The following is a 288,358-nucleotide window of genomic DNA, read 5'->3' on the forward strand; positions in this document are numbered from 1 at the left end:
ACCAAAATTTTTGCGTCGAAGTGTTCCAAAAAAGACTGCCTATTGTCTTTCATAATCAATTGTTGGCTAAGTGCTCCTGCTCACCATGGTCGGTACTAATCGGGTGTCCCTTCACATCAGAGGACTTCGTGTGTAGAGTTGCTTTTCTGCCGTTCGGCTTTTTTTTCTTGCAAGTGAAAACTTGCAGGTTCCCTTGTACATTCGCCCAAAGAGACTCGCAGAAGAAAGCCATCATTGACATCACAGCTTCAGAGGTTACTTGAGTTTCAGTACCAGAAGCTGCTTTTTAAAGTCAGCAGCTTTGTTGATGCAAGATCTAAGGATGATTAGTAGTTAAGCCCTTCTCTTTACAAATACCTGTCTATCAAGCAATTTACACGGTGCAATACTCTATGCAATTCTACATTTCCCCTACACACTGTTAAATCTGTAAACATGTTTTTTTGCCCGACATTATAACTGGATAAGGTTTTTTAGATGTGAAGAAGTTCTTTGATTAGCCTGTTTAATGCTGTTCTGAGTGCCGCAGCTGTTCGCGCGGTTCTAAGTAGGTCACATTGCTGCTGCCTGTTGATGTCACGCTGCCCTTGCAGTGTGCACTGACATTACTGTTTCCATTGCCTGCCACGCGCTCGCCCAGGGTGTTGGCTCGCCATGGCGCCCGCAGCTGCCGCCTCATTCATTCGCCTCCAACTCCTGCAGCGACCGCCGCTCGCTACATTGCCGACTCACTTGTTCACAGGCAATAAACCTGACGCACGCCTAACGTATGCATTTAAACATGTCTGTACATGTCACCTACAAGACCTATGCAAGCCATCAGTTCAAACGGATCTTCCAGCGTTCATAGATCTTCCAGCGCCCTTGTGTTAGTGCCATTCAACCCGTGATGCCATCCGTGTGCAACGCTGCTGCTTTGCATTCCATCAGGGTCTTCTTCGGGAAGATGGTCCAAGTTTTTCCCGAGCAGTTTTACGCACTTGCATGGATCTGAAGCATGACACTTTACTGCCATGTAGAACAGCTTCGTTATAGGTTCTGGCTTGAACCCTCAATCTGTATTATGCAATTTCTATTAAGGTCCCATGAGCCTCTGCACCACATGCTGCATTTTTCAAAGCCAGTGTCTCATTTGCCAGTGGAGGCTTGCACCTTAAAATCTTCCACGTCTGTTACATAAAGCACCTTCGATTAGGTACTATGTATGGTTCCACCGATAGTTCTCAATACCTGAAACGAAGCAAAGAATAAGCACACATGTTTGAATGCTTTTTCTGAACCACCACACTTTATTTCGATTTTCTGGATGTTCAATAAAACAATAAAAATTTTATTCATTTCAAGAAGAGAAAAGGGGTGGTGGGAGAAAGCTGCTTCCTAGCAGCTTGACAAAGCCTGGTCCCATGTTATCACTTGGCATCACTGGCACAGCCCAGTGTATTAGACATAAATGTGAGTGATGTATGAGGGACACAAAAGAAAAATGCAAAGAAAAAATTTTTCAACACAGTGACAAAACGTACAGGGGCAAGTTCCACCCACTTGGTTCAGGGGGCGGTCGTTTGAACTAACACTGAAAAGGGGCGCGTGGTCATGACTTTGTTTTTGCTGGCAGAAAAAACGCCTTCAAAGAATAAATACTGTTAATGTGTGCTCACAGTGCTATCACTCCTTTGTCCTAATTGGTGATAGGAGGTGGACTACGAGCACTGAAGTGAGGGGGGAGGAGCTGACGCAGACTTTGAAGTGAGGATCACCCCTACAACCACCCCCCTCTGGATCAGCCACTGGATACAAAACAGATTGTTAAAAAGTAAAATGCTCGATTATTAGAAAAATTCAATGGCAGAAAACTGAGATGCAGACAAAATGAAAATAAATTGCATAGTTGTTGCATAAAATTGCATAGTTGTTCCCATATTGTGCGCATATCAAGCACATCAATTGCACTGGCACCTAAATGGTAGCCTATGCAGAAGGCAATGCCATTCATGTTACAATAAGGACACTACTACATAATTAAACTTATAAAGCAGTTAGCCACTATTGCTACCACAAATTAAACACAAGCACCACCACCACCACAACTGAAGATAGACAACACGGGTAGTGTAATACATTGACTCACGATCTGTACCATGCGTTAGCTGGTCAACAGTCATTGCAGCATATTTTTAAGCAATGTCCACCACAACAAAATTGCCAACTATAACAAAGAAAAGCATCTTTCTGTAACCCATGCAAATTTTTTTTTTTTAATTTTCAGTGTCTAAATTTGTTGTTTCTTAGTTGATACAGATTATATCACTCGTAGATGTGAACAGAACAGCCAATATAAACAAAACATTTCATAATGCATGCAGACAAGCATGTCATATCATTCTCATCCTCACTAGTCAATCACATGAATCCTCCTATGCTAGGTGACCAGGAGGGAACCAAGATGTCAGTGGATGGGCGAATACATTGACGGAAATGGTCAAAATGCCTTTGATTTGCCAAGAAATACACGGCAATAACTAAAGCAACGATGGATGTTCTAAACTCACTTGAAAAAGTTTACACAAAAAGAGTAGTACTTTGAACATTTACAACTGAAATTCCAGCTTGGCATGTCTCACTCATGATTGTTCCATATACAAAATCTTAACACAGTAGCATTAAAGAGCTTGTTTTGCAGAAATTGCGGTGTCAGTGTCCATGGTTGTCAGTGAAACATCATCTTGATGCAATATAAAAGTCAAGATGCAAATAAAAATACTTAATAAAAATCTCCCGTTCAAGTGTGAATTGATGCCAGCCTGTCTGTGTGGCAAGCAGATGTTCTACCACAGAGTCATGCTTGCTTAAAGCTGCTTTGAAAAAGAAACGCTAATGTATGAATGTCATGCAGCGGAACGAGTCTCCTTAATGCATTCAATATTGCATGGCAGGAGTGCACCAAGCATCAAAACATGTCAACTGTGCAACAAGTGGATGTTTTACAGGCACACCCACTACAAAGCACTCAGACATATTCAATCATCAATAACGTCTGCAGTCGGCTTAGTTGGTGCATAGCTGGGATGCAATTCGTGGGCACAGAAGGATGAAGACGAACGACGAAGTGCACTTGTCCATATCACTTTTTTCTATCTTTGTCTTCATTCTTACTTCTGTGCCGAATTTTTAATCATCTTCATTCGCAGAACCATGAACACAGTAAACAGCTGAGCAGGTTCGCGTGTTGTTTTATGAGCGTGCAGCGAGACCCTTGCTGATTCACAAAAGGATTATTATGGCATAGTGGGCACTTAGTAGCTGTGCTTGCAGTGGACATTCTAGGATAATGTAAAATGGCCAATGTCACACACAAAGGCATTTGTTTCCTTATGGCACGGTTGAGGCATGCACCGAGGACCGATGCCAGGCTAGCACTTGAGATGGTGATACGTGCGGGAGGCCCGGTTAGGCTGTCGTGTTCAACTCGAGCAACTTCCAAGTTTTTGTTCAAATGGGTTCAGAACACCCATTGTTTATTGCATGCACTTCTCATGCATAATTATTGTCATATGTTCATTTACCATGCAACTCTATGCAGAGAAAACATCTTGCTTTCAACAAGCATATATATATATATATTTATATACACTGTGACACTTATTTCAAGTCAACCAAGAACAAAACGACATCCAAACACTGCATGTTCTTATATAAAATATAGTTACTAATTGGCCTGTGTGATGAGAGTTATGGGCGTTACATGAATGTTTCAAAAGTGCCCGAAACTAAAAAAAGGCTGACAGCACCGCGTCACCTAAACAGCAACGACGACGTCGAGGACTAGTGGGTGTGAGAGCGCAGAGCACAAGCATTAAAATCATGAAAAAAACAAGAGCCAGAAGCTCATCACGACGCAGTTCTAAAAAGCTAATCGGGATGAGACAAGTGTGCCTCAGGGTAAGCAAAACCTGAAGGGCAAGAGAGCTGGCAGTTCGAGGTCAACAAGGCGAGAAGAAGGCCGTGGCTGGGAGCTGAAGATGGGCAGTCAGGTGATGAACCCGAGCCTTCTGGACTTCACCTGGCTTGGGCCTCCGGACAGAGCCTTCGAGGGAGTGCGAGCTGCCACGGTGTTTGAGACCAAAGTCTGCAGATTCCGGTGCAGGTGTAGCAACGGCAGTTGGGCCACGGGCTTGAGCCTTGCACCGGCCGCCTCATCGGACGAATCTGGATCGCCAAATGCATTCCGAGCAAACCCTGTTCTATCACCTCTACCAGGAAGCATCTGTTAACATTACCACAGAAGCCACAACATTTTGGCGAGACAGAGCTTGCGATCTTTCCTGCTATGCCGAATCGCCGCGTCGGAGACAGTCTGTGTCATGCAGCTTTGCCTTTGAGCCTAAATTTTGGGGACGTTAGATGTTTTTTTTCCTTTTAAAGCTAACTTTTATTCAAATATTGATTTTCTTGTAGTTTGTGTTGGTTTTTCGCCTTTAATTCTTGATTAAACGTTTGTGTGTTGTTTGTGAAGCGGACGGCTTTGTCCTTATTAATAAGACTCTTTGAGGCTCAGATCAGGAAAGACAAAGCAGTAAGAAGAACCTGTATCACACTGTAGCAGTGACACAAAAAGTTCAAATTTTAATTTTGGTAGACAAGTCTTCATAAAAATTGACATTGCTAAGAATAACCTTGCATTTTAAATGGGCTGTTGTTGCACTCAGTCTTTGTAGTGTATGTTACTTCTGTGCCGTCTGTAGTGGTGCTTCAAAGTGAAGCCCATGCCACAGATATCGCACTCAAACTGGACCACCCGATCATGCGATTTCAAATGGGTTTTCAAGTTGCTGTTCTGCCTGAAGGTTTTATCACAGATGTGGCACGCAAACTGGAACGATGACGACGAGAGAACGAGCTCGTGTCGAACGGCTGCATGGGCTTTCAAGGCGGCCCACTCTTTAAACCGATCGTTACAGCTCGGGCACTGATAGATAGGAATGCTTGTATCTTGTGTTCCATCTGCAGCTTTGCCAGGGCTCTTGCTTGCCTCATCCGTCCCACATTCCCCAGTGACATGCTTTTGTGGTAGTGACCTTGTGCTGCTACACTGCAGGTTTTGGGAAGGCACTATACCATACCTGAGGTCATGTTGATGACGTCTCGCAGGAGCCTTAGGGGCATTTGTTTTGCCCCGCACTCTCAGGCGAACACTCCATCCTGAGTTTGTTGTCATTTGGTCAGCGCTGAGCAGGTCATTCGAACCACTACCATCCTCGCTACTTGACTCGTCATCAGCAGGTGCCTGCTCAAACAATAAGTCACCCAGTCGGGCTTCTTCCAACGACTCAGTAGCCAAGTCATGCTGGCTGGCAATGTGCGCTTCCAACTGAGCCTCTTCTAGAAATCCCTTCCCGCAGGTTTCACATTTACGAAACTTACCACAGCTCTGCAAGTGCATGTTGAGATGTTCCTTTTTGTTGAAGGAGCGATCGCACATGTTACAGACGTGAGGCTCATCGCTGTCGTGCAGCCTCATGTGGCGCTTCAGATTAAATGCCCGCGGGAAGACTCTGTTGCACGTTTTGCAACGGTGTGTGCAGTCAGCTCGATGAGTTCGTTCGTGTGCAGCACAAGTGACAGCATACCGGAAAAGCGAGGGGCATACGCTGCAACGGTACATCACAGAGTTGGACCGGCGGTGTGTGTTGCTATGTCGGAGCAATGTGGACAATGTGGCGAACGCACATGCACATGTTGGACACTTGAAAGGACGCTCGCCTGTGTGTGTGCGGACATGTTGGTCCAGCTCGAAAGGAGTGCAGAAGGCCTTGTTGCAGTCCTTGCAGGTGTATGGCTTGACACCCTCGTGTCGGCGCACATGGATGCCCATGTCTCGGGCTGTGCCAAATACCTTTGGACACAGGGAGCACCTGCAATGGGTGTGGTCTTTAATTGAGAGGTCATTGTTCGTACAGCTATAGTCATCTAGGCTTACAAAACAAGAGAGGGTGTCTACTAATTTGATATTAATAAATTCTCTGACTTTTCCAGGTTTTTCATGATGAATAAAAGCAAATTTCATGACTGCCACGTCTGCTTGCAAAACTTGTGCACTGAAAACAAGCCCTTGAGTGGCAAAAAAAGAAAAAAAAACAGGCGCTCCATATAAAATAAGTAAACATATTTACCAGATGCATTCAGAATGTTCTGAACGCTTGCGGTGAATGTGAAAAAATATCTATATCTGGCCAAAATAAAATCCCTGAGGCAGGCAGTGATCAAGTTAGCTGTTCGATGTTCGGAAGAACCACAAAGAAAACACACCAGTTGAAAGTAACCAAAGATGAAAGTTTGAAGGAGCCTGCTATAGTCCGACATCGCAATCAAAGCTGCTTGGAAACATAGAAGTGGCGCCATCTTGCGGTATCCCTGTAAAATGAGGACACGGGAGCCTGGTCGGTTCTGTCGCTGGAGTGTAATGTAGTTTACTATTGCCACGTTCCTTTCCTAAAATTTTGTTATCACACTGTTACACTACGTTCAGTGCAAGCCGCGCCTACGATGTTCAAAAAGCTTTGAGGGAGTAGATCCTTTTGTTGAGATTACGCCCACTTTGTGAACGTTTCAGATTATTGTGGAACCTACGTCACCGCTAGCGATAACGCTAGAACGATCGATGGCCAGTGTATAAATGCCGATGCGCTTCGACGCTTGTCAGTTGATCATCGGACGACGCTCTGTTCGCCGCTATCAGTGCAAAACTTTCCGTTTACCGACACAGGTTCGCCCAAATAAACAGTTTATTATTTGACCCGCAGCCTGCTTCATTCGTCCACGAAACGACTGCGTAACACTATAATGACTATAGCGCACACCGCTTAGGATCTGGATTGGATTGAATTGAATTACATTGACCTGAACTGCGGCATTCATTGACTCGACTATTTAGAATATGGATTGGATTAGATCTGATTCGATCTGGATTGCTGCATTTACTACCGATTTGTGCCCCCACGTAATTTGCGCACCTCTAAAATATACTTTTCAGCAAAAAAAATGAATAACTACTACTTGAGTATTCTGTGTACATTGCCTTGACAGCGAGTAACGACAACGTTGCAAGCACAGAAACGTACTTCAAAATTATTTTTTTTTCCCGATGAGCACACAAATGTTTGTATTTTGTGTCTCTGGGCTCTGACGCTTGAAGTGCAACAGACCTCGGATGGCTGCAGTGAAAGCTGAGGACAGCGTTTAAAGCGCCGACGTTTGAATATGTGGTCGCAAGAAGGATTCTGTCACGGTGCAACACCTACCTCGATTCCACAGATGAAGCACAGATGTCAGCACGTTACCTTGATTTGCATACCCTTCTGTGGAAGTCACGCTAAAGAATATTTGCAGATTTATTTACACAATCTCACCAAACTGAAATAAGAAATTTAGCTGCAGTTACACAAGTGGTACCCTTGAAGCATGAGCCACCAGCAATAATTGCATAGCTGAGGATGTTTGCTGTTGCATCACCAATAATAATAATAATAATAATAATAATAATAATAATAATAATAATAATAATAATAATAATAATAATAATAATAAAATGCAGGGCAGTTCTAGCTTAGACCAAACCACATGGCCTTCAAGCAGAGCCAAAATCGTGGCATAGACGAACATGCATAAATTTACAGATGTGAGTAATCTTTTGGTTCGAAAGTCAGATATACCATGTGGCATGTAGAAGCGACATACATCAAAATAGTGCATGTTCCAAGAAGGAAGCTAAGGAATGCTTTCGTCAATGTGAATGTCAAGTTGGCTGCCACAATTGTGACAACCAGTACACCAGTGGAACTGGCGATTTCAAGAAAAAGGTTAAGCAACACAAATATGCCACCACAAAAACGCATGACCTCGACTGCCCTCACTGAACATGCAGAATCTACAGACCACCAAATAGACTGGTCAAACCCGTGTGTTCTGGGCAAAGAGAAATGCGCATCTTCCCACGGGGGACTCTAAATGTGTCGCAGAGCGGTGGGGGTATCTTGTGAATGTTGCGTAATTGGGTATGGTTTGGGAATGCTTAATTGTTATTTCGTCTTTATCATTAATATTTATTGATTGACAGAAAAGCTTTGCCTTCAACAGTGGTGAGACACTGATGTTGGATTGTGCCCCACTACTGGTTGAAGGTACTGTTGCTTCCATTGCATCTACTCGAGTTCAGAAAAGTGCCAAGTCAAGCGAAAGCAGAGTAAAGACACCCTCGACTGAATTACCAACGCTTAATCCAGTGCCTACATATACGGGGTCGCTAGTGAACGCATGTGCAGCGCGAGCATTCAGTTTCCACTAGCAGACACTGCCTTTCGAGGAAACAGATGGGGGAGCAACAGTTAGCTTGAGGCACGAGCATGCGGTACGAGACGCGAGACCCAAGCATGTGAGTAGGGTTGTAGACAACATCGTCAACACCGGATTTGTGAGTAGGTGCGACTATAAAATAGTCCGCGTATAAAAGAAGCTTGGATCATGCCTGCACCTGAAGCCCAGATACAGACGAGTGTACATACACTGACTAGCAGTGATGGGACGCTTCCGACAACTCACTCTCACTGCTTACGTCACATATTTAGGCGGAGTACGCTGTGCCTTTCTAATGGCATTTATTGTGAACAAGGCTTTCTCCATATAGGGTGCCAAAACATCAGTAAACTTTGTGTTTCAAGAAACGGTGTATTCTTTCACGTTTACACTAAAAGCAACGTTTATGAACTGTTTTTTTTTTTCACAGCTTTTCTAGCAGCTCACTGTAGTTGCAGTTAAAAAAAATTCTTTAAGCTTTGATCAATGTTAGCGCTTATTTTTGTGTCGGCCACACAGAACTGCTGTCAGTTTCCATGACCTGGCCAGGTCTTTCGGAAATTCCCCGACTTTTCTATGACTTTTCCAGAAGGGTCCGAATTCCCTGACTTTTCTAAGTTTTCCAGGTTGGTAGACACCCTGCAAGAGACCTGGACTAAGAAAGAAAAAAAAGATGGAGAAACTAATCCACTCTGCGAAGGTGGATAACCAGTGAAGCTGTTCAGCACGGCTATCATGAGTAACAGCCCTTTAAAAGCAAAGAAGACAGCGCAGAAATAATGCTCAAGTAGGTACATGAACCAAGCTATGAAGCAAGATGAGGAGAAGGATGAGCGAGCATTGTGTACGTGGGCTGGGCACTGTAAGGCTGCACCACAAGCACACGCTCTGGCGACGGGAGTGGCAGCAGTTTGATACGGCTGCCTGTGACACAGGAATTATGAGGGAGGCCAGCGACCTCAACCCTGTTCAAGAGAGTCTACAAGGCAATGCAGCGACTCTGCACAACAAGCCCCCTTCGAAGCTCTTAAGATGCCAAAGACAGTTCTTGGTGAGCCGAATTGACTCCGAGTGCTAGATACCACCAACCCTCACTAGGCCTAATCTCAGAGGCCTCCGCCACATCAGCAACGACGTCATGTGGGCACGTGTGACTACTTGGCAGCGGCAAGAAAGGAGGCATTCATGAAAAGCGTCAAGACCACCAACAGGGATGCGGCATGTGTGATCCCAGACTCAGGTGCTGTGGCCGGCAAAGACCACCATAAGCAAAGACTCAATAAAACTACTGCTTAGTTAATGCATGTAAGGAATCTCTACTCTTTCATGTTTGCTGTTTTAAGATTATCTGTACTTCCTGTTTCATTTTTGAGTGTCATGTATTTGATAAATGTGTTGTGCCATGAGCGGAGTCTTGTCCAAGTCCATCACCTGCAACCATCCAAATCCATGACATTTCACAGAGAAGACATAGCCCTGGCCAGTTAGGGATGGAAGGCCAGGATGAGAATGTACTTTGCAACATTCAAACCACTGTGCACAGTAGACCTTAACACACCTAAGATGGCATCGCCATCATGGATAGAAGTTCACTTCACCACAATACATAAATATGAGAAAGCTGGCTTGCAAAAACCAAATTCATGTCCATGTCATGTCATGTTAAGATAAGCCTTACTTTCTCACTGCTGAGGAGCCACTGTTTCAGGGGCAATACAAGCTATCCTATATGAAAATATGATGGCCCTAGGATACATTAAAAATAATTTGTTTCTCGTAACCATTACCTTCTGTCTATCGTCGCAGGCCCGTTGTTCTTAAAGAGTCATAAACATGATGGAAGAAAATTCTAGGCATTCATATGGTTCAGACATATTCACATTTTACAAGGGTCAGTAAAGGTATTCGCATTTTACAAGGTTTAGTGGAAGTGATCATCCCTTCAAACACTTGGTAAATGCATGCTCCTAGGCATAGGGATGCTCCTAAGCATAGGGTTCTCCATCAGAAGGAGGGAGGGGGCAAAGGTTCATATTGCAGCCTCTCCCCTACCAAGTCACAGTTAGAGGCAGATTTGCCCCCTCCCCCCTAGGTGACTAAGAGCCCCCCTGGGCCACTGGATCGGGGCAGTTTTCTTAGGGTCAAGACATTGAGAGCATCCACTATTTCCTGTACAGTAATGTGGCATTTGAAACATGTTTTTTCTTTATCATTCAGTTTTGGCTAGAAACCTACACTCTCACCTCCTGGTCTTTTTCTCAAAACACTACTGCAAACTGGGATGGCCTTTCGTACATCACCGTTGCCATCACCAACCCCTGATCTTTTATTGAAGTTATAAAAACTTATTTCTCAACCTGAATGGTCAAATGTCCTGCATCCTCATGGTACGAATTTCCCTTATGTATTGGCTCACATGGTGCCTTTAAGAAAATAAAGTAAAAGTGAAAAGAAAAGATTTCCTTTTCGAAACCTTCTGTGGTGTCTAGCTGATGACATAACAAGTTAGTGACACATTCTGCAACTACATATCTTATCATTTTGACATCAATTGTAATAACATATTCTATTGCAATCTCTGGTTTATTTCTGGAACACGTATCTAAAGTATTGTGCTGCTAAAAGAAGAGTACCAGGCACTCACTGATACACCAGAGTGGATTTCTGTAGTTGACAGTTTGGTGCCCCTGCCAAAATTTTAATCCTGTGTCAGCCAAAGCAAGATTGACATGTTCTGTACTAAGTAAACCAAGACTTGTCAAAGTATGCAATAAAGAAAAAAAAAATGGAGGGAGATGTAGCCTAATGTTTAAGACAGTTGCCTTTAGAGTATGTGGGCCCTGGTTCAAAGCCTAGCACCGGTAACAAACTTTTTCTACTTTGCTGCTTGTTTTTTCTACAACTTGAAAGAGGGTACCAAAACTTTCACTTAAATGCTTCAAATTGCGTTATTACCCATTCCTTCTTTGATGTTCCCTTGAGAAGACTAGAGATCTACGTATGAATAGTACGCCCGAGTCGCATACAGGCTTCGTTGTGAAAGAATGTCACAAGCGAATATTAATACGCAGAACAATAGCCAGTCTGTAAAAATGTTTTCAAGTCAAGTTGCAGGTACATGCGATTATACCATTCACTAAATCTTGCACTGTAGAGAACAGAAATGCAAGTAGTTTTAACTCAATATAACCCTACTATTACTGAAGTGTTGCAATATTTCATCTATCATAAAGTCAGGACAGTAAGTGTTTTAAAAAGAATACCCAAATAACACAAAAAAAAAACATTTGAACGGTCTTAAGTGCACCAAAGGCTACAACATTTTGCCATGGTATGTTGCTGGTATCTGCATTTGTCGTGCTTTGATCAGTACATGCTAGATTGAACATAGTAATGGCCTTTAAAGGGATACTGAACGAAAATTGGAAAAACTGACATAACTTCTAAATTCTATTTGGAAAAGGCGACTGTTTCGATAAACAGAATTATTTCCCACATTTTCGAACACAGCAGTTAATGTATTTTTTATGCATTGTCAGCAAGGGGCGGTTGCGTGCGAGCGCAGGTCAAGACGTCACAAACTCCGAGGTGCATGCAAAGTGCACGTGTTTCTCTTCAATCAATCAATCAATCAATCAATCAATCAATCACTCAATCAATCAATCATTTTATTTCCTTTAGATAAGGTGGAGTACAGGACTAAAAGCTCAAGAGCTTGACGAGGTCCTGACCCCGTTCACAAGTTGACAAAGCAGCAGGAATGGCAGTCAATCATGTACAACAAACATGAAATAAACATACAGGTAGAACATCACAAAAAAGTAATACAAAAAGTTTATGAAAACAGTGCTAAGATAAAAAGAGAGTAGTTCAAATGTATGGTCATGAAGTGGCATGAACATGAAAAGCAATAATAAAAAGGAAAGAATGGGCATAAATTCTGAGAGATGTATCATTGAGGATAATGCATCAGTTGGGCGTAGTGTTTAATCTGACAGTTCTGTTTAGAGGAAGGATCGAAATCTTCGCGGTTTAAAAAATTTAACAAAGGTAGTCTGTAGGACAATGATTGTTTGTCATAAAAGGTTCTTGGGGTGGGCACAGTCCAAATTTCTTAGTGCCTGGTGAGTCGAACACTTGTGTTTACGCTAAGTTTAGCAAGATGTATTGTGGTATCGGTACAATGTTTGACAAACTCTTTATAGCATAACATCAGCCTGTTGTTGTAGAAAAAGAAAACTGGAAGAATATCATATTTTAGAAAAAGAAGTTTTGTAGAGGACAGATAGTGTTCAGCCGCAATATGTCGTACGGCCCTTTTCTGTAGTAAGTGCAACTTGCGCAAATTCGTCACACCGGTTGTGCACCACACTACGCTACAGTACTGTAACAAAGATGATCCCAGTGCATTGTATATCATAATTTTGACCTTAGTGGGAAGAAGAGATCGCATACGTGCAAGGACACCAATGGCCGATGACATCTTAGAGCATCGAATATCAACATGTACATTCCACGTAAGGTGTGGTGAAAAATATACACCAAGAATACCAACAGAATCAACCATGTCTAACTGCTGAGAGCCCAGAAATAAGCTCATCTTATTTATCGAGGTTTTTCCTTTAGGCGTATATAAAATGACTTGTGTTTTTGAAGGGTTTAGTTTTAGTAATTTCACTGAAGCCCAGGTATCTATAGCAGACAGTGTTTCATTAGCCATTTCTTCTATCTCTGTTTCCATGCTCCCAGTAATAAAAACTGTTGTGTTCTCTTGCCTTTCTCGACCTCTCCTTTTCTCTCCCTTCCACAAAACCGCTGATGTTTTACCCCAGCAGGGAGCATTGTTTGCTGCTGGCACCTACAGAGGAGTTAAACGGGTCGAGGGATGGAGGCGACAGCTAGTATTGTTGGCTTGCCTATTTCACTAGGCTTGTTGGCTTGCCTATTCACTAGGCTTGTTGGCTTGCCTATTCCTCTAGTTCACGGAATGGCCGCTAGACGAGGCAGATTGTGAAAAGCACATTAAATTCATTATTTTTCTGTAGTTGCTGCTTGCAATGAAGGTTGTCCTTATCGGTTCAAGGACACAATGGTTGAAAATCTTGGCGGCAAGAATTTTGTCCAGTATCCCTTTTATAGCGCTAGAGTCATTCAATGCTTCTTATGGTTGAGAAACTACGCTGTCACTCAAAGGGTGAGCTCATAAGCTGCTTGAAAATGCTGGAACACAGTGCCGCTCGGCTACAGAGGCGATAGTTCGCACCATCTGTCAATTAAAAAGCTTGCGCAGTGCGAGACAAGCTGCTGAATATGGTGTGTTCAAGCTAGCAGAAACATTGCCTCAGGATGCCTAACACGTGTTGTGGGCTGGGGTGCCGTTTCATCTACAAGGGAACCAAGAGGATGTCATTCACTTTACCATTAGACTAGCAGCACCAAAAGTAATGGAAGCAAGTCATATCAACTTTCACTCGAAGTATCTTGAAATGGTTCGCTCACTCATGTGTATACACATGAGTGAGCGAACCATTTCAAGGCCTCGGACACTATCACTGAGTATGATTTCAACAACATCGTCAAATCTGTGTCCCTGAAATGTGACAAGCCATTGCTGAGGGTTTACGCCATCCTAAGCATTTTTGAACTTCCTTCATATCTCACAAAGTGCATGGTCCAGTCCTGCTCATCAACATAGTGACCACCATGAAATCGACCAGGTGGGCCCCAACCAGATGCAAGCTAAATGGTACACTTCACATCAGCAGGTGGTAGTAACAAATTAAACGGTTATAGGCAATCTGGCACCCCAATCCATATTCCACGTGAGAACGTTCATTATTCATGTTGCTTATAACAAACTTAATTGTGCCCTGATGCGTTGGCGCTTGGTGTATGTGGTTAGTGTGCGAAAATATATGATCGTGCTTGTAGGCTGTTTTTGCACAAGCAACCTGTACTTTGTATATTATTGAATTATAAAGCTTTTTTTTTTCTCCAATGTCCGACCATGACGACAATACCAACATTCATGAGATTAAAATAACTGAACCTCTTGTGAACTGCCTCATATAATTATTTATTTATTAGAGCATACTCTTAACCCACACTTGTTGGTCATTACAGGAACGAAGTACATATATTTAACAATTGGTATATAAAAAAGCTCAAGTAATTTCAACAGTCAAGAAGAATGAAAAAGAAAAAAAAAATCAACACTGGCGTGACAAAAAAAAGCAAAACAGCAACCCACCATTCATCGATTGTTAAGTAAAACAGTTGTCAAGCGAATGTTCAAAAGTCTTTGCATTCGTGCACTCGGCAATATGTGCAGGTAGTGCATTCCAGTTCTCATTAACATCGGCGAAAAACGAATACCAAAAGACGTTTGTGCGGGTGACATATGTACTAATGGCTGCACTGTGGTTTATTTTGTGCTAATTCTATCAGATTGTCATATGTACATACTTTTATTAACACTTAATTGACCCTGGAGTAACTGAAAAAATAAATTTATTCGGTTCCTCTTCCACCTAATCTCAAGCAGTTCCAATTTACATGTGTTTAGCATCCCGGTAATTGAGTCTTTTTTTTAATCTTGAACATATTCCTACGCTAACGCAACAGGGAAAACAAAGAGAAGAGGAGGACGAACAGCGCTTGTTTTGCGAGTGGATCGCTGCAGGGCGGCAGCCATTCAGCCTCTTTCCATCAGCCCATCTTCAAATAAACATCTTTCATCATAACAGTTTGGTGAGAGGTACGGGGTACGATAACGGCGCTCCCTACGAATGACGACACACTGACCGCAGAGACGCAATACATGGCGATTCGCCGAAGTAGACGAATTGCTGGTCTGCCGCCGGAGATGGATTCCGACATGGACAACGAGCATTAGGCACATGCTTCCAGTCTACCGAGACCGGCCGCCTCCAGTCACCCATGGCAACCCTACATACAGCCACGAACCTTCGCAGGAAAAGCTGGTGAGGATGTGTTCACATGGCTGAGCTTCTACCAACGGTCAAGTCTGTTCAATGGTTGGAATACCACCAGTCAGCTCACCAATGTCGGCCTTTTCCTTAAGGGGACCGCGTCTGTGTGGTATGAAAACCACGAGGAGAGTTTGACAACGTGCCAGGAGTTCGTCAACAAGATTAGGAAGTGCTTCGGAGATCCAGTGGCCAAAAAGAAGCGTGCCGAGCGAACGCTGATGCAGCGCGCTCAGGTTGCTGGGGAAACCTGCACAACGTACAATGAAGAAGTGCTCAAGTTGTGCAAGGTCTTGGACCCTTGAATGACCAAAGAGGACAAAGCGGGTCACCTTCCGAAATTAATTGCAGAGGATGTTTACCAGTACCTTATCGCGAAGGACAGTCTGGAGTCCGTGAGTGACGTCATCCTGCACTGCCGCACATTTGAAGTCTTAAGAGCTCGGCCCATCACACCGAAGTTCGGCCGCTTGACCAACGTATTGACTGTCGCCAGCGTTGACGTCGCTCCAGCTCCGTCTGACCTCGTGTCAATTATCCGCCAAATGGTGCGCGAAAAGCTAGACCGACGTGAAGCGGCGTCTGTTTCGTCTCTTCGGGTTCGGGAGCCTCTCCCTCCATGCGATCCGGGTGTGACGTCTATCAACGCTGCTTCCGTTGATGCATACAACTTTGCACCTCGTCCAATGATACCAAGCCCTGCAATGAATGCCCATATTGAATACAAGGTCCACGACGGCTTCTACTCAGTCCACCTGCAGTCTCTCAACCGTGAGACAGCCACGCCGTTTATCCTTCTGATGGCAAATACAGCTTGCCTCATGAGCGCCCCGCCTGCCTCCAATGTGGCGTCTGTGGCCACGTCACCCGATTTCGTCCTCAGCCCCGTTGCATGTCAACACCATCAAGGGACCGACCCTGCACTTTCTATCGGCGCAACAATTACTATGGTGCCGGAGCCAACTGGCCTTCCGGACACCCTATCGGCCGAATCACCGCAGCGACTCCCCAGCTTCCGTGCAGAGCTTGACGCCACCGCCTGCACGGCAGTACAGGTCTACATCTCCTCGGCGCCGTCTGAAGTCCCCACGGCCGGAAAACTAGGCAGCGCGACCGATGGAGGTGAGGTCGCCAGTCATCTTCAGCCACCTTTCCCCATGCCACCGCCTGTCACCATGCATCACAACAAGATTAGTGTTTTAGTGGACAATGTTGCTACGTCAGCCTTAGTAGACACAGGATCGAGTGTATCTATCATTAGTCTGGATTTCAAAACCAAACTCGGTCGTAAAGTAATCTTTCGTTGGAACAACGCTCACACATTTTGTGCCGTAAGTGGACAATTGCTTCGACCCCTTGGTGTGTGCACCATGAACATTTATTTTTTTGACAAGTTCTATCAAGCTGAATTTGCAGTTCTTGCTCAATCTACACATGATGTAATTCTTGGCCTCCACTTCCTACAGCAGTGTGGTGCCACGCTTGACTGTGGGACCGGCGAGCTTTTCCTGCCCCCTCTTGCCAACCTACCTTCTACCTGTTTGCACACCCTCCCCGCCCTTGGAGATGTCGTCCTACTGGCACATTCTGTATCCAGAGTTCTAGTAGCTGCTGATAGTGCTGACACTGATGTACTTGCTAGTGTTGCAGAGCCTGTGTCTTCGATCATAACGAAGAAAAGTGGTTCGTATCTCGATGCGTCATCTCTTTGGCCCGCAGAACAACCACACTGTGGGTGTCCAATGTGTCTGGCGAGTCTGTTGTGCTACCCAGGGGTATGAGGCTTGCATCGTTGGAAGTGGATACCAGCATGGATATTGCATCTTTAAATAATGACACATCGCATGAAGCCCAAGCAACTGATATTAGCCCTGGTGTCCCTCAAGACTTCTCCCTTTGTCTGAAAATTGTCAACAAGTCACTGACCTCCGAGAAGCGTCAAGTTCTGGTCAGTGTCCTAAGGAAGCACGCGTCACTGTTTGATTTCAGCCAGGAAGCTAAGAAAGTGCGCATTCCCAACACACAGGTTCATCACAGGATCAACACTGGGTCAGCGCATCCAATAAGGCAGAAGCCTTACCGCGCGTTCGCGTTGGAGCGTAAGGTTATCGCTGACCAGGTGGATGACATGCTGGCCAAGGGCGTCGTTCAAGATTCTTCTAGCCCTTGGGCTGCGCCGGTCATCTTTGTGAAAAAGAAAGACGAATCCTGGAGGTTTTGTGTCGACTACGGGCGCCTTTATTCCGTGACAAAAAAAGATGTGTATCTGTTTCCCCATACGGATGACGTCACTGTCTCGACTTGGCGTCCTAATTTTCATCTGTGGACCTCCGATCGGGCTACTGGCGGATACCAATGCATTTCACCGACAAAGAGAAAACAGCTTTTGTGACACCAGACGGCTTGTCTGAATTCAACGTTATGCCATTTAGTTTGCGCAACGTGCCCGCGACGTTCGAAAGATTCTTGAACACAGTTCTGCGCGGCCTAAAATGGGAGATTTGCTTATGCTATCTTAATGACGTAATTTTCGGTGGCACTTTTGCAAAACACAATCAGCAAGTTGACCTTGTTTCGACGTCGCTCAAACAGGATGCCCTTACCCTGAACTCAAAGAAATGCCAGTTTGGCCAACTAAAGGCGCTAGTACTTGGGCATCTTGTGGACAAGCACGGCGTACGACCAGACTCACAGAAGGTTGCAGCAGTGAGAAAGTTTAGGCAATCACAGTCGTAATGCGAGTTAAGAAGATTCTTAGGTCTTCGCTCGTACCTCCAATATTGTAACGGTAGGATGAGAACGACGAAGAAGACAAAGAGGAGGACGATGTTGTCAGATCTGTGAGCCAACTGGGCGCCATCTTGTCCACCACCGAGTTTATTCCTCGTTTTATAAAGTCAAGTTATTCTCCCGTAACATCATTGGTGGGAGGTGCGGGGTACTCACTTCACGCAAAACGGAGCTTCGTAGCGGGCGCCTAGTGGTCTCCCCCATGGCGACTGCAGTCAACAATGCCGACCCTTCCCCGTCTACCGTGCCTTCTCCAACTACGTCCGTGCTTTCTCCAACTGGACCGTCAACCCTCATCTTGGAGCCCCCGAGAGATCCAGGTACCTTTTCTGGCACTGATGGCATTGACGTAGAAGTCTGGCTGAAGTCATACGAACGAGTGGGTGTACGTATGCGATGGGATCCAACGCTCATGCTGGCCAACGTGATTTTTTATCTCAGAGGTACCGCAAAGGTCTGGTACGAGACGCACGAGGAAGAACTGACTAGCTGGGAGTTATGCAAGCAAAAGCTCCGGGAGCTATTTGGCAGGCCTGTGGGAAGTCAACGCGCCGCCCAAAACGAGCTCGCACGTCGAGTTCAGACGTGCACCGAATCATACCTCACGTACATTCAGGACGTGCTCGCTTTGTGCCGCAAGGTAGACTCGCAGATGTCCGAAGCCGATAAGGTTGGCCATATTATTAAGGGCATAGCAGATGACGCCTTTCACCTTCTTGTGTTCAAGAATTCATCTACGGTCCACGACATTATTTCTGAATGCCGGCGCTTTGAAGAAGCGAAGAGCCGCCGTGTTCTCCACCAGTTTGCCCGGCTTCCAAACACGGCTGCAACGTCCACATGCGAAGACCCTCGCCTGCCTTCTACGGAAAGTCCCGGTGACGTTGTCCGTATTGTCCGTCGGGAAATAGAAGCCGCAGCTCCACTCGTGTCAGCTTCCCCCAACTCCGAAAGCTATCACGCCACCGTCTCTCTCATACAGACCGTCGTGAGGCAAGAACTGGCCAACGCCGGCTTAAACGTCTGCTCCATTCATCGTCCAGACTACGCCACACCAAATCCACCCGTGACTGTCCCGCCCAACCGACGTTTTTCTGCCAGCCCACATTATCGCGACCCGGCGGTATGGCGCACCCCAGACGACCGGCCGATATGCTTCAATTGCGGTCGTATAGGCCACATTTCGCGTCACTGCCGTGCTTGGTCCAGCTCTGCTCCGTGGCCTCACCCTCCGCCCCATCGCCCACCTGTCTGGAATTCACGCTCATCACCGAAAACAGAGCCGCTAACGCCTGAGAATTCCTCGCGCCCCCGATCCAGCCGCTCCCCTTCGCCACAACGCCGTTTCTCCCGCTCGCCCCCATCTCGCCGATCGCCGTCCCCAAGCTCGTTCCGGCGTTCACCTCCGGAAAACTGACGGGAGCAGCTCTTGGAGGTGATGCTGCAATACCGACCCGATCCCAAAATCCTCTACTGACCTTGCCCGCACATCAGAACCTTATCAATGTTGACGTCGACGGTGTACCTACTACAGCCCTCATTGACACTGGCGCACACGTGTCTATCATGAACGCTGACCTTAGAGCACGGCTGAAGAAAGTCCTTACTCCTGGCCCAACTCCTGTGGTCCGAACGGCCGATGGTGGAAAAGTCGCCGTAATTGGTGTGTGCTCAGCTCGCGTCAGCGTCGCCGGACACCACACATCAGTTCTGTTTTATGTTTTAGAACACTGCCCTAATGACATAATTTTGGGCCAAGACTTTTTGTCTGAACATTCGGCCTTGATAGACTGCTCTGCCGGTATAGTGCAACTCGCTCTACCTAATGTTGTTGATCCTCCAAGTTGCCCTCCAAGTCGGCTTTGTTCTACAGAACACCTGCGTCTCCCTCAACGAACAGTAGCTTACATAGGCGTCTCCCCTGTTCCACCTGTCCCAGACGGTGTTTATATTGTGTCCCCCAATGTTGACGTCCTGCTTTCGCACAACGTTGCGTTTCCTCACACCGTCATCACTATTACGGCCAATGCATCCTGCCTACCCTTAGTGAATTTGTCACTATGTACACAAGTCCTCCCTCGTGGTATATCTCTAGCCGAGATCGTGCCGGCGGCAGAGTGCCATATTTGCACTCTAAGTTATGACAGCATCCCGAGTGCCGAAAAAACTTCGTCTACTCCTCCATCAGACCAAAGTGTGTTAACCAAGATGATTGCCCCCGACTTGCCGAAAGAACAAGCTAACGACCTGCGTTCCCTGCTTGCATCTTTTTGGGACATCTTCGACCTTGGCGACCGCCCACTCGGCCAGACGTCCGTTGTTAAGCACCGGATTGATACAGGCGATACGAGTCCAATCCATCGGAGACCCTACCGTGTTTCCCATGCAGAGCGGCGCATCATCCAACAGGAGGTCGACAAAATGCTTTCTCGGAATATCATCGAGCCTTCATGCAGTCCCTGGGCGTCCCCTGTTGTACTTGTAAAGAAGAAGGACAACAGCTGGAGATTTTGCGTCGATTATCGCCATTTAAACAAAATAACGAAGAAGGACGTCTACCCTTTACCACGCATAGACGATGCCCTGGATTGCCTTCACGGCGCAAAATATTTTTCCTCCATTGACCTCCGCTCTGGGTACTGGCAGATTGCCGTTGATGACATGGACCGTGAGAAAACGGCGTTTATCACTCCCGACGGCCTTTACGAGTTTAAAGTGATGCCATTCGGTTTATGTAATGCGCCCGCCACATTCGAACGTATGATGGACGCTCTGTTGCACGGCTTCAAGTGGTCCATCTGCCTGTGCTACCTGGACGACGTTATCGTTTTTTCGCCTTCTTTTGCGACGCACCTTGAAAGGCTATCGAAAATCTTATCTGTCTTTCGTAAGGCGGGCCTGCAACTCAATTCGGCAAAGTGCCACTTCGGCCGTCGTGAAATTTCTGTCCTCGGACACCTCGTTGATTCCGTGGGGGTTCGCCCTGATCAAGATAAAATACGCGCAGTAAGAGATTTCCCTGTACCAACCTGTACCAAAGACGTTCGCAGTTTCGTTGGCCTCTGTTCTTACTTCCGCCGCTTTGTTAAAAACTTCGCCGACGTAGCACGCCCTCTCACTCAACTTCTCAAAAAAGACGCTGGCTTCATTTGGGGCCCTGAGCAAGCAGATGCGTTTCAAAATCTAGTGTGTCTGCTTACGTCTCCGCCTATCCTCGCCCACTTTGATATTTCATCTCCAACAGAAGTTCGTACAGACGCAAGTGGCTATGGCATCGGTGCAGTCCTCGCCCAGAAACAACAAGGACGAGACCGTGTTGTTGCTTATGCCAGCCGCCTTCTTTCGCCTGCTGAAAGAAAATATTCAATAACCGAACGGGAATGTTTGGCACTTGTTTGGGCAGTCGGTAAATTTCGTCCCTATTTGTACGGCCGGCCATTCACAGTAATCACAGATCACCACGCCTTGTGCTGGCTTTCGTCCCTTAAAGACCCTTCAGGCCGTCTTGGCCGTTGGGCGCTGCGCCTTCAAGAATTTGATTACTCAGTCCTGTATAAAACCGGCCGCCTGCATCAAGATGCGGACTGCTTGTCCCGGTATCCTGTCGACCCTCCAGACGGCGACTCCTCTAAAACCACCCTTCCTATCGACGTTTTCTCTCTATCCGCGTTTCATGACATTGGAATCGAGCAGCGACGAGATACTTTCTTGGACGGTATTATCCGAAGGCTCACATCGGTGAGGCCCGACCCTTCCCTTCGAATGTTTGAAATACATGATGGTGTATTGTACCGTTGCAATATGCGTCCTGACGGCCCCGAAAGACTACTCGTCGTTCCCATTCAATTGCGTCACACTGTTCTCGCCCAGCTTCATGATGCACCTACAGCGGGTCACCTCGGCGTGTCACGGACCTACGACAGAGTTCGCCGGCGCTTCTTCTGGCCTGGCATGTACCGCGACGTCTGCCGTTATATTGCAGCCTGCGACCCTTGTCAACGACGGAAAAAACCAAATGCCCCTCCGGCCGGACGTCTTCAGCCACTGCACATCCCACAAGAACCATTCTACCGTGTTGGCGTGGACCTGCTTGGCCCTTTTCCTACGTCAGCTGCGGGTAATCGGTGGATTGCAGTAGCAACCGATTATGCTACCCGATACGCGATCACACGGGCCCTTCCAACCAGCTGTGCAACTGACGTGGCCGATTTCCTTTTGGAGGACGTCATCTTACATCATGGCGCCCCTCGACAACTCCTTACCGACCGAGGCAGCTACTTCCTTTCCAAAGTGGTTGATGACCTCCTCCGCTCCTGCGCCACTAAACACAAGCTCTCGACTGCTTACCATCCACAAACAAATGGTCTAACGGAGCGCCTCAATCGCACTCTCACCGACATGCTCTCCATGTATGTCTCCGCCGATCACCGCGACTGGGACACTACGTTACCGTTTGTAACATTCGCGTACAATTCTTCCAGACACGACACCGCTGGGTTCTCTCCTTTTTTTCTGTTGTTCGGCCGTGACCCTGCGCTACCTTTCGACACCCTCCTGCCGGCCGGACTAAATGACAAGTCTCAGTACGCTCGTGATGCAATAATGAAGGCCCAAGCGGCACGCCAAGTTGCTCGACGACGCTTACTGGACTCCCAGGACAATCAGAAGAGCGTATACGACGCCCGCCATCGTGACGTCCACTTCACACCCGGAGATCTCGTTCTGTTATGGTTCCCCTCGCGCCGCGTTGGACTTTCGGAGAAGTTACTCCCACGCTATTCAGGTCCCTACCGTATCTTACGCCAAGTAACTGACGTCACATACGAAATCACCCCTACGGACCCCGCCATCCTTCACCCTCACACTGACGTAGTGCATGTTACGCGACTCAAACCGTATTACTCCAGTGCCTCCTGATTAGCACCGGGTCGGTGCTCCAGCCGCCGGGGAAATCATGTAACGGTAGGATGAGAACGACGAAGAAGACAAAGAGGAGGACGATGTTGTCAGATCTGTGAGCCAACTGGGCGCCATCTTGTCCACCACCGAGTTTATTCCTCGTTTTATAAAGTCAAGTTATTCTCCCGTAACAATATTTTGTACCCAATTTTGCAGACACTGCATACCCTCTGACCTCGTTGCTACGCAAAGACACACCTTTCACCTGGACAACGGATTGCGAATCTTCGTTTTGGCAGCTAAAGTTCATACTACCTTCTGGACTTATAGTCTACAATTTCGACCCTTCTGCCACAACGAAAAAGCACACTGATGCAAGTAGAATTGGCCTCGGTGCCCTCCTCATTCAGAGTTCTGGCGATGCCAAGCATGCCATTGCGTACGCCAGCCATTCGTTGAGCAAGGCCGAACAGAATTACATTGTAACGGAGCAAGAGTGTCTAGCTGTAGTTTCTGCAGTGCAGAAGTTCCGCCCATATCTCTATGGCCATCACTTCACGCTTGTTACCGACCATCATTCACTATGTTGGTTACTTGGTCTCCGTGACGCACCTGGTCGCCTTGCTCGGGTGGGCACCACGCTTGCAGGAGTTTGACTTTGCGGTCTGTTACTAGAGTGGCCGCCAGCATGGCGACACCGACTGTCTTACGCAAATACGGCAACCCACAACTACAAGTTACGCCGTCAATTTTGATGAATTCCTAGCCTCCATTGACAATACACGTTTCCCCGACCTCGCCACCTTCAGGAAAGAACAGCGAAACGACCGTACCCTAGACGCCTTTTTGGACTCAGCTGCTCAGCCGACAAACAACAATGGCTTTGTTATGCAAGATGACCTGCTCTATATAAAGAATTACGCGACTGATGGCGCACACTTACTATTAGTGGTCCCTACAAAGTTGCGACAAGACGTGCTCCATGCTATGCATGATGACGGGACCCCCTCACACATGGGTTTTGCCAAAACGTATCACCACATTCAGGGTAAAATCTACCGGCCTAGAATGAGAAAGAATATAGAAAAATGTGTGGCCACGGCCACTTGTGACAAATGCCAACAATTCAAGCGCCCGAACACTGCCTCGATCGGACTTCTTTGCCCTTCGATACCACCCTCAACACCTTTCGAAACGGTGGGAGTGGACCTCGTCGTCCCTTTCCCGCGCTCATCAAACAGCAACTGTTAGGTCATCATTTGTGTTGATCACCTGGCGCATTGTGCAGAGACCGCCGCTACGCCAACAGCCATGGCAATGGATGTTTCGAGCTTCCTTCCGTCGACAATCATACTTCGCCATGGACCCCCTCGCATTATTGTGAGTGATCGTGGACGCCAGTTCATTGCCGATGTGGTGGAAGAGCTCTTGCATCTCCGTGATTGTCAATTTCTCCACGCGACACCTTATCATTCACAGACATATGGTCTCGTGGAGCGCACGAGCAGAATGCCCACCACTATGATTTCTATGTACGTCAATTCAAGACACAAGAATCGGGATGACATCCTCCCCTTGAATATAAACCCCTGCAACTTGGCGAGACATAAAGTCACTGGCTGCAGCCCCTTCTACCTCCTTTACGTTCGACTGCCCCGATTCTACCTTGACACCATTCTGCCATTCCATACTCATGCGGACCTTGCTATTGCTCAGACAATCTGCTGCGCAGAGGAAGCACGGCGTGTAGCTCGACTTCGTACATTGGCATCCCAAGACCGCTCCATGATCAACTACAATTCATGACACAAGGACATTTCTCACAACAAAGGCGACATAGTTTGGCTCTGGACGCCATTTCGCAAACGTGGCCTGTGTCAAAAGTTTCTGGCTCGTTATACAGGCCCCTTCGTCATCGTCGACCGGCTCAGTGACCTGACGTACTCGATAGCTCATCTCTCCTCAATCACGGCTACCGTTCTTGGCACATGCAACTTGCACACGTCGCGCGCCTAAAGCGCGACTCCACGTTCACATAGCCGTTACTCGGCTGGCGGGCTTCGTCTGTGGGGGGGGAGGAGTGGGATGCTCCTCCCCCCCACGAAGAACAGAAAAGAGGAGAACGAAGAACACTTGTCTTGCGAGTGGATCGGTGCAGGGCGACAGCTATTCAGCCTCTTTCCATCAGCCCATCTTCAAATAAACATCTTTCATCATAACCATGTGTACTTGGCTGCAAGTCTTTGGATTCTTTCCACCTCATTTATTAGCCCTTTCGGTGGGGACTCCAAACTACGGCAGCATACTTCAGACAGTCTAACGTCATTGGTTGAGTTTCGTTGTTTCATTAAAAAAAACGCAGCTTTATATATGACGAACAACAAACATATTAAATGTCGCTGCATCAGTTTAGGTCATGTAATATCACAATGCCTAGATATTTAAGCTAAGAAACATTTTGTCGAAATCGCACTGCCCCTACGATACTGGAAATCGACAACTTTTTCTTTCGGGTACTATGCGCAAAAGTGGTTTTGCTGTACTTAATTTCCATGCCCCATTTTTCGCACTATGGATGGAGAGCTTGAAGATGCTGGTTAATTTTTTCCTGATCTATTTCAGAGATAACTGGAGCATAAATTAAGCGGTCATCTGTAAACAGTCAAGACCGCTGGCGGCTGAACAACTGTGGCTACATGATTGACATAAAACAAAAACAATGAAGGGCCTAGCTCTGACCCCTGTGGTACCCCGAAAAGAACACCCAAAAAGCTTGAAACAAGCTTGAAACGGAATCATTATTCCGCACCACTTGCCTCCGCCATGTTAGATAAGCTTCAATCTATTTTAAAACTTAACTATTGATACCAATCTGATGCAGCTTATAAAGCAGCCTACCATGTGAAACTTTGTCAAACGTTTCTTTAAAATCAATGAAATGTACATCAGTTTTTTGGTGTTCAACCAAAACCCACGAAAAGTTGTGAACTGTTTCGATAAATTGTGTAACTATAGATAGGCCCCTTGTGAAACCATGCTGATTGGTGCAAAGCAGCTTATTTGTTTCCAGAAAATGATTGATGTGTTTAGCGATTGCGTGCTCCATGATCTTGCAGCATACATAAGTTAAGTATACAGGGCAATAGTTGTTTGGATGCATGTGATTTCCGCTTTTAAACACGGGTATTACAGCAGCCCAACACCGATCTTGTGGAACGAAATGGTTACGTAATGACTGTTCAAAAATATTTATCACATAGAAAGACACCTACTCGGCGTATCGCTTTAAAAATGTCGTTGGTATTCTGTCGGGGACACAGGGTTTCTATGTATTTAAGTTCATTGATTGATTTGTGGGGTTTAACGCCCCAAAACTATCATATGATGATGAGAGACGCCGTAGTGGAGGGCTCTGGAAATTTCGACCACCTGGGGTTCTTTAACGTGCACCCAAATCTGAGCACACGGGCCTACAACATTTCCGTCGCCAACGGAAATGCAGCCACCACAGCCGGGATTTGATCCTGCGACCTGCGGGTCAGCAGCCGAGTACCCTAGCCACTAGACCACCGCGCCAGGCTGTATCTAAGTTCAACAGTTGTTCAAACACGCCCTCCTGATGAAACGAAAGAGGCTTCATAGAGTATGGACAGAAATAGCGACCGAGCGTTGTGCATCTCTATTAAAGAGTTAATGAAAAAACTCGTTGGAACAATCGGCTATCTGTTGTGTATCTATCACAGGAGTATCTCCTATACTTATCTGGTTTACTTATGATTTAACTGCTCCCAAAAAATGCCAGAATTCGGAGGGAAATCGTTTAAGGAAGTTTCCTAGCGTTTCATTGAAGAACTTCAGTGATGCCACTGAAGTCTTCTGATTTGGAGAAATTCTTGGAGCCGCGAAAAATTTGGAGCACTTTGGAGCAGCGAAAGTTGTTATTTTGGAGCAACCTGGAGCAGCTAACTTTACATCCTGGAGGAGAAGCAAGTTGCATTTACATTAAAGGGCATGAAAAATTATGGGGCTCTTGTCTTGTGTTGAGAACTAGAAATGTTTCCACTCATTTCAAATCTCATGAAGCCAGTCATCTTAGGAGCACTCCCTATTTCAGTTCATGATGCAAAAATAATGGCATCATGTTGTTGGTCAATCTGAAAAAACTTGTTCAATGATTATTTTCGTAGCAAATAAACAGAATACTGGTTGAATAAAATTGTACTTCATGAAATAACATTCTATACACTTAAGAGGTTATCAGTATATATGGTAGACAAACCTGTGACGTACAACACTATAGACACACACAGTCACAATTGGATTTCTTTTGCACGACTCTTAGGACATAAAAGGTTAATTTTTTTAACTAATTATACTGCTGGGCTTAACATAACGTCATTTAGCCAGTCTCATAAAGCCAACTTCCTCCGGCACTCATCTCTCTGTGCTGAAACAACCGTACAAACGTGAAAACTGGTCAAAATTTGGGATACTTGTCAGGTATGCTGATCTACCTCATAAAAGAGGCCGCAATGTGGATTGGGAGTGCTCACGAAATTCAAGGATTTTCAAGGATGGGAAAAAAAAATTTCTGGACTTTCAAGGGCTTTGGAAATCCACTTTTCAAATTCAGTGGTTTTTAAGGTTTCCAAAGACCTGATGCACCCTGTCGACGCTAACGTCAGATTTCGAAAAAAAAGAAGGGGAAGAGTGGCGCTATAAAAGTTGAAAAATTTGAGGGTGGGGAGGAATTTGAACCCTTCCTAACATCCACCTCCCCCCTGGCTATGCCCCAAGTGCCAATGGACTCTGTGCAAGCAGGTAGAAGGCAAAGGTAACTTGGTCTATACAGTGCACACTAGACATGAGCTAAACCTTTTGCTATACCTCAGGAGGGTAACCTGATACAAACTCAAGTGAGACGAAAATGCAGAATGCAGAAGTACCCACTTGTATTTATACTTGCATAGCCGCACGGGGGACGCCCTTTTCCTCACTTTCAAGTCACCAGGGCTGAAGTCTTCATCTTCATCACTGATGAAATCAGAACCTACGCTTGTAAAATTCGATAAAATTTAGATAAGATGCAAGGGGGAAAAGAATAGTAGTGTATGCACATGACAATTCATAGCATGCAAGAATGCAACACTGTTATTCATCTTGCAATCATGCAAAAACACACTAGGACGAAGTCAACGGAGAGAGTAAACAATGAACACAGAAACACAGACCTACAACTGAACTTCTATACACTTGTTGGTGCTGAAAACTGAGCTAGTTGGCATTGGCTTATTTTGTCAAAGCACAAAAAAAGATGAGAAAAAAAAGGTATGACACACTAACGATGGGACACAGTGCCACTGACTTTGTTGATCCCAATTTGCATCTGCGAAAACAGTGCTGTGCCTCGCAGCTTGTGTGCCTTAGCTTCTTCCGCCTTTATCTGTATGAATAACTAGGCACACATACATTGATGCAGAGAAGCCATGTAAAACAAGGTGCATCGAAAGCAAAACCTCAATACTCATACCAAGTCATGCCTGATAGTCATATGAAAACTTGTGACTGGTTGTTTGCCTGATACATTTACTGCCTTCTTTATTGATGTGGCGTGCTTCATTATTATCACACACTGCGCTGTCTTTATGTTTATTTGTCATGTTCATATGAGTTAGCACGGGATAGCATTTACACTTCCTGCAGTGCACATCCATATGAGTATGTCTATTTTATTAAATGTGAAGCATTCCTTTGCGCATTGCAGGCACTTTTAGTGTCTGTCTAGCTGCCTACGCATGGGTGCTCTCGTGACCACCCCCATAACGTGGAGTAAACCAAAATTAGTATGGAAGGGTAAGATGCTTTGACAAATACAACTTGCTGGTCACGACATCAATAACGTGACAATCCTGTCGTCTACATTGTCAAACCCTTTCAGCAGAACAAGTGTCACATACCCATTTATACCATGGGTGAATGGACCACAGGTGATTGACTGTTTATATCTACCCAGGAACAGCAAGAATAGGCATCGGTAATTTTAATGAGAGAGTGTTAGGAAAAGTTGAAATTGGCGGTGTTCACTTGATGAATGCAAATAATAAATCTGTGGGTCGAAATGGGAATCAAATCTGGACTTCTGGGTGACAATCAGGTTATTCTACCACAGAGCAGTGTCAGGTTTCATAAATGCTGATCAAATAGACGCTTAAATTTGTAAAATATCGTTTGTAGTTGCAGTGCTAGTTACCAAATTTTATAAACATTATATATGTATTCCTATTATACAGCCATCATGTCAGGTTAATGGCGATTGTAGTTAAGCGCCATCCAGTGAGGTTGTTCAATGCAGCAGTGTCAAAGGCTACCATCCTTGTGAGAACAAGCGCTACATATCAGCTTATCGTTTCTGATGTTGCTAATACCTATGTTACAGTTGGCATCGTTACGTAACTGTAAAATAACTGGCTATAAAAATATGTGTGATCGTTCAACATTTCAGAAGCATGGTAAGCTTCTAAAATGAACTTCTGAGTTGGTAATGATTTATAATGTAACTGCGCAAAAAACAGATGAAAACACTAATGGAAAGAAAAGGTCAGGCAAGCGCTCGCTATCAACTGAAGCTTTATTGCAAGAACGAGGCAATATAAAAGCAGTATAAAAATCTCTTCTTTAGTGTTTTCGTCGATTTTTTGTGCAGTTACATTATGTTCAACATAAGTCCGTGTGTACAACATTTGTACAGGCGTAATCAAAAGTGTGCAGACTACGGGATTGCATGGCCGAAGACATTATTGTGCTATTTAGCGAAGAGACGCCTGCTGCATGCATCCCCGTTGTATCAGTTGGCCCCTCATGTTTCTTTCTGATGAGGTTACGGAGCTCATAGTCAAAATGACAACTGGGTGTCGCTTTCCTTGCTCCATCAAACTTGTGCCATTATATATAGATTTTTTACGTAGTGGCTGCGATGAAACGTGTTTCAGTGCCAGGCTCACATCATTATTTATCCCAGTTAATTAGCATAACTAAGCGAAGCTGGCATTGCAAAACCTGATGAATTCAAGCACACAAAATTCAGCTCAGCTTGCCTTCTTTGTAGATGCAAGTTGCATGGAAGTTAGCAAAGGTAAAAGCGCGTCTTCAGTGCAGTTTCTTGATGGCACATATTTTGCCATGTTTCCCAATATCGTAATCTAGATATTTTGATGTACATTTCGGACAAAAGAAAACTAGAATTTTACTGGATGCTTGCCCTGCGTAATTTTGCGTGAATAATTACTATGCATTAAACATATCTACTCCCCAAAGCATCCTATATAGCTAAAGATTTCTCAATTAGGAACATTTGAATGATTCAGCGACATCAATCTCATGTACCTCGGGTGGGCTTTGATGTTATGCAAATTAAGTAACCTTTATCATTATTCTAAAGGCTAATTAGATTTATTTAGCTCAGCGAGACTATACTCGGTCCAGAGTAATTAGTATCTTCCTCAGCTTAGATTTTCTGAGCCAATGAAAATTCAACGGCAGTTACTTTTTGTGTTTATTGAGAAGTTGCTTGATTACAACTAATTAAAATCAGATTAGTTTGATGATGCCATGATCAACCAAGCTCAGTCAGATTTATCTATGCTTACTGTGGCACTGCTGATTAGCTTAATTATGCATAAGTATCCTAACGATGTCATGAAACTCCAGAATCTTGGGTATTTGATGAGATACCAGGCTAATAAATCAGCCATAATTAGTACATGACTTAACACTAAACAGACATAAATGGGACTTATAGTCAGTAAGGGGTAATTAAAATCTTCCTGGGTTTGGCTTCTCTGTGCTCATAGCGAAGTAGACTTGGAATAAATGGCCGCAGTAAGGTTTTCCTTATTTGGGCTAATTTTACTCTGCTAAATGAAATGACAAAATGATCAACTATGCTTAATTAGATTTGGCTGTACATGTACATTTCTAGATGCACCTGGGTGCACTGAAGCCTTACTACTCTTACCATAAGAACAGCAAGCTGTACTGGCCCTAAATAATTTTACTTATGTCTGACTTGACGCGATACTGCACTCAATTAGACTTGATTATATTCGGCTATACTAACATTGACTTAACAAGACTCATTCAAGTTGAACTTGGTCTAACCTGACAAAGGCAAGGAGAGTTGAGAAAATCTAACGTTGTTTACTTGTTGGAATCCACCCCGCCAGAGCCGTTACGAAAAAAAAAAAAGGAACAGCACAAATTTAATGAAGCAAAGCAAGCGACGCCCAGTTGTCGTCCCCGCTACGAGTGCCGTAACCAAGTCAGAGAAAGCGACATTAAGGCCCAACTGATACGACTAGATGCGCCTGCGCACCGCACCAGCGAAGCAGGCGTCTCATAGCTAAATGGTGCATCGATGAATCAGGGCACATGATCCCATAGTCAGTACACTTTTGCTCATGCATGTACATATCTTTAGCATAATTTCCATAACATTTCGCTCAATACAATATTGCAACAGAGTCACCTTCCTTCTGCAAGCTGCGCATAACATTGATTCCCAAGGTACATTGAATCTGCCGAATTTTTTTCAATGCTGTTTGGTGCTCTCTAAGAATAGTGTTGATACATTGGCCCGTTTACCAATGTATGCAACACCAAGTGGTAAGGAAATATGGTAAATAATGTTGGTGCCAGTACAATCAATGTTTTTATGACTAATACCACATCACTCTTGCCTATCCACAACCTTAGTCTCTAAAGGATTCAGTGTATTCGATTGAATCCTGCTGATGTGAAAGGAACTAAGAACTAATTTTTCTCGACTTATTTTTTTATAGCATGACAGAAAGCTCACCGTTGTGTTTGTAACTGCAGTAGTTACCCCAAAACAAGTAGTTATTTTACAAGCACTATTTTTCTATCTGAAACACAGATGTATCTTTCTTCCAGCAACGCTGAAAATAGTCATGCCGCCAGCCTTTCTCCCAATTTGTCAAAGCTGTTGTCATTCTCCTTCCACAGGAGTTTTTTAAATATGCTTAACCACTTTAATTTAGAGCTTTTCAACTATTTACGAAAATAAAGCCGTTTCAGTGAGGTGATGTGGCTTTATACACCTTTCCTGTATTTATATCGCGTGTGTTGTGTGCTCATGTGCCCAAGGTTATCTATGCCTGTGTAATGGGCAGCTTGTCCGGGCGTCGTTGCTTTCTTGATACACAAGCCAAGCCAAGTGACCGAAAACATCACTATGCATATGCACGGCTGTGTTCAGTAGAAGTGCACATCATTTATGAGACAAATAGTAGGTAGCAGAACTGTGTCGCTCTAAAACCTTAGCAACCTGAAAACTGCGTGCACGATTGCATGAACACGCTGAAAAGTTGCTCAAGGTGCACTGATGAGCATGGAATCATTACACCTAGCGTAGGCAGAGCCACTTTCATGCATACTACTAACGCTGGCATATTTTCAGAATTTTATGGCATAATAAGTGTTAATACAAAGAAACGAATAATATTTCAAAACTAACAAAAAACTGTCAACTACATACAGCAATTAATGGTCATGTGGCCGGATACATAGGTTTGTTGACACAAGTCATTTTTTGTGTATTTCAATGAAGAAATAAAATACATGTCTCAAGAAAACAACAGGGTTCATTTGAGTCAATGCTACAGATACTCTTTCCATGAGTGGAGTCATCTCATTTCTTGTTCTGGGCAGACTCTAAAAAAGCTATCATGACACCAAAGTGCATTGCCAGTTAAGCCCACTTTATGCACATATAGTTGACGGCAAACAATTTCTTATTCTTGTCAACTTTTTGTGTTTACTCATTTCAGAAGTTTTAGTGATCTGGAGAACAGAAGCAGGATAATTTACCACTTTTAAGTTGCTGACTTGGTCCCAGAAACTTTCCAACACTGTTTCAATAAAATCACATGTAGGAGTACAACAAAATTATGAGAAGACTACAGCATTCTTTTATTAGATCCGAAAAATCTACACGAGGATCTGGCCTGGGCTTCCCTGTCCAATAAACATAATTTGTGGCCAAATTGCAAGTGAAGAAAATTGTGTTTCATTATTCGGCAACTCAACCATCAATTTCAGCCCCTTTTCACACTCTAGGAGTACTAGCAGTGCAACATTGGTCTGTGTAAAACTTTCGCTTGATATATATAACCAAGTAGTCGTCCACATATATGTAAATCAAGTTTTCCCTTGCATCCCTGTCCACAAAACTTGTAAAGGTACAGTTAAGAACAAGCGCTACTGAAACATTGTTATGCTGAAGAAACAACTTCTTTCCACTCCTAAAGATGTAGACTTGCAAAAATCAGCTGACACAGCAAGTTCCTAAACTAAGTTTCTATTGTTCGCCTGAACAACACACAATTGAACATATTTCATCACATCGCTATGGGCTATAGAGCAATACGAGTGAGTGACATTTGCGCTGTCCTTGAAATATTATTTTTCTAAAGCCTGAACAACTGGTTTTGAATTCTTGGCCAACAAGCGATCTTCAAGCCACAAAGAAAACAGATGTTTTGGGGGTAATTAGACACAAGAACGTAAGTGCATCGCCTCTGGTATCGAAGGCACTGGAATCTCTGCACCTTGTGTAGTTTTAAACGGACACAGAAGAGCAAAATGATTTTTCACGTATTAGTAAATTGCAATTTCACAATCTTGAAAACAACACTCGCACCGCAATAGGACATTTCGTAAGCGAGAAAATGCACTAAAAAATGCAAGTGGAGATGCCAACTTGGAATTCCCACACGAATTACAGTGACGTCACAAATTTCGAAGGCCTCTACCGAGTCTTACATAGCTACTAATAGATAAAAATGAAGTACATTGTCATCTGCAAGTGCCAAAGACCTAGCATACGAAGTATCAGTACATTTTGTCTACTCAAGGTAACAAAAATATGAAAAATACATCTTGAAACTTTCAAAGCAACGCACAGAAATTTTGGCGCAAAATTTTAAAATGAATGACTAAATGTACCAACAGTGCAACCTAGAAGCAGTTATAACGCAACTACGGAAGCGAAAAAACAAGGATAGAAAAGAACGCCGACTTTCAACCTTGCTTTTTCGCTTCCGTAGTTGCAAAACTACTTCCAAGTTGCGCTGTTCGTACATTCAGTTATGTCCTACCAAATTGCCACAGTTTCCACGCTTAAAAATAAAACTTCAATTTTGATTTTCTTCGCTAATATTTAACTTATGATAGCGAAATATATGCCATTTCTCAGAGTGTAGTTTGTCTATTTAAACCATAGTTTCTCTTTAGTGGCCTTTAAAAGTACTGTATCAAGCGGCCAACCCCTTAACAAAGCTGGGCGACCTCCCATTGACTGCCCACCTTCAGACAGCCAAAGTGTCTGTCCCCCAAGACCGAAGTTAAATTTCTTTGGCCCTGTATCAGCAAAAAATGAATAAAACTGGATGCCAGTCTTATTCAATCTGTTGCCAACATGCAACAGCCATAAAGTAGAGAGAAAATTCAGAAATTTTAAACCATTATGAATTATTTTGCCAAATTTATACCTATCTCTAAAGGAGAACCAAGACCCTTAGGTCCTGGATAAAGAATGACGTTGAGTTCCTATGAAAAGCTCATCAAGACTAGGAGTGGAAGGATGTTATTGGCGCCTTGACATCGGCTCCTGTGATTATCGTTTTTGACCCATTGAAGCCAACGAAAATCAGAGCAGATACATCAAGCCTTGCTGTAGGCACTACACTGCCTCAGGTCTATGACCTAGATTGGCAACCAGATAATTATGCTTCAAGGGTTTTTTAAAGGCTGAAACAAACTATGGCAAAACTGAAAAGAAAGTGTTTGTTGTGTCATGTGCTTGCAAAAGTTTCAGGAGGTTCCTTTTAGGCTTGAAACAGACTATGGACATTTGCTTGCTTTTTTGCAGAATGAATTGAGTAAGATGCTGCCACAATTGCAGCGGTGTTTTTAGGGACTAAAGCCTTTTGATATCAAATTGCAATAGGTTCCTGGGAAGCATTTGCTTGTGGCAGACACACAGTCAAGAATTCCGGGAACCCAACCAAGTGGCGTAAAAAATGAACAAGATGTGTGTATCCATGCGACCAGCGTGCCAGCCATTATAGTAAGTGAGAACAGAAAGACAGTTGTCCTCTGCAACCCGAGAGGACCCTTAAGCAAGTGGCGAGGCACCACAGGAAGGATAACCAGTCTCGGGCAAACTTTGTCAAAACTTCTTGTGGGGGGCAGGGTGGTTATCCCAATGAGTCTTCAGCGGTCCATGCCGCAACATCTTAATGGGGGCCATTTGAGATTGAACAAGTGCAAAGCCAGAGCATACTAACATACTGGCCCGGAATGAATGCAGACATCAAGTTGCTAATTAGCAGGTGTACCGCATGTCATTACTTCATCTACAGACAATCTTTAGAACCATTTTTACCGAGGCAGGTTTCAATGAGGCTGTGGCAGCGAATCTGTGTTGAACCTGTTTGACCATGGGTGAAAGTGTTACCTGGTTGCCTACTTTGCCTACCCCAACTACCTAGAAGGGGAACACCTGCCTCAGTCGACCAGCCAGGTCGTAGTGTACACACTAGCTACACTTTTTTGCCACGGGATACCCATTGAAGTCTGCACCACGAGGACCTCCATTGATGTGTCGCGAATTCAGACAGTTTGCAGCTAAATGCGACTTTACTCGCACCATCTCGAATCCACAGTTCCACAGGGCCAACGATCAAGCTGAGAAAGGGACTCAGGTCTCGAAGCACCTTTTAAAAAGTGTTCTTAAAAGAGTTTTGGGTGGTGCTGCTCAATTACCGAATTTCGCCTCTTCTGAACGAACGCACTCCGAGTCTGCTTCTAAGGGACGATTGCTCAGGAGACAACTTTTAGACCTTTCAGCAGATTCAACGTTTTTATTCTAGATACATTCACAGGATCTCAGCTAAGGCACACCTATTTCCTAAGGGGACACCATCAGAATAAGAAACAACAAGGGGTGGTTTCTGAAAGCCCGGGTGAAGAGACTTGTTGTTCCTAGATCTTACATTGTCTGCTCTGATGAAGGACAGCATTATCAAAGATATCACTGGCACCTAAAAAGGACTTCCAAACACTTAGACCCACTAGATGACTTACGAAGACTTTGTGTTGATAGTCTCGTCGCCTATACTGCAGGCACCACATCCCACGCGAGAAGCAGCGCCCGGCTGAAAAGCAGCACCCATATCACCAAAAGTGTGAGACTTTGTACTACAGGAGCAATCAACGGATGCTGTATTGAACCAGTCATCTGCACATGCACCACCCATTGCAAGTCACCCATCAGGGGACCCTGGCATGGTCCAGGCCAAGCATAAGGTCACTTGCTAAGAACAAGCAGCAGCCGACTCGAGTCTCGGGAGATCCACTAGGCCACGCAGAGTGTCCCCACACCTTGGCAAATACATCACCTAAAAAAAAAAAAGAGGATCTACCAGGTGGGCAACCAGGCACATGAGTCTTCGAGGTGTCCAAGCTTTATGTGAACGATACAAATCTGAGTCAAGTTCGAAGCTTGCATATTCCGACATTCCCATCCAACAGCTCGCAGTGCAGGGGCGGCGCCAGGGGGGGGCAAGGGTGGGCTGGAGCCCCCCCAAAATTCTCGCCTGCCCCCCCTATGCCCACCCAAGTGCCCGGAAGCATATACTGAAAACCTAGTAGGAGCAGAGCTAGCAACCGACGGCGAGAGCTGATTGGCTACTTGCGCCGAGGGACGCTCTGACGTCACACCATAGCAACGGTGACGGTGCCGCTCCGGACCTTGGCCGCGCGGGCTTTTCCGTCGAGAAGCTGGGCTGCACGACCATATCGAATCAAGCCATACGCAATTCGATGTGGCAATTCGATATGGAGGCTGCTTGCTCGCTCGTTTCAGCGATCGCTTTCCAGACTACACTAGGCATTGGAACCCAGAGCGCACCAGCGGCACGGCCTTGTTTAAGCTTAAACTGCGTAGGCCGCTGCACAAAAGCACGCAGAAATGTGGTTTGGTGTGAAGGGGAGAAAGATTCGTTCTGCCAGCCTCAAGGACCCCACAACCCGCGAAAGACTTAAAAAATGCTGGCCGTGGACAGCGGGAAGGAAAAGCGCACGTGGCCGTTCGGAACAAAAAAAGTTAACCTCTGAAACAAAATTGTCATGCAGAACAAAAAAACGAACAAACCTAACAACTACATTTTAGAGAAACAATACTTCCAACTGTTCATCTCCTCTTGCTCAAGTTCGCGGATATTTATTTGTAAGATAGAAATGTGGTGTTTGAAGGGTCACAGCTTATGTACAACGCTGTATACCAGTTTCCTTTATTTCACGAGTTACACGTGGCATGATTGGGTCGCAAATCGGCCAAAGTGGGTGTATGTAGGCTCTGCGCAGTTCCGATTAAAGTTGATATAGGTGACATAAAGGCACGTGCTGGCTCCAGAGACTGCGTCGTGCGCATTATTGCAAAACTGTGCGCGATGGGAAATGCCTGCAATGCATTGTAAGCTTTAATTAATACGCATTATTTTATTATTATTTGCTGTTCGATAAAATAACTTAACGGGCGCTTTAGAGCATGTGGACCAAACTAGGTGATATAATAAAGGCACATGCTGGCTCCAGATACTGCGCGTACTTAACAAAGCAGCTCTCCGCGCGATGGGAGGCACCTTCAATGCACTATGAGCTACATCGGCCAGACAGGGCGCTGCCTCAATGACCGACTCAGGGAACACGAAAGAAATCTTAACAATAACGAGGGAAGTCATCTTGTTGACCACTGCGCGGCGTGCTCGAATTGTGAACCACGGTTCCGCTGCGCAAAAATCCTTGGCAGAAGTAGGCAAAAAACGGCCCGTGAAACCTTAGAAGCGTTTTTCATTATAAAAGCAGGTGAGGATTGTGTCAGCGACACTTCCATTGCGCTGTACAAAGCCGAAATTCAATTTCTGACGCGCCTTGTTTGAACGTTTTTTCTGTTTCCTGTTCTAAGGATCGCTATGACGATGCGCCTGCGCAGCTTGCTGGTATATATACTTGTTGATCTGCGTTCAATAGATCAGTTGTTAGTTTGCGCCTGTGCTCGTCTCTTCTTCCCTTGTGTTGTGTGGTAGCGCTTTTACGATGTATTCCATGGCTTTAATTACAGCCCGTTATTTCGGTACCGAATGTTGCTGATAGGGTTTTTTTAATACAATTCAAAAAAGTTTGTGAACGGCGCAGCAATTTTTCGGCGCAAAATTGCGTAATGCTCTGGGAAAAGCTAGGAATACATTCCTAATTAAGGCAACTTTATTCACTAAACAACGTGCGTCGGACGCGATAGGAGATAGCTTCAACGTGCTTGTGATGTGTGGTGCGCGTTCAAAGTGCGCGCCTTCGAAAAGTGCGCGAAATTAAAGGATGACCGAGTGCACGTGCTGGGTCGCCTGAACAACGACGACGCCGAGGACCGGTACACGTGAGAGCGTGGAGCGCAAGCATCCAAGACCATAAAGAAAACAAGGGCCAATGGCTGATCACCACGGAGTTTTGAAAGGCCAATCAGAACGAGACAAGTGGGCCAGAGCTGAAGCAGGAGCCTGAGCAGACCAGAGCAAGGGGAATTCGAGGCAGGCAGTGCAAGCGGAAGGTCGTCACCGGACCGGGCGCTGAAGATGGGCCGTCGGGCGTAGGACCCGAGCCTGCAGGTCTTCAACCGGCCGGGGCCTCCTGCCGTCGTGTTCCCGCTCCAAAGGACCGTGGCCATCCGGTCCTGAACTCCTTTCCAGGGCCTGCGGACTTTGGTTCCGGCAGGCGAGCTACAGCCGTCGGGCTCCGGGCCCGAGCTGTGCGCCCAGCTGCTTGACTAGGTCGACCCTGGTTCTCTGACGCGTCACCACCAGCCTGCGTTCTCTCGTCACAGACGGGTCCACACTCCTAAAGCCAGAGCCACCACGTTCCGGCCTGGTTTCTCGACGTGTCGTCAGCAGCCAGCGTCCCTTCATCCCCGTCCTGCCCGCGTCCTGAAGCCGGAATCACCGCGTTCCGGTTTGCTCATCGTCGGCGGAATTCAGCGTGTGGGTGAGACCGAACAGATATCTTGCGCTACTCCCATCACTCAGCCCCTTTCGAACGTTAGGTTTAGTTACTGACTTTGAACGTTTTTGTTGGGTGTTTACAGATGTGTTTCGTCATGTCCAGTCAACTGTTTATTAAGTGTTTTGTTTTGTGAGGAATCTTTGCCTTTTTACTTTTCAATTAAACTTTTTGTGTGTTTCTTGGAAACCGAACGGCTTTGTCCTTATTAGAAAAACTCTCTGAGGCTCAGCCCGGGAGAAAAACAAATCAGCAACAAAGAACCTGCATCACAAATTGGCGTCCGCGACAGGACAAAGTCGTTTGTTTTTCCAGTAGATTTTTTTGACGCGGTTAACACGATGACGAACACGTGGGAGTTAATTGAGTTGGCGGATAAAATGGGACTGACGGGAGCGGAGTTTAGAGTATGGTACGCGGAGCGGATGGAGAGGGAGCGTGAGGAACGGGCTGCGATATGTGACGCTAAAAAGCAGCAGATTGCATTGCAAACACACGCTAAGAGAGAGGAGTTCGAGCGAGAAACACGGGCTAGGAGAGAGAAGCTCGAGCGAGAGACACGCGCTAAGAAGGAGCAGCTTGAGCTAGAAATGCGTGAAAAGAAAAGGCTGCTCGAGATAGAGATGCGCGAAAAGAAGAGACTGTTGGAACTAGAATATGAGGATTTGCAGCAGTGGCTTGAGAGGGAAAACGCTGAATATACGTGGTCTGAGAGCCAGAGTAGTCAACCAGTGGATGAGGTGTGCTCTGAAAGCAGTTACATCGGGAGCGATTTGAATTTACGTGAGACTGACCCTGTACCTCGTCATGACCTTTCGCTAGAGAAAGAAACTCTGAAAGAGTATGACAGGGAGGTAAACAGTCAAAAGACTAGGAGACTCGATAAGCTTATTGAAGCGCAGGAATGCTTCGTGAGCATGGAACAAGAACGTTCCATTCAGAGTAAAGGGTATTTTGAAACCTGTGAGAGGTCAAGCGCACTTTATTCAGAGGTAGGATTGCCTCTGAATAGCTCCGCTGAAGGAGCAATAAAAGGTCTCCTAGGTAATGCCGGCGAATGCCATAATGAAAGCTCTGATGTAGCAGCTACCTATTGTTTTGGGCCACTGGAGATAGCAACAGACGCTACGGACATGGTTTTTCACCATGATTATAACTTGCCCATACAGAGAGATGGCTTGTGTTCTCGGGAAATTGTAGATGATGCTTTTAGAAGAATATTGGAGCAAAATGCAAAAGCACTTGTTGAAGAACAGAGAGTAGAGTTGCAATGTAGGTCAGCTATATGTGACAATGAGGGTAATCACGATGACCCAGGCAGAAGGGTTGAAAGTATTGATGAACAAGCAATACAGAAAGCTGAAGGGATGGAAAGTGAACCAGAAGGCAGTAATGGTCCAGCAGGTTATTGTACGAGGAAGGACGCCGACTGGTGCTCTTTGGCATCTTCGGTTGAAGAGGTCGCTTCTGTTAAGATGTCTCAACGATTAGCGGCTTACGAGCTCAAGCAAGGCGTTCGTGGGAAGGATGAAATGATTCAGGCGTGGTTGTACTGGTGCGCCTGGAGGCAACGCCTCCGACTGGCATACAGACATTCCAGCGTGTATGCTTGTGATTTCGAGGTTGGGAACCTGGTGATACACAGCTTTAGGTTCATACGAGCTTACGGTCGAGAATTCTTCCACTGGCTTCCGATTCCTTACTCTTGTCAAATGGTTAGAGCAGTTAAACGTCTTGTATGGGACGCTATAACTTAAGCGTCAAATTCGATTTCCCGCTGGTTTCTTTTGGATCTTGCTTGCGGACCATGGAAGGGTGTTGCTTGTAAATATTTGAAGAAGTTACATGCAATGTAACATTAACATGATGTATAGTTTTTGAGATGATAGGGTATATATGATAAAAAAAAAGGGGTGGTGTACTACTAATTTGGGGATTTTCACAATCCGCTAGATGTGTCCATACTTTTTCTCACTTCTTGCGTATTTTGAGGTTAGTGAATGTGGACCTTTGGGCAATGCAGTGAACTGTGTGGCGGACATATGTGGGTAAATTGTGGTGCAGTGCGAAACGTGCACTCAACGGCAGTTTTTTTTTTTCTTCTCGAAAAAAAAAAAAAAAACTTTTCTTATTGTTGTTGGTTGAATGTTACGTTCTGTGGACTCGGTGTTTCGACGTGAGACATGTCAACGAAGAAGCAGTGTGGTGCCATCGGTGTGATGTGTTGAACTGCGTGGTGCAAATATGTGGTGTAATTGTGACGTAGTGCAGAACGCGCACTCATCGGCAGTTTTTTTTTTCTAAAAAAAAAACTTGAATGAAAGGGGGGCGTATGTGATGTGTGGTGCGCGTTCAAAGTGCGCGCCTTCGAAAAGTGCGCGAAATTAAAGGATGACCGAGTGCACGTGCTGGGTCGCCTGAACAACGACGACGCCGAGGACCGGTACACGTGAGAGCGTGGAGCGCAAGCATCCAAGACCATAAAGAAAACAAGGGCCAATGGCTGATCACCACGGAGTTTTGAAAGGCCAATCAGAACGAGACAAGTGGGCCAGAGCTGAAGCAGGAGCCTGAGCAGACCAGAGCAAGGGGAATTCGAGGCAGGCAGTGCAAGCGGAAGGTCGTCACCGGACCGGGCGCTGAAGATGGGCCGTCGGGCGTAGGACCCGAGCCTGCAGGTCTTCAACCGGCCGGGGCCTCCTGCCGTCGTGTTCCCGCTCCAAAGGACCGTGGCCATCCGGTCCTGAACTCCTTTCCAGGGCCTGCGGACTTTGGTTCCGGCAGGCGAGCTACAGCCGTCGGGCTCCGGGCCCGAGCTGTGCGCCCAGCTGCTTGACTAGGTCGACCCTGGTTCTCTGACGCGTCACCACCAGCCTGCGTTCTCTCGTCACAGACGGGTCCACACTCCTAAAGCCAGAGCCACCACGTTCCGGCCTGGTTTCTCGACGTGTCGTCAGCAGCCAGCGTCCCTTCATCCCCGTCCTGCCCGCGTCCTGAAGCCGGAATCACCGCGTTCCGGTTTGCTCATCGTCGGCGGAATTCAGCGTGTGGGTGAGACCGAACAGATATCTTGCGCTACTCCCATCACTCAGCCCCTTTCGAACGTTAGGTTTAGTTACTGACTTTGAACGTTTTTGTTGGGTGTTTACAGATGTGTTTCGTCATGTCCAGTCAACTGTTTATTAAGTGTTTTGTTTTGTGAGGAATCTTTGCCTTTTTACTTTTCAATTAAACTTTTTGTGTGTTTCTTGGAAACCGAACGGCTTTGTCCTTATTAGAAAAACTCTCTGAGGCTCAGCCCGGGAGAAAAACAAATCAGCAACAAAGAACCTGCATCACAGTGCTATGAGCTTTAAGTACAGCCAGTGTATTGCGATGCGTAATTTTGGCGATTACATGAAGTTTCTTAATAGAGTTCAAATAACTCCATGAACTGCGCAGCATTTTATTGTTTTTTGCAATGCCCTGGCGAAGTGTAGGAATGCATTCCTAATTAAGGCAACTTTATTCACTAAATAACGGCGCGCGTAGCGCTCATGGTTTGGCAAGGTTCTCCAGTAGTCATCGGCGGCCCAGCGCAAAACGAGAAGCGCCGCGAGAGAGAGAGCGGTTCGGGCGGCCAAACGCGCGCAGCGCGAAAGCCGAAACCGCGTACGAACCGCGTGGCGCGACCAAAGCGGCCAAGATCCGAAGCGGCGCCGTCGCCGTTGCTATGGGGTGACATCACAGCGTCCCTCGGCTCAAGTAGCCAATCAGCTCTCGCCGCCAGTTGCTAGCTCTGCTCCTACTAGGTTTTCAATATATGCTGCCCGGAAAGCTTACCCAAGGAATGCGGTATCAAAATAAAGTATCAAATTATTGGAAATTTCTGATCACAGGCTATTACCCTCTCGCCTGTGATAAACAGGCACTTGAAATACAGTGCGAACAGGCACGATAAGAAAAGAAATGGCTCTGACTGATAGTAGATTGAAACAAGAAAGTCCACAGTTTGTAGTTTGCTCTGCTTGTGTGAAGCAACAAGCTCGTGCGAGATCCTCTTTTCGAGGCGCGCCTTACCCTCACACACCACTACCGCAGAGAATAAGCTTCGCCCTGCTGGGGCAACGAGCGCTGGGGAACCTTAGATAGGGTGCACGTGCAGTGGCGTAGCCAGGGGGTGGCACATTAGGCCTGTGACCCCCCTCCCTCCAAAAATGCCATCGCATACAGGGCACAAAACAAAATGACGCTCGACCACGTCTGCCTGGCCGGCCCCAACTTCGGATCCAGGTAGTATTCCCCCCCCCCTCACCTTAAAGAAATTTCTGCCTGCGTGCCTGTGCACGTGTCACCATAAGCAGGCTAGAACACAGGAGCAGCAAGAAGCAGCATGGGCTCAAAACCGTAGATGTTCATATACAGAGCCGGTTTCGATACCTTTTCATGTGAAGTTTAACCTTGGACATAGGGAGATCCCAGCCGCCCACGTACGTTTCTTTGCATATTCTGCAGGTGCAGTTGGGAGTACAATGGAACGCCAGAGCGTGCGTACGCCGGCGGCTGGGGGTCCCTGGCACTAAATCTAGAACACACAACACGCGGATATGCGTGTCGTCTTTAGGCGATGCCAAAGCGGCATGTAAAAAAAAAAAAGTGGACAAACTGCCGTGGTATTCCATTCGTTTGCTAGCTCTCGCGGTGTAAGACACACACTTTTTTCTTATTTTCTTACACTGTGCTCGCTCCCAAGCAGTGTTCGTGTCACGCATAGGCGTACGCAGGGTTCCCCTTCAGGAGGGGCGAAGGTTCGTCACAGTGCCACCCCTGGCACCCCTCCCTCTTATGTCAATGCATGGGGCTGGCTTGGCGCTCCCCCCCAGTCGCAGCCTCTATTATATCAATGTGCAGACCTGACTGCGCCCCCCCTGCCCCCCCGTCGTGAGAGAGAAGACCCGAGAAGTTTGTTTGCCGACGTCAACGCTTCCCTGCCGGAAAAAGCGTACAGCCTCCGCTCCCTTTGGTTCCCCCGTATACTTGTGAAGCGCGCGCTGCACGTGAAACAGCCCTCGTTCCGCCATGTCAACGCGACAAAGAGGAGGGAATCATAGCTGTGTCGTCAACTGTGACAATGGCCATGTAAACACGAAGGGGTCGACTTCAACATTCCCAAACAGAAAAAGCAGGCAACAAGCATGGATCGCAACAGTGCGCCGAGACAAGTAAATTTTTTTATAAAAATGAGCACGTGCACGATGCATTTAACCTGACAGGAGTTTATTCCTTCGTCACCACTCCTCTAAGCTTTCGAGTTACATGGAGATACATACCTGCATCTTAAAAGCGCAAATTGCCACATTACTTTCAACTTCCGTCTTTTCAGCACTGTCAAAAAATTGCGAAGACATGTTTATGCTGCTACTGTTATTCGATATTGTAGTAGTTGAAGTTGTGTACACATGTGGAATTTGTGATGTGTGATTATATATTTTTTATATCTAAGCAGCGCCGATGGAAGAATGTGGTTGCCAAAAGCTTCGACAATGATTTGTAGCAGCCATTTTGTGGAAAACTGCAAAGTGACTCAAGCGAGCACACTTCTTATGTACTGACGATAGTTCCAGCGGCTTACAGGAAACGGGCATCTCACGCAGAAACGGCGCAGAGGTATGATAAGCAGCGAAGCGCATAACTGACTATGCATTTTAAAGCATTCTCTTTAGACTGTTGATTCCAAAATTTACGCTCAGCGAAAATTTGTTCCGCGCACGTGCAATTATCAAGTAAAGCTAGAATAAAAGGGTATTTATCATAAACGTGACCCCTTCATACCGCCACGTTTTAAGGGTAAGATTGGAACGCGGTTAGTAACAAGGACATTTGTCTATGCAACAAGCGCGCCCGCCCTGTCTATGTGTTTTCTTCATTTGCAGTATGATCGTGATTTTGGCGCGAAATTGACTATTTGAGACATGTACCAACTAGCCTAACAACGAGTACAACAAGCGCATTGCTCTTTGGATACCTTTCATTAAATGTAATAATGATTCAAGCAACGGACTACGCACAATGTTTGATAAATAAATTTCCATACATAGCTATCTCCGTGCAGTTCTCGTATGACATATTTCTGTGCACACCAGATGGTCGCAATCGCAAGTTTTTTTTTTTTTTCATGAGGCATTTTGCCATCGCACATGTTTTTATAGAGTTTGATTATGGCGTTCTCTGTTACCACTTGCTCCGCATCTGCTACATGGCTGAGCAGATCGCTGACCTTTCACCAAATTGCTGCCACGAAAAAAATCTTAAATTGCGGCGATCTTAAACGCGACAAAAGCGTGTACATTCTAACCACGCGCGAGGCGAAACTCTCAAAAACACGTGCAGAACGCGTGTAGCGTGAGAGCAAAGGAACAGGTTTTTTAAAGACAGGTTGAAGGGAAGATCGGAGAGGTCAACATTCTTGTAACGAGTTTTGCCCCCCCCATTCAACTGCAGCGGCCGACCCCGCAGCGCCCTCTACGGCGTGGTTCTCCCCTGCCATCCCTCCAACGTTCAGTCTACATTGGGTTGCCTCAGTATGTCACAGAAAAGGTCTATTGCAGACTTTTTTTCGCCTTCGAGCAAGCGGGCCAAGCAAAAAGCCGTCTCCCCCGAGCTTTTTGCTTCCACAGCAGAAGATTCGGAGACGCTTCAGGAACAAAAAAATGCTCAGTGCTTTGTTTCAATTCCGCTTGAAGAGACTGTGCGTAGCATCGCGTCTGACGATGCTTGCCCGTCCTCGTCAGGGCACATGGACCGCGAATGTGATGACCTTTCCGCATCGTGTGCAGCAAGACATCAACCTGATTCTGTGACAGAATTCACCGCCTCTGATGTGAATGCCGACCACGCAGGCCAGTTGGACATTTCGAAATTCAAGACAGAGCAACCCACACAGCCAATACTGAACCCATTTCCATCTAAGAAGTACGGCAAATTGAGCAGGAGCTTCAACTCAAACTGGTACCGCCTATTTCCATGGTTGGAGTACAGCACGCAGGCTGACGCAGCTTTCTGTTACCCTTGCAGAATGTTTTCAACTGGTGACAATGAGAAATCTGCATTTGTCAATGGTGGATACAGTAATTGGAAAAATGCCCTAGAAAGAGACGGTGGCTTCAGGAAGCACGAAAACTCACTCGTGCATAAGACTTGCCAGGCATCGTGGGTTTCCTTCACGCAGATGAAGGCGGGAGGTGCAGGAAAATCGCCTCTATATAGCAAGAGTTGCCGATATATTGCGATTTACTGCCGTTCAGGGAATCTCTCAGAGGGGCCACGATGAAAGTGCCAGAAGTGAAAACAAAGGAAACTTTGTTGAGCTCTTGAACTTGTTCGCTAAATATGACGACATTATAGGAAAGAAACTGAATGGTGGAGCAGCGAATGCGAAGTACGTTCATCACTCGATACAAGACCAGATCCTCGAAATTCTCAGCCACATCACATTAACAAGTATAAAGGAAGAGATGAAAAGCTCCCAGTGCTTTGCACTTATCGTCGATGAAACCAAGGATCTAAGTAAGACGGAACAGTTGTCAGTGGTAGTAAGGTACTACCTCAATGGGGCTGTCTTTGAGAGGTTCCTTGGATTCCGCAACGCTGAGCAATTGAATGCTAAGTCGCTCCTGAGCTACGTCAAGGAAACACTGAATCGCTGCGGCATTGATTCTCAACTGTGCATTGCTCAAACATACGATGGTGCAAGTGTCATGAGCGGTACGTCACGAGGCGTCCAGGCACTATTCAGGCAGGAAGTGCCGCAGGCCGTGTACGTACACTGCATGAACCACCGTCTCAATCTTGTCATCGTGGATGTCTGCAAGGCGATAAAACCGGTGAGGAATTTTTTCTCTCTTTTGGAAAGCCTTTATGTATTCCTAAGTGAATCTGCAGTTCACTCACTGTATGTAGATGTTCAAAAAAGGTTGTCTTTGCCTGTGACAGAGCTGCAGCGTCTCAGCGATACACGATGGGCCTGCCAGATAACGGCTTGCACAGCTGCCACGAAAAGCTTTCCTGCCATTCTTGTATGCCTCAGCGAAGTCATCGCTACAAACAGCAGGCGGGCAACGAAAGCCGGGGGTCTGCTGGAGCAAATGAACTTCTCTTTTCTTTTCCATTTAAGGCTATTCACCAAACTACTCAGCCGCCTTAAGGTTTTTTCGGACATATTACAAAGTAAAGACTGCAACCTTAGTCAGGCATGCCTCATGGCGCACACTGTCATTGACGAGTTATCCGAAATCAGAAATTCGCAGAGCGCGTTTGACACTGTGTGGGAGCAAACCTGCACTATTTCTGAGGAGAACGGGGTCCCCCAAAGGGAAAAGCAGAGAACGAAGCGCCTTCCGCTCCATTTAGAGCAGTTTGTATTAAGTGAAGGACGGCCCGTTGAAGAAGAGTCTCCAGATTCAAAAGAAACTTTCAGAGTCAAAGTTTTTCTGCCCGTTTTGGACCACCTCATTGTGGAACTGACTAGGCGATTTGCGGAAAATAATGACGTACTCTGCGGAGTCAGCGCCCTCCACCCTCAAAGTGAGAATTTTATGGACGTCTCCTTGCTCAAGCCTTTCGCTGAGCACTATGCATGCGACATCAACAGCGTTGAAGTTGAATGCAAGTTGGTAATTAAACTTCTTCAGCGCATCGAAGCCGAAAGGAAGTGCAAGATAGAAACATTGCTGCAATTGGTCACCGTCTTGGAAGAGTATAAGTTAGCCTTTCACGAACTGCACAAGCTAAGTGTTATCGCCGTGACGATACCGGCATCATCATCTTCTTGCGAGCGCACATTTTCGTGCCTTCGAAGACTGAAGACTTATCTTCGCAGCAAAATGACTAACAACCGTCTGAGCGACCTAGCTGTGCTTGCGGTAGACCGGTCTCTAGCCAATAAGATAGACCTTCAGCGTGTTGTTGACATGTTCGATGCTGCACACAATAATCGGCGTATACGTCTGCACTAGTATGCTGGTAAATGAAATTCTATAGTACCTTTGCGGCGCTTTCATGGGAAAAATGTTCGGGCACGGAAACCCGCTTTGCCATCGAATAATTCCGGCCGTTTTTCCTCGCTTTCAAACAAACCGCAAAAGGTGCCCCGCTTGTCTGAGGCCACGTCGGTGCCCCGCTTGTGTGGTGAACAGTGCCTAGTAGGAGAGCTGACACGTTTGTGAAAACTGGTGTACTGTTTAGTCAGATGTGAAATGACTTACCTGCCTATGCGTGATCCAGTTTTACAAATCAATGCCCTTCATTTGTTTATTCTTTTGCTACATTGCTTCTTTTTTCTTTTCCCATTTCTAACGTTTAGCAACACCAGCAGGCGCAAGAACAGCCTTTTAACATTTTGTAATCTGGCGCATCATTACGAAACTTGGAATTGATATGAACATTACTTAGTGGTGTTAGTTATCTCTGATGCTCTGAAATGACTCTTTCGAAGCTATATTGTGATCTAGTTAACACGTGTTATTTTGTTGCTGCTGGTTACCAAGCTTAATTTCTTTTATTTGGTACTGCATTTTGTATATCGGTTGTTTGACAAACTGTATCAATTTTCATTTTACTAGCAATACAACTGCTGTGTAAACATGCTAAATATTAAGTTGTATCCTACTGCATTGCTCGAATATCTTACTTACACTGGTGTGTTTAGAACCTGGGCCTTTAGCCCAGCCAAACGGTTTCAGCCACCGACTAATTGGTGTCCTCTTGTGTTTTCGGAAGATTGTGGTATTTCATGACTAAGCAGCACTTGCGTGCAGCAAATGAAGCAGTTGCAGTTGAGCTAATAGATAGCTATCCTTGGCGAGATTGCAGTGAACTGCGCATGGCTGTAGATACAGCTACAGTGTACTAGACAGCAAAGACAGCGAAGCAGCATACCGGCGTCAAACCGGTTGACGCTGATGACGTAGCTGACGTCGTGACACGCAGGCTTGACAAGTTCTAGGAGGCGTTGCTTCGGCTCGACTTCTCCCAGAGGCTTGGCTGGCTACCTCCGACTACATCACAGCTGCGCCCAACTTCTCAAGTTGCTATCGTTCTGGTCATATTATCAAGGAAGCTATAGATCAGCCGTTTTTCGCCCAGGTAAACCCATTCTAACCCGTATAAAGCTAGCGCCTAGGTGATTTCTTTTGTAAGAGTGTAAGAGTTGATTTAGATCAAGAGAAAATCTTTCAGATAATATATTACGTTGAACTCACCTAAGCAGAACAATACGCATGTTTATTGACGTGTTGAGCTACTGAACGAAGCGTAGGTGACATGTAACAGGACATATTGTAGACTTCCTTCGAAGAAGTTGAGCGTTTATAAAAGAAGAAAAGGGGAAGAGAGTAAGACGGTGAAAATACAACGCATAAGCTCCCCACTTGCTTGCGCCCCCGTAGGAACTCACTTTTCGTGGTTGCCCCCTCAGTAAAAACATCCTGGCGCAGCGCCCCTTTTTTCTCTAGGTGTGTAGGAAACTATAATCACATCACTAGTTGTCACAATTTGTAAGATCATCATGACTTGTTCATTGGCACTTGTGCCTTCTCTCAAAGTGGCCAGCTGAGGGGAGCTCACACGGCTTCAATAACGAATTCCTTGCGTCAAAATGGTTGATTTCTCGCAGAAGGAGCACATAGTAAGCTATTCATTCTTTATTATTGCACACAGAGAATGTTCATTTAACAGTGGAAACTTCTGTATTGATGTACAATTTTATGAAGCATAAATAGTAGGAAATGGCTACTAAACTTGGCAGGCAGATGGCAAAGCTAGCATTTCCTCGGCTGTTGTTTGTCGTCTGTTTCTTTTGCAGTTGGTTATTTATGCCAACAAGGTGAGTGGTTTTTCATTTCAGAATATATTATGTGTGAAAGAGATCCACTTTTAGAAGTTTTATTTTAGAGAAGCTTCATTTGCACAGTTGTATCCGCTTATGAGACGAAGTTCCACTTAATACCAGTCCACAAAATCCTCGCGAATGCATATAGTACAATCATTCCCAGCATTCCAACGGCACCCCTTAAACCGGTACTGACACCTTTTTTCGGAGGCGAGCTTACTTTGCCCTCCATACACATCTCCTGTATACAGAGAAAGCTGTGAGAGAGAGTGACGCTCAGCAAATGCTGATAATATATTTGATTTTGATATTTAGGTTAATTTTCTTGTGGCACACTTACCGACATCTACACTACTAATCCAGGCGACTTCACGCAGCAGCCTGGCTAGTTTTGATGCATCAAGCACAAAACGCAAAACGCAAAAAAATCGCAGCTTGCACCTCGTCTTCTGGATCGTTTCGCGCCATGCTGTCACTGTCATCCAGCATACATGTGAAGCAAGTGGAGTCTGGAATAGTGAACGTGCATGGGATTACAAGATATATGCTTATCAGAGGGCAAAGGAATCGTCCAAAGAAGCGACGTGCAGATGAAGATACATCATGGAAACTTGCGCGTACTCATACTCACGAAGACTTGTGCATGTACATGGTACGAGCAGTGCCACCATGGGCTGGGACATGATATGAGCACTGCTCGTACCATGTTGTAACATGAGGATACATTAGAAACCAAGACTAGCTTTTAAAAGCGTGCTGTAAATTAGTTTTCAGGGTGCACTCACACTTACCGGTACCTTTACTACACTTTCGGCGGCTTGACCTATCATTTGATGGAAAAAAAAAAAAAACAGAACGATGAGTGAAAAATTTTGAGTCAGTACCCCTTTAAGAAATTCGCATAGATGGTGGAGCCCGATTTCCCTCTAGGTGTTTTTTTTTGAGAAACTCTATGGCCATCATGATATCATGGAGTGGCGACTTTTTGCATCACTTGTGCCAACACCATTAGTACTGATGGCCTCTTCCTGCATTTGATGATGCACCTGAAGTTTTTGCCTTGAAGTCAAGGTTTGAGCTGAAACTGAACACAGGTGTCCTGCATGACAGTTAGTAGCTATCACATAGCCATAACTGTGCTTGACGACTGCTTTAGAAAACGATTCAATGCAGGGTGTCGCGCCAAGCGAAGTGTCACAGTACATGCATAAAATCCCAGAAATTATCACATTACGTAGGTAAATTATAGAACGATTGTGTGCTTTCCTTCCCATAGAAAATAGCCGAGCTAAATTAATAATCACTAGCATAAGCATTAACAAACTGCGCAGGTATTTATGTATGAGCACATATATGTGCTCATATATTGTCTTGGAAATATGTAGTGTCACCATTGTGCTCAACTTTGAATCGCAGCAAAGTGGGTACTTTGCAAATCGCAATCCCTTATTTACAATGACCAGGCCAATTATATGTGACAAACCCAACGGTCTTTTTTCTAATACCATGGGTGAGGAGCCTGCAGTTAGAAACGAAGCGCGGCAAACAAGCGAAAAAATGATGCGAACGAAGCTCGATAACGCTATAAATAAAGGTGAAGCTGAGGCATCCTTTAAGCTAGCTTCGCTTTATAATTGAGCGAATGAGCACGGACCAACAATTATAGTCACTGAAAGGGAGTGCACGCATTGTGGGAGATAGCCTTGCCTGCATGACCAGCAGTGTCCACCTGCGCGTCTTGCCCGAACATTTTCCACGCGCGCTCTTCACCACGGTCTTCCTTTACGCCACGACAGCATCATTCGTGTGGCTCTCCCATAACATTTATGCTAGCTTCAGTGCGCCATGACAAATTTCTGGCGCACTGAAAACCGGAAGAAATCCCAGGGTGGCGTGAACATAGCTCACCGATCACCAGTGCACCTCTTGTCAGCGAGAAGCAAAGAAAAAAAAAAGCACAGAACATTTGCCTGCCATTGACGGGGGAAAGAAGCCGAGATGAAAAGGGCGAAATAAAGTAAATGAATGAATGGATGCTTTTTCTTTGTTTTGCACTGCGGGAATATTAACGAGAATAACTGCGAACCACTCTACTCACCCTCCATACAGCTGCGTCGATTCGTGCGTCGCTGGAAAATCCTCCAACACAAACTCGGAAGACCACAGACAAACTGCGCCGCAAAACACCGCGTGCTAGTGAAGTGCTCACTGACGACAGCGCTAATATTCTAGCGACGAATCTAGTAACAGCGCAACAGCGCCTTTTCGAAAGTTTATTAAAGGCGCGCACAAGGTTGCCGCGTCGCAGCGACACTTCCTAAATTTTAGGAAACTCAATGCCACTACACCATTGATCGCCTAAAAAAAGTACCGACTACACCCACAAATAAGATGACTTGTTTACTAAGCTCTTTAACATTTTCGAATCCCACTACTTGAAAAATAGTTACGGGTTATATTCTCGTTTACTTTGGCATTCAAAAGCCGTGTCGGATGATACAAAAACCGAAACCGTAATGAATGATCTCATTCGCGACCTCGGCTCACTTTTGACGTGCTTCGCGTGTCGCAAGAGCAGGCAGTCGAGTTGTTCGTGTTGTAAACTCCTGGCGCAATAGAACTTCTGCGCTTAGATCGCGGTATGTTTTCGGCGCACGTGCCCAACTTTCGCAATTTCGGTTCGTAGATCTGGTCACTCGAAACTCGAAGAGGAGGGATGAGTTTTCCTGCATTCACGAGGATACGAAGAAGCACTGTGGTTGTGTGTCGCCCAAGCCGTGTTCTTAGTTGATGAACTCTCTCTGGGGTGTCACGGGAGGACAAGGACTCGCCTTTTTGCTGTGAGTCTACTTTAATGCACCTAACGTAGCGCTTGAATGGTTGTCGACAAGTGTTTTGTGTATGGCGTGCGCCCTGCGGCGTTTGATCGTCCTGGGGAGAGAAGAACGAACGTGTGATACTCGTTAGCGTAGATACCACGTTGTTTCGTGGGATCAAGAGATAGTTATGTGCAGTAAAGTTGCATTATAAAAATGGTTGATTGACCTCTAGACGTCCTATGTACCGTGCATCACCTGTGAACACACCAAAGCACTGTGATGCCACCCGACATTACATTTTCCCCCTTCTGCCTCGTTACTGTGCTGGCGAGCACGATTTGAAGGTTGTCGCACCACTGCCGACCGGCCTAGCATCACAGGAGCCTAGCTGCAGCGTGTTTCAGAACAGTGAAAATCAGAATTTAACAATAACCTTCTTTACCTTTATTTATTTCTTTTTATTTTACCATCTGTATGCATAGTAAATTTCAGAAGTAGTAGTGCAATACCCAACGATAAGAAAAAAAAAGGGGGGGGGGGAGGGGACGTAAATGCTGTAATGGATCTAGTAAATTCAGGCACAAAGGTGAATACTGCAAACACTTGCACCATAAAAAAAAGAGATGAATTTTATTTTTATTAATTGATAAAGGAATTAAGCGAAATAATTGATTGTTGAACAAAACACAAAATGGCTAATTAAAGTAATTGCTGTTTTAGAGGTATTCTTATATGGAACGGAGTCAGTGATGCTTAATTGTAAATAATGCTAGCTGGAAATTCAATTTATTACAGGTTCTTAGGAGATATGATAGGGCATATGTTAGTGTGTTGCAAAGGGGGAATGCAACTTTTTGTTGCTGGTTACGACAAAGAGAAATGAAAAAAGCAGGTTAGATTAATAGGGAACAAAGCATAGAATTATTCGATAAAAAAATGATGAAGTGGGCAAATGGAAGTGTGCTTTAGACAGATATCTAGTGGAAAGAAATTTGAAGATGCCTTTATTTGGGTCACACTAGCTGAACGATTGTAGTTATAAAATGAAACGAGGTGCACGATTCTGAACGTATTACAACATGTAACACGTGATAATATCACATGATCAGAGTCTCGAAGATAAAAGCCTATTCTATATGAGGACAGACATACCGGGCATATTTGAGAATAAACAGTATCTCACAGATAGCTAGTGAAATGGGATTTAGAGATTACTTCATTTGAGTTACACTAGCTGAATGGTTGTAGTTATAAAACGAGGTGCACGACTCTGAACGAATTGCAACATTGTAATGATGAATTCTTCATCGGGCCGTCCTAATGAATAGTCAGATGTGTTGGCAATGTTGGCGTCTACTGCGTTCTCCCCAGACGCTTTATGCCTGGGGCATGAAGATGCTTAATCGCTCCCACTGCTGGCGACTGCCATTTTGCCATGGCACCTGTGACGTCACGTGCAGCCAGAAGTGGTGCCGTCGTCTTCTACCGCAGTTTCAGCTGCTGGAAGTCGGTCAGTTTATGTGCAGAGCAGAGGAAAGTTAAAAAATAAATTTAGAAGATTCCACGTACCTTGAGAATCAATGTTATGCGAAGTATGCGGAGGGGAGGGAACCGTGTTACAATTTTTTTTTTATTGAGCGACAGGTGATGAAATGATGCTTAATATATGTATAAATGTTGCATGCACACACATATGTTGAAAGATTGTAGATTTTTGTATAACTTGTTGTTTGCACTTGTGCAACGATGCCAACAGGAACATGACTGTTAGCAATACCAGAAACAATAAGCTGATATGAAGCGCTAGTGCTCGCGAGAATGGCAGTCCTGGACACTGCTACGTAAATCAACTCCAGTGCACAGCGCCCATCTGCAATTGGCGTTAACGCGGCGTGACGGCTGTATCGAAAGAGTACAAATGCAAGCTTTATAAAACCAGATAGCCAGCACGGCAACCACAACTGACGTTTGACGAATAGTAGGGTCTATTTGAAAAATACGTCCAAGACCAAGCGGGGCTCTGTAATATTATGCTTGATTGCCACACGGGTTGCTTGAATTCAATTCCTTCTGGGACCCTGACATTAATTCTTTGCATTCATAAAGTCAAGGGCGTGCGTTGAGGCAAGCCCTTGACGTCCCCTTATGTGAGGCCTAGGCCAGGCCACCTAAACCTGCTGGTTTCTTATAATAAAGTTGATTCCTTCTCATCAAGTCAGCACTGCTGATGTGAGGTTATTGTTGAAGAGCCGGTAAACCACCTCCGATCTTTTTCAAGCATTTCAGGCAAACGCGCGCATCGTGTGCAGAATGCTGTCGCGATAAATTATTCTATGTGTGGCAGCGCTGCGAGCCGCTGGCGCACCACAAATTCCCAAAATCAGTCCCTCCTCCTTTCCAGACATCCGAGCGACGCGCCGTGCCACATCTTTGACGCGCCAAGCCAATATACTGTGGTTGGTCGAGCAAGAGCCTACGACTTCCGGTCAGTCAGCAAGCAGCTGTCCGCGCCGCTTGTTGCACATGCAACACGTGTGGGGTAAGGTGTGTCCCCGTACAGTCCATTGCGTTGACGACCCTTTGAAGACCTGCGCGCAACGCAGGGTCCATACCAGCACGATTACGGCAGCCACAGTTCCTCAACTAGCACGCAACTGATGGAGTTGATGGCCAGAGTCGCGGCAACCGGAAGTAGATGGTGTTTGAAACAGCCTGTCAGCGATGACGTATGCCACGCGAAATTGGGAGGGGCACTCAGCTAGAGAGCAAAGCAGCCTGAGAGAGGATACCAGGGGAGGGAAGTGCAGGTGAGAGTGAAAGGTGTGGTTGTCAGGGTTTTGATAATCAAATGCATCTAACTCCACTATTACTGCACCGTTTCGAAAAATTTTTGTGGGTCCGTGTTTGTCGTACACCCATTCAAAATTTCCCCACCACAACTGAATTTCAACCTTTGGGTTGTTCACGGGGCCTTTAGAACTCACGTGTTAAAATTGCCAATGTGCATTCTCATTGTTTCTGGGTGGACACCAAGTTTCAATCACCTGTGGAACATACCTGTGTTTCAGTGGCACGTACTCGTGAAAGGGTATGTGCCCCTGTCTGGCGGTAAGTGTTGACGACGTACGCGATGGGATTGTGGCATTATTCAGGTGTTGACCAGCTCGTCAAATTTGTCATATGATTTTACCCTCCCATTCTAATTTTGGTTTGTGCCAAGTTGTGGGGGTGACCGCAAGAGCACCTAGACGTAAGGGGCTAGATAGACGGATGGACAAACGCCGAAAGTGCATGCTGTACGCAAACAATTGCTTCGTGTTTAATAACTCGATTTAATGCACTGCTGATCACAAAGCAATATGGTTCACCGTAATGTAGACCCTCACGCAGCCAGTGGCTCGTTACATCATGACTCGGGAGTATGCCAGTGTTGGCCGACTCTCAGGCCACTCGCGTCTTTATATAAATATTCTGCTATAAATTAACTGCTCGACCGAATGCGCTAAAATTTAACCAGATTATTTGTGAATGCACAAGGATTAAACCACACAACACAGATTAAAAATTAGGTGTCATGTCTGTCGTGTTTAATCTGTGTCAAACACAGATTAAAAATTAGGTGTCATGGCCCCTTTAAGCTGGAGGCTTAGGGGGCTGGACCTTGATACACTGATGCCCATGAGTTTGCAGTCTATTCATGCCTGTATATGCTCACTTGGTGATGCGAGGTAGCACTGCTCAAACTGTTGAGAACATTTCTCAGCAATGTGCTGTAGAGGTGAAATATAAGAATTGCTTTTTCCGATTTCCAAAGCTACATAACTGAGAGATGCCTTATTCATTATGAATAAAAAGGAAATGTGAGCGTCGAATGGCTTTGAGTAGGTCACGCGCCTTTCAGATGTGAGCACAAGAAAGGACATGCCGAACCACTCTGATTACTTTTGACCCTACAGACTGTACGAAATATTTTTTACCAGAAAACTTATGCTTAAGTCACTATTGCATCTATTTCAAAAGAAAGGCAAGAAGGGAAAGATGGGAGCGTGTTAAACTGGGTGGATGTCAATGTTTTGACAAGTGAACTTGCTTTTTCTAGGTTGCTACTGATTTTCTGAGGGCTCGTGTGTATATGCTCTGTACCTGATCCAAAGAAAGGAGAAGGAGACGGCAGCTACGGAAGTGGTGCGGTAAAAAATGAGATACCTCTGCTGTGGTGATCTGGTTAAGGAATTCTGTTTTATTCAAGGAATTTTTTTTTTTTTTTTGAGAAAGCTAATACAGAAGGTGTAAGCAATGACTTTTTGCAACTGCCAAGCATATATACACCGAATACAGAACAATCTTAAAAATTATATCTATACATAAAGTTAGTTTCAAGAGAAATTCATCCCGCTACCTACTAAATTTCGGCACTAGTATAAAACCCTCTTTTGTGACAACATTTTTATGGGACACTGTTGGAATCATCTCTAGTAAAGCCCTTGACCTTTTTCACCTGTGAGGAGTATAGTGTGGTGTTATTGGTGAGGTGTTCTCGGTGCAATGTTATTCAAGGATTTTTTTTCTTTTTTGAGAAAGCTTATACAGAAGATGTAGGCAATGACTTTTTGCAACCGCCAAGCATATATACACCAAAGACAAAACAATTTCAAGAATTATATCTATACATAAAGTTAGTTTCAAGAGAAATTCATCCCACTACCTACAAACTTTTGGCACTGCTATGGAAACCTCTTTTGTGACAACATCTTTATGGGAAACTGTTGGAATCATCTCTAGTAAAGCCCTTGACCTTTTCCACCTGTGAGGAGTGTAGTGTTGAGTTATTGGTGAGGTGTTCTCGGTGCAATGTTATTGTTGTGTCGCAAGTGGTGCAAACGCGGGGCTGTGACGAGACAGAGGCACCACACAATGGACACGTGCACAACGAAAAGGAGGACGACATCGGCAGGGCACAGCACTTGCTGAGTAGATGAGGGAAATCGGACGAAAACTAATTACAGAAGCTAGCACGGAGATGGGGAGGAACAGGACGCCGGGCTGTAACACTAGGCAGGGAGACCCGAAGAAGCCAAATGGACCCGACACTGGTGTCAGGGTTCGTGCTGTCTAATTTTGGAGCCAAATATGAAGGGCCTAACAGCGTTAAATGGTCTTCGGAACCAAACGCTCATGCTTGCTGCTGCTGCTTGACCAAGGGCCCGTTGCCAGCCACCGTGTGACGTACATGGGCAAAGAGGTCTGCGTTATGCCTAGACTTTCAGTCAGCAACGTCTCAACCTTCCTGTTTTCTCGTTCACCCTAAGAGTGCCTGTGCCACCAACTCAATGCCCCAGGCACTACAAGCAACACAACAACAGATGACTTTTTTTTCTTCATTACGTTAAGCGGAAGTTTTATGAGTCTTGCGAGTTTTTTGTGGTGGTCGGAGTAGTGTTGTCGTAGGCTCACGTTAACTATTTCTTCCAGTTGTTTGTAGTTTTATTCTTTCGCTTTTCCGTGTGTGATAGTCATATTTTTTTTAGTGTTGGAAAATGGCTATTTCCTTTCTCAGTCTGAGGCCGTGAATTAAGTGAAACCATTCACAGAACACGAAACTCGCATTACATCACCTATTCGCACTACATAGACAACATATATATCCTATGAGAACATCGCATAAAAGCACTAAACACACACATTTACATAGTAGCAAGTTTCACTCTAGTATTAAATTCACTTTCTGCCTTTCTTCTGGTGAGATTCACTTTCTAGACACGATCTAGACACAGGAAAAATTAAAGACCACGCTCTACAAAAAACTGACAGACGGCTGACATTACCTACATTACACTAATCGCCACCCATGACACTGCGAAAGAGGTATGTTTGTAAAACAGATGAGCCGTATAAGAAGGATCTGCAGTGATGATGATGATTACGTTCACCACTTAGACAGCTTAAAAAAAAACATTATTTGAAAAAAAATTACGTAGACGATGTCCTAAACTTGGTGTACAACGAAGCACATAACTTTAACAGGAAATCAATGGTAGCTTAAAAAGCCCCCGTAGCACATACCCACCTCCCGATAGCATTTATATAACCAAATACTCTAATACACTTACAAACATAAATAACATCCTCCGCAAGTACTGTCCAATATTAAAAAGCAACAAGAGGTTTAGAAAGGCATTTCCCGAAAGTGTCAAAGGTTTTCTATCACTGCAATAGGAATTTTGAGGTCATGCTTGGGCATGATGAAATAAATCCTTATTTTAATACCCACATAATGCCTTGTTTCCATCCAAGATGTAAGACTTGCAAACACTTTTAAGATGAATTTATAGTTTAAAGTACAAAACAGATTATGTACAGCTTATAAAATTAAGTTTTACCTGCACTAGTTCAAATGTTGTCTACTTGACCAAATGTTCTTATTGTCGCAAGTGGTACATTGAGGAAACAAAACAGCCTGTTAACATAAGAATTAAAGATGAAATGGGCATCACATGGAAATGGCAACGAAATTACCAAAAGCAGCAGCACATAATTTTAATGTAGCAGGTCACAACTTTGATAACCTCAGACTTTACATCCTCCAGCCAAACTTCCAGTCACCAAGGGACAGAAAATACGGCCTTACCTTATTCACAAGTTTAATACAGTATTTCAGCCAACGGGTATACCATTTCAAAAGGGGCTCTTGAGTTCATGCGATTTGATAGATACTCAACGGAAACCAATAAGTGTCAAGTCCTTCTTTCAGGAATTTCAAACATACCATTGTTAAGTGATGCTTTCTTCTGACAACCATAATTCAGCTGCACGTGTACACTCCACCCCCATTTGACGGATTACCTTCCTTCTGACTCGCCCAGTTTGCAATGGCAGCCTCTTGTTGTTCCGCATCCTCTTCCCCACTATCGTAGTTGCCATCTTTTCTCCCCTCGTTTGTATCGGAGCACAGTGTATAAAGCATATACACACAGGTGCTGAAGAAATAAGATATAAAACAGCACTTTTGCATACAGGACGAAAGAGAGAAGAGGCACCGATGACAGTGTGTGTGCATCTCTTCTTTCCTTCGTTCTGTGTGTAAAAGTGCTGTTTTATATTATTATCACAGAACTTCACAAGCTCGCCCAACAAGTCCACTTGTCTAAGCTTCGGTTCCAGCACCCACACTGTGCTTATGAATTTCTTACTGCATTCATTTGCTACATTTCATGTAGTAGGGAAACTTTGCTGTATCAAGAACACTCATAGAGTTGAGCTTTTTTTCAATGACATTCTCGATTTCTTACACTATGTGTCAAGTGTGTATGTAAAATCACACTTTTCTCCACACCACATATTTTGTCATAATAATGATTAACTCTTTACTGCCGAGTGTCGCGAATTCGCGACATGCCAAGAAACTCCAAGCAGGCAAGTCACAAAATGTATGTCGTCTTGAATGCCGGCTAGGTATCACTCATGCAAAATGTAGCTTTCAGCATGGAAAATCTAGCGTCATCTTTGGTCAGGCATTCTTTGGTCGTACCAGATGTTGTGATAGGGAAAGCATCTACAACTGATCTGACTTATTCGTTGTTTCTCTCCTGAGTGACGCAAGTTCAATATTGTATAATTTTTTTTTTGTTTGGTGTGTATGTGCTTAAGAGGTGGCAAGCAACTTGTCAAGTAGTTCTTAAGTATGTTTCTTATTGCAAGATCCCGGCTTCTGTGGCATATCCCGAATTTGCAACATGCCTGAAAGTAACGTTCTATTTAGATAATTTAACTACAGAATCAATTAAGGTTGCTACATAAAGCTGGAAAATAAAAATTTTTTTCTAAGGTGGTTTCACTATTCAGGCATGAAAGTGTAGAACAAGCTTGAAGCGAAATTGAAGCAGACACCTGCTAGAGTGACCTTAGTATTTGTGATGTATCAGTGCTGACTTGAAGGTTGTGGAGATGGATCCTGGCTGCGGCAACTGCATTTTGGTGGAGGCAAAATGCCAGAGGCTTGTTTTTTTAGATTTAGGAGCACATCTAAAGGAGTCATGACACCGAATTTTCGATCATAATTTGTGTTATGTGGGTTGATCCTTGTGCGTTCACCTACAAGCTGGCACAATTTTAGCGCATTTGGTTGATAGCTTAATTTATATAAGTTAAAATTTTTATAAACACGAGAGCAGTCTGGCGCACTCGCAAGTCGTGACGTAATAAGCGAATGGCTATGCGGGGTGTCTGCATTCAAGCGAATGATTTTGTTTCGTGGTCAGCTGGGTGTGAAATTGAGGTAACTTGGCTTTCTTCAGCTTGGTGCTCAAATTGGACAACTCGCGGCAGCTGAAACTTTGGTAAAAGACGTCTCTCCTCCTTCCTGCTCATGACGTCACACGCGCCACGGCAAAATGGCGATTGCCGGCGGTGGGCGAGTTTACAGCTAGCCAATTCTAGGGCCTGTTTTGCACTGAAATATTCTCTTATGGCCCACTTTTTATATCTGTATAGGCATAATAGATCCTCTACTTCAAGCATTTGCTGAAACGCACAGATTCTATGGTGACCGTGTCACGGCCCTTTATATGATCTCAGAGTGGTGGAAATTCCGAGACTGTCCTACTGCGTAATTTTTCATAATAATATCATGTGTATAAACAGTGAAACCTCGACAATCATTATTATTAGTATTATAAAGCAGATAGGTTTGAGGCACTTCAATGAAAATTGAAAAAAAAAAAGTCTTAAAAACCAATTAAGGCAGTACACGCAGTATACAAAATTAGTGCATAAATATAATTCCTCGTTTATTCCACATGTGTAATCTTGTTAGACAACAGTTCTCTTCTCTCATTGCTTATCTAAAAGCTTGTAGGACGTTTTAACTTCGTCTTGGAGAGCAGAATATGATAGTGTGATTGGGCCCCGTGCCCATTGCCTTTAACTATATGCTGCAAGAAAAGAATCGTTAGTGCTTGTTACATAGGTAATTTCAAAATATCCTAGAATATCTACTGGATGTACAGTTTCTAAGTGCCTGCTATGCCACATAGTTCTTCCTTTTGCTAACTGGTGAGGTGCCCACTACTTGTCCGTAAGGTGCCGCATGTACTTACGCAGATGCACACTCTATAATGAGTGGCCAGCATAAAACCATCCACTCGTTGCGCAATTCACTTGTTTTGATGCTGGGTGCGATTCTGTTGTGCAATATTACGTACGATAAGAGGTTCTTTCCACCAGATGACATTCATATATAGTGTTTTACTCCCAAAGCTGGGTCAAGCAATAACTAGGCTCTGGTAGAACACCTCTTTTCCACCCAGAATGGTAATGAAAGCCTTCATTCTATGATCTGGGCTTTGGCACCTAAGCAGTGCCCTGCTTCACTGTAGCGGTTGAAGCTGCAGTTGCCGAGGCAGTGATAAAATTCAATGGCGGCAACTTGAGAACGTCAGCAGGCATTCTCGACGAACTCAATCACAACCCCAGCCTCCGAAGCAGGGAGGCTGATGGCCGAGAGGGACACTTGGCGAGTGGCTGACTCAAACCACATTGTGCCTCAAGTGAAAAGCTCTAAATAAGTGCCACCACAGTGCTAAGCACCAGTCAGACTATGTTCCTGGTGGTTATTAGAATCTTCATTGTGAAATATGCATCTTATTATTGCTGTTTTTGTATAAAGTGTGTGTTATCTGTTTTTGTCATTTTTTTAACAATACGAGTTTATGACTCTGTTCAATTTTAAGGCCTTAATGTCTCGGCAGCTATGGAAATAATTCTTTTTGAAATCGCAGCCTGTACGTGTTTAGAATCCAAGTATGGAAATGGAATTTAGAAAACAAGCCTTTTTAATTGATTACTTATCAAATTTGTAATGGCATGCCATCTGCTTTTTCAGAGTGTGAAGTGCAGTCTGCCATAAAATAACTAAAAAAAGCCAAACAAAATAAACTACTTCCATAATTTCAATCTTCAGTCATTAGTCTTTGTTGCCATACCTTGAATGTTGCTTTTAATTAAGCAATTTTTTTCCTATTGAGGCTTTGAACAGTAGGGTTTCAACTTGCATTATCTCGGGAATGAGATGAGGTGCAGGAAAAGTAATTGCATATTTGAAATCACTAGATAAACTGCACAAACCTGTGCCATTTCATCAAGATCACTGAAGAAATAAATAAAGAGTGTCTAAAATGAGTCTGCTTCCTTGATGCTATTGCATTAAAACAAAAAAAAAAACAATGCAATCCAGGCAGCAGATTTCAGTCCTTCATTTGAAAGTAACAGCTGGACCATATGAGCTCATTTCAAGTCTATTATAGCAAATGTGAAATGTAGCTTGGATGTGGCTTATTTCATGTCACGTTTGAAATATTTTACGGCAATAATTGTTATGAGATCACAACATGGTTCATGTGCGCACCGTAGTTGTCCGCTGCCACCGCCGCCGGCATAGTCTCCTAATATTTTTTTTTATTGAGAATTCCTTACAGGCCCTTTTACAGGGCATTGAGTAAGGGGGGTAGTTGGTGAAGTTTTACAGATCACACGAAATTAATTCACGCGTTACAAAGCGTATCAGCACAATGAAAATATGACGCAGTTTGCAATAGAAGTTGAAGTTAACAGGCGATAACAAGAAAAAAGAAAAGGCGGTTTCATAGTGCACACACGACAGTGGGAACCGAATACAGTCATTATAGCATATGAAGGTGACATCAACCAAAGATAGCCAGCTGGCTTTACCTCAACGACGTGCCGTAATTTGTTTATAAATTGCAGAACATACAATAGAAAAAGCACCAAAAAATGCAGAACCTATGCCCATACACAGAAAACATTTCCAGTGTGCAACAAACATAATCAGGCACAAAATCCGACACTAAAAAAAAAAAAATGCAGAATAGTGGCAAGTCTATTGTGAGAAGAGAGTAAGCAGCAACTGACGGAAAGAATTATTGTCTGATACAGATGCGATGTTATCTGGAAGACCATTCCACAAACGTATGGCGCGAGGAAGAGCAGATGAGTTGAATGAATCTGTTGCAATGGAAGGAACATCGAGGTGGAGTGGGAGGGGTCTGTTGGTGTACACGTATTTGTGAAAGAGGCAAAAAAGGGAAATGTCACGACAAGTGCTCAGAGGTTGAAGAGAAAGATTGTTTTTAATTTGCGTTATGCTGCTGCGATAGTCATGATTGCATGAAATGAAACGGGCCGCCCTATTCTGAATAGCTTCAAGCATGTTAATTAAGTAGTTGTGATAATGGGACCAGATAGGAGCGGCAAATTCAAGCTGTGGACGGACAAAGGTTTGATAGGCTAGTTGACGGACGTGAGCGGGACAGCTATGTAAATTACGGCGTAGATATCCTAAGGACTTGGAGGCTTTCGCGCTAATGGTGGTGATATGGTGAGACCAGGAGAGATTGGGTGTGAAATGGACACCAAGATACTTATAGGATGATGCCTGTGATAGTGCAGAATTATTGATAGTGTAGTGGAAAGTGCAAACGTTTTGTTTGTGCGTAAAGGAGATTATTTTACATTTTTCCGTGTTCAGGGACATTAACCATTTGTTACACCAGTCATTAATGCGGTGAAGGTCGCTTTGTAGAGTTAAGTGGTTAAGCTGTGCTTTGCTAGAGGGAACTCTGGCGCTGCAATCGTTTAGCGACGATGGGAATTATGGGTATGGCATAGATTTGCGTAGCTTTCATACTTGCGAGCCGTGAATAGCACTTGTGGCTTCGTTTATTGCTGTGTTTCGGTTTTGTTTCGAAAGAAAGAACGAATCCTTTTAAACTTCGTGACCCGATTTGAAATGGTGATCCTCAACGGTGAAGGTTGTGAAGCGTAAATGCCAAACTTTGCCAATTGTTTTTTCATGAGAAAACAGCTTCAAGCAACGCAAAACCAGAAGGAACGTAAAGTACAAAGACTAGGCAAATCTATGTACTACCCATAATTTCCATGCTTCTAAAGCGCCATACCTAACAACTATTGCATGAAATAAGAAAAAAAAAACTTTGTGAAGAGCCTTAAGGACACAATGGGATTTGAACCCGGGTCAGCTGCGTGCCAGCCCAGAATTCTACCACTGAGCCACACTGTTTTTTTTTCTTTATTGCCTTCTTGATTACAGGTCTAGCTAATATGACAATCACTATCACACGTTTTTCATGCGTGATAACACCGGTGCTTGGAACTCCATTGCAAACTGGCCTTAGGCAGGCTTCATGGCGGTGAAGGAATCGTGTTAATATGAGTAATGAAGCGTTAAAAACAGCAAAGGTGTCATGTGTCACATAATGCGCGTTGAATAACGAGTGGGTCGTCGAATGCTCCAATCATTTACAAAAGCTTGATCTTTCTCACCTATTAACTGTGGTGCATACGCGCTCGAGGGGATTGTAGGGATTACAAAATCTTCTGGCATAATTCTTCGTCGTAGTCAGCCAGAGCACAATAAAACTGCACAAAGCTCGTTGCAAGTGTGCAGCAGGCACCAAGCTTCTTTGAAGAATGACAATGGATGACATCGTTTATGCCTGCCAACTAAACAATGATTTATGGCATAGTGGGTACCCTGCAAGTGTTCTTGCTTAAGCTACCCAAGTAGTGTTAAAAAAAGGTTATGAAAGGCTGCTCTTCCGAATTTCGCTGTGACAATGCTGCATGTCCCGTGCAGGCCTGGTGTTTCTTTTTTTTTTTTTTGACAGAAAGTTAGCTTATCGTTGTTTCTTTAATAATCCTCAACAGCTGTTTCCTCCAACTTCTTGCAGTAGTAGTGAGAGCTGTGCTCCACCGGTCTTTAATTCTGGCTAGGCTGGATATTTACAATACTTATGCAGCACAACTTGTGATTAGTACATCATGTTTTAGGTAACAGCTTATGTCCAAGTTTTCATTTGGAGATTAAGCTTGTTTCAATGAAAGCATTGTGTAAAGCTATACTGCTAACTTATGTGAAAAGAAACATCTGTTAATTGTAATGCTCCCGTGTTTACTGTAAATCCAGTATTTGTGGGATGATTCCTCCAATCTGCTGGTATGTTATTTATAAACAATGCTGCTAACACAGATAATAATATTATCTGGGATTTACGTCCTGTAACCATGATGAAATTATAAGGGACGCCGCAGTGAAGGGTGCGGGAAGTTTCAACCATCTGCGGTTCTTCAACGTGCACTGCCATCACGCAGTACATGGGCCTTTGTACTCTGTTACAAGTAGAGAGCAGTGCAGCTTTTCGTTGTCTTGCTGCATCAGCATGACGTCACATCTGACCGCTTTACGCCTACAGTAAGCACTCGAACCCAAGGTTTTATGAGTGCATCAGTGCTTTAAAATAGTTCCTGTGGAAGCTGCTATTTTGAAAGATAATAAAATTTCTGTACAATTTTTTGAATTTTCCTGCTATAGAAAACACATAAAAGATTTTATTGTTCAGATGGAGCAGTTAATATCATCTTTATTACTGATGGTGAATTTTTGCTCTTCTGGAATTCGCCTCTGTGCTTGATTCTGGTTTTTGCACATAGCCAGTGATCGCCGCATAGATGACAGTCATCATTAGCAAACACTGCGCACAACACACAAGCTCAGTGTTTTGCATAATTCAAATGGGGATAGGAATGAAAATGGCAAATTCAGCTTTCAAAGGTGCAATCGCAGTGATGACGCTGAGGGACTGTCATAAACAGAGGAGGCGACCATTTTGGTCAAGGTATGTGAGGGCAGAGCAACACACTTTATTATTGTTTTTGTGACTGTGGCACTAAAGCATTTGACCACAGTGTCATCATGATGCAGTGATGCTACTGGCTGTAGGTCGGTCTTTAAACAGTTCTTGTGATGTATTGAAAAAAATAATGAGCAGGACATACGGAGCATGAAAATTTCCACACATTAGATCAACCCATTTTGTGTTTTTTTTCTTCATCTTGTGTTTACCTGTCCTTCTGCTTTTGAAGATGTAACCTGTCCAAGATGAACGTGCTGTGTCCCCTAAATGTGTTGGATGAAAACTGTGAGTTACTCGAATTTAACGCTGACTTCGATCATGTGTCATTGAGACATTGTGGTGGCATCTTAACAAAGGGCAGAATTCAATGACATTCTTTTATGAAGAAACCAAGTGGATGACTGTCCTTTTACTGTGACCATGCTCTGCTTATTTGTTTGGAGCTGACAGATAATCACCACCTGAGTGGATCACACCAACAACTTACAAGATTGAATGCATCCATATCTCTCAAAGAAACAGCGTTCCACACTTGCCCTAATTCCTTCAGGTGGTATGCAATAGATTAATGGTCAGCTGCCAGCTTGTGATGAGATCACATGCTACGTGATGCCAACAGGTGAAAAATGAGTGTCCCACACTCTCCGCAATGGCAATTGGCGGCGCTGATTGACTTTTAAATGCACGTACATATACTATAAAGTGGACAAGAAGATAGTCACCATGGTAGCTCATTTGGTGGAATATCGGATGCGTTATTCGAAGGTTGCAGATTTGGTCTCCACCCACGTCAAGTTATCTTTTCGTCCGCTTTTCTTCCTTCATAACTACATTACGAGTACTTCTAATAACATCCCCTTTGCTTTGCTTCACATTAGTGTTTGTCAGTTTTCACCACATGTTAGAGTCTCAACCCATCTCAAGGCTGAAATACAGTCAATATCTGAACTTTAGGCACCGAGAGCTCAGGAATAAGGTCTACACTGTTATACCAAACAGAAATTTGAATGAAGGCTCATTTTAGTGCAGTCTCATGGGAAAATGGGAAGTTGTCTAACATAATGTAATACACTTAAATGTACTGTTTATTTCGTTATGTGGGATGGGTGCTGTTTATCCCCGTTCTTTCTGAAAGTAGAAATAGATGCGAAGCACTCTTTAACTTGTTGAATTCTCTGCAAGAAAAGTCACCACAAGGACTGGCTGTAAGTTTTGCACTGTACAGTGAAAAGAAAATAATGCCAGGCCTGCACGGAAGGTGCAGCTGTCTTGCAGAGCCTTTTCTTAATACTCATTGGATAACTGCTGCAACCACATTTGCTTGATGCCCACTACGGCATTAATAATAAATATTTTATGGTTACAGGCCAGCATTGGCAATGCCATTTTTCGTCATTGTTCTGACAAGCGTGGTATCCGCTAAACTATCGTGAGGAATTTTGTCTCAATTGTTCATGCAGTGACTGACGATGAGAAATTATGCCTAAAGTGGGTATGTACCACAGTTAATAGCTGAACAAAAACAAGCTTTTATAATAGGTTCTAGCATTTGACGACCCACTTGTTACATTATTCGCATTGTATGACGATTGCTTGTTCTTTTGCTGTTTTAAAACGCTTTATAAGTCGTATTAACGTGATTGCTTTTCCGAAATCAAGCCTGCTTAAGGCAAGTTTGCCAACAAGTCCCAAGCACTGGCGTGGTTCAGTGGTAGAATACTGGGCTGGCACCCAGTGGACCCAGGTTTGAGCTCCACTGTGTTAATGGTACTAGGTTTTTTGGTTAATTTTTTGGGATGTGGTTATAGACACCCGCGGTGGCTGCGGTGGCGGACAACTACGACGTTGCGCGAGACCCAAGTTGGGATCTCATATTGGCTTTCACTGTAGAAAGTGGTGGTGGCATTTTGCTTGTGCCCGATATAAAAGACATCTGTTTTTTGGATCGTCCACAAGCAATTACGCCCAGTTGTAAATGAGTGTGTTCATACGAGTGGGAGGACTTGCCGATATTTTTAATAAAGTACTGCCATGGTGCGCTCTCATTCAAAATTCAGTACTTAATGCCATGGAGCCTTTCTTTCTAATGTAACGGTGTAATCTCTTTTCTTGCATTCTCGGTACATTCGAATTCGAAGATGAACATCTGCGACTATGAGGGATTTTCAAATTTTTAAGGTATGCACATGCCATAAGCAGCGACACCCTGTAACTTTTTTATGCAAGCTACCTCCACAGAACTGATAGTACATTACACAGTAGAGTGTTTCATTACTTGGTCTTTTCAAAGCAACTTTAGCAGTGACAAAGCGCTTCCGCATCACTGACGAGTTTCCTTGCAATGAAATATGATAAGTAAATCGATCATAGGATATTTATTGAAAACCTGTAGTATCATTGATTTGACACAGGTGCCTTTTCGGTGTCGCCATTTGCAGCGGCGACCGGCCATGTTGCGTCGATTCCTCCAGCTGGGTGCCCTGGCTGGCAGCGGTGGTGCCACCTACCTGGCATTACGCAACAACCAGTGGGATGTCTCCAACATTGGCATTGTACGCTTTGGACGGGCTGCAGCCACTGTGAGTGAGGACTTAGTGGGAATTTATGATAGCTTGCACTTGCAGCACTCCTGTAAACTGGCTGCATAATGCATCCGCAGATAGCCAGTTGCAGAGTATGCATCTACACAGAGAGTGCAGTTGAGGACGGCAAAGAACTAGTAAATGGTGTTAAAAATTCACTCTGCTAGGAGCAGTCCAGGGTTGTTATGTAGTGGGCATTCCCTCTGCTGTGAAATCTACATGATTGGCACACTTCATAAGGACTGTTTTTTGATGTTTTTATTCATCATCATCAAGCGTGAACATGGAAAAGTGCATGGGTACAGATTCACTGGGAGGTCCCAAGGTAAGAACCGCAGGCGGGACCTCCCATGATGGAAAAAAAAAAGAAAAAAAAGAAAAGGTAATCATGGAGCAACACTGAAATACATTGTCAGCAAATAAACACAGCATAAAAAAGAGAAAGATGAATAAAAAACAAAAGAAAACAAAAAAAACCATTAGCATAATAAGCAGGAACACTAAAAAACAGGGAATACATCGTCAATCTAAAAAAAAAAAAATATGTGGATATGAATACCACAACAAAAAAAGACATGATAATACAGTTACAATTCAATCAAACAGAAGGGCCTAACAAGAAAGTCTTTAGTTTGGATTTAAAAATGCAAAGTGATTTAGAAGATTTAACATCAGAGGTTAGTGAATTCCAGAGCGAAATGGCCGAGAATAGAACCGTTTGTTTGCCGTAGTTAGTGTGTATACACAAAAGTAAGAGATTCTGGCGTGAGGCAAAGCGCGTTGAACTGAGATTATTAGTGATGCAATGAGGGAGAATATCTAAGACAAGGTGATCGTGCAAAACGTTAAAAAATAAAATACCAATGCTGTACCTAAACAGATGATGAAGGGGCAAAACACGCAGCTGATAGAACAGCGGGGAAGATTTTGCTTGTCGATGGAAAAATGTAATGATGCGTAACGCTTGTTTCTGCAGTGTTATTAATGGGGCGATGTGGGTATGATACGTACCACCCCAGGAAGAAATGCAGTAATTTAGGTGACTGTGGACAAAAGCGTAATACAAAGTTAGGAGAGTTTGCAAGTTGAAGTATGGTCTAGCTCTAATCAAAACTCTTATGCCGAACATAACTTTCTTTGAAATGAAGATTACGTGCTCATGAAATTTAAGGTGAGAATCGACTATTACGCCAAGAAAATTAGTGCTACGACGAAGTTCAATTTTAATACCGGAAATATACAGGGAATGGAACTCGGAAATATTTCTTTGCGGGGAACTAAAAAGCAGAAAGCAAGTTTTAAGAACGTTAATAGATAACTTGTTGAAGAGACAGCATCGCTCGAGGGAAAATAGGTCAGCTTGGAGCATTTGCGTTAAGGTACTCATGTTTCGGTAACAGAGTACAAATGTCTTATTTTATGTGATTTTTTCGGCACAGTTCACATTGTTCTTGTCCTGCATTAGTGCATTTTTTTGTAGGACTCTTACTTTTCGAATTCACAATATCAATGACAACTAACAGGCAATGATGCCAAGGAAAGAATAGGGGACGTTTATTGAAGCAGGGTGTCTTCTGACCGGGAAAACTTGGAAAATGGGGCATTCTCAGGAATTTCTGATAGTGTGGAAAAGCTCAGAGAAATTGCGCTCCCATCAGGGAAGTTCAATGTAAGTTCATTTTAAGTGAACTAAAGTCTCGAGAGTGTTGGCTTGATATTGCTACACGTGTTATTTTCATGTGGTCAGTTTAAACCCACAAAGCCTGTGAGCTATACTCGGCGCAGGTTGTCTCACTGTTCAAAAAGCTTTACGTTTGTAGTAGATAATTTGTTAAGGTTGCACACAGGGCACGAACACTCAAGATTATTACAGAGCTTGCGCAACCACCAGTGATAAGGCTGGAAAATTCGATACGTGATGAATAGACCAGAGCACGCCTATCTCGCACCTAGGCACCTGGACTCCTAGCACATACTCTTGCAACTAGACGGCCACTTTTTTTTTTAACTGCCAAGGCTTGTATCTGTTTCACCAAGTTAACATGAAAATCGGCATCTCCGGGACTTAGAAATACGAGAAAGCACCTATTCGGGGCACTCCTGCTTACAAGAAGTTGTCTGGGAATCATTGTGTCGTCTTTGGATGCTAAAGCAATCAGTGCAAGAGGGAGATAGTATCAGCACTGTCTGTCAAGATCACAGCACTACGGAGGAATTGCGTCGGTGTGCTGTTTTCAGAGTGCACAGATTTTCATCCACAACAAAAACAGTCCAGCTCTGCTGCCAGTGATTAATCACAATCAACAACGAACTGATGAGCCCAGTTATAGTATATGAGTGATTACACTTACTGCATGTATTCAACAGCAATGCCAGCTATTCACTTTACCGCTATGCCTGGAGTATGTGGCAACAAATCATTGCCGTACTCTTTCATCGGCCGTATGCCAAAAATAAAAGATATTACAACTTGTGCATACATGCACTTCTCATGTTGAATACAAATGTAGCGGTGTACTATCATGATGCGACGATGCGTGAAAAGCGTGGTTTTTGACTCTGTCGAACTGTGATGTGCTTTGACTGTTGCTAGGTGAATCTGTGCAGAAAATACGGAGCAGAAAGAGCTGTTAAGTCTATGCAAATGATAGTTTATCTGATTCGTTGCGTCCGTTCACAGAAAGATTTAACTGCGATTTTGTATTGAGGAAAAATGCCTTCAGAGTTTTTACGGAGGCATGAGAAGAAAGTTTTTCAATGTCTCGTTGAAGTAGCAGTTTCAAGCTCCAGCTGTACTGTCTCTAAGGCCGAGTGTATGGCACACAGTTTTGATGCATTCGCAGGAGAGGGGCATTGCTGGCACATTTTTAAAATTCTTTTCTCTTTGCACTCAAGACGAACAACTTCTTTAGTAAGCCATGGTTGTTAAATTTTTTTATACATTGAGTTTTGATAAGTACAAAATATTCGATACACTTAAGAACGAGATTTTTGAAAAATAGCCATAACTCATCGATACTGCAGTCACTTGATTGATAAAAAGAAAGAAAATTCGAGAACAAGTCATCCTATACATCCAAAATGCCCACATTATTCGTACATGCAAAAACCGGGACAATGCACACTTCGTTCTTATATTTAGGCACATTGCTAAGATTGAGTCTTACCCCTGAATGCAGAGATGTTACTTGACTCGTACTTGACTCGTTCTTGACTCAAGACAGTCTTGCCGGTCACCATAAATCGTTCTTGAACTTGCGGTTGACTTGAAGGCAACTTGGCTCGGTCGAAGTCAGGACAAGTTTCAAGTCAGCTGTCGGGCTAGCTTGAAAGCGACTTCACGCGTTATTCCAACATGGCCACCTCTCGAATGGGCGTCGCGCGGAGGGTGGCTGCTTTTGAGTTTGCTTACCTCGTCATAAGCGTAGCATTTTATGAGGCGCACTGCCTGCCAAAGATTCTTGAGCCCGCTTTACGTGACCGAGGAAATCCGATGGAGTTGTACGACGAGGAACAATTCCAAGCTCGATACAGATTCACGAAGAACGTCGTGCGGCAGCTACTGGGTATGTTGCCGCTCCGTTAAAGTGGGGGCAACTGAAGACACCCGGTGCCTCCAGTGTTACAGCTACTGATGGCTCTCAGGTTTTACGGCACGGGCACATTCCGAACAGTCACCGGGAATCTCGTCCACATTCCGAAGTCGACAGTAGAAAAATTTACGCTACTCGTCGCAAAGCACCTGTACGCGATGCTGGTGCACTTTCCGCAACCGGCAGCACTTTCTGTAGTTATGCGGGACTTTTATGAAGTTGCTGAGTTCCCTGGCGTTACAGGTTGTGTCAACTACAGACACGTGCGTGTCAATAGCCCCGGTAGTGACGACGCCGAAGTGTTTCGTAACCGCAAAGGCTATTTCTGTTTTTTTCTAAAACATGACAACAATTTACGTCTCTTTCGGTACAAAATTCACTCGGCACTGCGTCTGTGTGCCTCGTCTATCCTTTCGTCCCGTCTAGGGCGCTGTTTCTTGCTCCGAAAGGCATCGTTTGTAGCACAAAGCTACGTAAAACTCCACACGCCTAAAAAAGAGGTGCCCCTAACACGGGTTTTTCATCCGCTTCACCATCATGCAGTGAGACATTACTGCACCCTGCGAGACAAAACTCTGCTGAGGGCAATGTCCTGACCCCCGCTTTTTCTCTTCTTTAGCAAGCTCAACAAAAGGATACGAATCACATTTTTTCTCGGAACTTTTTTTTTTTTTCATATATAACTGCGACCTAGCCCACTAAAAGCATGTCCACAGGCAAATACCGTGAAAGGCAAATACCGTGAAAATTGCGTTACCTCGTGAGCCAGGTCAGCGCAAATACACGCCACGGCATTAGATTGAAAAAAATAAAAAAAGACAAAAGAACCCAACGCGATGCTTGTTTTGCCTCCAAACAAGCAACCGTGGAGAAACACGCCGCATTTGGGTGGCCACTAAAACCAGCGGGCAATGAACGCTTTACAGAAGCAACACTGCTCATCACTGTGGCGGCAGGCACCACGTGCCGCTCGTTAGCCGTGAAATAGCAAAATATGCTTGTAGCCCTTCGTTTTTATAGTTATTTTAAAACGTATGGTCCTTTTTTGCTGTAACACATGCCTTATGCGAACAACTTCATTATTACCCTCGTTAACAGGCGAGCAGCGTGTTTCCGCTTTGAAGCTCGTTCTTGACTTGACCAAGCAAGACAGCCTGAGCATCTATGAAACGCGAAGGCTGACTTGGGCATTTTGAAGTCCGCTGCTTGCTTCACACCGACTTGCTCAAGTCAAGTCAAAGTCGCGAGCCAAGTTACATCTCTGCATTCGGGGGTTAATGTAATCAACTTGTGTCTCGATATTTCAACGAGAATGCTGACTACAGGTTTTTTACTAAGCAGGCTTGAAAAAGCTTATCTCAAAGAAGGTTACTGCTGCCTTCCTCCCAGTCACGTCCACATGACTTGTGGTGGAGATGCTGCCTCATTCATGTTTTGGACACCCCCATCAAGCCGTGAATTCAGTCCAAGTCTGAAAGAAGACATCGACGCTAATCTCGAGCTGTGAGTAAGCCGCCAAAAACAAGGTCTACTGCTAGAGTACGGTCGTCTACCTGAAGCGACCAGGAAGATTAAGGCCATGATTACTATTGCGGCAATAATGACAGCCTCTGCGCCTACGCTCTCGAAAGTCATGCTGTAACCCAAGGAGCGGCCAACCTACGAAGAATCATTGTTTGGAGACCCGAAAAGCTGGCTCAAAGTGTACAACCGCGTGGACATTTTCAATGCCTGGAGCAATGACGGCAAGCTACGTATGCCTATTTCGCCTTGCAAGACGCCACCAGTATGAGGTACGAGATCCACTAGTCAATCCTCGCAACGTGGCACATCTTAGCTATTTTCACGAGCATCGTATGCAAAGAGAAGATTGAAACTCTACTTGAAACCTCCGTCCAGCTGCCCAATGAAAGCGTCATGCTCATCACGAAAGCAATGACTGGACTTTCCTGCCACACAGATTCCGAAATGTTGGAAGACAAGAAACTTTGCCTTCCGTCATGAAAGTCATGCGAGCAGTTAAACAGGAGATTTTTTCGGGATCAATGCGGGGGATCTATTCTCACATTGTCCCATTTTTCGGCATGTCAATTCGCCAGAGCACATTCCGTTTCGCAAAAAAACAAACAAAAAAACGGCGCGTCGTGACGTCATAGCGTGCGTGATCACATCGGCACAATGAACCCGCCAGCGAATTCCAAGCGTAAAAAGTAATTAATTGGACGAAATGTAGAGTAACAGGACTCCTGATGCGTATGAATGTGTACAGACCTTTCAGTGATGTCAGGCGGGCGGCCGAATTAAACTTAATGCAAAGGTTGACGTGATTAGAGTCCATGCACGTCCACAGAGATGTGCATCTAAGTCTGAATTTTTGGGGCCAGCATTCGTTGTGGTCAAACGCATTCTGTCTTTTTCATTTGTGTTGGGAGTTGTGAAAGCTGCTGAGTGTCAAAATGACTTTGCGGAAGAAAGATCGGAAACAGGCGGCACACTCCAGCCAATCAGGGGAGACTGAATTGGACACTGCGAGAATAGCTCCCCAGAACCCACTGAATAGTGTACAAGAATTTGTCTTACAAGCAACCACTATAGAGATGACCCTGGACATCTCGATAGCGGTAGTTCAATCGTCCACAGTTCAAACCACAGTTCATTGATATCCAAAGGCTCTGCACCACGACCTGCATGAAACGATTCGAGCATTGTGTAGCAAGAGGCACTAAAATTGCTGCCTTCATCACAGCGGCAAGAGGGTTCTAGTGCTGATGTCCTGCGCCATAAGGTCCAGCGATTCCCGGAAATTCTTCATCAAGCAGAGCTGCAGTTGCACGCTATGAGCTACCCCGCTGCTGTCTGCCATTCTATTACTTCTCCCCACCCTCTTCAATCCACCACTCTACCGCAGTTCTTACACCAGATGCTACTGCCTATACCGACGTTACGCCGCTAGCCGGCCGGCCACCAATACTCCCTAAGAATAACCGACACTTGGCGTGTCCCAGACAACTGCCCGCTCTGCTACAAGTGTGGGGAAGCTGGCCACACCTACCGCTGCTGCCAGTACCGGCAGATAGGGCTACGCAATTTTAACATCAAGGCATCATGTTCACAGTAGGGTGAACAATCTCAAGATATCGCTGACTACCTCGCAATATGATGGACCACCTGAGAACTTCCCCCTCACCATCACCTGGCCTTTACAGCTCGCCACACCGCCAGCAGTAAACAAGCCCAACTTGGTGCCGGTCGCCTAGCCTATATATCTGGAAAACTAAGAGCGGCGACCGATAGATGTGCGGTTGCTGTATGACAAAACAGCGAAGATCCTTTGCCGATGACACTGCTGCCGTGACGAAGCCTAAAAAAGCACGGTGCAAGCCTAACAGAGCCTTAACGCCGTAACTTCGGGGTCCGAGGAAGACCTGACAACGCAACGAGAAAGCAGCAAAACAAACCAGCATAGCCGTGATCCGACGGAGTGACCCAACCGCAACGCAAGACGACATACAAACGACCTTGGCGTTCTCACCGATGACCACAACATCACTGCCCGCGTCGACAATTGGGCAGATTACTTCGTCATCAATGGCCAGTTCACTGCCAAGTTGAAAAAGGTAAAGAGAGCTTGGGAAGGACCTAAAATTTGGACAGCTGGAGGCCACTTAGAATCCCAATTAAAGACCAGAATTATGCAGTGAACCTTATGGCCCTGCAACACTGTCCGAGAGACGTCATTCTAGGCATGGATTTTCTAAATCAGCATGACACTGTAATTGGCCTACACTCCCAATTGATAACGCTTTTTGTGGATAATGCCATCTCATAAAATAAGGCAATTGGTCATCATGCCTCGAATATAGTAAAAGAGCGAGTCACCATCCTGCCTCTCTTAGCATCATCATTTTCGTCGGCACTTTGAAGGCGTCATCCGCAGACTTTGAAGGCGTCATCGAGGGTATTGCATCTCGCCGCTGATGTGCGGGCATCAGTCGAGAATTACGTGGACATACGGAGAAAAACTTTGGTTTATTTACTCAAGAGAATCGGAGTGAAATAATAACATAAATTGGCCGTTGAGACACATCACTTTGGTTGGCAGTAACTCGTACGCTGCGGACCTCGGCCAGAGGAAGACGACCCACTACGATGGCTGCTTGACTTATATAGCTTCAAATCACATCATCTTCAGCGAATCATGAGCTGGAGGAGTGATGTCAGGTTCGTCCACTCGGCAGTCCCAAACATATGGCGACGCTTTTAACCAATGGGAGACCCAGGGTGTTGCCTGGGGGCTGGAGATGGCATTGAAAGCTTGCATCACTTGCACTTCGGCGAAGCTATCGCCCTCAGGTCGTTGAATGTGGAATATAAACCACCTCGGCTACAATGTGAAGGCGTCACTCAGAGGATGACTCACTGTGTCAAGCCTTGGGGCGAAATATTCCCATTATTCGCTAAAAACCCGAACACTGAAATGGTGCGCAGTTCGTATCTAACAAGGGCGACTGGAACCTGCTCCTGAGCTGTCAGATTTGGGTTGGGAGAGGTGTAGCCAAGCTTCTTCATAAAAAAGCGAGCGTAAAGGTGACAAATTTCAGTCATGAATGCAGGCACCTCAACATTGATATGACAGTCACCTACATGGAGGGATACATAGATGCTAGTAATTCGTTTGCCCTCTTTGATGCTACTGAACCTGCTTCGATGAATGGAGCTCCCCAGCTAGATTCGGGCATTAATCAGAGCCTTCTAAAGCACAAGACAGACGATCTCAAAGCTCTGCTTCAGAAATTTAGAGACTGCTTTTTGAGATTGTCAAGGATCCGACAGACTCCAGTTGCTAACTATCACATTATAAGACAAAAAAGTGCCTGACCGATCCGTCAAAGCCCAAATCAAGTTTTGACATGAGAAAGCAAAGCCATAAAGAAGTAAGTTGATGAAATGCTTTGCGACGACATCACCCAGTCATTGAACAGCCCATGGGCATCTCCTGTGGTGCTAGTTAGAAAGTAGGATAAGGCTCTACGTTTTTGTGCTGATTATCCTCACCTGAACAAAGTCACAAAAGTACATGTACCCATACTTAACTATATAGACTATGCCGTGGATCGGCTACACAATGCGAAGTACTTTTCTTCGATGGACCTCAAGACCCGCTACTGGCAAGTCAAAGTAGATGAAAGAGACCAAGTAAAGACTGTCATCATAACATGAGATGGCCTCTCTGACTTCAACGTCATGCCCTTTGGTCTTTGTTCGGCGCCTGCGACGTTCCAGCGTGTTATGAACGCCGTGCTGACTGAATTGAAGTGCAAGACTTGTCTTGTGTACTTTCACGCCATCGTAATGTTTTCCTCGAGGTTCAACAAGAATTTCTGGTGCTTTGAAGCTGTGCTTCAAGCTATCAAAACCTCCAGACCCAACCTGAAGCCAGAAAAGTGTCGCTTCGCCCATCAAAAGCTGTTGTTCCTGGGACACATTATGAGCTAGTCTGGAATTCGTCCCCACCCACGGAAAACAGCTGCCATTGCCGACTTCCCGCCACCCACTGATAAGAAGGCAGTACAGTGACTTTTCAGATTGTGCACATAATACAGAAGTTTCATCAAAAAGTTTTCACAGATTGCCGAGCCGCTAATGCACCTCACGGAAAGCAACATGAAATTTCAGTGGGAAAAGCCCTAAGACGAAGCATTTTAGAAGCTTAAACTACATCTGCGGAGTAGTATTGAAAACTGGGCAAGTTGGCAACGATTCATTCATTGTTCGAGGTAAACAGCATAAAAAATGAAGACAGATAAATAGCTAGACACAAGATGAGCGCTGTTTGTCTCTTCCTATTTTCCTGTCGTTGTTTTTCGCACTGTTTCTCTCGAACAATGAATACACCTGCAGACACCACCGATACGTGCGCCTTTCAACCCATACTGAAAAACAGAAGTACACACTGTCCTTATGACTGACAGGCTGGAAAGAGTTATCAGTTATGCTAGGCAATTGCTATGTAAGACAGGTGCCAACTATTTCAAAACAGAAACTGAGTGCCTTGCGATTATCTGGGCCATGCCAGAGTGTCTGACCTACTTTTGCAGCAGGCTCTTTGAAATTGTGAGCGACCACCACACCTTTTGTGTGCTAGCTCACTTGAAAGACCCTTCAGGTGACTTCGCATGATGGAGCTTGAAACTTCAGGAGTTCAACTATAGTGTCGTTTACAAGTCCGGCAGAAAACACTCTGGTGCTGACTGCCTCTCTCCCGGCCCCTTACACCAGCTTCTGCAAGCCGGAGAAGTTCCACGTCGCTGTTCTCCTCTCCCTCCTCTCTTGTTGCTTGTGCTATATATACCCCCGTGTATGGAATAAAACCTTGGTTGTAAGTTAGCGCTTCATCCATCTTTGCCACTGTTTTGTGTTTCGCGCAGTTTTTCACTTTGTTGACTGAAGAGGATAATGGCAGCTTCCTAAGACCTATGGGTCCTAACAACTACGCTGAACGACTTCGCTGAGCTCACTGGCCTTATGGAGTACTTCAAACGCAATACCGCTGTTGTTCTGAAGGTATTCATGCAAGTACATTCTCACGCAACAGCATTTAAAAAAGCTTTTCACTGCTTCGAACCAAGTACCTTCTTGTGTTGCCTTCAGCCTTGGGACCAGAAGTCGTACACGCTTTCAACGACAACCCAAGAGTTGGCCACCTGGGTGTTTCCCGCACGCTTGCAAAAATAGAAGAAAAGTGATATTGGCCACGCCTTACTGCCGAGGTCGCCCACTACCTGAGGACATGTCGAGACTGTCGGCAACGGAAGACACTGCTGGCTTAGCCAGCTGGATTTATGCAGCCGATTGAGCCACTTCACTCCCTCCTTTTATGGCCTGAGCAGCTGCCACAAGGACAATTGAGCTGTTTCTATACAGTGACGTCGTTGCTTTTACAAGGCCCCACGGTCTGTCTCTTGGGTAGCGTGAAGTGAGAGCCAATAGACTGGTTAGGGTTGCACCCAGGCAAGGCAAAAGGCAGCCAGAAGGGGAAAATGTTCAATTTACAACGTATGTACAAAACGTGGATGTGGAAGCAGCCGACGGCAGATGCGCCAGCTTTTTTAAGCACAGAGACTTTCAAGAAGGAGGGTGCAGCTCCGCTGTTGGAACGCACGCATTCTCTCTGAGAGACGCATCCAGCGTCTCTGACAAGCGCCTCCAGTGTCTGTGAAGAATGCGTAAAGTGTCTTTTTGAAAGGAGCCAGCAGGGAAGGGAGGACACTGCACAATTCGTAGCGCATTCTGCACATTGCTGTTGGTGACTTGCATAGCCTTCGTAACAGCTTCTCTGCCGTGGTAACATAGTCCCGATGGACAAGGGTCAGCCGCCACTGTCCAAAGAGATATTCTGCGGAAGTCTGAAGGGCACGTTGCTGTCGACTCTTGGAAATGTGGTCAGCCACAGAACATGGTCGTCCGCGAAACTGCACTACGATAGGCACACTGCAGCACTCATTTTGCAGCACTCACGATAGGCACACTGCAGCACTCAGTTTCGTAGTGCGAAACTGCACTACGAAACTGCACACTGCAGCACTCATTAACATACTCAGCTGCATGGTTGGCTTCAAGCAGAAAAGAAGGGAGAGCACTGCACAAGTTGGTAATGCATTCTGCACGTTACTGTAGGTGGCTCGCATAGCATTCATAACAGCACGCTTCGCATGAGGGCATCGGGAGCAAACCCTTCAAAGGGCAATTCGCCGGATACACTTCATATTCTGTGGCAGCTGTTCCTTGTCATTTTCTCGTGCTAATTACTTCTGCTTGTTGGAAGCGCTTAGAGTAGTAGATGTCCTTGTGGGGATAGTCTGGCCTTCTTGGCACTCATGCACTTGGCAGTGACGACACACATGCAAGTCTATCAGAAATTTAATTTTTTGAGGCTCTAGCACCTCATTTGATGAATTTGAAAATGCTTGAGGCCTGTGTGCTCAGCCAGTGCACTTTATGAACACCTGGTGGTTGAAATTTTAGAAGCGTCCACTACGAAGTTCATCTAATCATAGTTTCGGTTTGGAGCTTTAAACTACAGCAATTAATATAATTACCATGTTATGCCACGAGTACAACAGTGAATACAGATGACATGGTGGCATGAAGAAACATGTGCTAGGAATTCACACTTTTAAGTGGCACCACGACCACACCATAACAGATAGCCAGCATCTTACACAGTAAATCATAACTCTTTGGTTCATAATAAATGGTATGGGCGACATGCTGGTGCATATATAAACAAGTGCATTCCTTTGCGCAGTTTCTACAGTTAGACGGGTAATGTCAATTTTATGGTGAGCCACTCACTCGTTCGGGGGCTCATGTTATTGTTTTTCTCTTTGGGATTCATAGTTAATGCAAGGGATTGGGTGAGTAGTGGGTGAACATTTTAAACATTTTCTGCAGTGCATCATTCGTAAAAGCTATAGCTCCAGGTATTCATTTCATTTTTTGGAGCAACAAAAAAAAATGAAAAGAAAAAGAAGGCTTTGTTATAGCCATCTTGGAAGGAAGCGCAGCAACTATTACACAGAACACACAACACAAGCATTCGTTCTGTGTAATAGTTGCTGCGCTTCCTTCCAAGATTGATTCATACTAGCTGGCCCGATACAATTCTTTATTTTGTTATAGCGTTGTGTATGCTTCCTTGAGCAACAGAAACAGGTGCATCATTGGTTTATTTTCCCTCTTTGTGTACCACGTGCATTATTTCGTCTTAATGTTCTTCTCATGTGCTTACCTGCGCACTCATCTTCTCTTTCTTCTTTTTTATATACTTTAGTGCCTGTATTCAGGTTTTATCAGTACCTGCTATTTCATGTTATTTTTAGCTGATGTTCTTTTTATTTTTAATAGTTTATGATTATTATTATTAGTCCTGCTGCTGTGATTCTGACTTAGACTTTAGTGCGAAAAACTGTAGGCATCCCCATGATGCAATTACTTTAAGGTTTTTAATATTTATTTCATCATGAAAGCACAAAATATTATTCCTTCAACAAAAAAGCACAAAATATATATTATTTTCAGGTGCCGGGATGACATGTTTGTGTATTTGAAACAAATGTTTCCTAAAAACAATTTTTCTACCAAACAATAAGTTATGCGTAATTTTTTCTGCTGATTGGTAATCATAAAGCCGAGCCATCTGAGTGAGGCACAATCGCTCATGCGCGTAAAATGCAATATTTACTCTCCTACTCATTTTTCGGGGCTGCAGAAAAAAAAATGTTTTGTTATGACCACGGGGATGTTTTTTCTAACAACAGAAATGGGCAGATCAGCAGCTTGCGCCTCCCTTTCTGAAAAATGAAAATCACAAAATTTATCCTCTATGCTTCTCAGCATGTTTCCATCGCATTGGTCCTATAAAGTGACTTCAGAAGGGGCCATGGCAAGTTAGAAGCAAAGCATTCCTTGCGCGCACTAGCCTCCGCAGCTGCCGGCAACGAGTTAGGGAGCCTCCATGTGCGTGCTGCTTCAAGAGACGGCACGCACTTAAAGGCTCCTTGCGGTGAGTTGGCTAGGGGTGCCCCCGTCAAACTGCCATGATAGGTAAGCAACAGCCCCCAGTGCACAGGTTCTAAAGGACTGAAAAATTGATAAAGATACAAATAAAATAAATGGTAAAAAAAGTCTGGGTCCGAGTGGGGATCGAACCCGGGTCATTTGCAGGACAAGTGGTGCTCCTTTTTGTACCACACAGCCACACCTCTGCTTGTGAATACAGTGAAAGTAACTTTCATGCTCTACAAACACATTCATCCTGTATACATGCTTCACAATACGACATGAGATATTGCAGTAATAACATGCGGTGCAAGCGTGCATGGCCATCGGGCATCAGAACGTGCAAAGCACACATGTTACTGCGCCTTTTTTCTTAAGGCCATGTAGTGGGTCAATAGTTTTTAAGTATGCACTAGGTACAGGATAACGCTATCACATTCGACTCTTTAAGGCGAAGCTAAAGCTCCTCAATTTTTCGGATCTGATCTCCCGTAACTTTAAAAAAAGCTGGTGTAAGAGAATAGGAGCACGTCAAGGGGAGAATATTTTTCACACAATCTGTTCTTCATAATGAAAACGCAGCACGTTGAAGTGTATGAGAACTGCCAGCTGATGGCTAATGAGCTAGCTCACGGTCTAGTGATTGTTACCACACTCTTAGGAACACAATTCACAGTTGCTGCTCGAGCAACGCTCCCCCCTTTACCCCCCTCCCCTGCATCTTTTCACGCTTGTTTGCTCGTTCAAGGTCGGTGTGGCGCTTCCTCTCTGCTGAGTGCATGAGAGTGCATGCACCCGAGCGCATGCGTGCACTTTCTCAGTGACAGAGATGGGCAGATTCGTTTGATCCCTGTTTCAGCCACATTTGTCACCCCCCCCGCTTGTGCACTTTTACCCACAGATAAAACGCACAATGTACGGTGATAAGTTAATAATTTGGACTTTATACAGAACATGACGATGATAGGAAAAACCCATTGATAGTGTCCATATAAATTGCTATCACAATAATAAGGCTATTCTTTAATTTAGCCTTGTGTTTGAAAAATGCGGCATTGGATAAGTGCAACTTCAGAAGCGCTGTGATTTGATCTGAGGGTACATCTGATCTGAAGGTTCTCTTTCTGGGTGCTTCAAGATTGCTTGAAATGCCTCTCTGGCTGCTCTAAGCATGCTACAAAAGGCACTTTTGCATGCTCCCAGGGCTGTTCCCAAACCCATGTACTTTGTTCCACCTTTTAAACCAAGCAAATGAATGCTGTATGTTTTCAAAAGTGCTGATAGTAACAGTGGCGTTTCTATCAGTAATCGATGCTTCTATGTGTGCACAAAATTCAGTATTTTATTCACATTTGACTCTGTTCTAATTTTAAATATTTGCACACCCTTGTTTTGTGGTAATATAATGCCTGTTTAGCTGTTTGTGGCTCCTGTATCTGCACCAGTGTGTTGCATTTCACATTCATGTGTTCTTTCTTGACAGATGCCCTACTGTTCGAGCATGGTTCTTCATGTTGTTCTCATAGGCATTCTTTCCTGCTTGTTATGTTTGTAGGTGTCCAGGATAGCATGTGACTACAAGTTGGCCACCATGGGAATGGACCAGGACTCTGAGGAGTATGCCAAAACACGCTCAGAGGTGAGCACTTCAGTCATGAACTCTTGAAGAGTATCCATAAATCTGTCTCTTCATAAGTCATTTCAAATTTTACTCACAAGTATTGTCAAGGTAAGTACCGGTAAGATGCAGCAGGTATATATGCCTTCCTCTTGAGGTATAATGGTAATCTACCACTCATGATTGGAGAATGCTTGCCGAATATGCTCCACCCAATTTTATTCTTCTAGTTAATTCTATCCCGGGGTTCGGCTCCGTGGTTACTACCTGTCCTAAGTAGATGTACTCCTTTACAATTGCTACCAATCACGAAGTGCTGTTCTCTTTCGAGGTTGTTATGCATTACTTTAGTTTTCTGCAGATTAATTTTAAGACCTACTTTTCTGCTCTCCTTGTGTGATTCAGTAATCACGAATCACAATTCGTCCCCTGAATTACTCAGCAATGCAATGCTGCACGGAGCAGAAACCTGGAAGATTACAAAGACGGTTTACCTCACTTGAGGACGACGCAACGAGCAATGGAAAGAAAAATGATAGGTGTATTCCTTAGGGACAAAAAGAGGGCAGAGTTTGCCAGAGAACAAACAGGTGCTTAGGACATCAAAGCCTAAATCAAAAAAATAAAGAAATGGCCATGGGCTGGGCACCTATCGTGAAGGTAAGATAACCGCTGGTCATTTAGAATCACAGACTGGATTCCAAAAGAAGGCAAGTTGGTGAGGGGGAAACAAAAAGTTAGGTCGACAGATGAAGTTAGGAAGTTTGCGAATATAAAGTGGTAGCAGCAAGCACAGGACCAATTTGACTGGTGGAACATGGGAGAGGCCTTTGTCCTCTAGTGGGTGTAGTCGGGCTGATCATGATGATCACGATTGTCCAGGTGGCAGGACATTTTGTACTTTTTCTGAACTGTACAGATTCACCAATTAATATTGCCGCATGAATTCGCGTGGTTTTCGTGTGGAAGAGGACGAAGAGGTTGGGATTGAGCCGCTTTTTTTTTTTTTTTTTTTTTCATATTTCTCTTTATTATAATCTAGAGTGTATTCTGCAAGCTGAGCGAATAAAATACCTCGGTGTGCTATACGATCACTCCATGTCTTGGAAGGAACGCATCGAATACATATCAGTAAAGGGTGTTCGGGCGGTAGGTTTGTTCGCAAGATTAGCCATAGTCGAGTTGGCATGCGAAGGCAAACGCTTTTATCAATATACTGCATGTACGTTCGGAACCATCATGTTGTAAAGAGGTGTGAGGTTATAGTAATACAATAAACATCACTCAAGGGAGCATTTGGGGAATCGAGGTGCTTCCCCTTTTCATCTAATCCCCCTGTTCATGCGTTGTGCCAGTCCTGAGCTAGTTCAACGGTTTGGATCTACCGAACAGTGGCACCAAAGCGGGCACTGCTTGTAGGCTGAGTCCACTCTTTTGCACGAACCATGCTTCTTCCTCCTGGCATTGAATCACCTGAATGGCACCCGTCATAAAAACATGTCCTGATTGCCCAAGTGATAGCCTTCAGGCTCCCTCTCCTCTCAAGCTCTTTTTTCCTTGGCGCTCTGTCATCGTAGTAAGGCGCCTGTAGGCCTGCAACAATGTTGCCACAACTTCTAGGCGATATCAACACAGGTACATGTACGATCTTGGGGTGAACATTCTTTGGCCTACAGGTGATGACTGTCATGCTGTGCCACACCCATTTAGTGAACACGCGCTTCTTGAGAACATGCTTTGTGTGTTTTATTTCTGCACCATGTCGAATAGAGCGTGGCCATTCATGCATTGTGGTGTAGAGGTTGTCACGTCATTTCCTGGCCGCCTTTATTGAATAAGCCGCGTGCCAACCTGTCTTTATAGCTGTCACATTGTCATCTTCTGTGTAATTATACCGTTTTATGTGCTGCGCTTCAGGACATGATGAAGTGTGGCAGTGCCTCTCAACACATTTACTGTTTGCATTGCAGCCTTTACGGCAGATACAGCAAGTTATAAAATGAAGGTATTCATAGCTTGGTCAGAAATATAAATATGTTATGCTACATACCATATGTTCTCAAAACTAATATTTACCAAAAAATTTTTTAGAGCTGCTGTATTTATATGAGAATAAATTACTAGCAAAGCTGTGATAGTATTTCTGCTATAGAGTCCGACTATTCATTTCATTAGCATGAGTGACTGCAGATAGGGACATTCTTTCTTATGCCCATGGTTTTTAGGGTTATTCTCTACTTTTGCACGGTCCCTGTTTCGGTGTTTATATTGGTGCTGCTGCTGTCGTCTATTCTCTTTGCTAGATATTTTTTTTTCACTAAAGTCATTGTGTCGTGCTGTCTCATCTTCTTGTGTCTTTTGAGTTGTCATAGTGGTCGACGTCATAGCCCCACTACACTTCCACAAGGCAAGTGCTGCCGCTTGACAGCATTCTGTTATAAAATGGTTCCATTTCAATAACTTCATGGTGATGATATGATTCAAGACGTTTGTTTGAATTATCTAGCATTGGGTTGGGGAGCCGAGAATCTATAATTTTTCTTTATTTCAAAGCTCTCTGTCTCTGCCTCTGCTGCTGAGTGCACTCTCTCTCTCTCTCTCATTAGATGTCTTCTGGTCTTGTCAGTCTTCCCAATCTTTGAACAGGGGTCCCAAATGCCGAGCATTTTTTCAGTGAAGGCAACTGTTTGTCAGAGACTGAACGGTTCAGGTGAAAGGGAAAATCTTTAACCACATTTAGGACAGTGGTACAAATGTGTATCAATTTTTCAACGCATTTCAAACAACTGCAATTGTTTCAGCTTCACAAAAAATGATGGAAACCAGGTGAACTTGATAGCAGGGGTTTAGTGCTTTATTTGATGCATCAGTGACGTCTCAGCGCAAAGAACAAAACATGAGACACAAGACAACGATACAGACAGCTGTTGGCTTTGTACAGCCAGTGCACAGGCATTACATCATGGACATGTGGACAAGCATGTAGGCAACCAACATAGTGGCCGTACCAATCTTATCGCGCATTGTATCCAGCTTGCACCAAGCCGAACAGACTCATGCTTGGAATTATGTAACAGTAATAAAAAAAAGTGGACAAAATTGGCGCCACTCTTACTGGTGATAAAGTTTAAGTATGAAAGAAAGCTATCTATTTAAAGTTTTTACTTCTCTATAACATGTGGCATGAGCACCAAGTTGGATTTTGCAAGTGCCCTGATTACCACTCGCTGTGCACTGAAGTGACTTACTTTAATGAGTGCCTTGAGAACATCACTTCAACGTGTCTGTGAAGTGTCCAATTTTATTCATTTACTTAAAAAAAAGCGAGCAAATCACTTGCAACACAGAGATTTTTGTTGCCCTTATTATTCAGTTTTCTTCAACAAACCATTTTTGCTTAACTCTTTCGTTACCATGTCTATTCAAATCGATGACCTGTGATCGATGCTTTGGATTGTCAATTTTGGCTCATTGAATTTGTTTCTCGTGCACCCAACATTCTCTGGTGGTTAGTCCAGTCACTCAGCTTTCGAAATCAATTCGAATTTGCCTGTTTTAGCAACGTAGTGGTTTTTGACAAACCTGTGTGCGAACCAGTGTGCCTGTGTCGTTAAAAAATGGACTAGGCTAGAGAACTTGACAAAAGTGCATGCCCCCAAATATCAAATTGAAGTGTCAGCTATGCAATTTGACTGGGTTGAGCAGTAATAATTGCCAATAATTTATACCAGATATTCATAAAAGAGCTTTTACTAGGGGTCAGGGAAAATTAATTCTACAAAAAATGTTTCCGAAGGTCCGCCGTATGTTCAAAATGCCGAGATGGTCTTCTCGGCCAGTTCCCAGCAGCTTTGATGTTGCTTGTATTGTTATATGAGACAAAGAGTCGCATTTAGTGTCACTAGCCGCTCCTATGGCTTCATCATCTCGCGCACATGGGTGCGCACCTGCTTTGCAAAACTCTTACGTTGCTCGAAACTTACTTGCAACCCCACCTGAATTGAGTGAGGACGAGTGTAGAGTTCGAGGATGACAGCATCTCAGCTTCAAGTTTTATGTTGACAATGTTTGCATCAGCCTGTGACATGCGCAGCTGTTCATGGGTTTGTTTTGTTCACGGGCTCAAGTTGTCTCGTCCGCCACAAGTGTGTAGCTGCCGACCTTTGTGCAGAATCTTATAGCTACTCTGGTTACGTGCGAGGTCCACTCGTTGCTGGGGCACGGTGACTGGCGCCGGCTGTAGAGCTTCTCCTAACGAAAAGAAAGCCACCGGAGCACATCTTGGCCCCTACTACAAAGGCAGCGTAAAACATTTTAGAACTGTGTGCGATATTGTTGTTTTTATTAATACGATGTGCAAATTGCTATGAAATATGCTTGGGTGCATATATAGCAACGCCAACCCATGGGGAGAGAGGTGGCTCATGGAAAGAGATGACGCTAGATAGAATAGCGATGCTCGTTGGGCATCTGATTTATAGAGGGATTATTCACATCATGGGCATCCATCTGTATTGGAACACCTGGAAGCTATTGTCGCAAAAAACCAAACGTTTGCTGAGAAACGTGTAGGAGTTCACATGTGTTTTACAAAAAACCAAGCAATGCTTTACCGCATGGCACGAGCAATGAAGCAGCATCTTGGTTCTGATTTTTTTTTGTCTATGTGAACGGAAATATTTTGCACAACATTTGTTATTTTTATGCTGCTTCTGGGTCATTTATATTCAAAATAAATATTCTGAATTTTCCTTGTTTTGAATATTTTTGCATATATAGTGTTTTTATTTCACTATTTACCAGCTGGCTGCCAGAAATTACACACTTTTCACATTTTTATACGTTCAAAAATATTTTTGTTACTCTACAACATATATTTTTTAGAAAGAGCATTTTATTGGGCAAAATTTTGTATGCTGCAATGCCTTTCGGAGTACTTTTCGAATTGGCAAAAACGATCTTCCTGAGACATATGAAAAACAACCATTTTTGTGCAATAATGGAAGTAATAAAGATGTAATTTAGCCACTACTTAAAATACACATAACTGGGAGGAACATCAAGATAGGACCGGCGGCACAACTGAATTTTTGTGGGCATTAACACAGAAAAAAACAGACTACATATATGCATGGTATCATTACAACCTATGCCATTCAGCAATCAAACAATTTCTTTTCAGATACGTACAATGTTTCAGATATGTACAATGCAACAGACATATCACTGATATGACTTGTTTTTTTTTTTTTATGTGGTACACTTTGTGGGGTCTCGGCGAGGCGAACGAGCACATCGCCACGCCACGCTCTTGGAGTGAACGGACACAGCAGTCGCGGTCGGTACAAAGTACACAAAACACATACATTTATTAACTAATTTAGACGACATCGTCCGCCGAATGTTACATCAATTTTAATTAACACGCTACCATACAAACAACATAACGCAGTGACACACTAAACACACAATAGCATGATAAACACACACTAACACACCCAACACACTAACACATACCCAAGCCGGCGTCGCCAACGCCTGACTTTCCACGTGGGACCCCGGCGCGAAGCCCGCGGTGCCGAGCACTGGGGACCCACGCTACAGACAACCGTTCGCGGCAGCCGCCACGTGCAGAAAAGGCTCGCTCAACGCTCGCCCACCACCAAGGCCTGCCTTCCGCCAGGGGCCACCGCCGGCGCTACCACTCTACCAACAGTGGTACTCAAAACGAACACAACGCCATCTATCGCCCGGCGGTGGTCACCACCGAAATAAAGCCTTGGGGCGAGACACGTGCGCCACGCGGCGCAGACAACTTTACAGGGGCGGTGTCAGCATCCCCACATTCTTCCAACCTTAAATCAAACCATATCCCGAAATCAAAAATTAGCTACACAAGCTTTAACAAAAAAATGATATCGCACGACCATAATGTCCTTGCACCACGACACCGCCGCTGGTCGACACTGCTGCACTGTCCGGCTAGACTTCATTTCAGTACCGGCCCCGCAACAGCAACGTTGCCGCCGGCGCGACGATCCGTCGCTAGCGCCGACACGTCTTCCAGTTGCGACCAGCACTCGCGAGGGCGCCGGGCTGCAGGCAGTTGCGCAGGCCCCAGGCCTGCCCGACCTCACGACCGCATTCCTGGCTAGCGACGCTGACGATGTGCAGAACAGCCGGCCGTGGATGACATCCCTCCCGCCGAATACATCAATAACAACAACAAAAAAACTTGAAAGAAAACAATCGAGCAGGTCCTCGGGAACGGAGCTTCGAACTTTTCGTCCACGTGGTACATTGGTCAGTACTGCTAGCTAATACATCGGTGGCGGCCGAGACGCCCATCAAAATAAAACAAAAATCACTTTTCCTAACTTGTGCTCACAAGAAAAAAAAAAGGTGAAGGAAGCAGAGCGCAACACCTCAACGCCACGATCCACCTAGTTGTGCCACGTGCGACAGGCGGCTGCGCAGAGCTTTAGGCCTAATGAGTCGCTCGGCAACAACCAGCATTCACCCAGCCTAGGCGCAGAAGAGGCAGCCGCGAGGAGACGCCCACTCTGTGAGGTGGCCCTATCGCTCGCCGCACACAGCAGCTTACCGAGCGATCGGCGTCCACCGCCCCGGGCGGTGTCACGACGCCTCGGCATCGAGCCGCAATACCAGACAGCAACGACGCCCGGCTCCCTGAGCCTAAAGATAATAGAAGAAGCTATTTACAGAAAATCGAACCACCCACGAGGCTTCCGTACTCACTCGCTTTTGGCCTGGCCTACAAACCACGTGCTCTAGGCCTTGCTCACCCCAGGATGCGGACCGCATGGCTCTCGTCCTAATTCAATGTTTTTGAAAACTAATACCAACAAAGAAGAACAACACTTGCGAGCAAAAAAAAATAATAAAAACTCAACCTGCCGACAACTTCAAACACGTTACAAAACGATCTCCTCGCTCTCAACAAAGCACACCGCCGACGCTAGCAATGAGAAGTTCCCCCTAGGCCTACTCCACTCCTGCTCTATCAAAAGTTTGCACCGAACCGCAAAAACTGTCGTCCGATACTCGAAGAGCCCCACGTTGGGCGCCAGGGTGGGGTCTCGGTGAGGCGAACGCGCGCATCGCCACGCCACGCTCTTGGAGTGATTGGACACAGTGGACACGGTCAGTACAAAGCACACAAACACATACATTTATTAACTAATTTAGACGACGACATCGTCCGCCGAATGTTACATCAATTTTAATTAACACGCTACCATACAAACAACATAACGCAGTGACACACTAAACACACAATAGCATGATAAACACACACTAACGCACCCAACACACTAACACATACCCAAGGCGGCGTCGCCAACGCCTGACTTTCCACGTGGGACCCCGGCGCGAAGCCCGCGGTGCCGAGCATCGGGGACCCACACTACAGACAACCGTTCGCGGCAGCCGCCACGCGCAGAAGAGACTCGCTCAACGCTCGCCCACCACCAAGGCCTGCCTTCCGCCAGGGGCCACCGCCGGCGCTACCACTCTACCAACAGTGGTACTCAAAGCGAACACAACGCCATCTATCGCCCGGCGGTGGTCACCACCGAAATAATGCCTTGGGGCGAGACACGTGCGCCACGCGGCGCAGACAACTTTACAGGGGGGGGGGGGGGGGGGTGTCAGCATTCCCACAACTTTCATGAATTCAAGTGCAGTCTGAGACTTGCTTCAGCCTAAAATCGTAACCTCTCTAAAATGCAGCTTACACGCACTTGTTTTACAATGCATATGCATTGAGTAGTACCTTTATATGCCTTGACTAAGAGCGTTTCTTTGCAATTTTTTTCTTCTGAATAGTGATGCTTGTCAGACAATTTTTGCTGCAGAATATATAGTAATTTTTGTGTGTAATCACTATAAAGTTTTAGGCAGCTCTGAGGGGGATTTTTTCCCTAGTTATTGACAGGATTACCACTTGAGTTGGCATGTTTATTGCATGTTTTACCATTTTAAAATGGCAAACCTATTCGATTTGGTAGAGGCAGCGTCTGATGAAATATTGTTGGTACCAATGTATGTTTCACATATTGTTTTAATATTTAACATTCAGATTATTGGCATCAGAATGTGCTTCAACTTTAGAAGGTTTACACTATTTTTGAATGTAAGTCTGAGGAAGTGTAGTAAATTTTCTCAAAAACGTAATATTGGCATTTTGCTAAAACTTGCTTTTATGCTTCAATGTTCAATGTATTTTGAAATGCTTTTATAGCAGCATGCAAACCCTTTCTTTTTTATTACTAATTGTAAAGTCTTTCGTGGGGTTTCTTTTCCATCTTTTTCATCTATTCTTTAGCCATGGAGTTGAAAAATAGTGTGCTTTGCCAACTGTGTCCTCAGCAAGGCATGCAACAGCGATTGTATACATTGGATTCTAAGTTTATTTATTGTTAAATTTGCTTGCCCTTGTGTCACATGGTGCGTACAGATAGTTCAGCTTGCATCAAAGCGTTGATGAAGGTTTGATCGCTAAGCATAAGCGTGCCACAGCTGACACTTGGGGTTACAGGTGCACCAGCGATCGGCAGAGCGGCTGCTTCAACTGTGCTGCATCAATGGTGGTGTTTTTGTCAAAGTGGGTCAGCATGTGGGCGCCTTGGACTACCTCCTGCCCGAAGAGTATGTCCGAACCCTGAGGGTGCTGCACAGCAAAGCACCGGCCTCTCCACTTCCCAGCATCTTTCGAGTGCTCCGCGAGGACCTCGGGCAAGACGTGAGCACACCCTCTCTTGAATCTACTTGGACAGCACTACTAGACTAGGGAAAGCTCTTAGACTGGCTGCCTGAATGCTATCAGCAGTGTAATCATTGACTGTGAATGCATAGTGTGCTGGGGCATTGTTGTGGATCCTCTCTTTTGGCAAAGTTTGCATCCAGCTGGCATGATTTTTCGGGACCACCTGCACAGGGAAGCCTACGCTGTCACATTGACAGCTGGGTACATACAGTGCTCGTGGATTAAAACAGAATAATTTAAAGCTAAGTAACTTGCATACTTTCATTTTCGCTATCTTCAGTTTAAATCATATTAGCAAAATTTTTGTTTTAGTGCGAAGATCAGAGCGAACATTATCTTCAAAGACCAGATTCGTCGCAACAAGGTGTGGTCATCTCGAACAATTCCACACACCAGTTGTTATATAAAAGAATATGAAGTCTCATTTGAATCTGTAAGTACTGCACATACTGTAAAACTGGTATATACAGTAAACTGCAACCTCTTTGAATGTGCATGAAAATTCAAACTTTTTCTTGGCACCGTCACATAGCCCATAGATGTCATTGTATAAGAATATTGCAAATTGTCGACGCTGAAAATCTTTAGTGTCCTACTTTTTGTATTTTTTTCACAAATTTCTCCACTGAAATGACATTAACTTAAGTGTCCACCTCTGTCTCATCCACCACATGGTGTTGAACCAGTCTCTCGCAGGTTGGCCCGCATGCAGCCATAGTAGAGTCCAAAAGTCAGTTTTGCGGCAATGCAAAAGGGTTTGGGGGGAAAAGCATATAAGAGGAAAATTGTTGGCGTTAGCACTGAGCAGTGCAAGGCTAGAGCTGCGTGAATTACAAAATTTTTTGTGCAAATTCAAATATTGAAGCTTGAGTGTGGATCAGATCAAATATTTCTAGAAAATTTCTAGAATATTTTCTGAATATCTTGAAGTAAAATTGCAGAAAGAGAAGTTGGACAGAATTCCAAATCATAGTCTTATGAGCAGTAGGGAAGTGTTTCTTTTGCCTAGGTTGATGAAGCACTGATGGGGTGGTGTTTCATAGTTGTATTATCAAGAATGAGGTAATGCAATAGTTAAATTGTATTTATATACATGATTTAGTGCATTGAATGTGTTGCAGACAACACTTTACACGTGAAAGGCCAAGATGCTATTTTACAGTGATTCCATTCCTGTGCCAACTGCGTCAAAAGGCGACAAATTATATTCACGGCCCTATCCTGATAATATCTACAGAAATTGTGCCAAACTGCACCAAAGCCTTAAATTATGGGGCATCCATCACCGGTAATAGCCACGCGAACAGATCAAGAGATGCGCAGCTTGTTGTCGGGGCCACCAAAGTCGCAAACAGATACCTAAAATTATTACGACTGAATTATCAGCCATCGTGTGTGAGTTTCTAGTAATCCATCATATGCTTGGTGCCAACCCAGCTTTTCTTGTGGAAGTTGGCTCAACGGCAAAACGCGCTGTCCGCAGTGGGTTCTGACGTCAAGGGCAATTCATCATCATCATCATCACCAGCCTGACTACGTCCACTGCAGGACAAAGGCCTCTCCCATGTTCCGCCAGTTAACCCGGTCCTGTGCTTGCTGCTGCCAATTTATGCCCGCAAACTTCTTAATCTCATCTGCCCACCTAACCTTCTGTCTCCCCCTAACCCGCTTTCCTTCTCTGGGAATCCAGTTAGTTACCCTTAATGACCAGCGGTTATCCTGTCTACGCGCTACATGCCCGGCCCATGTCCATTTCCTCTTCTTTATTTCAACTATGATATTGCCACCATTGATGAACGAGCCGCTGTGGCTCATACCCGTTTTGGGCTACGAAGAAGAAGAGAACGTTTTGGTTGCTCCGGTTCGGGTGAACTCCTGGCTGCAGATCTTGTTTTTGCTCGCGACATTACTGGTGGAAGTGCTGGGTACGTGTACTTCGGCTGTGTCGGCCATCGTGGAGACAGCTACATCTCCCAGAGCAAGAAGCAGCCACCGCCTGCGTGGGTTACCCCCTGAATTTGGTCCCTTGACATCGACACCCAGAAAGATGGCAACTCCGATGACAAGCCAGGCGGTCCAAACCAGCGATGCCCATGGTTCTCTTCTCGCCCATGTTTTTCATGCGCCACAGACACCAAAGCGGTTCCATGGAGATATCTTCGAGGATGTTGATGACTGGCTCGACCACTTTGATCGGGCTGCCTGTATCAACGAATGGGACGATGTTCGCAAGCTGCGCAGAGTTTACTTTTACTTGGAGGATTCTGCGAAGACATGGTACGAGAACCACGAGGGCTCCTTTGCAACCTGGCAAGAGTTTAGCCGTCAGCTCCGTGACGCCTTTTGGAACACCGAGAGGAAGGAGAGGGCCGAACAAGCCATATCCTGCAGAAACCAGCGGCCGAACGAACGAGTATCCATGTTTGTCGAGGACATGCTTCGGCTCTTCAAGCGCGCGGACCCCGCCATGCCCGAGGAAAAGAAGGTGAGGCATTTGATGCGTGGAGTAAAAGAACAGCTTTTCGCTGGGCTCGTGCGCAATCCACCAACGACAGTCGCCCAGTTCATCAGTGAGGCGAACACAATGGAACGTACGCTGCTGCAGCGGTCATCACAATACGAACGCCAGATCCCGGCCACCGCATGCTCTATCGGCTCTGACAGCGATAGACAGGCCCTCGCAGACTTCATTCGAAGTATTGTTCGGGACGAACTGCGACAGCTTCAGGCGGTGGGATCCCATCAACCTGTGTCTGCCCTCGCGGATGTAATCAGACAAGAAGTCCGGCAGGCCGTCACACCCCTGACCCCAATCACACCACTGATTCCCGAGGCGCCAGTCCTGACATACGCTGCGGCATTGCGATCCCCTGCGCCACCGGCTACAGATCCTGCTATGCGGCCCAGGTACCAGGCTATGCAGTCATTCCACACCACTGCTTCGAGCCCGCCTCACGGCTCAAGGTTCCCGAGCACACCCACCTATCTGCAGTCTACCTCAAGACAAAGTGGTAGCAAGGCAAGCACGTGGCGCACCTCGGATAACCGTCCGCTCTGCTATCACTGCGGCGAAGCGGGTCACGTATACAGGAACTGTCAATACCGGCAACTAGGTCTCCGCGGCTTCCATCCTGAAGCTCGATGCCCGCGCTACGGTGAGCGCCCCCGCGAAATCGAAGCCTATCTCACGGGCCAGCGAACACCTTCGACTGTTCAGCACCACCAGTCGAGATCACCGTCGCCTCGCCGGTCTACGTCACCCAGTTTGCCCACATCGTCTTCCGCTCCTTTCAGGAGCCGGTCACCAAGTCCCCGCAGGGGAAACTAGGAACGGCGACTTCTGGGGGTGAAGTCGCGGCCCGGCGAACTGTAAAAGACCCTCATTCGACGCAACGACCAGACAAGGACCATTCCGGTTCTGCAGTGTTCTCTGACAGCAGAAAGATCGTTTCTGCCGAAATCGCCGTCTTCGTCGACAATCATGCTGTCAACGCCCTCGTCGACACCGGGGCCGACTATTCCGTAATGAGCGCCGCACTGGCATCTGAACTGAGGAAGGTTACCACACCATGGCAAGGACCGCAGTTGCGCACGGCAGGGGGCCATCTGGTGATGCCTACCGGTATGTGCACGGCACGCATTCGTATACGTACGTCGACATTTGCAGGCTCTTTCCTCGTATTGCGCGTGTGCTCTCGGCCAGTCATTCTAGGAATGGACTTCCTTCGTGAATACGGCGCCGTCATCGACCTCCGTGAATTACTTGTGTCGTTCGAGGATCCTTTTTGCGCTGCAACTGACAGTACACAATTCCGGAAAAGAGCACTTCGTGTTACCGACGATTCTCTGACTCTCCCACCTCGAAGCAGCCTCTTTGTCGAAGTGGAATTGGGAAGGACATGTCTGACGCGGTAATTGCAGAGGCCAATTTGTCTCTCCTTATTTCACGACAAATCTGTGTTGCCCGAGGAATCATTCAGCCTAGCAATAGGCATGTTCACCTGCTGGTCACGAACTTCAGCGACGAATATCGCCACCTAACGAGACACACTGCCATTGCATATTGTGAAGAACTTGCCGATGGCGATGGTTCGCCCACGTTAGCTTTATTTTCATCGAATGGCCACCCTGACGAGGCGTTCACGAGCACTCTCGAAGTAAACGAGAGACTACCTTCGTCTCAATGAGAAAGCCTTTTGCGTTTACTCGGCTCATTTGAAGACTGCTTTGCCACTACGTCAAGGGTTAAACAGGCACCACTTGCTCAGCACCGTATCATCACAGAACCCACCGAGAGACCCATCCGACAACACGCCTATAGGGTGTCGCAAAAAGAGCAAGACGCTATACGTGACCAAGTCCAGCAGATGGTTCAGGACGACGTCATCCAGCCATCAACCAGTCCCTGGGCTTCGCCAGTTGTGCTAGTAAGGAAGAAGGACGGTACGTTGCGTTTTTGCGTTGATTACCGTAGACTGAGCAAGGTCACCAAAAAGGACGTTTATCCTCTACCCCGGATAGATGACTCGTTGGACCGTATACGCAACGCTAAATATTTTTCTTCCATGGATTTACGTAGCGGCTACTGGCAAATCGCAGTGGATGAGCGCGACCGCGAAAAGACGGCGTTTATTACTCCCGACGGCCTGTACGAGTTTAAAGTGTTGCCTTTCGGTCTATGCTCAGCGCCAGCTACTTTCCAAAGAATGATGGATACGGTTCTCACAGGGCTCAAATGGCAATCATGTCTTGTTTACCTTGATGACGTCGTGGTCTTTGCAGACACGTTTGAACAACACGTCCAACGCCTTCAGGCAGTACTTCAGGCAATCAGAACAGCGGGGCTTTCTCTCAAACCCGAGAAATGTCATTTTGGATATGAAGAACTGAAGTTCCTTGGTCACGTTGTGAGCCATGCCGGCATCCGCCAAGATCCGGAGAAAACCCGTGCTGTTGCCGCCTTGCCCGTGCCCACAAATAAGCGCGACCTACGCCGATTTCTGGGGCTCTGTGCGTATTACAGGCGCTTTGTCAAAAACTTTTCGAAGATTGCTGAACCCCTCAACAAGCTTACAAAAGACGGTGTCTCGTTTGTATGGGGTCACGATCAGCGTCATGCGTTCGACACGCTCCGAAACCTCCTCCAGGCTCCGCCTGTACTGGGTCATTTTGACGAAAGCGCTGACACGGAGTTACACACTGACGCCAGCAACGTTGGACTAGGAGCGGTATTAGTTCAGTGGCATAATGGCGTAGAGCGCGTGATCGCTTATGCGAGCAGAACGTTATCCCCAGCGGAGAAAAACTATTCTGCAACCGAGAAGGAATGCCTCGCTGTTGTCTGGGCCATAACAAAGTTCCGCCCATACTTGTATGGCCGCCCATTCAGGGTAGTTAGCGACCACCATTCCCTTTGTTGGCTCGCAAATCTCAAAGATCCCTCAGGTCGTCTAGCACGATGGAGCCTTCGGCTACAAGATTTCGATGTCACCATCGTCCACAAATCTGGGCGGAAACACACCGACGCCGACTGTCTCTCACGTGCACCGGTTGAAAATGCCAACACTGACCTTGAAGACGACGACACTTTTCTTTCTGCCGTATCAGCAACCCGCTTAGCTGAGCAACAGCGTCACGACTCGGAGCTCATTCCGCTCATTGACTACCTGGAAGGACGCAATTCCCACCCTCCTCGAAGCTTTGCACGCTCGCTATCCTCCTTTTGTTTCCGCGATGGAGTGCTTTACAAAAAGAACTTTCATCCTACACAAGCTATGTATCTGCTTGTTGCGCCAACTATGCTTCGTGGTGACATTTTACGTGCGTGTCATGATGAGGCATCGTCCGGACACCTCGGCTATACGCGCACGCTGCAACGGATTCAACGCTCCTACTACTGGCCACGTCTCGCAAAGACTGTGAAGCATTACGTTCGCACATGTCGCGACTGTCAGCGACGTAAGGTTCCACCTTTACGACCAGCGGGACTACTGCAATCAATAGGCCCACCAAAGGCGCCCTTTCATCAGATTGGCATGGACTTGCTGGGGTCATTCCCCACGTCTTCGTCTGGAAACCGGTGGATCGTAGTCGCTACCGACTACTTAACACGCTACTGTGAAACGAAGGCGCTTCCAAAAGCAACCGCAGCAGATGTCGCCCAATTTTTCGTGAGCAGCATCGTATTACGTCACGGTGCTTCAGCTGTCGTCATAACTGATCGTGGGACAGCTTTCACCGCAGAGATGCTGCAGGAAGTCTTGCGATTAAGTGGCACGGAACATCGCAAAACAACGGCTTACCACCCGCAAGCAAACGGGCTGACTGAACGACTCAATAAGACAATTGCAGACATGCTGTCAATGTATGTGGACATCAATCACAAGAACTGGGACGCCATACTTCCCTACGTAACTTTTGCGTATAATACTGCTGTTCAAGAAAGTACCGGTTTCACACCTTTTCGCTTAGTCCACGGTCGCGAGGTCATGACGATGCTCGACGCCATGCTCCTGCCCGACAACTTAGGAACATACCGCACCGATGCCGCCAAATTCGCGCAGTGTGCAGAAGAGGCCCGTCAAATTGCTCGTCACCGTATTCAACATCACCAAAGCGCAGACGCACGCCGCTACAATCTTCGTCACCGTGAAGTTATTTTCAAGCCCGGTGATGAAGTCTGGGTGTGGACCCTTATCCGACAACGTGGCCGTTCAGAAAAACTTCTTCGCCGCTACTTCGGCCCTTACAAGGTCGTACGACGTCTCAGCGACGTCACATATGAGGTTCTCCCAGAAGGCACTTCGAGACGTTCCCGTTTCACCCCGCGAACTGAAGTCGTTCACGTTTCACGGCTGAAACCATACTTTTCGCGCTGTGAATCGCCAGAGAGTGACTGACTTTATTCGTCTCTCCCTTACATTCTTTCCTATTTTTCTTATTTCTCATTTAACTCTTGACTCCACAACCAACTATGTTATTCCGCCTTACGCCATTCATTTTGCTTGCATGGTAATTTTCATCTCATTTTCTTTTTTTTGCCTTCATGTACAGCATCGAGACGATGCTTCTTGGGAGAGGGGGTAATGCCACCATTGATGAACGAGCCGCTGTGGCTCATACCCGTTTTGGGCTACGAAGAAGAAGAGAACGTTTTGGTTGCTCCGGTTCGGGTGAACTCCTGGCTGCAGATCTTGTTTTTTGCTCGCGACAATATCCTTAACCCCCGTTTGTCCCCTAATCCACTCCGCTCTCTTCTTGTCTCTTAAGGTTACACCTACCATTTTTCTTTCCATTGCTCGCTGCGTCGTCCTCAATTTAAGCTGAACCCTCTTTGTGAGTCTCCAGGTTTCTGCTCCGTAGCTAAGTACCGGCAAGATACAGCTGTTATATACCTTCCTCTTAAGGGATAATGGCAATCTACCTGTCATAATTTGAGAGTGCTTGCCCAATGTGCTCCACACCATTCTTATTCTTCTAGTTACTTCAATCTCGTGGTTAGGCTCTGCGGTTATTACCTTCCCTAAGTAGACATAGTCTTTTACAACTTCAAGTGCACTATTACCTATCTCGAAGCGCTGCTCCTTTCCGAGGTTGTTGTACATTACTTTCGTTTTTTGCAGATTAATTTTAAGACCCACCTTTCTGCTCTCCTTGTGTAACTCCGTAATCATGAGTTGCAATTCGTCCCCTGAGTTACTCAGCAGTGCAATGTCATCGGCGAAGCGCAGGTTACTAAGGTATTTTCCATTAACTCTTATCCCTAACTGTTCCATTCTAGGCTTCTGAAAACCTCCTGTAAGCACGCGGTAAATAGCATTGGGGAGATTGTGTCCCCCTGCCTTACACCCTTCTTGATTGGTATTCTGTTGCTTTCTTTATGAAGCACTATGGTAGCAGTTGATCCCCTGTAGATTTCTTCCAGAATGTTCATATATACTTCATCTACGCCCTCATTCCGCAGTGTCTGCATGACGGCTGATATTTCTACTGAATCAAACGCCTTCTCGTAATCTATGAAGGCTATGTATAGTGGTTGGTTATACTCTGAGCATTTCTCTATTACCTGATTGATAGTATGAATGTGGTCAATTGTTGAGTAGCCTGTTCGAAATCCTGCTTGTTCCTTTGGTTGATTGAATTCTAATGTTTTCTTTTCTGTGTTAGCAATTACCTTTGTATATAGCTTGTACACTACAGAGAGCAAGCTGATCGGCCTGTAATTCTTCAAGTCCTTGTCATCTCCTTTCTTACGTATTAAGATGATGCTAGCGTTCTTCCAAGACTCTGGTACTCTTCCCGTCAGGAGACACCTCGTAAACAGGGTGGCTAGTTTTTCTAACACAATCTGTCCTCCATCTTTCAGCAGATCTGATGTTACCTGATCCTCACCAGCAGCTTTGCCTCTTTGCATGCTCTCCAAAGCTTTTCTGACTTCTTCTATCATTACTGGTGTGGTGTCATCTGGGTTACTGCTAGTTCTTTTAGTATTAAGGTCCTGGTTGTCTCGGCTACTGTACAGATCTCTGTAAAACTCCCCCGCAGGGGCGCCTGCGCATGTAGGCGTTTGGTGTGTAGCGACACCACGGACCCGAGCTGACGGGGGAGTTTCGACTCCCTCCCACGCCTAGCCGTGCGTGGCTTTGCCGTGTCCGGGGAAAAGGGAATCCTGGGGGTTGAGCCGACGCTGGGTGCTTGGACCTTTAAGGCCCCCCGGCAGAGGCAACACACCCCTTTGGCCCCGGCTTCACGTAGACAGCACCCCTGGGCTGACCCACCCAGGGGAAATCGGCAGTCGCCTTTTCCTATCTCTCTCTCCCTATATCTTTGTCTTTTGTTCTCACTTTACATCTTTCCTGTCTCCTCCTCACTTCATTTTACTTCCAATTTTTCCTGGCGGCAAGGGTTAACCTTGTGCGGCTATCCAAACTAGGGTAAACCATATTGGGTTATAGTAACTGCGTACTGCTGGCATTGGGCAGACATGCCCACATGCTCTGCCACGTCCCCTTGTTGGACTCCGTGGTGGGTGGTAGGCGCCGTTACCGAAAAATTCACATTTTCCCATGGGATCCTCGACCCCCTCTCTAACTGATCGTGCCTCGAAAAGGGTACGCACCGACGCAACTTTACTACTTTGGCCTAAAAACAGAGAAACTTTCCCAAAATACCATGTCCTTCACTGCGAACAGTCATCTACAAAAGCTAGAGCAATTTCACCCTTCCTTGTAGCCAAGTGCTTGAGAGAGACCATTGGAACCGGTTATAAGGCCACGAAGATGGCAAGTGGTGATCTGCTTCTCGAATTAAAAGACAAAGAACAGTACAATAAACTCTCGCACCTTGTAGCCTTTGGTAACATCCCAGTCTCTGTGAGCGCACATCGTACCATGAATACAGTGAGGGGCGTGGTATCGGACGAAGATTTGATGACACTGAGTGAAGAAGAGCTTCTTGATGGATGGAAGGACCAAGGTGTGATACATGTCCAGCGCATCAAAATCAGACGTAACAACAATGAAATAGCAACAAAGCACTTGATACTCACCTTCAAATCAACCACTTTACCTGAGACTCTCGAAACTGGCTATGTAAAACTCCATGTCCGACCTTTCATTCCAAACCCGAGGCGTTGTTTCAAATGCCAGCGATTTGGTCATGCATCCCAGAGCTGCCGAGGACAGCTGATGTGTGCTAAGTGTGGCACAACCGGCCACAGCGCTGATGAATGTAGTCATGACGAGGTCCTCTGTGCTAACTGCGAAGGTAGTCACCCTGCATACTCCAGAGCGTGCTCAGCCTGGAAAAGAGAAAAAGAAATAATAACTATAAAAGTTAAGGAAAATATCACATTCAGGGAAGCAAGACAACGGGTCTCGTTATCATTAGCACTAAAAACACCTTTTGCCGAAGTGGTGCAATGAGGGGCGGCACCACAAAGGCCCTTGGCAGTTGCCCGGACAGCGCCTAGCGTGCCGAGGCCAATGCCACAAGCCCCTGCGGCGGGAGCAGCCAGCGCTGCCCTGCCCATATTCAGCCTGTCCACACCAGTAACCTCTACAAGCTCTGGCAGCAGCCAGGGCAATCACGAGGCCAAGGGGGCTTCATCAACCCCCAGCTCGGTGGGGACAAAGACTTCGTCGATCGAAGCGAAGTCTAAGCGACGCACAGATCGCTCTGTAGAACGGGCGTGCAGTGCCTCGCAAGAGGCTATGGACACCAGTCCAAGCCAAACGGCGCAGGAAGCGCTGGAGGAGCAGCGAGCTTCGCTCGACCGCCCCAAAAAGGACAGAACGCCAATTACAGGGCCTGACAAAGGCCCTGTAAAATGAGCTAATGTCTGTCTTCTCTGCACACAGCACTTTTCCCTTCTTTTTTTTCCACTATGGAAAACATCATACAGTGGAACGTAAGGGGAATACTTAGAAATTTAGATGACGTCCAAGAACTTCTGAGTAAGTTCAACGCGAAAGTGCTATGTGTGCAAGAAACCCACTTAACTCCTAAGCACAAGGACTTCCTATGACAATGTATTATTTTCCGAAAAGACCGGGATGATGCTGTCGTACCATCAGGCGGTGTAGCCATTATAGCTGATCGTAGTATAGCATGCCAACATTTGAAGCTCCAAACGGCTCTTGAGGCAGTGGTCATTCGAGCTGTACTTTTTAACAAACTCATTACCATATGTTCTGTGTACATACCACCGCATCAACAGCTACACAGACATGATCTAGAATCATTAATAGACGAACTCCCAGAGCCGTTTCTGGTTCTAGGTGATTTTAATGCACACAATGTCCTGTGGGGCGATGCTCACTGTGATGCGCGAGGACGTCTCATTGAGCAGCTTCTTTTCTCTTCTAGCTTATGTCTTTTAAATATAAAAGAGCCTACGTATTTTAGCCTTGCAAACAACACGTACTCCTCCATAGATCTTAGCATTTCATCGCCATCCCTTTTACCTGTTTTTAAGTGGAACGTTCTTAAAAACCCTTATGGGAGTGACCACTTCCCAATCATCCTGAGTGCGCCGAACAAAGATCAACTACCCCCGCAGGTTCCTCGGTGGAAGATTGACTCAGCTGACTGGGAAGGGTATAGAAATCTTACATACATGACATGGACTGAACTGTCTCCCCTGACCATAGATGACGCTGTCACGTATTTTACAGCTTTCATACTTGATGCCGCATCTAAATGTATTGCCAAAACGAGCGGCATGTCTTCTAAACGGCGAGTCCCATGGTGGAACGACGCATGCAGGAAAGCACGGACCACTCAGAACAAAGCATGGGCGTTGCTTCGCGATTCCCCTACAGCAGAGAACCTGGAAAATTTCAAGCGGGTCAAATCGCAGGCAAGGAGAACGCGTCGACAAGCTAGACAAGAGAGCTGGACAAATTTTATATCGAGTATAAACTCGTACACAGACGAGGGAAAAGTGTGGAATAAGGTAAAGAAAATTAAAGGCCAACAAACGTATTCCCTTCCACTAGTAAATAGCCTCGGGGAAAGCTTGGAGGATCAAGCCAACTTTCTTGGCACACATTTCGAACACATATCTAGCTCCTCACACTACTCCGAATCCTTCCAGAATTACAAAGCATGAATAGAAAAACAAAAGTTAGAAAGAAAATCCGCAAGAAATGAGGCATATAATGCACCATTCTGCTTAGCAGAACTGCGAACAGCACTCAGCTGCTGTAATACATCTACCCCAGGTTCTGACAACATAATGTACGCGATGCTGAAGGAACTACCCTCCGAAACTAAAGAAACGCTCCTCTCTCTTTATAATCGCATATGGTGTTCAGGTGTGATCCCCTCCTCCTGGAAGGAGGCTGTTATAATTCCAATTTTGAAGCAGGGAAAGGATCCCTCTACTGTATCAAGTTACAGACCTATAGCGTTAACAAGCTGCCTGCAAACTATTTGAAAAAATGATTAATTGCCGCTTACTCCACTACTTAGAAACGAACAAATTGCTCGACCCATACCAGTGTGGGTTTAGAGAGGGCCGATCTACCACCGACCAGCTTATACGTATCGAGGCACACATACGTGAGGCTTTTGTTCATAATCAGTTTTTCTTATCTGTGTTCCTCGACATGGAGAAGGCCTACGATACTACGTGGAGGTTTGGAATATTGAGAGACCTCTCACACATAGGTATACACGGTAATATGTTCAGTGTCATTGAAAGCTGTCTGTCTGATCGTACCTTCCGCGTTAGAGTGAGCAATGTTCTGTCCCGAACATTTGTACAGGAAACCGGAGTGCCACAAGGTGGGGTGATCAGCTGTACGCTGTTTATTATAAAAATGAATTCTCTTCGTCTGTACATTCCACGTAATATCTTTTATTCAACATATGTCGACGATGTGCACATAGGTTTTCAATCGTGTTCTCTTGGGATCTGTGAGCGACAGGTTCAGCTCGCCCTTAACAAGGTATCCAAATGGGCTGATGAAAACGGGTTCAAACTGAACCCACAGAAAAGCACCTGTGTCCTTTTTTCACGAAAAAGAGGCTTGCACCCTGATCCTGAACTGGTCGTTAAGGGTGAGCGTCTACCCGTAAACACAGAACATAAGTTCCTAGGTATAATTTTAGATGCGAAGTTAACCTTTGTACCGCACATAAAACATCTTAAAAATAAATGCTTGAAAACAATGAATATCCTGAAGGTGCTGTCGCGAACAACGTGGGGCAGCGACAGAAAGTGCCTCATGAATCTGTATAGAAGCCTTATACGCACACGTCTTGAGTATGGGGCAATAGTCTATCACTCTGCCACGCCAAGCGCTCTGAAAATGTTGGACCCTGTCCATCATCAAGGCATCCGCCTGTCCACAGGCGCCTTTAGAACAAGCCCAGTTGAAAGCCTTTATGTAGAATCGGACGAGTGGTCACTCCATCTGCAGAGAACATACTCTTCCTTCATATATTTCCTTAAAGTAAATGCGAACAGTGAGCAACCTGCATATTCCACCATCAACGACCTGTCCAGCTCTCAACTTTTTTACAATCGACCCGCAATGGCACGCCCTTTCTCGCTGCGTGTTAGAGATCTAGCTGAAGAAACAGATGTCCCACTGCTTGAATACCACCTCAGCCCCCCCGCTCTGCGGCTCCCGCCATGGCAGTGGCAGGTTATAGACTGTGACACATCTTTCGTAGCTGTCATAAAGCATGCCTCCCCCATACACATTCGTATGTATTTCTTAGAGCTGCAACATAAATATGACTGTCCAGAATATTATACTGATGCTTCCAAGTCCCATACTGGCGTGTCCTTTGCAGCGGTCGGCCCATCCTTTTCGGATGCCGGCGTTCTGTCCACCAGCACAAGCATTTTTACAGCCGAGGCTTACGCGTTATTCGTAGCGGTTAAACACATCAAATAATTGAATATGGCAAGGGTAGTTATATACACAGACTCCCTGAGTGTCGTAAAAGCATTGAAAAATCTTAAAAAACACAGAAACCTTATAATTATATCCCTCTATTCAATACTCTGCGTGGCCTATACTTCCAAGCAACATATCGTCGTGTGCTGGGTGCCAGGACATCGCGAGATCGAAGGAAATGTGTTGGCAGACCAGCTCGCCAGGTCGATTAACGGAAGCTCTGCCAACTCCTCAGTTGCTGTCCCTATAATGGATCTAAAACCAAACATGCGAAAAAAGCTCAGGGCTTACTGGCAGAAGTTATGGGATCAACAAACTCATAACAAGTTACACTTGATTAAACCATACCTCGGTAACTGGCCACCCATGTCGAAAACACGCCGTACAGAGGTCAGTCTCTGTCGGCTTAGAATAGGACACACACACAGCACACACACACACCTTTTGTCCGGTGGTGACTCGCCCAGCTGTCACAGATGTGGCCGTCCACTTACCGTACTTCACCTACTCCTTGAATGCTCTGAGCTAGAGGCTTACAGGAAAAAACATTTTCCACTAGCGTACAAGGAGCACATACCCCTTCACCCAGCTATGTTTATTGGTCGCAAGCTCTTTTTAAATATAAAGCATTGAATGCATTCTTAAAGGAAGTAAATACTTTCCATGTTATCTACTCAAGTGATCGGTAGCACGGCCTCTGAAAAGAGGCTGCTGCTGCGGATGCTACATTCAAAAGAGCACCCGTCTCCCGGCCCTTGGGACCAAGGGCGCTGGCGAGAAATCGGTGCTAATATAACGCTCCTATTTTATGATGTCATGATAACTAAAGACTCATTCTCACCAGGCATGCCTCACTTCACTTTCATGATTTTAATAAATATATGTCTTACGCATCTTTAGAGCGCAGAATTTTAGGCCCTTTTACAGCCATTTACCATAACCATTGCTCCCATCCGACATCATTTCCTGGCGCTCTTTGGCCATCAATGGCCCTTGCGCCATTAAACAACATATATCATCATCATCTGTAAAACTCCTCCGCTATTTTAACTATCCTATCCATATTGGTAGTTATTTTGCCTTCTTTGTCCCTTAGTGCATACATCCGACTTTTGCCTATCCCAAGTTTCCTCTTCACTGCTTTGAAGCTTCCTCCGTTTTTCAGAGCGTGTTCAATTCTCTCCATGTTATACCTTCTTACATCGCATACTTTACGTCTATTAATCAACTTCAAAAGCTCTGCCAGTTCTATTTCGTCTGTTGTACTTGACACTTTGATGATCTGACGCTTCATAATTAGGTTCTTCGTTACCTCCCACATGCATACGTCAAATAACTCATGGCCCTCAGTCCCCAGCAGCTGCGAAGCAACTGACTACGGCGGCGGTCAGATCTGCAATGCAGCAGAGGGTGCTAAGAATCTCTGGACTACAGGCCGCCATTGGAACCTGAACTTGGCAACGTTTAACGCTAGAACCTTATCTAGTGAGGGAAGTCTAGCTGTACTATTCGAGGAGCTAGAGGGTGTTAAATGGGATATAATAGGGCTCAGTGAGGTTAGGAGGACAGATGAGGCCTATACGGTGCTACAAAATGGGCACGTCCTTTGCTATCAGGGCTTGGCAGACAGAAGAGAACTGGGAGTGGGGTTCCTAATTCACAGAAACATAGCTGGCAACATAGAGGAATATTATAGCATTAATGAAAGGGTGGTAGGTATTGTAATTAAACTGAATAAAAGATACAAGATGAAGGTAGTACAGGCTTACGCGCCTACATCCAGCCATGATGATGCTTCAGTCGAAAGCTCCTATGAAGACGTGGAATCGGCAATGAGTAAGGTAAAAACACAGTATACTATAGTGATGGGCGACTTTAATGCAAAGGTAGATAAGAAGCAGGCTGGAGACCAGGCAGTAGGAGATTATGGCATCGGCACTAGAAACGCCAGAGGAGAGCTACTAGTAGAATTCGCAGAACGCAATAATTTGCGGATTTTGAATACCTTCTACCGAAAACGAGAAAACCGCAAGTGGACATGGAGGAGCCCTAATGGCGAAAATAAGAACGAAATAGACTTTATAATGACTGCACACCCAGGAATCGTGCAGGATGTGGAAGTGGTTGGCAAGGTACGATGCAGTGACCATAGAATGGTACAGTCTCGAATTCGCCTAGACTTGAAGAAGAAACGACAGAAACTGATACGCAAAAAGCCAATTAATGAGCTATCACTGAGAGGGAAAGTACAGGAATTCAGAGTGTCACTGCAGAACAGGTACTCGGCTCTTAGTGAGGAAGCCAACCTTAGTGTAGATACAATGAATGATAATCTAACGAGTATCATTACGGAGTGTGCAGTGGAAGTTGGAGGCAGGGTAGTTAGACAGGACACTGGCAAGCTTTCCTAGGTAACGAAGGGCAATTAGTAGCGAGTAAGTGAGGCGGCGACGGCTGACATTGTTCATTCCAATATGCTGCTGATGGCTTGTTTCAAGAGTCGCACTACATGTAATTTAAGGGGGGACGCGGCCCTTCAAAACCGAAAAATCGCGAAAAAGTCGGTTTTTGAAAAACCACATTTTTGGGTTGTATGTCTCATAAACTACCTATTCTGTAATTATCAGCACCTAATTCAACCGCAAAGTGAAAAAAAAAATACTATTTTCGAGGCCGCCGCGGCGTCCAAAACAGGCGCAAATCCCGAAATCAAACCAAACTTCGCGCGCGCCCCATTCCCGGACCATGCGGTCGTCCTGCGCCATCTTGGTGTTGTTTTGACCGTGAATTCTTTCTCTCTCGTTCGCCGCCTTGCAAAATGGCGTCGGCAGCACAGTTGAGACGCTATTGGCGTTTTCCCGCAATGCGATGCGGAGCGCTGATTGGCTAGAGCAGCGCATTCATATCTTGCGGGAGAAAGCGTGCCCGCCATTGGCTGCTGTGCAGCAGCGGGGGCGGTCGCTCCTCTCGATATCGCGTCCAGCGCGCTCGCTTCGTTGTTGCTCTCTGCTCCGTCCGCCTCGACAGACGTCTGCTTACGAGCCGCTCTTCGCCTTGGGCTATCTTTTCGATCATTTTCTCTCGTTTTTTTTTCTTTTTGCACTAGTTCTGTGCCTTTCGTCTTTGTTGTCGCGGGCGATGCCGGCAATGAAGCCGAAGTCAGTGCGGAAGTCCGGTGCGCGGAAGTGCGCTATGCGGCTTGTACGATCATCGAAATTCCGCTATTCTGCTGCGGGTGCCGACTGCATAGACGCTTGCAGCGACGGAACTGTGTTGTCGGCTGTCGCCAGTCGAGAATCTGACACATCGAGTGTGGCTGGAGCCGCAAATGCACCGAGTGTTTCCGAGATCGCCGGGCTCGACACGTGCTCCGAATCGATGCCATCCAGTGTGACACCGAGTGCTTCTGATATCGCCGGACCCAGCACTTCGTCTGAATCGGTGCCGCCATCGAGCGTGAGTGGACCGTCGCTTCATCTGCGGACGCGTTTCCTAACGAAGGAAGAAATTGATGCGAATGCGAAACGTCGTGACGCCGTTCGCGCTGAACTCGAGTCTACGCCAGCGACGCAGAAGAAATTTCAACTGATGCAGCCGGCTCTTGCACCTGCAGTGACAAGTGAGGGCGAACATTTTTCGCTCGTTGAAATGAACATCTTTAACGTCGTGCTCAGCCGCACAGTGTGCAAAGAATGTTTGAAAGGTGCTATGACTGTCCGAGAGAGCACCAAGCTTGGACTTGCAACAAAACTTGAAGTCGTGTGCGCCTCTTGTGGCACCGTCGATAAATTATGGACATCACCCCTCAGAAAGGACACGCAGGCCTTCGATGTAAATGTCCGCGCCATAATGGCTATAAAGCAAATAGGCAAGGGGCAAACAGCTCTTAATGACTTTTGGGCTGCCATGAACGTCTCTTACAAAGGTCTTCACCACAAGACGTTTCAAAAGCACTTGAAAGAGACGTTCAGGAAGCCAGAGGCCACCGCTTTGGAGAAGTTTTATGCTGATTCTGCCACAGCAGTGATCAAAACATATAAAGAAATGGACCCCAGCTTCTGCAAGGACATCACCGTAGTGTACGATGGCACATGGCATAAGCGGGGTCACACATCACACATCGAAGTGGGATCGGTAATTGACTTCTTTACAGGTCTCATCTTGGATGCTGTAGTTCTTTCAAACCACTGCCTTGGATGCCAAACAGGGCCCAAACCTGGAGATGCAGCATACGAAAGCTGGCAGAAGCACCACATTTGCCAGAAAAACACATACGCAAAATCGGCAAGCATGGAAGTGGATGCAGGCTTGACTCTCTTTGGGCGGTCTGTATCCAAGCATGGCCTGCGGTGCACCACTCTTGTGTCCGACGGAGACAACCGTACCTTCGCTGCCCTCACAGAAGAGAATGTGTACGGGCTAGTGCCAATTGTAAAAGAAGAATGTCTGAACCATGTTCAGAAAAGAATTGGAAGTGCTCTTCGAAACATTGTGCAGAAAAGTGATAAGCCACTGAGTGGGAAGGGGAAGCTGACTAAAGCCCTCATTGAAAAGCTGACAGGATATTATGGTTGGGCCCTGAGAAACAATTCAACTGACCTAACAGCCATGCAGCGTGCAGTGATGGCAACATATCACCACGTCACATCGACTGACCAGGACCCTCACCATGAACTTTGCCCAGAGGGGGCTCAATCGTGGTGCCGCCATAGAGCTGCAGAGGCAAAGCGTGAGCCACAGCCAAAACATAAACACAGCCTACCGGACTATGTCACTGCAGCTATGCTGCCCATCTACGAAAGACTGTCACAAAAGTCGCTTCTTCAGCGCTGCCTGGGAGCGAAGACGCAAAATGCATCAGAATCATTCCACTCCATTCTGTGGTCTCTGATGCCGAAGGAACAACACTCATCCTTGATCGCGGTAGAAACAGCACTGCATGAAGCAGTGCTGCACTACAATGCCGGCTGCTGCAAAGCAACCCAAGTGATATCGGACTCCATTGGACTTCAACCAGGTCATCTGGCCATCCAGCGAGCTCGTGAAAAAGACGCTTTACGCCTAAAAAAGAATTCTAAAAGACACCAAGAGAAGATGGAGGCCAGGCAAAAGAAGAAAAGAGTGCGCCAGGACACTTCTAGCTACTGTGCTGGAGCTTTTTGAAGAAAACACGTGTTTTGAACTTTCTCGGCCTGTTTTCTCAGAACGGATTTTTTTGCTAGTTGTGGTGCTTAGGAAAGCAAGAACTCGAAAACCGTTCATCAGATTTGTGTGCCGTTTTTTTTATTCTGTTCCTGAATGACCTTGCAAGGGCGTAACAAGCTCCTTTTTTTTGAAAATTGGTGCTGTTAATTTATAATAAACAATTAATTTTTGATGAATCTGGTCATTACTGGTTACATCAAATTCAAAGTTGCGTGAAAATTTGGGGGGGGGGGGGGGGAATTAAAAAAACGGCTTTGTAGCGCCCTGGGATAGCTATCAAGGAATGACCACAATGAATTTCAGCTTTCTACTATGTCCTGGGATTTCTCACGACTCTTCCTCAGGCACCCATGTGAAGCACCCAGTTAAACCTCAATAACTTTGGAACTAAGAAACACAGCTTCGTGAAACTTAGCAGTTGTGGTAGTTTTATTGTAGTGAACAACCCCTGAAAGTTTCATCCAGATATCTTAAAAAATAAAAAAGTTCGGTCTCCAGGGTAGCCTTCCCCCTTAAGCAGTTTTCACTGATATCCCCATGTGGGTTGCGAGGATGTTTGTTGCGTCTGTTTCTGGACATCCGGATCGAATTTGCGTTGCCTCGCATCCGCTGAAGAGCACGTGAACAGTGGGAACGCGCTGACTTTTTTCCTCAAATATACTTCATCCATGGATCTTGATCCAGAAGAGCTGTCTTGTAATTCCTTCCTCTAGCACATCTACATTTCTAATCGCTCATGTGGTAAATGTTGAATCTCGTCCAGGGACTGACAAGGCCAAGGGTCCAACGGGCAAACAACAGCGTTTATTGCCGAAGCGTACGACTGGGGTTACATCACGGGAATGGGGGACAGTGCTTTGAGCGTTACTATTTAAGCACTAGTGGGCGCATGCGCACTAACGACAGTTCGGTTATCAGGTGTGCTATCGCGAACACCACACTTCCTCTGCTTTTATTCGGAAGCTAATAGTTCACGTTCCCTCTCAGAACCAATCAGGCGGTCGGCGATTTCGTAGCGGGTAGCGCCGATCCAGGTCGCCTCGAGAAGTGTCTGTCAGCAACGTCGGTGGTGAAGGCGAAACCCTAGCTGCAGGCAATGAAGGTGCTGGCTCCGGTTCGGTGTCACTCTGTGGCCACACGGAGAAACCGTCGTCTTGCGCGACGTCTTCGGCAAGCCCTGCCGTGCCTTGAAGTAGCTGGTTCTTGTGGCGCCGCCACTCGAAGCATCCTGAAGATGTCGACGCTCGTACCCTGAAAGACACTGGTCCACTTTGAGCCATCACCACAGCTGGTACCCATTTGGGCTGTCCCCTGTAATTTCGTGCAAGTACATGATCACCAACACTCACGTCACGCACACGACACTGTCGGTTCACCGTCTGTCTGAACTGATTGTAAGCCACCCTTTCCCCCACGGCGGGTTTGAGTACATCGAGGCGGGTGCGCAAACGTCGCCCCAACAACAAGTTGGCTGGTGCCTCGTGTGTCGTAGCGTGGGGCGTGTTGCGATAAGCGAGCAGAAACTTGTTGAGCTTTACCTTCATAGGTTGATGCACGTCATCCTTTTTTAGCGCGTTCTTCAGGGTCTGTACGAAACGCTCCGCAAGTCCATTGGTGCTGGGATTGTAGGGGGCTGTTTGCACGTGTCGGCAACCCATCTCCCTTACAAACTGCTTGAACTCCTCTGACGTGAACTGTGGGCCGTTATCCGACACGATTGTCTCAGGGAACCCAAAACGAGCGAAAACATCTCGTAAGCACTCAATTGTTGCATCTGCAGTAGTTGAACGCATCATAAAAACTTCGGGCCACTTCGAGTGAGCATCGACCACTATCAGAAACATTGACTGTTGAAATGGTCCTGCAAAATCTATATGTATGCGCTGCCACGGCGCTGAGGGCCAGGCCCAAGGGTGCAACGGAGCTTTGCAAGGGGCACTGCGCTGTTCTTGGCAATCTGTACATGACTGCACCATACGCTCAAGGTCCCCCTCGATGGACGGCCACCAGACGTAACTACGCGCAAGCGCCTTGCTGCGAACTATACCTGGGTGACCCTCGTGTAATTCGGCCAGAACTGCTCTCTGCAGCTTTGCGGGAATGACTACCCGCGTTCCCAGCAAAATGCATCCTCCATGCAATGTCAGTTGATTGCGTCTGGCGAAGTATTGTTTCAGTCTATGGTCATTGACAAATATTGGCCAGCCTGTGCTTATGCACTCTTTTACTTTCGCCAGATCGTTATCCTGCTCTGTGGCATGGGCAATTCCTTTGCTCGACACTGGTAGGGAGGCCAGCCGCAATGAATAGAAAGTCTCTTCCGACTCCTGCGTTTCGTCTTTCACACATGGTAGCGGCAAACGGGAGCAAAAATCGGCTTCTGCGTTATCGGCTGATTTTCTAAAAAGAAGGTCGTATCTGTATGCCGACAACGTCACAGCCCACCGCTGTAGGCGCGCAGCCGCGATAGGCGGAATACCTGTTGTTGGTCCCAAAATTTGCTGTAAGGGTTTATGATCAGTGATTAAAGTGAATGCGCGGCCATAAATATAGCAGTGAAACTTTTTTATGCCAAAGATTATGGCCAGCGCCTCTTTTTCAAGCTGGCTATATTTCTTCTCTGCCTCGGAAAGCGTGCGCGAAGCAAAAGCAACTGGCCTAGACTTCCCGTCCTCAAAAACATGGGAGAGCACTGCACCTACCCCATACTGCGATGCGTCACAGGCCAGCTTTAATGGCCTATCCGGGTCGTAGTGGGCCAGCACCTGCGGCGATGACAGCATTCTTTTAACTTCGTTGAACGCGTCTCGGCAGCAGTCGTCCCAACACCAAGGAGCGTCTTTCCGTAAAAGCTGGTAAAAAGGCACAGCCATTGTTGAAAGATTAGGCACAAACTTTCCATAATAATTAACGACACCCAGGAAGGACTGCAGTTGCTGCTTGTTTGTCGGTGCGGCAGCGTTTATGACTGCTTCAATTTTCTCTGGTGACGCAGATATTCCTGCTGCAGTAATTTTGTGCCCCAGGTAACAGAGCTCATTTTGAAAGAACGCGCATTTTTCTTTCTTTATTTTGACGCCTCGCTCCAGCAACCGTTTCAAGAGTGCGTCTAGGTTTACCAGGTGTTCTTCAGCGTTTCTTCCTGTGACTAAGATGTCATCGAGATAACAACAAACTCCGTTTAGGCCCTTCAGCATTGTGTCCATTATTTTCTGAAAAATACCTGGTGCTGACGCTATTCCGAAAGGTAGCCTGTTGACTGCAAACAGCCCTTTCCGCGTGTTCAAAGTCAAGTACTTCTTCGACTCTTCTGACATGAGTACTTGTTGGTATGCCCTGTTAAGGTCGATCTTACTAAAGTGCATTCCCCCGGCCAACGCAGCTAATAGGTCATCAATTTTAGGTAGCGGGTAGTGTGTGATGTCCAGAGAGGGGTTTATCGTTGTCTTATAATCCCCACAGAGACGTATGCTTCCATCTTTTTTTATCACTGGCACGGCGGGCGTGGCATATTCTGATGTATTCACGGGTGTGAGTATTCCCAGCTGCACCAATTTTTCTATCTCTGCTTCTACTGCTGACTGCAGTGCGAATGGCACATTGCGTGCCTTCAGGAACCTCGGCCGGTGATCGGCTTTGAAGAACAGCTCGGCCCTTTCGTCTGTGATAGCGCCTAGCTCATCCTTAAACAGCATTTTGTATTTTTCGAGCAACGATTCTAGCCTTTCCTTCGTTCGCGAGGACAAGTCGAACACTGACCTTGAGACGTGGTTGAGGCCCCAAATCTGGTTCCAGTTTAGCCGTACTGTGCGCAGCCATTCACGCCCTAGCAGTGGTGGTCCTGCTTGATCGACGAGGTAGAGTGGTAGTTTCGCCGTCTGTTCCCCGTGCTGCACCTTGACGACCGCCACGCCGCAAGGTTGGACGAGTGCTCCGGTATAGGTGCGCAGGACGATGTCTGTTGGTCCGCATCTGGCTGAAGGGAACTGCTGCTTGAACTGCTTGTAAGGCATGATAGACACCGCGGCTCCCGTGTCAAGTTCCATTTCCACCAGTGCTCCATCTATTTTCAGTCCAACAAAAATAGGAGTGCGGCCGGACGCCACTTGTTCCGAAACGCCTATGGGTGGCACCTGCGTGACCACTTTCAGCGTTTTCACTCTCCGTTTCTGCTGATACCCGCCACAATATTGCCCGTTGCTGCGACAGGCCCTTTGAATATGCCCTTTCTTTCCACACTTATAGCACGTATTATTAACGTGAGGGCATACTGAATGAGTGTGGCTCGGAGAACCGCAGCGATAACAAGCCAGTCGCTGCTTACCGGAAATCGCTTGCGCCTCGTACAAATCAGCAGGGTCATAATTGCATTCTCCCTCCATTTTGTGCAGCTGTGTGGCCACTGACTCTACGACTCTAGTCTCGGCAACATTCTTCCGGGCCGCTTCCATGGCCAGGGCGCGCTCGACTGCTTTCGGGAACGTCAGTTTGTCGTCCTCGGTAAAGAGTACTCGCTGCACGTCCTCTCGCAGTAGTCCACAGACAAAACGATCCCGCAGCGCTTCGTCCAAATTTGCTCCAAACTGACAACTCTGGGACAACTTCCGAAGTTCAGCAACATATTCGGGCAGAGACTCGCCTTCGTGCTGTGCTCTGCGGTAAAACTTTGCTCGTTCCCCGATTATGGACGGCTTTGGGGCAAGATGTGCATCCAAGAGGCTCTTCAGTTGCTCGAAACTTTTTCCCGATGGTAGGTCCGGTGCAGCCAACGACTTCAGCAACCCATACGTACGCGGTCCGATGATGCTGAGGAATGCGTGTATCTTGTCGCTGTCGGGAACCTTGTTGACAATCAGAAAAGAGGTCAACCTCTCCTTGTATGCCGTCCAGTCGCTTGCAGTAACGTCGAATGACTCCATCTGGCCCAGCTGCCCACCAGACCGCATTGTCGCTTCTTCACCACACTGCTCGCTACTCTTCATTTTTCATCCCATCCTCGTCGCCAGTGTTGAATCTCGTCCAGGGACTGACAAGGCCAAGGGTCCAACGGGCAAACAACAGCGTTTATTGCCGAAGCGTACGACTGGGGTTACATCACGGGAATGGGGGACAGTGCTTTGAGCGTTACTATTTAAGCACTAGTGGGCGCATGCGCACTAACGACAGTTCGGTTATCAGGTGTGCTATCGCGAACACCACAGTAAAGGCCCCTAAAAAGCTCTGTCCTTTCGAGCTCATGAGTGCTAGGTAAAGTCTGAATGTGAAGTGTTCGTATGCTTTTTTTTAAATGTCATCTCATTAATTAAAGCATGCCTCCTGGTTGGAGAAGCTGCAATCGGGCTTTAATGCGCACTGCTTTCAGTAGCTGGCCCATCTCTGATAACCCTGGTGTTGGAATTGGCCCGCTGTCAAGCGGCTATGCTATGTTGCACATCCACTCTTCGCTTTCCAGGGTCAATAGCTGATAGTTAAAAAAATATTAGGCGTCTCGGTATCACACTCATTGCTTTCTTCAGGAAGTTGGGCCTCTGAATCGCTCAAAGAGCGCAGTCTTTGGCACAACCTATCTCGAGGCATCATGAGACTGCTCATAAACATGCTATGCTATCAATGACTACTTTGCATTTAGCCAACTTACAGCACCCTAACCAGATTGCTACCCATGGAGTGGCCGTAGTCCCTTTAACCATCATTCTTTTGAGTTGCACGAGATTCGGTCCTAAAGATACAATTTGTTTGTTTCACTTAATATACAATTGTTGGTTTCACTCAAGCTTTTATTGATTCTTAATGTGGTACCAACAAAAATTGTATTGTATGCACCCTTAAAGTCAAAGTTCACAATTTATGCACTAGCAGCACCCCTCACCCCTCTGCATTTCTTAGCAATCTATGGCAGGGCTGGCACGTAGGATAATGTTAAAACATGCACCTTCCGTGCAACAGTGATAGGTCGGCTCTTTTCATCTCTGATTCAGTTGTGTACGTTGCTCCCCCTCGTGCGCTTCTACCCGAGTGTAAAACATACGATGTGCGAAGGGATGTTATTCATTTGGACATTACCCAAAACCTGAAGGGCACTGCAAAAACCAGTAGGGGACATCTATTTAATTGCTATTGCAATGAAAAAAAAAACTAGCTTTCGCCTTCAAGCCGTCTTAAATGCATTCATAAGTTACCCTGTGAGGTTCTTTTTCTATTTTTTTTTGCATTGCTTTCTAGAGGTCATCATTTGATGTATAGACAGAGTGCCCCAGCCATATACAGCTATGCTGCAAGAAAAATCACTGCACATCCACGAAGTGAATGATGATAAGTGGGGCGATGCTTCGGAGGATTTCATCGGTAAATCGCGATTCATCCACTTGTCTGTCTGTATGTCCATCTGTCCATTCATTCGTCCGTCTGTTTGTCTACAATGTCTGCTGATAACCATAAAGGTGTGTTATTAAGTTATTTTATAAAATACAATTTTGTTGAACCTGTATTCCGTTTATTTGCTACAAAAATAATCGCTGAACAAGTTGTTCCAGAATTCTCAGCTGCATTAATATTTTTTAATCATCGAGTAAAATTGGCAGTGCTTCTAAAATGATTGGCTCCATGAGATTTGTAATTAACGGAGATATTTATAGCTCTTCACCAAAGCACGAAAATAACTATTGATGTGCTTGAATGTAAATGCAACTTGTTTTTCCAGTGTGCTCCAGGATGTGTAGTTAGCTCCTCCAGAGTTTTTCCAGATACAAAATTACCTGCTCCAATGTGATCGAAAATGAAAATTTTGCTACTCTGAAAATTGTTGCAAATCAGAAGACCTTGGTAGCATCACTGTATTTCCACAGCCTCTGCATTTCCTTCTCTTTCAATTTCTGTGTAACCTAAACTAATGTGGCAGACAAGGGTGTGCTCCGCTCTAGTTGGGAGTTCCAAAATTTACGTCTTTGATGTCAATATATAAGAGCATTTGAAATATTTCATGCTAAAATGTTTTCGTGCCTCATATTTCTGACTTAGTGCTCCAAGGTCAGATACCAAACAGCATTCATTGAGTCCCCATCTATGCTGCATCTATCATCTTCATGTTCAAACCAGTCTTTTCTCGAGTCAATTTATTTGCAACGTTACGAGAGCCTGAAAGGCAGCTTTGCTGTTATACGAAATGAAAATGGAGTGAAGCAGATTGAAAATTTGAAGGGGCCACTGGCAATGGAACGTTGATTGTATTTGTCTTCCATAAGCTCAAGTAGTTTGAATAGCAGACACCGTTTGAAGAATATTCAAAATTTCGAATACTCACAGGCTTCTTGTTGAAGCAATACGTAAATGAGCTAGTAGATCAGCACAAAGGGCCTGCTTCGTCCTGTCTACACATTGCAGTAGATTGTGCATGTTGAGCCAAGTATGGAGACTTGTTGCAGCTGTGGTGAGCGCCCACCATCAAGAAGTTTCTGAAGCTGTGCATCCATCGTATGAGCTGCAGCGATGATGTTAGCTGTTATCTGCAAAGAGCTGATAGCTGCGACACATGTAAGTGCGTCAGTGGCCACATTGTCTTTCCCGCTGAGGTGTCCAATGTCGATGGTAAACTGGGCAATGGAAGCGAACTAGTTTTGCTGAACTGGTGGGAATTTGTCATGCATTGAGAGAAGGCATAGGTCAGGGGTTCGTGGTTGGTGTAGATGGTGCAGTGCTGCAATTTGACAACGTTGCAAAAATGTTGAACTGATTCGTATGTCGCCAGAAGTTTCCTTTACTTAGCTGTCAAACCCATTGTGGCATGGATTATGGTTTTGTCCATGGACCTGTTTGTTGAAAGAGTTATTTTTCAAGCTGAGAGTTTCTTGGAGAAAATTGCTAAGGGCTGCCAGGAGTTGTCTACACATTTTATGAGGCCGGCGCTGATGGCAAAGCCAAAGGTGTCCATGAAGAGTTCCAAGGGGGCGTCTGGCATTGGTGGGAGAGAAGCGTGGTGGTGTTGAAGGGTGATAAGAAAGAAGTTTGGCTTTGCGTTTTTAGAAGATTTTTGCTAAAGTTGTCCACATTACGGTTTGTTCCTCCTAGGCCAGTCAAGCCATCATGAAGGGAGCCTGATAGTCAGTGGCATGCGACAAGAAAGGCCTGTAAAAGTTGAGCATGCCAAGAAAACGGTGAAGGTCGTTAGTAGTGGTGAGTTGAGAGTAGCTCTACGAGTCTAAGATGTGTTGAGGCAAGGATCGAGTTCGCTCTGACGAAACATTGTGGCCCATGAAATGGATGGTGGTAACACCGAGCTTGCTCTTCTGAACGTTGACGAGTAGACTGCGGTCATCGTGACATTAGAACAGTAGATGAAGGTTTCTTTGGTGTTCTTTGACGTTACAGGAAGAGACCTATATATTGTCAAGGTAGACGAAACAGAAGTCAAGGCCACGGACGACTTCATCAATAAAGAGCTTACAGGTTTGCGCAGCGTTTCTTCCGTCAAGAAAGCTCATGAAGGGAAACTCGTACAAGCCAAAAAAAGTAGTGGCTGCAGTTTTTGGCCTTCACCAAGTCCAGCACAGAGAAAATGTGGCAGCCATGGATGTGGTGGGTGAAGTCTTGTATGGGGTAGACGAATACGGTACTTGTTGGGGACACTGCACACATTGAGGGCTCTGTAGTTTCCACAGGATTATGAGCCTTAGGTTTTTTCGCGACGATGTGAAGAGGAGAGGCCCATGGGCCATTGGAGCAGCGAGGGATTTCTTCACGAAGCATGGCCTCGAACTCTGCTTTAGCTATGCCTATGCAAGGCAATGGGCACTGCAGAAAACAAAGGGGGCTTGATGTGGTCCGGATATAGTGCACGGTGGTGTGCTTCACGTTGCTTGGCAGTCCGCTGGGGCATGTCATACTGGGAATTTCGGCAAGGATGTTGTGGTACAGTGAAGAATCTTTTGCACTCAGCACCTTAATGCATAGTTGGTAGGCGGTTGTCTGCTGGCCTGGCAGAGAATGTCCTATTATCGCGTCGATAAGACGGTTGTGGTGGCAGTCAGGGGGAAGGTTATGACACGTCCACAATAACAACATTTTATTGAAAGTCCCGGTGTAGATTTTTGAATGGATGTGCAGGCTATAATTCTTGATTGTGGACTGGTTCGCTCTGCTGCGCTCGAAAGACTTAGATGGGCGAGGACATTGAAAATGTGTTTGTAGAGTAGCAGTAGATGTAAGAACCACTGTTGATAAGGAGTCGCCATTTTGGGATTTGGTTGGTAACAAGAATGCAACGACCTTCAGTCTAGCAGCTTTTCTACCAGCTGCCGTTGAAGTTTCTTGTTGGCAAAGCAGGGTGGCACACATTGCCAGGCTCTGTCAACGAAGAATTGATAGTAGTAAGCCCGGCTGTTCTCAGCAGGCTGCTGCGACAAAGTTATGTTATGGTCATGTCTTTGCACTTGGTATACCTCATGCGTTGACGGTCACTCATCGAGGCATTGCTGAATGGAGCCGTGTTGTTGATCAATGTCGTCAATACAGTGCGCAAGCTTTGTGGTGTTCAGCAGTTCAGCAGTGACTGTGGCATAGACTTTTATGATGTGGTCAGCAACCTCGGCAAATGTGTTGATAGATAGCCTAAGCTGAGGCTGCACATTGGCTTGGATGTGCAATGGAAGTCGCCGAAATGCTCACAGGAGGTAATTTTGGACTTCAATGCTGCCCATGGGTGGGTATATGTGGCAGAGGATTTCTGAAGACTCGGGTTCAGTAAGCTGTGCGGACCAAAGTTGTCACAGCTTTTGTTGGTCCAAGGGTGACAGGCAGTGTTTCAGTTTTGTCCCGAGGTGTGCATAAGCATTGGCCAACCGTGGGTTGGTCCGGACCTCTTTGGCGTAGGGGGCGTTCAGGTGGGGGACGTCATAATCGCTACATAGTTGTATCGGGTCTGGTCGTATGTCTTGCGGGCCAAGGAGGATTGGGCCTCGACTTGGGTGAACCATACGTTGGGAATTCCACTCAAAATGACAGAAGCTTGATAGCGACATGCCAGCTGAAGATTTCCAGATTGGTAGGGCCACGGTAGTATCAGTGCTTGAGTTTACAGCAACCACTGGAGTGGAGCTTTGGGAGGCGTAGCTTGAGTGTGGCAATGTTGAATTGTCGAGGGAATATGGTTTAAGTGGCTCATGCTGCTGCTGGAGCACTTGTAGCTGCGCCTGTTGTGGCTGTTAAAGTTGTTATACGTACTTGCCAAGAGTGGCAGGGGCTTCGGTGTCAGACATAGATGTGTTCCGTTTTCGAGTCAGCGGATGTGGTTTGCCATGTGAGGGATGGGCAAATACCAACATGAAAACATATCTGTTTATTCAACTATAGCAGAAGCATCAGGCGAGCATTCTGAGATTATGCTCTTCTGAGCTAGCGGGGCAATAATGACCTTGTGAGCTTGCAGCCTAGTTGGACTGGTTGGCCTAGTTTTGTAGCTTACCGTCAGTGGTGTATGCTTCAGACAACGGTGCCGTGGCACCGCGGCATATTGAAATGTTATGTAGAATGCAGCCATGTCAAACCAAGCTAAGTGATAGTGAGGTGCAGGCTGCGGGGAATTTTGCACAGATTGTGTCATCACAATATATATCACATATTGCCACGCATGTTTCTTAATATCACTTTTGATTGATTTGGTTTTTGCCTACAAAGCCTGGGTCAGGAATGCTCAGTGCGAATGGTGCCTCATTGTTCGAGAAGGTTCGCCATCATTGTAGATCGTTCTTTTGCGATTGCACGCAAGACGTGAACACTCGAGATTATTCCAGAGCTTGTGCGACAACCTGTAATAAAGCTGGAATATTCGACAGCACATGTATAAATGCCTACGGGCGTCGCTGCTTGTAAGTTGATTAACAGCCGACGCTCAGTTTGCTGCTATTTGTGCCAGTGTCTTGCTCTAATCTGACTTTCCTTTGATGTGGCCACAAGTTTGGCCCAATAAACAGTTTAACCTGAACCTCCAGTCTTGATCTTTTTGTTTGAATCACGGCCCCGTGACAATATCATAGACAAACATATTTCTCATTAATTAACTAACCTGCCCAATATTTCTTTTTAATTGGAACAAGACCTGGGAAAATGCCTTTTTAATTATATGGACACTTTCAGCTGAATTTTGCCGCCACCGTCAACATCGATGTTGACCTTGCCGTCACTCACCGTGTATGTGTGTGTATATATATATATATATATATATATATATATATATATAGTCAAGTAGATTCTCCGTGAGCAGTCACAACGTGGTTTATTTCGACGTTTCAGCCAGCGTCTGGCCTCCTCATGAAGGCCAGACTCTGGCTGAAACGTCGAAATGAACCACGTTGTGACTGCTCACGGAGGATCTACTTGACTACTTGCCACGCTACAGCCACTTAACCACCATGTCTGCCTATATATATATATATATATATATATATATATATATATATATATATATATATATATATATATATATATATAATAATGAGATCTAACAGAGAGTAATGCCAAGGAATGTACAGGGGAAGTTATTAGAACCAATGGAATGTAAATAAGAAGAAAGAAAAGTGGATGAAAAAATAACCAGCCGTGAGCAGGAATCGAACCTACGACCTTCGAATGACGCGTTCTATGCTCTGTACATTCCTTGGCATTACTGTCTGTTAGATCTCATTAATATTGTGTTAAAACACGGAAAAACAAGCCCTTAGGTATACACTTCTTTCCCTTATTTTATTTATTTATTTGCAATACTGTCGACTCCAATGTTGGAGTCTTTACAGAGGGCACATTGCAGGTAGTATACATTCATGAAGAACAAACAATAACATTTCAACTGACATACATAAGCCTCACCCAGTACCTTCTGGCCTGCTACAGTGCGCCGTGCAAAAAAGAAAAAGAAAAGAGGAAAATAGCAAAGGTATGTGAAGCATTGAAGCACTACTGTAGATTACGCATGGTTTCTAACACTGCGGTGAATGTGGATAGTGTGTCGGCATTAGTAGCATTTGCATTCAGTTTATTCCATTCGAGTATTGTTAGCGGGAAAAACGATTTTCCAAAGACGTCACTATTTGAGGAATATTCTTGCAGACTGTATTTGTGCTTATGACGAACGAGTAGGGCGTGACTGTGAAAATGTGACGTACTTAGACACATCTACCTTGTAGTGGCCATGTAACAACTGGCACAAGAACCTCAGGCGTGCCTTTTTTGCCCTAGTAGCTAGTTTTTCAATGCCAGAAGAAGCCAGTAGGTTAGTGGGAGAATCTGTATGTTTGAACTTGTTGTGTACAAACCGTATGGCTTTGCGTTGTACTGCCTCTAATTTACTAATACCACTTAGCGTATAAGGAAACCAAACTACGTTGGCGTATTCTAATACTGCTCTTACGAACATGGTATAAGCCGAGAGTTTTGCGGGTGCTGGTGCAATTCTAAGTCGTCTTTTTAGGTAGAAAAGTTTACGCAGTGCGGCCGCAGTGACATTAGCTATGTGTGTATCCCATCTCAGGTCAGACGTTAATGTAATGCCTAAGTACTTATGCTGCACAACATTAGTCAGTGGTGAACCATGAATGGTGTAGATGAATTGCGATGGATTCTGTTTACGTGTTACCGTCATAGCTGCGGATTTTTTCACATTGATGGACATTTGCCACTTAGCGCACCAATCTGCTAGCTTGGTTAGACATTCATTGAGATTAATGTGGTCTGTGTAGCTGGTTACCTCCTTATAAATAATGCAGTCATCTGCAAACAGTTTGATATTACAGTTAATGTTTGACGTGAGGTCATTTATGAAAATTAAAAATAATAGTGGTCCCAAGACGTTTGATATTACAGTTAATGTTTGACGTGAGGTCATTTATGAAAATTAAAAATAATAGTGGTCCCAAGACGAAACCTTGAGGGACCCCAGAAGTTACGGGGACTATGTTTGATATATGACCTTCATACTGCACGAACTGTGAGCGATTTGTTAGGAAATTTTCTATCCAAGAAAACAATAACCCCTCTCCTATCGCACTTTTCAGTTTAATTAGTAACTTTCTGTGACATACGCAATCGAAAGCCTTAGAGGAATCAAGTAAAATTATGTCTGTTTGGCCATGATTATTTATGGTAGAAGCTAGATCATAAACTACCTCCGTTAGCTGCGTAACAGTGGACAGGCCACTACGAAATCCGTGTTGACTGGGAATTTATATATATTGTCACGAGGTCGTGATGTGGCCGAACACAGGAGACTTCGTGTTGGGATATAACTGTTTATTTGGGCGAACCTGTGCCCAGTAAACGGAAAGTCCGATTACAGCAGCAGTCTTGCACAGATAGCAGTCTCGGACTGATAGCGGCGAACGGAGCGTCGGCCTTCGTTCAACAACTGACAAACGGCGAAGCGCGTCGGCATTTATACTCTTGCCGTCGAATGTTCTAGCGTTATCGCTGGCGGTGGCGTAGGTTCCAGAACGATCTGTACCGTTCGCACAGTGGGCGTGATCTTATCCAAATGATCTACTACAGTCCGGAACCTTCTCGAAACCTGCAGGCGCGGTTTGCGCTGAGAATCGTGTGGTGTTTTGGGACGATAATGAAAACTTGGGAATGGAACGTGGCATTGCCCCCCTCTGAAAAAAAGGCATCGTCCCGATGCTTTAACTAAAGATGAAGGTACAATAATAATGCAAGAAAGTACAATGAATAAATTACGATGAAACAATAATACAAAAAAACACTGTTTCAGTTTGTTAACGCACATGAAACGGCTTGAGGCGCGCGACATGCACGACTTCAGGTCGCGATCGGCGTCGTTGAGAGTTCGTGATGCCGTCGGGGACAACCTCGTAATCAAGTGGGCCGAGACGTCGAACCACCCTGTACGGTTCGAAGTAGCGTCGCAAAGCTTTTCACTTAGTCCACGTCGGCGTATCGGCGTCCACACCCAAACACGTTCACCGGGCTGGTATTCCACGAAGCGTCGTCGAAGGTTGTAACGGTGGCTGTCTGTCGTCTGTTGATTCTTGATACGGAGACGCGCAAGTTGTGGGGCTTCTTCGGCACGTTGAAGGTACTCGCTCACATCGAGGCCTTCTTCGTCGGTGACGTTGGGTAACATGGCATCGAGCGTCGTTGCCGGGCTCCTTCCGTAGACCAATTTGTATGGAGATATCTGCGTCGTCTCCTGCACCGTCGTGTTGTATGCGAAGGTCACGTACGGAAGAATGGCGTCTCACGTCTTGTGTTCGACATCGACGTACATTGACAGCATGTCGGCGATCATCTTGTTAAGCCGCTCGGTGAGGCCGTTGGTCTGTGGGTGGTACGCTGTCGTCCGACGGTGGTTTGTTTGGCTGTATGCCAAGATCGCTTGAGTTAAGTCGGCAGTGAATGCCGTTCCTCTGTCGGTGATAAGGACCTCCGGGACGCCGTGACGTAGGACGATATTTTCGACGAAGAACTTAGGTACCTCGGATGCACTGCCTTTTGGCAGGGCTTTTGTCTCGGCTAAGCGGGTGAGGTAGTCGGTATCTACCACGATCCACTTGTTTCCGAAAGCCGACGTCGGGAACGGCCCTAGTAGGTCCATACCAATCTGCTGGAAAGGTCGGCAAGGTGGATCAATTGGCTGCAGAAGTCCCGCTGGCCTTGTCGGCGGTGTCTTGCGTCGCTGACAGTCCCGGCATGTCCTCACATAACGAGTGACGTCGGTGGTAAGACGTGGCCAGTAGTACCTTTCTTGTATCCTCGCGAGCGTGCGAGAAACACCGAGGTGCACTGCCGTCGGATCGTCTTGCAGGGCCTGAAGGAGTTCTGGTCGCAGAGCTGAAGGCACTACAAGGAGGTACTTGGCTCGAAGCGGTGAAAAGTTTTTCTTTTGTAGAAGACCGTTTCGTAGGAAGAACGACGCAAGTGCGCGCTTGAATACCTTCGGGACTTCGGCGGTCCTGCCTTCGAGGTATTCTATTAGGGCCTTAAGTTCCGGGTCGGCCCGCTGTCGTTCAGCGAAGTCGTCTGTAGTTATCGTTCCCAAGAAGTAGTCGTCATCCGGGTCGTCTGGTAGCGGTTGGTCGACAGGTGCACGAGAGAGACAGTCGGCATCGGAGTGTTTTTTTGCCGGACTTGTAAATGACAGTAATGTCGTATTCTTGAAGTCTCAGGCTTCATCGTGCGAGGCGACCTGAAGGGTCCTTCAAGGTGGCTAGCCAACACAAGGCGTGGTGGTCGCTCACAACTTTGAAGGGCCTGCCGTAGAGGCAGGGGCGAAATTTCGACGTAGCCCAGATGATGGCGAGGCACTCCTTTTCTGTTGTGGAATAATTTGCTTCTGCTTTGGATAGCGATCGGCTGGCGTAACTAATAACCCTTTCAAGTCCGTCAGCCTTCTGCACAAGAACGGCGCTAAGACCTACGCTGCTTGCGTCAGTATGTATTTCTGTCTCAGCGAATTCGTCGAAATGGGCAAGTAACGGAGGCGTCTGGAGGCGATGTTTAAGCTCCTGGAAAGCGTGTTCCTGTGGCGTTTCCCACTTGAATTCCACGTCGGCCTTGGTAAGGTTAGTGAGAGGATCGGCGATGCGGGCGAAGTTTTTCACGAACCGCCTATAATAGGCGCACAGGCCCAGAAATCGGCGCACTGCCTTCTTGTCAGTGGGTGGCGGGAAGTCGGCGATGGCGGCTGTTTTCCGTGGATCGGGACGAACTCCAGACTTGCTGATAACGTGCCCCAGAAACAAGAGCTCCTCATACGCAAATCTGCACTTTTCTGGCTTCAGTGTGAGTCCGGACGTCTTGATGGCTTGAAGTACAGCTTCAAGGCGCCGAAGATGCTTGTCGAAACTCGAGGAAAACACGACGACGTCGTCCAAGTACACAAGGCAAGTCTGCCACTTCAAGTCTACCAGCACCTCCACCAAATGTCACGGGGTTGTGACGTGGCCGAAGACAGGAGACTTCGTGTTGGGATATAACTGTTTATTTGGGCGAACCTGTGCCCAGTAAACGGAAAGTCCGATTACAGCTGCAGTCTTGCACAGATAGCAGTCTCGGACTGATAGCAGCGAACAGAGCGTCGGCCTTCGTTCAACAACTGACAAGCGGCGAAGCGCGTCGGCATTTATACTCTTGCCGTCGAATGTTCTAGCGTTATCGCTGGCGGTGGCGTAGGTTCCAGAACGATCTGTACCGTTCGCACAGTGGGCGTGATCTTATCCAAATGATCTACTACAGTCCGGAACCTTCTCGAAAATTGCAGGCGCGGTTTGCGCTGAGAATCGTGTGGTGTTTTGGGACGATAACGAAAACTTGGGAATGGAACGTGGCAATATATATATATATATATATATATATATATATATATATATATATATATATATATATATATATATATATATATAAATAAATATACGAAAATGCAAGAAACAAAAAAACAGAAAAAGGCTTCGGCGTGCGGAATCGAACTTGGGTCATCTGAATCGCGAGTGCGAGGCATTAACTACTGAGCTATCGAGGAGTACGTCTTTCACCGTTCAAACAGCAAGATAATCATATCTGCCACTTACTGATGAGCATCTCGGGGGGGGGGGGGAGGGAAGAATTATCGTGTTTTCAGCATTCTCAGCAAGATGGCACAATGAGCGCCCGTCGCCACAACGCGCGGCGGCGCGCACTCCGATCTCTTACGCATACTTTGCCCCACTTAGAGGAGAAGAGTGATGCTCCCTTGCTCGCCCTTATCTCACGGTGGGGAGGGGGGGAATATCATACGTCTTGGCTGGCCTCAGGCTTTACCTGAAACGATTCTGTTGTAGTTACCAAACGCACAAAAGTCAGTGTAATCATTGCAGTTTCCATTTGTAAAAAGCGCACACTTTTTAGACATAGCGAAACAAGAGCCGAGACACTTATTCGGGTGCATCTGTACCTGTGAGCACATTTCGCGCATCATTTGTGCGTGAGAAACGCGGGGCACGTTCTGGCCGTGACCTTCCGATTTCTTGCTATCCTTTTCATTGCTTTGCCTTTGCGGCAAAGCTGTGACTTTTTTGTTTGTTTACAAGAAGTGGAAGCAGCTTGAGCTTTGAATAGTAGCAGCATTTATCGGTAGAGTGTGAGTGATAACCTGTAAAATATGCTTCATTTAACCTTAAAAAATGATGGATCAGTGTGAGCGCAACTTGTTCATTTCACTTCGAAGTGGGGCATTGCACAGCAGTGTAAATTTTCTCTGGACATTTTATTTCATAAATTAACATTACTTCACTGTAGTGAAACTACCTTTGCAGGGAGTTATAAATGGGCCAATAGGCGCTTATTTGTCCAGTGAAATTTTCAATAATTTAAGCCAGAAGTGAATTTAAATACAATAATAGTCGTTCAAATATTTGCACAGATCTAGCCTTGAAGCGTGATTATAAAGTCGTTCACTATCTGTGGCTTGCTTTATATAGTCTGATGCTTTTATGCCCGCCGGAACAATTAAATGCTTGGAAATTATAGTGTTTATATCTGTTCATGTTTTGCTTGGTGCTGCTGGCAAGGTAAAAAGAATGTTGCACGCTGAGAAGTCCTTTGTGGCTACCAGGGCGGCATGCCAAGCTGGGACGCCTGCACTGAATGCATGCTTTCGCAGCAAGCTGCCGCACAAAAACACGAACTGCTTCTGTGCTCTTTTTCTATTGTTTGCAGCATGTGTTCTGTGTTACAACTCCTTATTCAGCATGAAAAGTACAATGTATCTTTAAATTAGGCATTTAAGAGCAGCACTCTTTTATATAACAGAAGAGCGGTCACGACAAGTGAAGTGGTAATGGCGGAACCAGCCTGTGTACCGAGCAAACCAAACGTCGTTTTCTTCACAGACTGAGTGATACCCTCTATCTTTCTGAGTAGCACTCATCTTCTTCACTACATTTTCCTCCCCTCTGGAAAATAGCTATCGTGGCTACTCTTGGGCAGGAGACAATAAAGGGATTGTAATATGGTTTTAGGCGGTCTGGGATGCAAAGCCAGACAAGGTCATCTGATTCATAAGAAGCCGGACGGGTCGGGCTATCGCAGTGGTGTTTCTGGCGTTGCTGTTGATTTTTGGCGAAGCTGACGACACTTCCACGTATTTAGCAGCTTGTGACACCGTCGTTGACTCAGCAACACACGGGCGGTAAAGAAGGATGGTGTCTAGCGTGCGAGAGGGCTCGCTTCTATAAGTGAGGAGGCATGAAGAGAAACTAGTGGTTATCTGGAGAGCAGTATTATGCGCATACGTTACAAACGTGAAAATACTGTCCCAGATGAAGTGATCCGTTGCGACGTACATTGACAGCATATCTTCTAATGTGCGGCTGAATCATTCTGTAATGCCGTTAGTTTGAGGATGATACACGTTGGTGGTGCAATGAATGACTCGGCATTCCTTGAGAAGCGATTAAACGGCGTCTGACAAAAACACCCGCCCTCGGTCACTTAAGAGTTCACATGGTGCCCTGTGACGCAAAATGATGCGATGCAATACGAAACGATTGAGGTCACTTGCTGACGCAGAAGAGAGCAGTGAAGTTTCTGCGTAGCGCGTAAGGTTATTGATGGCGACGATTATTCAGTGATTTCCAGCTGTTGTAATCGAAAGAAGTTCGTACAGGTCGACACCAACATGGTCAAATGGTCGGGCAGGACAAGTTAAGGGTTGTAGTTGAGCTGGAGAACGTGGAGTGAGGTTTTCCCAGCACTGGCAAGCGAGACAGGAACGTACGTAGCGACGAACGAAGCGATACATTCCACGCCAGTAGTAGTGGTGGGACAGGCGTGTGTAGGTTTTTAACACTCCAGCATGGCCGCGTCGTGGGTCAACGTGAAAGGAGGCGCATATGTTTGACTGGAAATGTCTGGGAATAACTAGGAGCCATTGACATCCTTCGGAGAGATGATTCTGTCTGTATAGCAAACCATCTCTTATAACGAAGTGCTGTATTTGAAGGCACGTACCTCTAGGGATGTGTTGCGAGGGAGCTTGACTCAACAAGTTGATAAGTGAAACGATCGAAGGATCTTTTCATTGTTCCTGTGGCATGTCGTTGACACAAAGTGAAGATACGTCAGGGGCATGCGAAAACGGCGACTTGTCACTACATTGTACAGACAATCGGGACAAAGCGTCTGCATCAGAATGTTTTCTTCCAGATCGGTAAACGACATGAATGTCCTACTCCTTTAGCCAAAGCGCCCATCGAGCGAGCCGGCTGGTGGGATCTTCTCACTAGGAAAGCCAACATAATGCATGATGATCTGTAACCACGCTGAATGGGCACCTGTAAAGATAGGATCGAAACTTGCCCGTGGCTCATATGATGGTTAGATACTATTTTTCGGTAATTAAATAGTTGGTTTCTGCTTTTGTGAGCGCACGGCTGGCATAAGAGACGACGTACTCATCAAATCCAGGTTTATGCTGGGCGAGCTCAGCACTGAGACCCATTCCGCTAGCATCCGTGTGTATTTCTGTCGGGGCAAGAGGATCAAAATGTCGCAGTATAGGAGGTGACGTAAGAATGTGGCGGAGTCTGGCGAGTGCATCTTCACAAGCTGATGACCAACTAGAAAGGTCGCTGTTGCCGGCAAGAAGGTCAGTCAAAGGCGATATGATGGAGGCAAAGTTGCGAATAAAACAATGAAAATATGAATATAAGCCAAGGAAGCTGCGAAGTTCTTTCAAGGTCTTCGGCTTAGGAAATTCGGCAACAACATGGAGTTTCATCTGATCTGGAAGAATGCCATCTGTAGATACAACATGGCCTAAAATTAGGAGTTTTCGAGCGCCGAAGCAGCACTTCTTTAAGTTGAGCTGTAGACCGGCGGAGGTGAGGCAAGTGAGCACTGTCTCGAGGCACTGAAGATCCATTGAAAAGTCGCTTGAAAATGTCACGACATTATCGAAATAACACAGACATGTCTGCCATTTCAGGCCACGGAGTATGTTGTTGATCATGCGCTCGAAAGTGGCAGGCGCATTGCAGAGCCTGAATGGCACGACGTTAAATTTGTATAAGCCGTCGGTGGTAGCGAAAGCTGTCTTGGGGCGATTAGTCTCAGTCTAGGGAACCTGCCAATAACCTGAGCGCAGATCTTGTGACGAGAAGAACTCTGCGTCTTGTAAGCAGTCAAAGGCATCATCTATGTGAGGTAGCGGGTAAACATCTTTGCGCATGATCTTATTCACCTGGCGGTAGTCGTCGCAAAATCTTAGTGATCCATCTTTTTTCTTGACTAGAACGACTGGGGAAGCACACAAAACGTTAGAGGGCTCGATAACGCCGCGCTTCAACTTGTCGTCAACTCGTTCCGCGATTATACGACGCTCAGATGCCGATACCCGATACGAACACCGACGTAAAAGAGCGTGAAGGCCAGTGTCGATTTGGTGAGATACTGTGGAAGCACAGCCCAAAGTTAGTTGCTGGTGGTTGAAGCTGGCCCGGAAGCGCTCGAGCAGGGCGATGATGTTGTCACGCTGCTGGGCCGTAAGGTTGACGTCGATGCAGTGCGAAATTGCGTCGGTGAATGATGGGGAAGAGGGTGACGTCGAGCAATCAACAGCGTCATTGGGTAGCATAGTCGAGTGGTCAGGAACTACACGTGCTTTCGAGGGATCAACGTCATTGGCAAAGCCCAGGCACTCTCCGCACAATAACTTGGAAGGCAAGGGAAACGGATTTGAAAAAAAATTGCACTTGATCCATCGTTAATGTTCAGAACGGCAAAAGGAATCGGCAAGCACTTGTGGAGGACAGGTGTTTCAGAAGGCGCAAAAAGAACAGTTAAGCCATTAAAGACATCACAGGAAAGCAGAACTAGGGCGGGTGAGAACGGGGATATTGAAGTGTCTGTGGCAACGAAAACTTTTGCAGGAGAAAGGGGCGAGTTGAGTGAAGCAGAGTCGCATAACGGTGAGAACTCTACTTCGGCGCGAGCACAGCCGATGACGGCATGATGAGTGCAGAGAAAGCCCCAGCCTAATATAATGTCATGGGAAAACTACGGGAGCACTACAAACTTGACGGCATAAATAAGGACAGCGATAACGACACGTGCTGTGCATGCAGCAAAAGGGCGAAATTGTTGCTCGCTCACAGTGATCAAAACAAAGTGTAAAGAGGCATTGTGACTTTTTTTTTAGTCGACGGCAAAGTTTCTTAGTCATTAGTTCAAAAGATTGGCAGTTCTTGCCCCTGAAACGGCCGCTCCTAGCTTTTCTCTGAGACAGGGCGAGGTCGACGTAGCATAGGGGAAATGGAACGGCGTTGAGGTGAAGGCGACCGGTGTCTGTTGAAGTTACGGCAAGTTGAAAATGTGTGCATGGTGGCAGGCTTGCCAGATACAGCAGGCTCAGGTCGCGGTGGGAAATCATAAGTGTTGGGCCGGATATCGTCACGCAGGAAAAACTCACGCCGTCGACAAAACCGTGCCACAGGACCCGCAAATCTACTGGCGAAGCATGTGGGGCAGTTGTCTTGAGTGCGCCGTGGGTTCTGAAAGCGTAATGGTGTTTGGGAGAAAGGACGGGCAGCCTGTTGTATAGGCTCAGGTGATACAACAAAGGGGCGCGTGGACATAGGTGTTCGAGACAAAGAAACGTGGGCATTCATGACAGGCCAACGTCGGGTTCCGTTCAGTGCTTCGACATAGGTCAGTGGAGTAGCCACAGATGGTGCGTGAGTTGTTGGTAGCGCCTCAGACATTTGCTCCTGGACGACTGGCTCTATTTATGGCGCTAAAGTAGCTGGGGCACCTTTGAAGGTATAATGCACGAGGGACAACTGGCGTGTGACCTGTTCTCGTACGAATTGCTTGATCTCGAGAAGCAAAGTAATCTGGTCTACAGCAATGCGAGCCAACGTTAAGGCAGAGATCGTTAGACATGGGGAGCTGGCACGATGATTGGTGTCGCGCTGTTTCCAGAGCTCGTCATAGCTCGGACATTCGTTCACTTCCGCTATCGTTTGCGTGCTCTTGGCGACAAGCATATGAAATGCATCGTCAGTCGCACCTTTCAAAACGTGTTTGATCGTCTCGGCTTCTGTCATGGCCTAGTTGGCACGCTGGCAAAGGTCGACCACTTGTTCGATATAACTGGTGTAATTTTCACCATTCTGCTGAGCCCTAGTACGCAAGAGCTGTTCGGTTTATGAAGCGTTGGACAGCCAAACAAGTTCACAAACACCGTTCAGAAGGCTTACCAGGTGGCAAGGTCCCTCTCGTGATTACGGTACCACAGACTGGCGACGTCGGTCAAATAAAATTAGACCCAGTTGGACTCCATATTCAGCATGAAAAGTACAATACATCTTAAAATGAGGCATTTAAGAGCAGCGCTCTTTTATATACCAGAAGAGCGGTCACGACAACTGAAGTGGTAATGGCCGAACCAGCCTGTGTACGTAGCCAACCAAACGTCGTCTTCTTCACACACTGAGTGATACCCTCTGCCTTTCTGAGTAGCACTCATCTTCTTCACTACAATTAGAATAATAATGTCTTGTAGCATTTTCCTTGTCACCATTCTTACTATGAAATTCTGCCTAACAAGCTTTGTGTTGCGCTAAAGAAAACAGGTACCATAAAAATTGGTTGTTGGTCTCTTTAATTCCTTGCTGTCCCCGCTTCCCTCACCCTGCTGCTTTGTTGTGCTCTGGAAAACAGCCAAAAGAGGTGTTCTCCTCATTCTCCGAGCAACCCATTGGTGCTGCGTCCCTGGCCCAAGTACACCGTGCCACCCTGCGCAGTACGGGCGAAACGGTGGCGGTCAAGGTGCAGCACCCTTCCGTGCTAGGGAACTCCCTTGTCGACATGGCCACCATGGAGGTGGGTGTGTCTTTGGTAATTAAAATGCAATACCTGCTGCCTATCTGCATGGAGTGTGATGCCTGTTCACATTGTCAGTGTGAGAACACTTGCTATATGGGGGGCTTGCCTTTGTCATGAGAGTGTTTTTAATACCTGCTTACTGTGTTTGTACACCACGTGTGTAGTAAGTATTATGTTGGACTAATGCGGCAATGTGAAGCTACTTTTCTTTCTGTGAGCTATGCTCACTCTGTATACCCTTGGTGCACTTTGCGGCCCTATGTGGGGAAACTGTGCTAAGAGATTAGCTCTGAGAAGAATGTTTGCGGAGACGCAAAAGAGTGCTCTTGTGATATGTTCTCCTGCCTGGTATTTTGGCAGCTGCTGGTGAACATAGTGGCCAAGATATTCCCGGAATTTTCTCTCATGTGGCTGGCAGAAGAGACCAAGCGCAACCTCCCTCTGGAGCTGGACTTCATCAACGAGGCACACAACACGGAGAGGGTTCGCCGCATGTTCTCCCACTTCCCATGGCTCGAGGTGGGTGCCTGAAATGCGGTTTATCAGAGAAAGATACTCGGTTTTACTTAAATCATCTCCAGGTGGCCATACCATTGGTACATTACTAGTGCCATAAAAAGCAGGGGTGAGGGTGGGGCAATCTAAGCAGCCGTTGACACTGATAAAAAAGATGCTCGCACTGTTCACCTGTATGGCATTGTGTAGCTTGTGTTTGCCTGGGTGGTGTTGCAGAACAACGTGGCAGATGAATCCAATTGGAGGCATCGCAATGAATATCAAGCACTTGCTTTTGGTATGCTTGTTTCTGACTGGAGGACCTAGCTAAAGTGAGAAACATGAAGAAAGAAAAATGCTCTTTCCGATGAGCCCAGAATGGTGGTGCCCAGTTGTGCTGTCTTGCAACCGTAATTTTTTTCTTGTACTGTCTTTTTTTGTGTGTGATTTCTGCAATAATTCTTACCACTGTGGCAAGCATGAAAATTTTTTCACCATAGAAAATTTTACAAGTATTTTACGTATTTTTTAGTGAAGATACTTTGTAATGGGGAAAAAAGGTTAGAGAAACTGAAATTGTGATTTTCAAAAACTTGTTTTTTTAATTTTGCCTGATACTATAGTCACAACCCTCCTTAAGTACATATTCGTCCTTTCACTGTAATTGTGGCTTGTAGCTGTTTTTGTTTCGTAAAAATTTGTTTATTGACTCTTTGTAATATCTTTCTGTAACTTCGCTTTGGAGTATTCTACAAATGTCTGAAAATTATTTAATTCAAATTGCACTGTAACGGTGTTATTTGAACTCTCTCCACACCCAAACTTTTGCTGTTGGGACAGCTCTAGCTTCAGGCCATCCTTTCGCCAGCTTTGTATTTTCTGGTTTTCCACTAAGATAGCTTACTGAGCACCATGTAAGTAGGCCCTAATCTTTAAAAAGCCAACCATTGCTGGGTGATGCATTTTTTTTATGATTACAGGTTCCCGAGATTCACTGGTATTTTTTTTATGATTACAGGTTCCCGAGATTCACTGGGACCTGACCACAAGGCGTGTGATGACCATGCAATTCTGCGAGGGTGGCCAGGTGAATGACAAACCCTACATGGAAAAAAACGGCATATCAGCCATGGAGGTGGGTAGTCTTTTAAAATAAGCGTTGATAGCAGGTTCATAGATGGTGTGATGCACAGCAGTGCATATAAAATCACAATGCGATCCAGGGAACTTTACAGAAACCATAGTGAATTACTTAATTAGTAAGTATTTCAATTTAACCTCAATATAATGAAGTCCGCATGATTAGAAATCTACTTGGCTATATTGAAACTTTGTTATCTTGAAATTTTTTATTTCATTCAAAATGTAGTCACTCATAGATTAAATTTTTTTTTGCTTGCGAAATTCCATAAAAAGTGTCTAAGGTATCTGCCAGCATGTGACTAGGCTTTCCGATAGAGACGGTATTGAAAGTGTCATTATTAAAATACACCTTGAGGAAATGAACCTGGTTGTGGGTGCATTTTACCGCCCTCCAAATGCCGAGAAGGCGTTTTTTGATGGTGTTAATGATTTTCTTTGTTCTTGCAACACAAGCACTTGTAATATATTGTTAGCTGGCGATTTTAATATTCCTCAAGTTAAATGAAACGCGGACCTCCCGAAACCGCTTTCTAGTGCTGCTGAGCCCTTGGTCGACATTGTTCTTTTTCATGACTTGACACAGTTAGTAAAACAACCCACCCGTGTTCAAAGTAACGCACTATCTATTTTGAATCTTTTTCTTGTGAGTGACAGAATCCTTCGTCGAAATCCTGCTTTGTGCGTCTATGACGGTGTATCCGACCATCGATTGTTATCATTAAGCATTCCACTGCGCGCAAGGAAAGAAGTGAAGGAAAAACGCGTTGTGCCAAATTTCACTCGTGCTGATGACGTCGCCGTTCTTGACCTGTTAGATATATCGTTTTTTGATTTCAGTGATATTTATGAGTCAAGTAGTTGCTCTGTCAAAGATTTGTGGGGTTTCTTCAAGAATCTTGTTATGAAATGCGTCTCAAGTCATGTCCCCTCAAAGATTATCAGAACGCAATCTGCTCGCCCTTGGACGACGAGGGAAGTAGTGCGAGCGGGACGCAAACTAAAGAAGATGCGCAAAAAACTGCGCCAGAACACATCATCTCCTCATGTATCAAAATTTTCTAATATGCGTCTGCAGTTAAATGAAACCATAAAAAAGGCAAAAGACTACTTTTTCAACATATCTTTGAAAAACTTCTTGCTTTCTGCTCCTGCAAAGTTCTGTCGACACTTGTCACCTATGAAGCAACAGGCATATAAAATCCTCATTAATGGAGAATGGGTAACTGATGAATCACTCCTTGCGTCATCGTTTAACAAGTTCTTCTGTTCAGTCTACACAAATGACGATGGAAAGCAACCAAATTTTGCGATTTCTCAGGACGTACCTAAAATTTCTGACTTAATGATAACTGAAGAGGGTGTCTTATCACTGCTGCTTAATATCAATATAAAGAAATCACCAGGAATTGATTGCATACCGAACGCATTTCTAGTAAGGTATGCAGAATGGTGCTCAAAGTATTTATCTATTATATTAAAAAAACATTGTCCACTGCAGAACTCCCGAGAGATTGGAAGCGCGCGAAGGTTGTTCCGATCCCTAAGGCGGAAAATCCTTCACTAATTACGTCATACAGACCAATATCTTTACTGTGTACCTGCTCAAAATTGCTAGAACATATTATTTTTACGCACTTGTCAAACTTTCTGCAATAAAATAAATTGATTGATTGCCGACAACATTGTTCCCGTAAGGAAATGTCGACGGATACCCAACTTTTTGAGACAATACACGAGTTTGCCTCAGCCTTAGATTAACAGAGTCAAATCCATATAATTTTTTTGACTTCCAGAAGGCATTTGATTGCGTATCGCAACATAAGCTTTTGTTAAAATAAAACCCATATTACAAAATAACTCACTTCTCTCATGGATAGAGTCATACTTATCGTCTAGGAGTCAATGCGCATCAATTGGCGGCTCGTGTTCACGCCCGGCGCCCGTGCGATCAGGCAATCCCCAAGGGTCGGTTCTTGGGCCACTATTCTTTTTAGTTTATATAAATGATATCGTAAATGATATACCTGTCAAAATCTAACTCTTCGTGGACGATTGCATCCTTTATCAGGAAGTAAACACACCTGCCGACCAGGCATTATTAAGTAGTGCCCTGGACAAACTACATATTTGGTGTGAAAAATGGCAGTTGAGCATCAGTACTACAAAAACCGTCTCAATGACAATTTCAAGAAGGAAGGCACCACTTACTTTCCAGTATTCAACAAATGGTCGCTGTCTTAGTGCTCTAAATCGTTATAAATACTTAGGTTTAATAATCACTTCAGACCTCCGGTGGAATGAACATCACTTTTCTAGAAAAGAAAGCCATGAAAAAGCTTGGATATTTTAGAAGATCGTTACAACAGTCAACGCAAGAAATAAATCTATTAGCATATAAAACCTACATTCGTCCCCTTTTGGAATATGCCTGCGTGGTCTGGGACCCATACACAAAGAAAAATATTGATAAACTAGAAAACCTACAAAGAAAATCTGCTCGATTTATCTTTTGCTCGTCAATCGCCTTACGCCAGTCACTGCTTTGCTTCAGACAGCGAACTTGGAAGCTTTACATTTGCGGCGATATCGCGAAAGACTAAAATATATGTACCTGCTCTATCACGATAAGCTTGGCATTGATTCAAGTGCGTATATAGAAAAAGTCATGCAACGACCCACGCGGGCGGATCACTAAAAAAATTACAGGAATTTTCTTGCATAACAAACTCGCACATGGGCTCTTTTTTCCCACGAATTGCACGTGAGTAGAATCGCCTCCCTGGTGGAATTGTGGAGGTGGCGACAGTGGCATCATTCTTATGGGAGCTAAAAAAATTATTGCATGTCTTCGTGCCATATTTGCACTCTTTGTTTTGTGACGTTGCGTTGTTAGTACACAAGTGATGTTAGTACGCACTCATATAGGTATTATGCTATCCGCAATTGCATGTCATGCGCTGTATATTTTTCTTTTTACCGCGTTAAAACCTGTGTATCTGCGGCATTCTCTGTGCGTAATATATTGTGAAAATGTTCGGTGGGCTATATTTATATGTTACCCACTCCTGCTTATGGCTTCACTTTGAAGCCAGCAGAAATTTTTTAAATAAATAATAAAATAAAGGTATAAATTAAATTATGAAAAAGTTATGTGGAGTTCTCAACAAGACAGCCTGAGAGCAAAATTTGAAAAAGTTCAACGCTGTGCCGTCCGCTTCATATGCACGAATTACCGCCGGTTAGATTCTGTCACGCAGATGTTGGAGTCCTGTGAACTGGAATCACTTGAGGCACGAAGACAAAAAAACGGTTGAAAGCTTTTTTTGGATACTGCAAAGACAGCTAAAAATTAACAAGGATTTATATTTAAAAATGCCAAGGAAACGAAGCAGTCGGGTTAATCACGAATGTGTTTTAGTACCGTACTACTGTCAGAGTGAACTGTTTCATTATCCTTTTTTAACAGCTATGATTGAGCTTCGGAATGCGTTGCCAGGCATTGTAATAAATGCTAGCGATCTTTGCCAATTTGAAAAATTGTTGGGCATGTATTTGAGCAATGGAGCTGCCAGATGATAAGCCTGCAAGTTTTCTTGGTTTTAGTTTCTTTGTTTTTTTTCTCTCCCAGCTGTGTTTAAGCCTTGTAATGCGTAGCCAGGCATTGCTGTAAATGCAGGCAGTGGTTGCCGATTTGATAAAGTGTCACACATGTATTATTTAGTTGTGCGACCACCTGATATAGATGTATACTGGTTGATTTGTATCTGATTGTGCCCTCCCTGTAAGAGCCCTCAAAAGAGGGCTGACAGTATTATGAAATAAATAAATAAATTCGGTTTTGTTGAACCTGATTGTTGGCTGCCATGTTTACAGTTTGAATTTTCGTGAAGTCGCCCTATGACAGCGTGCAGGAAACCAAATACTTGTAAGTGCAGCTCCAACATAGTGGTAGTTGGTGTGAGCTGGACTACTGCACACATTCCGCAGTTTCAGCTCAGAATGAAATTGCTCCGTGGAACCCGGGCACTCGCAAAGAAGCAGCTTTTGACGTCAAGGCTTGCAAGTGCTCCAGTGTTGCACAACTCTCACGCTGTTGGCGCATGTTTACAAAAAGATTCATTTATAAATGAAGGACTCAACCATATGCACCCTAATTTTACCAACTTGTTTTTCAGAGCACAAGAATTAACCTACACAACACAGAGTATGACCGAAAAATTTGTGTCATGGCCTCATTAAAGGGACACTAAAGAGTTGAAACCAAGAAGAAATAAACATGGGCTGGGCACGTAGCACATAGGCAGGATAACCGCTAGTCATTGGGGGTGACTGGATTTGCAAAGAAGGCAAACGCACGAAGGGGAGACAGAAAGTTAGGTGGGCTGATGAGATTAAAACGTTCGCAGGTATGATGAAACAATGGAAAGCACAAGACCGGGTTGATTGGCGGATCATGGGAGAGGCCTTTGCCCTGCAGTGGATGTAGTCGGGCTGAGGATGATGATGATGGAAGTGCAAAACGATCTTTTGCATATTAGTGAAGTAATTACCCAATCACGAAAACTGCACTCTTACCGCAATGCGACACTTGGTAAGTGGGAAAACTCCCAAAAAGAAAACGTGGGTGGAGACGCCACCTTGAGATTCTCGCATCAAACACCGTGACTTCATAAATATTGAAGGCATCTGCTGGGTTCTATGTAGCTTCTAATTGATAAAAATGAAGTACAGTATAGACCACATATAACATAAATTGCGGTAGTCCCGAATATTCACGCTATAAGCGGTACCGCACTGTAACCAAAACAACGTTTTTCAATGGCCGCACTTGTGAAAAACGTGTTGAGCATGCAGCTCCGCGTGTTCGACAATTGAAACATGCGATGCGTGCTTGGTAATATTTTAATTTGAACGTAAAAGCGGGGGGGGTCTAACAAATGAAAGCACCATCGCGGAAATTCGCCGACTATCAGACCGCCTCGATTATGCGCGTTACACAGAAACTATGTCGAATCACATCCAGAATTTGACGCGTTGATAGACGCCAACCATTCGATTTCATGGGCGCGCACCCTATGTAAGACATCACAATCGAATCGTGAACCACTATTTGAGCACTACATGCGCCGCCCTCGTTTTCATTTAACGATATGTATCTCTTCCCATCACGTGCGGCCACCGCAAAGAGTTTTGTTGGTTCGGTACCAAACCGCAACTTAGATTCACACGACCGCTACCGATCGAAGCCCAACCAACACCGATTATGTCTAGCTTGCCGTTTGGTATGTTGTCACGGAAAGCTTGTCCAGAACATAAAGATTGGGCGTCAAAAAGATCGCACTAACAGTGAATTAAGAACCGCGTGCGTGATACGAAGTTGGTGGCTGGGTCGACAACTATTGGTGGCCGGGTCGACAACGAGGGTCGACAACTATTGACCTGTGAGAAGAATTGTCGCAAAGTGAAAAATACAATGATCTGTACACGCAAAGAGGGGAGACAAGTTGAGGGTGAAAAAGAGCTGACAGTGGTCATCCCGTATCTGCACAATATTTTACATCGGTTGAAAAAAGTTGCATAAAGGCATGGCGTGCGGGTTGTCTTTTCAGCTAAAAACAAATTATCGAAGATTTGCCCAGCCGTAGAAAGGCTAGCTAACAAGAAAGGAATGGGAGAATCGGACAGATGTAGCATAAAACATAGCAGGAGGTACATTGAGTGCAAAAACGATGTTGTATACAGAACTCTTTTCACATGTAGAAAGGAATACGTTGGTCAGACGGGTTGGTGCCTGAATGTGCGAATTCATGAATATGAGAGTTCACTAAAGGGGGCCCCTTACTCACACTTAGCGACGCACTGCATGGAGTGCACCTTCGTACTGAAATTTTCAGACACACGAATAATTGACAGGCACAAGAAGCGAACGATGAGGTAAATAATGGAAGCGTATCGGATTAGGAAAGGAGGTGACAGTTGCGTCAGTCAAGCATCTATTCTACTAACAGATGTGGAATTTGCTTTTTTGGACGTAACATAGCTCAGTGCATTTTTTTCTGTTTTAAGTTTTCTTTTTTTAGTTCTTGACATGTGTTTGTTTCCAGCTGTGTGCCATAGATTATGGGAGTGATTATTTTGGTACATCACGTTGTTGATGATGACAGGGGGAAGTTGGGAATGACGTACATGTGTGTGATGTATTTATTAGTGTTCGCTCCGAAATAAAATTTTCAGTTGCTAGTAAGAGCTTGTCTGTGTCCTCTCTGAGTGTGTGTAATATTTAGCGCTTGTTTCATCATGAATTCGCCAAGCTTACGTACGACAGCGCACTGGCAGCAAAAGTGATAGCTCGCGTCATAAAACTGTAAAAAGTTTTCATATTTACGGATGAGGAATCAAACGCGATATTTGTTGCAAGCACGATAACGACGATGTGTAGCCCGACAGAAAACTGTTAAGCGCACGTAGTTGATAAGGACGGGAACGCACGTGCCACGTTGAGCGGCCCGCGGCCGAAGCCACGCTAGCGACATAGTACCCTGTAGCCGCGTCGGCACCGGTGCAAAGGCTTATCGGTCACCGAGGCAACCGTCCTCCTCTCTTACTCGGCGAGTCCGGGTAGTGTCCCGCAGTCTTTTTTAAAATTTTGTTTTTCTTCCCTCCGCCCTTCGTTTGTTCACTCCGCGTCCCCTCCTCCTCCGTAACAACCTTGTCGTTTGCTCCCTAACGAAGCACTCAACGCTACTCGCTACCGCGTTTAGCACAAACGATTTCCGGCAACCGCATTATAACCGGTCCTTTATCTTGGGGGACTGCACAATAAGTGGTATACATATACAAGACATTCTATGGGAGGGTAAACGGGAACAAAAAAAGACCGCATTGAAAGCGGTTCTGTATCTTAAAGCAGTTACATTATAAGTGGCCTATGCTGTACTATCAACAGCAAAAGCTTGTGGGACGTTAGATCAATGACAAATGCAGATTTCTGCTATATCACTGCTTAATGCTTTTAATCAAGTGGGTGACTGTATAGGTCGAAATGCCAAGTGCAGTATACAACATTTATTTCAAAATTACATTCCCAGACAAAGCGGGAATTCAGCTTTATGGGACATTTCGCGTTCGTAAACTTTTGCTTTTTATAGTACATTGTCATTTGTGGGTACCATAAATCTAGTATGCGAAGCTTCAGAAAACTTTATCGAGCTAATGTCGCATAAATACGAAAAATACATTTCAAAACTTCTGATGTTATGCAGGAAAATTTCGGTGCAAAATTTAAAACTTAAACTTCAGCCTTGATGTTATCTGCCTATAATGAACTTGTGATAGTGAAACATATGACATTAGTGTTTTGATAGTGCAGTTTGTCAATCTAAACCAAGTCATTGTTTTTCTTCAGTGCTCCTCTAATCGCAGATCTGATGTGTAGGCATGTGCGATGTTGGTGTTTCTAGGTGTCCAGTCGTCTGGGCCAGCTGTACAGTGAAATGATCTTTGTCCAAGGCTACGTGCACTGTGACCCTCACCCAGGAAACCTGCTGGTGCGGCAGGGCAGCCAGGGACCGACACTGGTGCTGCTCGACCACGGCTTGTACACGGTGGGTGCAGAGTCATTGCCAGGGGCTATCACTCCATGTCACCAGTGTTGGTGAGGTCGTCAATCACATCAATGTCACTTCACGACGCAAAGCAAATTTTATGCAGGTGCTTCAGATGCGAAAAGGAAATCTTTTTTTCTTGTGCACTGTCTCTTTGTCTTCCTTGACCAATCCTATAAATAGTGCATTCCAAAATAATGTATCACTAGGGCCTTCAGTGAGGGGCGATCATTCTAGACATTGTGTTCACTTATGGAGTGCACTTTCTCTAATCAAATGGCAGTTTTCTATCAAATTGTAGTGCAAGCAAATGCTCCAATATGAAGTTGCCAGTTTTTTTCAAGTGTGTTTAGTCATCACCGGTGGGCTAGATCCCTAGTTCTGTAGATAGTTGTGACTTATAGTGGCAGTGCACCATTTTTTCATGTATCTTAGCTGGCTCCGAAAGTCTGCAGTCAAGAAAAAAAATTTTTAAAAATACTATGGTATGTCGAATTCGGGCTGAGTAGAAAAAAAAAAAAATAGAAAAGCTGCAGACTGCATTTCGCTTCATGAGCTTTAATGTCATAACAACTGACCGAACCAATGAAAGAGGTGGTGGCGTTGCTTTATACTTGCAGTCCAACTTAAAATTTTCTGTGCTCAATAGTCCGTCTCAAAGTGAATCAGTTTAGTGTAAAGCTTATTTCGAAACATTGCTTTTCTTGGTGTCTTTTATTGTCCATCTAACTTAAGGGGAGAAGCTACTCGAAGACACTTTTTTTTAAATGTTTACCCTGGAGCAATGAAACTTGAACTGTTTATGAAACTTTTTATGCTGATTTCAAATATATAATTAGTTTTCTTGCAAGTTACACACTTTTAGCTCTGTAACATGACAAAGTGAAAAACCTAATCCTTTTGCCCCCCTCTTTTCATCCCTTAACTTCTGTAATTTTTTGCGATTCATAGTTCATAATGCTTCAAATAAAGTGTAGAGTGCAAATAACTAATTGGGAAGCACATATAAAAATATGTAATATGCATGAAAATTATAGTCGTAAAAAGTCTATATTTAACCTACCCTAGTAAAGGTATACATACAATTTTTTATTATACAATGAAATATTGAAGTTTAGACTAGATAATTGCGTTTTTCATACTTTGGAAAAAATTTGGGCAAAATTTCACGCAGATCCGAGCACTAGAAGTGCCCAAAAAAGGAGGGGCATATTGGAAAAAATGGCAAAAATGTGTTTTGAAAAAAACGAGTTTCAAGTTGAAATTGAGGTTTTATTTATGAAAGATATCATTGAATCAGATGAAATGTTGCACACCAAAAAGAACAATCCTTCTTGTAATGGCCACTGCAACTAAAATACGCCAGCACCATGAGTTTATCCCTCTAGGCTTTTTCGAGCCGACTCCTCACAGACATTTCACCCACAGACAGGGCCATGAAACGCTTGCCAAACTTCCGCTCCATCTGGCAGAGCCTTGTGCCAACTGCAAGCTAGGAAGTTCGACAGGAGTGCGAAATCCAAACTAAGTCCAGTGTCATGCCATTCTGCAGCCATGTTTGTGCCACATACCGTCGTACATAATGGCAATGTCGTCCCTTCTAAGTTCTCTCACTGCGAGCTCTTTCGACCTCTCAAGCTCAAGATTGGCGATGACATCATCCATTGCCGCTTCACGAATTTGCCGGCTGATGGGTGTGAACGACTTTTGATGCATTGGCTTTTGCAAGCCAACAACTGCCGTAAATCGAACCAGCTGCTCGTAGCCTATTCCTACAGAGCGCGCCGCACAACGACTTTCATTTGCGAGCAATGCCTTTTTTCATTCATAATAGAGATAACTACACGAGAAAAGCATTGTTCAGCTGCGCTGCTCGACAAGACAGGGACTCCGCAAATAGGTTTCACAGCACATACGGGCGCACAGCCGCCAATGGCGGTCCCCGATTCGTACCATGTGATAAGCCAGTCGCAGCGCTCAAAAAACGCGCAGAAGAGTGCTTCTTTGTACTATTTCTTGCGCTGCAACTGTGAGAGAAAATGTTGTTATTTGAATAGTGAGGCTCGACTCTTCGACTCATGCGATCAACAATGACGAGCGGCGGCGCATTATCTACGGCAAGGTGCTCGAAGACTGCACACTTTCGACCTTTTAACAGGCACCTTGTGCTCTTAATATGCAATTTTAAAGCATTTTCAGTTAAGTCTCGACCTGTATTGTTTTTTTCATAACAGTAGAGGTATTAATCTTATCGAAACAGGCGAAAATAAAAAATCGGTAATTTTGAAAAAAAACTCGCGTTTTTCGACCAACATCTCCCCTTAATCATAGACTCTTTGGTTTCTTTGAGTGTATTCGTCCAAGAAATAGCTCCACATTGGCCAAATCCAATATGTATGGGTGATTTTAATGTCCCTGATATAAATTGGATATTGTTATCATCGCTAGGTCATGCTTCCCAGCTGTACCGTTAAACGCTGAACTTTTCACTGACTTCTTGTCTAAAGCAAATAGTCAGTGGTACCACAGGAGGCACAGCGATCTTACCTAGATTTTGTTTTCTTCAGCCCTGGAGTCTGTGATTATGGTTACGAGTGCACTGTTGTAGAGGGTATTTCTGATCATAAAGCCGTTTTGCATTTTGTGAGCAATGCTGATGATACTGGTAATATTCAAACAATTAGTATTTCTTTTAACCAATTTGAAGCAATTAGTATTTTTGAAGATGTCGGCACTTGAACCAAATTTTTTAGTGATCTTGTTACAATGTGCATCACACGTTTCGTTCCGATAAAAACAACAAACACGAATTCAGAACTGCCTTGAATCACACGGGAAATTTTGCACCTTTCGCGACGACTTGGGCTTTTGCGGCCTATTATATGCCCTTGTGATGCTGTTGTTCCTGCATACTTCATTGCCCTAAAAGAGAAACTTCGAAGCAATGCTAAAGCTGCTCATAATTTTTATTTGCAAGCTACACTTCTGGTCTTGCTCAGAAATAAGTTCACGTCTGTATGGAAATAAATCCTCTTTACACATGCAGATCTCTACTACCATTGGAATCTACAACTGATACATTTGAAATAAATTACATGGTTACAGGTGACATTACTCTGACTGCGAATGAATTTAATGATTACTTTAAATACATTTTTACTCTCAATAACTTCTATGTTCCTCCTTTTACAGGGCAGACTAGCAGTTGACGACATAATTGTTTCAAACCAGAGTGGGTTCAATGTCATATTAAAAGTCGATTCAAAGAAAAAAGGTAGTCCTAATAATATTGACAATGGATTCATCATTAGATACTCCATATGAACTAGTCAATATCTAACCATTATTGTGCATAAACCTCTCTCGAGGTCTGTTGTTATAGCATTGAAAATGGGTAAAATTCTTTCGTTATTCTAGTCCGGAAACAAGCAGTCTTTATTGAACTACACACCCACCTCTATCACAAGCCATTCTTGTAAAACACTCCCGCACATACTCTTCAAACATATCATGAAATTCTAGACTTCAATAACGCGTTATTTGATGCCCAGCATGGTTTTTTATGCGGGTTTAGTACCATAACGCAGCTCAGTGAATTTTCTTATGACATGCTCTAGGTCCTTTATATGCAGGTGATCAAATTTGCACAATATTATTTCCTTTTTTTTTTTCAGTTTTGACATTGTGTCACATTATTAACTACTGCATAAGCTCACTGTTGCTCTTAAAAATGAAACATTAGGGTGATTCGACGAGAGATCGACACGGGTCCAAAAGTTGATATTTTAGATTTCATTGAGTATTTTATATTTCGTGCACCTCTCACCAGGTAGCCCGGAAGTCAACTTCATTTTATGAATAACGACATAACCTACGAGGAAAAAAATATTCACCAACACGGAGGCACCAACTTTGTCACCTGTCATTTTCGAAAATCGCAGATGCTATAAAAAGACAAATACGCATTTCTGTTTCAAGGAAGATATTTTTTACCTGAAATGCATGTCTAATGAAGAATGAATTCATACGGTTTCAAGTTTGCAGACCTTAAGAAAATAGCTTTTAAAAATGTCTAATTTTGCGACAGTTTAAAATGAGTTACGTATTCCCCATTTTTTTTCCCCGAAAGTAATGCAAGCAGCGTTTTCAAACTTGCTACGTTTTAAGAATATAGTGTGTTCATTAGGTACATAAATTATTGCTGCCGTAGGGCAAATGTAAATTTTTATATATTGCCTCAAAGTTCTCATATAAGCAAAAGTGTACTCCACTGAAATTTGAATAATAAGAAAAACCCCATCTTCGATTTTTCTTAAAATCTCATAAATAGACAACCGAAGGCCATCATACAGTAATATAGAAAAATGTGTTGCATTATTTTGTTTTTAGCAACAATATTCGTGGTACAAATCAGAGCTTTTCAAGAATGTGCTGATAAGTTGAGATATCCATAAATCGGAACGGAAAAGCGGCAATAAGCTTCAAATGCGAGTAAACGTGACCGCATTTGGTGAAGAAAGGCTGTTTTAGCAGATAGGAGTAACTATTTTGAACACGATACTCTACAGTATCTGAATTCACTCTTATACGTAGAGCACTGAGACTTCCAATATGTGGTGCCTCTCTTTTTTTTATTTATTTATTTTTATTTGTCGCAAAAAATATACACGCATTGAGGTAGTATATACAGAAGGAGGTCCCATAGCACAAGGCTGAAAGGGGACCTCCTAAATTACTGACACACAGATGAAGCTGCTGTAACGGCCATGTGTTTGCAACACGTTGGGTAAGAGAATTGAATGTTGAATGAGTTCATAAAGGATTCATAACAAATTTTTATCATTTGGGGCACGAAGACTGCCGCATTAGACTGAAGAACACGCTTTAGGGCAAGTTGTCATCCGTCGTCTGCTCTACAGATGAATTGCTGTGCGCCGCATCTCGGAGGCCATGCTTTAGATCATATTGTTCAAAGTAGGGACAAAGATTACGCCTCCCGTAATTTTATCGACAAAAACATTGTGAAATTCATTTTAACGTTCTATACTTCAGTTTTGCATTCGCACTGCAGATACTTGCGCACGCTGTTTTACGTCTGCTCTCATTAAAGGTGAGAGACATAGGAACAGACGACAGATAGATCACTTTCGTGCTGCTGGTTTCACGCATAGTTGCATTGCCAGTAATTTGAGCCTCAAGGAGCGTGGGGATGGCTGACCACTTCAGCTGGGATAGAGTTTTTTGTTCAGATTACCTCATGCTGCATAAAAAGAAAAGGAAACTTCCGCAAGGTCGAAGACATCGGCCTGTTTGCCCTCCAGAAGCTTTTGCCGAAAGTTGCCCGCCATGCACATAACAACGACCATGTCTGCCAGAACTGCTTCAGACGCCTCAGAGATATGCTGTCTTCGTCTAATGGCTTCTCAGCTGAAACAGCTGATGAGTTTTTGCCGGAAGAAGAAAAAGGCAGAAGTCAAGAGCGGGGCGTAAACACGCCTGAAGCATTGTCACATATGCGACTGGAGAAGCTGCATGCGCAAAATAGCAAAGTTCATGCAGATCGAAGACAACTTAGCAGCAATTCTACAGTAACCGTGAAATGCCACCGTAACGTGTGTAACCGCCACTTTCAACCATCAGATCTGAAATGCGGTGTGTGTGCCCAGTGGTTCAAGAATTTCAAGCAAGCCTATGAAGCGTGTTCTTCGTATCAACAGCGCATGCGTTTGTTGACACTGTTGTCGAGCGATATAGAGCGTCGAAAACTCCAAGCGCTTATACCAAACTTGCCAGCTTACATGATATACAGATCCCGACGCTGGCGCGCAAAACACGGGATATGGTTAGCACCAAATGCGGTAAAAAGGACGCGGCTGAACCCAATTGACGTCCAGGCAGCTATGGCTTACTACTCCAAAGATGGGTAAAGCTGCTCTCGGCAGAGTCCCAACAAAAAAGATGTAGTATCTGTTATCATTGCCGTAAAAAGGAGCTTGTTTTGAAAAGGTTTATGACCCATTCGGTGCGAGAGGCTTATCGTCTCTTTAGAGAAGCTAATCCGAACACGTCTATTGGGCTCTCAAAGTTTTATTCACTGAGGTTGAAGTGGGTTCTTCTTGCACCACACCAAGAACTGTGCCTTTGTATATACTGTGCTAATGCCACGGAGTGTGTTTCTGCCCTATAATACGTCACCGATGGTGCCTACACGGCGGACTTCTTGAAAGAACTATGTCTTTGCAGCTCCCCTACAAGTGATTGTTTTTTAGGCCATTGTGACTATTGTGCTAAGGCGGACGCTCTGACAGCCACATGTTGAGGAATCCCTGAAGATATTGAGGTAGTCTATGCAGTATGGGAGAATGGCGATCTAGTAAAAAAAACAGCCCAGGCAAGTGCTTTTCTGCGAGAGCTAAGTCTATGGTTCGTGGAGTGGATTACCCATGATTACATAAGATGCATTCAAGAATCAGCAATATGCCAGGCGAAAGAGAACCAAGAAAAAGAATCTTGCATTTTTCACTTTGATTTTGCCGAAAGTTGGACAGCCATTTTACCGAATGAGGTACAGTCGTATCACTGGCACAAAAGACTGGTGTCTATATTCACGTGTATCATCACAAGGAAGCAATCAATTCAAAGTTTTGCCGTCATCAGTGATGACACATGCCATGATGCTGCACATGCCTGTTTTGCTCTACAAATAATCCACAACTATATGAATGCACAAATAATCCACAACTTAAGCCTGACACGCATGTTATCTATGTTTCTGATGGTGCATACAGTCACTTCAAAAACAAGTACCAGTTGTTTGAGTTATGTTAGAAAGGTCATATATCAACAAAGTGGATTTTTTCAGCCACAGGACATGGCAAGAACTCTTGTGAAGGCGTTGGTGGCCTACTAAAGCATCAGGCTACGCTCTACAACCTCAGAGCGGCAAGCTCAGCTGTGATTATGTCAGCATCCCAAATGGTGGCGCGAATGAGCGCGAAGCTCAAGAATGTCAAGCTGCTGTGTGCAAATGCAGACAAGCTAGAAACATTCCGTCAGTTCCAGTGGAAATCATTGCCACGTGTTCCAGGCATACGTTCTTGTCATGTTTGGCTAAGCACATCTGAGGGCACTGATCATGGTTGTGTTTTGTTAGCGTCACGTACTGCTAAATGTGATCTGCAAAAGATGCAGCCATTTTGAGCGCATCTCTTGGTTCACGCAGTCACCACCAAAATACCAGTGAAGGTACTTCAAGCGCATATGCTTTTTCTAGCGAGACCCAACACTTGCGTTGGAACATTTTCATCTTTGAGTTTATCTGCAAATACAGATAGATGTTTTGCAACTGAGTTAAAGTGTCGAAGATTTCCTCCATTAGGAGCATAAATGCGCCTTCATGGGTACGTATTTGCCACAGTGCTACAACAGCCTTTCTTCACCAAATGCGGTCATGTTTACTCGCGTTTGAAGCTCATTGCCGCTTTTCCGTTCCGATTTGTAGATTTCTCAACTTATCAGCGCATTCTCGAAAAGCTCTGATTTGTACCATGAATATTGTCTCTAAAAACAAAATAATGCAAGTTTTTCTATATTACTGTATGATGGCCTTCGGTTGTCTACTTACGAGATTTTAAGAAAAATCGAAGATGAGGTTTTTTTATTATTCAAATTTCAGTGGAGTACACTTTTGCCAATATGAGAATTTCGAGGCAATATATAAAAATTTACATTTGCCCTATTGCAGCAATAATTTATGTATCTAATGAACACACTATATTCTTAAAACGTGCCAAGTTTGAAAACGCTGCTTGCATTACTTTCGGAGAAGAAAAATAGGGAGTAGCTAACTTATTTTAAACTGTCGCAAAATTAGACATTTTTAAAAGCAATTTTCTTAAGGTCTGCAAGCTTGAAACCGTATGAATTCATTCTTCATTTCAGGTAAAGAATACATTTCAGGTAAAGAATATCTTCCTTGAAACAAAAATATTTGTCTTTTCATAGCATCTGCAATTTTCGAAAATGGACAGGTGACGAAGTTGGTGCCTCCGTGTTGGTGAAGTTCGATATTTTTTTTCTCGTAAGTTATGTCGTTAATAATAAAACGAAGTTGACTTTTGGGCTACCTGGTGAGAGGTGCACGAAATATAAAAAACTCAATGAAATCTAAAATATCAACTTTTGGACCCGTGTCGATCTCTCGTGGAATCACCCATTAGTAAAGTGGACTTTTTCTTTCCTATCCAATAGGTCTCACTATGTATCTATAATCACTATAAATCTGCATGTATGCTGATGATTGTGTTTTGTATCATATGATTAAAACTTCTCATGATCACATCATTCTTAATGATTCCTTTGCATCTTTTTAATCATGGTGTGACACTTGGCAAATTCAAATCAATTTCCAGAAAACAGTATCTATGTCATTTACGAAGTGTTCTTTTCCTTCTCCATTTATTTATTAGTTTAATGGTTGCCTTCTTGGAAAATTTTCGCAGTATAAATATGTAGGTCTCATTTTCACTCCGGATTTATCTTGGTCTCATCAGTTTGAACTCGCTCGCGTGTAACCATGCACTTAGAAAGTTACGCTACCCGCAATGCACAGTACGTTCAGCACCTCTCAGCATTGGACTCCTTACTTATGACCCTTTGGTTTGTCGAATATTGGAATATGGGTCTATTGTGGGGAACCCACACAAAATTTCTGATATCAACAAAATAGAATCTGTTCAAAAGAAAGCCACATCCCTTATTTATAATTACTATGACAGGTATTTTCATAACCTATATGAGCGCTAAAGGCACGTACGTAAGACGAGGGAAAGACACAGGACAAGCGCTTGTCTTGTGTCCTTCGCTTGTCTTACGTACGTGCTTTTAGCGCTTACATAAGTTATGGATCAGTACCAACTAGCCCGAACCCTGTGCCTTCTAAGGTATTTTTCACTTAATTCCCATCTTCCGATTCTCCGCTTACCCATCCATCTCTCTTGTCATCACGTGGAATGTTTGAAGTTTCTTCATGATTTGATTAACACTCCATGAATCCCCCTACTCGGCAAGTCATCGCACCCTCCAGACCAACAATCACTTGAAATTACCATGAGTTAAACATGTCCTCTTTTTCTCATTGTACAGTGGCGTTTAAATATAGTTTTTTGTTGATTCTATAGAATTGTGGAATGCTCTGCCTGGGTTTGTTCGATCTACATCACATCATGTCACGAAGTCTTGACGCTGACAAAGGTAGAGACGACTCGTTCTAATGAGAATTGTTTAATTAATTGGCCGAACTCGTGGCCACGTAAAAAAAAAGAAAAGTTACAGCAAGGCACTGTAACTGATAGCGGCGGGCAGAGCGTCGGCCGTCGATCAACTGACAAGCGGCAAGGCGAGTCGGCATTTTTAAACTCGCCATCGAACATTCTAGCATTATCGCTAGCAGCGACGTAGGTTCCAGAATAGTCTGAAAGGTTCACGAAGTGGGCGTAATCTTAACAAAACAATCTACTACAGCTTCGAAGCTTCTCTAACACCGTAGGAGCGGTTTGCACTGAACATAGTGTAACGGGGCGATAACAAAACTTGAGGAAAGAAACGTGGCTGTATATTACAGTAGACTCTCCATAAAGAGAATGTGAAGGGACCAGTAAAATGTCTTCCAGTTAACAGGAGTTCCGTTTACTGAGATATGAACAGGGGCACACAATACAAGAACGAAACCAATCTTGTCAGAAGCATTTGTTCCATTTAGGCAGCAGTTCCATTAAACAGGTTTCCATTTACTGAGAGTCTACTGTTCTAATCAATGATATTCAGTGAATTTAGTTATAATGTTTTGTGTATTTTATTTTGCCACTCCTATGTTGCTCTTTGATGTATTAGCCCACTCTTGCAATAGCCCTTTGGGGCTGCAGTATGTTAAAATAAAATTAATGAATAAATTTACATCTAAACCAGGATTTACGAAGGGAATCATAGGGTATAGTTCAATGCCTAACTGAAAAATTCCGTGCATCTGGGTATCTCTTGCAAAACATTCAATCACACACTCAGTTTACATTTTGTGACTCCTGGTTGTTAATTTACTCTTCTCCCACACTCTATTACCAGCGAAAACTGCTGCTTGTGTGAGTTTGTTCATCGTCAAGATTGATATACCTGTGTAAAAAAAGACAGAACATTCAGGAAGGAAACACACTGACTGTGCTTGTTAATTTACTCTTCTCCCACACTTTATTACAAGCGAAAACTGCTGCTTGAGTGAGTTTATTCATGGTCAAGATTACTAGTGTAAAAAAAGACAAAACATTGAGGAAGGAAACACACTCACTGTGCTGTGAGTGTGTGTCCTTCCTGAATTTTCAGTCTTTCCTTGCACTGGTAAATCTAACTTTATTCTAGGTTTGTGCGAATACTTGAATGCTTCAAACATTTGATTGAATATTACTGTATTTGAATGCACTTTAATTCGAAGTAAAAATGTTCAAAATTTCAAAGTATTTAAAATGAACAAATAGATGTTGTTTTGTAAAGGTGGCATCACTGCATTATAGGGGTGCTAAGCCATGAAAGCACATTTTCAAATGTATATTTGCATGTAACTCTTTGCAAAAGTAGTTTCAATACAGTGAAAGGGTGCTAATCTGTGAGTCTGCCTATCCAGGGGAAATCCACACTTCAAGGTTAAATGAACATCTTACCCTCACACTGATTCATCATTTTTTTAAGTTTAAAAGCTTCTTATATCATCTAATATGCTCTAAATATAGTCAATAATAAGAAACCAGTATACTTGGCAGTTTTTTACATGCATTTTAACAAAACTCAAGTTCTGCTACTATTCAAGGTTTTTGACTTCCTTTGAACAATAAAAAATGGCTTTTGCACAGGTGAAAAATTATTGTACAGGTTAGTTGGGTTGTGACAAATATATACTTATTTTTTTATTGAATATGTGTATATCCTATATTAGAAATCGATTCAAAATCATTTGATGAAAATCACAATTTGTACAAGCCTACACATTGTTCCTTTCTCGTCATGACACTTGTATAATGTCTTTTTGTGAAAAAACTTCCAGCACCAGCATGGCTCTTCATGAACTGTGGGCACCGTGGAGAGCCATGCCGGTGCTTAGAACTCCTTCAATGCACCTTTCAAATACCTTTTTATAGCACAGTGTTGCTTGAAATTCATTTTGTAAGGTCTATTGTAAATGTGTGGAGGCAACCTTAAGTATTTTGTATGCTATGTGTATACGTAAACCTAAGTTGTAATAGTTACAATTTTAGAGAAAGAAAGGAAGCATCGGCGTGGCTTCATACTGGGCTGCCGCGAAAAGGACCTAAGTTTGAAACCTGTTCCATCGTGAATATTTTTTTACGTTCTTTTTTTCTTATGCCTATCAATAATGGTTATAGACATCGGTGGAGACGACAGTGGCGGACAAATATGACGCCCTTGTTATGATCTCATGGCAGCTTTCGCTTTAAACAGGGAGCAAAGAGAGTGGAGCACAATGACAGCAGGCCATTCTTACTTGGATTACATAGAGGACATTCAAATGAGCAGTTACTGGATATGTTAGTTACAAGAATCAGCTGGTGAAGTGCTGCGCCGATCTCATCTGCACTTGTGGATTTGTTTGTTAAGTGCGCAGTATCAAATGTTTCATGGATTGCACGAAATGGCATGTGGTCTTTCACAGTCGGCAGTGAACTTCGTAATAATACTAATCCTAATTTGCAGGAGTTGACCGACCAGTTTCGTCTGCAGTATGCCAACCTGTGGCTAGCCCTGATTCGGCGGGATCTTGAGTCCCTGCAATATTGGGGCAACCAGCTGGGTGTGTCGGGCGAGCTCTACAAAATCCTCTCGTGCATTGTGTCGGGCCGCTCGTGGACCTCCATCACTCGGGGAATTGATCGACAGAAGCACACCAAGGCAGAGGTAACAGGTGCCATGATAATCGTGTTATAATTCTTTATCTATATACAATACCTCAAAGGCCCCAATGAAGGGGTTTTACATGAGGGGTGTGCTATTACAATGAATTAAAGGGGTAGGTACTCGATTGCTGCTTTGAAGTTGATGATTGTGTACAACTTCAAGAGGAAGGCCATTTCAATCTCGTGCTCTGCTGCCAAAAAATGAATGAAAGGTGTGCAGTGGTGTGAACATTTGATGGGTACAAAGCTTTCTCATGGTCAATGCGGTCTGAATGACGAGGGGTGTGCTTGATAGCAGGAGTACGTTGTGATGCATGATAAAACTAACTTGAAAAACAGGCACAAACGAGTCATACGGACAGACTGGGGGGACAAAAGGGTACCAAGTTTAGCATGAGAATCAAGTCGAGTTGCACTTGACTGGTATGAATAACCTGAAAAGTTGAATCTTGCTGCCTGGTATTGCAGTTTCAAGTGTTTTAGCGTTGTTACTCTGGTGCGGGTCCCAAACAGCCTAGACGTTGATAGCCAAGAGCGTGGTTTGCTTCATCAGTAATGTGTGTCATGTGAAGAGACCGTGTTGAATCAGAAGATAAATGGACAGCTAAATATTTGTATGTACTTACAGATGTTTCAGTGTTATTAATGAAGCCGTATTTTTGTGCGTATAACCCGCCCCTGCATATAATCCGCACCCCCACTTTCAGCTCACCGAGAAAGAAAAAAAAAATCCTCGCGTATTGCCCGCACATTTGATATACAGGAAAGGCTGTACAAAAGCTACTGCTCAAGCAACATAGTACATATGTAGACCGAAAAAGCTCTATTTAGCAAGCAGAATACGCTGTCTGCAAGGCCAGTCACAATTCACTCACTGTCGCTGCTCTCGCTAGAGCTATCACTTGAGCCGCAGTCCTCACTGTTATGCACAAGGTCATCTTCGGTTCCATCTATGTTGTTTGTGATGCAGCATTTCTTGAAACTTTTGCGCACCATCTCACCTGGAATGGCCTTCCATGCCTCGACAATCCACTTGCAGAATAGGGCAATATCAGGCCTTCGGACTCGTCCTGTCGGCGTCACATCGTAGAGGCCTTCGGCCATCCACTCGGCATAATAGCGCTTTACATGCGCTTTGAAGGGCTTGTTAAGCGACACATCTAGAGGCTGCAACATTGACGTCGTTCCACCGGGTATAACAACTAAGTCGGTGCCGTTGCGTGAAAGGCGGTCCTTCACTTCCTCAATTGTGTGGCCGCGGAACGAGTCAAGAACGAGCATGGACCTCTTTGCGAGCATCGCACTCGGCCTCTTTTCCCATACCGTCTTGATCCAGTCCACGAACAAGTCACTGTTCATCCACGCAATCTCTTGTGCCCGCACCACCACACCGGCAGGTAAATGAATCTTTTGTAGACATTTCCTTTTCAAGATAACGTACGGTCGCAGTTGCGTGCCGGTGGCGAGGACACAAAGCAAGACTGTGATGCGCAGTTTCGTGTTCCCGCCGGTCAGCACGCTCACCGAACTGCTGCCCGTCTTCTCAATCGTTGTGTCTGGCGGCATTTCAAAATAAACAGGAGTTTCATCCGCATTGCCGATTTGCGAGAAAATGTAATTGTGCTGCTTTCACAGGCCAATTACTTATCTCTCGTACTTGGGCAGATTCTCCTCATAAGAAGCCGGCAAGCGTTGACATATTAAAGTCCGCCGTCTGATTGATAGCCCTTGCCGCTTCATAAAGCGGTGCAGCCATCCGCGGCTCGTACGGAACTTGTGAGGTAGGCCCAGCTCCCTCGAAAGTCGCCGTGGTTCCACTTGGGCCATCTCGGTCGATACGGCGTTACCCCTGCTTCTCACATCTTTGATGAACTTTACTAGCTCCGCCTCCAGCTCAAAGTAGGCACCGGTCTTGGGGCCACGAAATGACCTGCGGTCGCGGTGCACAGCTTGTAGGCTCTCTTTATTTTTTCTCCACAGTCGCATGCAGGACTCGTCCACATCGTGCCGTCTTCCCGCTTCGGGATTTCCGAATTCCTCGGCGACGGCGATGATCTTAAGCTTTCGCTGTGCCGTGAAGGACTGCCGCCGTACGCTACTCATGGTGACAGAACAGATCGGCTTAGGGTTCCACGACTTAGCACTACCCCTTCTAGTACACTGTAACAGCACCCTGGAAACAACAGAACCGAAATGCATGCCTGCTACCGCGTCAAAAAGTAGTACATAAATTTATTGATAATATCTCTATCTCTCTCGCAAACGTCCAAAAAATATACTTGTAGTGTGACGGTGAGATTTTACACTGAACAATCGAATTGTCTCTCCCTAAATGTTTTTCTAAACGCTTCAACGATGCAAGCAAGTGAAACAAAAATCGGCCGCAAGCTGCAATGCTACTTGCGGAGCAACACAAATTTGTGGAAACCGCGTCCGTAGCTTTCGCTACACTGTTAAAGGGCTTCACAGCACAATACGCATTGCTGTGAAGCAGCACTATAGAAAAAACCCCGTGTATTATCCGCACCTCCATTTTGCCACTGAAATTTTTGGGTTTTTGGTGCGGGTTATACGCGCGAAAATACGGTAAGTCAAGTTAGAGTGGTACTGTTGGCAATTAAAATTAGTGATGTTTTGCTTGTGTTTAAGGACATTAACCATTTTTTACACCAGATTTAAATTTTATGAAGCTCAGGTTGAAGTTCATGAACATCTGATATGTTGTTATTTGGGTGATAAACGAGAGAATCATCTGCAAAAAGTGTGATGTCAGGGAAAGTTTATTTGGCAAGTTGCTAATGTATATTAGGAAAGGTAATTGCTCTAGGACTATGCCTTGAAGCATGCCTGAAATGATGGTGCGTAATGACGAAGATAGATTATTATTGTAGAGAAACTGTTGGCAGTGATTTAAAAAGTTTTAGGTCGATTGAAAACTAATGGCTGAAGAGCAAGGTTTTATGAGGAACTTTGTCAAAAGCTTTCTCGAAATCCAAAAAAAGCGTGTCCACCGGTATAGTTACATCAATGCTAGAGCTAATGTCATTGACAAACAGAGCTCGTTGAGCGATGTGTGAAACACTGTTCTGAAAGCCATGTTGGTGGTTAATAAAGAAATCGAGAGATACGAGGAAGTTGACTGAATGGGAGCAGATTATGTGGTTTATTAATTTAGAGCACACACTTGTGAGCTAAATGGAACGATAGTTTCTGGGTGAATACAATTTAGCTTTATTTGTGATTAGGATGACTTTGCCTACCTTCCAGTCTTGTGACTCCGCTTCAAATGAAAGGGATTACTGAAAAATGTTAGACAAAATCATACTTGTTAAAAGTTTAGTGTTCTTAAATATTTTTGTGTGAATGCCATTTGTGGCCATTGATGAAATCAGCTTTAAGGAATCGATTATTTTAAAAATAGTGCTGGCATGAAATACGATTTTTGACATGATCAGGTGGCATACAGAAAAGGCATGGGGATGTTCATCTAGGGTGAATACAGAGCAGAAGGTTTAGTATATTACATGTGCACTATAGTGCTCGGCTATTGAAACATTATGCTGTCTCATAGTGTAATGTTCAGTGAAAGGGTAGTAGATGGTGGAATAATTGTTATCTAATACTAATACTAAGTAAATCAGGTGAGGTAAACGAATAAAAAGAACTTGTGCCTTTGTTTGCAAGAGAATCAAAAAGGTTTTTGGTTGCCTTGTATTTGTTCTATGCGCACTGAGTTTAGTATTTTTTCAAAATTTCTAGAATATTGTTCAAATACTTCAAAGCAAAGCTGGACAAAAGAAAGTTGGACAGTATTCCAAAGCATATTCTTATGAGATAGCAACATGAAAGTGTTTCTTTTGGCCAGGTTGAGGAAGTATTGGCGAGGCGGTGTTTTATAGTTGCTTTATCAAAAATGAGGCAATGCAGAGATTGAATCGTGTTGGTTTACACGATTCAGTGCAACTAAAATTTTTTTGACAACAATTTACATGTGAAAAGCAAACATGCTACTTCCTCAGCCTGTCCTGCTCTTTAAACTTCTGTGGAAGCCCAAATGATGGGGCAGACAAGGATGCTCTCACTTTGCATCTTTGTCATCAGTAATAGGGGTGTGTGAATATTCAAAACTTCGACTGTTTTTCTAATAGTACTTGCTATTTGATTCAATTCAATTCACACTGGAATTTTTACTATTTCAGCTATTCGAGCTTTTAGGAGACAAATACAGTCAAGATCCGATTGGCAGTGGCCCCTTCAGATATTTTGTGTACTTCACACCGTCAGACTACTATCGTCTGACGGGGTGAAGTCAGACGGGGCACATTGCAGCGAAGCTACTTTTCAGGTTTTGCTATGGTAACAAATGTATTGACTCAAAAGAACGCTTATTCCGACATGGAGATGCACTGCATCGTTACAGTGGCCTCTTCATATCTTTAATATTGTCACGAGGTTGTGACGTGGCCGAAGACAGGAAACTGTATGTTGAGCTCAAACTGTTTATTTAGGCAAACCTGTGCCGTTAAATGGAAAGTCGGATTACAGTGGCAGACTTGCGCTGATAGCAGCGAATGGAGCGTCAACCGTCGATCAACTGACAAGCGGCGAAGCGCGTCTGCATTTATATACTTGCCATCGAATGCTCTAGCGTTATCGCTAGCGGTGACGTAGGTTCCAGAATAATCTGAGTGACGTGGTGGCCGTCGAATACAGTCAGACCTCATTAGTGCGTACCCCCTTGAAGCGTACTAACAGTTAAAACATAGTTGCAACGAATCCCCGACCAAGTGTCATAGAACCTAATGCATTTGTGGACCACTTAAGCCGCGGTGTTCGGCCTATGCCTACCGGCTAATGCGTACTAATTGTGTACAGCGATAACATTTTGCGCAACAAAATTTTACTGCTTCATTGAACTTTGCCATAATGTTCCGTGAATAATTTTCAGTCATGTTGATCAGTGCAGTGATCAGCCAATAAGTTATTTTGACTTCCGCGCGATTGCAGTGATAACATTGCGAGTACCATTGATAAGAAAATGGAGGCGAGGTGGCGACCACTGACAAACACGCCGGTATGAACGCCGGCGAAAAGCTTTATAACAGTAAACATCCCCAGTTATCTGCTTACGCATGCGTGTGGTCTACCGTCACTTTAGGCCTACTGTACGCATTTAGTAGGGGACTACCTGAATGCACTGGGCCGCTGCTCACTGCCGCTTCGTTTTGCAGGACCATGTTCAAGCGCACACCACTTTACAGAAACGCAAGCAGCTGGCTACCGCGAAGTTTAGCGTTACAGATCGCGGGCACCAAGAATCTTTGCTGTATTATGCGAACATGCGCTCCGTACAACGAGCGTAGCACTGTTGTTACCATGCTGCATGCTTTTATTTAGCGACAACCCAAATGTGCCTCTCTCCGCTGCCAGGACTGCTAGAGCTTCGTGAGGAGCACATTGCTTGTGGAAAGCTCTTCATCGCCGCGTTAACCCAGCAGGCTACTCGCTGAATCTGGGCATGGCCTAAAGCGGAGAGAGTGCACGTACTGAACAGCAACCGGATCGGCAGTCACAGTGTGCACGGAGTGAGCGAAGCGTTGCACGCAAATAGCCACGCAGTGAAAGGTTTGGCTCTCTGCGACTGTACCACGTTTTGAAAAAGAAAACTGCGTCAGTGTTTGCTTAGAAGCAGACAGCGGAACAGGTGTATCACAGACAGCTGATTGTGTCCATTCTGTCGCTGTACCACGCTGCGTACCCTGGATCCTTTGGCAGTTTCGAAATGCACATCGGTGTTGCCACCGTGTGCTATCCGGCAGTTGTACAAGAGTCAGAAACTTTTTTGTACTTTGGCTAAAGGAAAGAAATGGCTTTGCAGTGGGCATTTCAGGCAATATTTTCAGTAGCACTAAGTTTCTTCTGTTGTTGGCAGAAGTGGTGCATGCCAGGAGATGCAAACTCTTATCTGGTGGTTAATGAGTAGTACGTTTAGTGCATAGTTATGCCGTCGTCCCCGGCAGGTACGTGTAAACGGGGTTTCACTGTAGTACGTCGAGGTCGCTGGTTCGTCGTGCATTGCAGCTGAGTTGTGGCGTCTGATCATGGCTACAATGGCTTGTACCGCTGTTTTGACGTTGTGTCATCAGGTCTTCTTTTGACCGCAAAGTTTCAACGTCGAAACCGCATTGAGGTGGCAACGGGTTCTTGAAGTTTCGTCGCAGCGTCGGCGGGGGCAGATATTTGGCAGTTCGTCGTCCAGCAACGGCACCTCCATCAGTTGCTGTCTTTAGTTTTTCGAGTATGGGCTCGAGAAACGGCCCCGAGTAGGGCCGGTGTACTGTCGGCGTTGCGGTGGCATGTAGTGGCCTGATGATGGGGAACAGTAAGGTCGTCGGGGTTTCAACTGCGCTCCTGTGAGGTAGTTGGCGATGTCATGCGGTCGTTCACCCCCATTGTGGATGCGGCACGTCGATGTGTAGTGACAGGTATTCCGAAGGAGTACGGCCACTAGTGTGGGTCCGGTCTTAGCGAGCCGCAGGGAACGCGGTAATCGTCGCCATGGCGAGAACACAGTACTGCTCAAGGTCGCAACACTTTATTGTTTGTGGCAACACCAAACGCAGTACAGCCCGTTGCAAAGGCGCGGCGGGAAAGCAAATGAGCTTATCCACGCCACGGCGGGGATATGCCCATTTACTATATTTAAAGTACTACACAGGGTGCCATGAGCCCGTCTCCATGGTAAAGGTGATTCATGGAGACACCGGGACTAAGGCCTGGGGTTTCTCGAGCGAGAGCAAAGGCGCTTGCGTTGGCTTCGGAGAGATACGGGTCGGCATAGCCTGGCCACGCACTAGGACACCGTATCACCCTTTGGCCGAGCGTACGCAGAGGGGCAACAAAAGGTGAGCGTTCGCCTCAGGCACGAGGCGCCGTCAGCGAAGTCCGACGAGCCCCGAGCGACGGGAGTTGACGGGCGGAAAAGATTGCGTGGCTCACCGTCTGCTGTCCCGGAGAGTATCTGGCCCGCTCCCGACGCACGCGCGCAAAACCTCTCGGCAGACTTCGCTCGCGGCGCCACAGTCAGCATCCACTACCGAGTGAGGGGGTTAAATGTCACTTCGCACCCCCAGCGCGGCAGACAGCGGAGGAGGGGAGACATGTCGGGACATGAGAACAACAGAAAAGGCGGCAAAGCCCGCGCAAAGGCAGTGGGCTAGCCTCAATTCCCACAGATGGCAAAACTCCGCTGTCTCATTTGGCGGTACTGGCAGCGGTGGTAGGTGTGTCTGGCTTCTCTGCAATGGTAGCAGAGCGGGCGGTTGACAGGTGCAGACCAGACATCGTTTTTTCTTGGTACGATGCACTGTCCAGCAGGCGAACAGTAGGGCGTCGATGGTGGTGGTGGCGGCAGTGGCGTCCGGCGAGTAAAGTGGGACGGGGCGGAGTTTTGGCGTGGGCGTGGAGGAGGGTTGTGACGGTAGGCTGCAGCAGCATAGCCCATGACTTGCAGCTGTGGCTCTGGAGGCTGAGGAACGCTCAGCGACTGCTGGATCTCCTGGCGCAAGATGTTCGCGATGGAGTCCACGTGAGGCTGTGCTGAAGGAAGCAATTTTCGCAGCTCTTCTTGCACGATCACTCGGATCGTCTCATTTAGGCCGGTAGTTCCTTGCAATTGGATGTCGGCTGAGCTTTTAGATGAAAGGCTACGGCTGCATTGCCACATGTGCATCTCGAGCGTTTTCTTGATCGTAGATGCTTCCAAAATGAATTCGGCGATTGTCTTCGGCGGGTTCCTGATCAGCCTGGCAAAGAGTTCTTGCATGACTCCTCACATGAGCTGACGGACCTTCTTCTCCTCGGGCATGTCGGGGTCAGCGTGGGGGAAGAGTTTAATCATATTGACACGAGCATGTAGTGTGTTTCTGGCTGTTGCGAGGCTAGTGTCATCATTACTTGTGGGTGTCGAAGGATTTGATGGGCAGAAAGGTCGACAAAGAACTCGCGCTGCTCGATCGTAGCTGTTCTGCTGTTGGCTACACTGTTACCTGCACTGATTTTATTACCGTGACAAACTGGTGGAGGTGCTGGGTATTCATGACTAAAATTTGTTAGTAGAATTTTCACAGGCTCTTGGGTCAATTCTATGAGACCACAGGCGATGCATACTTGACGAGACAAGAGCACGAACACATTGCCTTCCACAACTCCGAGAGCTGTTCGGTTGATGTCACTCAGCACTTTAACCAGAACACTGGAACGGGGCGGTACTGTCACTGAATCGTCGGATACACACAGCGCCATCTTACGTGATTCACAATCCTGAGAATGTTCATTACGTGAAAACGTCACCAGCAATTCTCGGAGATTTATAAAAGCCCCACATTCTTGAAGGAAGTCTAATCCCAAGATGACCTGCCTAGAGCATTCCCGCAGTAAGACGAATGTCCCGATGAAGGTCAAAGCGCCAATATGTACTCGGGCAGTGCACCTCCCAACCGGCGTTGTAGATGACTATCCGCGGTATGGAGCTGTGGACCGTTCCATGGCGTCACCACTTTTCGGAGAGCAGCCGCGAAGTAACCACTCATAACGGAGTAATCGGTGCCAGTATGCACGAGTGTGGTGGTCGAGTGATTGTCGACGGTTATAGAAATATTGGCGGAAATTGCTGCGTCCCATTCAGAAAATTTCGTGACAGCAATATTGGCGTCGTCAACGTGTTGTGGCGGAGGATGTTTGTCAGTTCGGTCAACAGCGGCCCAACCTCCAGCGGCTGCTGGCCTCAGGTTTTCTGGCGTGGGCCAGGACTTGGGGACCTGTTTCGTACACCAGAGAACGTGGAATAACGACTAGGCGAGCCGAGGCGCCGAGGAGAAGGTGAGTGTGGCCGGTGGCTTTGTGCAGGAGGAAACGGCTGCTGCGCTGCTAGGTATTGCTGAATCTCGCAAAGACGCTCTGCGTTGCTGGGTCGACGCGCGTTAGGGTGAAACCCCTGAAGGCCCATCCTGCGTTACGCACTCTGGCAGTACAGATGGCCCGCTTCGCCGCAGTGGTAGCAAAGGGGCCTGTTGTCAGCGGTGCGCCTTACGTCAGATTTACGGGTGACTTCACGCGGAACATCATACTGGACAGTGCTCTCGTAGTTATTTGCAGGTGCGAATTGACGGGGCGATGGTGAAAAAATAGAGGGTGGTCGGCGTCAAGTAGAAGGTTGAGAACTCCTCAAAGCTTCGGCGTAAGACAGAGCAGGAGCTTCCGCACGCATTGGGAGCAATGATTGGATCACATTCCTGAGTTCATCGCGAATAATGTCTCCCAGAATCGTCGCACTTGGGTGAGCAGAAGTGGGACGGACTTTTTCGAGCTCCTCCTGGACCACGCTCTGCACAAGCTCGCGGAGTGCTGATAAGTCCTGTCTACAGGTGAAAGGTGACACCGCGGCAACAGAAGCTTGGCAGTCGTACTCTAGAGAGCGTTGCTGAAGTGCCTGTTCCGTGGTAGTAGCTTCAGCGATGAACTCATCGACAGTGGTTGGGGGCTTGCGTATGAGTCCAGCAAAAAGTTGCTCCTTGACACCCCGCAGGAGGAGTCAAACATTTTTTGTTTCATTTATCCCTGGGTCAGCGCGCTTAAACAAGCGTGACATGTCTTTGACAAACATAGCCACGTTTTCATTTGGCTTCTGAACCCGGCTGTGCAGAGCCTGCTCGGCCTTTTCTTTTTTTTCGGGATTTCTGACAATATCTTCCGTGATAGCGCCATGTTTTCATTTGGCATCTGCAGATTAGTTTCGAGGAGAGTTGCAGCTTGCAAAAGTGGTGAGGAACCTAGTGCGAAAGACATCCCACGTAGTAAGGCTTCGCTCTTGATTCTCAAACCAGGTCCGAGCAGCATCTTCTAAGGTGAAATAGACGTGTCGCAGCTTGTCATTGTCCGTCAATTCATTGAAGACAGCGACGCGGTCGAACCTTTCAAGCCAACTTTCCGGGTCTTCCAGTGGCACACCGCGGAGGTGGCTCTTTGGGTTACCAGAGCAGGAGTTGTGTATGTGGCACAGGCGCTGTCGTCCCCGTGGTCGACGTTAACGTTGTGGTCTTCCGGGTGTTGTCAATTGAAAGCCCGTATTCCGGTGGCAGGCCTTGTTGCCTACGTCCAACTCTCTGCTCATGGCTGGTGTCGTTCTGTTCCTCGGGACGTGGGCTTGGTTCATGGCTTGACGGTGGTGTCCGGTAGATGAAAAGCAGCACCTCCACCAGATGTCACCGGGTCATGGGGTGGCCCAAGACAGGAGACTGTACGCTGAGATCAAACTTTATTTGGGCGAACCTGTGCCAGTAAACGGAAAGTCGAATTACAGTGGCAGACTTGCGCTGATAGCGGCGAACAGAGCGTCGGCCGTCAATCAACTGACAAGCGGCGAAGCGCATCAGCATTTATACTCTTGCCATCGAATGTTCTAGCATTATCGCTAGCGGGGACGTAGGTTCCAGAATAATCTGTAATGTTCACGAAGTGGGCGTAATCTTAACAAAACGATGTACAGGCCTTGAAGCTTTTCGAACATCGTAGGTGCGGTTTGCGCTAACATAGTGTAACGGGGTGATAACAAAGCTTGAGGAAAGGATTGTGGCAATATTCTTCACGGCATCACAAAATATTGCAGTAAAGCTGCCTTTAGGACTCTGCCTCAGCTGGAAATGGATTGACTGAAAACGCTGATTAGAACTTACGTGGCATTGGTAGAGGCTTTAATAAGGGCCATTTTACACAAAAAGTCTGAAAAAATTTGTATGAGTATTTCCAGCGTCTTAAACTTCAGATGTTTTCAGAAATTGATGTCACAGGGCAGATTAGCAACGCCAAATTCGAAGCAAGCACTTGCTCGTTCGCCAGATCACCTGTGATTGCACAGAAGTTGGAGAGGTGTAGGAAGCAGAGTTTTCCTTTCATGTATAAAGTGTTGTCGACACCACACTGTTTGCACCATATAGTGTAAATAAATACTATTCGGTCTCTGGACTGCCTCATACTTGATAGAAACCAACAAGGTAACACTTCACCGACCTAGCGAAGTTATCCTTTCTCATAATGTGCTCAGGGATCCTCTGCAACCTTTTAGGAGCGTACCTCCTTAAGGCGTAGGCTTGTCCGGCGTCACAGTAGTTGTAGTAGCCACCGCAATGGCGATGGCGCTGTACCGCTAGTACTCTGCTTGCTCACTCGATAATGCTGCGGCGCTTGCTCCGATGCGTGCTCTTCTGTGATCGGAGACCACTAGAGGCTTCCCTGAGCGACGAAGGTGGCGAAGCGGAGGGCTCAAAAAGCGGCTGCAGCGCGTGCTCACAGTCGAGACCTGGAGGTGAGCCCGCAAAGCCAAAGCTGCACGAAAGCGCCAGCAAGAGGATCCTGAGCTGAGAGCCTGCAAAGCGGTGGTAAAATGCGCGCAAATTGTTTGTGACGTCTTCGCATAACGATCGACTGGGTAAGATTCACGGGGACTTCATGGTTTACCGATGTACCTCCGGAGCTGCGCCTACTCATCATCATTCACTCCTTGGATATACTGTGATTTTTTCTGTACTTTTCACTTCAAAGTATTCGACAAATATTCAATTCAATTCGCACTTAAACTTTAATATTCTAATTCGCTTTGCTCCCAAAATTTCGCTCTTCGCACAGCTCTAGTCAATATATAAGAAGATCTGAAACTTTAGATGCTAATTATCTTTGGCCTCCAATTTTTTGGACCTCTTGTCACAGTTTCAGGTACAGAACAGCCCCCACCTCTGCCACATCAATCAAATGTTACAACCAATGTTTTCCAGTCAGTACATTTGCGACCGTAGGAAGAAGGCAGCTTTGTCCCATTATGCAAGTGTATTGAGATTGAGGTGAAGATTATGAAAAAGTTTGTGTGGTCATTTTTAATTGAACGTTGACTGTATTTGTTGTTGCAAAGTTCGCATAGTTCGAATAATAAAATTTCTGTGCGAATTCATTTGACTAGCAAACACTATGTGAAAAATAATGAAATTTGGATTATTTGCACACCCCTAGTTGATACATTTGCAATTGTAGCAGGGTTCGAAAGGCAGCTTTGCCGCAATACAAGAGTAATGGGTTGAAGCACATTAAAAATCTGAAGGGGCCACTGCAAATAGGATATTCATTGTATTTGTCTTTGGGTAGTTCGAATTTTAATATTCCAGTGTGAATTGAATCGATTAGCAAGCATTGTTTGAAAAATAAACATGAAAAAAGATATCACATAGAATCCCAATAATTTTGATGGTTGAATATGTATAAGTTGAACTGCAATGCTTGTACTAGTATAGAAGACTAAAGCTTGGAGGATAGCAAGCAAACTCGGAGAGTGTGTAGCATGTAAGATTAAGAGACTGACTTCTGGTGGCAGTGAGGGAATGGACACCAAGGAATGTTGAATGCAGCCAAAGACAACGAAGTTAGGAAGCTTGCCGGCATGAAAAAAAAATTAACTCACTCAGGATACGCTCAGTGAGAGCTCGTTGCAAAAGGCATTCATCCTGCCGTGAGCGTAGAATAGGCCGTGGATGTTGATGATTTACCTGCAGTGCAGCTGGCTACTCCCAGAAAGGCACTTATTCAACTACTCCTAGCACCCTTTTCAAAGTCGTAATTCAAGCGGCCCTGACCTACCAACTCACCCCGTTTGTCGTTTCAACTAGGCTTGTGCTAATATTCGAGCACTTTAAATATTCATACAAGCATTACAGCATTCGAATTCGCTCTGATCCCAAGTGAAGTTATAAAAAATTTTAACGTATTTGAAGGGGACTAATCGTAGGTGTATATATTAGAACTCATTTCATTTTTAGGTGTACAGTCGAGCCCGCTTATAACGAACCTGAGCCTGACGCGGCATTTGTTCACTGTATCCCGAAGTTCGTAGTAAATGAAACACAGTTTTTAAAAAAAGTTGTGAGTTAAAACACAAGCTTTTTTTACCCCAAAAAGTCCGTGATGCACATGTTTCGAAGAGCAGAAGCGATAAGGGCGGTCTCGAGTTCATTTAAGCGGGGACACGGGTCTTAGAAGGTAAAAAATCGCAAAAATATCGACTTTTTGAAGCTGACATTTTCGGAATCTGTACCTATTTTTGCACCCATCAGACGTTTCTAGCTTCTCGTGTCATTATTTCTGGCGCAAGATCAATTTATAACATCCCTGTGAGATGAATGTGAGCGCAAGTTGACGCTAAAATCACGCTTTTACCGCGCCGAACTGTTGCCGTTACACACGAGCTATCATGTTCATCTTGGTCTCATTTGAAAGGGTCATTCTTCATCTTCAATTTCCCGCCACCGCTGGCTCGCCTTGTTCATTGGTTTTTCAGTAAAAACGCGTCATCGAAAAACACTAGCGCGCGATTCTGTTGGCTGCTTAGGGCACCTGACAAAACCTAGGCATCCGATTGGCCAAGTGGCGTTTCCGGCGTCTGCTTCCCCATCGTGACGCGCACGGACATGTGCCATCTTGTCATGGTGCTACTGACTACCTGCAGCAGTAAAAAAGTTCGGTGCTACATTAATTTGTGAAGTGGGTGTGGTGATCGTTCGTTCACTGTGAACTTCAGAATGAGCCCCGTTATAGCTTAGGACAATGAAGATAACGAACTCGACGTGGTCAACAGCGGTCACTGAGTCACTGGTATAGGCCTAACTCACGTACAAGCCCGTTGGTTGCCGTGAACGTTTCTGAGAACAGCTGTGTTTTGCAGTCTCATCAGTTAGAGGACGGCAAGTAAAAAGCAGAGTGAAGCTACAAGAGATATCAATCTTCGTATTGATGGAACGGAAGTGCAGTCTTATCGCTAAACGCGCCGATGCCGCGGTTCCCCCCGCCTGACGAAAGGACCCTGAACTGCGCGACGGGTCGTCAGAGTGGAGTACGCCGCGCGTCGACGAGCAACAGAAAGTCAATCCGTTCGCGGTAAACATGCTCGCATCGCCGCCCCGTAATGGAGGCTACTGGCAACAGGTAGACTGCTCTTTTAACGACGTGTTCACAACGTTCTCGCGATCTCCGCTCGGAAATGTGGCAGTCTTACATGAAAAGGAAGCTAACACATCGGTACTCGTGTAGCCTCGAAATCGATGAGCGAGGGAGCAACTTGGCTCGCGACAATTACGGGTAACTCATTCTGGACAAGCCGGGAAAACATCGCCGTGTTATTCGACGGATCGCGGATGACGCACACACATTTGTTGCACATCGCCGTTAGTAGTCACCGAACGAATAAGTGGCCTTGCGGCAGACGAGCACATGGCGACAACTTGCTACAGGACCAGAAGAAACGACACGCTCGCGCAAACAATCAGTCCTATTACATTCCTGGTGCATACTAACTGACTAAAAGTATGTGTGCCGTGATATTTTTCACTCGGAACGGTGACATAAAGTTTTAACAGCATTATTCTCGAAGCACAGATTTTGACCACTTTCTTTTGCTTGTTCGGTAAAAGTGGACCTAGGACAGCTAGAGCTGTAATTGTTTTTGCACAATGTAGATAAATGTGCACAAAAAACAATGCTGTGAGCTTACTTTTAATGGGCAGCCTCATTTTTTCATGTTAATAAAAAATTTCTGTATTTGGTTACATGCAATGAACTTTACTGTGCTGTAATTCGAGAAGTGCTCGTTCAATTTTCGATCAGCTTGCAGCATTGCGCTCCTTAGGCTTTCTAGCATTCATTTATATGTCAATGGCTATGTAATTCTAAGTACATACATTTTTACAGTAAGAAATGATAGAATTCTTTGTTTTCTTCATTTTCTCAAAATGGCAATTTTGTACACCCTGCATGAAAATTACTGCAATATATGAGAAACTATTACAGATGGCAGAATATTTTTTTTGCAGCATAAAGCTATATGTTTGGAGCACACAACATAGAAAGCAGATTCTGATTTCTCTTGATGCAAGTTTTTTAAACTAGTCTTTTGTGTGACCACACAATGGCCACATTCAGAGCTGTAAAGTTTAGTGTACTGCAAAGTAAGAAATAATGACCCAATCAAAAAAGTGCTTCCAATGGTATGTCTTATGCTTGCTGCTGTCAATCCCTATGTCATTTATAAATTTTTGACAGGTGGTTATTTTTCTATTGCAGTAAGAACAATAGAAATTGTTATCTTGATTATTTAACTAATCAAGCTACAGAAAAAATAACTACATCTTTAGAATCAGGAGAACAAACTAAGTAAGCATGCCAACTTTTATCACATTTGATTAAAAAATAAATGAGAGAGCTCTAGCCTGCTAAAAAGCGTGCTAAGACCCATGTCCCCCCTTAAAACGGCAGGGTGCTCGTTCGCCGAGACCCGTGGCATAAGCTGCATGAGGCACTGGCTCCAAAGTTTCGTCGTTCTCGAAACCCGATTCCTCCAAATCGCTCTCACCATGTACTTCCTTCACAATTCCCAAATCCGTGCATGGTTCCGCAGTGCCAGCATCATCATCGGCCGTAATTAAACCATCGCAACAGATTTCCCACCCGTTCTCCCAGGTCGGAGTTGACGACGCACTGCCACAAATCGCCGCCGTAGCTCGGAAGCTTCAGGCTCGGCATCGGGCCCGACGTCGACGAAGTCGGCCTTGCGAAAACAGTTTCGCGCGCATGTAGTCGTCACCGCCGCCCACAAAATATTCACCATCTCCAAAGCTGAATACCGGTACACCTGAAGTGGCAAGTTGGCTGCCAGGTGGTCAAAAGCTATGAGCAGGCGCTCCGCAACGCGGCATCTAACTCGCGGATTACACTCAAGCCAAGGGGACACATTTTTGACGTTTTGTTGAGCCGCAGGAAAAAGCGTGCTAGTCCTCCCATCGGCTATCATGACCACACACGCACTCCAAGAGCGAGCAAGATGCGCACACGCGACACACATGCCAGAACACGTGGAACAGCTCGGGGCCCGTTTCCAGTAAGAAAACGAAACTAATTCGAGCCAGCGTGGTGGGCGTCGCGGAGCGGTGGAGACGTGCAAAGGGGTTTCGATCAAGAGAGGAGAGCAGACTTGCAAGAGAAGGGCAAGGAGTTACGATAAAGAGAGGGTAGGATGCGGCGGGAGGGGGATCTTAAAAACCAAAACACACGAGGAGGAGGCGGGTTGGGTAGTAGCTTGAAAGGTCCGCGAAACTTGCATGTAAAAAAACTTGGAAAGGGTGCCTGTGCGCGCAGAAGTCAAAGCATGACCACCTGGATCGATGCGCGCGGCGGTGCTTGAAGAATTGGCTGCCGTGGTCAAAAAATCGTTCTGTTGCGCCAGCGGGTTTGCGTGGCCTCATGAACTTCGATATTTCGCGATTCGTTCCACGCAAATTAACAGCCGTTTTCGCGCTTCCGCATGTGCACGGAAGGCATGCTGAGCCGATTGCAAAGTAAGCGAAAACAAGTCCTAATTACAAAACGAATCGCGAGTTATCAGAGTCGTTGGGGTAGCTTACGCGCGTGCACTAGACGTAGAATATCGGATACAGTCGCTGGTCGACGATGTTGGCAAATAGTCTGGTCACTCCAGGCCGGCGATGCCAACGACAATACCAGCTACCAAAAACAGGGTAGATGGCCGACCAGTCTCCGAAAAATCGGTGGCAGTGTGAAAACGCGGGCCTCGTCTGGCGATACGGGGTGCTCAGAGTATTGCAGGAACAAAGGACGGAGGGGTGCGTAACAAAAAGCAGTCGGGGCATGGAAGAAGAAAACACTTTCCTTTCTCCATGGGTTGAGGAGAGCGGCAACTAGAGGGTCACGGAGGCAGGGTCGGCATTTAACAATAAGAATGTATGGGCACCTTGCCAATGCCTGATTGGTGGTTGAAATTGGTTTCCCGGGAAGTCGTCAGACCGCTGACTTCGTTCGCTGTAACCGATCAGGGGCGCTAGGAGATGTTCATTGCAGGTGCGATTTTGTGCCATTGAACCAATGTATATTTTCATAGTCACGCGGATATTGTTCGTTTTAAGCGAAAGTTCGTTTTAAGTGGGGCCGTTATATGTGGGCTCGACTGTACATATTAGAAATGGTTGAATAGTGAAATTTGGGTGCAAAGCAAATTGAAATGTTTAAGAGTGAGTGCAAATCAAATAAAGTATTTCTCAAATATTTATAGAATATTTTTCAATACTTCAAAGCCAAATTGCAAAAGAAAATGTCAGAGAGGATTCCAAAGGAAATTCTCGTAAGATAGCAACATGAATGTGTTTTTTTTTTTTTGGCGGTGCGTTGAAGGGCTGGTGTTTTACAGTTGTCTTATCGAGAATGAGGCAAGGCAGAGGCCAAATTGTACCGTAAAACGCCGAGCAAGTGCCCCACCCCACTAAGTACCCCCTTCCTTTTTTCCGGAGATCTGAAATAAGCACCGAGTAAATTCCAATGACTGGTTTGATAGAAGCAAGCGCTCCCCTCTGAAAATCTCGTATTTGACTGTCCTTCTTCAAAGGGGGGAGGGGGGGGGCAGCTTACTTGACATTTTACCGTACATGATTTGGTGCAAGCAAAGTTTTACTGACAACACGTTACCTGTGAAAGGCAAAGATCCTGTTTCTTTAGCCTCTCCTCCTCCTTAAACTTCCATTGAAACCCAAATGATGTTGTGGACAAGGGTACACTCTTTTTGAGTCCAGAGTTCCTAGCCTGCCTTGTAGATGTTAATATTTAAGAACGTCTGAAATTATGGGGGCTAAAAACCTTTGACATCTGATTTTTCGAACTTCCTGCCCAACATATCAGATACAGGGACAAAACAGCAATAACTGAGTCCCCACCTCTGCCACATCTATCATCGCCGTGTTCGAACTAGCATTTTCTTAATTCATCACATTTATGACTGTAGCAGAGCCTGAAAAAGAGTTTTGCGATGATATGAGTGTGTGATGGGGTGAAGCATAACAAAAATTGCAGAGAGGCCACTATCAATCTAACGTTGACTGGGAAGTTTGTCTGGGAAGCTTGAATAGTGAATCGAATAGCAAACAACATTTAAAAATTATTCCAAATTTATCACTCTGTAAAATGTGTACTTATGTTTATTTACTCACGTTTATATACAAATACACAACATGCGGATTCACGAACCATAAGCACCAACAGATGGCTTGTTTTCATTCTCGCACAAAATATTTCCTGCGGTCCTTTAAGGGCTTGAATTCCTGAACTGCTGCCATGTGTCTTGGTCCTCAGGCATTCTCAAGTAGTCTTATAACCGCCCTTCACCTGAGGGACCACTAACTTGTTAAAAGAAACATGTCGAAAAATTAAGATGGATTGATAAAAATATTCGCATTCCCCTACTACACATTAGTTCACATTTAATTCCTTTTGTAAAGGTGCTTTCGCTGCAGTGCAGGAACGCTATAGCATGAACATTCACGTTCATGAGAAATCCGCGCTGTCGCAAAATGCAAAACGTTTTATGAACATAATCACTCTCACATCGATTCATAGTTTCTTCAATTTAAAAGGTTGTTATGCAGGCTTATGTGCTCTAAGCAGAGTAAACTTTAAAATGTAACATGTTTAACAGGTTATCACTTTCATTCTTCAGAAAGTAGAATGCTGCTACTATGTCTAGTTGCTTCCACTTCCCTTTGTACCTTAGGGAATCACATTTGTTCATGCCTTGTTTGAATTTTTAAAAAATTTTGTGCAGGTTAGTTGGCTTGTGACCGATATGCTTTTTTTTGTTTATGATAAAAAAATCTGCATGCATGACGATAACACGGAAAAAAGAACCCTCTAACTTTCGCTATAACATAAATAGTGCTGCTCTCACGAATGTACAGAGACATAAATATCTAGGCTTAACAATAACATCAGATCTAAGGTGGGACGCTCACATTGATAATGTTACTTCTTCTGCTATGCAAAAACTATTTTTTATCCGCAGATCGCTCCATCTGGCACCCACCTCGACGAAACTACTAGCCTACAAAACATTCATTAGGCCAATCCTTGAATATGGAAATACTGTATGGTTTCCTCATACCGTGACTAACATAAAAAAAATAGAAAAGGTACAAAGGAAGGCCATAAGATTCATACATAACAAATTTAAACTGGCTGACTCACCTACTACCCTTCTAGCTGTTTCTGGGCTTCCCACGCTCGAAACATGGGCGAAGCAGGCACGTTTGAAATTTCTTTATCAACTCCTACATAATTATTTCAAAATAGATGTCTCAAACTACGTTGAATATTCCCAAACACGAGCTACCTGGCACCAACATACAAATATCCTATTAGAATATAAATGTAACAATGATGCGTTTAAATACTCCTTTTTTCCAGTTGCCATCCACGAATGGAATTTGTTATCCCCTTTCACCACTAATGCCCAGTCATTGTGCGATTTCTTATCAAGAATTGAAAATAACGTCTTTTAGCGTCCTTGATGTCTGCCTTTCTGTGACATGCAAACCAGCATTCACTTGTATTTGGTGTGTATGGTGTGCATAAGTGCTGATTGTATGCTTCGAGGTTGCTGATTTGTATTTTTACACATTATTTGCCAATTTACGATCGTGAAAGTGTTAAGTGCTCTTTGTAACTGTATACTGTAGTGCCCACCTGCTATGGTCTCTTTGGAGACTGGCAGTATTGTGAATAAATATGTGATACCTACTAGTTGAATTCGTTTTGAAATGATTCAACCTAATCACTATTTGATTCGAATTCACTTTGAACCAAAACTTTACTCATGCTTTTTGTATGCCAGGAGGTGTTTAGAAACGTACCTTGTGTTTTCTTCTCAATGGGTCAAAAATGCCCTTTTGTAACGTTTTTGTACAATTCAGGGTTCCGAAATCAAGGAGTTTGCGAGCCAGCACTTCCCGCTCATCTCACAGATTCTGGGCATGGTCCCTCGGCAGATGCTGCTCATCTTCAAGACCAACGACCTGCTGAGGGGCATCGAGAGCAGCCTAGGTCAGTGCTTTGCATTACTCTGTTAGCTTCAACAGTAGTACAGTAGAACCTCGTTATAACAAAGCAAGATATGAAAACTAATGGATATAATAAAGCAATTATTTCCCTTTGAAATTCCCATATACGCCCATTACGTGGGCATATATGGGAATTTAACCAAACAAAAATTTTCTCACAATAGATATAACGAACCATACTTTGTCCACAACGAGCATGTGCTGATCATTTTGGTATACATCAATGCAATACAGTCGACGACCGATATTTCGGACGCCTAATTTTTCGGACATGCGCGATAATTCAGACATTTACTTGGCACAAGGACATACCCTATAAATTATGTATTTTGCAGCTTGAAATTTCGGACACTTAAGGACGGGCTGTTTGATAATTCGGTTTTTCCAAGCGTCAGTCGATCCGACCGCCATCATTTTTCGCGCCGCCGCGATCTTGCTTGTTTACTTTTTCACCCAGTAGCCTCGAACCAATGCTGGCCGTGCGCACAGCATCCGCCAGCCTCCGCTAGGGTGGCTACCTCGAACTGCTGGATCGAGACTATTTCCGCATCAGCGTCGCTGCCGAACAATATTTCTTTCTTCTCTGCTGTTACCGTTGGATAGACAGGACCGAATCGACTGACTGTTCGCCTGTACGTGTGCCATGTGTGTTGCCTAGCTACAAGCGCTGATTCAGAATGGATAAGAGGTCGCCGATGTCGTCGGCCTCGAGAGCTCCGATGAAGCGCGGAGTGTATGTCACCATGTTGATGGCGAAAAAAGCTGCCATCATCAAGTTCGCTGACAGTGGGCGATCGCGGGCAGACGTTGCAAAAGAGTTCCATATTTCCAAACAGACTATTTCGGACTACATCAAAAGTAAGCAGAAGATTTTGGAGGTAGCGGGAAAGTCTACTGGATGTCATCAGAAAAATGTCACCCAAAGCACCTACCCTAAGCTCGAGGAGGCCCTTCTCGTTTGGCTGAAGTTGACAGTGGCCAGCAATGTTCCCGTCTCCGGGATCCTCCTGAAACAGAAAGCTGAGACGATGGCGCTTCAAAGAACATTGAAGGATTTAGGTTCAGTGACGGCTGGCTAAGAAACTTCAAGAAGCGCTTTGATCTCAGTTTTAAAAACTGTGCGGTGAAAGTGCAGCTGTTGACCTCAGCGTTGTTGTGAATTACCGCTCTGAAAAGCTGCAGTCCCTTTTACAAAAGTACTCGCCAGATGATACTTTCAACTGTGACGAGACCGGGCTTTTTTTCAAGCTGATGCCAGAAAAGACACTTGCCTTTGCTGGCGACTCTTGCCATGGTGGCAAACACAGTAAGGAGCGAGTTACTGTACTGATCGGTAGCAACATGTCGGGCACAGAAAAACTGCCGATGCTCGTCATCGGTAAGTCGAAAGCTCCGAGGTGCTTCAAAGTCGTAAAGTCTCTGCCTGTTTTGTACGAGGCCAACAAAAAGGCCTGGGTAACTCAGCAGCTTTTTGAAAGCTATGTGAGAAGACTGGACCGCAAATTTGATTTAGAAGGCCGCAAAATTTTGTTGTTTGTCCACAACTGCGCTGCACACGGGCACATTACCAATTTGAAGGCTGTGCGCGTCGAGTTCTTGCCATCGAACACGACAAGTGTCCTACAACCGATGGACCAGGGTGTCATATGCACTCTCAAAGTGAACTATCGATCACGCTTGCTTTCGCGTGCGGTGGTGTGCCTCAACAGCGGAAAAGCGTACTCGGTCGATTTGCTTGGGGCACTTAGCATGCTCGCTGATGCGTGGAAGTCGATGGCAGTGACAATGCTGCGCAACTGTTTCCGCCACGTGGGATTTGTGTTGAATGGCGAGTCGGCCGCCGTGGACGAGGACAGCGTCGTCGACCACGTGTTGGGAAGCGAGCAGCTTCTCGACGACCTTCGCACTGCGGGCATCGATATTCCATCAGATGTCTCGTTTTCCAAGTTTGCGTGTGTGGACAACGATTTGGAACTGTGCGCTGGCCTCACGGATGAGGAAATCATTCGGCAAGTGCTTGAGGAGTCCGAGAGTGACGATGACGACGACGACGACTTACCTGCAACAGCACAGCCGACGCAAGCCGAGCTGATGCAAGCGATGGCAACCCTTTCATCAGCATACAGCGACACGGCAACTCTAGCCAAAATGCGGGCGGACGTGCTCGCACGGAAGTGAAGCATGGTCCAGAAGAGGATCGATCACTTTTTCCGCCCTCCATCTCAATAGTAACCAATAAAATGAGCAATTTTGGGGCACATTTGCTTTTTCGGACTGCCCGATTTTTCGGACATTTTCGTGGTCCCTTGAGGGTCCGAAAAATTGGTCGTCGACTGTATCCTATAGTGCGCGATGGTTTGTCTCATCATGGCTGTGGTTATTCAAAACTCACGCCTCGCGCTCGCCGGGAGCCACCTGCCAACATGTGCGTGGGTGTGAGTCTCTCTGCCTCCCCTTTCAAGGAACAACTGGACTTGCCTGTGCTGGCCTCCCCTCTCCTGTAGACCTCGTTGACTCGCCCGCGCATCTGACCTCCTTCTCCCCTTCAACTTCGCGCTGAGACAGCGAAGGTTTAAACTTTGTTTCATGTTGTTCACTGTGAAAGAGCAATACCACGCCTATTAGTTTCTGCCGCCAGACGCATGATAGACAACAGCAGCAGCAAATGTATACGCCAAATTATAACAATCGAGCAGAAGTCAGCAATGTTGAAAGCGGTTGAGTCAGGTGTCAAGAAAAAAAAAGTAGTCGAAGATTTCGGTGATGTCGCCGGTGGGGACACAACGGGCGACCTAGCCCAGATGTCGTCCTTTACGCTGGCGTTGTGTCTAACTGCGACACTTGCTGCGCCTACTTTGGTGGTGATGCGATGACAAAGAAAGGGTTGTCAGATGCGCAAATTGTGCACGCGGTGACGGGGGTGCATGACGACAGTCACGAAAGTTTCAACATCCCGGAGCCTAATGTTGGCGAATACAGCGTACCAATGTCTGCGTAAGCGCTGGATGCGACAGAACTGCTGCGCCACTTTTTCGGTGCTTACGATGACAACGAGAATAGACTCAGAATAGCTGCTGAAGCTGACAAAGCAGTGATCCACATGAAGAAGAGCCAGTAAAAGTCTATTAAGGACAATTTTTTTTTAATGATCTGTCAGCTTGTGTGCCTAATTTTGTGAAAATAAAGTGCATTGTTTTTGTTATTTTGCTAGTTTCTTGCCTTCCAACAGTCGTTTTTCTCTGCGCGGTGGGCTGCAGTGATATTCGGCAGTGAGTACATTCTCTCTGGCTGGCTAATTGTTGGTAGAAATGAATACAGTCGAACCCCACTACAACGAAACTGACGGGGTGCAGAAAAAATTTCGTTGAAGTGAAAATTTCGTTGTAGTGAAATAAAAAAAATATAGCCGATCTGAGCTAGCAAAAAAACGAACGTTTATTCTCAAAATTGAAAAATGTCTGCTGCTTCCTACTCTCTTTCAGTATAGCAAGGCCATGGTGAAAAGCACGCTGAAACAACGCCTAAAACTGCCTTTGTCAACAGACGAAACAGTTGCATTAACACGTTAACACCAGCAGCTGTCCACCGGCAGAAGTATCCGACAATGCCGAGATGGAGGCAAGGTATCGTAGAGCGGCGATTTTCGCATTATTCTATGCCATTTTTATCATCCATCACTCGCGGCTAGCTGATTTTGTTGATAATGAGGATGAACAGCTGCTCTAATTATTTACCACACTGGCCAAGTGCGAACATAATGGTAAGCACCGGAACCGGGAAAGGCATCATTCCGCGGTTTTACCCAGCAGCTGCGTGACAGAAACCATAAACTGAGTGACTGAGCTTCAGCTTCGGATCATCTGCAGCACAAAAGCAAGCCAGTGGCAAAAGCAGGGCAGTCTTAATGCCATCACTATCGAGCAATGGCGGCGCCTATGCTTGCTGAAGTGCGGCGGTATAGCAGCGGTTTCTGGTGGTGCCAACGCATGTTTTAGACTTCGTTGACGCATTTTTAGAAGCTCTGAAAATGCATTGAAGTGTTAAAGATTCGGTTTACTGCATGGCAATAAGTATCTGAGCCTGGAATCACATTGTAAAATTTTGTTAAAGCGGGACAATCGAGCAAAAAGTGTTTGCTGTGGCGACAATATTTATGCATTGACTCCTATGGACGGCTGACGGGGAATCGTTAACTTTTCGTTGCAGCGGAAATTTCATTGAAGCAGCATTCGTTGCAGTGGAGTTTGACTGTATTGACTATAATGAGGTAATGGTTATAACCAAGTAATTATGACTCCCCCTTCAACTTCGTTATAATGAGGTTTCACTGTACAGCTAGTGAGTTCCCTAGAGCCAGTGTTTATCCAATGAGCATGGAGAGAGTAATCTAACTCACGAAACACAAGAAAAGCTAAAAAACTTCGAGTAAATATCCAAAAAGGATAGCCCAAAGGTATATAAAAAGTCTTGTTGAGGTGTTATTTAAGCCTAAGCAGCTTGAAAACCTCCTGTAGCTGTGCTATTGCCATGTTATTATACTGCTAGAAAGCTTCTATCAAGAATTCTAAAATAAAGTCTTTCTAGATTTTTTGAAGAATCTTTGTAAACATTTACTATATTTTTATTATAAGAAGCCTAGTAAACTTCTTGGCAGAATTCAAAAAAGACTTTTGCTAGATCTTTTAACACCTTTTTTAGACATTTATTTTTCATGCAAACAAACTTGTTGAGCGTGTCCCGTGGTTGATTTGTTGCATCATGTCAGCATTTTGCAATCGATGCATTTAGATGTTTACTGTTGAGAGTGACAAGCACGGACAGCAGCATAATTTGGCATCAAATTGATTGCTGGCACTTTTTTAACCAGCAAAATTGGTGCCTATTTGTTGAAAGAATGAATTATTGACTGCTGTCTATCGTTACGATAATTTGTTTTGCTGAGAGACAAGACATGCTTTTAAACGTCAACTCATTTTCGTTTCTGGTCTTGCTTGATGAATGCATCATACTGCACATCCAAAACTAAATGCAAAAGTTCAACAAATCTAGTTGCATACTTGTGACTTTTATTATACATAACAATGACAACACACTTTTTCCCAAAACTTGCACGCTTTATAGTAACTATGATTATACAAAGCAATTGGGGTGCTTGCCAGATACTTGGTGCAGGAACATGCACACATACAAAAGGCACAAACTGTTTTCTTCGAGCAGACTTCTATCAGTGCAACGAAAATCAGCAGGCTAGCTTAGCAAAAACATTATTGGCCCAGTAGCAAATATTTGAAGGTAGAAAATTTGTTACAGCCAAAAAGCAGCAGTCGAGCAGTTGATTTCTTTCTCACCCAGCGCGCCTAAATTTAGGTATGTTAGAATCATGTGCAGTCAGAATTGATGGGTTTCACCACAAATCTGTGTTTAACAATCAAATTGGGGTTTTGGCAACACCCTAAATTCTAATTCCATCCCAAAATACTTGCACAAAAGACACAGTGAAGTAAAAAATAGTACATATTCCACAGTGCCTTCTGTCAGTTATCATTAACAATGTTAAACATGGTTAGGCTATCACTGTCACATATCACACATGGTTAGGTATTGGCAAAGTTAGGTATTAAGTAGGACAGTAGAAGATCACTTGATTGCACTTATGGCTCTAAATTCGAGAAGACAATGAACTAAGGTTTCAAAAACATGTAAAGCAAAATATTCAGTCAACATTACAGTGAAAATAACATCATTGATCTGATACAGCCTTATTGCAATGCAAAAAGTTCAATTTGAAGTGACTAACTGAACATTACACAAAAATTAAACATGACATAAAACCTTGGGAAGCAGCACTGACACATTCAGAGATGTGCTTTTTACTTGCATTAAAATTCAGCCCTAAGAAGAGAAAACCACCTTTGCGTATAAGTTATGTGTCCAGGGGGACACAAAGTAAGACATTAATGCTGTCAGCTGCCTAATCAACTAAGAATATTGAAATTTTGGTGCCTACAATAAGTGGGTATGTTTGCATTGAAAAGTTTGTGGCAGTCGTGTTTCTACACACTCTCACTTGAAAAAATTCTTCGAGCATGTCAATGCTCCGAGATATTCCACTTGGAAGTTTAATTTTGCTTTTCATGATTACACATGCAAGGCAGTGAGGATCAGCAAATTATTACTCCCTGGTGGGACGTGCAGTCAGTGCTTGCTATCACCAGCCTGTAGTAAAAAGGTAACCATTATAATATTTGTCTATGGCTTCGACCCATGGTCAGATTATATGCGGCACCTCAGAGAGTATTAGCTGTGTGCTAGTGCTTCCTGTCCTGCATGCATAATGATGAAAGCCACAACTAAACTTTGCAGCGGGCACAGGCATGCCAGAATTTTTTGGACCTATGTAGAAATGTGACTGGCTAAAATTTTAATACGTGCGTGGTTGCCTGCTGCAATCACTAATAGGTTCATTATTGAATTTTATTCAATGGCATGGCTGACAGTGACAATTATTGTTGCAGATTGTGTTCCCCTGAACACTTAGCTATCTGCAAAGGTGGCCTTTACACACACAACTTACAGCACTGACTTATTAAAGAAAAACAAAAGACTTAATTTTCAACATCCTGAACATGCACGCTCCTTGAATAGAGCAATCAGGTGGCTCAGTGAAGTTCCCTTTCCGTAGGACACTGAAGCCATGCAGTATAAGCAACTTTTCTTTGAGCCACCATTGATAAAAGGTTTTTCCAGAATTCTTTCACGCTCATTTCGTTCAAGGTGCATGCATAGGCTGCAATGGAAACACCAAAAAAACAATGTAGTGAGATGTGTCTCTTAGCAAAACTGAATTTGTCAGTCTATTTAAAATGAGTTAGAACAATACGTCTTAAAACAAGCAGAATGTACACAAACTAGAGATGTTACAAGCAAAACTTTCTTGGTGTTCTTGGCGAACACAGTTGCAATCTTATGAAAGAAAATGCAATTTCCTCATCGCAGATTTGTTAAAACCATGCATGTGTCAAAATCATGCTGTGCATAGTGCATTGACAGCAACTTCAGTTTTACCACAACGCATACATGATAGTATGCACTTTCATCAAGTATCCATTGCAGGTAATCTATATTATTAAATATGAATTTGATTTCAAATACAAATAATGTAGCTTTCTTCAGGCTGCTCACACTGGGACGATCATACCTAGTATAATGTCAGAAATCGGTGTCACTAAATTAATATTGTGTGTTGACAAATTATGGTCATCAGTTTCAATGATTCTGATTGGCTTAAGAGGCAGTACCTTTTATTTAAGCATCACAGGCTGCCTAATGAAAAAAAAAGAGATGAAAATGTGGAAATACTAAGACACAATCGAGGCACCCACCTTGAACCACACACCATCCCAATAAAGTGTTATATCTGCTGCGGTGTCACAGACTGGCTGTCCACTGCGCATGCGTGAAGTTTCCTTGCTCTGTTCCCTTCTCCCTTTCCCCTTACCATGATCTTATAATAACGCCCTACTGCAGTTAATAAACGTCATTCTTCGCCTGCCTTCGCAAACCATGTCAACGTGCTTTCCTTTCGAGCCGTGGCCAGTAGGCCGCGGCGACTCAACAGTGGCGACGAGTCACATCGTAACCCACGAAGTCAAGGCAGACCCGGGCACTCGGACCTTGCAGGCAGCCGTGCCAATGACGTCCATGGCTTCCCAGATGCTTCCGACCTTTGACGAGAGCACAGATAAGTGGAACCCGTACTTGATCAAAGCAGAAGCGTACTTTGAAGCAAACGGCATTACTGAGTCAAGCAAGAAAAGAGCACTTCTTGTGGCTGCGCTGAGCACGCAGACCATTCAAATTCCTTCCGGAAGAGTAGCTCCCCGGAAGCCGAATTCCTTGACTTATGACGAAGTTACCGAAACCTTGAAGGAGTACTATGACCCTAAACGCAACGAAATTGCGGAGAGCTACAAGTTCTTCAGCCGCTCCCAACTGGAGGGGGAATCGGTTTGCGCTTTTCTCATTGAGATCCGCCGCATTGCAGACAAATGCAACTTTGGCAGCTACCTTGATAGAATGATCCGAGACAGGATTGTTTGCGGTGTGCGCTCAAGTGTGGTACATAAACAACTGCTAGCGCGGAAAGAGCTAACGCTGGAAGAAGCTGAAGCGATAGTAATATCTGCCGAAGCCGCGGAAGACGATGCGGAAAGCATTTCAGCCGAAGCAACACCGCTGTTACAAATGCAGGCATGTCGACGAACAAATCTCAGAAAAAGCGCTGAAAACGCAGGAGGCCGGGATTGCGGAAGATGTGGAAGTTTTAAACACGATGCTAACAGCTACAGCTGGATCAAGGCGCGTTATTATCAATGTGGTCAACGTGGGCATATTGCAAGAATGTGTCCCAGCCGTCGAGGCAGAGAAGCAGGACGTGCTGCGCAGGAGCTGCATGGAAAAGCATTAGCAGTGCAAGAAGCAGCGTCGGAAGATTACTATGAGAATGCTCATATCTGGACGTTGCTGTCAGAACGAAGCCCCGCCGCGGTGGTCTAGTGGCTAAGGTACTCGGCTGCTGACCCGCAGGGCGCGGGTTCGAATCCCGGCTGCGGTGGCTGCATTTCCGATGGAGGCGGAAATGTTGTAGGCCCGTGTGCTCAGATTTGGGTGCACGTTAAAGAACCCCAGGTGGTCTAAATTTCCGGAGCCCTCCACTACGGCGTCTCTCATAATCATATAGTGGTTTTGGGACGTTAAACCCCACATATCAATCAATCTGTCAGAACGAAAAAACAGGCTCGAGCCGCCGATGCGGCGCGCGTTCAGTTGGGCCGGTGTGGAGCTGACAATGGAGGTAGACTCAGGATCTCCGGTGTGTGTCATAGCCCGCAAGCTTTTCGAAGAACATTGTAAGCACTGACCAAAATTGGAACCTTCATAGCTTAGCCTTTCGGCCTATGCAGGGAAACTACCAGTACTAAATGAACTTCAAGTGATGGTTACGTATTAAGGTGTGGCGGTTGAATGTAAGCTCGTAGTACTAGACTGTGTTGGACCAAGCCTGTGTGGACGAGACCTCGTAAACATGCTGGACAAGGCTGGAGTTTCGATACTGCAAGTGAAAAAAAGGGGTGGCACCAGGCACAGTGCAAGCCATCAGCCACGACAACAATCGCACGGAATACCCAGACGTCATCTCGGAGGAACTAGGACTGATCAAGGGGCCTCCAGCCAGCTTGATGCTGAAGGAGGGTGCTGTTCCCAAGTTTTGCAAAGCGAGATCACTTCCGTAGGCCCTCCGTGACAAAGTGGCGAAGGAGTTGGAACGGCTGGTGTCCCTGGGCATTATATCACCCGTGAAACATTCGGACTGGGCGACTACCATAGTGCCCGGGCTTAAGAAGGACCGCACAGTTTGTATTTGTGGGGATTTTAAAGCCACGTTGAACCAAGCGTGTGAAACGGAGCAATATCACCTTCCGGTGATCCAGGACATGTTTGCGTCATTAGGCGCTGGGGAATCGTTCAGTACGCTAGACCTGAAAGATGCCTACAACCAGGTGCCATTAGACGAAGGTGCACGCAAACTGTCCGTGATTAACACACATCTGGGACTCTTCTGTTACAACAGGCTGCCGTTCGGTATTTCCTCGGCTCTGGCCATATTTCAGAGGAAAATGGATACCATGCTGGCCGGTCTTCCTGGAGTGCAAGCGTACTTGGACGACGTGCTTGTGTCTGAAAAGGTGGCAGACAACGGAGCTCAGCTGAAAGCAGTGTTTCATCGCTTCCGGGAACACACGTAAAGCTGAAGTATGACAAATGCAGCTTCAGCCAACCGTCCGTAGCTTATCTGGAACATCAGATAGATAGACATGGCCTGCACCCCACCGAAAGGAATGTGGAGGCTATTGTGAAGGCACCAAGTCCTTGCAATGTGAGCGAGTTGTGTTCGTTTGTCGGCATGTTGACATTCTTTTCCATGTTCTTACCAAATATGTCAACAACGAAATCGCCTTTATATCACTTGCTAGAAAAAAAAATGCACGGTGGGAGTGGAAGCACCCACAGGAAACGGCATTCGTCAAGGTCAAACAATGTCTGAAGGACGCAGAAGTACTTGCTCGCTTTGATCCGTTGAAAGAACTGAAATTGGAATGTGACGCATCACAGCATGGGTTGGTGCAGTGTTGTTCCGCACAAAAGGCAGCGCGCATCGACCAATCGGATTTCATTCAAAGACTCTTACGAAAGCCAAACGAAATTACTCGCAACTAGAGCGCGAGGCGCTGGCACTCGTGTTTGGTGTCACGAAGTTCCGGGACTACCTCTTCGGCCGTGAATTCACGCTAGTTACGGACCACCAACCACTCGTGGGACTGCTCAGAAGCGACCGCCCAACGCCTGTTATGGCAGCGGCCCGCATTTAACGCTGGGCACTTTATCTCGGCAGTTATCGCTACAAGCTTCAGTACTCTCTCGGAAGGCAGTTGCTGAATTCGGACGCCCTCAGCAAACTTCCACTACCGGTTTCCTGTCGCGCTGTCGAACCGCAAGAGTATGTCTTATGTTTGAAAAGCCTTGATGAAGGCACAGTAACGACGCGCGAACTACAACACCTGACAGACCGCGACTCGACGCTCGCACGCATCAAGCATTACATACTGCATGGTTGGCCCAGAAGATCTAAGAGCGTAGAGCCGGACATGGCGGCATTTTTTAACCGCCGGCTGGAGTTGTCCTTGGCGCACGATTTAGTTTATTGGGGCCACCGAGTTGTTGTACCCGCTGGGGCACGCAAACGTTTACTGGAGCTCTTGCATGAAAATCACCAAGGGTCGTCAGCGATGACGTCTATCGCGCGATCATTATTTTGGTGGCCGGGCCTGGACGGAGAAATCGAGAGACTGTCGGAGACATGCAAGAACTGCATCGATAATTTACCCATGCCGCCAATCGCACCACCAGCAAGCTGGCCACAAACGCTGGAGAAGTGGTCGCGCATTCACTAGGATTTTGCCGGACCAATAGAAGGCATGATGGTTCTGGTGATAACTGATCCCCATACAAAGTGGATAGAAGCAATCCCTCTCAAACAAGCCACCACGACGACTACAATCAACTGTTTACGGGACATATTCAGCCGGTTTGGTGTGCCCAGAAGGATTGTTTCCGACAACGGGACGGAATTCACTAGCCGTGAATTTGCAACATTTGTCCAGCAAAACAACATATCGCACGTCAGGACAGCCCCTTTCCACCCACAATCTAATGCGGCTGCTGAACGAGCCGTAAGAACGGTGAAGGTGGCCTTCGAAAGATGAAGGGAGGAAAATTGGAGCACAGATTGATGCGGCTGTCGTTGAGCTACAGAAGAACGCCCAACAAAAGTGGGAAGTTGCCATCGAAGATGCTTCTAGGCTATCAGATCAGATCGCGCCTGGATACCTGTTTCCCAAAGTCTGGTGGGGGAGCCACATGTGCAAGCCAGGAACGCGTGCCCCCTATAAACAGCCGTGTGCACTTGCGCAACTACGGTATCGGTAGTAAATGGATACCAGGACAGGTGATAGCTACATCTGGACGCGAATGGTCACCGTAGAAATGCCTGAAACAATTTTCCGACGGCATGTTGATCAAGTCCGCCTGCAGCCTACGGAAGTGCGATCACCGGTCCCGGCGGAACACGTGCGCACGGACGAGCCGCCAGTCAGCCCAGAAGAAGCGGTGCCGCACCCTGATGCAAGTCTGCGAGAACAGTCGAGTACCCCAACTTTAGTCGCAGATCATCATGCCCCCGAATTAGTTCAGGCCTGTCAGTCCACCGAATCAGAAGTCGCAAAGGACTTAGCTCAAGTACTACGGCGCTCAACGCGTACACGGAAGCCAGTTGATCGTTTACACTTTTAGGAGGAAGAAGTGTTCTATTGGCTGCGGTGTCACAGACTGGCTGTCCACTGCGCATGCGTGAAGTTTCCGTGCTGTGTTTCCTTCTCCCTTTCCCCTTACCACTATCTTATATTAACGCCCTACTGCAGTTAACAATCGTCATTCTTTGCCTGCCTTCGCAAACCGTGTCAACGTGCGTTTCTTTCGAGCCGTGGCCAGTAGGTTGCGGCGACTCAACATAAAGCATGCAAGCTTCTGCAACAATCTCTGGGAAACAGAATCTTGGAAGCTATTGACCATGATTAAGCAATAAGACTTGATGAAACTGATTTCCGAACTTTCATAATTCCTCCACTGCCAATAGCTTGAAAACATGCAGTCTATATTTATTATTCTGAAATGAATATGGTGTCTAATTTTACATTTTAACAGCAATACATGCATGACTTATGCATGCTTACCGTGATTTATAACATTATCGTGAGTTTTGAGTTATAAATAAAATATTCAATCTGCACATACCACAGATCCTGTTAACACCTGTAGCGCATGCCTAGTGAGTTTACTTAATCTAATATACTGTTAAGCTTGTCAATAATCAGAAAACTTTATTGGAGGTGGTGCCATAAACTATTTCTAATGTTCGTACACCTAAAAGTCTTTAGCGAAGTTTCAACACCAAGGTTGGGCGAGGAGCATAGAATATTTAATAAATCAAAACAAAATTCAAACATAGTAGGAACAAGCAGAGTAAAATCGATAATGCTCGAACGTGTGAAGTAATGAAAGAATTAGTGCTCGCACAGTAAGGTACAGCCATTCGGCCACATTTAGCCATGAAATATTTGTTCAAAGATACAGTTCAAGGTAAACAAATGGTTTAAAATGTACGGATTCAGGCTGCATAAGGCAACCTATGTTGCTGGTGTATACCGTAAGCTTGAATTTTACTAAACGAGCTGCATGAACACTTAAGCCTAAGTGCAACCTTTGCGAGCCATACCTAAGACGATGCAACACGCTGCGCACAAACACACATCAGCTCGAGTATCACGGTAATTTAAAAAGATGCATGCCGGCGCGGATGCATACACCGGCATACATTCGGCCACCCGCAAGGAAAAAACATATCCGAAAGTAGTCATAACGTATAACGATACTGTAGCTGTTTCAAATGGAAATACTAGTACAGCAGATGAAGCTGCCTTAGACAGGCTTACGCGCCTTAGGCATGATCAGCGCCTACAGCTAACAAGCGCCCCAGAATTGTTAAACAAAAATAGTGGTCACTTGCGAGCAGGGCCCCCTCCAACACGACTGCCGACAGAGACCGCCGCCGCCACTACTCTGCTCAAATCTGCCGCCGAATTCCCGCTGTGCATGCATGCTTCATACCCCACTCAAAAGAAAAAACTTGTCCGCGTTTAACTTCGCAGAACTTTGCCTTTACACTGCTGAAATACTACAGAAAAACTGGGTCGCCACTTAAACAAAAGCTTACTTATCGTGCACATACTAGAAAAGGATTGGTGAATGCCGACAACAAAGCGCCGACAACAGCAATATGGTACATACCTGGCGAGTGCTCCAGTATACGAAGCCCCACGTCCTCGCTTGAGTATAGCCCATCTTCGTAATCAGCAGCACCGGCAGAACACAAAACGTGAGCACCCTTAAAACACAAAAGAAATCGACTCAAACCCGACCCTTCGAGAAGTGATAGAGCGGCGGCGAGCACGTTCAAACAAGTAAAATTGTTTGAGCCGCGCCGACGCACACCGCATTTGCGCATCTTAACTTCTTAATGCTGACTAGAGAGCTTTGTTATTACATTTAAATATGTAAAACATGTGTAAAATTATATACTTTTTAAATTTGTAAAGCAAATATTATTTTGATTAAAAAAAAAAGAAACAGAAAACAATCGAGACTTCATCTGCGAGTGCTACCAAAAGTTCCAGAACATAACATTTAGTAAAAGTTTTGAAAAAGACTTCTTGTACAGAACGTTTTCTCAACATCTTCTAAAAACTTCCTGTGAAAAACGTTTATTCTACGTCACATTAATACCTAGATGTCCGCGCACCTTTCTAGTCGTTTCGAGAAGTCTATACGACGTTTCATGTTTCATGGGAAATATCATAGCTTCTCACATTTTTAGTGAGAAAGAATGGCAATAATATACATGAGGGTGGTAAAATGATCTGGCTTGTTAGTATACCGGTGTCACATAGGCATTTTTAATTGCAATCAGTGTCAATCCAGATTAACGACGATCCAGAATAAGTGCAGCTACACAGTCCCTTTTAGTCATGATGAGGCGCGATCGTGATCAAGTTTATCGCAATCTGGCTGAAAGGTCGGACCTGGCGGTCGTCTGCATTCCCTGGCCGAGCTTGTTGAAAGCAAATTAAACAAGAAAATCTAGCATAGTTGAATAAAAACACATTAAAGCTGCCAGATATTAAAAAAAGCGAATTCTAAACTATTAAAACTGCAACAATATTAAGATTTATATCGACTGCATGTAGTTATGGGAGAAGCGGACGATAAGGAGATGACTGTTGTTTTCCACGCTTAGTTCAACTCTTGCACCATTGAATCAGCTGAAGCACCTCGAAGCAAACTGATTATGAGTATCCCCAGTCTTTCGACTTCGTCGCTACATGCGTGCACTTTGTGGTCAAATGAAGAGACATTAACAGTAATTCACCGCTGGCAGGCGGGACTGGAAGACTTGAGATGTCAGAAGTGAAACTCTGGAGCATACAACGAGATGGACGCTTTGCTGTGACTGGACGACTATGAGTGGGGGCACTCAAAAATAAAAGCGGCGATTAATACTCTCACAAAGCAATACAGGCAAGTTTTTGACATTCGAGTGGTTCTTGAAGGAATAACATTGCTGATAAAGGGCTAAATAGAAATATCGTAAATAACGCCCTGCTTCGACGCAGTACCCTGAGATGCTTCCTCTTGAGGGAAGAAGAAGTAGTTGTCACAGAGAACAGCCTCTGCTTCGAGCTCTGTGAGTTTCCTAATTCTTTTGCCAAGATTTTTCAATAATCGACACACCTCGAAGGGGCGTTCCCCCTTAGAATGGGGGATCAAAACCCCATCCAGCAACCGGGACCGGGCCGACCACATCATAGTGGGTCTGACGCAAGTTCTCACCCCGGCCCAAGCGGGGCCCACGATGACAATTCTGATGACTCCTCCGTTGAAGATATGGCTTCGGACAGCGACTACGTGGTCGTACCAAGCCGACGCCTGAAGAGGAAAATCAGCCGGACATCGCCCACTAGCCGGCAAGCACAGACAAAGGCAAGTAGCATGCGGTCGTACACCATTTCGTATGTGCCGACATCGAAGACAGACATCTTGAACTCTCTAAATGGGCAGAGCCTGACAGAGTACTTTGAGCTCATCGCTCCAGGGAAAGTCGTAGAAATACGCATAAATACCCGAAAGAACATACTGTCCGTGGAGGTCACTACGAAGGCCTTAATGAACACGCTGAAAGCGATTGTTCGATTAGGAAATATTCTGGTTCGCGCATTCTCCGCGTACGACGAAGAAACGACAACAGGAGTTATATACGATGTGGATGAGGAGATAACAGACTCGAGTCTCGAGAAACTGCTGTCATCGTCGGCTCCCGTGCTTGGCTTCCACCGCTTTGGACGCACGCGATGTGTTAAAGTAGTGTTTCAGTCGAAGACGTTACCCACACATGTAAAAGTTGGGTACGTGAGGCACTCGGTACGTCCTTACGTACCAAAACCTCTGCAATGTCATAAATGCATGAAATTTGGGCACGTTAGTGCAGTTTGCAAGGGTGCAGTAACCTGCAAGCATTGCGGTGGCCCTCATGATGGTAATAACTGCAATGCTGTGGCCAAATGCCCAAACTGCTCAGGCGCCCACGACGCAACATCAAAGGAATGTCCCAAAATGAGGAATGAAATTAGTATCCTGAAGAAGATGGTTCGAGACCACTCCACTCACAGAGAAGCTGCAAGGGCTGTACGGCGCCGTAAACATCGTTCGCGACATCGACGCAAACGAAGCAGCAGTGCTCATAGCTTATCGAATTCGACACACAAAACCGTGCCCTCACCACCTCCTAGCCTACTTTTGTCGGTCAGAAAGGAGGATACAGATGCTCAAATGCCAATACAGTCCACGCAAGTACAATGTAACCAGTCATTGGCTCTCCCCACGTCGGAGACTCAGTGGCCTTCACTACCGTCAAGAGCTACGGTAGCGCCATCATCACATAGGGCCCCTTACTCCAATGAAGAAAACAAGAAGATGGACAACACAGATGTCAAGGCTATGCTTAAAAATTTGATGGGTTCGATGCGTAAGATTTTCAGCAGCCTAAACACTCCCGCTGCTAAGGCGGCTGTGCAGCTACTTGAGGTTTTGGAGCCTCTTCTACTGGTTCTTCAGTAAGTGAACATGGCACTGATGTTCGAAGAACGCATGCGCCAGTCGCTTGTTATGCAATGGAATGCTCGTGGCCTACGTGGCCGTCTGTCAGACTTCAGACAATGGGTTTTTAAATATCAATTTCCTGTTATCGTTATATGTGAACCGAATATGGTTTCACCTTTTCGTATATCTGGATATATCCAGATTTGGTCCCGCAGTGATCAACGTACGAGCAAAGTTCTCGTTTGTATACGCCGTGATTTGACATTCTTGAGACATGAAGTCGCGTCGCATACCAGCAATGATTATGTGAGCCTGACTGTAACACATAAAAAGCGAACATTCTCTGTAATAGGCGGATACATACACCCAAGCGCACAGATGGACTGCTTCCACCTGGGGACCATTCTTCAAGCAGCACAAAGGCCACACATTGTGATCGGCGATTTTAATGCACATCATCCTCTCTGGGGTAGCACTACAACGAATTATCGCGGAAAGGATTTAGCCAATTTTATATACAACTATGGACTAAGCGTACTCAACGACGGATCACCTGCATTTGTTCGTGGCACGTCCTACAGCAGCTGCCTCGACCTCTGTTTCGTTTCCAGAAACCTTCTGTCTTCCGCATATTGGTGCACAGATTTGGACACTTGCGGCAGTGACCACCTTCCAACCTATGTTCAGTTCAGGTGGTTTCGCCGCACGCACACACGCTACATCCGTCAAACCGACTGGACACTGTTCAAGGCATCTGTCAAGTCTGGCTGTGAGCACACGACTGATCCATCCGAGGTAGAAAACATCATTGCTTCTTCACTGCGTGACACAACCAAACAAGTTAACCTACCGATGCGGAGATCAGCAGTTGACTCCCAATACGAGGCCCTTCGTGCAATCCGTCGCCGTGCCGAACGCCGATACAGACGAGCGAAGTCACCTTCAGACCTTTCCGCCTGTCGTCAAGCTCAACGACATGTTCTTCGGCATCTTGACAAGATTGACAGGCAACGTTGGAGAAATTTCTGTGGATCTCTGGACCCCAGGCAACCTCTATCTAAGATCTGGCGGGTGGTACGAAGTTTGCAGACAACTCCCCAACAACATCAACCATTTCAAGCTGTTGCTCTACATCAGGGACGGACAGAAGTTGAGATAGCCAGTCACTACTGTAGCCTCATCGTGGACACCACTGATGATCTTGCCACTAATGAGCTTCTTACTACCGTTGCGCCTCCATCGTCTGACGAGCGCCTTGATGTACGTTTTACAATACATGAGCTTGACGCTGCGATTTCTGCCTCCCGCCGATCATCGGCACCAGGACCTGGCGGAATCACGTATGCTGCACTCAACCATCTTGATACAGAAGCACAACGTATCCTGTTATCTCATTATAACACCTCATGGGAGTCAGGAGAAGTCCCAGCTAACTGGAAATGCAGTCGCATTATTGCATTGCTCAAGCCGGGGAAGTGTCCTTATGCACTTTCCTCCTACAGACCAATCGCAAGCCAGCTGCGTGGGAAAAGTGATGGAAAGAATGGTACTGGCACGATTAGAGTGGCTTCTAGAGAGCAACAACTCCTTTCCTGCATTTATGAACGGCTTCAGAAGAGGCCGATCTGCCATTGATGGTGTGGTCGACTTGATCACCAGCGTTGAAGAGGAAAGAAGCCGACGCAGACTAGTGGCGGCGGTCTTCTTAGACATTAAGGGTGCCTACGATAATGTGCTGCATTATGCGATCCTTGACGCTCTGGAAGATTTCGATATCGGTGGACGACTGTACGCTTGGATTTTTAGCTACCTTAGGGACCGCACCATTTACATGACGACAAGTAACGGAGACACCGATCGATATAAGGTTCATCGTGGTGTTCCCCAAGGAGGAGTTCTCAGCCCGATCCTATTCAATGTCACAATGATCGGCCTAGCAGCAGAACTTCCCAGCACGGTGAAGATCACTGCATACGCTGATGACATATGCATATGGGCATCCGGAACTACTCGTCTGCACTTGCGAGCTCGACTACAGCGGGCAGTGACGATCACATACAAATATCTACGACGTCAGGGGCTCACTCTTTCAATCGACAAATGCGCAGTGCTTGCGTTCACGCGCAAGCATATGTCGCAATACCCGATATTTATTAATGGGACAGCGATACCTGCTGTAACGCACCACAAGTTCCTTGGGGTTGTCGTACACAGAGATCTATCGTGGACGAGGCATGTCGCCGTACTTAAATCTAAATTGAAGAGCTTTGCTCTCATTCTTCGCCACGTAGCAGGAGCAAGATGGGGCCCATCAGAATCATCGCTACTTCAATTATACAATGCTCTATTTGTGGGATACATTCGATACAGCATGCCGGTGCTTTCCAATATGAGACCTAGTTTTGTGAAGACACTCGAGAGTGTTCAAGCTCAATGCTTACGAAGATGCTTGGGTCTACCACGCTGCACTTCAACAAATGGGACAATCGCAGAGGCTCGGGCTTGTCCCATCAGTGTATACATGCTCTGCGAGCCACTTAGAGTTCACCTACGATTACTGAGCAGACACAGACAGCACCCACTGTCAGTACTACCCGCCACTCACCCAGATTGCAGTTTCTCAAAAGTAATATTGCGGCATGAAAATATTATACCATCAAGGTTTTCTCCGCCAAATGCTCCTGCAGTGCCATCATGGGTTCTGCCTAAACCACCTATCTCTTTTACGATACCTGGAATTATGAAGAAGTTGCTCATTTCTTCTGTTGGCCTCAGACAACTGACCCTATATCACATTTATACAACATACAGTGATTCTCTGCACGTGTACACCGACGGATCCACCACACTAAACACCTCCACCGCAGCCTTTGTCATCCCAGACATAGATATCGCTCGACGATTCAAAGTGGACCATAAAACCACATCAACTGCCGCAGAGCTTGTCGCTATCCGAGAGCCAATAAGGTTTATTTCCGGAGAGCGACCTCGAGCCTGGACGATTTTCTGTGATGCCAAACCCGCTTTGCAAACCATTAATTGCATCATGAAACAAGGTCCATATTACAGCTTGGCAATAGAAATCACAGAACTTATTCAGGTTGCTTCAACAAATGGCCATCTTATAACTTTCCAGTGGATTCCCGCTCATTGCGGCGTGATGGGAAACGAAGAGGCAGATGCTCAAGATAAAAATGCCTTAAGCAGTGCCCCTGAAGTACGCATTGCGTTTTCACGAGCTGACACGAACGCCCTGCTTCGCTGATGCGCAGCTACACACTTCAGCACTGGACCAAACCGGAACGGCGACACCAGCGACTTCACAAATGGGACCCGGAAATGAGGTTCCGCATGCCTCCTAAATTGAAACGGCAACTCACATGTATGATCCACCGCATTCGTCTTGGTGTAGCGTACACTAGACGTTACGCACATATCATCGGTCGCAGTGACACCGGTCCTAATTATGAACACTGTGATGTGCCAGAAGCACTTGAGCACATATTTTGTGTCTGCCCAGCATACGCACGTGAACGACAAACACTGATTTCTTCTACTGAACAATATCGCAGTAGGTCATTAACTGATGAGACTATGTTGGGCCCTTGGCCAGACACCAACAGTGCAACTGCGGTCACAAGAGCAGTTATTACCTTTTTAGAAACAACTGGGCTATGTGCGCGGCTATAAAATGTGTCTCAGCTAGAAAGAACACTACATACTCACCTCTCTATCTCACCATCGTCATTTATTAATCTTTTTTTTCCCCTTTCCCTTCCCCCAGTGTAGAGTAGCAGGCTAGAGCAAGCTATCGCTCAGGCCGACCTCTCTGCCTTTCTGTAAATAAACATACTTCCTCCTCCTCCTCCTCGTACCCTGACTTTTATCGATGACGTGTTTTACGGCACACAAGCGCCGTCTGGTGCATTTCATCCAACTCAAGCTCAAACTGGATTGACTTGGGCTATGGAGCAGTGGTCATCAAGTTGACCACGATATAAAAAAGCAATCCGGATCACCGTAAAAGTGATTAAATGTGCCCATGTAACACCAATATTAAGAGTGCCTCGAACAGTATTTCAACTAAGATCCATATAATAAGAGATATGCAAGTGTCAACTCCCAGCTGGTTTTATTTGTAAGACAGTGCTCATTTATTGCACCGATAGTGCTCAAAAAACACAGTTCGCAACAAGTGTAGAAACGCATTTTTCTCCTCAAGGAGGGTAAACAGGGGCCTAAAAGGGATCTATGAAATCAGCTTTACTAATCTCTCTCGTAATTTGTTACGAGTCCCTTGTGCTTGTATTCGTTTTTGCATATGCTCTACTTGCTACCTATAGGGGCCACCTTGAAGGTCGCAAGCAGTGCGACTTGATAGTGCGGCAGGCATGCAACATTGTGAGTATTAGCAGACAGCAGTGCCTTATTCTTGGTACCAGAATCTTGGAAGAACATCAACATCATCTTAATCCATAAGAAAGGAGACGTTAAGGACTTGAACAATTACAGGCCGAACAGCTCGCTGTTCGTTCCATACAAACTATTTACAAAAATTATAGCTTATAAAATTCAGGTGACATTAGAGTTGCCATGTCCATGTTTGTTACACCAGTGCCTAACCGTCATATGTTCAAGCTAAATTTTCAAGCATGCTGCCTTTGATTCTATGCAGGCACACGAGGTGCGGCCCGGTCGTTCATCACCATGTCTCGGTGCTGTGTGCGGGCAGTGTACGAGGACCAGCTGAAGCATTGTGCCAACTGGTGGTCTAGAATGGTGGTGGTGGTGCGGGCCTGCTTCGCACAGTCGGCCATCACGGTGTACCAAACTTACCTGTGGTTTAGGACTAAACCGCTTGTTGGGAGGCTGTTCAGGTTGGCCAATACGGCATGAACAATGGATGTGCGAGTTCTGTTACTGCTGCATTTGTCAAGGTTCCCCACTGAACGCTAGAGACCAAGTACGATACCACGAAGCACTTGTTATTATGAGACACCAAGAAATGGGATGTTTAATTTTTCTCGATAATAATTCTTCTCGATAATCTCATCAAGGTTGTTCTCACATTGTCAGTGCCTCTATGATGTGGCTAGTTGCTGTGAAATGTGAGGAGTAGGGACGTCTTGAAACTGACTTCATTCGTATGTCTGACTCAAAAGTAGTAGTTGTTGCAGTCGACTGGATAAGCTCCAACAATGGAAGGCTGTTATGTTTTCTAGGGAATCCTAGGAGTTCATTAATTTTTTACCTCCCAGAAAGAGCTTTGGAGAAGCCTTGTCTATTTTACGTCTAATGTATTGAAATATTGGGACAAAAGTTTGCATTGAATTGCAAGACCATCCCAAAGCGCACTTATTTTATTGCCTTGATTGCATGGTATTGTGCTCTGATTCTGCATGTGCATGAGTAAGGTGGTGGACAAGAAAACTGTTGAACAGTTTTTTGGAGCAGAAAGTGTCAACCACATCCACCTGTCCTGCTCTTATCTGTTGCTGTTTTACTGTTGTCTGAATGCTTTTTATGAATAGTGTGCATGTAAAAAGCAAGGGCTAGTTCAATTAATAATAATGAGCGAACTTGTTCAGGGAAGCAGCCTCATGACTTCATGTTTTTTCTCTACACTTGTCTCTGTTATCCACATGCCAGCATATTTTTGATAACTTCATCCTTTTTCTGGTGTCAGAACTCTTACATAATGGGTAAAATGTAGTGCTCAAAGTGTTATTTTATATTAATAATAACAAAAGTAAGCAGTAGGGCTCTCATTGATAAGGTGCCTAACAAAGAAAACGAGCACTTCTGTTTTACTCATTTCGCACATTTTTATGTTATCTGTGATTTATGACTAGACTGTGAGTGAATATGCCACAAAGTGAATAAACAATAGAGGTTCTCAAGGTGGCAAGCATTGTGCAAAACATGAAAGTATTTAAGTCATTGAATGTAGTGTTTGTTTTTACTGTGGCTGTGCCACCAGTCTGTTACAGTATTTATTTTGACTGTTCTGTTGAAGAGTTTTTATTCACATGATGTAGAAAAGTGAAGGCACTTGAGAAAATATTGGCTTTTTCAGTTTTTCGTGCGTGTGTTCTGGTGCCATCGAACACAGCATGACAGCATGCAAATCTGCATGCCCCATTTGTGGTTCTTAATTTGTGGGAATAAACAAAACCTAATAGCAGCATTTCTGCAGCATGTGTTTGCGTGCCCTTCTTTGTGAACGCAGGGATAGAGAATTGTGGCTATTCTGCAACGTTGGCTGAAGGTGTTATGTGGTTGAGCTTGAGGTAGTGATACAGAACCATCGATACTATCAATATTTCTGTACTATCGCATTATCAGTGGTAAAAGAAACTATCGGTAGGGCTAATAAAGTAAGTTTTATAGTACTACAATTAGTGTAAAATTAACCGCACGAACTCATTGCAGCATAAACTTGATTCCCTGAGTGTGTGAATCGGGAAAAGCAGGTTGGAGGGCAAGAATGTTGACCTGCTTGCTCTTTTTCATTAGGATTTTCAGCAGGTGCATAACAAGTTGATTTATTCAGGTTTGCAGCAAATAATACAGCTACAATTGATGGTTCTGTGCAGCTTCATTTTTATATCGCATTGTGTAACTTCAAAATCAGAATGTCTAGAAATAGATTTCTACTTAATTGCAAAGTGTAAGTACTTACTTTTGAACATCAATTTATTGATGGACATATTCCCACATTTTCACTGATTGAATACTTTATATTTTACCAAAAAATTGCTCATAACTTAAGTAATAATAATAATAATATTGCTGATAGTAGGCTACCGAAAATGTTTTTGGCAATATCCCCAGCCACTAACATCACAGCTATTCACAGTGCTATTCATGCTGTTGATGGTAATCTCGGTTGTAATACTACTGACATAACTATTGGTTACATTACCGATAATAGTGTCTATACTAGTACTCTCGACAGTTTTTTACACTATCGATAGTTAAAAAAATAAACTACGGATGTTGTCCAAAGCCACTTTTTGAAATGTTCTACATAACTAGCTCGAGGACACCAATTTGATTTCTGATCATGGTGACAGTATTTTATTAGGGATGAAATGCAGAAGCACACATCTACTGAAGTTTCATTCCAGAAAGTACCCTAGGTGGTCGAAACTATGAATTGAGTTACTCCGCTGTGACTGACTGTATTGTCCATGAAGAAAGAAAGCACAAGTAATTTTTTTAAAATAAAAGTTGCATCTTTTGTATGAATAAAATTGTGCATCACCAACTGGACTTGCAATATATTTTGTTAAGTGCTTTCACAACAGTCTAAAGCAGTTTGATAGGGCTCATTGTTTGTTTGGAATATTTTTGTAAACAGCTACTCTTTTTATATTAGTAAAAACCTTTTTCAATAATGGTAGTAGCACCACTCCTGCTTTGGTAAGATACTTTGTAAGGGACAAAAATATGCGAAGAGAAACTGAAAAATTGGTTACATCACTTTGAAGTTTGTAATCCTATTGCTGTGCACGTCTTCAACGATTTTGATGGCGTCTACTTGGGCGTACATTACCTGGTGCTTAATAAGTAAAAAAGAAGTACATTGTCCTCAAAACAATCTCTAGAAGCCTGTCACACCAAACAGAACTGTAGTGAGAAATATTTTTCGTGGGTGGGAGGGGGGAATTTCATCACCTTTAGGTATACTTGTGTATGTTTTTGTATGTGCACATGTGTACAGTACACATGCAATGCTTAAAATTCTTTGGGGACAGACAAGCCACGGCTGGGCTACACTGCACTTGCGCGCTTGCTTTTTACAGCCTTCGCATCACGTGCAATACTGATCTTGTTACTGCTTTGAGGCGGGCGCTGCAACCTTAACCCTCCTCCGCCGCTCCGTGCAGCACATGCAACGCTGGCACATGAGTTCGGATGCACTTATTCGCTCACCATGCGTTGAAAAGCAAGTGAAAAACAAGGCATTATATTCCTCGAAGAGAGTAGGCGCAGAGTCAGGAAGAAGTTTTCTGATGTGGCACGCAAGCACATAGTTTTCATTGCAGAAGTGTCTGTTGCATACGAGAGTTGATGCAGATTTGTCATTGATGGTGAGGTTGTTTCTCGCAATATCTTTTTTTCCATTTAGTGCACACCTCAGCATTCCTTGGGAATCGGTGAAAAGAAACACCGAGTGTTTTCCTCAATTGGGACTTGCAATACAGAACATAGCAATGTATACACTATTACGCGGCTAATGAATATCTATGTATATACTGAGCATACCGAAGGTTGTGCAATCGTGTTCTCGAGTCAAGAAATTACTGCAGAAGGTACACTGAGAAAGCGTCGAACAAAATTCAACTGCATGGGCAAATCCCTGGATAAAACTAGCCACACTTGAAAGAAAGGGATATTGACAACAACCTGCTTGTCCAACTAAGCCACAAGAGAATTCATACAGATCTCTTGTAATAAAAAGCTGCTTACTTGCCAAAAAGTTAGAATTTTGTCAATTTCTCTTTCTAAACATGTTCTTCCACGAACTCGAAGGGTAGCACAGAATTGATTTACACTAGAGAATTTTCGTTCCGGGCAAGCGGCTCACGAGCATAAGCAGCTGCGTTCTTCGCATTCTTCATGGATGTGGCCTGCAGTACAAAGAAATGCAAAAGAGCTTAGGTTCCCAGGAATTAATGTTTTCAGGTGGCGTTAACACCTTGACAACGCACACCACCACTCTCATAGCGTGCCGTGTGAAGGGGCTATTCAGCAGCGAAAGTTCTTTTCTTTTTTACTTTCTTTCTGCCTATACGCACTTATTTTTAACCATCAGAAATACAACTCACGTACGTGTTTCAAAGAGCTGTCGAGCTGCAGATTGGAGCTTTTAGCCCTGAAACCTTTCCTAATGTATTTGAAAAAGTATATAGCAAATAGCTTGCAAGTGGAAAGCGTGCTCGTAATTTTTGTAAGCGACCTCTCTTAATAGCAGCCTCGTCCAACGAGACCAAGGACCAAGGTATTTGTTGCTCTATGCTTGCAGAACAGGTGCAGCTTTGTTTATCTCTCTCTCTTATCATTGCCAGTGCTTTATGTCTCCTGCAATATGCCTCGTTAAACCCCATATGGTGGTTTGACATCGAGCAACGCTCTTATGTCATGTGCACTGCGTAGGAGATGCAACGTCTTAAGTCAGCAAGGTCAGGGCCGCAGCGCCCCTACTGCCGGCGGGTGGCAAAAGATACTGGAGACACTCCCATTGCTTTCGCGGCGGTTGAGAGGGCCGTGAGAAAAATGTGGCGCAGGTGCAGTTTAGCCCGCCCGTGCCCCGGCTTAAGCGCATGAATGTAGCCGCGGAGCTGACAGGTACATAACTGTATTGCCCCCGGCATATAGTTTAAGCATTGTCGCAAGTGTATTGAGGACGAGTGTCGCCGAGATCGCCCTGTTCATTTGGAGGAATAACTTCATCGGCACATTTGTTATATGTGAGGATTTATCTTAACGGTTTGTGGCTATCTATTTGTACACTGTGCATTTGCATATCATATCTTAGACCTTCTTGCTGAACTGGGCCTGTTGTTCTTGCATTAGTGTTAGAACTAAAATGTGCAAGTGTGGCGCCGCAACGGTGATGCGATTTCACAAAGTTAACAAATCTAAAAGTATGTGCACGTACGTGTGAAGTATACTGCCACAACTGCGACGACATTTCGCAATAGTCATTATCACAGTTAAGATACCCTATTTTTTTATAAGGTTCTCCAAGCTAGAGCTACGTGACAAAGGGGCTTACTATATGTTCACTGCAACTTCCACTGTTGAGGCTGCCGCTTGTAGACATGTAGGAAAGCATCTAGATGCTCTGTGCTCGGAGGCAGCTTTTGCACCTGCTGCGCCAGTTGTCACATGATCATTGAGAGTGGTTGCGCGTCTTTGGCTGGGCGGAGCCACACACTGCAAGGTCGCTACAACAAACCAACATATATGTATGGTGCATACCGTTGTTTACAAGCATGGAATGGATGTATTGGTGCGTACAAATGTTGTATGCAAACCTGTATTGAACAGTCTCATATGTTTGTATTACTATTTATTTGCAGTTGTGTAATGATACTAACAGCAACGCGGGCTTTACAAACACCAGAAGTCGTAAGCTGATACTTAGTGTTACAGCTTGCAAGGATTGTTTCCTTGAATAGTACTACGTAGGCTAACTTCAGTGGATGACGTTTCACTACAATGTACATTAACCTGACGTGACGCATTTATCACAGCAGCACATATTTAACGTTCATAAAATTAGATAGCCAGCAGCGCTATCTCAATTGATGTTTCACCAACATTGCGCTTGCATATGGTATTTTTCCAAAGCAGTTTCGAGACCTGGCATAGCCCTGTGGTAGAACTTCTGACTATCCTGCAGAATGCTTGGGTTGGATTTCTGCTCGTACCGTAATATTTATTCTTTTCATTGGTTTGGCCAATACTACTGTGTAAATTTCTCTAAACACTCTCGCGTTTAAATTACCAATGCATGTTCTTGCTGTTTCTGGGTAGATATAAACAGTCTAACACCTGTGGCACATTCATGCATACCACGGCCCATGTATGTGTCTCACGTGTCTGTAGGAAAGTGTTCGACGTTCTACGAGACGACTTTTTCGCGTTATTCATGCAAGGGTTGAACAGCTGCATCATTGTGCGCCAATTTCGCTTACTTGCGCCATCCTGACCCACTCTTGCTGCGCCAAACTCGTCTATCAGTGTCGTGCTATGCAAAATGTGGAAATATATGAGCGCACAAGGTAGAAGGAAAAAGCACTTGGCAGGTAAGATGCTCAACTTACAACTGAACTTTTGTTAGATAACATTCATTTCACGAGAACACAAAGGCACAGGCGCAATCAACTATCACTTCAAAGTGCCAACCCCCCCCCCCCCCCCCCCCCCCAAAAAAAAGAAAGGAAAAAGAAGAAGGTATGTTTATCCACTTCAACAGCCCAAAAAGACACCTTTTTCACTTAGTGCTACCCCATGAACATTGTTGAATAAAACAGGTCACTGACCAATGTCAAACAAAACAATGACGTTTCGGGACCCGTACGGATCCCTTGTTCACAATGGAATGACGGCTGTGCAACAGGTTCTAATGTAACGTTGAGCGGATGACGCAAAGTCCGGGAGTACACGTGGTTTAGTGTGCCAGATGATCTATTGATTGTGTTATTTGTCGTCTGAATGATTAGTGATTCGAGGTTCAGTCTGGTTGTAAAATTCTTCTCCGTGGCCATGATGCGTGCGTTGTCCCAGCTTATCTCGTGGCCCGTCTTCTCGGCATGCTTTGCGAGTGCATTTGTCACTGTGTGGCCCTTGGCGACGTCATTCTTGTGTTGCATCAGACGTCTGCAGTAATTTCCACTCGTGCCAATGTACACTGATTCGCAATCGGCGCATGGTATCTTGTAGACCACACCAGGAAAGTGTTGCCAAGGGAGAGGATCCTTCACATTTAGCAACTCAGCCTTAAGCTTGCTTGCTGGAACATGCGCGATCTGTACACCACGTTTTCTGAATAGACGGGCTAGGGCTTCGCTTACATTTCGAATATAAGTAATCGATGTACGCTTCTGCGTAGACGATGTGTTATGCATGGCTTGACTAGTTGACTGCAGTTTATGCATGACGGATTTAGTTGTTTTCCTAATAAAAATCTTGGGGTATCCATTCCTGATCAGGTCATCTTCAATGGTCCGGAGCTCCTCCTGCAGGCTTCCTTCATCGGAACAAGTGCGAATCGCTCGTTGAACTAAAGACCGAATCACTGAGCGTTTGTGGGCTACCGGGTGGACTGACTCATAGTCGAGGTATCTACCGGAGTGTGTTGGCTTTCGGTACACAGCGAAGGCGAGGCCTATGGGAGTACGTTTTACAACTGCATCCAAGAAAGGGTGGCAACCGTCTTTTTCTTCTTCCACAGTAAACTTGATGGAAGTCTCGACGCCATTTAGGCAGTCAAGGAAAGCTTGGACGTCTTTCTTCTTTATCACGCAGAATCAGTCGTCGACGTATCTCAGAAAAACCTTGGGTCTCGGCTGAAATGTTCCCAGTGCTTTCTGCTCAATTGCTTCCATTGTGATATTTCCAGTTGTGACCGAAATCGACGCTCCCATTGCGGTACCGAAAACTTGCCTGTAGAATTCACCCTTGTACGAGAAGTAAGTGTTGGATAGGCAAAACCGTAACAAGGTGCACAGCTCGGTGACGTCGAACGGTGTGCGATCGGCCAATGTCGTGTCCTTGTGGAGCAATTGTCTGGAAGTGTCTACAGCAAGGTCGACGGGAATACTTGTGAAGAGGGAGCAGACATCAAATGAAGCCAGTATTTCGTCGACATCCACAGTGATACTCTTCATTTTGCTTATGAAGTCATTGGTGTTCCGGAGGTTAGTTTCAGTCTTGCCTGCAAGGGGAGCCAGGATGCCGTGAAGATACTTTGAGAGGCTGTACAGGGGTGACCTAGTGAAATCCACTATGGGTCTTAGAGGCGTTCCGCTTTTGTGAATCTTCGGTAAACCGTATATCGCTGGAGCAGAACCATTGGTGCACAGCAGCTGGAAGTATAACCTTTTTGCTGATGCAGGAAGCGTCTGAAAAATACTAGAGAGCGTCTTTTGCAGGCCAGTTTGGACTTTCGAGGTAGGATGCTTGTTAATCTTGGCGTACGTTGTACAGTCCCCCACTATCTCTGACATCTTCGACTCATACGTCGACCGGTCAAGCACAACCGTCACGTTGCCTTTGTCCGCCGGAAGTACGGCAATCTTCTTGTTTTTGTGCAATGCCTTAATCGCTTTTTCCTCGTCTTCCGAGAGGACTTGCTGGCAGCCAGACTTGCGAATCCTTGATAGTATACCTACTGCTCTCGTACGGACTTCGTCTCGTTCACTTCGTCTCGACAGCTATTGTCGTTTTCGACATACTGCTGGAATTCATCATGCCTGAATTACTCCCTGAAATACATCTCATTGCGAACCAAGCATCGCGACGACGAACAGAAAAGCAGGAAACGTCACAAGAGCGCAAACTGAGTGCTTTGCTAAAAAAAGGCAGGAAAACCACAGGACCCATGTTCGAGGTCAGGAACTTGTCGTCATACGAGCTAACTCCCGCGGAATGCCAAGTTTTGAGCCGTGGTCTCAACTTCAACCAAGCAAAGCAGCCGGACACACGCAAGGTCGTGTGTGCTGTCGAAAACGCTATTGGTCTACTTGAAGAAAGTGAACGAGACGAAGTCCATACGAGAGCAGTAGGTATACTATCAAGGATTCGCAAGTCTGGCTGCCAGCAAGTCCTCTCGGAAGACGAGGAAAAAGTGATTAAGGCATTGCACAAAAACAAGAAGATTGCCGTACTTCCGGCGGACAAAGGCAACGTGACGGTTGTGCTTGACCGGTCGACGTATGAGTCGAAGATGTCGGAGATAGTGGGGGACTGTACAACGTACGCCAAGATTAACAAGGATCCTACCTCGAAAGTCCAAACTGGCCTGCAAAAGACGCTCTCTAGTATTTTTCAGACGCTTCCTGCATCAGCAAAAAGGTTATACTTCCAGCTGCTGTGCACCAATGGTTCTGCTCCAGCGATATACGGTTTACCGATTGATTGATTTATATGTGGGGTTTAACGTCCCAAAACCATTATATGATTATGAGAGACGCCGTAGTGGAGGGCTCCGGAAATTTAGACCACCTGGGGTTCTTTAACGTGCACCCAAATCTGAGCACACGGGCCTACAACATTTCCGCCTCCATCGGAAATGCAGCCGCCGCAGCCGGGATTCGAACCCGCGCCCTACGGGTCAGCAGCCGAGTACCTTAGCCACTAGACCACCGTGGCGGGGCTGGTTTACCGAAGATTCACAAAAGCGGAACGCCTCTAAGACCCATAGTGGATTTCACTAGGTCACCCCTGTACAGCCTTTCAAAGTATCTTCACGGCATCCTGGCTCCCCTTGCAGGCAAGACTGAAACTAACCTCCGGAACACCAATGACTTCATAAGCAAAATGAAGAGTATCACTGTGGATGTCGACGAAATACTGGCTTCATTTGATGTCTGCTCCCTCTTCACAAGTATTCCCGTCGACCTTGCTGTAGACACTTCCAGACAATTGCTCCACAAGGACACGACATTGGCCGATCGCACACCGTTCGACGTCACCGAGCTGTGCACCTTGTTACGGTTTTGCCTATCCAACACTTACTTCTCGTACAAGGGTGAATTCTACAGGCAAGTTTTCGGTACCGCAATGGGAGCGTCGATTTCGGTCACAACTGCGAATATCACAATGGAAGCAATTGAGCAGAAAGCATTGGGAACATTTCAGCCGAGACCCAAGGTTTTTCTGAGATACGTCGACGACTGATTCTGCGTGATAAAGAAGAAAGACGTCCAAGCTTTCCTTGACTGCCTAAATGGCGTCGAGACTTCCATCAAGTTTACTGTGGAAGAAGAAAAAGACGGTTGCCACCCTTTCTTGGATGCAGTTGTAAAACGTACTCCCATAGGCCTCGCCTTCGCTGTGTACCGAAAGCCAACACACTCCGGTAGATACCTCGACTATGAGTCAGTCCACCCGGTAGCCCACAAACGCTCAGTGATTCGGTCTTTAGTTCAACGAGCGATTCGCACTTGTTCCGATGAAGGAAGCCTGCAGGAGGAGCTCCGGACCATTGAAGATGACCTGATCAGGAATGGATACCCCAAGATTTTTATTAGGAAAACAACTAAATCCGTCATGCATAAACTGCAGTCAACTAGTCAAGCCATGCATAACACATCGTCTACGCAGAAGCGTGCATCGATTACTTATATTCGAAATGTAAGCGAAGCCCTAGCCCGTCTATTTAGAAAACGTGGTGTACAGATCGTGCATGTTCCAGCAAGCAAGCTTAAGGCTGAGTTGCTAAATGTGAAGGATCCTCTCCCTCGGCAATACTTTCCTGGTGTGGTCTACAAGATACCATGTGCCGATTGCGAATCAGTGTACATTGGCACGAGTGGAAATTACTGCAGACGTCTGATGCAACACAAGAATGACGTCGCCAAGGGCCACACAGTGACAAATGCACTCGCAGAGCATGCCGAGAAGACGGGCCACGAGATAAGCTGGGACAACGCACGCATCATGGCCACGGAGAAGAATTTTACAACCAGACTGAACCTCGAATCACTAATAATTCAGACGACAAATAACACAATCAATAGATCATCTGGCACACTAAACCACGTGTACTCCCGGACTTTGCGTCATGCGCTCAACGTTACATAAGAACCTGTTGCTCAGCCGTCATTCCATTGTGAACAAGGGATCCGTACGGGTCCCTAAACGTCATTGTTTTGTTTGACATTGGTCAGTGACCTGTTTTATTCAACAATGCCTTTACCTGACCAGACGGCATTCCGTCGAGCTTTCGACTACCCCATGAACACTGATACACGTGCTTGCGTTCGCCATAATCTGTTTTGCTTCCATGATTTTTCTGGTAAATCTGTGTTTAGATTTGCCCAGAATCTTCGTGCTGCAAAACTGCGGATTTCACCCACAATCCTTGCAGTGCATTGACAAGTGTGTGCCACCTGCGAGAACCTTCAAGCACACTTTGATGAATATTGGGCGCAAGCACGGAGTACACGTTGCTCTCACGGCTCCCTACAAATTGGCAAAACTGTGTCCCATGATAGGAAATCATGGAAGAGAAAGGGTGAGCAAGAGGGGTTGCACCAAAAAACATGCCACGCAGTTTGTACTGTGTACTCACCCTTGAGCTGCGAAAAGTGTACATCGGCCAGACGGGTCGTTGTTTCAATGATCGACTATGAGAACTTGCGATGTCCTTAAAGGTTCTCGCAGGTGGCACGCACTTGTCAATGCACTGCAGGGATTGTGGGCGCAATCCGCAGCTTGGCAGCACGAGGATTCTGGGCAAATCTATACACAGATTGACCAGAGAAATCATGGAAGCACAACAAATTAGGGCAAACGCAAGCACGTGTATCAATATTCCTTCGGTAGCACTAACGAAAAAAAGGGGTCTTTTTTTGAGTTGTTGAAGCAGACAAACATACCTTCCTTTTTCTTCTTTCTTTTTTTTTTTGGGGGGGGGGGGGGTGGGGCGGCACCTTGAAGTGATAGTTGGTTGCACCTGCGCACTTGTGCTCTCGTGCAATGAATGTTTTCTGATAAAAGTTCAGTTTTAAGTTGAGCGTCTTTCCTGTCAAGTGCTTTTTCCTTCTACCTTGTGCGCTCATATATTTCCACATTATGTTGTACTAACTTTTGTTCTTTTGTTTGTACTTTTGTTTGTACTGTTTTGTACTTTTGTTCGGCAGCAGTGCGTCAACAGTGCACATACTAATCGGCATCTTCTCATCTCGCAGTGGGACGATTATCTTTGAAGCACGATCACCGTCCGCACCAGGAAGGTGACATCGCCCGGTGCTGCTGCTCTACACCTGACAAGGAACGTCGCATGCGCAAGCGTCAGCGACACCTGACAAGGAACGTCGCGTGCGCAAGCGTCAGCGACACCTACAGCACCTATTTAAACCACTGTGACATTGACTGGCGACTTTGTTCGGCAGCAGTGCGTCAACAGTGCACATACTAATCGGCATCTTCTCATCTCGCAGTGGGACGATTATCTTTGAAGCACGATCACCGTCCGCACCAGGAAGGTGACATCGCCCGGTGCTGCTGCTCTACACCTGACAAGGAACGTCGCATGCGCAAGCGTCAGCGACACCTGACAAGGAACGTCGCGTGCGCAAGCGTCAGCGACACCTACAGCACCTATTTAAACCACTGTGACATTGACTGGCGACTTTGTTCGGCAGCAGTGCGTCAACAGTGCACATACTAATCGGCATCTTCTCATCTCGCAGGTAAGCACAAGATTTTGTGCTCCTAAGTCCATAGTACCTTCTTGTTTTCTTGCACTGCTGCCGAGCAGAGTTCTTGTGTCACTTGCATTCGTTTTCTTTCAACATTGTGTTTCCATGTTCTTGCTGTCTGTGGCCATCTCGAAATGACTGGCCGCAACACGCGAAAAACGGGTAAAGAGGACACTGACGATAAACTTAGCGATAGCATGACAATGCAACAGGGGATTGATAGCCTTAGAAAGGAGGTGATGTCAGAACTTCGCTCACTGAAACAGAGCGTTCAGTACTGTAGCGAGTCTTGTGACAGCGTGACTGAGATGGGCAAAGACATAAAAGAGCTCATAAATGAGATAAAAGAGCTAAAGTTAAGCAATCGGAAACTAAAGGAAGAGAACGAGAGGTTGACTGCGCGAGTCGATGAATTGGAGCAATATACTCGCTCCAATAATGTAGAGATTAAGGGAGTTCCGGTAGAACCAGATGTGATTGACGTGGTCTCGAAGATGGGTCAGCTCATTGGTGAATCGGTATCGAAAGACGATATTGACATCTGTCACCGCGTCTTCACGACTAAGCACAGCGAACCAAACATAATTGTGCGCTTTGTCCGTCGTGAGAAGCGAAATTCTTTTCTGGCGAAGGCCAGGAAGACTCGCCAAACGGGCACATTGCTTGGTTGTAGTTCTACAAAACCTGTGTTTGTTAATGAGCACCTGACACGTCAGAATAAGCAACTTCTCGGTGCTGCTGTAGCTAGGAAGAGGGTGGCAGGCTGGCGATATGTCTGGACAAAGGATGGACGAATTTTTGCTCGTCGAGACGAAAACTCTGCCGTTCTGCGCTTAAATTCCGCAAGCGACTTGGAGAAGATGACGCAGTCAGCCGACGCGTCATAATTATGAGACTGTTGCCTACGTGGCCCTTTTTTCTTTTTTTTCTTGTAGATTACTGCCGTCATGGCTGTAAAACCTTCTTCACTTAAACACCTACCTGGATATGATCACTTATCTTTTCTGCATGTGAATGCGCGATCGCTGGAATCCAAACATGACGAATTCGAACTATTTCTTGCTAGCACGGGCGTACCGTTTGATATCATCATGGTATCTGAAACGTGGTACACAAAGTATTCCGTGCCGTTCGCCCAACCAGGCTACCAAGGCTTTGCTTTAAACCGCTCTCAACGTAAAGGAGGGGGCGTGCTGTTGTTGGCTAAGGCTGAGCTAAACGTGAGCATCATTGACGAATTCTCCGTTTCAAATGCTAACTTCGAAGTTCTAAGTGTGTGTAGTCGATCCAATATCTTTTGTGTCGTCTACCGCCCACCTGACGCCAATATACACACCTTTTTCTGTTTTCTTGAAGAATATTTTGACTTCATTCGTTCCAACAAATATTCTCTTTTTCTTGCCGGTGATTTCAATATAGACATGCTAAAAACCTCAAGAGATCAGATCGAACTGTCAGCTTTACTGCAGTCAAACGGGTTTGTAAACACTATTGTAAATTCTACCCGCATTACTCATTCGTCAAATACCCTTATCGATCTATTCATCACTAACACCGACAGAAAAAACCTTTGTAGCGGTTCGATTGCAAGCGATATGAGTGACCATCTTCCCATCTTTACTTTCATCGAAAATGAAGTGCCAACTAAGCGGATTATCGATCCGCCTCAGCGTTTCCAAGATATAAACAGTGCATCTCTGGACGCTTTCCGTAACGAGGTTGAAGCCCACGACTGGCGTCAAGTTTTTAGAAAACATGACTCAAATTCCATGTACGAGACCTTTATTGCTGAACTGAGGACACTGTACAATAAGCACTTCCCATACGTTGTCAGGCATAGAAGTAATAAATCGCGAAAACCATGGCTAACCAATTACCTTCGCAGCCAAATCAAGGTAAAAAATAACCTTTATTGGGATTTCATCAGGACCAGAAACCCTGAAACATGGAAAAAATTTAAATCTTTCCGAAATCGTTTGAATGCTACGCTAAAGAAAGCAAAGGAAGAATATTTTTTCAAGCATTTCTCTGTCGCGGCAAATACTGAGCTGTTGTGGAAACGACTAAACGCCATAGTTCATCCTAAGACTGACCGTGCGATTTCGAGCCTGTGTGTAAACGGTCTCATGAAGTGCGGTTCAGATTTGTCAAACGCACTCAATGACCATTTCATTGCGGTAGGCCAGTCAGGCGCTTGCAACGTAAATCCATATCCCATTCAAGGTACCAGTTCGCCCTACTCCAGTATGGTATTTTTCCCAACAACGGAGAGTGAAGTTGTCGGTATATTTAGGAGCTTAAAAACTTCTAGATCACTGGATGCAAACGGCATGCAAATCCGCCCTATAATGCACATCATCGACATTATTGCTCCTATTCTGACAACACTGTACAATTTAGTGCTTGAAAGTAGCTGTTTTCCAGAAAAAATGCAAACAGCAAGGGTAATTGCCATACACAAGGGGGGCGATGAAAATGATTTGGGAAATTTTAGACCAATTTCTATACTCCCAATCTTATCAAAAGGCCTGGAAAAGATTATTCACGCACGACTTGTTCGCTTCCTGAATAAACACTCTTTCATTTCATTGGCCCAGTACGGGTTCTTGAAAGGAAAATCCACAGAACAAGCACTACTTGCTCAAAAAGAATGTATAATAGATGCCTTTGAAGATAAAAATATAGTACTAGGTGTATACATCGACTTCTCAAAAGCTTTTGATTGTGTGCAACATAACCTACTACTGTATAAGCTAGAACACTATGGCGTGCGTGGGAGGTCCAATGACCTTCTGCGTTCATACCTTCGCCATAGAAGTCAATTTGTCACAAATGACACTTTCGATTCAAAGACTAAACGCCTGAAGTCCGGGGTGCCCCAGGGCAGTATACTCGGCCCGCTCCTATTCATCGTCTACATAAACGACATTTTTTCCTCTTTTACTAATTGTAAGTGGGTAGGTTACGCCGATGATACAGCCCTTTTTTTCAGCGGAGTAAAGCCGGATGGGTTGGTATCTTTAGCTAATGATGCGCTTGCAGAAGTATCAGCGTGGTCAAAAAGAAATTCCTTGAAAATTAACACAAAAAAGACTCAAGCCATAATTTTCCGCACTAGAAACAGAGTTATTGAACTGACAAAAAAGTTGTATCTTGATAATGACGAAATTAGTGTTGTTAGAGAGATCAAAGCTTTGGGTGTCACTTTCACAGAAACATTGTCGTGGAATAAGCATGTGCAAAATGTTTGCAACAAGTTAAACTCCGTCACTGCATTAATTAATAAAAACCGTCAAATATTACCAGTAAAAGCTAAACGTCTGATATATAATGGATTATTTTTATCGACATTAAATTATTGTCATCTTGTATGGGGTACTACATCCTCTGACAACTTGAAAAAACTCGGTATATGCCAAAAGCGCGCAATTCGTGCAATAGCCAACGTTCCGTATGCTACTCATACTGCCCCTTATTTTGAAGCATATAATATACTCAAAGTTAAATTCGTCTACGCATTCCGTCTTTCCTGTACATACCGTCTCGCCATGAGGACTAATAACACCGAATTCATCAGTTCGTTTCGCCTAGCAAGACGTCACTATACATACGACACAAGAAGTCAGGATGACTGGATCCAGCCAATATGCCGCACAAACTATGGCAATCAGTCTGTATCGTATCAACTAGCCGTAATCTTAAACAAATATGCAAAACATGGCATAGCCACTGAGTCGGCCTCAGCACGCACCTTTCGCTCATTCTTATCGGGTGAAGTTTAGACTTCGTTTCACACTAACATCTAGTCGTATTCATCAGTCGCAGAATGATACGCACGGTTCATCTGTTTGTACATGGCGTTTTTTTTTCTCTTTTTGTCTGTGTGCGTTTGGCTTGCTCATTCTCTTTCGGAAATTGTTTACTTTTTTTGTTTTTTTTTTTTTTTGCATACGAATTTTTTTGTACTGTGCGTTGAAATTGTAATCTTCTTTTCACCAATAGGACTTATTATCATGGTCCACATAATAAACCGAGGCTATAACATTTCTCATACTAGAGAAATGTGCTCAGTGTTGGTAACTATTACCTGTTTTAGATTTCGTTCAAATGACTGTTACGTTCATGTCGTTTACCAATGACTACGGCATGTTTTTTTTAACGTTTTTTTATGTTCTCAGTGTAATACTGATTTATTGCCTTTGCAGTTTTTTTGTTGGATTATTTATCAACTTCTGTTGTACACGTAATCATTACCTACAACTGTTCGTGTTTTTCTTTTTTGTCCTTTTTTCCATAAGTCTTATGAATGTGTATTACTATGTATAATGATGTATAAAGACCAAGTCCTCCCATGTTTCTCCTAGAAATCGCTACATTTGCCTCTTCCTGTCAATGTGCATTCAAATCAAATGTTTTATTTTCCAGCAAAATCAATTTTTTGTGTGGTTGATCATTGTTACTGCTGGACTTTGTAGGGGGCCGGAGCTTTGTCAAGCCGCAGTACTGCGGCTTTTTTTCCGTCACCCCCATATTTCTCTATGAGAAATAAAAGTTGATTGATTGATTGAACTGGCCCAGCATTCCACTTTATTAAGCCGCACTACGCCTCAGCACCAAAATTTAGCCGCAAAGTGCGCAAACCACCAAGCACTGTGCCCGGAAACGTTGCTGAAACATGGTATTTTTGATTTCATCGGAACGGGTATAGTTTCCAATTCGTAGAGGCTGTGATTGCTCCACGAGCAGCTGTGAACTTTGATCTTGAGGGCGGCGTAGAGACCGCTGTGCGTGCGCATTAACGACAGGCATCATGACGAATGGCTCGGCAATCCTTCAATGCGTTGCACACTCGATGTGAAGAGACTGCGAGAAGAGCATCCCTCATTAGCACAGCTGTATTCTCTTACACCGGTGTTTTGTTGACTTATGTGATATCTGATCAAAAAAGTTCGCCGCCAGCCTTACCATTTGTTCAGAGGTCGAACAGCTGCATCATTTGCGCCACTATGTGCCAAACTAGAAACGCCAGAGGAGAGCTACTAGTACAATTCGCAGAACGCAATAATTTACGGATTTTGAATACCTTCTACCGAAAACGAGGAAACCGCAAGTGGACATAAAGGAGCCCTAATGGCGAATATAAGAACGAAATAGACTTTATAATGAGTGCACACCCAGGCATCGTGCAGGATGTGGAAGTGGTTGGCAAGGTACGATGCAGTAACCATAGAATGGTACGGTCTCGAATTCGCCTAGACTTCAGAAAGGAACGACAGAAACTGATACGCAAGAAGCCAATCAATGAGCTAGCACTCAGAGGGAAAGTACAGGAATTCAGAGTCTCGCTTCGGAACAGGTACTCGGTTCTTAGTGAGGAAACCAACCTTAGCATAGATACAATGAATGATAATCTGACGAGTATCATTACGGAGTGTGCAGTGGAAGTTGGAGGCAGGGTAGTTAGACAGGACACTGGCAAGCTTTCCCAGGAAACGAAGAATCTCATTAAGAAGCATCAAATCATGAAAGTCTCGAGTACAATAGACAAAATAGAACTGGCAGAGCTTTTGAAGTTTATTAATAGGCGTAAGGTATCCAACGTAAGAAGATATAACATGGAGAGAAGTGAAGACGCTCTGAAAAATGGAGGAAGGGTCAAAGCAGTGAAGAGGAAACTTGGGATAGGCAAAAATCGGACGTATGCACTAGGGGACAAAGAAGGCAAAATAACTACCAATATGGATAGGATAGTTAAAATAGCGGACGAATTTTACAGAGATCTGTACAGTAGCCGGGACAACCACGACTTTATTACTATAAGAACTAGCAGTAACCCAGATGACACCCCATCAGTAATGATAGAAGAAGTCAGAAAAGCTTAGGAGAGCATGCAAAGAGGCAAAGCTGCTGGTGAGGATCGGGTAACATCAGATCTGCTGAAAGATGGAGGACAGATTGTGTTAGAAAAACTAGCCACCCTGTTTACGAGGTGTCTCCTGACGGGAAGAGTACCAGAGTCTTGGAAGAACGCTAACATCTTCTTAATACATAAGAAAGGAGATGACAAGGTCTTGAAGAATTACAGGCCGATTAGCTTACTCTCTGTAGTATACAAGCTATTTACAAAAGTAATTGCTAACAGAGTAAAGAAAACATTAGAATTCAATCAACCAAAGAAACAAGCAGGATTTAGAACAGGCTACTCAACAATCGACTATATTCATACTATCAATCAGGTAATAGAGAAATGCTCAAAATATAACTAACCACTATACATAGCCTTCAAAGATTACGAGAAGGCGTTTGATTCAGTGGAAATATCAGCCGTCATGCAGACACTGCGGAATCAAGGCATCGATGAAGTATGTATAAACATTCTGGAAGAAATCTACCTGGGATCAGCTGCTACCATAGTGCTTCATAAAGAAAGCAACAGAATACCAATCAAAAAGTGTGTAAGGCAGGGGAACACAATCTCCCCAATGCTTTTTACCGCGTGCCTACAGGACGTTTTCAGAAGCCTAGAATGGGAACAGTTGGGGATAAGAGTTAATGGAGAGTACCTTAGTAACCTGCGCTTTGCCGATGACATTGCATTGCTGAGTAACTGAGGGGACGAATTGCAACTCATGATTACGGAGTTAGACAAGGAGAGCAGAAAGGTAGGTCTTAAAATGAGTCTGCAGAAAACAAAAGTAATGTACAACAACCTCGGAAAAGAGCAGCGCTTCGAGATAGGTAATAGTGCACTTCAATTTGTAAAAGACTATGTCTACTTAGGGCAGGTAATAGCCGTTGAGCCGAACCACGAAATTGAAGTAACTAAAAGAATAAGAATGGGGTGGAGCACATTTGGCAAGCACTCTCAAATTATGGCAGGTAGATTGCCACTATCCCTCAAGAGAAAGGTATATAACAGCTGTATCTTGCCGGTACTTAGCTACGGAGCAGAAACCTGGAGACTTACAAAGAGGGTTCAGCTTAAATTGAGGACGATGCAGCGAGCAATGGAAAGAAAAATGGTAGGTGTAACCTTAAGAGACAAGAAGAGAGCAGAGTGGATTAGGGAACAAACGGGGGTTAACGATATCATAGCTGAAATCAAGAAGAAGAAATGGACATGGGCCGGGCATGTAGCGCGTAGACAGGATAACCGCTGGTCGTTAAGGGTAACTAAATGGATTTTCAGAGAAGGAAAGCGGGTTAGGAGTAGACAGAAGGTTAGGTGGGCAGATGAGATTAAGAAGTTTGCGGGTATAAATTGGCAGCAGCAAGCACAGGACCGGGTTAACTGGCGAAACATGGGAGAGGCCTTTGTCCTGCAGTGGACGTAGTTAGGCTGATGATGATGATGATGTGCGAAACTTCTGTACCTGCGTTAAACGCGTTTATCAATGTCGTGCTACGCTACGGCACTTAACTTTAGCCGCAAGGTGCAACATCTAGCAGGCCCCATGCCCGAAAATGTGGCTGAAACATTGTGTTTCATTGAAACAGTTATATTTTAATAGAGGTGTTAGGTTTAATACCTCTAGTTTAACAACCTCTATTAGGTTTAATAGAGGTTGTTATCGCTCGAGCTGCGAAGTTTGATTCAAGGGCATGATGGCAAGCAGAGGCGTGCGCTCTATCTCGATGCATCAGCGCAAATGGCTTATGAACACTTCTCCGCGCTGCGCTCTCAAGGCAAATAGACTGTGTGAAAAAAGCAACCCTACCTGGCGCTACTGTCGTGGCCGTATTCTCTTACATCGGAGTTTTAACAATTACGTGAAATCGAATATAAAAGAATTAGCTCGCAGCCTGACTTCGTGTACCCATACCACTTGGTGCTGCCGCATTCATTGCTTGGTCCTTGTGGTGAAACTCTGGCCTTTTTTAACTGGGTGACAGTGTTCAGAAAACGCCAAAAAATAATGGTAACGGTGGTCACACTAAGTAGGGGTTGTGTCTGGTTCTCGAAACAACCTAGCAAAGACAAGTGCTTTGCAAAACTGCTCATGAGCGCCCATGCGTATGTGCTCGTTCATGTCGCCGCTTTGCTCGGTTATAGGGTGCTTATCAACTCGGTGGTTCTTGCTGGTGCCCTAAGTTTTTGTTTAAATGGGTGGCTTTACGTAGCTAAAAAAGTTAATTTTACCGCAAGGACGAAACAATGAATGCGAATTCGACTAATTCTAAGTTTATTAGAAGTGATGCTGGCAGCTAACTTTTTTAAATCGCGTAGATCTAGAAAATGCTGGTGTAAGAGAATAGTGCCAATCCAGGGAGCAACACATTTCACTGAGTCCATTCCATAACGAAAAGCACAGCACGCATGCGTGTATGCAAGCTGCCCGCTGATGGCTGCGGGCAAGCGTGCGTGCCAACGATCGCAACCACGCCCTTAGAAGCAAGTTTCACAGTTGCTGCTCGAGCGACCGCCACCCCAACTCGCGCCTTTTTCCTTTCGTTCAAAATGGCCAGGGTAAGAAATGCGAATGAATTTCTAGGCCATGTCCGGCGTATTTCGGTGTCCGCGTGCCGGCAGGTGCTATCTCTCCGCTCTCACTCCCTCTCCCATACCAACAGCTGTGGGTGTGAGCGCTTATCCTCGTCCCTTGCAACAAGAGCAAGTGGTGCGGGCGGAGAGTAAGTGGAGAGGAGCAGTGCGCTCCGGCGTGTAAAGGCGCTCGCATCGCGGGAGCTCGGCGGAGCTTCCGCGTGTGTGGAGGCAGTGTAGGAGAGGGTAGGTGCAGTGCTTCGCCACTCCTCTCGCCGTTCGCTCTCTCCTTCCTGCGCGCCACTCTCTCGTCCGCTCGCTCGTACTTATATATAAATGGAGTGAAGCGCACGCCTCGCTCTCGACCGTTCGCTGGCTGATGAGGGTATCAATGGTTACGGTACAAATCCTCATCTCGTCATCGATTTACGCCATTAAAATTGCACAAAAAAAGCGTTTGCATTTTTCACGATTCCCTTCGGTGAAGTGGTGGCAATTTTTTTCTGCTTCGAAGGCAGGCCTCCCAAGCGGAGTGATGTTATCACATGAGCCCTCTGACCGACGTAAATGGGCTGGCTCTTACAGCCCAACAGTTAATATTATACTTCTTCATAAACGTTGGCGAAATGGTCCTTTGTTCTCCCAATACTCTCTTTTTTCACAAACTTGCTCGAAAAGGCCATTTTGGCTCCAACAAACCTGCTCCAAAACGTCTTTCTGGATGCTCCAAGCCTGCTACAAAAGTCACTGTTACCTGCTCCCAGGACTGCTCCAAGCCTGATGTATTCTGTTCCACCCCTGATTTGTTGCTATCACATTCATTGCTTTGTCATTCCGGTGAAACTATTTTTACTTGATGGCAGCGTTCGGAAAAGGCAAAGGGTGACAATAACAGTGCTCAAAAGAAGAGGGGGTGTCCGGTTCCTGGAACAGCCTAGCGGAGACTGGTGCACATGATGGCTCATCGAGTGCATGCGTGTATTCTCGTTCATTTGGCCGCGGTGCTTCGCGCTTATCGACTTGGTGGTTGATGCTCGCGTGTTTAGGATGAACGAATGAAAAACTTTATTCAGGTCCGGTAAGATTCCAGGATTGCGGGCTAGGCAGAGGCAGGCCTAGCCTCACGGCTGCGTGGTGGGTCTTCCGTAGAGCTGTGTGCTGTTGTTGGAGGACCGGGCTCTTGAGCATGAAACGAGTCATTTTCGAAAAAATTTTGATCTTTTTCTTGTAAAGAGGGGTACCTTCAGAGCGTGTGGCTAAAATCACTGCGACAGTGTCAGTCTGGACAAAGTTCTGAAATGTCGGAGTAATGACCATAAGGTACATGCTGGGCTACGTTTCTAAGTCTGAAGCATGCGAAGGTAGATTACTTGGGGCCTAGACAACTTTTCATGTGGCAGTGGGAAGGACCTACTCTCAATTTGATTGTGCTTTGTGGCCTCATTTAATGTAGTCAAAATATCCCTAAGATGGAGGCTGGGGGTTGATTCCTCTGTCTGAGGCGTGCTAATTCCGGCGCGGTAAGTGAAACCTGGCGGAATAGAGTGGGCTATCTCGTTGACATTGGGAAAGCCTTGACCTTCGATTCAAGGCGTGCAGGGAACCAAGTAATAGTGTGATGGGCGAGTTCCTTGTGAGCGAGAGTTTTAAAAACTTCCTTGCACACGGAACCAGAAGCGAAGGCCCTAGTTTTAAAAACTTCCTTGCACACGGAACCAGAAGCGAAGGCCCTAGCAGCAGATTCAAAGACCTTATGAATGTCAGTTCTCTGCAAATCAAGGAGAGCTAGTGCAATGGTCATCTGCTCTGCTTTGTAAGAACTAGTTCGAGCCGACGCTGAAAATAAAATCTTACGGATATAAATAAAATATACGGATACTACTGCAAAGTGAGCGGAAGTGCCGTACTGGGTGGCATCGACAAAGCTTGAAACAGACGCGAGAGCTAAAAGAGAAAAGAAGGCTGCAGCAACACGCCTTCCACACACTTTGATGTGAGAGCGCATACAATCAAGTGGTGGGTTTTTGCACTTCGCGCGTCGGGGCGTTGAGTCCAATGCCATCCCCCGCTGATGTGACTGAAAGCCTGGCAACCTGCGCCGTTTGCCGAGCCTCAATGACTTGTTCAAGCGTGTGGTGGACCCAAAACTTCATTAGGTTTTCGGTGCTGGTGCGAACAGGAATGACTCGCTTGATGCTCTTTCGTATTAGCATGTTTAATTTAGTCCTCTCATGGAGTTATCAGTTGTGCATGGATGCGGCATAGCTTATGTGTCTAATCAAAAATGAATGAAACAGTCTATTGTCTTCTCGAAGACCACACCAACGGTTGAAAATGCGTGAGATTTGAAATTACCCCTTCCGCCTTGAAATCAGACGGTCGACCGTGCGGCCGTTTTGTCTATTTGCGTCAATGATCACGTTCACAACGCATATGAAGTCCACCCTCGGAATCTGCTGCCCCGATTCTGTGTGCAGCGTATAATGTCGATGTCGGCCAGTAGTTTTCAATATTTTGGGTTTGGGTCCTCTTCTCATGAGTCAATATAAAAGAGGTTCAAACTTCAACGGCGAGTGCTTCAGGCCGATTTCTTTTATGTACACTTCAACACAGTCGACGGCCTCTTGAAGAGAGCTCTCCACGCAGCCCTCCGAGCCACCGACACTCCATATGGTGACGTTGGGCGCGTATATGGTGAACTTGATCCCATTCCTTTCATTACTTTGGATAGAAAAAATTTGGCTCATTTTCACTCCGGAAGGGTCAGGCAGTTCCATTCTTTCAATTCCTCAATGTAGGAAAGGCAATCGATTGGGATAGTCTCATTGGGTTAAAATTGAGCGACCCATAAAGCTGATGTCATCAGATGCATTAAGAACTGCAAAAGTGTGGAAAACACGATATTAATGTCTAGGGATAGTAGCTTGATGGCATAGCTTGTGCAATACAATCACCCTACTAATTCCCAAAGGGCAGTTCTTCCGCTACTTATAGTGTTTGCATGGTCAGAATGTTTGAACGAATGGTGATGTTTTAGTACTGTTTAAGCTTAAGTGTGTCAAAGCTAAATGACCACATAGTGCATCTTTACGCTGGCAAAAGTAGTGTTCAATAAGACTAAGCATTAAAAGGGTGTAAACTTGAGCTTGTTGACTTGGCTAAATAGCACGATATCTTGCGCACGTATTCTTATAACCGCGTCCGGTAAATCCACAAAGCACTCGCAATTCATTCCACTGGAACATCATTTGTAAGCGCGCTATTGATCGTTATACGCAACAAGGAAATTAAGTATCGATTACCGCTCGTGTTCATTGCATCACCTTAAAATAGTTAAGGCATGCGTTAAGCTATATTACACCCCCTCCCCTTTGTCTTGTTATATTTGCGCACCTACGAAATAAACGCTCATGTTACTATCCCGTGCCAAGTCCTGTCATTCTTTTTCGTCCCGTGTGTCTGCACTGTTGCGTGCTATGAAGTTTTTCCACGCGTCTGCAGCAGTCGCGAGTATGAATGAAACTAAGATTTGGTAAACGGGGAACCAAGTCATTTATATCTGCTGGTATTAGTTGGAACAGTGAACCTCCCGGGCACCTTTTGCCTTTTAACACGAAAGATGGGCCACCCTGTCGTTCTGCTTTCACGCTTGTCAAGAGCGCCTGACAAGCATGGATGGGGTGAGAACTTCTTGTGCTCGCCTATGCGCAGGTATGAAATATCTTCTTTGTCGCAAAGGTTATCTACGGGTGCCAGGTACTAAACTACTCGTCAGATAAAGATAGGCTGTGCGTAGAGTATGTGCCACTTTCGTGTGGCTGTATCAATTGAAAACAACGTTCAAGGATTTGTTTACCCATTCAGGGACCTGAATGGGTAAACATTGAATGCATGAATGATGCATTTGTTTGTATTGTTTCGCCTGCGAGTCCACACTGAACGTCAATGCCTCTGCTAAGGCAATCTGTGTCAAGGCCAGCACTAGAGCACGCCTGACGCAATCAACTCAACGACGTCATCAAGCGGTGGCGCCTGTCTGTCACACAACGCACAGCGAGCTCCCTCAGCCCACGAGCCCTATGAAGCAATCGGCGCCTACCAGTCTGGCGAGTCTTACGCAATGCGTGGCAACATCTCTCGTCCTTGAGTGCAACTACGCGCCGCGGCGGGTCCCCATTGGAGGGTTCCGACATCACGGCCAGCGGCGCTGAGTGGCTATGAAAGAGGAAAAGGAAGAGAAAAGCGCTGTCCCGTTACTGCCTCTCTTAAACGAGGGCACCTCCACAGTTAAGCGCAGGGAAGGGGGGATAAGAATGAAAGAGACAGAAGAAAAGAGGTAAGAGAAGACTGGTGAAAGCATTCGATCACTCGCATCGCGCACGCGCGCAAGAAACAACGCAGCACACGCAACCGAGCGAAAGACCGCCGAGAAGCCGGAGGCGATGAATGCGCACAAGTAGCGGAAAAAAAAAAATCACACACACACACACCACGGGACAGGCAGCAAGAAGTTTGGGCGCTCCGTAACCACGAGGGGAGGGGAGAGAGTGTCCGCTCCGAAGAGAGAGGTTCCGTAGGAGAGAGAAAAAAAAAAAAGGGCCGTTAGGCAGGTGGGAGTGGCCTACGTAAACAGATTCACGTAGGACTCCGAGGGGGCGTGGCGCGCGGCACAGTAAACAACGACACGTGGGTTTGTGACGGGCCTCTTTAGAGGCGCGTAAAAAGGTTTGCGTCGCCAAAAAAATCAAGGAGCGCATAGAACGCCAGGCGAAGTGTTGCAACGTTCGCCAAGGGGAACAGCATGTGTTCTGCACTCACGTGTGGCAGTCCGAGTTTTCCGTAGCTGGTGCAGAGACGGCGACGAATGTCCGCGTACCCGGGCACTGGCACAGGATATGTTCAACGGTCTCGTCTGCCGGACACTGCGCGCACGAAGGGCTGCCACTGCCACGCTGTTTGGAGAGCAGTTGTGCTGTACGGCCGCATCCCGCACGAAGGCGCAGCAGGAAAGCTCGAGCACGCCGACCGATTCCCGTTGACGGCAGGCGTGCGACAGGCTTGCCGGCTGCTGTGCGGGGGTCCAGGTGAAGAGCGCGGACGTGGCGTGCGATTATCAGTCGCGCCACATCGTAGTTCCGAACGAAGTCCGTTGTGGCAGTGGAGGGTCGTGGGCGTCCCTTGCGAGCTCGTCGGCTGCCTCGTTGCCGCGCACTCCGACGTGTGAGGGCACCCACTGAAAGGACACATCACACCCACTGCGGACGATCACGGTAAGCTTGCGCGTGAGGCGCTGCGTGATCGAAGTGCCATTCTCTCCTCTCGCAAGGGTGAGGAGGGCCGCCCGAGAGTCGCAGAAGATGACGGCTGAAGACGGGAGGAGCTCGGCCAGCTGATCGGCCGCTAAGTTCAGAGCTGCAAGCTCAGCGGTCGTCGATGTCGCCGGGAGCGGAAGACGACACTTCCTCTCGTCTCGGAGCGCCGGAATGACGCTTGCAGCAGCAGCCGAGCCGTCCCCCTTCACCGAGCCGTCCGTGTAAAGATGGAGGTGGCCGGAGTACCGCTGCTCGATCAGTGCGCAGGTCTCCTGTAGAAGGGCAGCTCGAGGTGTGTGCCCCTTGCTGCGTACACCCGGAACCCTGATCGAAATGGGCAGCCGGGAGTCCCAGTTTGGAGGGATAGGCAGGAGGCCTACGAAAGGGGCTCCCGAGATGAGGCCGGCGTACTCCAGTGCACTGCGGCCCATACCAGTGTCGGACAGCGATAGGAGACGATGGACGAGTGCCTTGCCCCCTCGCGTCATGTACATGCGCTCGACGTGACGCAGAGCACAAGCCTTGGCTCTGAGCGAGAGGGGAAACTGATTCGTTTCGGCATAGGTCACGCCCACTGGAGACGCCCGAGGCATTCCAAAGAGGCAGCGGATGATGCCGCGATGTGCCGTCTCGAGTGTTTCCCATTGAGTCGGTCGCAGGGTGATACAGGAGAACGCGTAGAGGGCCCTTCTGGTTAGACGTTTGGTGACTCAATGGATCCGCCTGGTGCCTATAAAGAAAGCCCTGCGGCGCGTCGCCAGGAGTAGACCTATGTGTCAGAGAAGCCTCTCGCTGCTTCGAGTCTGTTTCGTGTCTGCGTGACCGCCGCTGATAGTGAAGCTAAGCCTTGAAGAGAAGAACCACTTGGTTTATTCGGCGGACAGTTTTATGCCATACATTGGGAAAGGGCGGAGTGCACAGGAAAGGTGAATACACACAGCGAGCATGCGCCGCCGCGATGACAAGAACATTCCACACGTGCGGGTGGGCTGACGCGCTGGCCGCGGCTATCACACACGATACATCTTCCCCTCAATAAACAAAGGAAAACCGTCCATGCACAACAACACGCTTGATTACTTTCAAGAGCACCAATCGAAGATCTCATGTCACGCCTCCGAGTAAACAAAGTAATAACGTACATGCACAAAAACACACTTGATCACTTTCAAGAGCACTGATTGAAGTGTTTAGCATAAGTGAGGCGTTGAGGGGGTCTTCATGGACGCGTTGATCTCACCGGTGCGCTCGCTGGTAGCGGCACTTCCACTGATGAACCTGCTGTGGTGTAGTGTGGCTGCGTTGGTATCCGGTTGTCGCCCGCTTCGTCGTTGGAGTCGTCGTCATCAGATGTGTCAGGAACGAGAGTTTCTGTCGTCTCCAGTAGATGTTGCTGGTTTCGACGAAGAACTTTCCCGTCCTCGGTGAGGACACGGTACGACCGAGGCTGCACAGCACGGATCACTTTTGCTTTCCTTGCCCACGTGCCATCACGTATTCTAATTACTTCCCCCTCGCCCAAGGGCACCAGGGAACGTCTGGGCTGTTCTTGTTGTTGATGTTTTCGCACAGTCATGCGAGGTTGTTCACTGAAGTCGGGCAGGGGGGTCCGGAGCCGTCGGCCTTGGAGTAGCTCGCCGGGCGAATTGCCATCTTCCAAAGGACTGGATCTGTAACCTAGCAATGCCAGCCAAAAGTCATCGCTGCCTTCAGTAGTTTTCTTTAGGACCCGCTCAACTACCTGCACGCCCTTTTCTGCAAGGCCATTAGACCGAGGAAACCGGGGGCTAGAGGTGGTATGTGTGAAATCATATCTTTTTGAGAAGAGCGTAAATTTCCGACTGGCGAACTGCGGTCCATTATCAGTGCGTACCTCCACTGGTATCCCGTATCTGGCAAACATAGCGTGGAGCTTCTCAATGACTGTTGCTGCGCATGTGTCACGGAGCAATTCCACCTCGGGAAAATTGGAAAACACGTCATACGCGCATAGGTACGCTTTGCCACCGTAGTCGAAGGTATCCACTCCTACTCTATACCATGGAGGCATGTTCGGGCACGGGACGATTCAAAAGTGGCTCACTTTGTTGTTTATACACATGCGTCTGACACACTGCGCATTTCCTGACGAGGCTATCAAGGTCCGTCCCGAGGCCTGGCCAAAAAACTAAACGGTGGGCCCGTGCCTTGCATTTATTTATTCCCAAATGAACATCGTGAGTCCTGCGCAAAACGTCGGCGCGCATACTGGCTGGGATAACAACCTTGCATCTCTTCAAAAGCACGCCGTCAACTGTCGACAGCTCCGCTGCCAACTGTTTTAGCTGGCCTGTAACGGGTTTGTTGGTTTGAAGACATTCGATGACATTTTACAAGTAGCCCTCCTCGCTTGTTCCTTGTATCAGGCTGCACCATGTTGCCTCGCTTACAAGCGCTGAAATGCTACTTACAGCATGAACTTCGACGTCCTGATTGATTGATTTGTCCCAAAACCACCATATGATTATGAGAGACGCCGTAGTGGAGGGCTCCGGAAATTTCGACCACCTGGAATTATTTAACGTGCACCCAACTTCGACGTCCTGCTCCGCGTCGTCCTTTCGGGACTGACCAACGGGCGTTCGTGACAGCATATCAGCCAATAGCAAGGACTTTCCGGGCACAAACTGCAGGGTGAAATGTAGTTGAGTAGACGAAGAAAGAAACGTTGCAACCTTGGTGCCATGTCCCCAATCGCTTTCGGAGATAATCCTATCAGTGGGCGGTGGTCCTTTTCAAGCAACACTTTGCGGCCGTACACGAAATAGTGGAATTTCTCGCATCCGTATACCACTGCCATGGCTTTCTTTTCAATCTGGGAATATCGTTTCTAAACATTCGTCAGTACCTGTGACGCATAAGCAACCGGTTTCCACCCGTCCTCGTGCCGTTGCAGTAGGGCCGGACTCGCTCGCTGGATTTCGTGCCGACCGGTTGTGCGCCCGCGCGCTCCGCGCGCTTGCGACCTTCGGCGTCACCGTAGCTCTGGCCGACTGGGCTCGCCCTACGTCACCTCCTGCCGCCGACGGCTTTCGACGACAGTGAAGCTCTGACTTACTGGACCTGCTCTACGCCATCTACAGACGCCGACATCTCTCGCAAGTGTACCCCGTCCTCGGACTCCAGTGACCGTGCTTCCATCTTTCCTGTCTCTCCTATCCCCTGTTGCGCCTTTGTGTAGCGTGGTGCGGACTCGGGCCATCCGAGTCCCCGGAGAGGACGAGTAGAGAAGCCGGAGAAGGAGAAAAAAAATGTTTATATACAGTATTTACATGGTAGCGTGGTACAACATGAAAAGAGAATCACCCACGAGCGCCTCTGCGCTAGCGTTTTTATACATCGTCCGCCTTCCCAAGATCCCTTGCAAAGATAATTTATGCGCAGGATACTCCAATGAGATCGTCGTCTTCCTCTCCGGCCCCGAAGAGGGAAAGCCAAACACCGCCTCCCTCTGAACCTAGGAAAGGGGGCAAGGCATGCCCAGTTCGCTGTTTGGTGAGGGAGACCCCACGCGCCAGCGTGGCACCACAGTGAGATGACGTGGAATCCCATGCGCAAAGTCGCTCCCTGATGCAGCCAGGTTGACTCAAGCAAGGCAGAATACCCCGTACAGCTGCTGGGTCGACGCTGCTTCGGAGTGTTGCTCTCGGCGGCTGACAAAAGCTTGGCCAACGACTTTTGTGTCAAGAGGAGCCGGCGACGTGGTTTTTCCCGATTGTCCGCGTCCGTCGCCGTCCCGGTGCAGGGTTGACTCATCAACAGCTGCCAGGTGCCAGCAGGCCGCGAAGACCACGTGGAACTTGGGCGAGGCACAACAGCACCCCCGCCGCCAGATGATACATCGGGAGGTCGAGTTGTTCCATGCAGCTCGGCCGGGTCGATGTCGGCGACGTTCCGGCAAGGCTCTTGCTTTCTCGAAGGGCCTGGTCAAACTGGAATGCTCCAAGAGCTGGCCTCTGCGCCCCGCTTCGGTGAAAAGTGGGTGACAAGCTCCAAGAAACGACCTTTGTCAGCCACACACAATGCGACAAGCACCGCGTGCACGCCACTCTCATCGCCAGGCCTCAGATTTTACAAAGCAAACATCTTATCTTAATAACTTAAGCTCAAGGAAACAATGTGCATACCAATCGGGACAAGTGTCCAGTAACTCTTTCATACGTAATTCCATTTGGAATCGAGATAACATTATAATCAAGCTAAACAAGCAAACTGTAGAGCTCGGGACAACGAGGGAGTCAGTAAAAAATTTCTCTATGCCCTCACTGTAACACATTGAAAAAAAAAAGTACACATAAACTAGGTAAAGGTAAACAAAAAAATCAAACAAACCTTCCGCGTCTTTTGACGAGTCAAAACGCTCGACTTAGGGCGTCTGCATTTGTATGAAGGCCACCTCTCTTGTAGCGCACCTCGAAATTGTGCTGCTGCAGTGCTATGCTCCATCTGAGCAAACGACCATTCTTAGGTGACATTTGGTGTAACCAGGTTAGTGGAGAGTGATCAGTTTCTATAATAAACTTAGAGCCAGCAACATAGCAGCCTAGTTTTTGTACGGCCCAAACAATGCAAGCACATTCTTTTTCCGAAGTGCTAAAAGCCTCTTCCCTGCTGCTCAATTTGCGACTCAAATACAAAACCGGCCGCTCCTCTCCACTCTGGTCCGTCTGACATAGCACTGCTCCTAAACCGCGTTCGCTTGCATCACACTGAATAGTGAAAGGTTTTGCAAAATCCGGTGCCCTCAAGACGGGTTTCTCACTCAATGCGTGCTTCAGCTTCTGAAAAGCGTCTTCCTTTTTAGAGTCCCCTTGAATGTTCACAGGTTCGGTCTTGCGTAAACTATCTGTCAAAGGGCTGGCAATCTCGGAGTAATTCGGGACGTAATGCTGATAGTAACCTGTGAGGCCGAGGAATGCTCTCATCTCGGTCTTATTGCTGGGACGACGATAACCGACCACCGCGGCTACCTTGAGTTCGGATGGTCGACGACGCCCATTTCCTACAATGTGCCCTAAATAGCTTACTTCAGCACAGCCCAAATGACATTTCTCTCTCTTTACCGTAAGACCTGCATTTTTGATCCGTTCCAAAACCATCCGAAGGTGTTCAACATGGTCTTCCCATTTGTCCGAAAATATCGCCACATCGTCTAGGTAAGGCAGCGCATATTTCTCGAGCCCGTGGAGAACCTTATCCATCAGGCGGCTGAAACAATACGGCGCGTTCTTGAGCCCAAAGCTCATCATCAAAGGACGAAAAGTGCCCAGGGGTGAGATAAAAGCAGCATATCGACTCGCGCGCTCTGTCAAAGGGACCTGCCAATACCCCCTAACAAGGTCTAGCGTAGAAATGTATTTCGCCTTAGACACTGTCTCTACCCTCTCTTCAATGTTAGGAATAGGGTAAGTCTGGTCGATTGTTACAGAGTTCAGGCGGCGATAGTCCACGCATGGCCTTGGATCACGGCCCGGAATCTCAACCAAAATCAAAGGCGAGGTGAAATCACTGTCTGCTTCGATGATAACACCTAGGTCGATCATGCGGCGAATTTCGGCCTCTAGTATCTCTCTCTGTCTAGGTGACACCCGATACGGCTTACAGCTGATCGGCTTGTTAACCGTCAGCTCAATGTCGTGCTTAATCACATCCGTTTTGCCTGGCTTCTCGGAGAAAACGGTAGCGAATTCCTGTACTAAAAGCTCTAAATCTTCCTCTTGAGCCTTACTTAGGGTGTTCCCTGTGTCTACCCTATCTGACAATGTGCTGCTGACCGTGCCATCGGAAAGACAAAGGATTTCCGCGCCCTCGTCCTCAGGAACATTGAGTGCAAGGTTTACTACTGCTTTTCGTCGCATGTAGGGTTTCATTAGGTTACTGTGATACACTTTGGGGCATTTCCGGCCCCACTTTACCTCGTAGTTGGTGTCTGAAAGCACTGACATCACTGTCGCTGGTCCCTCCCATTGTACGTCCAGCTTGTTTTTTCTTGAAGGGCACAACAGCATCACCTCATCGCCCACTTTAAAGACTCGCTTTCGAGCTGACTTATCGTAACGGGCCTTGGAAAGCGCCTGTGCTGCGCGCATGTTGCTCTCCACCACTTCGCGTGTAGTCCCCAGTCGCCCCAATAAATCCAGTACATAGGAAACCACATTAGGGTCCTCCCCATATCCAGTCCATGACTCTCGTATCAAGTGCAGCGGACCTCTCAAGTTCCTGCCGTAGACAAGTTCAGCCGGACTAAAACCCGTACTCTCGTGTGGGGCCGACCTCAGAGAAAACATCGCAGCTGGTATACACCCCTCCCAGTCACTTTTATGCTCAAAGCACAAAGCTCGCAAAACGCGTTTCATGACCGAGTGCATGCGTTCCACAGGGTTCGACTGTGGATGGTGAATAGAGCTATGCGCGATTTTTATCCCGCAGCGTTCTAGGAATGTAGTCGTAAGGCAGCTTGTGAACACACTTCCGTTGTCACACTGTATCTCCGAGGGAAAACCCACCCGAGAAAAAATAGACAACAATGCGTCCACCACGCATACTGAACTCAACTCTTTCAGTGCGATTGCCTCCGGGAACTTGGTGGCAACGCACAGCGCGGTCAGGACGTACCGATATCCTGATTTAGATGGAGGCAGAGGCCCCACGATGTCAATCACGAGCCGACGGAAGGGTTCTGTGATTATTGGCACTAGTTTCATTGGTGCCTTCCATTTGTCTGTTGATTTTCCTATCCGCTGACAAGTGTCGCATTCACGGACAAACATCTCTACATCCTTCCAGCACCCGGGCCAGTAGAACTCCTGAGCCAGCTTAGCTTTCGTTTTCTTTATACCTAAGTGGCCCGCCCAGGCGTTGCTGTGGGCCAGGTCGAGAATGTTCCGCCGGTATTTTAGTGGAACTACCACTTGGTTGTAGACCCGCCCTTTAGCGTTCTCATACCTGCGATGCAACACCTCGTTTTGGGTGTAGAACGAAACGTTCTTTCTAGAGTTACCTTCCTTATGTATGGCATCTAGCAGCATAGAGAGTGCGAGATCCGCCTTTTGATCGACCACTAGCGTTGCACGGTCGGTTCTGGCTAGCTGACACCAACTGGTGGACGCGGGTGTTAACACCGAGCCTGTCACCAAGTCCTCGTTTTCGGGCGTTAGAGATATTTCCTCGCTGTTGCCGACCATAGCCCCAGTTTCCGTCTCGACAACTCGCATGGCAGACTCATTTTCCGTCGCAACTACCTCAGGTTTTCCTACACTGCCCTCGGACGTCTGTTCCCCAGAGGGTGAGCTGCTCAGCTGTTGCGTCAGCTCGCGCGCCTTCGAACGGGTAAGGGCCATGCAAGCTATTTCGGTGGCAAATGATTCTCCACGTGTTTTTCACATTTCCTCAGACTTATTTGAAAATAGGTAAGGGAAGTGCTCCGGAAGGTTGGCTGAAATTGCTGCTTCCGTACACAATTGGCCGAAAGGGCCCTCGATTACAACCCTCGCTATCGGTAGGCAGACGCTTTGCTTTTCTGCCACTTGCCGAATCCAGGCACACTCTCCTATATAGTCTTCGGAAGATACGCAACTTGGATGCGCTACATCCATTGTGGCCGCCGAGTCCCTCAATACCCTACACATTCGGCCGTTCACTGAGAGTGTCCTCATGTAAGGCTTCAACAGCTTTAAGCTATCCTCTGACTCCTGAATTGTGGCAAATGCCATGTGCCTCTTACAGCTCCTGGCCATGTGGCCCTTTTCTCCGCAGCTGTAGCAAACAACTGGCTTCCGCGCTTCTAACGCATGCGCTATGTCACCCGGCGCCTTTGAACCTGATGAAGGTGCCGCCTTAGTCCCCTCACTGTCCTTTCCCTGCTGACTGTCTAATAACTTGGAATTCTCGGGTTTCCAGTTATTTCTTGCAAACCTCTTGCGTCCCTGGTTTCCCGACCAGCTTTCTACCTTTTCATTTTTTTCCGAAGTTCGTGGTGTACTGCGGAGACTACGGCGTGAGCAGTAATCTTCGGCGAGTTCTGCTGCCCTGTTCATGTCTACGTCTTTCATCCTATCCTGCACCCAAAGCCTTACCTCCTCGGGAATTCCCCGGTAAAACTGCTCAAGTACCATCAACTCAATGACCTTGTCATGGTTGCCATAGACTTGCGCGCTTTTGAGCCATTCTTCAAAGTTGGCTCTAATTTGGTAGGCATAGTCTGAATGAGATTCGTTGCCCCTCTTAGAGTGCCTGAACCGCAGGCGGAAAGCCTCTGTCGATAGGCGACATTTTCGTAGCAATGCAGCCTTTACCCTGTCATACACCTCGGAGTCCTCTTTATTCATTCTTGCGATAACATCGGACACTTCGCCTGGTAGTACGCATATCAGTTTTTGTGGCCAAGTCTCCCTACTAAACCCTGCATTTTCGCATGCTCGCTCAAAATGCACGAGGTATAATGCAATGTCGTCACCCGCCTTGAAGGTGTGGATTAGATCCTTTATCTTTGATTCTCCACCCCCTGAATTTCGATTTCCCACGGACATACGAAGCTCCAGTTCTTTCAGACGGATTTCATGTTCTTTATCCTCGCGATCCCTCCTTATTTCCTCCTCTCTCTGTTCACGGGCTAAGCGCTCACGCTCCTCTTTCTTTGCCAAAATGGTTTCTCTGGCCTCAATGGCCTCTTCTAAACTCACTTCCTCTTTTCCCAAGTGCTCCAAAATTTGTTGTTTTCTTTTAACCGAGCCGACCGAAATATTCAGCTCCTGACAAATTTCGAGGAGTTCTTGGACCTTAAACTTCTCCATCTTAGATATGCACACTGTTTCTCTTCTAAGGTAATTTTGCCCACGAGCCACCCAATTCTTGGTCTGCGAATCAAAATTTACCACAATCACCCTACCACGTTACCGACCATCTGCGCTAACGAGTCTGGCGAAAAGAAGAGCAAACACGCGGCACTCACCACTTCGATGCAGCCGACGCAGGCGAATCCCATAAGCTGCCAGCCACTGTTGCGCCTTTGTGTAGCGTGGTGCGGACTCGGGCCATCCGAGTCCCCGGAGAGGACGAGTAGAGAAGCCGGAGAAGGAGAAAAAAAATGTTTATATACAGTATTTACATGGTAGCGTGGTACAACATGAAAAGAGAATCACCCACGAGCGCCTCTGCGCTAGCGTTTTTATACATCGTCCGCCTTCCCAAGATCCCTTGCAAAGATAATTTATGCGCAGGATACTCCAATGAGATCGTCGTCTTCCTCTCCGGCCCCGAAGAGGGAAAGCCAAACACCGCCTCCCTCTGAACCTAGGAAAGGGGGCAAGGCATGCCCAGTTCGCTGTTTGGTGAGGGAGACCCCACGCGCCAGCGTGGCACCACAGTGAGATGACGTGGAATCCCATGCGCAAAGTCGCTCCCTGATGCAGCCAGGTTGACTCAAGCAAGGCAGAATACCCCGTACAGCTGCTGGGTCGACGCTGCTTCGGAGTGTTGCTCTCGGCGGCTGACAAAAGCTTGGCCAACGACTTTTGTGTCAAGAGGAGCCGGCGACGTGGTTTTTCCCGATTGTCCGCGTCCGTCGCCGTCCCGGTGCAGGGTTGACTCATCAACAGCTGCCAGGTGCCAGCAGGCCGCGAAGACCACGTGGAACTTGGGCGAGGCACAACACCCCCCAGTTTGTTGTTGCTTCTTCTTCCTCTTTCCTATACCTTTACTTCTACCCTTTTTATCCCTCCTCACCCCCATACCTTGTGAGCCCTGTGGCGGTGTCGCTCTCTGAAGCAGACAATAACGGGGCTCACTTTTCTCTTCCTTTCTCTTTATTAAGAACCACTCGCGCAGTAGGGCCGAGCCGATGCCGTCTTGCGACGCATCTTAGCTTATCTTCGTGTCTCGATTGGGGTCGTAGATAGCTAGAACGGGCGGCTCACTCAGCGCGCCGCACACGAGATTTCGCGTGGTTGGCAGTCCACTCAAAGACGTTGTCCTTCTTTATTAGCTCCCGGAGTTAATTTGTTTTTTTCGGCCAACGCTGGTATAAACTTCGCAAAGTAGTTAACAACTCCTAGCATTCTTTGTATGGCGTGCTTATTGGTTGGGGGCGGTATTTGTAGTACCGAAGAAACAGATGCAGGGTTCGGGCGTGTTACTTGCTCTGATATTACGTCACCCAAAAAAGAAATTTTCGTTACCCCTATTGCACACTTATCTGGGTCGAACGCTAATCCCGCTGTGCGTGCGGACTGCATGACTGCCCGTGGCCTGTCGTCGTGCTCTTTTCTTGTGCTACCCCATACGAGTATATCATCCACGTACACTCGGGCTGCCGGGATGGCATCGAAGATTTCAGTCATGCACTTCTGAAACCCCTCCGAGGCTGACGCTATTCCGTAAGGAAGCCTGAGAAATATATAGCCTCCAAAGGAGGTGGCAAACGTGCATATTCTGGATGTTTTATCATCGAGTGGAATCTGATGGAACCCAGAGCTGGCGTCTAGGCGAGAGAAAAATTTTGCTCCTGCAAGCAAGCTCTGCCTGAATGTCCTCGCGGTGCGGCATCTTGTAATGCTCGCGCTTCAAACTCTCCCTAATTTTTCTGGGATCCAGCCATACGCACAGTTTACCGTCCTTCTTTGTGGTGATCACCAAAGGGCTTAACCAGTCTGTTGGCTCTTCCACCTTGGTAATGATGTCCGCCATCTGCATCTGGTCGAGTTGAGCTCGCAGTGGTCCATGGAGAGCCAAGGGGACTCGTCTAGCGACCTGCACTGTAGGAACGCTGTTTGGTTGCAGTCCCACACTCTAAAAAAATATCGAAGAAAAAGGTTGTCTTTTTGTTCCACAACAATAATCGTCATCAGGCTTGCGTGCACTTCCTTTCTTGAAAACTTGGCGCTGGCCACTTTCCTATCGAGAATGCTATGTAACCCCGATAATGGGCATGTGGATCGTGACCGGAATGTACCGGGAGCGGGGTGATAGCGCATGGATGGAACGCAATATAGATGACGATTATAGTTGTGTGACAAAAAGACACCCTTTTTACTCGCTCTTTTTTTAGAGTACATCTTATAGCGTCATTGAATGCAGTGAATACCCCTGATGACGTCTTTGTATTCCTGCGCGACTTGTTCGCTGGTGTTCGTCGTAATTTCGCTGATGCACATTGTGAATAGTCCAAGAACTTCACTCGCATGCAAGCCAAGAATCGCTTGCTGCCCTTTTTTCACAACAAAAAACGCCGTGGACGTTGACAGTCCTTCTGCCGAGGCTGACCTTTAGCGTCGTGGTCCCAAGGTGCTTTATGGCTGCTCCCCCGTAAGAACGTAGCATTGCGTTGCTCTGTACTAGCTGCGCTTTCGGGTCGAGCTTGCGATACGTGCTGTACGGCAAAATGTTTGCTTGCGCACCCGTGTCGATCTTAAGGGTCAGGTCACCGTTCGCCACTTGTGCTTGCATGATCCAATACCGCCGATTTATCACGCTGTCAATCGAAACGTCTAGAATCTCGCAGTCCTCCTCACTGCTCTGAACCTCTGCTACTTCTTTTGTGCGCTTGCCGCAAAATGATTTTTTCCTCCGCACCTTCGGCAAGTGCGCCCGAATGCCGGGCATGTGGACCATGTTGCCGCCCACACCTACGGCACCGGAATGTCGTATGCTCTTCCTCATCAGTTTTCTTCACCCGGTCGACCTGTCGTTGCTCCCGTCGCCACACGTCGTGCTGCGCCGCCAACAATTCTGCCGCCTTGCATACTTGCTCGGCTTTGGCTAGCGTTAACTCGTTATCACGTAGCAGTTTCTCCCGCACTTTCTTGCCGTCCGTTCCATAAACGACATGATCCCTAATCATTGAGTCTACCATTACACCAAAGTTACAGGACTGCGACAGCTTCCTCAGGTCCCGAATGAACTGTTCCGAAGGCTCACCATCAGCTTGAATTCGTTGTCGGAAGAGGTGACGCTCGTGCACTTCGTTCTGCTCGGCTGCGCAGTATTCATCAAACTTCTTCACCACCGTATCGGAATCCTCTTTGCTCTCACCTTCGAGGAACGTGAAGTTGTTGAAAACCTCCAAGGCGGCGTCACCGGCCAGGCTCAGCAGTAGGGCCGTCTTCGTTGCGCTTCCACGGGGCTTGCGCTTCCACGGGGCTCGGGGCCGGTTTCTGAGGCGGTGAGGAAGAATTCAAACTTCTGTTTAAATAGCTGCCAATGCTTACTGATGTCGCCGTCGAAGCGTATCGGTTCGGGGGGCTTTAAAAATTCCATTCTGCTGGTCGCTGCTTCTAGCTGTTCAGCTCGACGTAGCTTCTAATCCCACTTCTGACACCATGTTTCGTGTGAGCCAAGCATTTCGTGTGAGACACCATGTTTCGTGTGAGAAATTCTCCGTAGGAGTCATTTGAGCAGTCACTCGAGCGGCCCGTTGCGGAAGTGACTGGCGCGGTCTGTGTCGGCGGAGGAGACGACATGGCACCATTTGGTCAGAGCGAGAGGTGTGCAACACTCTCACCTGTAGCAAAAAGTTGGAGTGAGCTGTCGAGGGTTCATCGTGAAACGCTCCTTCGAGAGCAGTGTGAGGACCTCTCGATTAAAGCGCTAATAAAAAACAGAAAGTTGCGAACCAAGAAAAAGGATGTTTCTTTTTATGAGAAATCAGGACTCATATATTGTAGTTACACAGATGTGCAACTTCGCAAGTATAAGCAGCTCTTGGTACCGCATAGGTATCGCCGCCTAAAAGTGGCCGGTTACGAAGTTGGAGCATGATACTCCAACAGCACAACTTTGACATTCGCTACAAAAAAAAAAAAAGGAAAACTAAACGCCAGTGCACACGCATTGAGCCGTGCGTTTTAGTTAGTACCTCCTCCACCTTTCGGTTTCTCGATGACGATTCGGGGCAAAATTTTGTCCTCATCACGGTGTTAGCTGAGCGTTCTCGTCCAGAGTGATCTCAAGGGGCCAACTTTATATTGTATTCTATTTCATTACGTTGTTGTACGTGTAAAAATTTCAGTTCTCATTTTAAGAGTCTTGTGTCCCACATGCGCCTCTTGATGGAGAGGGAACAAAATTCCGATAGACACGTAGCTAGGTATATGTTGTACTATACCTTGTCTGGTGTTCTGTCGGGCAACCGAGGGCACTTGCTTGTGTCGTGTGTTGTCTGTTGTCGAACCATTCTTGACATGTTGCAGAACCATCGACAAGTGCTGAGACCAAAAATCGTCAGAAGAGACGAGTGAAGCTGGCCGACAAGTTGTGGCGACAAGCGATTGGAGCTGGGACCCGTCCTCAAGAAACGGATGTGTTCACGGAATTGAGCCTAGAACTACATTCTCCTCATGACCCTGGAGGCAGACCTGGAGGGACCTGGCGAACGAGCGCACCCGACATCCGAGCCACGTGGAAGCAGCTCGTCTTTTCGACGCATTGTCTGGTGGCGGGGGTGCTGTTACGCCGGCGAGTCCACACTGAACGTCAATGCCTCTGCAAAGGAAATCTGTGTGAAGACCAGTGCTCGAGCCTGCCTGGCGCAATCAACTCAACGTCGTCATCAAGCGATGGCGCCGGTCTGTCACGCAACGCACAGTGATCTCCCTCAGCCCACGAGCCCGATGAAGCAATCGGCGCCTTCCAGTCTGGCGAGTCTTACGCAATGCGTGGCAACATCCCTCGTCCTTGGGTGCGACCACGCGCCGCGGTGGGTCCCCATTGAAGGATTCTGACATCACGGCCAGTGGCGCTTCTGGTTGGACGTTTGGTGACTCAAAAGATCCACCCCGTGCCTATAAAAAAAGCCCTGCGGCGCGTCGCCAGCAGTAGACTTATGTGTCAGAGAAGCCTCTCGTTGCTTCGATTCTCCACGCTGTCGGCACGCCCGGTGTCTTTGGCAGTGGCGAGTTTCGTGGCGCCCTTCGTCACCTCGTTGGCGGTGCGCTTCGTAGTTGACCTATGCGGCAGAGAGAAGCCGACGTACGCGTGCGAGAGAAGACATCTCGGCTCTTAGAGTCTCTGAGCTGTCGGCCCCAGTGCCAAAATTGTAACGCCTCTATTTCTATCCTGTACATAAGCCTTGCCTTAACTCACCATCGTCTCGTCCGCTCGTCTATCAGCTCTGCGCAGAAGCAGTCGCGAGCTGAGTAACACACGCCACCCAAACGGCTGGAGACCTTGGCGGCGGAGTTCGGAGCAGTGGCGCCTTCGGGACCGTGTTGGCGTCTCGCCTTCGTAACAGTACACGAACGTAGTTTTCCCTTTTACAAACGGGCATATCGTTCACAACACTCCTACTTTTAACTCTGACTAGCGAAAGGTGAACCAATATTATAAAAAAAAGGGGGGGGGGATATGAGGTGAGATAGCGCACAAGCTATCTGGTATACGAAAGCTCTGCTATACGTATTGCACAAGCATTACACTAGCAGCAATATGCATCACGACTTAGGGAAGCACTTTTTCGAATGTGCTTACGAGTCGCCGACGGCGAAAGAAGCGAAAACAAAGAATCGAAGGATGGGGAGACAGCAGATGACTGGGCTACCACAGTGCATGACCACAACAAGGCTCGTGCGTAGTGACGGGGTTGATGAGAAGTGCCTCCCGTGGGCAGCGTATGCTCGTACTAAAAGCTATACGTCGTGTGTCGCCGCTGGTGGCAGTTATGTATAGAGCGCAGCCCGTAAAAGGTCCCGCCTGCTGTGGAGCACAAACCGAGCGCTGATTGTTGCCATGATAGTGCAGCAATCATAAGCCCCCTCTCCCCACCTCCCCTGTTCGTTCACGAGATAAGGGCGCGCGCAGAATACCCCGGCGGAGAGGCGGTATTCGGTATATATATATATATATATATATATATATATATATATATATATATATATATATATATATATATATATATATATATATATATATATATATATATATATATATATATAGCATGAAATCTTTCACGCGACGTTCCCCGTCACTTTGACTTACGGCGGCCAGGGTGTCTGCTTCCAAGTGGGGGAATTAGTGTGGGCATTTGTTACTTACATCGTCCTCATCCCTGCATGATCACAATCACCATCATCCGCTTGTCGCTTTGTCCTCATTGACACTCTGGGTCATCATCATCGTCATCGCCTGTGTACTGGCTCTGCGCGTTCGTTTTGCGAGGTCATTCCTCAATTAAACGCTGTCGACTACCAAGACTTCATAATATATATATATATATATATATATATATATATATATGGACCTACACCATTGCCGCCTCCATCGGAAATGCAGCCGGGATTGGCCTGCGGGTCAGCAGCCGAGTACCTTAGGCACTAGAGCACCGCGGCGGGGCTGCCCCCCCGCCCTTTTTAAATAACACCATGCAACCAACGCTAAATGTCCGTCGTAGTCACCGATAGCCTGTTCAAGCGACCTTCTTGCGTGAGAAGCCTTCGCTAATTCTTTCAACTTACATTTGAGGGCACTTATACGCCGCGCGTTAGGTGGCAAACACGTGATATTTTCTTGTTAATTCTGTGCACTTTAAACAAACTCTAGAAAAAAATGTAACCAGCGCTGTTATCTTACTGTAACTTGAAAATTTTGTTATTTCTGGATAAGAGCTACAAGTCTTGTATGATTTTTTTTCTCTAGAGTCAGTATTTAAAAAAATCAATATGCAATTATTGTTAATCACCGTGCCTGGCTGATACAAAAAATATTCTGACGTGCTACATTCAGCTAGGAAGAATACTGTGCAAGCTGCAGATGCGTAGCACTCATATTTATTTTTTTATTACTTGGTGATTTATTGCTTGGGGCGTTTAGTATGTGAAAACGCAAGAACGAAAAATAATCCAGAAAAAGACTCCAGTGCGCGGAATCGACCGTCAGACTTCTCAATTGCGAGTGCGAGGGGTTAGCCACTGAGTCACGTAGGTGCATCTCATTCAACGTTCAAATGACAAGCTATTTATATCTACCACTGGCCGTTGGTGATGGGCATCTCGGGGGAACTAACGTGTTTTCAGCCTTACCAGCAAAATGGCGTTATGAGCGCACGTTGCCACATCTTCACGACACGGCGGTGCCCGGTCTTATCTCCCAGGCGTACTTTAAATTGCCCCATGAAGAGGGGGCAAAGGGGGCAGGGTGGTAGACGCTTATTCGCGTTTATCTGTACCTGCAGTGAGTACGTTTCGTGCGTCATAAGTGTGTGAGAAACGCGGGGCATTTTTCGATTTTCTTGCCATTCTGCGCGTGAGCTTCCAATTTGTTGCTATCACGTTCATTGCTTCGCTTTTGCGGCAAAGTTGTGAGTTTTTTCTCAAAGGAGCACTGACACAAAATTTCACGGCCGAGATTCCCAAGAACATTCGTATATCATCTGCAAAGTATGAACAACGAATATAGCTGGGAAAGTATTTTAAAATAATTTTGAAGTTTGCGTGAGCTCTCGACTCCATCGCGCCATTGACACCATCGAAGTGGAGCGACCCTGAGGTGACCCCCTACTGCCCCCCACGTCACCGCGCTGCAGTCAACAAAACAAGCTATGATCACGCCATAGCTGCCATTTATTATTTTTTGCCGTGTTTGTTCCCGCAGTCTTTGGCGGCTAGTTTCGAGTGCGTGGCAGTTGCGCAGGCTTAGAAAGATCTGTGTTTGGTGACACTGCAGTACCATTTCCTATTCGAAAATAATCCATGATGCGTACCATGCGAAAGCGTGTCAGAGTTCTGCGTGGTGAAGTAATCGAGATCTGCACATGCTAGGTGGCGACAGTCGCACCCAGTTTTTGGAGCTCTCACAAACCGAAACTGAAACTGATCGATAACAGTGGGCCCGTAAGTAATTGTCTGTCGCGTGCTGCAGCAAACGATGTGTGGTGTCGTGACTAAGAGGCCCCCAGCAACACATTGATGCAGAAAAACACGAGGCCAAAGTTTTTGCGTGAGTACCCCTTTAAAACTTCGCTTTTCCTCACACAATTAATGATCAACTGCGCTCTGTAGGGATGCAGTTCCCGCTCGCGATATAGTGGCACGGGTGAAAACGTGATGGAGATTGGTTTTAATCGCGAGTGTGCGTGTGCAAAAGAATTCTCCGTTCGTAGGAGGACCTAATGGCTTGCTGGGATCAACCGCAAAGACATCGATCACAGTGCAAACCACTACAGAGTCAACGGGAAGCACTTCATTTCAAATAAGGCCTAAAAGTGAAAAAAAAAGATAAATCTAGTTGTTGGTTCACTAAGTATTACGGCTAGGTGGCGTGAGCCGCTGTCCGATCTAAAGGGTACAGCCACATCAATCCACCCAATCCATCCATCCATCGTAACGCCACAATGCGTTGCTTTGGCTTTCTGCCGCGCTGTGTTGCTTTGACACATGCGCGTTTGATGAGAGACGCTCTAGGTGCCGACCAGTGCGGACGCGCGAAGATCGGCTCCTGCTTTCAAGAATGCTTTCCTGTGGTATTCACGAATTTGTCGCCGAGTTTTCAGTCCCATCGTGTGCCTAAGTTCTCAAGAACTCAGCAGATACCACCTTTGTGCTGGTGAGTGGACTTTTAAACCGTTTTGGGGGCATTTTTACACGGCAACGCCACCGGGGGATTTAAGCCTAACAACCAAGGAGGCGATTGTCGCCGATGCGCCGACCCGGCGCCAACGTGACGCAACGCTCTGCGCGTTCCAGAACCTGCAACTGAGTATGGAATACCAAGTAGATGGAGAGGACATCTCTCCAGAGGATTGCACGGAAGACATGGGTTGGAAGGAAGCCCAAGTGAGACGCTCAAGGAATAAGCAAGCCACGGTTAGCGTTCCTGTTGCCAAGGGTTCGATCAAGGATGGCGTTGCGGGAGACGCTCAAACCAGTCGTAGTAGGTATGATACCAAGCATACAATCGTGCGAGCTGGACGCATGCCACCACTACCCAAGGACTTCAGCAAAATTGTGCTACGACCACGTGGAGGATTAAATATCTCGAGAATTGGCACTGGAGCCATGGCAGACGCGATAGTACTGGCGGCCGGCATCAAAGAGGAGGAGGCCATGCAGGACATCATCTGTTCCAACTTGCAGCAGAACATTATTGTGGCGAGCACTCCGGACGAAGAGAGAGCTTCAAGATACCCCAAGGTCAAGCAAATTGACATTGGAGGCAAAGTTTTCGAGGTTAGCGCGTACGCCACGGCACCCCACGATACTTGTAAAGAAGTGATTCGCGGGATCCCCGTAAGCGATACTCAGGACATTTTGACCCGAAAGATTGTGAACGCGAGCAACCCACTCGCGCTGCAGGCCAAGAGAATCAAGGACACCGGGACAATCATCATAGCGTTCGAAGGACACAAGGTGCCCAGATTCGTGAGATATGGACCTTCACTTTTGCAGTGCTCCCTTTACCGCAAGAACATCGATATTTGTTACGTCTGTGGAAAGCTGGGACATCAGTCTGACCTCTGTCCGAACCCAGCCGAAACCATCTGCAGAGGCTGCGAGATCAAGAACCCAGATAGCCTGCACCAGTGCAATCCAAGATGCAGGCTGTGTGATGGTCACTATCCCACGACAGACAAAGAGTGCAAGAACAGGTTCTTAGTGCCATACGTCGTCAGACGCAGACGTTGGGAAAGATCGCGAGCAGCCGCAGAAGCCCGGGACGCATCAATCACATCGAGTCCAGACATCAACGACAAGCAGCTTATTCCAGCCTACGGGACCCAGAGCATCCAGACTACTCAAGAACAGCAAAGGCGGCCCCACTCCAGGGGGAGGTCGCGTTCCAGAAGAGGTTCTAGACCCAAGGCCCGCTCCCAATCACGGGGGCGCTCGAGTTCTCAAGGTCACCATCAGGGTCGGGATCAGCCTGGGCGGCACCCGAATGGCCAGCTGCCTGGCGTTCAGTTCGAGATCACGGCTTCACACCCCGGGAGGATGCCTGCAGTTGCATCGAAAGGCAGCTGGGCTGAGCGAGTGCTCAACGGCGCGGCAGAGGTGATGACAGGTAAGCTGCCAGGGCATGATAGAATTGCACAGCTAGAGCAAGAAAATGCGAGACTTACAAAATCGAATGAGAGGCTATCAGCTGAGTTAAAGGAAATAAAAATTCTTCTCACTAAGCTAACCAGCGCGCAGTCTTTACAGCCAATGCCTCAGCCAGTCGATGTCCCTGTGGCTGAAAACGTGGGGGACTCGAGAACCACAAAAAAGAGGGCAGTCATGGCAGAACACGTGGAAGCCAACCAAACGAGCATGTCAGATATGAAAGAGGTCCTTGACACGCTCAGAAAAGTAGTAGCCAATCTTAGCGAGCAGATGGGTAGGCTACAGTCAAGCGTGGCGGCACTGGAAGAGCATATGACTATGCGCACTACAAAGGTCGAAGCATATCTCATAAAGAAATGCTCATAAAGAAATGCCATTCATATGTGTCGCTTCCAGCTGTAACAGATGCTGAGGCAATTTTCTGCCGGATTCTTTGCGATAGCACTTCTATATTCGTTGGATGCGTTTATTGAGGTCCGTCATCCGGACACGAATGCATAACTGCAGTTCATGACTTCATGCAGCGTCATGTTCGCAACTCTCGTGTCCTGCTTATGGGAGATTTTAATCTCCCAGACATTGACTGGACTACGCTAAACCACAAATCATCTGCCTCGGACGCTCTTATAAACATAATGTTGAACTTTAGCCTTCAGCAAATCGTGTTATCTCCAACCCGCTTACAGAACACTGCCGAGAGCATATTAGATCTGATACTGATTAGTCAGCACTTCCCGGAAGACCGTGTTCGCACTGACGTAGTTGACGGCATATCAGACCATCACATCGTCATATGCTTGCTGCCGCTTGACTCCAGTATTGCATGTGAGCAGCGTGGATCAACTGTAATTGATTTCAAAAAAGCTGACGATAGCAGCGTATTAACCCATCTCGCACATGAGTACGAAAACTTTTTGCAGCTAGCTTTTGACGCATCCAGTGATACTAATCTACTTTGGCTAAGTTTCAAATCTACTGTTCTGTACTGTGTCACTAACTTCATACCAAAGAAACACAAGAAAGCTCCAGGGAATAATCCTTGGATAACACGTGAGGTTATCCAGGCCAAGCGTAGGTTAAAAAGGTTGCGTGTGGCTGCGAAAAACCATAAGTGTAAATCATCCATTCAACAGAAGCTGCAGTGTGCAAAATCAGAGTTTAAGCAAAAAAAAAAAGAAAACTGCCAGACAATATTATTTTAGTGTTACACTTCCAAGCTTTATTAAAAGCAATCCAAGCAAATTTTGGAGATACCTTCGCATGCAATAATACACAGTCGCACACGGATTCAGGGGAAAGAACGGAAAAGGCTAACGAATACAACATTTTTTTCCAATCAGTGTTCACGACTGATAATGGTGCCACTCCTCCAGTATTATCCCTCGATTCGCCAAGCATCGATCACCTAGAAGTCACAGATACAGGAATACTGAACTTGCTTCTTAACTTAGATCCTAAAAAATCGAGTGGTCCAGATGATATTCCTAACGAGTTCCTTAAGAGGTACGCGGAATGGTGTAGCAAGTTTCTTGGTTTAATCTTTCGAAAGTCGCTTACTTCATCCCAGCTGCCAGATGACTGGAAGATTGCAAAAATAATACCTATTCATAAATCAGGAGAACAGTCATTGGTTTCAAATTACCGGCCGATATCCCTCACTAGCATTTCATGTAAGCTACTAGAGCATATCATCCTCAAACACATAACTGTTTTTCTCGAGAAAATAAAATGTTTGTCTCCTAATCAACACGGATTTCGTAGTGGCCTGTCCACTGTTACGCAGCTAACAGAGGTAGTTCATGATCTAGCTTCTACCATAAATAATCGTGGCCAAACAGGCATAATTTTACTTGATTTCTCTAAAGCTTTCGATTGCGTATGTCACAGAAAGTTACTAATTAAACTGAAAAGTGCGATAGGAGAGGGGTTATTGTTTTCTTGGATAGAAAATTTTTTAACAAATCGCTCACAGTTCGTGCAGTATGAAGGTCATATATCAAACATAGTCCCCGTAACTTCTGGGGTCCCTCAAGGTTCCGTCTTGGGACCACTATTATTTTTAATTTTCATAAATGACCTCACGTCAAACATTAACTGTAATATCAAACTGTTTGCAGATGACTGCATTATTTATAAGGAGGTAACCAGCTACACAGACCACATTAATCTCAATGAATGTCTAACCAAGCTAGCAGATTGGTGCGCTAAGTGGCAAATGTCCATCAATGTGAAAAAATCCGCAGCTATGACGGTAACACGTAAACAGAATCCATCGCAATTCATCTACACCATTCATGGTTCACCACTGACTAATGTTGTGCAGCATAAGTACTTAGGCATTACATTAACGTCTGAGCTGAGATGGGATACACACATAGCTAACGTCACTGCGGCCGCACTGCGTAAACTTTTCTACCTAAAAAGACGACTTAGAATTGTACCAGCGCCCGCAAAACTCTTGGCTTATACCATGTTCGTAAGACCAGTATTAGAATATGCCAACGTAGTTTGGTTTCCTTATACGCTAAGCGGTATTAGTAAATTAGAGGCAGTACAACGCAAAGCCATACGGTTTGTACACAACAAGTTCAAACGTACAGATTCTCCCACTAACCTTCTGGCTTCTTCTGGCATTGAAAAACTAGCTACTAGGGCAAAAGAGGCACGCCTGAGGTTCTTGTACCTGTTGTTACATGGCCAGTACAAGGTAGATGTGTCTAAGTACGTCACATTTTCACAGTCACGCCCTACTCGTCATAAGCACAAATACAGTCTGCAAGAATATTCCTCAAACAGTGACGTCTTTGGAAAATCGTTTTTCACACTAACAATACGCGAATGGAATAAACTGAATGCAAATGCTACTAATGCCGACACACTATCCACATTCACCGCAGTGTTAGAAACCATGCGTAATCTACAGTAGTGCTTCAATGCTTCACATACCTTTGCTATTTTCCTCTTTTCTTTTTCTTTTTTGCACGGCGCACTGTAGCAGGCCAGAAGGTACTGGGTGAGGCTTATGTTTCAGTATCCGTCTTTTTTTTTTTCAATCCATTGCTCAAATACCTGGCTTGGTATGCGCAAGTCAGCAGTTTCCTGAGTTTCCTGCTAGAAAACTGCGCATATTATTGATTCGGTCACCGTCATTTGTCCTGCTCTCTGATATCATGTGAACCGAAAAATGTGGTGCGTTTCAAATTGATGTTTCTCGTTTCATTCTCTTTTTTTCCTCGCGCAAATAAAATGTGGAATGGTTTGCCGGATGCGCTTGCTGGTGATGATGGTTGTGCCGATAATAAAGATGCGCTACATATCTACATATTCTTATAACATTGTATAACACATTTTGGTGTGATTATCTCCCTATTTTTAATTACGCGGATAATTCATTATTCCTTGTATCTTTTTTTAACCAATAATGTAAGGAATCCCGTATGCCAGTTGGAATGTTATTGTTTGTTCTTCATGAATGTATACTACCTGCAATGTGCCCTCTGCAATGACTCCAACATTGGAGTCGACAGTATTGCAAATAAATAAATAAATAAATATCTGCACAATACAGCAAGGCCTCCTCATGCACCAAACTCACCCCTTCGGCCACCAATACTAGTGGTACCAAACCTGTCGACAGGTGCAGCATCAGGCTCTGGCCACCCATGTAATAACCATGATGGCAGCGCTACGTGAAGCATTTCGTATCTGGCAATGGAACTGTAGAGATAACCTTAAAAAGAAGGCAGCCCTACAGCAGTATATCAGGAGCAGCCAAGAAAAGCCTCATATTATATTATTACAAGAAATCCTTTCACCGCAAGCAACGTTGCCTGGATTCCGGCCTGTAATAGGGGATACTGAAGGGAGGGGAGTCTGCACCTTCGTATGCAACAAACTAACGCACGTAACCCACGACCTCAAGATAGAAGCAGGCCGGTTGGAACACGTCATGGTAGAGATGGTGCCAGGTACCAGCAACCGTCAAAGCATTTTCATTCTTAATATATACAGCAGTCCAAAGGAACAAAAGCAAGGGTTCAAGACGGTTCTAAAGAAAGCTGTTAATATCGCCGGGGAATGTTCACTCGTCATAAGGTGATTTCAACGCCCCTCATCATACATGGGGTTACAAGTACAACACTGGGAAAGGAAATCGACTTTGGCAAAGTTCCAGTGAACTTGATCTCACCCTAATCACAGACCCCAGCCTACCAACAAGGCTTGGTACATCTTGCTGCAGGGATTCCACCCCGGACCTTACATTTGTAAGGAACATCAAGGAGGCCCAGTGGATGAACCTTGCTGTAGACCTACGGAGTGACCACTGCATTCTTGCCACTACCTTCTCCGTGGAGCGTAAAAAGCAGAGAGAATTCCACTTCACAGACTGGGATAAGCTCAGGAACATAAGGATGGAAAGGGAACAAGATGGCCACAGACAAGGCTTGGAGCAGTGGGTCAAACAGATTAAAGATGACATCAAATCCGTCTCCTCCACCATTACCACAGATTTTCCAGTTGAAAGAATGGATAGCCGGCTCGCTCATCTTCTTGAGGCAAAGCAAGCACTACTGAACCGTTGGAAGGGTCAGCGCCTGAACCGAAGACTGAGGAAGAAGATAGCTGAGGTAAACAGATCAGTCGAGGAACATTGTCGCGCACTATCCAGGCAGCAATGGGACGAAATCTGCAACTCTGTCGATGGTCAGATGCGCAATGGCAAGACATGGAATATGTTAAAGCATCTCCTCAACGAAAACACCACCAAAACAAATCAAAAGCATGTTATCGCTCGAATTTTGCACAAAGAGATAGGGCGCACTACAGAACAGCAAGTTGTGCAGCGGCTCGTGCATAAGTACCTCCCAATAAAAAGAGGATTGGCACCACCAAGTAGACAGTACCAGGGCAGGCCCAATCCAGGTCTTGAGGGCGACTTTAACATCGAGGAGATCAGAAGAGCCTTGCATGATCTCAACGGCAGGTCGGCCCCTGGCCCGGACGGTATATCAAACAAGGCCCTTCGTAACCTTCATGATGATTCAATTGAAACCCTGAAGGATATGATCAATCCAGCATGGAAAGAAGGCAGGGTGCCAGAGCAGTGGAAGCTGGCCAGGACGATCCTTATTCCTAAGCCAGGAAAGCCCCCTAACTTGGACAACATGAGGCCAATATCCTTGACATCATGTATCGGCAAGGTTGCAGAACATGCCATACTGCACAGGATAAACAAGTACTTGGAAGATAACGACATATATACACACAATATGGTTGAATTCAGGGCAGGGCTATCCACACAAGATGCATTGAAGCTTATCAAACACCAGGTCATCGACAACGAAACGAGAGACGTGAGAGCCATTCTGTGCCTAGATCTAGAAAAAGCGTTTGACAACATCCACCACTCATTCATACTCGAAGCAATTTCCAAGCTTGGTCTGGGGAAAGCCTTCTATGACTACGTATGGTCCTTTCTTACAGATCGGAAAGCCGTGATGAAGATTGCAGATATCGAGACCGCAGCAATCGAACTAGAACCAAGGGGCACGCCGCAAGGGGCAGTGATTTCACCAATGCTGTTCAACATTGCCATGATTGGACTGTCAAAGAAATTATCGAGCATTGAAGGATTGAAGCACAGCATATACGCAGATGACATTACCATCTGGTGCACAGGTGGAAGCGAGGGGCAGATTGAGAGCGCCCTGCAAAAGGCGATTGACACCGTAGAAGAGTACCTTCGTCCTTCTGGGCTCAAGTGCTCCTCGAGTAAGTCGGAACTTTTACTGTATAGGACTGCACGCCGGGGACCAAAACCCAGGAGATGGAAGCCGTTAAACCAGATAGACATCCACCTCCGTACAAATCAAGAATTACATCCAGAGGGTCGACTCCATCAAAGTCCTGGGCATGCTGATAGAGTCTACCGGTGCCAACAGCAAATCTATAGCCAAGTTAACTTGGAAAACAGACAGTGCGGTGCACCTCATACGCAGAGTGGCCAACAAAAGAAATGGGATCAAGGAAGACAACCTCATCAGGTTGATGCATGCGTTTGTTCTAAGCCACTTCCCGTACGAGGCAGCAATGCACAACTGGTCAAGAGCAGAGTCCGAGACACTGAATGTGCTCCTCAGGAAAGTTATCAAGAAAGTCCTGGGCCTACCCATACATACCAGCACCGAGCGTCTGCTTGAGCTTGGCATTCACAACACGCTCGAAAAAATAGCAGAAACCCAAGAGAGTGCACAGTTTGCAAGGTTATCTACAACAAGGTCGGGGAGAATGGTCCTGCAGGAGCTGGGCCAACACCCAATGGCAATAAGGCACAATTACAATGATATCCCCGACAACATCAGGGAGAATATCACGGTGTCTCCTATACCAAGAAACATGCATCCAGAACACAACGTCGGAAGAAGAGTAGCGAGGGCCAGGACTATACTTCGTCAAGTCTCATACGAGGAACGAGGGGTCGTATTTGTTGACGCGGCTTCCTACGTCAATGGGAAAGCGTTTGTGGCAGTGGTGGTCGATGGGGCTGGCCATGTCGTCAACTGAGTGACGGTCAAGACGAAAGACCCAATTATTGCGGAACAGGTGGCCATCGCCTTAGCACTCAAGATGGATAACATTGAAGTCGTCTACAGTGATTCCATGGCAGCACTACGGGCGTTCGCCAAGGGGACGGTCTCTGAACAAACTCTGAGAATACTGCAAGGCAAGAACATGACGCATCATCTTCTGAGTTGGTTCCCAGCTCACCTTGGGCAAATCAACGATTCCCCTCCCAATCTCAATGAAGCAGCACACGAGGCGGCGCGAGAACTCTCCAACCGCGCCTGCCCGGGGATGCGTTGTACCGGTGAAGGGGATAACCGGGAAATTCTTACAACGTATAACGAGCTCACTAAACATTTCTACCTGTCTAGAAGGATTTTCCCTCCACCTCACAAAAATCTAACCCGGCCCCAAGCACTTACATTAAGGCTTTTGCAAACGCGGATGTATCCTACTTTGAAAATGTTACACATCATGTACCCTGACCCATACCCAAGTAATCTTTGTCCACATTGTGGGGAAATAGCTTCATTAGAACACATGCTCTGGCAGTGCACCAAATTCGCTCATATATCGAACATCACCTCTGCCAGATGGGAGGCGGCAATCCGCAGCTCATCCTTGGCAGACCAGCTCTGGGCTGTCCCCCAAGCCCGCGAGGCGGCTGAGGAGCTTGGCATCTCAGTCCCCACGTGGGAGCTGCCCGCAACACAGTTATCTGTGTTTTGGAGGACCAAATAAAAGATTATCCAATCCAATCCAATGCACGTTTGATCGCGCCCGGCCTCCCTCCGTCGCGAAGAGGGAGACGCCGTGCTATCAAGGTAACGCAATCGGCGCGAAACGCAGCATGTCGCATTTCGCGCTGGTTGCCACTGGGCCGCGCCGACGGACGCTGATCGCACCGGTTTCGTTTGGCGTCAGACCACGCAGTGCTCGCATCGCTGCGCCCAGCGTGCGCGCGCGTAAACGTTATGTCGGAGTATATTGAACCCTTCATGATGTGCTCATGACCGTTTTGCTAGTTCCACATATGCCAAATTTGGTGTTACATGACGTCAATGGATGAAGAAGGTTTATGACTGGTGCAAACATGATAATCATGACATGCGTGTCATGTGAGAACATGACAACATACCACGCTCATGATGTGCTCGTGGCCGTTTCGCTAGCTCCACATAGACCAAATGCGGTATCACGTGACGTCAATAGACGACGAAGGTAATTGACACGTCCAAACATGATAATCACAATATGCATGCCATGTAAAGCATGACTACATGCAACGCTCATTGCATGCTCACAACCGTTTCGCTAGCTCCACATATACCGAATTTGGCTTTACATGACTTCAATGGATGACCGCAATATCGACTGGTGCAAACATGATTATCATGGCACGCGTGTCATGTATTAACATGAGAATGCACCACGGTCATGATGCGTTCTCGGCAGTTTTGCTAGCTCAACATATACCATATTTGGTGTCAGGCGACGTGAATAGATGGCGAAGGTAAATGACACGTACAGACATGATAATCATGACATGAAAGTCATGCACGAAAAATTTACCTTCGCGTCGTAACGTTGTGCTCATTTTAAAGTGACATATCAATCTTTTTCATTCGTGCTTCGGATATTATGGATTCTCGCTGTACGTGGGATCTGCCAATTTTCCATACCACTTCTCGAATCTAGTACTCGATATCGCTGTGAGCAGAATAATTATAAGCCATATTCGATGAAACCTCGATAAGTTATGATACAAAAACAAACTTACCTTTTGGATACTCAAAACTCGAAGGCTGAGGACAGGTAGCTTACATTCCAACGTGGTGGAATATGAGGCCAAGAGAAGTACAAAAAGCTCCTTTACCACCATGCCTTGAAACCAAAAAGAACCAAATGAAGAATACGCGGCAACAGCACACAACACATCTGCAAAGCCAATAAATCAGTGAATAAGGCAGCTGAATATTGTATCTCACACCTCGCACATGTGCTGTGCACCAACAATACAGAAACACAACCGTCTCCCATTCTTTTCAGGTAAGAATGTTCTCAGAAGCTTCGCATGTTTCTAGGAGGCTCATGGATAGTCGTATAGCAAACCTGCAAAAGCTCTTTTCCCACTTTTGGTATATTTTAAAGACAATAGACTTTCTTGGTGACCTTCGACGGAAAAATTTTGGTCTGCCTGTATGTCTGTCTGTACATTTGCCTGTTTTCCGCCCTGACGATACATCAAACGGCACCAAATGACCAGCCCCATCCGCAGCGCCCATCAATATTGCATAAGGTTTAACGTTCATAGTTTTGCGATTGTCAATAAAAAAAAACATTGCGCATATCTGAGGCACCACAACAACATGTCTATGTTTTGTATGTCTGCCTTTATACTAGAAGAGCACACACACAAAACACTCTAAGGACTGTAGCGTTTAATGCGCTGCGCTGACAGTGAAACGCGATGCTCAAGAATGTGTTTCCAACGCTTTACTACGACGGCACGATGGTGGCAGCTGCCCGTCGATTTGCATTCTACACCTTATCACCTCCGTGATTGGCTTGCATCTTTCTCCGCGGTCGCGCATGCCTTCGTTTTCGAAAATAACTGCCAGATGGCGCTCGTGTTTAACGTGCCTAGATGCGCTTGTTCGCCTCCGTTACAAGGTTGACGCACTCTAACGCAGCGCCTGCACAATACCATTTACCAATTTTCTTGCGCAGAACATCAAATAAAGGTTTTGTTCACTCTCTCCAGACGCAAGACTATCGTCTTTCGACGACATTTACAGTGTAACGTGTACATTCGGGCCAATTTTTTTACAAAGAGGAATGCTCATTGAAATCATCTATGCCTATAATGCTTATTTCTAAGCGGGCCACACCTTTATTCGCACGTTTTTGGAATATGGTGTAGGTATTTGGGACTCATATTCACTTTTACCAATATTAAACAGAGTGTATCCGGCAACACCCAAACAGTACACAAGCTCAGGACTAAGACTGAGAATGCCATACGACTCGTACGTAGACGACGTATAGTAGCCAACAGGCCCCATGGCCTCAAAGAAGACAACCTGCAGCGTCTTGTACACGCGTTTGTTTTGTGCCATTTTACCTACGTTGCCGCTATACACAAGTGGCTACGTGCTGAGCGCGATCAACTCAATGCGCTTATTCGCAATGTAGTCAAACGAGCCCTTGGCCTCCCTATCACCACTCCAACGTACAAACTCCTCGAGCTTGGCGTACATAACACGCTAGAAGAGATCGCCGAAGCTCAGGAACGCGTGCAATTGACCCGACTCACTACCACCAAGGCGGGCCGCCATATTCTGCGCGAGCTCGGCTTCTTCTCCTAGAGGGCCAGGGACCCCCCAGAGTTGACTCTAATTCCCCGTGAAATCCGCGACCTTATCACAATGGCTCCCATACCACGAAATGTACAACCCGAATACAACAGAGGCAGGCGCCTTGCGCGGGCGACCGCCATTCTCAAGCGCATAGACACGGAAGCAAACAACGTCTCATTCGTGGACGCCGCTGCCTATCGCAACAACCAAGCCTTCGCCGCGGTTGCGGTATCATCCGCGCAGCAGACTCCTAACTCAGCCACAATCCTCACCCGAAAACCCGAAGTAGCGGAGCAAGTAGCTATAGCTGTAGCTATGCTCGACAGCAAACGGGAATTCATCTACAGCGACTCCAGGCCGGCCATCAAAGCCTTCGAACGCGGAGTCATCTCCGACCAGGCGTTACGTATCCTGCGCAATGCGGACCCGAGTGCCCTGAAGCACCACACTGTCATCTGGTTCCCCGCCCATCTCGGCCAGGTGCCGGGTGCCCTATCCAACCTCAACGAGATCGCCCATGATGCAGCGCGCGCACTTACCGACCGCACTGCCACAGGGCAACCTCATCTTGCTGGGTTGGATACCAATCGGGATGCACCAATTACGTACAATGAAATTACAAAGCACTTTTACTTGGAACGCCGCATTTTTCCACCCCCACATTCGAAACTTAACCGACCGCAGGCATTAACCCTACGCCTATTACAGACACACACGTACCCAAACCTTGCCACGCTTCACGTTTATTATCCCGATGCATACCCCAGCGACACATGCCCATCATGTGGATACACAGCGACACTCGAACACATGCTCTGGGAGTGTAGAACAACTCCTCCCGACTCCACCTCAAGCAAGTGGGAGAGGTCCCTCAGGAGCTAACTTCTCGCCGACCAGCAATGGGCCGTCCAGCAGGCCCACGAAGCGGCCGCCAGGTACTCCCTGTCGGTCCCTACGTGGGAGACGCCCGCTACGCGCTAAGCGCGTCCTGCAGGACTGAAATAAAGTTTTTTTCATTCCATTCCATTCCGGCATGGGGTAGTTAGGTTTGTTTTGAGCGCACACTGTCATGGGCTCGTCACGTCGCTGAAGGCAGGAGACTGGATGGTCGGATAATAAACTGTTTATTCAGGCCTAACTTGTGCCCAAGTCAAAAGAAAGTCAGATTACTGCAAGACAATGGAACTGATTACTGCGAGCAGAGCGTCGGCCTTTGATCAACAGGCAAACGGCGAAGCGCGTCGGCATTTAAACACTTGCCATGAAATGTTCTAGAGTTATCGCTAGCGGCGCCGTAGGTTCCAGAATAATCTGTAATGTTCCCGAAGTAGGCGTAATCTTAACAAAACGATCTACTACAGCCTCGAAGCTTTTCGTACATCGCAAGCGCAGTTTACGTTGAAGGTAGTGTAACAGGGGTGATCACAAAGCTCGAGGAAAGGAGCGTGGCATTGCCTCCCTCTGAAAAAGGCATCGTCCCGATGCTTTCACAGAAAGTGAAAGTGCAATAATCATGTAAGAAAGTACAAATGAAGTACGATACAGCAACAATATAACAACAACAACAAAATACACTCTTTTTGTTCGCTTCGCTAACGATCATGATACGGCTTGAGGCGCATAACATGGACGACTTCCGGTCGCGATCGGCGCCATTGAGAGCTCGTAATGCCGTCGGGGACAACCTCGTAGTCGAGTGGGCCGAGACGTCGTACTACCCTGTATCGTCCGAAGTACCGTCGCAGAAGTTTTAAGTGCGAATGCACTTTATAAGCGACCCTTAATCCGTCGTTCGCGGTGTGCCTCCTTCTCTCCCCTAGCAACGGCGCGAGGAGCGGAGAGGAGTGTCTGTAGCAACGGCGCAGCGATGTCACACACCACGTGATTGCGCGCGCTCCGCCCTCCGCTCCGTGGCTACGCGCGCCCACGCAGCCACGGCTTGCTCGAGATTGGCAAGTCGTCATAGGTACAAACCCATCGGAGGCATACCTCGACTGCGATACCTCCAACAACGAGTGCAACGCATTCTAATGCGATCATTGCGCGCGTCGTTGAAGATGTCACGCCGGTTGAAGACAAGGCAGCGCGGCGAAGGGCCCGTGATGCCGAGCGCAAGCGGGCGAAGCGGGCCGCGGACATAAACATCTATATAGTGCGAATTTACTCTCACATATACGCGTAAACTCACCAAGATTTCCCGAGAGAGTCTAATGGTTCCTGGGAATCGCAATGTGATCACACGGGGGAGTTTACATTAACTCACTGGCGAATGCCAACGGATTTTAACTTCACTACCTCTCATAGCATCACCCCGTCCATTCGAACTTACTATGTTCACCTTCGGGGAAATGCTTGGTAGTTTTTTTTATTCACTGAGCCCACGTCGGCGTATCGGCGTCCATTCCCAAACACGTTGACCGGGCTGGTATTCCACGAAGCGTTGCCGAAGATTGTAACGGCGGTGGTCTGTCATCTGCTGATTCGTGATGCGCAGGCGGGCGACTTGACGGGCTTCTTCAGCGCACTGAAGGTAGGTGGTGACGTCGAGGTTTTCTTCGTCAGCGACGTTGGGCAGCATTGCGTCAAGCGTCGGTGCAGAGTGCAAGCTTCTGTAGACCAACTTGTACCGTTGCATCTGCGTCGTCTCGTGCACAGCCGTGTTGTATGCGAAGGTCACGTATGGAAGGATGGCGTCCCACGTCTTGTGTTCGACGTCGACATACATGGCCAGCATGTCGGCGATTGTCTTGTTTAGCCGCTCGGTGAGACCATTTGTAGGCGGTGGTGCGGCGGTGGTGCAGCGGTGGCTTGTCTGGCTATGTCTCGAGGGCGCTTGAGTCAATTTAGCAGTAAATGCCGTACCTCTATCGGCGATGACAACCTCTGGGGTGCCATTGCGAAGGAGGTTGTTCTCAACAAAGAACTTGGCTACCTCTCCGGTGCTATCTTTGGGTAGGCCCTTTGTTTCGGCGTAGCGAGTGAGGTAACTAGTAGCTACTACGATTCATTTGTTTCCCAAGTTCGACGTTGGAAACGGCCCCAGTAGGTCCATCCCGATTGGTTAGAACGGTTGGCGAGGTGGTGGGATGGGGTGAAGAAAGCCTGTAGGCCTTGTCGGTGGTGTCTTTTGTCGCTGACAGTCTCGGTATGTCCCCACGTAACAAGCGACGTCGGCGGTACTGAGGCGCGGCCAGTAGTACCTTTCTTATATCCTCGCGAGCGTGCGGGAAACACCAAGGTGTCCTGCCTTTGGATCATCGTGCAGAGCCTGGAGGAGTGCTGGTCACAGAGCTCAAGGCACCACAAGGAAGTACTTGACTCGAAGCGGCAAAAAGTTCTTCTGAAGAAGGCCGTTTCGGAGCAAAAATGACGCAAATGCCCGTTTGTACCTCTTCGGAAGTGCCCGTTGAATGCCTTTGGTGTCCTGCCCTCGAGGTATCTGAGTAGCCTCATAAGTTCCGAGTCATCTCACTATATAGCGTTTAGCGAAGTCGTCGGCAGTTATCATTCTCAAGAAGCAGTCGTCATTCAGGTCTTCGGGCGGTGGTGCGTCGACGGGGGCTCGCGGCAGGCAGTCGGCGTCGGAATACGTGTTTTCTGCCGTACTTGTAGATGACGGTAATGTCATATCCTGAAGTATCAGGCTCCATCGGGTGAGGTGACCTTTAGGGTCCTTCAAGTTAGCTATCCAACACAAGGCATGGTGGTCGCTCACGACTTTAAAGTGCCTGCCGTAGAAGTAAGGACGAAACTTTGACGTCGCCCAGATGGTGACAAGGCACTCCTTTTCTGTTGTGTAATAATTTCTTTCTGCTTTCGATAATGACCGGCTAGCGTAACTAATAACCCTTTCAGTCAGTCAGTTTTCTTCACCAGGAAGGCGCTGTCTTTTACGCGGCTTGCATCAGTGTGCACTCTTTTTCGGCGTTTTCGTCGAAATGCGAGAGTAACGGAGGCATCTGTAAGCGTCGTGTTAGTTCCCCAGATGCTTCCTCCTGTAGGGTTGCCCACTTTAACTCGACGTCAGTCCTCGTAAGGTTTGTGGGTGGCTTGGCGATGCGGGCAAAGTTTTTGACGAAGTGCCTGTAATAGGCGCACAGGCCGAGAAATCGACGCACAGTCTTCTTGTCGGTGGGCGGTGGAAATGCAGCGATGGCGGCTGTCATTTGCGGATCAGGTCTGACTCCGGACTTGCTTATCACATGGCCCAAGAACGAAAGTTCCCCGTACGCAAAGCGGCAGTTTTGTGGCTTCAGGGTGAGTCCGGAAGTCTTGATGGCTTGAAGTACAGCTTCAAGGCGCCGAAGATGATCGTCAACGCTTGAGGAAAACACGACGACGACGTCCAAGTAAACGAGACAAGTCTGCCACCTAAATCCTGCTAGCACTGCGTCCATAACGCGGTGAGAAGTCGCAGATGCCGAGAAAAGACCGAAGGGCGTCACCTTGAACTCGAAAGGGCCGTCTCGTGTTATAAACACAGTTTTTTTGTCTCTCTCATCTACTTCAATCTGCCAATAGCCTGTCTTGAGGTCCGTCGATAAAAAGTATTTGGCGTTGTGGAGTCGACCGAGGACGTCGTCTATTCGGGGGATAGGGTATACGTCCTTCTTCGTTATGTTGTTGATTCGGTGATAGTCAACGCATAAGCGTTCCCGCAGGGGCGCCTGCGAAAGTAGGCGTTTGGTGTGTAGCGACACCACGGACCCGAGCTAACGAGGGAGTTTCGGCTCCCTCCCACGCCTAGCCGTGCGTGGCTTTGCCGTGTCCGGGGAAAAGGGGATCCTGGGGGTTGAGCCAATGCTGGGTGATTGGACCTTTAAGGCCCCCCGGCAGAGGCAACACACCCCTTTGGCCCCGGCTTCACGTAGACGGCACCCCTGGGCTGACCCACCCAGGGGAAATCGGCAGTCGCCTTTTCCTATCTCTCTCTTCCTACATCTTAGCCTTTTCTCGTCTTTAAATCTATCCTGTCTTCTTCTCTCTTCCATTTACTTCCGATTTTTCCTGGCGGCAAGGGTTAACCTTGTGTAATTACTCAACCTTGAGTAGTTATATTTGGTTATAGTGGCAATGTACGGCTGGCGTCTGCAGCCTTATGCTATTAAGTGCTTCAGCGTCCCCTGGTTGGACTCCATGGTGGGTGGTCGCCATTGCTGCCGAAAAAAAAACTACACTACTATGGGAACACCTGCATTTCCCCGTCTACTAGATCGTCCTCCACCTAAGAGGGGACGCACCGATGACATCTCAATTTTCAGCCAACCCAGACAATGTTTCCCCAAATTCCATGTTGTGCACAGCGAAAACCCAACAAAACAAGCCAGAGTCATATCTCCATTTCTTGTTGCTAAATCTCTGACTGAGGTCTTTGGCCCAGGATACAAGGTTACAAAAATGGCTAGCGGAGACCTTCTCCTTGAGCTGCCGGAAAAACACCACTATGAAAAAATTGGCAGTCTCGTAGCATTTGGTAACATCCCAGTATCTGTTTCACCTCATAGATCAATGAACACCTCACGCGGAGTTGTTTCAGAAGCAGACCTTCTTGAAATGTCTGAACAGGAACTGCTTGAAGGGTGGAAAGAGCAAAATGTCACAGATGTGAAACGAATCGTCATCAGACGAGAAAACAAAGAAATACCTACCAAACATTTAATACTCACCTTCGCATCTAGCACACTGCCTTCATCTGTAGATACAGGCTACATCAAACTATCTGTCCGTCCCTACATTCCCAATCCAAGACGGTGTTTCAAATGTCAACGATTTGGTCATGGTTCGCAGAACTGCCGGGGTCAGGAAACTTGTGCAAGATGTGGTGGCCGCGGCCACCCATCTGATAACTGTGTTACCACGCCCCACTGCGTGAATTGTGACGGGGAACACGCCGCGTATTCGCGTTCGTGTCCTAACTGGAAGAAAGAAAAAGAAATCATCACTCTTAAAGTCAAAGAAAACATCACATTCAAAGAAGCAAGACGAAGAGTGTCGCCATTTTACGGCGCAACATATGCTGATGCGGCGCGTCAGGGGGCAACGCCGCACCAGCCCTCGCCACCCCTTCGGCCTGCGCAGAGCGAGCCGTCGGCTGTGGCACCTGCCCCCAAGGCGGCTGTAGCCCAGGCTACACCGCCTACTCCCAAACAGAGACCGGAGACTCCAGAGTCTTCGGGTCTCAAGGCCTCCCCTCACCAGGCGAGGCCCAAAATCCAAACTAACAGCCCGCACGTGCGGGCATCCAGTGCCTCCGAGGAGGCAATGGATACGTCGGCACCCGTGGTGCCGAAAGAGCGGCGTGGCTCCTTGGAGCGCGCCAAGAAAACAAAAAAGCAAATAACAGGGCCTGGTGACGGCCCTGTTAAGTGAACTCAAACTCCCCGTCTAAACAGCCACTCGCTTTTCGTACACACAGCATTATTTTACATTCACCATGAACACTCAAATTATACAATGGAACGTCAGGGGCCTTCTCAGAAACCTTGACGACATCCAAGAACTCCTACACGAACACTCACCAAAAGTGCTGTGTGTACAAGAAACACACCTTAATTCAAAACACACAAATTTTCTTCGCAAATACGTTATTTTTCGAAAGGACCGTGATGATGCCATGACATCATCCGGAGGTGTTGCCATCATAGTGAATCAAGGAATTGCATGCACACACTTACAACGCCAAACATCCCTTGAGGCAGTGGCTGTTCTAGCGGTTCTTTTTGATAAACTAATCACAATCTGCACTATTTACATCCCTCCTAGCTATCAGCTGCAAAAACGTGATTTACACTCTTTAATTGATGAACTTCCGGAGCCGTATGTTCTCCTTGGAGACTTCAATGCGCATAGCAGGCTATGGGGAGACTCTCGTTGCGACGCGCGAGGTCGACTGATTGAACAATTCCTTCTCTCGTCGAACGCATGTCTCCTAAATAGAAAAGAACCAACCTATTATAATCTTGCACATAACACCTACTCCTCCATAGACCTAAGCATAGTGTCTCCATCTCTTGTGCCTCTACTCCAGTGGAAAGTCGTCAGTAATCTGTACGGAAGTGACCACTTTCCCGTAGTTTTGAGCACAACTACAGCAAATGAGTGTACACCCCGTGTTCCCAAATGGCTCATAAACAGAGCCGACTGGGAACGGTTTCATACCATCGCTCGTATAGATTGGAGTGACATATGTACTTTAAGCATTGATGTTGCTGTCGACTACTTCACAGCTTTTTTGATTGATGCTGCAACAAAATGCATCCCACAAACAAATGGGCACCCAGGAAAACGGCGTGTGCCATGGTGGAACTCTGAATGCCGAAACGCGCGCAAACAGCAAAACAGAGTTTGGAGGCTGCTTCGGAACTCACCAACAGCCGAAAATCTTGACACCTTCAAGAAAATAAAGTCTCAAAGCAGGAGAACGCGTCGGCAGGCCAGAAGAGAAAGCTGGCAGAAGTTTTTGTCAGGGATCAATTCATACACACAGGAGGCTAAAGTCTGGAACATGGTCGGTAGGATAGCAGGAAAACAAGTACACACACTTCCACTCGTGGATACTCGGGGTGATACCTTGGAAGATCAGGCAAACTTCCTCGGTGCACACTTCGAACAGGTGTCCAGCTCATCCCACTATACTGACACTTTCCAAAAATACAGAACAAGAATAGAAAAGCAGAAACTTGAACACAAATGCACTAGATCCGAGGCATATAACCAAGCTTTCAGTCTAGCTGAGCTGCAAATGTCTCTAAACTCCTGCAGTACTTCTGCCCCAGGTTCTGACCGTGTGGTGTATGAAATGTTAAAAAACCTACCAATCGAAACACGAAAAACCTTACTTTGTTTGTACAATGCTATCTGGTTTTCTGGCGCTATCCCTACCTCCTGGAAAGAGGCTATTATTATTCCCATTTTGAAAGAGGGCAAAGACCCTTCTTTACCCTCGAGTTATAGGCCTATAGCACTTACAAGCTGCTTGTGCAAAGTCTTCGAAAAAATGATAAACTGCCGACTTGTACATTTCCTTGAAACAAATAATTTGCTCGACCCATTTCAGTGCGGGTTTCGAGAAAGTAGATCCACCACAGACCACCTTGTTCGTATCGAGGCACAGATCAGGGACGCCTTCGTCCATAAACAATATTTTCTCTCTGTATTCCTCGATATCGAAAAGGCTTATGATACTACATGGCGTTTCGGAATTCTAAGAGACTTGTCCCACCTTGGCGTGCGCGGAAGAATGTTCCACATAATCGAAAGTTACCTGTCAAACCGGACATTCCGTGTCCGAGTGGGCACGGCTCTTTCCCAGACATTCGTCCAGGAAACAGGCGTGCCACAAGGTGGTGTACTTAGCTGCACACTTTTTCTCATCAAGATGAATTCCTTGCACTTGTCCATCCCCCGCAATATGTTTTATTGTACATATGTCGACGACGTCCAGCTTGGCTTTAGATCTTGCAACCTGGTAATGTGTGAGCGACAGGTTCAGTTAGGTTTAAACAAGGTCTCCAAATGGGCAGAGGAAAACGGATTCCGACTGAACCCACTAAAGAGCACGTGTGTCTTGTTCTCCCGAAAGAGAGGCATGCACTCAGAACCTGACATTGAATTGAACGGTCAACGTCTGTCTGTCAATGTGGAGCATAAATTCTTAGGATTAATCTTGGACAACAAGTTGACCTTTTTACCGCACATCAAGTATCTAAAAACAAAATGTTTAAAAGCCATGAATGTTTTAAAAGTGTTGTCACGTACTACGTGGGGTAGTGACAGGCAATGTCTCATGAATCTGTATCGAAGCCTCATTCGCACCCGCTTAGATTATGGGGCCATTGTTTATCAGTCTGCAACACAAAGTGCTTTGAAGATGCTGGACCCCGTGCACCATTTGGGCATCCGCCTTTCTACGGGTGCTTTTCGCACCAGCCCCGTAGAAAGCCTTTATGTTGAGTCGAATGAGTGGTCGCTTCACCTGCAGAGGACTTACATGTCCTTTGTTTATTTCCTTAAGGTGAAAGCAGATAAGAAGCACCCCTCATACCCCACTATTATTGATTTGTCGAGCTCCATTCTGTTTCAAAACAGGCCTTCGATGAGGCAGCCCTTCTCAGTTCGCCTGAAAAGTCTAGCTGAGGAAACTGGAGTCTCACTTGAACATAGTTTAATGGCTCCTGTAGCATATCTGCCACCGTGGCAGTGGCAGACTATAGACTGTGATGTGCCCTTTCTTGAAGTTACAAAACATGCGCCTATTGCCCATATCCGAACATACTTCCTGGAACTTCAACACAAATACACACGTCCTGAGTTCTTTACAGATGCCTCCAAGTCTAACTCCTCTGTGTCCTACGCTGCTGTCGGCCCATTCTTTTCGGATGCTGGCCCTCTACATCCAGGCACAAGTATCTTCACAGCGGAAGCCTACGCGATACTTGTGGCGGCTAAACACATCAAGCAATTACAAATACAAAAAGCAGTAATTTATACAGACTCCCTCAGTGTAGTAACGGCTCTGCACACTCTTAAAAACACAAAAACCCAGTCTTTGTCTCACTTTACTCCATTTTATGCACACTATACACACTCAAACAACATGTTGTGGTGTGCTGGGTGCCAGGGCACCGTGAGATTCAAGGCAACGTGAGGGCGGATCAGCTCGCTGCATCCGTCCACAAAAGCACTGCCCCTACACCCATATCAATCCCGGCCGTTGATCTTAAGCCGTCTCTCAAACGAAACCTCAGAGTATACTGGCAGAGCAAGTGGGATGTTGTATTTGTCGCATACTGGGAAGCAGCCCCCGCTGCGGGGGAGCGTTAATTGAAAGACTCCGCGGCGAAGAGGGGGAGGAGGGGCAACTCGGAGGGACTCGTTTTCGGGTGGTTCGCGTGACGGGCAATGCGAAAGGAGCGAAGGGCGTCCTTGACATCTGTTTTTACCTACAAGCCCAGCCGTGAAGGGAAAAGGGGGTGAGGGCCACAATGACCCTTCTCGAACACGCGGAAAGCGTTTTTTCCATCTGTCCTTGAAGACCGTCGCACGTGCGGGGTGCGGAGGAAACTCTTTGACAATACTTGTACTTCTCTGTTTGCTTTTCCTTTTTTTCTTCCCCTCTCTACGACAGCGGTACATAGCGAACGAATAAACCAGTCTTCGTGATGCGTTCAAACTGAAAGGACGTGTTTTTTCTCTGTCGTCGTCTCACTAGAAAAAGTCTGCCTCCCTGCTATTCCGCTACAACATTTTTTGGTGCCGAAACCCGGGAATTAGGGACCCAAAGATGGACATCGACAGGATGAAGCGCAAAAGGGCCGTGGTGCGAACGTCAACAACAAAGCTGCTCAATGACATCGCTACCATGGAGGACGACGCGTCACTCGGTGAGCTTGAAGAAAAGATCAACCTTCTCACCCTTAAGGAAGACTCACTCAAAGAGCTAGATCGGGAAATTGAGATTGGCGTAGAAGATGATGCATTAGAAGAGGAAATTGCATGCTCCGAGAACTACAAAGAAAAGATCAACGTGGCAAGGACTAAAGTACAGCTCATGCTACGTGAGCTTAGCTGCACTAACGCCGCATCAGTGAGCGCTTCGCTAGATCGCACCTCAAGTTCCTCAGATCAAAGAGAATCTAGCCGTAACATCCCGCAAGTAACCCCCACAGTAAAGCTGCCAAAACTAGAGATAGCAAAGTTCAACGGCGAGCTTCGACAGTGGCAAGGCTTTTGGAGTCAGTTCGACGCGACAATAAACGCTAATCACCACCTGTCAAACGTGGACAAGTTCAAGTACCTGAACAGTTACTTAACAGGAAAAGCAGCGGCTGCTGTTGCGGGTCTTGATTTGTCCGACGGAAACTACGAAGTTGCTCTCTCGCTGTTAAAGGAAAGGTTCGGTCGTAAAGAAGCCATAATCGAGGATCACATGTCCAGACTGCTCAATATCAAGTCAGTGCGTGACTCGCGGAACCTCAGCCAACTTCGGAGCCTCGTTGACGAAGTAGAGAGAGGTGTACGGAGCCTCACTTCTCTTGGCGTCGGTGTCAGCACGTACGGAGCTCTGCTCCTGACAGTAGTAAAGAAGGCGGTGCCTGCGGACCTTCATCTCGAATACTGTCGACGAAAGGGCGCTACTACAGGAGGCAGTGAACTGGAGGCATTTGCGCATTTTTTGAGAGTCGAGGTAGAGGCACGGGAGATTATACAGCGGGCCGAAACACCAAGGGGCATGTGTGTAGAATCGTCTGTCGAAAACCGTAACAGCACCTTTAAGGCGGCGAGAATGTCTTCAGCCGCTGCACTGCATACCATGACCAAGGAGAGAAAAGGGTGTCTGTTTTGTTCGTCAGGGTGCCACGAAAGCGGTGACTGCGATGCAGAGATGTCGGCAGCTGATAAAAGAGAGATGCTGAAGCGTGAGAATAGGTGTTTCCGCTGCACAGTAAAGGGGCACACGTCAAGAGAGTGCCGTAAGGCCAAATGGCTCAGGTGTGCCAACTGTAGCGGAAAACACCTCACGGCTATGTGTGATCCTGATTTCAGAGAATACCGTGGCAGTGGTGAACAGAATGCATCCTCTCCACCAGCGACAGGACAAGCCACAGTGCTAAAGTCTTCTCTAGGCTCAGAGGAGAAATTTATGTGCATGGAGGGGCATCAGTTTCTTCTGCAAACAGCACGAGCTTGGGCAGTGGGACCGCACAAAAGTACGCTTGTCAGGCTTCTCCTAGATGGTGGCAGTCAAAGGACGTTCATCCATCGCAAGTTGTCTGAAAGACTGCAGTTGAACGTGCTTGGGGAAGAGGAACTTAAAATCTATGCCTTCGGCGACAAGTCCGCTATAACCCGCACTAAAGCGCGTCTGGTCGAGCTGTGGCTGCAAAGCCAGTACGACGGGAAAAGGGCGCGAGTGGAGGCCCTCGAAGTTCCCTGCATCTGCGCAGATATAATGGCTGCGCCTTTAAAGTCAGTTCTTCTGGAACTTTCGAAATTTGGCTTGCCAGTCGCGGACGTCGCGCAGGGTGACGGAAGTGAAAACATTGATCTTCTGATCGGCGCTGATCATTATTGGGAAATTGTCACGGGATCCACTAAGCGCCTAACCTCCAAGCTGATGGCAGTAGAAACTGCATTTGGGTGGACAGTCCAGGGCCAGGTAGGCGCAAAAAGGTCACCAGGAGTCTGTCCCTCTGTTGCTGGCGTAATGCGAGTAGCAGTGAGCGAACAAACTAACAAAGAAATATCAGCGCAGTTGAGGTCATTCTGGGAGCTCGAACACATTGGTATCAAGGAACACGAACCAGCTCGCCACCAAGACGCAATCCAACAGCACTACAAAGAAACCGTCAAATTTGAGCATGGGCGGTACACAGTGTCTTTCCCCTGGAAGCCTATGGTTGATGAGCTCGACGACAACTACGAGTGCGCCGCGAAGCGTCTTAGAGCCAACACGACGCGCCTTTTGAAGGGAGATTCCTTGATCGTGGAATATGACGCCTGCATCCGAGAATACATCGAAAAGGGCTATGCAGAGCCAGCCAACAAGCATTGCAGCGCTTCGGAAGGTCCGGTGTATTACATGCCACATCAAGCAGTTGTTCGACAAGAAAGCCTGACAACAAAAGTGAGGGTGGTGTTCGACGCATCATCAAGTGCCAAAGATCGCCTCTCACTGAATGATGTTTTGGAAAGTGGTCCAAAACTTAATCCAGAGCTCATTGATTTGTTGATCAACTTCCGCACTTACAACATCGGCATCGTCGCGGATATTGAAAAGGCATTCCTTCAAATATCTCTGTCAGAGGGTGACCGGAACGCTGTGCGGTTTCTCTGGTATGCTGCCACTCCGAAGAAAGGTGAAGAACTTCCAGCGGTGGCGGCCTACCGGATGACGCGCGTTCCGTTCGGTGTTACATCCAGCCCATTCCTATTAGCCGCAACATTACGACACCATCTTGAAGGACTCCCAGAGCAGTATGCTGAGACTGCGAACATCCTGCGCAGCCATCTCTATGTTGACGACCTTGTGACAGGGGTCGACACCCTCGAACAGGGTAAAGTGCTATGCCAGGAATCAAGCGATATATTATCTCAAGCAGGAATGCGGCTCCACAAGTGGATGTCTAACGACCACGATTTAGTCAACTTCATAGAGGATGGGAACGTGGCGAAGAGGAATGCAAATGCCGAACTTCCTGCAGCCACCAAGGTATTGGGAGTAGGTTGGAATGCTCATACAGATAACTTCGAGTACAATCTGACCTCACTTCTTGAATTCCTCACCACCAGAGCCGACAGCAAGAGATTCGTATTGCAAGTCTCAGCCAGAATTTTCGACCCCTTTGGGTTTATCGCTCCTACAACACTGTACGTAAAGACAATGTTCCAAAGGTTGTGGGAGTTGGGAGCGGGTTGGGACGACCCCTTGCCAGAATTGATGCAAGCGGAGTGGAAGTGCTGGTGTGAAGAGCTTCAATGCATCAAGGCGGTGTCCATTCCGAGGATCATCGCAAGGGATTTCCGAGATGAAAAGACAGAGAAGGTGTTGCACATTTTCTGCGATGCCAGCCCAAAGGCCTACGGTGCTGTCGGATACGTTGCATGCAAGTCTGCTCAAGGAATAATCAATATAAGCCTAATTATGGCCAAATCAAGAGTTGCCCCTTTGAAGCGCCTCTCGTTACCCCGACTAGAGCTGATGGGGGCCCTCATTGGTGCTCGACTGTGCCACTACGTTGCCAAGGCCTTGAACCTCCAGAATGCTGCTGCCATCCTTTGGACCGATTCCACAGTGGCTATGCACTGGATTAAAGGAAACGCTGCCAGATGGAAGCCCTTCGTGGCAAACCGAGTATCAGAGGTTCAGGCGCTGACTGATCCCGAGGATTGGAGGCACTGCCCAGGACTAGACAACCCCGCTGACCTAATCACTCGCGGTATCCTCCCATCAGCCTTGTTAGAAAGCGAATTGTGGTGGAGAGGACCACACTGGCTTCACAAGGATAAGACGCATTGGCCAACGACCGGTGAGCAGAGCCCAGGGGCAGTAGAATGTCACCTGGAAGAGCGAAAAGTGACGGTGATGCCCGTAATATCATCGCCGTTCGAGGCAGTGCTGAAAGTAGAGGAGTTCAGCTCATGCAGCAGAGTCGTGCGCTTAACTGCGTGGGTCCGCCGCTTTGTCAACAATTGCCGCCGCGGGAAAGAAAGGAAAGGTGGTCCGCTACGAGCTGAAGAGGTGATCGATGCTGAGAGGTACTGGTTGACAACAACTCAAGGAGAAGCATTCAGTGACGACATTTCCAACTTGAAAGCCCAAAGACCACTGCACAAAGGCTCTCCTGTTCTGCCACTCAGTCCGTACCTTGACGGGGAAGGTCTCATGCGAGTTGGTGGACGCTTGCAATTCACCGACAACCACGAAGAGACTAAACATCCCATCATTCTACCTAGCACTCATCCCTTCACGCTACTGCTCATAAGGAAAGAGCACGTGAGAATGCTACACTCAGGGGTGCGCGACACCTTGGCGTCATTGCGAGAGTCGTATTGGATCATCCGAGGGCGCCAGGCCGTAAAAAAGGTTATCAAGCAGTGCCTCATCTGTCGCAAACAAAGTTGCCCTCAAGCCACGGAACCAGTGGCACCACTTCCAGCTGACAGAGTAACAGAAGGAAATCCGTTCGACACTGTCGGCATCGATTTCGCAGGACCTTTGATTTGTCAAGAGTCGCGCGGTGCCCGAAAATGTTACATCGCAATTTTAACCTGCGCTGTGACACGTGCCGTCCATCTTGAGCTCGTTAGCGACATGTCGACTACAGCCTTTCTCCTGGCTTTCAAGCGCTTCGTGGCTCGCAGGGGAATCTGCTCGACTATTTATTCGGACAACGCGCTAACCTTCAAGAGAGCAGCAAAAGATCTGAATGCAATGTTCACGCTACTAAAATCAGAGGAAATGCAGTCATACTTCGCCGGAAACCAGATCAGGTGGAAGTTTATTGTTGAAAGGGCAGCTTGGTGGGGCGGATTCTGGGAACGGTTGGTGCGATCGGTGAAGGTAGCGTTGCGCAAGGTGTTAGGTCGGAGCAGTTTAAGCTTTGAAGAACTCACAACTGTCTTGTACGAAGTCGAGGCCGTAATAAACTCACGCCCATTGACTTTCACCTACGATGATGCTCAAGAGCCAGAACCACTGTCGCCGGCGCACTTCCTCGTCGGAAGAAAGCTGACAACCCTTCCTCCACACCACCTGCCAGCCGAAATTCCGGGCGGTGACGCGCATATCTCACGACGCTGGAAGTACCGGTCTGCCATGGCTGAAGGATTCTGGAGACGGTGGCGGAGAGAGTACTTATTGGAGCTTCGATCGGCGCATCTGTCCCGGCCAACGACATCGAGTGACCTAAAGATAGACGATTTAGTTCTTTTAAAGGAAGATCATCTCAAACGACACATGTGGAAGATCGCCAGAATCAAGGAAACGTTCAAGGGCAGGGACGGCAGGGTGCGGGCCTGCAGTTTGAAACTAAGCGGGGGAACGGTGGTGAAACGACCAATACAGCTGCTTTATCCGCTAGAAGTCGACCGACAATGAGCTCAAGAGTTCGCTCATCCGGGGGAGGTTGTTGTATTTGTCGCATACTGGGAAGCAGCCCCCGCTGCGGGGGAGCGTTAATTGAAAGACTCCGCGGCGAAGAGGGGGAGGAGGGGCAACTCGGAGGGACTCGTTTTCGGGTGGTTCGCGTGACGGGCAATGCGAAAGGAGCGAAGGGCGTCCTTGACATCTGTTTTTACCTACAAGCCCAGCCGTGAAGGGAAAAGGGGGTGAGGGCCACAATGACCCTTCTCGAACACGCGGAAAGCGTTTTTTCCATCTGTCCTTGAAGACCGTCGCACGTGCGGGGTGCGGAGGAAACTCTTTGACAATACTTGTACTTCTCTGTTTGCTTTTCCTTTTTTTCTTCCCCTCTCTACGACAGCGGTACATAGCGAACGAATAAACCAGTCTTCGTGATGCGTTCAAACTGAAAGGACGTGTTTTTTCTCTGTCGTCGTCTCACTAGAAAAAGTCTGCCTCCCTGCTATTCCGCTACAACATGGGATACACACACACAAAACAAACTACACGTTATTAAGCCACACCTTGGTCATTGGCTGCCTGTATCGAAATCGCGTCATACAGAGGTAATACTAACGAGACTCAGGATAGGACACACATACACGACACACACACACCTTTTGTCCGGTGGCGATCCACCATTGTGTGACAGATGTGGTGAAGTATTGACAGTCCTTCACATTTTAATTGAGTGCAAACAATTGGATACTGTAAGAAAACAACACTTTCCATTACCCTACCGACAACATATACCTTTGCACCCTGCAATGTTCGTCGGTAGGGAACCGCTTTTAGTCACAAATCATTGTTAGCGTTTTTTAAAGAAATTCATAGTTTTCACATCATCTACCCGGGCATCCCGTAGCATGACCTCTCCAGAGAGGTTTTTGCTGCGGTGGTTACACAAGAAAGCACTTGCCTCACGGCCCTTGGACGCAAGGGTATGAACAAGTGAGGCACTTGTGCTAATGCCATACATATCCACCATCGTCTTTTATTATCACCAACTTTTGTCATCTCTTCACACCGCACACACCTTTCACGACATGGTCATGATTTTATTACTTGTATGTTTTTACCCGCCTTACCGCGAGGAATTTTATGGCCCTTATACAGCCGCATATCACAATCATTGTCCATGTTTTTAGTAAGATGAACTGGCGCTCTTTGGCCGTGAAATGGCCCTTGCGCCATAAAACATCAAACATCATCATCAACGCATAAGTGTAATGTTCCGTCCTTTTTCTTCACTAGCACCACTGGTGACGCCCATGGTCTTTTTGAAGGCTGGATAATTTCGTCGACTTGTTTTTTTATAGCCTCGTGTTCTCGTGTCGAAACTCTGCACGGACTCTGACAAGGTGACTTGGCAATATCTTTTATTGCGATTCGATGTTTTGCGACAGGTGTCTGCTGAATTCTCGATGAGACCAACTTCGACTTCGAAAAAAGAAAGAACGCTACTTTTAAAAAAAATGTTTTCTCAAACAACACTCAGACAATATTCTGGTATGTTCAGAAGGCACCTACTAGAGCAAAGTTTTTTCTTCTGAAATATTCTAGCGATTCACTGCTTTCCATCCAGCAAGCTAGCATAATTGCGTCTAATGCATGTTAGGCTACCAAAATGACTGGGTCGATTGGTATAGAGTGGTCCATACCTGTTGATGCCCTCTTAGACTTTGAAGAAGCTTTCGACAAAGTTCTACATTACCAGCTGCTGCTAAAACTTTCTCGTTTAAACATTACAAATGTATTCTTTTGGATTCGAATCTCTTTTACCAATGGCCAACAGAATGTGCATGCTAACTCTGTCTCATCTAGCCATTTATATGTAATCTGTGGTGTGCCGCAAGGTACAGTGCTCGTACCATTACTTTTTCTCTTTATATCAATGACATTCTATCAGACATCTCTTCTAGCATTCGTCTCTTTGCAGACGACTGCATCATATATCGTCCCATAGAAAATAGCGCAGATAATAATACTTTACAAAACGACTTTACCCTTATATCATAGTGGTGTGATAAGTAGTTAATGTCTTTAATAAAAAAAACTTCATTGGTATCTTTTCATCGCAGGCCCCATTACCAGTCAGCGTAATATACAGTTTCCGGCTCCGCAGTCTCAGCCGCTGAATTTTACAAATACCTTGGCGTCACATTCTTAAGTAACATTTCCTGGTCGGTCCGCTTTGCTATCATATTCAACTCCGCGAATCGCACTCTGGGTTTTCTGCGTATACAATTGATGCTTGCACCCCCGTCAGTTAAATTATTATCATATACTACGTTTGTTCGCCCTAAATTAAAAAATATGCATGTTGTATCTGCGATCCTCATCCATCTAACTTATCTAACGTTCTGAAATCGATTCAAAACCACGCTGCACGATTTATCTACTCTGGATATTTTTACAATTCCAGTGTTTCCAAACTTAAAATTCGGGCTCACCTCTCTATAGTCTAGAATCATGACGTCACATATCTCGACTACGCCTTTTTCACAAGTTTTATCATGCTCCCATCGCAATTCTAGCCATCCTGTCAGTCCATCGCACATCTAGCCGCACAAGCCATTCAAGCGCAGTATACCCTCCACCAGAACAAACAACCACTCATCTTCGCTCCTTCTCAGTAACAACCGCAAAGGACTGGAATGGTCTGCCTGCATCTACCGTGCACAGCCCTGACACTCTTATAATTCAAGATTACTCTCGAGCTATTTTTTTCGGGATTATTATCGATCCTTCATATATTACCCTAGCTGGGACCTTTGAGATATTAAAAATAAATAAATAAAAATAAAGAAAGAAATAAAAAATCTACAATGCTACAACACGTCAGGCAAACGTGCTGTCGTGAGACGGTAATCAAAAGGCATGCCTGTTAATGAGGCGTATATACCAATCACAGTGGCTTCCGACTTTGGATACAGGTCAACCACCTTTATAGCACCTATGCTTCCTCTTCCGACAAAGTGCTCAGAAAAATGTACTGGTAATACGAGCCGTGGATGTTTTATTCAGCTTGAAGGGTTTCTTAACTATTCCATTACAACAATGCAAGAAATTATTATGTGGAAAGTCACTGAACTCTGCTCCTCCTTCTGTAAGAGAAAGGCCGAGCACTGTCGCAGTTATGAAAGCGCAAAAAAAAAGAAATAAAGCACCATTTTTCTTGACGCGAACTAATACTGTGACACACAGTTAATTACGCATCTGTGCAATAACATTATAGTCAAACAATTTGATTGATATGTGGGGTGTAACGTCCCAAAACCACCATATGATTATGAGAGACGCCGTAGTGGAGGGCTCCGGAAATTTCGACCACCTGGGGTTCTTTAACGTGCACCCAAATCTGAGCACACGGGCCTACAACATTTCCGCCTCCATCGGAAATGCAGCCGCCGCAGCCGGGATTCGAACCCGCGACCTGTGGGTCAGCAGCCAAGTACCTTAGCCACTAGACCGCCGCGGCGGGGCTATAGCCAAACAATTTCACCCAGTAAGTACAGTAATATTATGAAACTGTATGACAGTGTCCTCGGCATTATTTTCTCTGCATAGATGGCGTAGACGTAGGTACCCACTGCACTGTATCGGCAGAACAATGCGGTATTTGTTGTTGTTCATCCGATCAATTGTAGCGATGTCCAGTTTTCAAGTGCGTAGCGCTCGAAGGGCTTGCTTGTCGTTCATGTTCTTGTCGTCCATTGATCTCATGTGGCGCGATCGTGCTCGAATACAAGTGCTATCAGTACAGGCCTCAAACAAGGCTAGAGATGCTCAAAACCAGGTCAAAATAAACTAACAAGTTTCTTTATGATATAATAAAGAAAAGTAACCAAACCATGAGATTGAGCTTCAAAATTGACTTGAAATCGCTGAAAACGTTTTGGAAGCATGCGACTGCCACCCCAACCACGCAAGAGCGCGTCCCACTACCTCGCTATAGGCACGTGATTTCTTCTCTCCCTCACTATATCAATTACTAGTTGATATGTCTAACTTACCTATAAGCGGCATTTCATTAAAATACACCAAATTTTCATAAGTATCCTTGCTTCCCTTTAAGTTACCTTTTATGCATGTCATTCCCTCGCTTTTTCTCGTTTCACTCTTTTCATTTTTATATGTTTCGTTTTTTTCTTCACAAATTCTACTGCCGCACGCTTCGTGGGATGTCGTGCCATTCTTCGGCAATCATCATCATCTTTCCGGCGTCGGTATTGCGATATGCTGCTAAAGCTGATTCCCTTGCAGATGATGATGGTGATGATGATGATGATGATAATAATAATAACAACAATAATAATAATAATCTTTATTGTCATCTTGAGTTGTACAAAACAAATAACAGGCCTGTCAAAGCCAGACGGTGGCCTGTGGGACTTGGCCCGGCTCATCGGCAAACGAGAGATGACATATATATTGAAAAACTTTTCATGTAAACAATCAGAGAAAGAATACATGTAACTCATTTACGCTACATTTAAAAACAATAACAATCAAGAATTAAATTAGCGGAAGCAATACTACCTAAACAGTAGAAATGTGAAGATGAGTATTGAAAAATTTTAAAGAGATTTTACCCATAATGCGATAACTGATGCAGCATTAAAGATACCTTAGGCTCTTTCGTGGAATGCGTTTAGTCGTTGCCGAAAAAATGCTGTCGGGGATGTCAATAAAACAGTAGGGACATAGACCTTTCTAGTAGCTTTGCCATATCGTGTTTTGACGATTGGTACAGAAAAGCGGGAAGTTTTTCTAAATATAAGAGGGGCAATGCATTCGTTTTTGAACTGAGAGCCCTAGAAATGCCGTAATACAACAGTTTGGTTAAAGGACGCTTTGAAAGACGGCAGGTGAAGTAGAGAAAATAAATTTACATTGTCTGTTGAGGAACGATTGTACACAATTGATTTCAACATACTTTTTAAAATATTGTCAACCCGATGCTGCCATCGCGAAGAACAGAAAGCAAATAAAGTGATGCCATATCGTAGGATACTTTAATACGCAAGAGCAAGCATGATGGTCACTTTAATGTTGGTGGGTGCAATTGATCTAATAATGAAGAAAAACACGAGATTTTTCGTAGCCTGTCACAAATGTAAGTCAAATAATCATTCCAGGACAGGTCGCTATCGAAAACAACACCAAGATATTTTATAGAATTAACATATTCAATGGGAGTACACTTACAGGAGGCGCAATCACGGGCATGTCGAAGTAAGGGTGCATTCGTAACCATTGCTTTCAATGGGTTTTTAAAGCAAATTAATTTCGTTTTTTATTAATCACTAGGCAATTATACGTAAACCATGACGCAGCCTCATAAATACTGTCTTGTAGTAGTGACAGCGCTTAATTGTAACTTACATGTTTCGTTAACAGAACAGTGTCATCTGCACACTGAAATACAAGACATTTTGGAACAGCAGCAGTAAAATCATTTATGAATAAATCAAATAAAAGAGGAGATAAAATGGATTCCTGTGGTACACCAGCTTTCAAGGGAAGCCTATTACTGAAAGGTAATTGATTGTGTAACCGCACTACCTGGGAACATTCAGAAAGATAATTTTTAAGAAAGTCGTAGAACGGATCCCTAAAGCCAACCAAATATGTTTTTTCAAGCAATATCCAGTGGTTTACGGTGTCATACGCTTTAGAGATATCAAGAAATAAAGCACAGACAAACATGGTATGTTCCATAGCGTCATTCAGTTCATCGGAAAATTCTTCAAGTAAATCAATTGTGCCACGACCTGCGACAAAACCAAACTGGCGGCTTGAAATGAGCGAAAATTTATCTAGAAAGGAAGTCATGCATTTCAATAAGAATTTCTCAATTATTTGGGATAAGATAGGTAAAACTGAAATGGGTCGGTAACTGTCAACGCTATCTTTTGGTCCACCTTTAAATAGTGGCTTTACAATTGCTTTTTTTAAGTCTGATGGGAGAGAAGCCGTCTCCAGGAATCCATTGAGCATGAAAAGCAGAATTTCTGATAATGCGTTCAGATTCTGCTGCAGCAAAGATACAGAAATACCATCAATACCTGCTGGTTTCTGCCTTTTGAAGCCAGAAACTATTCTGGCGAGGTCGTCTATTGTTAAAGTTGGAAGGAAGGCCGAGGCAGGTGTTGATTTCTTTAAACCAGAATGGCCTTTCGCCGCCGAAGAAAGTCCACCAGACACATTTGCGAAGTGGCGATTGAAAAGATGAGCTGTATGCGCAGGGTCCCCAGTAAACGCATCAGTAGGTTTAGCATCTCTATTGTCTTTCGCTCGAAGATGGTTTATCAGTGACCGCACCCGCGCTGGGTTTCTGGCAGATAACTGAAACTGATGATGGAAGTATCGTCGTTTTGCGCATCGGATAAGGGTAACCACTTTATTCCTTGCAATTTTGTAATTGGTACGAAGTTCTGCTTTACCAGGGGGCCGTTTAAATTGTTTCCAAAGCATGTTTCTGTCAGCGATTGCTTCTAAAATGTCTGGGGCAGACAGCCAGTTGTGATTACGTCTTTGCTTAGCCCTAGCAATACGAGCACAAGAATGCTGCAGATTACGCATTTTTGAGCAAGACCTATCGTGTACTTCACCAGGAGAACCAGAAACAATAAGAGAAGACCAATAATAATAACATTGTTATTATTATTAGTTGTATTATTACTGTTATTATTATCGTTATTATTTCATGTGTTTGACGTCTCAATTGATTATGAGATTATGAGATCTTGATTATGAGAGGCGCCGTAATGATGGTCTCCAGAAATTTTGACCATTTGGTGTTCAATATAGCGTGCACAGACATCACACAGCATGCGGGCCTCTTATCATATCGCCTCCACCGAAATACGACCACCAAAGACGCAATCGAACGCGCGACTTTTCGGACAGCAGCTGAAAACAGCCAGTGATCCGCCGTGGCGGACATTCATTGCCAGAGACTGATAGTAACGTAACGCGAATCGCTGGGTGACCGTCCTGCGCCCTTGAGGTTTCGTAATATGGTGAAACAGCATCCCAAGCAGGATTTAAAACTGCCCCTACCTCTACGTCAGAACAACATTAGCTCCAGCTTCGAGTTATACATTTGACACGGGGCGAGATTTGTTCCGCCTTTCAGTGATGCTGGCGACTAGTGGTAGAACTGTTTATTTACGTCACATTACTTCCTTCTTATTTCTCGATTTCTTTCATTTCGCTAATGCCAGTTCCATCCTAATTCGTCTTTTTTATATAAAGGAACGAAGCAGCGTTTATCCTTGTCATAGCTAGCATGAACCTTCGCGTGACAAGAAGAAGAAGAAGAAGAAGAAGAAGAAGAACATCGTTGGCTGGCATGGACGCACGAAGCCCTTATCCGTACCTTCCCAGCAAGGGTAAGAAAATGACTTTTGCGTGTTTACGAAGGGCTGTATCCCGTTGCGTGATGTCGGCTGCTGACCCGCAGGTCGCGGGATCAAATCCCGGCTGCGGCGGCTGCATTTCCGATGTGAGCGGAAATGTTGTAGGCCCGTGTGCTCAGATTTGGGTGCACGGAAAAGAACCCCAGGTGGTCAAAATTTCCGGAGCCCTCCACTACGGCACCTCTCTTAATCATATGGTGGTTTTGGGACGTTAAACCTCACATATCAATCAATCAACCCGTTGCGTGATGTGTGATGTTCTTCGTGCCATTTACTTCAATAATTATGCTCAGAATGTCATGTAATGTAGTGTCACCATGAAAAAAGTGGTGGTCCACTCTGATGTGTCGAAGCAAGCTGTCATTCCCTATAGTTCTTCGTGCAGACGTATCACCAGAAGTGCCACGACTGTGTAGATGTTTCAGGCTATTGAGTTCTAAAAGGCAGCCTCGATTCCAGCCCACAGACGGAGAACGCATTTCAACGTGTGTGCAACGCGAAAACGGTCATTTACTTGTGGTAGTGTCTACATTGCCGGCTGCTGGCAAATTATATCGGTCGACTGACTGCCGGCTGTTCTTTCCTATACGAGGGTTGCAAGTAACGAGATTAGGTTGTCTTAGGTTAGGCTAGGTCAGGTTCACGCCATTTACGTCACAAACAAAACGTCACATGCAAAACTTCACAAGCAAAAACGTCACAAGCAATAATTGCTAAATCATGGCTTCAAAGCTGAAAATGAAGCACGGCGTTGATATGTCGCTGGTTTATGGTGTAATATGCCGGCTGCTGGCACTACACATGCAGCCCCTATACTATCGGTACATGTATCGCCGGCATTACAGGCTCACCAGAAATGGGTGGTCGATAAGTCACATGGTCATGGGCCGCCAAAAAGGGAAAAACTGCAGGCAACGTTTTTTCCGGGGTAATATACCAGCTGTGGGCCCTATAGGTGCGACCTTTACTTGTCTTTAAGGATTCATTACGTAACTTCATGCGGTCAGAAATATTGCGTAGTTCCGCGTAACGTCATGTCTCATAGTTATATTTATACCTTGCCTTTGGGCGCGTAAGACTATTTCGCATTCACTAAGCCAAGAAGAGATAATGAAAGAGGCATCAACAAGTATGCGAGTGCCACATGAATGATGCCACAACAATGAAGCTACATCGTTAGCAGACGTGTCCCAGCTTACCTTTGTTCACTAACTGTTGTTTTTTAAAGAGACAAAACTAACATTTGCTTATGAGAGACGCCGTAGTGGAGGTCTCTGGAATTCTTTAACATGCACATAATCTAAGCACATGGGACTCGAGCATTTTCGGCTCCATCGAAAATGCGGCCACCGCTGCCGGGATTCGATCCCGCAACTGCCGAGTCAGCAGCCGAGTGCCTTAGCCACTAGACCACCGTGGCGAGTATTCCTTTGTTCAGGGCTCATTCATTTAAAGGCCACAATTTAGGGGCTAAGTAATGCTGGCACATGCGCTCCCATCTCCCACACTTCGTGCCATATCTGCGCGATTTCCAGTGAAAGAATAGACAGATTTAGTTGCGCGTTCGCAGCACTCATGCGGATGCAGCCTCCCATTACGAAAGGCTAGCAGGCTGCGTCCGTACGGCAGCTGCGGACGTGCAACTAAATCTGTCTGTTTACACCACAGCCCGCGTTCCTTTTAGCGGCCAGATTCGCAGCAACATGATGCGGTTTCGCTAAAAGTTCGGCGCTGCCACCTGAAACGCAGGGAATGCACAGGCTAATGCTATGGCGCCTTAGCCTAGAGTCTTGAATGCATTTATGCAAAATAAACTGGATAATTTAGTGTTTCGCGAGTCAATCATGGAAAGGCTTTCTAGAATTCGTGAACAATGATTGGATTAGCATAGATTTATTTCACGCTTTAAGCACTTCCTCTTTTCGCTCATCCCAACAAATGCACTGAACACTCGGGGAGCGATGACACGGGGCACAAAGGCTTCGTCAGCGCGCGTGACAAGCGCGCGCCATCAAACAGCAAAGCTGTTACGTGTTGGGATCCCTGGTGGCGATAGTGTCCCTACGGTGTAATTTTGCGCCGGCATATAGCGACACCACAGAACACCTGGTGACACCTCGTGGCGAGAAGTGCGTCTCATCCAAACGCCGCTTCTGATCTGTCAGATATGAGCCTATATATAGCAGCAATTGGTTGTTTGGCGACATACGACATATATGCACAATCAACTAAACATTTTAGTTTGCAAAGGAAAACAATATTGCAGACCCGTTTGTTTAAATATATCTTGTTTTTATTTATTTATTTTTTTCAGGTGAGGTAGAGCCGGTGCGAGAAGCTCCTTCAAGTGAGTCATGAAATTCTGTAAACGCTCAGCGGCTGCTGAAACGAAACAAGGATATTGACAAAGTGCCATGAACTTAACGTACGCTTCAGAACGACGTGCGTCAATCAGACAGCTAACAGGTTTACAAGGAATGTTGTTCGACACTCTAAAAAATTTTCCGGGGGAATGGCGCGTGCAGTTACGCCGAAAAGGGCTCTTTGCGCCTCCAAAATACAAAATGTGTGCAAAATATTGCACACGGCACGTGTGGCAACGAGGGGCAACAAAGGGCAACGAGGGGCGCTTTGCTCCTTGTGGAGTAAACCGCCTGCATGCACGCACTTCAAAAGGCTGGTTGTGTCAACCAACATCTGATTTTTTTTTGCGCAAGACAACTGTTGTTCACTTGAGGAGTAAGCGCGATGGCGCGGAGTAACTTAGCAGTTACTCCAGAAATGGAGGAATGGGTGGGACAGGTTAGCTTCTCCTTTGAAAGAGCAACCTCGATGCCCCTCTTCCTTCTTTACTTCTTAAAGTGAATGATTAGGGCTGCCTGTAACAGTCATTGAGCGAGGAACCCCAAGGTTTGCTTTATTCTATGCTTGAAGAGGCCAACTTCCGTCAAACCCTTAAAATTCTGCAAAACACGTAAGTATCGCGCAGTGTCTTTTTTTTATGTGTGTGTGGTTTTAAAGTTTTGCAGAACGTAGCAGTGGTCAGCGCGAAATACTTTTCTTGTTTCTTTTTTTCGATGTATTCAGGTGTATGAGCGAATGAATGAATGGTTTTATTCAAGTGCAAAAAAGAAAACACTTTGGAAGGAGAGGACTGAAGGCATTCACGCCCGATGAGGTCCTCCCACTAAAAACAACAGCAGTTGTACGTTCGAGTATTTCATTTTCTTTGAAAAAACTTCCTCGCGCGTGCGTCTGAGTTTTCCTGCATGTATACGAGCCATATCCACGTACCTCATAGAGGTATAAACGCACGGCTGCGTGCGGAATTCACGGTAAGCCCTCGACAGCAATGTCTGTTCGAGACCAAACAATCTTGCACGTTGAGAGCCTTTGTCCCAGTACAGTGCCCACTGTTTGGGAGAGTATCGCTCGTTGTCTTAGAATCTATAAAAGAGCCACCCAACGGCTCGAGTGAAACTGTCGAGTTTCCCCTTACCAAAAGCTGCACGAGTAAAGGAAGAGAAAAAAAACAGCGCGAAACTCGAGACAGTGAAAGAGACGGACGAAGCGTTGTCTCTGTCACGGTCTTGTGTAAACGGCCTGAATAAGCACTCCTTCACACAAGCGCTGCGCGTTCTCTTTCTCTCCTTTATTTTCAGGAGCAGTAGAAGAAAAGTAAGTATAGGATCTTAACGCGGGATAGTGCGTTATATCAAGTCTTATAAAAAACAACATACAAAAAACTAAGCATACCCATGAAGTGAATGACGAGTGGGCGAAGCTATAGGTCATATGAGGCCCATGTCGTTGATGTCGCTGACTACTATCGAGCGTTTGTGTTTGCAGGTGTGGTATAAGAGTCCGTCACAATTATGATTGATATGTTAAACCTTCTTATTTATTCACATACACTTCTGTCACATACAGCAAAGATTTTATAACGACCATGACAGCGGACAGTGAGCGTCGACGACAAGGCTAAGTCCACAAGTCCATATTGTATACGTTCAATTCACCGACCAGTATAAGCTGTTGGTGCTGTTAAGTGTTTTACATTGTTCCGTTTTCTTCTTTCAACTTTTATGCTAACGGCGCACGTCGTTTTTCTTTTCACATTTGTGTAGCAGGTGTTGAATACGAGTATGGACGCTGGTATACCAGCGTCAACACTCGTATTCAACGCCTGTATACATCGACGGATGCGGGGCCAACTTATAGGCCCTAAAAAGCGCCGCCCGAAAATGGCGTACAGATGGTTATCCTGCGAGGCTGAAATATGCCGCCTCGGTATTAAGAAAAAGAAATGTCAGCTGTTGTAGGCTTTCATTCATCTGTCAACTCATTCAAAGGGCCCCTAAACCGCCCAGACGGCGAAACTTAGTTAAGGTGTTGCAGTTGTGCACGATTCTACAACGAACACTTGTGCATTTGTACGTGTTTTCTCGTTTCTGTCTTTCTTTCGCTAGGCTGGATTCAGCGACTTGTTTGTCCACCTCTTTAGGCGCCCTTCCTTGGCGTCCGTGGTGAAAACTCAGGAGAATCTCGCATGAATGAATGAAAAATCGGCAGATCCCACGTGCAGTGGGAATCGATGATGTGCGAAGTACGAAAGAGAAAAGTTGATATGTCACTTTAAAATGAGCACAACGTTACGAGGTGGAGTTAAATGATGCCTACATGACTTCTGTGTCATGATTATCATGTTTGGATGTGTCGTTTACCTTCGTCATCTATTCACGTCACGTGATACCAAATTTAGTATATGTGGAGCAAGCGAAATGGCCGTGAGCATGCCATGATCTTGGTATGTTGTCATGTTCTTACATGACACGCGTGTCAAAATTATTATGTTTGCGCCAGTCATATATTTTATCATCCACTGACGTCACGTAACACCAAATGTGGTATATGTGGAGCTAGCAAAACGGCTGCGAGCGCGTCATAAAGGACCCAATATACTACAATGTAGCGTTGACGTGCGTGCACGCTGGGTACAGCGACGCTACGCTAGCAAAACGCGAGCACTCTATAGTCTGACGCCAGCCGCGACCAGCGTCCGCTGGCACGGCCCGACGGCAACCGCCGTGAAATGCAACATGCTGCGTTTCGCGCTGATGCGTTACCTAGACAGCACTGCATCACCCTCTTTTCGTCACAGAAACGCGCCGGACGCACTCAAACGCGCATGCGTCAAAGCAACGCAGCGTGGCGCGCACCTGCAAGTATATGGCAGGACCGGCGCCTGGCGGGGAAACGCCGGAGTGACGGGGCGAAATGAACGCCGGCGAGAACGCGCACCGCGTCACGTCAAAATATATTGGCGCCTTGACTATGGCATGTAGTCATGTTCTCACATGACACGCATCTCATGATTAACATGTTTGCACCAGTCACATACCTTCGTGATCCATTGGCGACACGCAACACCAAATTAGGCATATGTGAAGATAGCGAAACTGCCGTGAGCGCATCATCGGTGTGGCATGCAGTCATGTTGTTGCACGACACACATGTCGTGATTATCATGTTTGGATTTGTCATTTACCTATGTCGCCTGTTTGCGTCGAGTAATAGCGAGTTTGGTACATGTGAAGCTAGCGAAACAGCTGCGAGCGCATCATGAGCGTAGCATGTAGTCATGTTGTTACATGACACGCATCTCATGGTTATCTTGTCTGAAGCAGTATCATACTTTCGTCCTCCATTCACTTCCCGTAATACCGAATTTGGTATAAGTGAAGCTAGCGAAACGGCCGCCAGTGCATCATGAGTGTGGCATGTAGTCATGTTGTTGCACGACACACATGTCGTGATTATCATGTTTGGATTTGTCATTTACCTATGTCGCCTGTTTGCGTCGAGTAATAGCGAGTTTGGTACATGTGAAGCTAGCGAAACAGCTGCGAGCGCATCATGAGCGTAGCATGTAGTCATGTTGTTACATGACATGCATCTCATGGTTATCTTGTCTGAAGCAGTATCATACTTTCGTCCTCCATTCACTTCCCGTAATACCGAATTTGGTATAAGTGAAGCTAGCGAAACGGCCGCCAGTGCATCATGAGTGTGGCATGTAGTCATGTTGTTACATGACACGCATCTCATGATTATCAGGTTTGCACCAGTCACACCTTCGTCATCCATTCACGTACTGTAATACCAATTGGTATATATGACGCAAGCGAAATGGCCGCGAGCGCATCATGAGCGTGGCATGTAGTCATGTTACATGACATGCATGTCACGAATTTCATGTTAGGGTCTGTTGCTTGTGTTCGCCATGCAATCATGCCATACCGTACCACTTTTGCAACATGCCATGTGAACAAAACCGCCACAAGAGCTGCAGGACCATGAAATGTAAATCATGACATCCATGACACGTATCACAATTTTCATGTTATGACTAGTCAAATATTTTCTTTATTCAGCCATGTTATGCCATACCAAGTTGGGTAACGATACCATTATCGAAACGGCCAGGAGAGCTAAAAGTCGTAGTTAGCTAGATAGATAGATAGATAGATAGATAGATAGATAGATAGATAGATAGATAGATAGATAGATAGATAGATAGAAAGTCGCCGAAGTTGTTCGCTAAGAAATGCTTCGCATTTCAAAACTTTCCGCTAGTGGGCTTTTCCATACCTGCACCGGAAGGAAGTGGTCCCCTCTTCACGGGAATCCATACACATGATCTCGCTGTCTGGCTTCTAGTAAAAAGCCACAGTTGGTCTTCCAGGGCCCGGCTGGACAGCAGGATGCTTCAGGGGCGAAGCTCCTTATAGCGGCACCCGTTCGTCCCTCGTAGTCGTAGTAGAAGTGTGTAACCAGTTTTACATTTTGACCTCCAAGGTGCTGGTGGGAGATTTCTTCTGTGGGTTGTTGAACAATAAAAAATTAGAAGCGTGCGCGTTAACTAAAAGCCGAATTCTCCTGTTTCTCATTCCCATTAGCAGCCATTGGCATGTACATTGAGCACTATCTGACAAGAAAGGGTTGCTACGTTATACTCACTGGGTGTAACATCCTTAGATTTAGAAAGGTTTAGCGAGCGTTGGGCCGCAGTGCCATGAGTACAGTGAGCTAGTGTAGACCATGAACTCGAGGTGGTTAAAGGTGGGAACTAGACACGAAGCGCAAGCCGTACGAAAGTGTGCGTGTGCCTCCTCTCGTTCAGTCTTTGTCATGTCCGCTGGATGGCGGTGCTTCTATGTGAGGAATATATGATGAAAAGATGCGAGATGGTGGTACTTCGAGTGTTGAATAGGTGGATGAATGGACACACAGACAGATGCATGTACGGATGCACGGATGGCTGCACGGACGGATGGACGCATGGACGGACGCAGGGGTGGATGCATGGATGAACGCAGGGACGGAAGCACGAACAGACGCACCCATGGACGGACGGAAGCAAGAACGAATGGACAGACAAATGCTGCGCCCCACTCCACCCACCCATCCATCCATCCATCCATCCATCCATCCATCCATCCATCCATCCATCCATCCATCCATCCATCCATCCATCCATCCATCCATCCATCCATCCATCCGGCGCGGCACGATGACCTCAGAGCACGCCCGCTCAACGCGCGCTCGTCCTGCCATATCTTGCAACTAATTACTAAAACACGCTGAAGTTTCCGATCTGGGAGGACCGCCAGTGGTATATGGTGTGTATAAATGGCTCGCCGTTAAGATGTCGAAGAAGTATTTGGTGGTTAGCATCACGCGTTGAAGAGCGCGATGTCGCTAATTCGACGCCCCGCTGCGAAAAATTTCCTTCTCGTTTTCTTTTTAAGACGATAGTCTTTCTTGGGGACCTTCGACGCAAGAACTTTGGTCTGTCTGTACATTTGTCTGTTTGTCCGCCCTTACCGCGAATCGGGCATTCGAAACAGCACCAGCCGATACCCTGAACGGCCGACCACATCCGCAGCGCCCACCAATGTTGCTCAAGGTTCAGCGTTCATACTTGTGCGATTGTCAATTAAAAAGCAATTATTGCGCATATCTGAGGCACCATAACAACACGTATATATTCTGCATGTTTTTGTTTTTCTTTTGTGAAATCTGTCAGCAAATATTGCCACGTTCCTTCCTCAATTTTTGTTGTTTTCCCGTTACACTCTACGTAATTCTCAGCGCAGACCACGCTTGCAGTGTTCGAGAAGCTTCCGCGTGTAGTACGTCACTTTGTTAAGATCACGCCCACTTCGGAAACGTCACACACTATTCTGGATTGTTATGAAATGAGACCGCACTACTTAGACGTGGACAGAAACACAGGAACAAGCGCTTGTCCCTGTCTTTCTGTCTGCGTCTAAGTAGTGCGCTCTCATTTCATAACAATCATGTATCACGAACTCCCTCAATAAACCATCTTGACGAATTATTTTGTAACCTACGTGACCACTAGTGATAACGCTAGAATATTCGGTGACGCGGGTATAAATGCCGACGCGCTTCACCGCTTGTGAGTTGATCGACGGCCGACGCTCCGTTCGCCGCTATCAGAGCAAGTCTGCTACAGTTATCCGACTTTACGTCTACTGGGCACAGGTTCTCCCAACTAAGCAGTTTGATCCGAACATCCAGTGCCCAGCCTTCGGCTACGTCACGACCCCGTGACAATGCTTTATAGAGTCATATTCATGACAGAAATACGTCGCGGAGCCCTGGTGGATACAAGGAGGTTATATTAAAACTTCTGGAGTGGCGGAGAGGCTCCGCAGCTGAAGCCGACACCGCCATATTGATCAGGGCAGAAAACGGATGGGCGCATTTTAGCGTGCGTGGCTTTCGTGTTGATTTAGTGCTAGTAATGTTGCGTATCATGCCTCGAATTGAACAAGACGCTTCTTAACACGTCTGTGATCACATTTTGAGACGACGATGTTGGGCTCTTGGGTAGTATTTGGCTGCACGAATCGTTGAGGTGGACACTGGGCTCAGCTTACGATGTTTAAGTAGGCATGCTTCGCTCATTCGCTTATTGTCCCATATTTTAGCGACTATGCGACTGCATTCATAAATTTTCTTTTGGCGTCCGGGGGCACAATGACACTAAGAATAATTTTTTGCAGGCTCTATGTTTTTGTAGTAATGTTTGTAGGCTATATATATATATATATATATATATATATATATATATATATATATATATATATATATATATATAGAGAGAGAGAGAGAGAGAGAGGGAGTAATAACTCAATGGGCCAGTTAGTCTTCGTGAAGGTATGGGATATGGCACAACGGGAGCGTTGTCAACAAAGATAAATATATTTATTTCCCAACAGTTTCGGGAGGGGTCCTCCCTTCATCTGGGGATGAGTTTTATATATATATATATATATATATATATATATATATATATATATATATATATATATATATCAGAACACGGGTCATGCGTAGAGCCATGTCCGCCGCCGCCGCCACTCGTAATTAGTATCGAACAAAAAAAGTAACTCGGTAAGTTAAGAATATCAATGACACAATGAGAGTCCAATCCGGGTCCGCTGCGTGCCAACCCAGCATTCTACCACTGAGCCGCGCCAGCGCTGGAAATTGTTTCTAAACTGGTTTTAGGCAGGCTTGATGTCTGGAAACGAGTCGCATTAATATGAGTAATAAAGCGTTTTAGACCATCAAAGAACAGCGAGGCGTCACACAATGCGAATTTCGTGACGACTTGGTCGTCCAACGCTCCCATCCATTAAAAAACTTGTTCTTGATCACCTATTAACTGTGGTGCATAACCACTTCACGCATATTTCTTCATCGTCATCAGCCACTGCATAAAAAGATGCACTAAACTTCAAACAAGTGTGTAGCGAATACCGCGTACGATTCTCCAATGAATGACGAAGGATAGCATAGTGAATGCTGGCCTACTACAGAAAATTTATGATTATTTATGGCACTGTGGGTACCCAGCAGTGCTCTTGTAGCATCCCAAAGAGTTTTTATAGAAGGCTTTGAAAGACCACTCTCCCAGCTTTCGCTGTGACTGTTCTGCGCGTTTCTTGCAGGTCTGGCGTGTTCTTTTTTTTTTACACGCTGGAAACGCCAAATGTCCAAGAAAAATTAAAGCAAATGTGCATTAAAGTCCTTTCCACATTCGTTCGCCTACTAAAAATATTAAACAGGTGCTTTTGTAGCAATAACGAAACGCACGGCAAGCATCACGGCGCTTCAAAACAGGCGCCGCCTTCTTCTGCCCTCAGCAATATGGCTGCCGCGGCTTCACTTCGAGACATGGGCGGGTATGCGGGACCACCACTCCAGAAGATTTAGTATAACCTCCTTGGGTGGATACCGGCATGAAACACTTCCGCCTTAAAAGTGTGGCGTTGTGTCTTTCACTCAGGAGGTCACCTTAACAACGCCACACGGGGCATGGGTAGTAGGGGAACGAAAGGACTGTGAAAGAGAAAAAGGAGGGTGTCAGTGGTGTTTAGCCTGGCCGCGCGCTAACGCGCACCGCCTCTGAGCCGGGAGGAGAGAAAAGGAAACGTTAGGCAGGCTGGCAGGGCGCGAAGAATCCTTGCCGCGCGCCCGCCATCTCGGAGGCCATGCTCGCAACTACGCCCACTTCGTTCTCGTCGCTTCGTAGGCACGGCAGCACGCGACAAGTTTCTCCGATTAGTGTTACGCACGGGTACCGATATCACCCTCAACTGCCTGATCTCTGCCCCGTTGAAGACAGCCTGATAGCTCCACGTCTGCCACTTGTGAGCGTTAGGCATTTGACTCACGGCAGTGGCCAGTGTGGCATAAGGGGCAGGGGTACGATGCAGGATGGCCCGAGCTTCTCGGGCAGACTAGTTTGCTCCGATATCACTCGGTGGCAACAGTAGCACGAAGACAGTGCAGAGCACCTGATGGCAGCGTTGATACAAATGACTACTGGAACGCGCGTGGTGGTGGGAACGCCTGTGGGACATTCGCGATGGTTTTCAAGGGAGCACCACGTACGAACACGCCAGCACTACCACTCAGTAAACGTTTTAACAGTGCAGTGACGTCAGCGTGATCGACGCGATATCTTTTGGCCAATCCAACAAGCGCCTCCCACTGGCGTGTTCGTGGGCATATGCTCTCTTTTGAACAGGTTTTGTCGTTCCACCTGCAGCATGCAAATTTCCGCACTCGAAGGCAGCAAGGGTGCGCACGCGACATTTTCGGGCTCCTAATTTCGATTCTGTCAAATATTGGAGATATATATAAGAACAGGTGATCACCAGGGCCGCTCGCATCATGGCGGCAATCTGGCTGTGACCGGATACGTCTTGAGCACAGTGAAATTCAATGCGAGACGTCGTAGCCGCGTGGTGATATCACTTTCACTTCTTCATGCGTGTATGCATAGTCTGCGCGGTAAAGCTGGTAGATTAATCGTGCCGCTCTACGTGAGCACTGCTCCTCGGTACGAGCGAACGGGGGGGGGGGGGGGGGCGTACCCGATCTTGACAGCGGGCGTCTGTCAATCAAACAGATTGACGTGTGAACTGCGATACAAACTCGTTGATTTTGAGATGGCCCGAGTTCCTCTCACGACTGTTACGGTGCCGGTGTGACGGTCAAGCGTTTGATGCGGGGAACCCTAAGCGACAGCTTCATTGCGTATAAAATATTTTGGTAAGCTTGCACTACTTGTGCAAGGCTAGAGCCATAGAGGAGCTTGTGATAACCTAGCTTCTTGCAGCTTTTTAAATTGGTAGTCTACTCATGTGCGTGCTCGGCTTCGAAGTAAAAACCGCATCAGCTCTATCTTAATTTTGATTGTACTAGACAAGGCTTCAAAAACAGACAATTCTCTCGGGCGCAATTAGCAATGCCATGATCTGTATGAAACTCTTAAACATAATCATGATTAGCAGGATACTAATTGTCATCTTATTACTTACAGCAATGTAGCATGGTTCTACTTAGCGCACTCATGATTAACGCCGCGTTAAGTAGCACAGTTTAGTTAACTCATCACTTAGCATGTTTTAGTTAACCATGTCCAAGATTTATATGACTTGTGGCTTGATCAGCACGGTCTTTTTAATACGTGGCGTAATTGCCTCGGCCCTATCATGACATGGCGTAATTAGCTTTGTCATAGCATGTCCTGTCCTAACTACCGAAGTATACCATCCAGCCAAATCGCTAATTATCCAACCGCACGTGCTTGTGTGCTAGCGGCTGACGACAGCAAAGACGGCACGCACCGGTCGAGCAGCACGCTAGAATGTACAGGCTGACCTCGTGGCCTCGGGTTTCGCTGCGATCGAGATGTTGTAAGATGCTCGGCCAATACTTATCTCAGAAGCAACCGTGTTGATTATTCTAAAACAGACCTTATACAGGCATTAAAAGCTTCAAAATAAATTTAAACACCCCTTGACTCTAAAAAATATCACCACGAAATGCTTCTGACATTTTTATTGCATCGGTTCACTTCTTCACTCAGTGGAACGACAAACAAAGAAGATGCCTCTGGTTCGAAAACGCCACCCACTTTAGTCGAGCGCCCTTGACGCGATGACTTGTTTCATCGTAACCAATTAAATGCGGCGTGCTGAAGGGTGGATATGACTTTTTCGGATTGCTGGCTCGTTCATAAGGGCGTGTCGTCAGAGCTCGGAAATATCCTGAGTTTCGCGAAACTCAGCCGATCCTGCATAGCGCCCCAGTTGGCTAACACGCCGATTGACGTGGCCAACATGGTGCAGTGCCAGCTGTGGAACGTACCCGACAACGCTCCCTTCGACGTACTCATCACGCGCCAGCTCGCAAGTGGTGCCCCGTCCTCGGACTCCTGTCACCGTGTTCCCATCTTTCCTATCTCTCCTATCTCTCATATGTCGTCGCTTGCTGTCCTAGCGCATCTCTCTTTTCTCTATACCTTTAATCCTATCCTTTTAATCCCTCCACACCCCCATTCCTTGTGAGCTACAGTTGAGGTGTCGCACGCTGATGCAGACAGTTACGGGGCTCACTTTTCTCTTCTTTTTCCTCTTATAACCACAATGTGTGAGGTCGTTAACAAGCATTTCTGCAAAAATGCTCTCACCATGAGACGTCACGTGCACCTTCGAGCATGCTCCTCTAACATCATTCACTTTGTGTATATGGCGGCGATATTTTTTGTCCTACACCAGGACAAACACAAAGCAGATCTATTTTATAAAATAAAAACATAACAGTTGAACATGCGTCACGTTCGTCCAAGAACACTACGTGTACGCTTAAACATTGGCCTCTCGTCAAGTAGTATTGATATGATTTTGTTAATTTCGTCTATTACCTTTTCGTTTATTAATTAACTCGAAAGCGGTTGGTTTTCAATACTTCTGGCATATTACTTTCTTGAAGTCAAGTGGGGAGGAGGGGGAAGTGATGTTAAATGAAAAGAAAAGTGAGCCCCGTAACTGTATTTCAGGTGGAGCACACCCCAACAGAAGCTCGTGAGGGGTGGGGGTAAGGAGGGATTAAAAGGATAGGATTAAAATGTAGAGGTAGAGAGAGCGGAAGAAAAGACCGAGGCGCAGGGGAAGCGACATACGGAAGTAAAGAGAACATAGGAAAGATGGAGACGGTCGCAGGAGTCTGAGGACAAGGCACCATTCGGCGAGAGCTCTTGTCGGCTTCAGGAGATGGCGTAGAGCGAGCCCAGTCGGCCAGAGCTGCGCTGTCGTCGGAGATCGCGGGGGCACAACCGGTCGGCACGAAATCCAGCGAGTGAGTCTTGACGTGAATGCATGTGACGTTCATATGTGTCCATGGGAAGTTGAGGAATTCACACTGCCAGGATCACGACCAAATTACTGCAAAATCAATTTTTTAGCAGTACGGAGGCACAATAAAAGAAGCC

The 288,358-nt window shown here is 46.0% G+C and overlaps 4 protein-coding genes across 15 annotated transcripts; 3 read left to right on the forward strand and 1 right to left on the reverse strand.

Annotated features, from left to right (window-relative positions):
- Window positions 1-1,269: 1,269 nt before the first annotated feature.
- Window positions 1,270-59,731, reverse strand: LOC119167669 (uncharacterized). 7 transcript variants are annotated; one of them, XM_075865909.1, is made up of 6 exons: window positions 59,611-59,731; window positions 52,124-52,196; window positions 50,817-50,848; window positions 50,366-50,534; window positions 27,978-28,077; window positions 1,270-5,912 (listed from the first exon to the last, which is right to left on the reverse strand). In XM_075865909.1, exons 1-6 carry the CDS (start codon window positions 59,641-59,643, stop codon window positions 4,703-4,705), a joined length of 1,617 nt encoding a protein of 538 aa, XP_075722024.1. In that variant the 5' UTR covers window positions 59,644-59,731; the 3' UTR covers window positions 1,270-4,702. The 7 variants fall into 7 exon arrangements, with proteins under 7 accessions (XP_075722024.1, XP_075722027.1, XP_075722025.1 ...); XM_075865912.1 differs by lacking the exon at window positions 50,817-50,848 and having other exon boundaries at window positions 59,611-59,729; XM_075865910.1 differs by lacking the exon at window positions 59,611-59,731 and having other exon boundaries at window positions 52,124-52,500.
- Window positions 46,181-49,704, forward strand: LOC142765231 (zinc finger MYM-type protein 1-like). The gene has a single exon (XM_075865918.1). The coding sequence runs from the start codon at window positions 46,652-46,654 to the stop codon at window positions 48,149-48,151; it is 1,500 nt and encodes a 499-aa protein (XP_075722033.1). The 5' UTR covers window positions 46,181-46,651; the 3' UTR covers window positions 48,152-49,704.
- Adck1 (aarF domain containing kinase 1) lies at window positions 52,550-198,976 on the forward strand. 6 transcript variants are annotated; one of them, XM_075865915.1, is made up of 13 exons: window positions 52,550-52,865; window positions 55,246-55,388; window positions 55,431-55,651; window positions 69,010-69,150; window positions 83,863-83,946; window positions 92,486-92,689; window positions 134,026-134,187; window positions 134,551-134,709; window positions 135,704-135,820; window positions 143,289-143,432; window positions 155,190-155,390; window positions 175,231-175,360; window positions 196,382-198,976. In XM_075865915.1, exons 4-13 carry the CDS (start codon window positions 69,022-69,024, stop codon window positions 196,600-196,602), a joined length of 1,551 nt encoding a protein of 516 aa, XP_075722030.1. In that variant the 5' UTR covers window positions 52,550-52,865; window positions 55,246-55,388; window positions 55,431-55,651; window positions 69,010-69,021; the 3' UTR covers window positions 196,603-198,976. The 6 variants fall into 6 exon arrangements, with proteins under 6 accessions (XP_075722030.1, XP_075722029.1, XP_075722031.1 ...); XM_075865914.1 differs by having other exon boundaries at window positions 55,448-55,651; XM_075865916.1 differs by lacking the exon at window positions 55,431-55,651 and having other exon boundaries at window positions 55,246-55,383.
- A 62,736-nt stretch (window positions 198,977-261,712) lies between these two features.
- Window positions 261,713-267,028, forward strand: LOC119163042 (uncharacterized). The gene has a single exon (XM_037414975.2). It carries the CDS (start codon window positions 261,713-261,715, stop codon window positions 267,026-267,028), a length of 5,316 nt encoding a protein of 1,771 aa, XP_037270872.2.
- Window positions 267,029-288,358: the final 21,330 nt, after the last annotated feature.

The sequence above is a fragment of the Rhipicephalus microplus genome, chromosome 6 (assembly GCF_043290135.1).
Source record: "Rhipicephalus microplus isolate Deutch F79 chromosome 6, USDA_Rmic, whole genome shotgun sequence".
Classification (NCBI taxonomy): Eukaryota; Metazoa; Arthropoda; class Arachnida; order Ixodida; family Ixodidae; genus Rhipicephalus; species Rhipicephalus microplus.

Bases quoted from the DNA above. Each gene is read 5' to 3' on its own strand.
- LOC142765231 (XM_075865918.1), top strand. From the start codon at position 46,652: ATGAAAAGCTCCCAGTGCTTTGCACTTATCGTCGATGAAACCAAGGAT.
- LOC119167669 (XM_075865909.1), bottom strand. From the start codon at position 59,643: ATGGTTGTCAGAAGAAAGCATCACTTAACAATG. The intron at 50,535-50,816 runs GTAAGTGTGAGT...TCACTATTCCAG, and splicing joins AAAGTGTAGTAAAGGTACCG to ACTCCACTTGCTTCACATGT. The intron at 5,913-27,977 runs GTGGGTACTTCT...CACCCATTGCAG, and splicing joins CTATGCAAGTATAAATACAA to GTGCTCCCTGTGTCCAAAGG.
- Adck1 (XM_075865915.1), top strand. From the start codon at position 69,022: ATGTTGCGTCGATTCCTCCAGCTGGGTGCCCTGGCTGGCAGCGGTGGT. The intron at 135,821-143,288 runs GTGGGTAGTCTT...TGGTGTTTCTAG, and splicing joins ACGGCATATCAGCCATGGAG to GTGTCCAGTCGTCTGGGCCA. The intron at 175,361-196,381 runs GTCAGTGCTTTG...GATTCTATGCAG, and splicing joins GGGCATCGAGAGCAGCCTAG to GCACACGAGGTGCGGCCCGG.
- LOC119163042 (XM_037414975.2), top strand. From the start codon at position 261,713: ATGGACATCGACAGGATGAAGCGCAAAAGGGCCGTGGTGCGAACGTCA.